Genomic DNA, 213,407 nt, shown 5'->3' on the forward strand with positions numbered 1-213,407 from the left:
GGGCCAAATTAGGTGACTAATCCAGTCATCAATCTTTGCTCTGAATTTAGGGTCTAAATGAGATGGTTAGGGTAAGATGAGTATATAAAAGGAGATAAATAAGGCAGGAAAATGAAGCATGAATGGATGCCTTTCCCACTTCTATGTCTTCCTAATCTTTTCTTATTAGAGCTGATTCAATTGAGGGCATCAATTAAAACCAATATATCAAAATGCACTGAGTTTTTCAGGGAGATTACAACAGAATTCTGTCTTTACTATTTAAAGGGAGTTGGAATGAGAGTTTGATATTTAGAAGTTTGGTAATTGTGAACTTCACTGATTTTTTTTTTTTTAAGATTTTATTTACTTATTTGACACAGAGAGAGAGAGAGAGAGAGAGAGAGAGAGCACAAGCAGGGGGAGGGGCAGGCAGAGGGAGAAGCAGGCTCCACTCTGAGCAAGGATCTCATCAAGATGTGGTTCTTGATCCCAGGACCCTGGGATTCTGAGTTGAGCCAAAGGCAGACGTTAACTGACTGAGCCACCCAGGTGCCCTTTCACTGATTTTTTTTTTTTAAAGAAATAATATTTTCGTGTCTATATATTCTCTGTTACTCTTCCCTTTGAGAAGTGGTTTCATGCCCTTTCTTTGAGCATGTGCTTGACTTTTATCTCATGAATAGAATGTGGTGAAAATGATGGATTCTGACTTCTGAGGGTAGATCATGAAAAGCAGTGAAGTTTCTTCCTCGCTCTCTGGGGGAAGCGGAAAGATCCAGGTGGAGGATCTTAAACAGCCAGTGAGGATCTGAAGCTTGCGAATGGCCAAGTGAGTGAGACATCTTGGAAACAGATCTTTCAGCTTTCCCAAAGCCTCTAGATGAGTGTGGGCCTAGGTGACAACTTCACTCTCTAGCCAAACTACTCCCAAAGTCCTGGACCACAGAAACCATGCGATAATAGATACTTGTTTTAAGTTGCTAAAAATATATATCTTTTTCCTATGGAGTTCTGATACCAATTTTTCATCTGTAACACTTTATTAAAAAATTAGTTCTTAATTTTCAATGTTTAGAAGAACACAAAGGACAATAATAATATCCTAGCTTCAAACAGAAGAACACATTTTTACTTCAACTATAAATTGTAGTCTTTGTCCCATTAAATCCTTAGCATGAATGCCTAAGTAAAATAACTACCTTGAACATTTTTAAAATAATCACTCATTTTTGGGAGTGAGAAAGGAAATAGCTATTAGGAATCAAAAGCTAGCTCCTGAGTGATTTTCTCTGATAAAACAGCTTGTAAATCTTTGGAATGAATGACCAAATTTACAAAATTTTACAGTAAAAGAAAATATGTAACTTCAAGTCACTATTTTTAACTTTTGACCAAAAATTATGAAACTTTGAGAGTGAAGTATCCTGATATTAAGTATCATAAAATAAAATAGTATATAACATAGATTATATAACATATAATAAACATAATCAAATACATGTAACATTCATGATGAGTAATGCATGATAAAATCAATCTAATATTACTTTCTGATATTTTTAGTCATGTAGGGCACATCATTTTTGTCTCCTCCCCAAATAAAAGCTTCATGAGGGAAGGGATTTGTCTGTCAGCAGATTGAAGGGGGGATAACAGATCGAGGGTGTTCAGTAAATATTAAATAATGAATAACATACTCCTATATGATGTTTCCTTCTCTTTGAACACTAAACTTTGCTATGTTTGACTTTCTAGAGTTTAGCCAAAAATCAGAAAAGTTTTGAATTCATGGTTTTATTGCCTTAGGCTGAGAAGGAATTGAAGGTGTCACAGCTCTAAAACTCTGCAGAAAGACCCAAAGTAGAAAGGATCTGTGAGATACTCTCAATTTATCAGTGGTCTTTCTCAGACCTTGTCTTTGAACTGCTTATTTTCCCCACCTCAATACATTAAAAAAAAAAATGTTTTCTTTGGTAGTGCTCATTTCAACTTTGCTAGGGGTCTAATGTCATTAAAATCAACTCTATTTAAAATTCCCAGTGATTACGAAATCTCAGTGTGTTCTGACTGCATTGAAATATTCCCACGGGAGCCACCTGCTTGTTCGTATAGTACACAGCCTCTTCAGATTGACTTCTTTCACTCAGTAATATGACTGGTCTTTGCTTTCACTATTCTGACTAGCTCGTAAAGACATTCCAAGCTATTGCTAGTAGAAGTTTACTAAATGGAGGATGTTTTGTCCTTTATGAAATAAGACCTAAAATAGAACATACCAGCAAATATCATATCCAGAACGAGAATAATTTTTGCTCAGTTCAGCTAGGTTTTAAAATTGTTCCCAAGACCTAAATCTTTCCTATATCCTTCTCTCCATTGTTTTATCTACTCCTTTGTTGCATTTCAGTTGTTTTTGAAAAATATTTTAAGTGAGATTCAAGCTAAAAACACATGATTAAACATTAAACATCCCTTCCTGAATCTCTTAAAATTGGCTTTTTTCTTAGATCAATCGTTAATGTACCTATCTAATTACACTACTCGGAATAATAGGGAGTAGAGAGTAGCATGTTTGCTCTACTGCTTGTTTAGAGTTATCAATTATTCATGTTTCTCTTCCTGTGTCCATCAGATACTGTTGCAGCAAAGGTCTGGCCACTATGCAATCCTCCCCTCCCTGGAGAGTGATTACCATGTACCCTGCAGCCCATTTTGCTTGGGTTATGGCATAGTGTTATCTACGGCAAGGAAGAAGTTCATTCTTTTGTTGTAGGGACTTCATGTGATTGCCAGTCAGTTATGTTAAGATGCACGATGATGTCGTGCAGGGACAATAATTTTATTTTGCAGTGATTATCACAACTGCAGGTACAGAGGTCCTAGGAAGATTTTATATCTTTTTACATGTCATTATAATAGCACACAAGGTTGAAATAATGGCTGAGCACAGAAGCAATTATTCTTGGCGTATCTTATTTAAAAATCAAAAGCAGGACTGGATGCTTACAGCTAAGACAAAATAGAGGCTTAGATCTTTTTTTTCTTGCAATAAGCCAAACCTTTGCAAATATGTATGTTTCCTCATTTTAGCACATTGTTTGAATGCACAGATCTCAAAAACAGCTCAATTTTGAAATATTTTGGGGTATATGTCACATCACTAAATGTTTTTTATGTACCAGTAAGATGTATAAGACTCTTTCAGGTACCATATTTACACAAAGTCATGAAAAATACAGGAAATATTGTCATCATTTAATGTTTATGAAGAATGCATTGTGCTCCTATGAGCAACGGTGTAGCCTGGCCTCTTACATGTTTAGTGACAAATTGGTTGCCACAATAACCACTATTACTAATGTAAACTATTAATTTTGTATTGGTCAGACATTGCTTTGATTGCGTCATGTGGATTTTCTCATTCTATTCTATGACTACAAATAGTGAAGTAGTACAGTTACCCTCATTTTATAGATGCAAACGCTGAGTCACACATGGGTTAAATAATATATTCAGGAAACTCAGAGAGTCATAGCTTAACTGGGATCCAAACACAGTTCTGGGTCTGGAACCCAAACCCTTGGCCATGATGCGTGTTAAACCCTCTCTCAATGACACAATATGCTATTGTATGAAAAAGATACATACTGTCACTGTGTGGCTAAATGTTTTCCTATCTTCACTTCTTGTCTCAATTTTTGCCTTCTGCACAAACTCTGTTGTGGATATCAATGAATTGCATTAGAACTCCATATTCTTTGTCCCCATATTTCTTATCCTGGAAGACTTCCTATGGAGGACATTGAAACTGTCTTTCCATTTAAAGAAAAAAAGCTACTAGTAGCTTCAACTTATTTAGGTCTGTACTGAACTTACTTCCTTAAAGGTTATTCACACAGAAACAAAATACATGCAAACATGACTTCATTTTGTTAATGATTTTTATTTTTACATTCTATTACAATGTGTACATCTCCAGTATAACTACAATATAATTTATGACAAACTCAAACATTCTGAGCATTCACAGATGTAAGAAAATTGTACAGAGTTCTATGTAAACAGCATTATTATATGCATGGCTATTCATTTATTTTTATGAAGCAATTCTTGATTCTTTTCTTCAAGAATATTACATCATAACCACAGATACTTAAAAAACTGTTTAGTCTCTATACATAGGTCCTAAACCCAGGCCAATTACTTGGCCATTCTAATTTAGCTGGCCTTCCTTTCATTACTTCCAGTAACATTTCTCCAAAATTGCTATTTAAAACTGCTTTATTTACATGTGCATTTTATCTTAAATCTTTTTAATAAAGCTATCAAAAATCTATAAAATCATGCTGAACATTTTGGGTTGAGGTTTTCAACAATCAGCATTTAGAAACAGCCCACAAGTCACTTAATGTCTTTTGCAAACTATGTAACAGTCAAAAAAGCAAAATGAGATTCTCCCACTTTTCTCCAAATTGCATGTATGCATTTTTGTGTGTCCAGATCTTTGCTTCCATTTGTGTTTGCTTCCATTTTATTCTAACTTAAAATTTACACTGTAACTGCCATTCTAGATCATTAGGTGAAATGAATCCAAGGATTATATAACTTAAATATTAGCATGACAGTGCCTTCTGGAGCATCTCATTATCTGTACCAAACAGTAACCTACATGAAAAGCAAAGTCTAATTTTACTTCAAGCTTACACAGTACTAAATAAGCTCTCAACTCCATATATTGTTTTTAATTGATTAAAAAGTCACAACTAGACCTTCCTGGGAAAACATATATATACAAAACCTAACTATGTTATATTAAAAAAAAGTATTGTTCAGCATGAAACTGGTTCGGCATGAAATAGGAGAAGAGAGCAAATTTGTAAAATTTTTTTTTGAAATGGTAAGAAGAAACTGTTGAGGAACCAGTTGCCAGTATTTTTTATTTTACATAAAAAGGAGGTAATGTAAAAATGTTACTAGTAAATCACACATAAACCTGTCCATCATACATCTTTTCATAATATATAAATATGCAAAATGCAGTTATATTTATATGGGTTTAAAATAATGAGGATAGACTGAATTTAAATCTAAGGTGATATTAATTTCTTAATTTAATGTATTAAAAATATTACAAAAGTAATATATTTTGAATGGTTCCCTAATTGTCAAAACCTATTTTCAACAGGCTTAGCAGGTATGCAATGCAATGCTCTACATAGCCTAGGAAAACACTGCATGGTATCTTTTTTATTAAATAAAAAAAGAGGCTCAAATAACCTAAGGTGAATAATTGAGTGTAGGTGCAAAGAATCTTTGGCCCTAGATTTAATTTCATATGTATCTTAAGACAAATGTCTAGAAGTGATCATCTCCCTCACAGATGTTGTAAAATGTCACAATTTAAAAACTTTGCAGATACAAAGTTTTGTGGATATGTCTCTGTTTTTGTCTGTTGATCTCATATCTGTGTTTCTTAGTCCATCCCTCTTTCTGCCTGTCATTCTCTACCCATACTCTTCATTTCTGTAGGTATTTTTAAATATCCTTTATTTTTAACTAGCCAGAATAACAAAAACTATGTATTTATTATAGAAATATAATTTATGTTCTTTTTTAATTTAGAAAAGCAAATGAATAATATATATACTTGCTTTGAAAACTCCTACAAAATCTTCTAAATAAAATTACTCTCTACTTATGTAACTCAATTTTTGCCTATGCATAAGTAACTTGATAGAAGAAAGAGCTCATATTCCTGAAATAAACTCATGAAAAAATGCATCATGGCCATTTCTTTTCAAGCCATCATCAACGAGGACTTTTTAAAACTAGATTTGTAATCCTTGGTAGGTGGACAGCCCCTAAAAGAAAATGAGTGTGTGCTTGGTAAACTATCAGCTCAGGGTACCTTATTGATTGATATCAACTATGCCTCAGAGTTTTAGAAATTGAAGGAGAAAGTGACATTGTCTTTATTTTTATAGATGAAAGAGAAAGGTCCAAAGGACTAATAGTGCAATTAGGATAGTACATTAGAGGCAAGAAAGCAGGGTGGCAAGAATCCCGGTTAGATGATCTTTCACTCATACTAAACACGGGTCTCTGTTGAAAGGCTGACATGTATCGCAACTTGAGAGTTTGCCGCACACATCGAGGGTGGCAAGCAGGCGAGGCAGTCCAGGCTTTGCTCAAGCCATTAGCTGCCCAAACATGAACCACAGTATCAAACAGATAGCTGCACGTCAGGAAGCACTTCACTGAAGGAAAATATTAACTTCGCTTTGTGCTAAAGAATGATTAGACAACACTGCCCGAGAAAGCAGAAATTTGTGACCAAACAGATGAAGAGTTGGGTCATTATTGGTGTTTAAGGGGCAGCACAGTAACGTGTTAGACTGTATAAATAAAAGTGAATAAAGCTTTCTTCCATTCCTTCTTTTCTTAAGCAACTTCAGTTTTTTTTCTTCTTTTGAGGAATGTGATATGTACTTAAAATAATTTTTCATGTTGTATGGTTATCGTATGAACTAAGAAATATATTTTAAAAGGCAGGCTATGAAGCACAATACTCTAAAAGGTAAGCTTATCCTGGCTGGTCTATGAGTCAAGGTGAATGAAAAATATTTGTCGAAACGAAGAGCCTACATGTTTTTAATCACATGGCATTGTATAGGCACATAAAAATTGGTTCTGATGCAGTACGGAATAAATGTAAGCACCTCGGAAACAGACAATGACCTCTGTACAAGGAAGAGTCTTGCTCCCTAATAACAGATGTGTTATTTGTTACTAATGGCCATTCCTTCTATCAGGACATTTGATTTGCAAAGCCAAGGTAAAACACTTTTACAGATATCCAAATGACAGATGCGTGTGTGTTTGTATTTGCATGGGAAATAGGAAGGTTTACAATCCTGTGAAGAGATGACAAGGCAGAGGTGAACATTTTCCATATGGTCTTCTGATTTATTAAAAGAAAATAAAATTAAACCAGCTTTGTTTGCTGTAATCGAGAATCCCCGCAGAGGACTCTCACAATTCTTACATAATCATTTACCAGTGCAAATGTAGCCATCTGCTAATCCTGTTCACCTATTTTAGGGAGTCAGAGCTAGTCAACCGCACTGACTCTGAGAATATTTCAATAAAAAGTTTTGGCATAGACTTCCTTAAAAGAGTCTTATTAACACAAATATATCACCTTCAGAGGCTGTAAACAATATATCAAAAACGAAGCTCTACTTTTTGCTTTCCTTGCCGTCTTTCCCTTTGTCTTCCTTTTCTGCTTTGTCCGTTTCATATTTCTCTTTTTCTGGCTTTGTTACACTGTCATATGAAGGTGGAGAGACAGTGGATGGGGTTGCATCTGTTTTTTCTGGACTTGAGTTCTCATTAGTGTTCTCAAACACCATATCTTCTTTACTGGGCAAACCATCATCTCGGTCTCCATCTTTTATGTATATACTTGATATATTTTTGACATTTTGCCGTAAGCGGTAACGTCTGTAAGCACGCTGAATGACAGTAGCAGACACATCCTCTTGTTTTCGTTTTAGTGTAGTTGTTATGGGTTCGTAGGACACTTTAGAAGGATTTGCTGACATGAATCTTTCCTCCATCTGTGAACGTAGAGAGTCCATCTCACCGCTTTCACCCAAAACACGCTTTGTAAAGGCAAATAAAATGTCAAGGCAATGGATCCGGTCCCCACTGACCATGGGCAGGTCCATGGCGATGAGCTGGACTTTGTTTGGTTTGGCTATGAGAAGAGGAGGATCCAAGGCAGCTGCAAAATCGGAGAGCTTGCTATACTCTATAAACTGGGTGGCATCGGGATCAAACTTCTCCCAAACCTCATAGAACATCTCGAAGTCATCCTCACTCAGGGGTTCAGTACTTTCCTCAGTAGCAACACTGAAGTTCTCCAGGATGACCGCAATGTACATGTTCACCACAACCAGAAATGATATGATGATGTAACTCACAAAATAAAATATCCCAACAGATGGGTTCCCGCAGTCTCCTTCAGCTAAACTTCCGGGATGAACTTTCTTTGGATCACAGTCAGGGGGTGCACTGTTGAGAATAGGTGCCAGCAATCCGTCCCAGCCAGCAGAGGTGGTAATTTGGAACAGGCAGATCATGCTGTTGCCAAAGGTCTCAAAGTTGAACATGTCATTGATTCCAGCTTCCTTTTTAACGTAGGCAAAGTTGGACATTCCAAAGATGGCGTAAATGAACATAACCAGGAAGAGCAGGAGGCCGATGTTAAACAAGGCAGGAAGGGACATCATCAGAGCAAAGAGCAGCGTGCGGATCCCCTTGGCCCCTTTGATCAGACGCAAGATTCGACCAATCCTGGCGAGCCGGATCACTCGGAACAGGGTAGGGGACACAAAGTATTTTTCTATGAGCTCAGCCAGAAACATGCCTGGAGAGGAGGGAGGGGATGGTACAGAAAAATCATGACTTTTAAGTAATGTTATCTGCCATCTTCTCTCTCACAATTTTAGGACTATCATTTTATATTGAAAGCAGTTTCATAACAATCAACAGATTGAGCAAACCCAAAGGAAAATGATTGATATTATCACTGTGACATCTTCTCTCCCTTTACTAAGTTTGCGGATATTGTTTTTTTCCCCCCTCCATAATAATTTTGGATTATAGGGGTGATACCTACTCATGCAGAAAATTCAAGCAATACAGTAAAATGCTTAAAGGGAAATCTAAATCACCTGAAATACCATCAATTATAATAACTGTTACTACTTTGTTATCACTTTAGACACTTTTCTGTGCAAGCCCAGGCACACATTGCCCCATGAATGTAATTATGTTACCTGGGCATTTTTTATGATCTATTTGAGTCACTTCTTCATGTCATGGAAACATTTCCAGTCAAATGGCAACGAAGTAATTTTAGTTTCATAATGTTCTGTCCAAATAACCGCATGCTGAAGAATTTTATGTTGTTTTCAATTTTTTTGGCTGAGAAAAGTATTCAGGTAGGTATATTTTTTTCTAGTTACCTAAGCATCATTTGATAATATATTAATAAAAGGTCAGTGTATTCAAAGTTTTCTTATATATCACCAAACCTGTCTCGAGAAAGTCTGTGCAGTTCTTCATAATGACGTATGAAAATGCTCACATGGTTCCACATACTCATCCAGTATTGTGGTTCTTTATAATTTTTACCAGAAAATGTTTATGATGTTTCAAAACATCTCTTTATAAATTTTTTTGTTGGAAAAAAATCCACAATTTTTCTTGCTAATTGGACATTTTGTGTGCTTGTTAGCTATTTTCAACTTTCTCTTTTCGGCCATGTCAAGTCCTTTGCCCATTTTTCTAATGAGAGATTTACTGTTTTCTTACTGATTTCGGAGGACTATTTCTCCGCTGAAAGTGCTTATCCTTTGCTGGTCTTACATGTTACATACAACTTTTCCCTGTGTTTTGTCTTTCAATCTTTTTCCTTGGGGAGAGGTTGTAGTGAGATTTTCCCATAGAATATTTGGATTTTTATATAATCTTGTTATTTCTTTCTTCATAGACTCAAATTTGTGTCATAAATAGGAAAGACTGTCCAGGTCCATTGTCCTAAATCTATTTCATCTTGAATCCTTTTTTTTTTACACTTTAATTTTTGATTCATGTCATCTTCCAGTGAGTAAATTAGTAATTATCTATATAGTGAAGTTAAATTTTGAATTATCTATGTGAATCTACTGAGCTTTTTAAAACACTGTTTTACTTCATCAATGTTACAGTGGTCTAAGTATCCAGCAATATAAGTAACCCCTCATTACTTTTTCTTCCAGATACATTTTAGAATCATTCAGACTTACATTGCCAATATATTATTTCCACCAGTCAAAAAGACTTACTGATATTCTCACTGAGATAACACTGCATCTACAAATTAATTTATTTCAAAAAGGGTCATGATTATCGTGATAGCCTTCTTAACCAAGTATAATAAAAGCCTTTCAATTATTTAAGGCTTCTTTTATGCCTGTTAGCTTTCCTCAAAGAAGTCTTACGCATTTATTCAAGTTGTTGCTGGATATTTTACTTTATTTTTCTTGTAAATGCCAGTGAAATTTTTCTTTAGGTATACTTTCTAAATTTTTTGTGCACATATAAACATTTATGAATATCAATACATGTGGTTTAAAGTTTGTACTTTCTGAATTCTAATTGAATCCATTTTTTTTGGTTGATTCTCTTTCATTTTTAAAGAATGCCATAATATGATCTGAAGATGAAGATCATTTGCTCCATGTACCCCTCTGTTTTCATATCTAATTGCATCAGCCAACACTATTAAAAATAGAGGTCATAGAGGAACACTCCTTTTTTCTTCCCAACTTGATGATTTCCAAATAGTTTCTACTATTTTGCTTATTACTCTGAGATTCCTACCTAAATTTTATTTATTTTTTAAAGATTTTATTTATTTATTTGACAGAGAGGAGGCAGTGAGAATAGGAACACAAGCAGGGGGACTGGGAGAGAGAGAAGCAGGCTTCCTGCCAAGCAGGGAGCCCAATGTGGGGTTCAGTCCCAGGACCCTGGGGTTGTGACCCGAGCCAATGGCAGACGCTAAATGACTGAGTCACCCAGGTACCCTCCTACTTAAATTTTAATTTGTTTTCTGATATCTTAATATTTTATTAATAGTCTTTTTTTCAAAAATTGATTTTGAATGTGTCTTTTAAGTGACATGGTACTCAATATTGAGATATTAGGTTATGCGACCTTTAACCGTTTTGGGTCTGCCTGTTCCATCATCTGTAAGCTGAATTTGTATTAAACACTCTCTACAATCTCTTTCTGTCTAAAATTTGCAATTCTAAAAATAAACGCAACCCTAAAATATTGGGCAAAGCATGTGCAGATATTGAGAAAACAAGAGGACAGAAAAACAGTTATGGTAATGAAAGGTGATTGTAAGATCATGTACTGTGTTTCATGGCCATGACTGGGTTTGGTTGAGAAATGATTCTATTTTATAGACTTGTCAAGTAATGAGGCCATAAGAAATGAAAATGCCATTTCTTGAGATCTTACCTTCATTTTGAATTCAGAAAGAATTTTCACAAAGAGAGATATTCTGGTTATTAGTGATCATTAGTCAAGGGACAGTTCTCATGATGTGCTAAAACTTGAGGTGATTTCAGATTCTCCATTGGTCTTCCTACATTCATATAGGTATTTCTACTACTTACTTATATAGACACAATTTGCTGCTTCTGTGAGGATAATCTTGGAAATCAACTATCAAGGAGTATTACATGCTTCTAACAAACAGAAGAGTTTTGGCTTTGAGACCTGGAGTATGAACACAGTAATCCTGACACAGAGAGGTCTTTGTTTTATTTAGTTTTGTCTTTTAAGGCTCCTTCATTCTTTCATTTTATGTATATGCTCAAAAGTAAATTTATATTCAAGAATTCAGAAGCTTTTCTGAGAAATGTGAAGTTTAGTTTAATTCAAAATGCTCTTACCTACAATGGAGAGAATCACAACCACAAAGTCAAAAATGTTCCATCCTATAGTGAAGTAGTAGTGTCTGAGGGAGATCAGTTTCAGCACACATTCTCCAGTGAAAAGGATAATAAAAACCACATTTATCCAATATAAAACATCAGTCATGTATTCACTTTGTCCCTCTTTTTCTACCATCATGGTCACCATGTTGAGGCAGATAAGAACCATGATGGTGATATCAAAAGCTTGGTTTGTTACTAGGTCAAATATACATCCTTGGAATTTGTTCTGTAAAGAAACAAGAATAATATGTAATGTAGAGTAGGTTTCGCAATGATTATACATTAATCATTATGTTAGTAAAAAGTATTTTAGAAAGGTATGTCTTCAAAAGTTGCATAAATTATACTTGGTCATAGATTCTTGATTTTTAGAAGAAACATTATTAGTGAGTTAAATCTAACTCAAAGCACATGAAAACTTTTTGTTGTTGTTGACTTCTGGTACATATCAGACCCGCCAGATTTCAGTTGGTCGTGTATGCTAGCATTTGCTTTTAAACGCACCCACCCTAGTATATTATACATGAATTGCCACGGTCACAGGTAATTTTTTACTAAGAAAACCTCAACTCCTCCACCTGGAGTTTTCAATAAAATAACAGGTTTCTAAATTTCTACTTTGTCATATTATTTTAGCTAATGTGTTATATGATCTTGCACTATTATGACTGTCATGGTATGAGACTTATAATTTCCTATCTCTTTCATGTACAGAATGCATATTTCCACACATATCCATACTTATAGATCACTCCTCCTTTTAATCTCACTGCTAGTATTATGCTTTCCAGGAAACACAAGCTTTTTCAAAATCCTTTTAACAATTGCATAGGAAAGTTTTAAGATATTTTACCGAATTAAATACCAGGGCTTCAAATCCACACATTATAATTCAGTAGATCTGGATGAGACCCGGCAATGTGTCCATTTAAAAAATGCCAGGTGAGGGGTGCCTGGGTGGCTCAGTTGGTTGAGAAACTGCCTTCGGCTCGGGTCATGATCCTGGAGTCCCAGGATCAAGTCCTGCATCAGGCTCCCAGCTCTGCGGGGAGTCTGCTTCTCCCTCTGACCTTCTCACCTCTCATGCTCTCTCTCACTGTCTCTCTCTCTCAAATAAATGAATAAAATCTTAAAAAAAAAAAAAAGCCAGATGATCCTCATATGGCCAGCTGGGCATTAACTGGCTTAGTCTTCAGCCATGACTCTCTGGTAAGGTATGTCATGTTGAATATAAATTGAAATGCATATAAAGTGTTTAAACATCCCCCTCGTGATGATAGAGGAATACAAACTATCATTTTACTGCCAAGACCCAATATTTCCATCTGAGCCTGTTCTGGTCTTGAACCACACAGTAGGAAAAAAGTTTAGATTCATGATCAGTCCAACTGCTTCTCTTGCTGTTTGTCACAATCAAAAATCTGCAAGTTAGTTTACTGTACTGCTAGGTAGCAATCATTACATCATAAAATCCTCAGTTTAAAAAATTTTTTTAAAAGATTTTATTTATTTATTTGACAGAGAGAGAGAGAGAGATCACAAGTAGGCATAGAGGCAGGCAGAGAGAGAGGGGAAACAGGCTTCCCGCCAAGCAGAGAGCTCAATGCGGGGCTTGATCCCAGGACCCTGAGAACATGACCCAAGCTGAGGGCAGAGGCTTAACCCAGTGAACTACCCACGTGCTCCCAAATCGTCATTTAGATAAATACATTTCAATCAAAAGTAAATTTTATTTGTATCTTTTACAGGCCATTGTACTCATAGTAAGCTGTGTAGCTAATAGAGAAGTAAAACCATATGTAATTACTTTTCATTTTCACAGAAAAATTAAAAATAAGAATAAGATCTATGATAATGTTCAAGATACATATATTTAGTTTTATAAGGACTTTTGTTCAAATATTCACATTCATGTTTAAGAACAAATTATATATTAAAGATGAATTAAAATAATTTGAAAATTTATATGCCAAAGATATATATGTATACATATACAGTTGATCCTTGAACAACACAGGTTTGAACTGCATGGGTCCACTAAAACATGAATTTTTTTTTAGATAAATACAGCATAGTACTAGAAATCTATTTCCTCTTCTTTTTTTTTTTTTTTTAAAGATTTTATTTATTTTATTTGACAGAGATTACAAGTAGGCGGAGAGGCAGGCGGAGAGAGAGGAGGAAGCAGGCTCCCTGCTGAGCAGAGAGCCCGATGTGGGGCTTGATCCCAGGACCCTGGGATCATGACCTGAGCCGAAGGCAGAGGCTTTAACCCACTGAGCCACCCAGGCGCCCCTATTTCCTCTTCTTTATGATTCTCTTAACATTTTCTTTTCTCTAGCTTACCTTATGTAAGAATGTATGTATGTACATACATATGTATATAATATAGCAACTATGTGTTCATCAACTGTTCAGTTTATCAGTAAAATTTCTGGTCAACAGTAGGCTATTAGTAGTTAAGATTTGGGGAAATCAAGAGTTAAGACACAGATTTTCAACTGAGTAGAGGGTTGCTGCCCCTACCCCCTGTGTTATTTAAGGACAGCTCGTTTTGTTTTGTTTTGCTTACCCCTGGCCGAGGTATTGGCTTTTGTGGTTTCTTAGAGCCCAGCTTTTTCATTGCATTATAATATTTCTTCTGTTCTTCTGTCATAAAGATGTCTTGACCTCCAAGGTAAAGAAATAAAAAATAAACCTAGTTAAAACCGTAATCATTATCTAGGTCCTTTCTCAGATCATTAAGATAGGTTAAAAATATGTAGATAGAAATAAAATGCATTTTATTACATGCCACATAGCTATAAATATGTCTTAAATAATTATTTATATATAGGCCTGTGACTCTCCATAAATAATGTAATGTGCATATGTAAGATACATATATTGCCCTATAATAATTATTGCCTCAATTTTCTTTTGGTGAGGTAATCTGAATTATTTTAAACTATATGCTGATATTTCATTTTATCTGTTAATAGTCTCATCAGGCATTTTATTGCTAGATAACTGATATATTAGGAAGGGTTATATGAAATAAGAATACTGAATACCTTTTTGGATGATTTGGCTAACATTTGGGACTCTACTGAATAGTAGGGGCCAAAACAATAGCAAAAGTTGTTTTATATTTATTTGTATTCATTTACAAATGCCACATTCCTTTAGCACAGAAAAAAAATAAAGAGTAGTGCCCTCTTATCCATGGTATCCCTTCCCATGGTTTCTGTTAACCACAGTCAACTGTGGTCTGGAAGCAGGTGACCCTTCTTCCTGCATACCATCAGAAGGTCAATAGTAGCCCAAGCTACATCACAAGGCTGATGGTTTTCACCTCATGTCATCTCACCAGGTAGGCATTTTATCATCTCACATCATCACAGGAAGGGTAGGTTCAGCACAATAAGATATTTTGAGGGAGGCCATATCACATAACTTGTATTATAGTAAATGTTCTATTTTGTTATTAGTTATTTTTGTTAATCTTTGTGCCTAATTTATTTATTTATTTTTAAAAAGATTTTATTTATTTATTTGACAGACAGAGATCTCAAGTAGGCAGAGAGGCAGGTAGTGAGAGGGGGAAGCAAGCTCCGCTGCTGAGCAGAGCCCGATGCGGGGCTCGATCCGATCCCAGGACCCTGGGATCAAGACCCGAGCTGAAGGCAGAGGCTTTTACCCACTGATCCACCCAGGCGCCCCTGACTGTGCCTAATTTATAAATTATACTTTACCACAGGTATGTATGTAGGAGCAGAAACATGTTTGCTTGTTTGTTTGTTTAAGGTTTGGTACTATCTGTGGTTTCAGGCATCCACTGTAGATAAGGGGTGGGGGAGACTATAAGGAAAATGTACTACATATACCTGTGTGTGTGTTTCAAGAAACTGGTTAGTTCATTTTTTTCATTCCAGTAAAGGAATTTCAACATAAACATTATGGGTGTCAACAGTATACACAATAGCATTCTAGGTGTTGAGGAAATTACCAAAGATCTAGGATCCTTGACTGGAAGGATTTCTTAATTAAATAGACAACCCTAAGTTTCAACAGAAAAAATAACTAACATCTAAATGAAGTTTTTTGAGCTTTTCAACACTGTAAGAGTCTAAATCTCACAAAGGATGTGTAGAAACTTTACCTGTTCTTTTAGAGTAAGCAAATTTTCTTAAAATTATCTAATTTTTACATATCCACATATTTTCTACATTGATGTGTAATATCAACTTTTTAGTTAGGGAATAAATTAGTATAATCTATGTAATTAGGAATTTATTTTGGGGAATTCATAGTTCTCAAATCCTTACTTAGCTTGTAGGGTCCTGGAGTTAAAAATGATCTGATTATGGTTTCCCTTTAGTTTTCCTGGATTAGGCAATATTCAGTTTTCTATTATATTGCATTTTTTATAAAAAATTTATAAAATGGTATAAGGTAACCAGACTTCCCTTTCTTTCTTAATGTATTTTAATTTACTTTTATTCTAGTTGATACACAGTCTTTGGTATTTATCTTACATACTGATGCTAAGCGTTAGGGAGAGCCTTCAGGCCAGTGTTAAGAGAGCTACTCATGGGTGAAGGCTGAGTACTGCAGCATGTCAGAACTTACCAGAAGAAGCCAGGAAAACACTGGGAAGAGAACTATGAAATCGAAGTAAAAATCAAAGCAGCAAATTGTAACTTCTCTTAATGATACCCTGGTTGCCAAAATAATAAATGGTGGGATGAAACTAGGAGATTACAAGATGCTCCAAGAGAGAGGCTGTGTTGTTTGGATTAGTTTAAAAGCTAGGTGAAAGATGCTCTATAAATCACGCTGGTCTTTTTCAATATTACACATTACATCAAGGTTATGTTAAGAATTTAGTTCTGGTGTCAGATCATCTTTCTTCAAATCCTGTCTCTGTTGTCCTTGGGCAAGTTTCTTAATGTCTTTGTGGATAGGTCATGTTATCATTACAAGAGTAGCTATATCTTGATGGTTTGTTGGGAGGATCAACTGAGATAATGCATTCAAAACACTCAGCAGAATGCCAGATACACAAGCCCTTAATAACTGTTAGTTGCTGTTACTGCCATTGTTATTAATCTTCTTAACAAGGTTATAGTTACTGAAAGGTGGTGCTTTACTTAGAATTTACCCAAATGCACCCAGGTCTATACTAGGTCTTTGTGTAAATACACTACATACTTATCACATAATTACCCTTTTAGAACTTGAGTCTATTAGTAATTTGTGTTCTAATTTTCTGAACTTATGTTCTCTGATGAATTAATTCTAAATAACATGAACTTATTAAATGAAGACATTACTTGTAAAAGTGATGGTTATTTGGAAAAACTAGTAAAGTGGGGTTGGTTATTAGAAGAGGCATGGGTAGTTGGTAAAGTCATGAGCTGGGACCAAAGTCCCAAAGTTGAAAAGCCTTAAGCGGCAAGAATACACTAGGAAAAGAACATGGGCGTTGAAGCCAAACAGACCTTCGGCTTGTGACCTTCAATGGACCTGTCACGAAATTTTAAACAAGCTACTTATCACTGCTAGACCAGAGTATACACTTTTGCGTAAAGATGCCACTTTTGTAAGCCTGTGATATAGATTAGATGAAATCATATATAATATACAAAGTATCTAGCAGAAAGACCCCTGTGCAGTAGTTTGATTAAGTCTTGGTCCTGTCTCTTAGTAAGGTGGAAAGAAACCAGAAGCCATTCAGAAAAGGTCAGAAAATAAAAGGTATGCTTAAATTGAAAATGAAATACTGGAAGGAAGGTAGGGGATAGTAGTAGTTGTCAGTGCTTCTAAATTAGTAACTTTTGCCTGAGAGTAATGGTAATAGTGTGAACCCACCCTATCTTCCTCCAGTGGCAATTCTTGTTGCAAGAATAATATTTAAAGCAAGGAGATTAAAGCAATTAAAGTTGTGGCTGTACTGTTCATGGTCACATGGTTTTATCTAGATACATGTCTAACTTATCCTATGCAGAGAATACTGAGGCATCATATTTACATGCTTATATATCATATATATACATCTGTAATGACTAAAACTGAAAAAATAATTAAATTGAAAATTAGAGTATCTTTGTAAAATTATTTTCAAGATTAACTATGAATTTTTAAAGATTCTCTTTGAAAGGCATGAATGTATGATAATGTTAGCTAAGTGTAACTCTAAGATATTAAATGTAAGAATAGAAGATAGAATTTTAAAATATCTTTGAAAAAAACCCCTGTATTTGAAAATGTAAGCATAAATAACACTTAGCATTCACTAAATTTTTCTTCCAATTGTGAATATCAATCATGTACAACGGTGATATTTCAGACATTTCACTGCATGTACCTCCATCTTTTCTGAGATGCTAAGTCAATATCTAAAATCACTCTTTGAATTCTACCCCTTATCTTTGAAAGATATCTTTACAGCCACAGTACATCAGTCAACTTTGACAGGAAAACTGAGACTTCTTAGATGCTTTATCTCTTACAAATTACAGACCGTACTGTAGCTTCTACCCCCACAATCTCTTCATTGAATATATGCCATATTCTCCATTGCTGATGACTAATTTGAAGACACAAGTGTGGTTGAGGTAGTGGGTAATGCAGAGTCTAACCTAGTCTTTGGTCTCTCTCCAATTATTCTATACATCATTACTGGATTAATTTTTTCTTTCTATTTACTTTTATTTTTTATAATTTATTTTTTTATTATTATGTTCAATTAGCCAGCATATAGTACATCACTAGTTTTTGATGTAGTGTTAAGTGATTCATTAGTTGCATAAAACACCATTTTTTAAATCATAACCTAGTTTTCAGGGTTCCTGGAAGATAAAACTCCAGTTGGATCTGTGACAAAGCTACTTCCTCGCTGTCAGATGACATGCAAGTAACACAACATCTCTGATCGTTGGGTGGGAGGCCGGAGGGGAGGATACAATGGCTTTTAGATTTGTTGTAAAACCTGACTAGGATTACGTGTGTGGAGTACTTTACACAGAATCAGACGCATCATCAATTCTTAACAAATGCCAATGTCCTGATTATATGTGTTCCCTTACTCAAAATACCTCAATGACACACCAGCTCCTCCTGAAAAAGATTTAATACGGCTTTTTCAGATCTGCTCTCAAGCAAGATCTCATCTTTTTCTACTTCTTTTCTCAAAACGCCATTGTTACTAGAGGGGAGAAGCATGGGGAGACTAGTCAAACAGGGCATGGGGATTCAGGAGGGTACTTGTGATGAGCAGTAGGTGTTGGATAGAAGTGTTGGATCATGCTAATATTACACTGTATTTAACTAATTGGAATTTAAAGAAAAAGTTTTAAAAAACAAACAAACAGAATCTCAAAACTCCACTCAAACTGATGAAGGGCTATTCATCCTGGATTGTCTCTTTTGTCAGCCCTATGCATGTGCTCACACATTCCTCTACCCTTCCTGTGGATTATTCACCCTTCTGCCTCTCAGTTGCTACAGACCTCCTTATTCGTCTTCCAAGGCTTACAATTGTCATATAAGTCATACGACTTCCTATAGCTGTTTTTTCTATTTGTATCTATTTTTTTCCTCTGACCACACACTTATCTATCTTGTTGTCACTGCTTTGTTAACTTCTCTTATTACACTTATCATGATTTCATATCGTAGTATGGGGGCACATAGCATAGTAGAGGACCTAAAAAATATACGCAGAATATGGAATCAACTGCTGACTCCGTCAAAACTATCATTTACTTACTAGATGCATGATCTTCAGTCAATCACTTAACCTCTCTGTGGCTGCCCACACTTAACAAGACAAACTCTATAATAATAATAACACATTTTATGGTGGATGTTTTAGGTTGAATTGTGTTGGATATCAAATTAAATATTTTAAGTCTCAACTGCTGGTACCTCAGAATTACCTTATTTGGAAATACAGTCATTGTAGATGTAATAAAATTAAGGTGAGGTCATACTACAGTAGGGTGGCCCCTTAATCCAATATGACCAGTGTTCTTATAAGAAAAGGAAAGAGACATAGAGAGGGAGCACACCAAGTGACCATGGAGGCAGAGATGAAGACACACCCTGCAAGCCAAGTAACACTAGAGTGACAGGATGCTGCAAGATCCAAGGAAGGATCCTCCCCTAGAGGCTCTGAAGAGAGCATGGCCCTGCCAACACTTTCATTTGGGACTTGTAGCCTCCATAACTGAGAGAGAATAAATTTCTGTTGTTGGAAGCCACCAGTTTGTGGTAGTTGGTTACAGGAGCCTTACAAAATTAATACAGCTGATGTGAAGGGTAATGAAACAGAAATCTCGGGAGAGTATCTCACTTGCAAGACTTAACAAATCCTAATTTCCATTACATGTATCATTTCTTCTGCTGTAATATAAACTCCCTGAGCTCAGGAACCATATCCTGTGTTGTTGTTCATCAAGGGCCAGCCCACTTCATATCCCATGGAACAGTGGCTCAGAGAATGAATGAAATATGTTTTGAATAAATCAATAATTAGTGCACTAATTTTTAATTATTCATTATTAGTCCTTATAGGGAACCCTGAAAAAAAAAACTGAATACTTGTCATATTGCATAAAAACAGTCATAACTTAGGAGATAATTACTTTCTATGCAGATATGAATGAGATTGAACCTATTTGTACTGTATTCTGGCCAATTATTGGAAAATTAAATGAAATTCTAATGAAGCTAATTACTAACAGATATCAAATTAAATTTCATATTATGTTTTTAAGAAAATAATCATTCATATTTTCATTGCATTATAAAAACCTTAAAATACTTATCTTTTTTTTCTGTTGGTTGAAATTATCTATTATGACGCCAATGAATAAGTTCAAAGTGAAGAATGACCCAAAGATGATAAAGATGACAAAATAAATATACATGTAAAGGTTGTATTCATATATGGGCTGCTCGTCTACCTATAAAATTAACAAAAGTTAGCAGTATGTTGACAATAACATTAATCATTTTCTTTTTCATATGGTTTGATGAGTTAATCCAAATAGTTCTATCCTAGGTGAACATAGCTTTTCAGAAGCCATGGCGTTTTAAGGATCAACACGAACTTTCTTAAAAATTTGTTCAACATTAAGTAAATATTTATTACCTGCTTACTATGTACACAAATATAATCTTCAAATGACTACAAAGGGCTTAATCATACATAGTACTTGTTCTCAGATTGGTAAGACAAAGTAACTAAGTGACCTAATGTATGTTTTCTATTTCCAGAAAAAAAGCTATAAAAGAGGTGATAACCATATTTATAGAAACTTTGCTGATTTTTTTTCATTTGATGATAGAAATGTCTTCAACAGATTTAACTTTCTTAGCATGGAGCTCATTTCACATAAACTCATCCACAGCATTTTAAATATAAAAACAATAAAACTGTGAATAAAATTGAATAACATTTGTTATTGAATTTTTATTTTGATAAACATATTTATTGAGGACTATTGGGAATATTGGACATATTCCCAGGCTATATAAGGTCCTCTACTTACATTTTTTTTTTTTTTGGAACCTCAGAGCAATGCCATGAAGTGGACATTGAGTTTTTTTGTTTTTTCAGTCCATAAACAGGCTGAGAGAGGAAAAGCGATTTGTTCAAAGTCAGTTGCAGAGCTTGTACAACACAAGAGCGCCAGATTTTGAGCAAGCTCTGTCACCAAACGCTGCACGCTTAACTGCTAGTCTTTTATTAGGTGCAAGTTCTTCATTTTGTATGTACATACCAAGGGCTCCTTGGAACTACTATTTGAAAATGGCCCAACTAAACTAAGGCACTTTAAAAATGATAAGTTTAGTGTAATATTGACCAATACTTACATTAACATTATCAACAGCTGCATACATAATATCCATCCATCCCTTAAATGTTGCCTATAACAATAAAATCTGAATGTGAGGTTCACACTCTATAATACACATACATGAGTTTAATCCACTTATTGTTACATTTAGTGACACCAGATCACTGGGCTTTTCTATATTTCAAAATATCAATTTAATATAACATGCTCTGTCAAGAACCGAAAGGAAATAGTCCCAAGTCACATTCTATAACTCAGTCCTAGTTAATTATTTCCAGGTTGTTACAATGCCTGCAAAGTTTGCACAGGAATTTTTATTTTTCCAGAGGTAGAGGGGAATCTTATGAACAAGGTAGGAAACATTTTTTTTTCCGTCCATTTCTAAAGGATCCTCTGTGATAGGAGGATGTTATTCTCATTCCCATGTAGTATAAAACTGGCAGTCCAAAAACTATTTATTTTTGGAGGAACATTCATATGGCGCAAATGGTGAGGAGCCACATGACACTGAAACTAATTTATGAATTAATGACTCTCAAGTGCAACAGAATCTTTGCTTCTTAACTCATGTTTTATAGGCACATGTTCTAAAAAAGACCAAGTCTTCCTTTAATGTCCCAAAGTACCTTATCTTTAATTTCTAGGTATAGATTGCTTAAAGAATGACTTCAATCCCTCACCTAGTGTCTACTAAAATATCAAGCATTTGTGACAGGGCTCACTTACAACTTGAAGTAGAGAGAGGTAACCAAGTCCAACATTATCAAAGTTCACCTTCAAGTTCTTCCATCGTACATTTTGACTAACATTCATCAGCGCGTAACAGTCGGAACGATTTTGAACGAGGTTTGTTGGAAAGCGTGACCCATCTGTGGTATTAACACACTGATAGAACTTCCCAGCAAACAAATTTACTCCCATGATGCTAAATATTAGCCAGAATATAAGACACACTAGTAGTACATTCATGATGGAAGGAATTGCACCTATGAGGGCATTCACGACCACCTAGTAGTCAAAAGAAAGAAAAGGATGATTAGGAGGACGAAAGATCTTAAATGATCGACATTAATGAAACACAATGCAGAATTAAAGAAATCAGAAAAGCTACCCATACACGTTTAAGACATCAAATCACCAACCAACATGTATTAATTGAATGTCTATGCTCAATAGTAGGCCAAGCAAGAGAGAATGAGACAGGAGCCCTGTGAACAAGTTTACTAAAATACATGATAAACACACATTGAAACTATAGCCACAACGCAAAACAAAGTAACTAAAATTATACCACAGCTTAAATAAATGAAAAAATAAAAATAACAAACCAAAAACCTGATATATGTAAGGTGAAGTCGTTAATCTGCATACTCTAGGGGGAAAAAAAGAAATTTCTAAGTATGAATGATAACAAATAAAATGTACATTTAAATGTACATTTAAAGGTTCACGGTCCTGGAATTATCAGCATTAAAATTCTCCCATATACAGAAATGATTGGTATATATAGGCTGGAGTTGAAGTTAGGAGTTTTTTTATTATATGAACCCTTTCTATTTAGTTGGTTCTGTTAATTGTGTGATATGTGAATTCAATTAAGACCTTGGGACCTCTGTTTCTTCATCAGCTAAATAAGATCCACCTTTTCAAATTTATTATTCTAAGTCTAAATATCCTTTATATATAAGTCCTTGTCTAAATATAGACAATGCTTGCCTCAGTTAAAATATAAATGAAGTAGTTTATCTTTAATAGTTCCTTTATTTCTGCTTGTTGGCATTTCCATTGTTACTAACAACCAGAGCCTCTTGCTGCTCCACTTCTGCGTGCAGACTATCATAGCATTTATCACTCTCCAGATCTTCCTAATTCCTTCACCTTTCAAAACCTACCTGTTTTTCCATACTTTAGCTCTAGTCTGAATTTAAGTCCAAATGTTTTGAAGTCTAATTTGTTAACTAAGAGCATTGTGTTCCGTCTCTTTTCAAAATGGTAAAACACTGAGCGTCTTTGGATACTTCTGACATTGTCGAGAGCAGGAGTTGGCAAACACTTTCTTAAATATTTTTTAGTCTTGCAGGGTTATATGGTTTTTGTTGCAATTATCCAATTCTTTTCAATTCTTATTTTTTTTTTAAGATTTTATTTGTTTATTTGACAGATAGAGAGAGATCATAGGCAGAGAGAGAGAGAGAGAGGAGGAAGAAGACTCCCCACTAAGCAGAGAGCCCGATGCGGGGCTCGATCCCAGAACCCTGGGATCATGACCTGAGCCGAAGGCAGAGGCTTAACCCACTGAGCCACCCAGGTGCCCCTTCAATTCTTATTCCCCCCACTTTTTTAAAAGATTATTTATTTATCTATTTGTCAGAGAGACAGACAGACAGACAGAACACACAAGCAGGCAGAGTGGCAGGCAGAGGTGGAGAGAGAAGCAGGATCCCTACTGAGGAAGGAGCCCGATGCGGGACTCAATCCCAGGACCCTGGGATTATGACCTGAGCCAAAGGCAGCGGCTCAAACCAACTGAGCCACCCAGCCATCCCTCACTTCTTATTCTTATATAAATTATAAACAAATGGATGTGGCTGAGAAGTAATAAAACTTTGTTTAGAAAACAGACAACAGGCCTGTGGGCTTTAGTTTGTTGACTTCTGGCCTAGAGCAATAGTTATTACCCTGGGGTCTGTGGTCCTGTTGAGGTTCCACGTGAGCATGAAATTATATGAAAAACATTACAAGTCTATTTTTTAATGAAGAGATGATTCATATTTTTATGAGATTCTGATAGCATACACGACACTAAAAGGGTTAGGAAGAACAGGAGTAGAGAATAAAGTTCAAAGTGGCCAACTCTTGTTCAAGCCTGTGCTTTCATCCTACTTCCTACTGCCCTCCCCAATGAGCTTCTCACCTAGGCACACTGATCTTCTAGTCATTGCTCAAATATGCCTTGCACACTCAATCCCATGCTTCTCCCCCCAGGTGGCGTCTCTGCCTGGAATGTCTACACACCTGGGATTTGTTTGGGCCCATTCTTTCAGTCATGGCTCCAACGTCAACTCCTTGTGAGGTCTACCTACACCTCCCCAGGCAGCCATTCCAGCCTCCATGTTTCTGTAGTGCTGCGTGCTTCCTACTTCAGAGCTAATGTCCTAGAATAACTACTGTTCCCCCGTCTGTCTCTCCACGATTTTTGTCCCTATTCCGTGTTGGGTGACTGGGTCTCTTCACCATGGTACTCTTCCTATACCATTATAACTGACACATAGTTGGTGTCTGAAATGTTTGCTGAAAGAATGTGAGCTACGGTGGGTCTCTGAGGGGGATAGGTCCATATTGGTCGGATAAGAAGCCATTTGAGAAAGTCAATACGCTTAAGGGCCTCAAGACTCAAAGGAAACTAACTACAAAATGCCTCAAGTTTTACTTATTCTTCAGAATCATCCTGCAGTGTGAAGGAACATATCTTTTGGCATGCTTAATAAATACTAAAGAGACACAGCGGGTCCTCCAAATACATTAAACCATTTTCCTGCATCCAGGTCAGCTCTATTATAGATCAAGAACAAAGAGCACAGAGGATAAAATAATGGGCTGGCTTAATTGCTGAGGGAAGTAGTTTTGTAGGGGAAAGTATATTCTCATTCATGAAAATGCAGTATACTGATACTGAGTCCAGAAATTGGTCATAAGTTGTAGACAGATTGTAACATTCTACCAGTACTCAAAAAATGAAGTTAATGCCAATGGATTCCAATACCACCTTTCTGCATAATAACATAAATTGTAATTTTTCAATTCTTGTATGACAAAAAGGGTTAATTTATGATTTTTATTTATTTATTTTTTTTTAAAGATTTTATTTATTTATTTGACAGAGAGAGATCACAAGTAGGCAGAGAGGCAGGCAGAGAGAGAGAGAGGAGGAAGCAGGCTCCCTGCTGAGCAGAGAGCCCGATGCGGGACTCGATCCCAGGACCCCGAGATCATGACCTGAGCCGAAGGCAGCGGCTTAACCCACTGAGCCACCCAGGCGCCCCTATGATTTTTATTTTTATTTATTTATTTTTTTGGTATAATCATGATCTCTTGTAGCCGTTGTATACTGGATGCCTTAAACTGTAGACAGTAACAGTTTAGCAGAGATAACACTGAAGATCTGCTAGACTGAAAGATACCCGATAGTTTCAGATTACCTGAGGTTTCAGATTACCAAGCCCCATCCCAGAGTTTATGAGTCAGTGTGTCTGGAGTGAGACCTGGGTATTTGGATTTCTAGTAAGTTCTCAGATGATGCTAATGGGTGGTCTGAGGATGGCACTTAGAGAAGCAGTGAGATACACTAATCTACATGTAAGTTATTCATGGACTACCAGTAAAGAGGAAGTCAGATAAATAAGTAAAAAACAATATAACAAGAATTTTGTGTGTCTGAACTTGGAGGGAGGTTGCCTACTTAAGCCTGATGGTGAAGAGACAAAGCAAATTTAAACTGAGTCTTATTGGCCGAGTAGGTATCTCTCTGCTCTGATGATGGATGAGTCAGGGCTGTGATAGGGCTGGGAGAAGGATTCCCAGCCCGGAGAACAACAGGAACATGAGAAAGCAAGTGTGAAGCTGGTAAAAAGGAAACTCAAGGACAGCAGCAATGAATGAGGATATGGACTAATTAGAGAAAACAAGGTTACTGTCCTCCATGTATTTTATGAAGTTGCTGGTTTAATGCAGCTCTTAAAGCTAAGTTGCTACTAGTCATTATTTGTCTCACCTTGTTTGTCTCTACAAAATGACCTCTTTTCAGGCACCATGCAGCCTAGTACAAATTATGTAAATTCTCCGAGCTTTAGTTTTGTCAAGTGTGATTTTGGGGGTAATTCTACTTTCGGTGAAACATTTATTTTAAGGATGAAATTTAAGGTGGTGGCTGATGCCACTTCACTTTCCTGTTTGTTGTTATGATCCCTACCTATGGTAGCTCTGAAAAAAAATTTTTTTTAAAGATTTTATTTATTTATTTGGCAGAGACAGAGAGTATGAGCAGGGGGAGCAGCAGGCAGAGGAAGAAGCAGACTCCCTGCAAAGCAGGGAGCTCGCTGTGGGGACTCAATCCTAGGACCCTGGGATCATGACTTGAGCCGAAGGCAGTCACTTAACTGACAGAGCCACCCAGGTGCCCTATAAAATATGAGCATTGGATACAGGCAAGTCCTTGTTATCAGAATGAGTGTCCCCTTCACATTCCTAGCACAGAGCAGATTTTCATTTAAAAAAGGATTAGTCACTTATTTGGATTATTGCCTAACAATATTATGTAAAGGAGGCTTTACTGTATTTGACTTACTCTTTGTTAAACTATATGCACTGAATACTATGTATATGCATATGTACACACATACATATATAAGCAGTCCATCTATAGGTAGATATATATACATATAAATATAAACAGTCCATAATTTCTACATACTTATTTTTTTATATTTTATAATCCATTTAGAAAATAAGGATATTAGAAAGTTTAGCATTTTCTTACCCTCATTCCTTCAAATCTAGATAAAGCTCTTAGAGGTCTTAAAGCTCTAAGTGTCCTAAGGGATTTGATGGGGCCAAGGTCTGAGTAGCCAAGAGTGCTTGCAACTAAAGTAACCAAAGAAACCTACAAAAAAAAAAAATCCGTTAATTATTTCAATGTAATAGTAAAGCACAAGGAGGAGAAGTCAATTTCAAAGATCACTAAGAGCAGATCAACAAGAATAATATTTTATATATTGAGCTGTCTAGTCATTGCCTAAAAACAGATAAGATGAATGAATGTTTTTGTAAGGAAATAGCTTTAAAGGAAGGCTAATGAAAATAAAAAGAAATAAAAAGAAATAGTAAGTTATTTCTTATATCTGAATAAAAATCACACAAGCTTTTCACAATTTCTGTCATCAATGATTATGTACTTGCTTATTAATTCTGAACTTATGCTGGATATATTTAATCAGATATGTTCTTCATTTAATTTGAGCAACTTATGTTACCCATATATGCTGTACATTTAATTAGAGAAGCTATAAAAATTTCAATTATAATAAAACCTAGAGCATAACAAAGTGTGTGATTCTGAAGTCATAAGAGTGTGGCTCTGACTCAATCAGATCTAAGTCCTAGTATAAACCTTATTCAAAAGCATTTTGAAGACTCATGATTTTGAGATGGAGCTATTTCCCCACAAGATTGTTCCGCCTTGCAGTTTATCAGAACTGGCAACAAACATTTACCTAGTAATAGTGGGAGAAATCTCAATTGTATTGAAGAGAGCACAAGAGTATGTGATCTCATTGGCTTTACAATCAACTCAGGTATACAGAACTTCATCATGTTAGACCTGCCACAATGACCATAACCAGTACCCAACAGAAATTTGTGTTCTTATAAACTATCATTGAAGAAAGAACATGGACAGAAATAAAATCAATACACATTCTGGTAAGAGAATAACGAGCTCCTCAATGACCTTACATCTTGATCTGTAAACACATTCAGTCTCTGAGTAAGTTCCATTCAAAATATTCATTTGTTTTTACACTGTGTGGCAGGAAGCAATGTCTAAAAACAATGGCCGGTATATAGCTCTTCATTATGAATTAAGTACTGACTGAAAGATTAAAATTTTCCAGGGAGGACTAGGAATACTTGGGAATCTACCACCTTATATTTAACTATCGACAGAGTAGAAAAATTCGTTGCTCACAAGTTCACTGCTCCTGCTATCAGAGACAAGGAAACTGATTATGAATAAGGATGTGTTGAAGTGTTTTGTTCTTTCTCATCCAGTTGCTTCCAAATGTCTTCATATAACATTGTATCTTTTTAAGTCTTTATGCTACATATCCAACAGAACTAATCCTCCCTCATATCATTCTGAAATTCACCCAAGTCATTCAGGTCCATTATTTTCCAGTTAAGTACAATTAAGAAAATATGCTCTTTAATTAGAATAGCAAATATTCCTTTTAATCAGGAAAACAAAAAAAGTTCTGAAATGTCTATTATAATGGGAATAACCCCTACAGAAATGGCAGACCTAATTTCCAAACCACTGTTAGGTGTCACAATATTGAATATAATAGATACATATTATTGAGAAAACTAGAGATTACCCTGTAAATGAGAAGATATATACACATCTATTTATCTATGCATACATATGTACATACACAGTATATGCCAATACTGACAACTAAGGCTCAGGCAAACAAATTTCAGTTCAAGAAGCCTATGGAAATCCAACAAGTCCATCCTGTGAATATCAAATCAGATCAGTGGTTCTGAAACCTCAGTATGCATCAGAATTATCTGGAAGGCATATAACAACAGTGTTCTGAGTCCCAACACCTGAGATTCTAGTTGAGTAGATCTTGGGTAGGTCCTGAGAAATGCATTACTAATAAGTTCCCACCAATTTGTTGGTTCAGGGATCGTACTTTCAGAACAACGCTAGATAACTGGTTCAATTCTTGGGAAATAAAATCTCAGGTCCTCCTCCAAATCTGCATCACTAAATTTGCATCTCTACCAGCAAGAATGTTGTGTCCAGCTTTGCTCTCCATGTTGCATTATAAAAATATTACATATGGAATATATATTATATATAACATATAATATACATTTGTGTTTGCATGTACATTTACTTACTTTTTCTCAAAATATTAAATAACAGTTCGTATTGAAGCTATATATCTGAGTTCTGTATATTCCATACTCTTGAATATTAAGGTTCACCAGGTCAGATTTTCAAATACAAGACAAAATAATTTCTGCTATGAAATGGACTTATCTCTTTCTTAACCTAAAATAAATTCAATTGTATTATAAACTTTACTTTTGCAGACTGAGTGATGAAAATAACTATGTTTGTGATAATATTATTAAAGGTTTTTTAGTATCTTAAATATTTTACACCTTTTAAAAGACCCAATTGTATTAAATGGTTAAGAGAAAAGAAAAGAAATAACCTACATTCCTTCTATCATTTCTTCTTATTTTGGTTAGCCTTTCTTTAAATCTATTGTTACAAAAGCATCTATCTTACCATTTATTTTTCTAGCCAGTAACTAGGTAACATATATATAAAAGTAAATGAAAGAAAAATCAATAATGAATCACTAATATAAGGTCTTAAAAATTACAGATCTCACAGAGAAGGCCTAAGAGAACATAAGAGGTGTAATGTATAGCTATACTTAAAAAAAATTGTTTTTGTACATCACTGATAGAGAAAACAAAAGTGTTATTGCTTGTAATATTTTATATATTGAGCTGTTAAAAAAAAGTTCACTGAGCTTTCTTTTTCTTTTTTCTTTATGGTGTTATATCACCATACAGTACATCATTAGTTTTTGGATAGCAGTTGAGAAATTAAACTTCTGAATAGATATGATGAGTTTTGGTTTAATTTTGTAGTCAGATTTGGCTATTTATAGTCATGCTTACTTGTAATTTTGAATTCTATGAATGATGCCATATTTATCTTTTCTGTAAAGTTTGATGATGCAAACTCTTGGTTAAACAAGAGTTAGAGCACTTGTTAGCACTATAAACATTTGCATGTTGCCCTCTAATAATTCCACATCAGATGGAAGACAAATCTCTAAGAATTGTAATACAATTCCCTAGCCACAAAGACTAGATTTTGTAAAATCTAGAATTAGTAGAAGAAGGGAAAAAATAAATCATCCTAAGAAAAATTAGATGGGGAAGTTGAGGTCATGAATTAATTTAAGATAGCAATTTAAAATAATATAAAATATAATAATATAATTATTATATGTTATATATTATTAAATTATACCATTAAGATATAAAATAAAGTTGAATACACTAAATAAGGATAAACTGAAAAACTGGGTGTTGCACCATTTCTATTTGAAATGCCTTAATCTCACAGTTGTTTTAGGATTTCTTTCTTATTTCAATAAGATTCCTAAAAAAAATTTTGCTCTGTTAAAAATAATACATAAGCTAAAACATTCTTATTTATTTTCCATCACCCAAATATTGAATGGTTCTCTGAATTTGTTACTTGAAATTGCCAATGCCTATTTTTCTGCTTCCCTGCCACTCTAGAAATAAAGGGTAAGTTGGATGTTTCAGGTGGGAACAAGAGTTCCGGCTCATTTTGGTTTTCCCTCTCCTTGTGACAGAGATAAATATTTTGAAATTCCATGCCCCCCCAACCCCTTAAGCCAGAGTTGTTAAGCTTTAGCACAATCATTTTACATAACTCTCAGCTAACATATCAGACAACTTGATATATCCCTTATCCTCTTTTATTTTCTAATTTTTATATTGTAAAAAAAAATCAATGTTTTATCTTTTTAAATTGTGCCTCTGCCCATTTCCAGTCCCACTGTCACCACGTAGTTTTTCACTTTGTTCTTCTTCCCAGTAAAATGATATTCAAATCATATATATATATATACATATATATTCAAATCATATATATACATGTGTATACATATATATGTCTATATGTGTATACATATATACTCATTTTCTCTGGTTGCAGAAAACTTATGCACAAGTAAGTTATAAAGGTTAGAACGGTACAAGAAAGAATCCATATTCACTGCAGAATTTCTCTTTTAATATTCCTTATAGAAATAGTTCTACTGGCTACATTAATATTTCGAAAATACCCATAAAGCTATAGTCTGAAAGTACAAAAAACTAACCAAGATTAAAATATGATAACAAACAACATTAGTGAAGGTTCTCAGAATACTTATTTGTAAGATAAATCCAACCTACATCAACAATTAAGAAATCCAGCCAACACCAGGCATTGGTGAAATACGTTTTATAACCATAAGCTACCCATTTTAGAAGCATTTCCAGAATGAAGACGTAAGTGAATATCTTGTCAGCATACTCCAGGATAATCTTAATGGTCTTTTTCTTTTCAATATATATATCTTCAAAAGCCTGTGAAAATAATATTCAAATTTCAATTCACATCCAACTTAAAGCTTATGATTCATAACAAAAGCAGGAAATAAAATTCTGATGGAGAATTCTATGCTGGAAGATAAATACTATAATGTGCTAGCTGACTTTCTTCTGGTAATCAGCTACTAGGTAACACTTACTTCTGGACTTCTTACTAGTATGTACCACTGGTCACCACAGGTTAAAGGATGCAAAGAATAGAATTATCTATAGTCCTCTAAAAGAACCATGATCTCTGATAATTGCAGTAATTTCTACTTCATCTGTCTCCCATTTATCTCTCTCCAAATTGGAGGAATCCTGATAAGGTAGGACATGATTCCCATCAGCCGGTCACATATACCTTTCTCACCCTGTACTCTCCTTCACACCCACTAGTAGGATTTGGAAACCTCCTTCAGTTCTTATATGCTTCTGCATTCCCAGTGCCTAGAGCTGTGTCAAAAACACAGCAGGAGTAAGGGAGTTTGCTGAATGAATGAGTAGTAAGTCTTGATGCTGAGTACTCTTGATGCCTGGGTACACCTTGTTCTGACTAGTCCCAGGGCTGTAAACAAGACTCAGTCCCGGCTAACTTCCCGGACCACTTCCATGGTTATGAGAGCAAGAGGCAAGGACATCATTATGTGATCTCTATCCAACATGGGGTGTAGGCTTTACTGTTACTCATTTCAGCTACCACTCATTTGTTTGTACACAGTGTGTCCTCTCCTTTTTGAGGATCCAGAAATCAGTGAAAAGATATGGTTGGTTTTGATTTTAGAGCTCAGTTAAGTTATGGGTCTGGCACATAATAGCTTTTGGACATGAAACAACTTTTACACTCTCCACTCAACTTCCTCATTGGCAAAATAAGCAAAATGGTCATTATTTCACATTATTTCACATTGTTTAAAGATTAAGTGAAAAAAACTATACAAAGATCTTGAAACATAATAAATATGTACTAACTTGGTTGTTACCTTTTGTTTGTTTTATAGGCAAGTATTTTAAAAATCTAGCTTAGTTAGCAAACTATGAGTAAAAATAGCCGTTTCTTAAAATACCTTTCCCTTTTCTTCATCATATGATTCATCTGAATTTCAGTTTTCTTTAAAGATTTTATTCATTTATCTATTTGAGAGAAAGAGAGAGCACCAGAGAGCACACAAGTGCCTGAGCAGGGGGAGGACCCGAGCGAGAGGGAGAGAGAGATTCTGAAGCTGACTCCAGGCCAAGTGTGGAGCCCAACATGGGGCTTGAGCTCATGACCCTGATATCATGACCGGAGCCAAAATCAAGAGTCCCACACTGAATCGACTGAGACTCACAGGCCCTCCAGAATTTTAGTTTTGAGAGTGTCTTTTGCCAAAAAAAATGTTATCTTCCTTTTTAGACATTTTGAATAAGGGGTTACCCTGAACTTTTCTTAATTTTTTTTCTCTCCTTTCTAAAAGTCTCAGTGACATGTATGACTCAGCATGGAATAAAGTTCTAGTAGCGATTAGGAATACAAGATAATGTAGACGTTGTTGAGATTCCTACTTGCATTTCACTGTACAAGAGGAGTCCCATTTTCCTTACTCATCTCTGTTTTAGGAGAGGCCATCCCTGCAGTCTGTGAGCATCCTTGCATGTCCTTGTTCAGTACGCCAAGAAGGCAAGGCCCTGACTTGCTCTTTACTCAGGGCTGCTTTGGCAACAGGCAGCTGTGGGGGATGAGACAGTGTGTCTGTCTGGGACAAAAAAGCAAGGCTGCTTACTGCTTTCTTTAAAAGGACAGGGTTTCCTAGGGCACTTGGGTGGCCAACTCTTGATTTTGGCTCAGGTTATGATCTCAGGGTTGAGATGGAGCCCGACATTGGGCTCCAAGCTGGGCGTGGAGCCTGCTTAAGATTACCTCTCTTCCTCCCCGCCCCTCCCTTTCTTAAAAAAAAAAAAAAAAAAGACTCCCTAATTTAGTGCTCTTCAGCTGTGATGCTACTCCATTGTGTGTGTGCCATTAATTTATCCCCATATCAGGCCCCCATGAGACTTGGGGACAAGACGAACCAACACAAACATGTTGAAGTTCATATGGGTTTCAATGTCATGAGTAATAAAATCCTTTGTCTCTGACTTGGAGGTCTCATATACTCTAGTGGCATCCATGAAATAGCAAAAGGTTAACTTCTTATAAAAATCTAACCCCAGGGGCGCCTGGGTGGCTCAGTGGTTTAAGCCTCTGCCTTCAGCTCAGGTCATGATCTCAGGGTCCTGGGATCGAGCCCCATATCAGGCTCTCTGCTCAGCAGGGAGCCTGCTTCCCCCTCTCTCTCTGCCTGCCTCTCTGCCTACTTGTGATCTCTCTCTGTCTATCAAATAAATAAATAAAAATCTTTAAAAAAAAAAAATCCAACCCCAGATCCATCAAGACTATCTGTGAGACAATTTACAAAGTTCTTGAGTACTCCATTTCTAGTATAATGGAATTTCCAGTGGTATCTCTAGCTGAAACTGGGCTTATAATGGTTCATCTCTGTTCATGTCCGCAGCAAAGAAAAATAAGAAAAGGCTCAGGGAGTTTGTAACTCTCCCAGGTCTCTTTCAGCTCTCACAGAAAGTGCATGGTATATGTACAAGAGTGAGAAATGTGTTCCATTGTCACCTAAAATTAGTTTGTTTTGTAAGATGCTTCATAAGCTGGCGCTGCCTATCTTTGTCACAGTACCTGTGGCTACCACTCTCCTCCCCGTAGTTGCTCTTCCTCTAACGTCACTTTCTACAACTTGGAAACTTTTAATTTCCTGAATGCCTATGATGTTTTATGCTTCCTTGTCCCCGTTCACTTGTTCTTCAGCCCACCCCATCTCGCTGGAAAATCCTAGTCATCTTTCTAGATCTTGCAAAACGTCAACACTCTTCTGAAATTCCAAGTGGACGATTGTTCATCTCTTGCTAAAGAGTTTTTATCAAGCATATTCTTCACTTACAAACACATCCCAGCTCTGTAATCACCTGTGTCTTTCTCCCCAGTGGTCTCTGAACTCCTTGAGAAAAGCACCCGGATCTTATCCACCTCTGCATTCAGGGAAGCATGTACTACATGCCTGGCATGTAATAATGCTTACCAAATATTTACTGAACTAAACTAAAATTTTGTCCGAGCCCTAAGCATAGAAATTCATTTTGAGGTAAAATAACTTTCATATTTTTATCCTCCAACTCGTTTATTAAAAATATTGACTCGAGGGATTGTTTTGGGTGTCCTATAACTTACCAGGGCTCCACTGCTGAGCAGGATCATGAGAACAATAAAGCTTTCAAACCAACTGTGTTCAACTATTCTGTAGCACGTTTTCCTGATGTTCCACCAGATTTTTCCTTTCCCTGACTCTATGTCAACTTGGCAGCATGGGAACCTCCGCACACAACCTGACAAGAAAGACAGGCATGTAAAATATTGATATTCAGAATAAATAGAATGCTTATGCAAATCTTTCCCTGTGATGGCCCTCAACTGAATAATTTCTAACACACAGCAGTTTTGAGTAGATTCAACTTGAATAGATTCAACTAAAAATAACTTGTCAGTTATTTCTTTTTTTTTTTTTTTTTTTTTTATTTTTTTTTCCCAATTTATTTATTTTCAGAAAAACAGTATTCATTATTTTTTCACCACACCCAGTGCTCCATGCAAGCCGTGCCCTCTATAATACCCACCACCTGGTACCCCAACCTCCCACCCCCCCGCCACTTCAAACCCCTCAGGTTGTTTTTCACAGTCCATAGTCTCTCATGGTTCATCTCCCCTTCCAATTTACCCAAAAGCACATACCCTCCCCAATGTCCATAACCCTGCCCCCCTTCTCCCAACCCCCCTCCCCCCAGCAACCCACAGTTTGTTTCATGAGATTAAGAGTCACTTATGGTTTGTCTCCCTCCCTATCCCATCTTGTTTCATGGATTCTTCCCCTACCCACTTAAGCCCCCATGTTGCATCACCACTCCCTCATATCAGGGAGATCATATGATAGTTGTCTTTCTCCGCTTGACTTATTTCGCTAAGCATGATACGCTCTAGTTCCATCCATGTTGTCAGTTATTTCTAACTTAAAATGTATTCTGTATTTCCTTGATGTCTCATCATTCTCTTCCTAAGTGTTTAAACTACTTATTTTTTTTTCATTATTGCAGTCCCAATACTGTGCTGTTACATGACGAACAAGGAATGAATGAATATTAAACTAAAATCTGAGGACAAAATGCTTTTCAAGATGTTCTTTGCTGATAAATTAATTTTCCTTGATGTGGAGCTCATCTACAATTTTCAGAAATTTCCACTCTAAGGCTCTTCACAAAGCTTCAGTCCTAGATAATATTAAGAAAATTGGTATAAGTTTCTAAAATTATGTTCAGAAGAAATCGATTTTAATTAGAAGATGCAGGGAAAACTGTTTCAAGTACTTTATGTTAAAAACAACTCTGCTTTTGGAACTCTAGGCGTAGAACACGCTGCTATGATAAGCTGAGGAACATTTTATTTCCAATGTTTTCGGTTTATTCATTCATTTCTCCATTAAACATTTATTGAGTATCTTTTATATACTAGTTGTGTATACGGTTTCCTCTCCTCGGGGGATTTATTTTTGGTTTTGGTTAGGCAGATAGGGATAGAAATAAATGTGGGTAACTGGATAAGCCAACTAAAATCATAAATATAAAGGGGCTATTTTGGTAGCATGGAAAAAGTCTACCTCAGCTGGCTCGTTTGCTGAGGAGAGACGGGAAGAGGCTTTGTGGAAGAGACAGAGCCTGAATTGAGTCAAAGTATTAGCCAAAAAGAGTGTAAGTGGAACTGTAGGCCAAGAAGGAGCAAAATGTATTGTACATAGGAATTATGAGCAGTTCAGAATTGTGATGAAAGCAAAGTGTACACAGTAGACATGGGTGAGAAATGAGGTTAGGGAAATTGGTCAGATTATGTAAAGCATTTTCCCCCACATGAAGGAGTTTGGTCTATATCCTATACACGTTGAGGAGTAAGTGAAAGGTTGTTAGCAGAGAATGATACAAGCAGATACAATGGAGCTGAATGGAGGATAAGTTGGAAGATTTAAAAAAAAAAAAAAAAAAAAAGAATGTGAAGGTATAGGAAGATTCTGAGCCAGACAGCCATTTGTGATTCTGGTCCAATAGTCTTAACAAGAGGGACAGGTCATGGCAACTCTAGTTAGGAACTAGAACAATAATAGATTGAAGACATGTCTAACAGGTAAAATCAGCAGGATTTAGTGACTTGTTGGAGATGTGATATAAGAGAAATGGAGGATCCCAGAACAGCTGGATAAATGTGAAGAATGACATGAATCGGTGCAGGAGCTACTTGGCAGGTAAGGAGTTTGGGATGCTGGTTTCCAAATACAAATATCCTGCAGCTATTTGGAGGTCTGAATCTGATGCTCAGGAGGAAAGACTGGGCTAGAAAATGAGAGTTTTTGAGGTCACACACGCACAAAAAACATATTTTAGGACCAACCAAGAAAAGGCTCATAGACAAGGGCCAAGTCTGGAGCATTCCAAAACAGTAATATTAAGAAACAGAATGCAATGTCATTCTGGAGCCAGCTCATTTATGTTCTTAATAATAACTCGTCATTCAATTGTCAGGCATTTTTGCAACAAACTGCTGCACTTGTTAAATGAACCAATTATCAAAAGTTAAATTATATGAACTTAAAATTACAACTTACTTTTAAAAAGACAATAAATCCTAAAAACATATCCCCTTCCAATCATTTAACTATTATCTATGCTCTTGAGTACATTTCTGTCTTCTATTTGGGTCATGGAAAATATGTCCTACTGTTGGACTATTGGCATCTCTTCCCGACTCCACACTTGAAGAAGTCCTATTAGTAGTCTGAAATAACCCACGGTGAGGATCTTTACACCACAAAAGTCATCAAATGCTATACACCAGGGCTTGCTGATTTTCTAGAATAAACTTAACAAGTAATTCAGGAAATGTTAATAAAATATTAAAATAGTAATTAAGTGTCATATTTGTAGTCATGAAATAGCACAAAAATTGAGGAAATAGTCTTTCATTATTCAAATTCTAGTATCTGAGATTTGCAAACATCATTGATGAATGAGTGAAATTTTGACATATAGTTTCTTTGTCTCACTTTCACCTTACTGATCAACATGAATGAAATTACCAACCAACCTTTAAGTAAAAACTATACTTGTCATCAACTGCAATCACTGATTATCTATAAATGCAAAATTTTGGTAAAATTTAACAAAAGCATTCTGTGAGAATCAATGAGCTGTATGAAATGTGCAGTAAGGAATATTGCCTATATTATTATTGTCAATCACATGCCAGAGATCCTTTATATCAGTAAAATTTATAGTCAACTATAAATGTACATATGCATACTGTCTTTTTTTTGGAGAACCGGTTGTTAAACATCCACCAGTACTCCACCAGGACAGGTGGAATAAGAGAACATTTTGAAGAAAAAAGAGACAGAGTAGAAGTGAGAGAGATGTACAAGGTGCAGTAAATAAAAAGTCAGAGAGTAGAAAGTTTCATAAAGGGCAGATGAATAGAACCACAACCAAGAAAGACCCAGAAACATAATGACTAAAGTTTCAAAAGACAAATTTCAAAAACTAAAGTTGATTTAAAAAAAAATACCACAATTGGCTTGAAGAAGAGGAAGAACTGAAAAAAGAGGAACTATTATTAATTGAGCTATTAAAAATTTTTCTTTCAGAACCCCTGTGTACTGTTCGTGGGGATATAAACTGGTGCAGCCTCTGTAGAAAACAGTATGGAGGTTCCTCAAAAAGTTAAAAATAAATACCATACGATCCAGTAATTCCACTACTGGGTACTTACCCAAAGAAAATGAAAACACTAATTTAAAAAGATACATGCACCCCTATGTCTGTTGCAGCGTTATTTACAATAGCCAAGTCCATTGATAGACAAGTAGGTAAAGATATGGTATATATGTACACCATGGGTTCTTACTCTTCCATAAAAAGGAACGAGATCTTGCCATTTGTGATAATATGGATAGATCTACAGAGTATTCTGCTAAGTGAAATAGAGAAAAACAAATACTATATGATTTTACTTACATGTATAATATAAAAAAAAAACAGATAAGTAAACATATAAAAAGCAGAAAGAGACCCATAAATACAGAGAACAAACTGATGGTGGCCAAGGATGGCAAAGGAGGGAATGGGCAAAACAGGTGAAGGGAAGTGGGAGGTACAGGATTCCACTTATGTCAATGATATTATACATAAGAGCACTGTGGGGTGACAGATGGCAGCTAGACTTGTGGTGAGCATAACATAACATACAGACTAGTTGTATCACTACGTTGTACACCGGAAACATTTTGTGCCAACTACACTTTCCTATAAAAAAAATCACTGGAAAAAAAAGTTTTTCCTTCAAATTAGAGGGAAGATAAAAAGAGGGGGGAGAGCATTTTTTAGACACTTGTTTCAGAGGTTTACAAGACACGCATTTTGAAAAATAATTTCCTGTTTCATAAAACAATATGTTTAATTAAAAAATATTAAGCCTATCAAGTAATAACTTCAGAAAATCAAAAAGTGTATGCCCTGAAACAGAACCAGAATTCTTTTGAACTATACTGTTTAGGCAGTGTTTTATTATGGTTTCTTTCATGATTCCAACATGAATCATGGTTCATTGATCCAGGTAATATGAGGTTCATCTGGCACTTTAATTTCCAGCACTATAGGAATGTAGCAAGCTGTGTTCCCCACCTCACCCCCCTAACCCCACCAAAGTCTCTGGTGTTTTTGCTACTGTGTCTTTTATATATTCCTGTCCTTTCTCTCTGGAAGATTTTAAGCTCCTGAAGACTTAAACTGCATCAGTTATGCCCTTCCTTTCTGTTCACGATACTTACTATAGTCCTTTACATACATAGTTTAATGGGTCATGTATAGTTGATTCAAAAAACATAATCCCCCCCCCCCGAAAGAGTTCTAAAATAATCCAAGTATTAGTAATGATCCAAAAGTTCAGATCTCTGAACTTTCTGCAAATTCGAGAATTTAGAGGAAAGATTGGAAGGCAGCTATGCTCACCACTATACCACCAACGCCAGAGGAAAGATTGAATGGGGGGGAGGGAAACCCAGGGTGCATAAAAAATGTACATTTGCTTTCATTTAACCCACGTTAAATTATAGTTAACATGACTTGAGATCCGAATGAATTTACCTTCAGTGTATTTAAAACAATTAGTTTACATTTCAAATGTATTTAATAAAGTTAGAATATTTTATAAAATGATGTGGGAGAATATAAAAATGTAGAATCAAAAATGGGCTCCCAGCTCATCTTTTCCTGGGTGAAAGAAAACACCAGGAGTAAAATAATTTAAGACGGACTTAGTTTTTTACATTAACTTAATGCTTGAGACTTTAGAATTTATCTCAGTATAAAAACAAATACCTTGCGCAGAACAGAATCTATCTGCCTCAAGTAAAATTACCAGAGGAGAAAGTTTCCCTTTAGAATTTTACTGTCCAAGATTTGTGTCAGTCTTAAAACTGAAGAGAAATATTATTCATAGGATTGAGGTAAGAAAAGGGACCACACATTCTAATTAGAAAAGTAAACTTTTTATTTGAGATGAAACTTTTTATTTGAGATAAATATTGCCCTCAGGATTTATCACACCTCAGAGAGTTTCTCACTCTTATTCTGAGGCAGGCGTGTTCGACTGTCTTTCTGGTTTTTATGCAAAGGCATATCCTAAGAGAGTTCCAACCCAGCTGGTTAGCAATGTTATCACATCTTCTTTTTTAAAGGGACTATTAATTAAATGTAAACATAACAGAGAACCTCTCAAACATTTTAATGGGTCCCCATGGGTAAAGGTGATTTCTTTTGGGTGGTTTCATTAATTTGTTCTCGTGATGCATTTCATAAAGTCTATACTAGGTTTCATCATGTTAAACCAGTGCTCCCCACCCCCACCCAGCAAAAAAACTAACCAACACCAACCTCTTCCAAGACAAACTATGTATTAATAAAAGTATAGTAGCATAATCAACATAATTAATGTAAAAATGATTAGGAAAAATTAGTCTTTATAACTTCTTAAAAATCTCTAAATCCTCTAAAACAAGTGTTTTGTCCACATTTTCTTTAAAAAAAGACAAAAGTAGGCACAAGTTGAGTTGTTGTGTTCTTAAAGTTAGAATCACTTATTAGTACTTTATAGGAAGCTGAATTCAGAGCATTGGGGGGGGAAGTTTAGTTGGAAGTTTAGTTGGTTCTTTCTACCAAATTAACAGAAAATATATTATTTTATGAGAAAGAGGGTTTCCTACTCATACCTTAATCCTGATTTTGTAATTTGCTAACTGTATAATCCAAAAGGAATATAATGTAAAACCAAGCAGAATCAGAGTTCTGTCATGTCAGGTTGCCACGACATGCAGAAGTAAGGCTAGGGAAGGACAGTAGTAGGTCAAGAGACGGACCCTGGCATCTTGAATTATAAAATTAGTGCAACAGAACTAAGGAAAGGCTGGCATAAGAGGGAGGAGAAAAAGATGAAGAGGAATATGATGAAAATTAGTAGTGACAGTTATGAAATTGAAAAGGATTAATGGATGTGAGACAATGAACAATATCATTTTGGTGTTCATCTTCATTGAAAACCCAATCCTCGGATGTAACTCTCATACTTCTTGTGATTTTTCTGCTGTCTTCCAGGTAACAAAAATCTCTGGAGGCCAAACGCTGCTCTAAACTGCCATTGGTTCTAGCTCAGCTCTTGCAGACCTATCACAAACTGGTGAGAGTCATTTCCAATGTAAGTGAATGAGTTCTCAATTTCCCATCCTAACAAGCCCAAGCGTTTTGAAGTCTTTCTGTGGAAGACCTCTCCCAATTTCTTAGGCCCCAAACTTGGAGTCGTCGTTGACTCTTCTTTCCCATTTTCACATTGAACCTGACATCCAAACCATCAGCAAATTCCTTTAGCTCTACCTTCAAAGTATACTCAAAACCTCTTATTTTCATGTGGATTACTGCAGGAACATCCAAGAAGTCCCCCAGCATCTGTCCTTGCTATCCACCCATTTACTCTTAAGATGGCATGTTGAGACTTTTAAATGAGGTCTTTATAATGTCCTTAAAATCTCCTGTGTTCTGGCCTCTACTCCATCTCTCACCTCAACTTCTACCACTCTTGCCATCTCTCAGTCTCTATACTCACCCCTTAACTTTCCTCAAATATCATGCATATCTCCACCTAGGGGTATGTGCCTTCATTACTTTGCCTAAAATACTCTCCCTCCCTACATTTGCAAGGTCCACTTCAATTTTTTTTATAGGTCTTTGATAAATGCTACCTTCTTGGAGAGGCCTTCTTGACCACTCTACTTACCTGATAGGAGCATCCTACCCTTTAACTACTATATTCCCCTTTTCTTTTCACTTCTCCATAGCATGTATCACTTATCTGACCTACTAAATGTTTAAGTATGTATTTGGGCAAGGGACAGTGTTTTATTCATTGTTCTCTCTCTGGTGCTGTAGCCTGGGCTTGAAATACAGAAAGTGTTTAATGATTATTTGCTGATTGGATGAAAGAATGATTAAGTGGATAAAGGGTGAGAGGCTCAGCAAATTGGCTCTACTGTTTGATTTATCAGGGTGAGCCTCTTAGCCCAGCAGGTCCCCTGAGTATAGAGTTTCCAGTGGAGCACAGCTGCTCAAAGTGATAGGACTCACAGATGTGTGTTTCCTCCTAAATGTCTTGTCTTTTTTTCTCCAAATTATGTATTTGTTTATCTAAGTTCTTATTAAGGTAGAACATATATTTAGTATAGTATACTAATTATAAATATATAGATTGATACACTCATCTAATAGGTAGGTCATGATATAACATTTTAAGCACCTGGAAAGCACCTCCATATCCTTTCCCAATCTGTACCCTCTAGAAGTAGCTACTGGCTTCACTTCTGTCTTTGTAGGTTTATTTTGCCCTTTCTTCCTCCACATCCCCTGTTTTACTGAGGTATAACAAGAATTAAAAACTGTAAATATTTTAGGTATACAAATTGATAATTTGATATTATGTATCCATTGTAAAATAATCACCACAATTAAGCTAATTAACATAGCCCATCTTCTCACACAGTTACCAATCTCTTCCCTGTGTGTGTGGTAAGATCATTTGAGATCTACCCTCTTAGAGGATCTCAAGTGTACAGTATAGGATTGTTAAGTATAGCCATATTGGTGTACGCTAGCTCTCCAGAACATATTTGCCTTGTGTAACTGAAACTTTGGCTCAGTAAATTTTCAGCAGTCAAGGCCAAATACATCTGAAAATATGTTTCTATACTATCTCCTATACAGTAGGCTCAATTTAGAAATTATGCATAGCCTCAAAGGAATCACAAAAATATTATCATTAGTGCTTTGTAGGATTAAAATAAACTTTTTATGTAGTTTAAGCTCATAAGATAGCACCTGCAGATTACAATACCTTAGCATTAATTCTTTTTGCAGGAGGTTTAAGTTTTTCTAAAGTCCTTTTCTAATTTGAGGCCATAATCTGCTTGATAAACCCAACTTCTTTCTAGTTATCCTAGAATTTTAAGTTGGAGTCATTCATAAATTGGGTAGAGGACATCTTGGTAGCATCTGCACAAATTTAATGGTGCTAATCAATTTAGTGAGAAATAGGCAACACTTGATGAAATTCTTAAATGCCTTTAATATGAACACTTCTAAAGGAAACTCTGTGTTTTGCTCATGGTATTAATTTCAGCAAACTTTCACAATTTTTTCACAATTTTCACAAAATTTCTATCAATCGGGTCTCATACTTGTTTGTTTCTCACATAAAATGGAATTTAGCTTTGTATCCAAAGAAAATTCATGCGCCCATTGTATGTAGTTTGGAGATGTCTTTATTTGACAGGCATTTGCTTTACCGCATGAGTGCTAGAGGAGGCTGGTTGAGAAAAATTATAGAGGATGAATGCAAGGTAATGATTTCTACAAAAAATACCGATGCTGAGAGTAAGACATAGGAAGTCATTAGCATCAACACTATTCTATCATAGCTTCTCCATAGAATTGTTGACAAAATATTTTTTAAAGTAAAAAAAAAAAAAAAAAAAGGAAAAGAAGAAGAATGTTAAGAACTGCGGTGATTAATTTGTGTTATCTCATTCAGTCTCCTGGATATCCCTATGATTCAGATGCGGTTGTTATACCTGTTTTACAGACCAGGCATCTAAGATATAAGATTTTAAAATGCGCTCAGGGTCTCACAGAGTTAGCAGTAGACCATTTAGAACTCACGTTTATCAGGCTTCAAAACTTGTGGTCTACGTTATCATATTACACTGCAACTCTAGTATAGGTTTGTGTTTTTACTTGAATGATACCATATTCAATTAGAAAATACTGTACACTTCCATAGGTCAAGTTCAAAGTTACTACTTCGACTAAAATCCCTGAAACATTCCAGAAGTAGTAAGTCAGTAAGTCAGGAAGTGAAAAGGAATCAAAGGAGGTACTGTTAGAAAAGAATAGACTGAAGTGCAAAGGCTTTAACATGCTATGTTAAGAACTTGGGGTTTTATCCTATAGACCAATGGTTCCCAGCTTCTAGTGTGCATCAGAATCCCTGGGAAGGTGCTGGCCCTGCCCCAGAGCTTCTGATCACCTTGCAGTTTCTGTAATCAGTGTGGGGCTAGAAAAGAAGAGGTCAGGGCTGACCCCAAGTCTTTAGCTTGAGAGACAGAATAGATCATGATGTTGCTAAATGAGACAAATATCAGAAGAAGCTGTGGATTTTATAGGGGAGAGCTCACTAAAACTTTTTTAAAAAACTTATTATACTTGACATATTTAAAGGCAACCAGTGAAGATGACCAATGGGGAATTATAGGCATATCTGGAATTCAAGTGTGAGGTCAGGGGTAAAGATAATTATTTAAGAGTCAAATAACATAAAAATATATGTCTGAGCTACAGATATTGATAGAAGATAAAACCCCAAATACCAATAAATGGATGGCTAACCAACCTCTTGATTTTTCTCTTACCATCAGTAAAACAGGCCTCTGGCTCATCTGAATTTACAGGTTCAGCCTCCGCTTCTTCTCCTTCTCCTGGCAGAGGGTTATCAACTGTGCTGCACTCAGAGGAACTCGACCGGTTCAATCTCTAAAAAGAAATTCACCACCCCACCAGATAGTTCATTTAGAGGTCATTCAAATCTTATATTCAAGCCATATTTAATAATCAAAGTCATGCAAAGTGTTGTGAAAAAAGATTAACAGTATGATGGCCATAAAAATGTATAAACACATATTGAGGTCAGGTAACCTTACAATACATCTATGCTTGATCTTTCTATCTACACATCCTGTGAAAAATAAATTTTATCATATTTAGTATGCTGACAAGTATTTGGACAGAGTTAGCACAAGGTAATTTTTGTAAACTATAACATTTGCAAAGTATTGGCCATATTTTTATTGTTTTATGTTTAATATAAATTTGTGTACACAAATAATTATTATATTCAGACAACCAAGACCCTAGTAGAAATAACACAAGTGCCAAACTGCCAATGCCTGATAACTGAAAGATCATATCTGACAGTTGGCAGAAAAGCTTGTTGATATTTAAAATTTTTAAAAAAGAAAGAAATTAGAGTAAGGTGAAATCCAAACATATTTTTTCTATTATCTCTTGGATTTAAGAATATGTACCAGGATGATATAGATAGAAGGCTTTTGATCAAGACCAAAGAAAGTCAAATATTATATTGGAATCAGAATGCCAAAGACAATAGTAATTATTTCATCCAACACCACCCATTTTAGTATAAAATTTCAGGATACAGTTGAAAAGATCATAAAGTATTTTCTATACTGCCAAAAAACAGTGGCTACCAAAGTGAGCACCACATGCAAAGTCTGAAACAAATATTCAACGAAATTAAACATGGCAGACTCACACATGACAGAAATGAATTCATTGTTATTATGATCATATAATTGATCATAACACAAGTTTTTCCCACCCAGAAATTTATGATCAAACATGATGTTTACAAACATACACATACACAGAAATTTTTAGAAAAAATACATACAGCAATTGTAGCAAAACTCTGTCAATTTTTCCTAATATTGCTTTATAAGGGGTAGAGCAGGACATCAATGGAAGAGTTCATTTTCATTCTCATTTGCTAAACGACATGTGAATATTGAAACTAGTAGTTATTATAGCACATGCTTCCCTTATTAAGATTACAGCTTTACTATTTTTTTAGAATAGTCCTACAAATACAAGTGTTAAAGGTAGGGAAATACTCGTTTCCATTAAATTGATATCTTAATCTATTAATCTGCATTAATATCATAGGCCTAATCTGAAATTAATTTTTAGAGATTTACTGGGAAGGTTAAAGTATTCATTATGAGTACCACATTCTCGGTGCTATTATTATGAGACATTATTCAATATTAGTAAAGAAGACATCGATACATTATTGTACATAAGGAATGATGTAAGTAAAGTTCTTTATAAAGACAGTAAAGAATTATGAATACTCTAATACTTATAATCTACTGCTATTGGGGCATTACTCCCACCAGTCAAAGAGTTTAATAATAGTATCAGTTATGAACAGTATCATTGTGAAATTTCATTTAAAAAGCAGACATATTGAATGAATTCATCTAAAATGACTTTAAAATAAATAATTAAATTAAATTAAAATTTTTAAAAAAGACTACATCGCTTTAGGTTAAATACTGTAATTTTGACCTTGCAGTACAATAAAACTTTCTTATCTAAAAAAAATGAAAAATAGAAAAATAAAGGAAATAGAAATTAATTATAAGTCTGAATATATCTAAGGTTTTAAAATATACATTACTCCAAGAAACAATGGGGAAATGTATAATTACTAATGCAGCCTACTGTGCCAATTACCACAAAAACTAATTTTGAGTGATATCTAAAAAACTACAATTATTTGATGCCCTCAATTGTTGACTTCTCAGCTGGATGTGGACTATCACCAGGGAATTGAAAGAAAAGGTACTATGATTCCGTGGTGACACTAAGTCCTTCAAATGTGAAAAATGGATTATTGCCCTGGGTTTTGAGGCAGAGAAGTGGGAGAAACAGCTGAGAGAAAGAATGCAAAACACATTCCTGCTAGCAGCCAAAATACTGACAACTAGCAAATAGTTCTCATGGTTTTCTCTAAGGTGGCCACAATTTTTAAATAAAATGATTCTAATCTTCAAAATGCCTACTTGGGCCAAATTAATGAAAACGTCTTCAACCTCATATTTGGTTTTCTCACTGATCATTAACAAAGATATGCCAAGTTAATTTATAAACAAATAAAATTAAGATGATTTTACAATGTGTCTTTTGTCATTCTGAAACCTTTTATTTTCATAGCTTTTATGGCAATTTTTTGTCAATTAAATTCAAAGTTTGGCTCAAATTTTATATCATAAATAACACTTATTCAAGATGATTCCTCATCAGAACAGACATTACTAAAATATTTTATATGAATGATAGTTTGTATCATACACTAAATTGCTATGGCTTTTTAGAAATTCAAGTTTAAAATGTTTTTAGAAATTCCATGTTTTCCTGGGAATGAATGAAGTAGTCAAAAAGTAGCTATTTTTGGACTGCATATATTAAACATTTATGCATTTATGTGTATGCCATAGTGATGTAGACAGTTTAATTCTAATCTTGTCAACCTTTAAATTTAATATTTACTGAAGTGGAAGTTTTTTTTAACAAGGTCCAAAAGGATGCCTTTAAGTAGAAAGGCTAACATCTATAATAAAAACTTTCTCTTAAAGGGTAATGCATTTTATTCTCATAGCAGTTGCTGCTATATTTAACTATTGAATTTTCTTATTTTCTTGTTTAGTACACAGAGAAGATCATGTCAATCCTTAGAATCATTTTACATAATTATATGATTAATTTCATATCTATAAACTCAGTCATTTGTAATTTAGTTTCCTTTCTTATAATTTTGGAAATTGAAGAATTATTATAGTACACTAAAACCAGTAAAATAAATACTTTAGTATAAAAAATTTCCCTTTCAATATTACAAATATGCTATTTTATAATTTTTGCATGGATTTTATTTTCAATAAAAAGTGAAGTGTACCTTTTGTCTCTTACTTTTTTGCATGGCAGCAAAGACAATTTTTTTACCTTTAACAGCCTACATAAACAGGCTATAAACACAATATCATAGATGTAAACTCATTAGCATTAAGAATAGGAATATGCTATACACAGCATTCCTACTTTTTTATTTAATAATGTGGTATTGCCTATAGCTACTATTTAAAATTGCCTTTCTTTGCTTTAGATAAACTATACATACTTGATTAAAAAATTTAAATGTATAAATAATATATGGTAAAAAAAAAAGTCCTTTTTACTCACTCCCTGATTCTATCACCTTGAAGCACCTAGTATATCACACACACATATTTATCTTTGATATTCTTCACTGTGCATCCATAAAACACTGAAGTAGTTTGGAACATTCTAATCTTGCTTATAAACAACAGCTATCTAAGAAGCCCCTTTCAATGACTGAAAATATCAGATTAAGACGGTGGAGCAGTAGGAACTTAATGTTTGCCTTGTCCCTTGAACACAGCTAGATAAGTATCAAATCATTCTGAACACCCAGGAAATTGCTATGAGGACTGAGAGAACAAACTGCACACCTAAGAGGAGACCACAGCGTGGAAGGTGGGAAGTGAAGAGATGTGATTTGGGGAAGAGAAGGATCACAGGTGCTACAGAGGGGAGGAAGTCATGATCACAGAGAGTGGACAGAAAAAAAGAAAGAGGGAGAGAGACAAAGAGAGCAGTGCAAAGGGGATCATACAAGAAAAATGCTTCCCCAAAATCAGTGACTGGGAAAACAAGAAGGCTTGTTTATCGTTAAGTTTTTTTGGCCAGTGGAGCTGAAAAACTAGTTTTAGAAGTCTGCATTGTGGTCATTGTGGAGTCTGGTGGGCACAGCAGTGCTCCTGTGGTGAAGGAGGACAGGAGCCTGGGAGCACAGGGTGTGATGTGAGGATCCCCTGGGATGCACTAGAAGAGACAGTTCCCCTGTTTAGTGTGTATCTGGGAAAGGTGGCATTACCTCTCAGGGGCAAAAAGAGCCGGTGGGTGTCACTGCTCCCATTCCTTAGCATAGGGGTGGAGACACCTGCTGAGGGTAGCTAAACTGGAGGCTGGCTTTTTGCTTTGCTTTACTCTAAACTTCAGCCTCCTGCAACCACCCCTCTGAGAAAAACTGGCACCAGCCTCAGTATGGCAAGACCCTTCTCCAGAGGACCAGTGCAGATCTGTGCAGACCAGTGCAGTTCCCTAAAGTGTGGCGTTTTGAAACTCAGCCAACATAAAACACAGATGCACTGCATTGCTGGGAGGAAAGGCAGCATGGATACAGATAGGGTGAAGCACGGGGAACTGAGGGAAGTCTAGGACACATGAGGGGAGATTGTTCACTCTTCTGTGAGGGCTTCATGGACAGCGGTGGCCATGAACTCCCCTCTGCATGATGAGGGAGAGGGTTGGTACAATTTTTCACCCCTGCCCATCAGCATGCACTGACTTTAGTGAGCATAACAGCACTGACAGTGGAGGTATTTATTACTTACATTTATTTATTCATTACTTACATTTATACTTACATCAACCTCTGCTTCCTTCCATTCTGTAGGTGCTTCTTTACTAGGGTTAAGTGTGTCTGAGAACCAGAGCAGCAGGTCCCTCTTCCAGAAGACCAGCACAAACCCCTGCATGCACCAAGTCTACTGACCATAGAGTGCTGCAAAGCTTTGGCTCTAGTGGAAAGAGGATCTGGCCTCTTCTTTAATCCCCCCACCTTTTTTTTTCTTTTTAAAGATTTTATTTATTAGAGATCACAAGTAGGCCCAGTAGCAGGTGGGGGGTGGGGAGCTGGCTCTCTGCTCAGCAGAGAGCCAGATGTGGGGCTTGATCCCAGGACCTTGAGGTCATGACCTGAGTCAAAGACAGAGGCTTAACCCACTGAGCCACCGGGTGCCCTGGATCTGACCTATTTTAACAAGCAGACCAGAGCACACCAATTTAAAACTCACCACACACTGGAAAGGATCCAAACACTGCCCACTCAAGGCAAGAAGTAACTCTGCAGAAGACTGACCTGAGGCAAAGACAGCCAGAACACAGGAGAGTGCACACAGCATACAACAGAAATACCTTCTAAAGTGCCAGGCCCTGGACAGTATATGATCTCTTTTTCATAAAGCCATTACTCTCAGGAGCAGGACACACTAATACACAGAAGACAGAGACCTAGACAAATGCCAAGATAAAGGAATTCATCCCAAAAGAAAGAAGAAGAAAAGCTCATAGCCAGGGACCTAACCAAAACAGATATAAATAATATGCCTGACACATATTTTAAAACAACAATAATAATGATGCTATCAGAAAAGCATAGAAGACATCAGAGAGTCCCTTAGTGCTGAGATAAAAGACCTAAAAACTAGCCAGGCTGGGGGGAAAAAATGCTACAACTGAGAAGCAAACCAACTGGAAGTAATGAGGACAAGGATGGAAAAACAAGAGGAACAAATAAATGATACAGAAAGTAAAATTACTGAAAGTAATGCAGCTGGAAATAAGAGGAAAAGAGAAATACTGGATTATGAATGTAGACTTACAGAACTCATTGATTCCAGAAAGTATCACATCATAGGAGTCCCAGAAAGAGAAGATGGGGAAAAAGGGAAAAGGTTTATTTGACTAAATTATAGCTGAAAACTCCCCTAATCTGGGGAAGGAAACAGATATCAAATGTGGGAGGCACAAGAATTCCCATCAAAATTAACAAAAACAGGCCAAAACCATGACATATCACAGTAAAATTTACAAAATACAGAGATAAGTAAAAAATTCTAAAAGCAGCAATGGAAATGAAATCCCTAACTTATAAGGGAAGACAAATAAAGTTAGCAGCAGACCTAACCACAGAAACTTGACAGGCCAGCAGAAGTAGCATGAGAGATTCAATGTGCTGAATGGGAAAAATATATAGCCAAGAATACGCTATCCAGCAAGTTATCATTCAGAAGAGAAGCAGAGATAAAAGTTTCACAAACAAACAAAAACTAAAGGAGTTTGTTATCACTAAACCAGCCCTACCAGAAGTATTAAAGGGGACCCTTTGAGTGGGAAAGAAAGACCAAAAGTGACAAAGACTAGAAAGGAACAGAGAAAAATCTCAAGAAACAACAACTTAACAGGTAATACAATGGTACTAAATTCACATATACCTATAATCACTCTGAATGTAAATGGACTAAATGCTTGAATCAAAAGTCATAGGGTATCAGAATGGATTAAAAAAAAAAGGAAAGAAAAGAAAACAAGACCAATCTATATGCTGCCCACAAGAGGCTCATTTTAGACCTAAAGACAGCTGTAGATTGAAAATGAATGGATGGAGAACCATTTATCATGCTAATATATGTCAAAAGAATGCCACATAGCTATACATGTATCAGACAAGCTAGATTTTAAACCAAAGACTGTAACAAGAGATGAAGAAGGGAACTATATCATAATAAAGAGCTCTATCCAATAAGAGGATCTAACAATTATAAATATTTATGCCCCCAACTTGGGAGCACCCAAATAGTTAAAACAAGAACAAACACAAAGAAACTCATTGATAGCAATACAATAATAGTAGGGGACTTTAATACCCTACTCACAGCATTGGACAGATCATCTTAGCAGAAATCAATAAGGCTTTGAATGACATGCTGGACAGGTGAACTTAAGAATATATTCAGAACACTTCATCCTAAAGCAGCAGAATACACATTCTTTTTGAGTGCATATGGAATGTTCTCCAGAAAAGATCATCTACTGGGTCACAAATCAGGTCTCAAGATCATACCATGCATATTTTCAGACCACAATGCTATGAAACTTGAAGTCAACCACAAGAAAAAATTTGGAAAGACCACAAATACATGGAGATTAAAGAACATCCTACTTAAGACTGAATGGGTCAACCAGAAAATTAAAGAAGAAATTTAAAAATATGTGAAAGCAAATGAAAATGACAACATGATGTTCCAAAATCTTTGGGGTGCAACCAAAGCAGTCTTAAGAGGAAAGTATATAGCAATACAGGCCTAATTCGAGAAGGAAGAAGTCTCATATGCACAACATAACCTTACCCTAAAAGAGCAAGAAAAGGAACAGCAAATTAAGCCTAAAGCCAGCAGAAGGGAAATAATAAAGATTAGAGCAGAAATAAATGAAATAGGGCCACCTGGGTGGCTCAGTGGGTTAGGCCTCTGTCTTTGGCTCAGGTCATCGGTTCAGGTCATGATCTCAGGGTCCTGGATCAAGCCCCACAACAGGCTCTCTGCTCAGCAGGAAGACTGCTTCCCCCTTCTCTCTGCCTGCTGCTCTGCCTACTTGTGATCTCTCTCTCTCTATGTCAAGTAAATAAATATAATCTTAAAAAAAAAGAGAGAGAAAGAAATGGAATAGTAACAAACAAACACAAAAAACAGTAGAAGAGATCAATGAAACTAGGAGCTAGTTCTTTGAAAGAATTAATAAAATTGACGAACTCCTAGCCAGACACATCAAAAAAAAGGAGAAAGGACCCAAACAAACAAAATCACAAATGAGAGTGGAGAGATTACAGTCAATCACAGAAATACAATTATAAGAGAATATTATGAAAAACTGTATGTCAACGAATTGGGCAATCTGGAAGAAATGGATGCATTTCTAGAAACATAAACTCTGAAAACTGAAACAGGAAGAAATAGAAAATTTGAACAGTCTGATAACCAGCAAAGAAATGGGATCAATAATCAAAAATCTCCTAACAAAAAAAAAAAAAGTCCAGGGTCAGATGGCTTCCCAGAGGAATCCTACCAAACACGTAAAGAGGAGTTAATACCTATTCTTCTCAAACTATTCCAAAAAGTAGAAATGGAAGGAAGACTTCCAAACACACTCTACGAGCTCAGCATTACTTTGATTCCAAAACCAGACAAGACCCTACTAAAAAGGAGAATTACAGGCCAGTATCCCTCATGAACATGGATGCAAAAATTCTCAACAAGATACTAGCAAATCAAATACAAATTTACATTAAAAGAATCATTCACACAACCAGGTAGGATTTATTCCTGGGCTGCAAGAATGGTTCAATATTTGCAAATCAATCAAAGTGATACACCACATTACTAAAAAAGAGAAGATAAGAACCATATAATATTCTCAATAGAGGTAGAAAAAGCATTTGACAAAGTACAGCATATATTCTTGATAAAAACCCTTAACAGAGTAGGGATAGTGGGAACATACCTTAATATCATAAAGACCATATATGAAAGATCCAAGGTAATATCATCTTCAATGGAGAAAAACCGAGCTATGGTCAAGAAGAAGACAGGGATATCCACTCTCACTATTGTTATTTAACATAGTCCTGGAAGTCTTAGCCCTAGCAATCAGACAACAAAAAGATATAACAGGCATCCAAATTGGCAAGGAAAAGGTCAAACTTTCACTATTCTATGTAGAAAACCCAAAAGATTTTACCAAAAAGTTGCTAGAACTAATATTACAAATTCAGTAAAGTCACAGAATACAAAATCAATGTACAGAAAGCTGTTACTTTTCTCTACACCATTAATGGAGCAGCAAAAAGAGAAATTAAGGAGTCGCTCTCATTTACAACTGCACCAAAACCATTCGATATCTGAGAACAAAACTAACCAAAGAGGTAAAAGTTCTGTACTCTGAAAACTACAGAACACTGATGAAAGAAATTGAAGATGGCACAACCAAATGGAAAACATTCCATGCTCATGAATTGGAAGAACAAATGTTAAAATGTCTACACTAACCTAAGCAATCTACACATTTAATGCAATCCCCATCAAAATACCACCAGCATTTTTCACAGAGCAAACAATCCTAAAATTTGTATGGAACCATAAAAGATCCCCAATACCCACAGAAATCTTGAAAAAGAAACACAAAGCTGGAGGCATCACAATTCCGGACTTCAAGATGTATTACCAAGCCATAGTGATCAAGTGATCAAGTGATCAAGACAGGATGGTACCGGCACAAAAGCAGACACATAGATCAATGGAACAGAAGAGAAATCCTGAAGTGCACCCACAACTATATGGTCAATTAATCTTTGACAAAGCAGGAAATGATATCCAACAGAAAAATTCTCTTCAAATGGTGTTGGAAAAACTAGACAGCTACATGCAGAAAAATAAATTCAAAATGGAAGAAAAACACCTAAATGTGAGACAGGAAACCATCAAATCATTGAGAAGAACATTCTTTGAATTTAGCCATAGCAATTTCTTACTAGACACTTCTCTAGAGACAAAGGAAACAAAAGCAAAAATGAACTATTGGGACTTCATCAAGATAAAAAGCTTCTGGCAACAAAGGAAATAATCAATAAAACTAAAAGGCAACCTATGGAATGGGAAGAGATATTTGCAAATAACATCTGATAAAGGGGTAGTATCCAAAATCTATAATGAACTTATCAAACTTGACACCCCAAAACCAAATAATTCAGTTAATAAATGGGCAGAAGACATGAATAGATGTTTTTCCAAAGAAGGCATTTATATGGCTAACAGACACATGGAAAGAAGCTCAACATCACTCATCGTCAAGACAATACAAATCAAAACTACAATGAGATATCACCTCAACCTGTCAGAATGGTAAAAATTAACAACAGAGAAAACAGCTGATGCTGGCATGCATGTGGTGAAGGGGGAACCCTCTTATTCTGTAGGTGGGAATGCAAACTGGTGCAGCCACCCTGGAAAACAGTATGGAGGTTCCTCAGAAACTTAAAAATCGAGCTACCCTATGGCCCAGATATTGTACTACTAGGTATTTACCCAAAGGGTATAAAAATATTGATTCAAAGGGACCCACACTTTATAGCAGCATTATCAATAATAGCCAAATTGTGCAAAGAGCCCAAATGACTACTGACTGATGAATGGATAAAGAAGGTGTGATATATATAAAATGGAATATTACTCAGCCATAAAAAGAATGAAATCTTGCCATTTGCAATGACATGGTTGGAACTAGTATATTATGCTAAGCAAAATAAGTCAAAGAATGGCAAGTACCATATGATTTCACTCATATGCCAAATTAAAGAAATGAAATAGATGAACATAGCAGTAAATTTAAAAAGAAGAAGAAGAAGAAGAAGAAGGAGAGAGAGGGAGGTAAACCATAATGAGCACTGGCTTTTATATGTAAGTGATGAATCATTAAATTCAACTGCTAAAACTAATATTACACTACATGTTAACTAACTAGAATTTAAATAAGAACGTGTAACATTAAAAGTATGATCAAATTAAACTTTTTAAAAAATTCTTCATGGTTCTTCTTTTGGTTGCCTGGAAGGTGTGTTTTGTACAACAATGACTATGAGTACAGATTGTCAAATATAGGCGTCATATGAGAAACTGTCTTAAGCTGGTAGCTTACAAATTTATTACTGACATATCCCGAAATAGGCATCTACATCATAAGCCTAGTTCATGATAGTATGGATGGTAGTTAATGCTAGTTGGTCATTTCTTATTTCAAGAAGTATGAAGTATACCTGTCTAATAATTTGATAATCTGGCATTTAAAAGCCAAAAATCATCAAGCCTACAGCAGCATTGTGGAAAACACCTTATTCAAAGAGGATGGTTGGTGTTGAAAATATTCCAAAGATGTTATATTTAAAGTATATACTATAATACTGCTTGCTACATACAACAAAACATATTCTTTGAGGAGTAGAGCCTAGAATCATTATTTCACCTGAGCATCAAAATAAAGAAACACAAAAGACAGCAAGAAGTTGGGAGAAGCAAATCAAAGGGAAGGAATGAGCATATACGGACAGAGAAATTACGAGCAACATTACTGGTAAACTAAGCTCTACTGTATGTCAGTAAGCTTAAGAATTTCTTTTATTCATTTCAAATCAATATCACCCATCTTTTATTTTTTACAGTCTAATTTACAATTGATATTCATAAGGAGGGCTCTGAATAATTAAAGGAGTAAAATGGTGAAGTTCAGAATAAAGGATCAAAGGACCTTTAAAGAATTCCACAAAGCGCTACCATGCTTTGTGTAAGAGGCCAATGTTTTCCAACTTACCATACTATTAAGGGATAATTTCAACTTTAAATATTCTTTTCTGATCTGGAACCAAAATACGTTTTCCTCTCCCTTGCAATTGTTAGGGTCTTGTCTGTCTTTTGGAGAAATGTAAATATTATCTTCCTACAGCCTTTTTTTTTTCTTTTTAATTGGAGATTACCTATAGTATTACCATTTGTGTTTTTCATCTTAGGAGTATTGACATTTAGTTCCTTTTACATGATTTAGCATTCTAGGCCCTTGAAGTCCCTCCAATCCTTCTCTGATCTCTGAAATTTTGGTCTCTTTCAAGATTCTTTTTAAATGGTAATGCTACTTAAAAACTACTAAAGATATCCTGGAGAAGTCATTAATATTTTCTTTGCCTTTTCATTTTACTTCCATTTAAATTATGAAAAAACTTCAGCATAATTAACAGTTACAGTAAACTCTTGATTCACATTATAATTATGGGCAACTAAAGCCCAGCACTTTTTCAGAGAAAAGGCAAGAAGAAGAAGTTTCCTTTTCCTAGTGTTCTTTATGACTGCAAGAGAAACAGTGTGGGCTTTTAGAGAACAGGTGCTTGTTCAGCAGGAAAACCACTGAACACTTCCATTGCTGGGTCATTGTGAGATATAGCATTAGATGATGGAGAAATAATGAGGTCAAATCTTCCACCACCATGGAAATTCAAAATAAAGCAAATTATTTCACTGAGAGTTCTCAGTTTTCCCAGGGCGCTTCCTATCCAATAACATGACAACTTATATGCCTAAAAGGTTAAGATCTTGCATATAAAAGCAAACAAACAGATTTTGGCCACATAAGAAGCTTGAACTGGTTACAGATTTTTTCCACCAGATCCTATAGTGTCCTCTTGGACCTCCAAAAGTCAAGTGGCACTCACCAATAAGGCTTTGTTGTGTGCTCAACTGGCAGTATTGAAGGGCTCTGTACACTAACACAGAACCATCTGCAGAAAATAGATATTTAAGTAGCTGAGATACAGTGGGTCAAATCAGAAAGAATATCTTACAGAGGACAATAGAGGAAGGGAGGAAAAACTGAATGGGAAGATATCAGAGAGGGAGACAAACCATAAAGACTCTTGACTCCGGGAAACAAACCAAGGGTTGTGGCTAGGGAGGTGGTTGGCAGGGTGGGGTAACCAGGTGATGGGCATTAAGGAGGGCACGTGATGTGATGAGCACTGGGTGTTATTCCCAACTAATGAATCAATGAACATTATATCAAATGCTAATGATGTAATATATGTTAGCTAATTGAATTCAAATTCAAAAAAAGAGTATCTTAAAAACTTAGAAACAAAGATTTAAACTGTTCTACTGAGGTCCGCTAGAAAATTGCAACAAGTGGGTAAATAAGAATTGGAACAAAGGCAAACAGGACAGGAAAACGTGAGGTGAAAGCATAGACTCTAAGTTGCACGCTCATTCATTAAAAAGAATAACAAACAAAAAATAAACTACTGGTGTATTTATGCTATCCCCTAAAACCACTCCTAATGAGAAAGGGCATGGAAAGACAAATTCCACTGAATGGAACAATTATCAGTTTTTTTTTTTTTAAACACATGGCTTTCTAATATTGAAAATACAATGTAAAATAAAAATTGGCACAGACAAAATGTATCTTTCCTAACCTTTATGTAGGCAGCTTCTGCCAAAGAAAAGTGTTATATTTCAAGTCATTCTTCACAAATGAAATATCCACAGCTTTTTGTTTTCAGGAGAATGACCATTTGTTAACGTACACCTCATATTCTCCAACAGTTTGGTAAAAAAAAAAAAAAATAGATAGTAATCATAATTCAGGAATTAAATACACACACATATTTTTGGAAACTGTTTTCTCAAAAATTGTGCATTTTACTATACATATATACATACTATTGTGTATGTATGCATCTTTATTTAGATTCTAGGGGGAAGAAATTTAATCCATTCTGAAATAAAAAATTTTTTTACAAGAGAATATAGCCTCTGAATCACCACCCATCTGAAATAAAGAAATATGTCTTTTACTTAGGAGCACCTTTAAAATTAACTTCAAGGAAACTAGAACAATATTAGCTTGTTTTTTTAATTGGAAAATGTTCACATTATTATCCCTAAAGTGTACCATTTTCAAGAAAAAGTTTTGCTTTCAATGTTGCACAATGGAAAACAACAATATAGACATCCCAACAATGACAAAAGCAATTCAAAATATGAAATAAAGTATAAGAAAAAGGGGAAGATTCTTATTAACATGGATTTTTTTCCTTACAGGAAGTTATTCATTAGAGTTCATCCATTCTGCAAGCTATACTAAAATTAAGACAAAATGTATCTGAGTGGTGTATTTTCTTTTACACTTGTTAGAAATAGTAGGTATGGCAATCCATATCAATTTGCTTCCAATTTTATTAAAAGTGTTTTATGTCTTATTGAAAGGTTTAGTGTTCACTTCATAATATATTCCATTTATACCTCTTACCTTCTTGATGCTATGCTATATGCCTTCTTATGAGATTTAACCAAAATAAGAAACATTCTCATCAGTGCATAATATTGCTTTTGGAATCAAATTAAGCATTTCAAGCACTTATAACTCGTTCGTTCATAGGCTGAGCCTATAAATTTTAATTGATGCATTTTATATATGGTCAAATAAAATCAAATGTTAGTTACTGAATTGATTAAATAAATAAATTCCTAGTTATCACGGTGTTCAAAATCATTTCAAAACATATTCAAAGTTTAGCCTAGAAACCGGGTACTTTGGCTCTGTGTACTCAGAATCCTGCTTATTTGTATGAGTCTGAATTTCTATAAATACAGATCTAGTATTAGAATGTTCTTTTTATATTCTGAGATTTTATGTTTATGTCTGAAATATTTTCCCACAAAAACGGTTTCTTAACAGTTTTAATTTACTAAATTTAAATGTGACAGTTTATTTCTTCCAACTTTACTGAGATTAATTGACATATAACATTATGTAAATTTAAGGTACACCATGTGATGATTTGATTTGATACATGTATATATTGTGTGTGTATGTATATAAATATATCTACCACAGCCTTCCCACATATAATTAACATTTGTTGTTGTTGTTACGATGAAAACATTAAATTTCTACTCTCATAGCAATAAATCTGACAATTTAATGTGACATACATTAGATTGGTTTAGATTAGGAAAGGCAGTTGCTAGAGGTTTTCAAATTAAATGTTGCTTCAATGGCTTCTGTTACGTGCTGTATCTTACTTTTATAATCCATCCAATAAAAATCTATAGATCATGCATTGAAATCATCTAAGGACATGAGAGATATGTATCAAGGAAATCATCAAGAGGATCACAAAAAATGATGGAATTGCACCTGTGACATGCTATGATGCCAATTCATCTACAGAACAATTGTATATGTTTCTACTTTCTTGCAATGGAGCAGGCAGAAACATTTTGTAGCTGAACAGCATGCATGACACTGAAAAAAATATCATATACGTATGTTTTTTTTTTTTTTTTTTTTAGATAACCTGTATAAAAGTGGTCACATATGTCTCTGTCTGGTTAAAAGCACAGAGCTGCATCCTTGATTGATCCAGTGTGGTTTTACCCCTATGAGAAGTAAGAAGGTTAGGTACCGACGTTTAGAAATGCATAACGATGAAATAGATTAGTCAACTGATTTAAAATGTTTAAAGTAAACATACCTGAAAGTAAAAATGAGTTATATGTTAGAAATACATGCTAGATGCTCAATGCAAAGAAGTATCTTTGAAACACAGTAGTAAGACTGAATATCATTCAACACAGATTTTAAAACCATCAACTCAACAGTTACATATATAATTCTATTATTTAGGGGATGAATTTAGCTACTATAATGTGATAAGGCAATCTTTCGCATTCTGTTTGATCTTTATAACAACCATCTAAAAATAAGTGATTCTCAGTTCTAGAGTTGGTGAGAGTAGGAGTAGGTAGTTTTTAAAAAGCATATTCTAAAATTAGAATTTCATGAATTACTTTTAATTATCACTTTTAATTTTGACATTTAAAATAGCATTGAAGGAAAAATGTTTCCAAATTTATCATAAAAAGAATAAGAAACAATGATTCAAATGTCTGATCAAAATTTCATTGTTTCAGACACATAAAGAAATCCAGTAAAGATGATTCTTCAAATATTTTGAAACCAATCTACAAAAAAGAAATGGTTAAGTAAAATTCTATGGGAGTCTTCTTCTGTTTTGTTTTGTGTTTTTAAGGATCTGCAAAAAAATAGGATCAAATACCAGCTTAATTGTATAATTAATGTATCCTATAACTATAATTATAAAATTGTGTAATTGTAACTAATGCCTAAATCTTGCTAAACCAAATGCAATTCTGGAAGAGATTATTTTATTTTCTTAAATGCAATGATAAGAAGAAATCAAAACTGCTTTCTTGGTGAACATAATAACTGCCTGTTTCAGGGAAAAACTTCATAAAAAAATCTAAAGAGAGACCAAGTAACAACATAATTAAAACCACCACATACTAAAAAGACGTAAAATATTTAACCTTGATGACTACAAATATTTAAATAATTTTTTATTAAATCAGCAAAAGGAGTATATTTCATAACAAGTAAACATGTTTAACTTTCTCCAAAGATAATGGCTTTTAAAATTGAAAAGATTGAATACTGAACAGATGAATGGGTAGATGGACTAATGCATCGGTGAGTCAGGTAAGCAACATGAATGTCTGTTCCTCTGCCTGGGATTCCCTTCTCCATTACATCTACTCAATGAATTGATCACCATCCTTCAGGGTCTGGCTCAAACCCCACCTCCTCTCACAAGCCCTCAGGCTCACAGAGTCTTACTCAATGCATCCTCAATGGGCTGGTTTATTATTTGGTTATGGAACGTGCTTTGTTCTAGTTATTTTATTGAAGTAGACTATAACTTAATAAATCAGTATTAAAGAGAATCAGAAGCCAAATATGAACCAGCATATGCACAATACCACTATACCAGAAATTTTGATCCTTAATTGCAACACTACGGTGCAAAACAGAAAATAATTATATTCCTACTAACATCTTGCCTTTCTATGATATGTAATATGGTGGTTAAAACTTGGGGTTCAAACTTTAAAGAGACCCCCAGAAACATCCATGACTAATCAGCATTATTTCTTAATTTTTCAGTGTTTTAGTTATCTGTAAATATAGATGAATAATATCCATTCTCCTAGTTGTCATAGGAAAGTTATACAATGTAAATGAAAGCGGCAAATAGGTACAATTTTCCCTTGGTGTCTTTGGTGCGTTCTTCTTTTGGGTCCACATCTCAAGTGTCGAGTTGCTCACTTGTCCTCTTACTTTCGTGGTCCTTGTAGTGTAGTGGGTGCTGTGGTGGGCTGCGCCCATTCCCCACTTCAGGCAAGCCTCTCATCCCTCCAGCTACTGAGAGTGTTGGGGGCTGAAGGCTCACAACTGAGTCCCCACATAGGAATTGTCATGCAGAAGAGAGCTGCTTCACCCAACAGTTTCATCTCCTCCCCTGGGAAGGTGGAGAGGGAACCTGCATCTAATGACTCATTGGTGGGAGGGGAAAGGCCTGAATCCTTTGCTTCAATTAGGACTGCTCCATAGTTGGGTCACCTTAGTACCTACTGGAGATGCCCATAGGATCAGCAGAGGCATCAGCTGAAAATACATAACATTTCATTTCTCCCTGTCCCAGTCATCTTGCTTCCCTCATTTCTTACAGGTGGTAGGTGTTGCTCCTGAGAATACTCCCCAGGAAATCTCTTACACACCAATTTCTCTCTCAGAGCTAGTTTTCCACAGAACCTGTCCTCAGGCTGACTCTCTGTATATCCTATAGTTAACATAACTGAACACATAAAATCCCAACCTGTCTACATTTCTGACTTGTCCTCTTTCTTTGGAACCTAAGTTTCCAAATACATACTGTTTGGCATCACTTGGCTATCTGACAAGTAGCTCACAATTAAGATGCTCCCAAATTAAACTCTGAGTATACTCTATCTCTTAAATTTTCTCCTCCTCTTACGTATTTTTTAATAGCATTGATACCCATCCAGTCTTCTAAGATACAACCTAATGTTACGAGTCAATCTGTATCTCCCAAAAGGGCTCTTCACCTCTATCAGAAAGTTCTTTCACCTACTCTGAAGAAAGAATTTATCTTTTAACTATAAAACCTCCTTCAAATGCCATTTCCTCTGTGAAGTATTCCAATTTATTTTTAAGATTAGTTATACTCTCCTCTATCCTGTGTGAATGTTTTGTCCTAAAACCAAACCCTGTTTTAATTCTTTTTTGTATGTTTAATTATAATTTCTGGTTTCTCTATGTGTTTCTCCTCAAAGGCAGGAAACTTGCTTTACTCCTTATCTCTTAAAACCGTGCCAAACACAAAGACCTATAGCCTACCTCTACTGAAGAAATGAATGCATTAATGATGTGTCTTCCTAATGTCTGGCAGGAGTATGGTAACAAAAGAACTTCAGTAAATGTGAGTTCAACACATGAATAGCAATGTTTCACAAAAAATGTTCTCTAATGTATTCCTTTGCAATTTTCCTCCCTATGATCAAAGTTAATGAGGGGTTTATTTGGAATTTGGTTCCTTATGGAACATGAAGTTTTGTATAAATGTGTTTGCAGTGTTTTAAATGACGTTCTCTTGAAGGAGGGTAGTTTGATTACGTAAAATTTGAATATTTCATTGACCTCTTTTTTCTAAGGACCTCAGCTAGTTCCATCACAACTTTGATATAATGTTTTAAAAAAACGAAGAACAATTAGGTAAAGCTAAGTATCTGTCTTTGGCTTGAGGAGGAATGAATGGGGCATCTCTCTAGGAGGAAATGTTTACAAAGAATGTTTCCTCTCTGCTGAGTACACAATATGAGCAAATTCACTTAAGCAGCCTTGATAAGTAAATATATTTGTCAAAAGAGCAGTAAAAAAGTACTTGGGGATTAGATTCACAGTGAAGAAAGGAGCTTCTCTGAAAGCCCTAAGAGTCTGTACTACTTTAAAATCACAAGAGACTGTTTTTGTTTTTAAATATTAGGAGAAATAAATTTGGATTAATGTTTTCCTCTGAAATTTGCATACACTTCCAAAGTCCATTTTACAATTCTATAAGCTGCTTCTTTTTTTTTTTTTCATCTTTAGAGCAGAGAAGGAAGTAGTCTGTAGCAATAGAAAACAAAGAGAATGACTCTAATCTAAGACCTCTCCATTAAAAAAAAATTAGCTATTAATTTATTTGTTTATAATTTTAAGTTTTGACACTTGGCACAATTAAAAAAAAACACTACACTTAAGAATTTAGTTAAGTCATATGCCAATCACATACATTAAATCATTGCAGGTGGGTGAATTTTTTTTTTTCCCTCAACAACTCTTAGTGCCTGGAGCATAGCAAAGCTCAATACATATTTATTGAATGAATGGGTTCATTTCATGCTTCGTTTGAGGCTCATAATCAGGAAGCACTTCACTGCTAATGGCAAAAATCTGTGCAGTGTGCTGCTAATGTTTGCCACATGCTTAGAGGACTGCAGTGCTCCTCAGGAGGAGGCGGACTTTGAGAGGGGCCATTAGTTCAGTGCCTGCATTCTGAGAAATAGGGACAAGTCCTATTTTCATGGGTCCATGGAAGATAACAATATGTCTTTCTCAGTTCTGAGACAAACTCTATCTTAAGAGAAATGCTGATGTTCTATTGCCAATTATTTCCTTAGAACTGTTTATAAGATATTTTACTCAACACTTTATTTAAACTCATCTCTTTGGTTGTCTTCTGGTAAGGTGTTTTATTAAAAAATATTTTTACTTCATTCTGGAGTGCGTATCAGGACAAAGGCACTTGCCAATATGAGATCTGATATTAGAAGATGAAAAAGTCTGTCAAATATAATGGGAAAACAGGACGCTAGGCCATAAAAGAGAAGTTTTTTTGTTTTGTTTTGTTTTGTTTTATGGTGGGGGGGCATCAAAGGTTAAAGGTGTGGTTTCCCTCTGTTCAAAATGCAGATTCAACAGGCAAAAGGGGAAATATCTTCAGTCCCTGAATAAAGGAAATGACATCTCAGAAACCTGGGTCAGAACATGTTAGGGATGAATTTAGGTTCATTTCCCATGAGAACTCAATCCATCACAGTTGCCAATGGGAACACCACTGATAAGGATTCTAAAGTTGCTTCCAGACTTAGGCAGAGAGAGTTCAAAGGCAGCCCAGATCTGGTGTTTGGAACAAGTTTCCCTTGTCTTTTACACACTAAAATTGTGAACCATTGATCTACATCATGCTACTTCTCTTGACTTTAACCGGTAGCAAGTAACTACTTATACTGTATATGTGGTCACTCAATCCCATACCCATAATAACTGTTAATCAGGCACGTGCTTTCCAGAAGACACATATCTAATTATTTGACCATTTAATCATATCTAATCATTTACTCTTTATTATAATTCTCTTTTGCTTATACAGGAATTAAAATACAATATCAGAAAAGAATGTAGATTGCTCAAGACCATAGAGTTAGTAAATACCAAAGCTAGAATTTAAGGCAAATATTCTATTTCCAGAGGCTCCTATTCTTAAACATATCCCAAGGAAGTGCTTAAGATTTAAATAATCCAAATGTATTGAATCAGGCATTACTTTGTATTGGGTAATCAAGATTTGCCCTTTGGGCAAGTTTCTTCAAGAACATGGCAATCACTCTTTCAAAGATACCTTAGGCATGAAAAATTAAAGAAAGTTTGAAAGGAGGGAATAAGTAGTTAAAAAATTTGGGAGCTCAAGTGGGAGCTGAAGATTAGGGGGATAGAGGAGAGAGGTTAGCATGAAGGGTAGTAGAAGCACTCTCGGTAAAGAAAATCTACTTTTTTTTTTTTTTTTTTTTTAGTAGTTCAAATGGAAAAACAAAACCAAAACCAAGTCATAATGAGAAACATTTAAATCTCAAGCAGCTGGAGAAAAGACTTTAACATAGGGTTTCACAGCTGGAGATACTATTACCTCTAAGGTACCCAACGAATTTCCTATAGATCTTAAACTTTTGTTATTTCTCAAGTCCAGAATAGCAAAGTGGGTTTGAATATACTCACACTGTGAGATATGTCATGGAAATTTTTTTATGATGAAGGGCAAACATTCCAAGTCCATGATTTTAAATCCATACTTTTAGGGGATAATGATGATGAGTTCAATAATAAACACAATAGCTAGCATTGTTTTAGGTTTACCAACTCAAATATGGTGCTAAATGACTTAAAGCAATTAGCTTACCTATTCTTTACTACAAGCTATAATGTAGCCCCATGCCCCTGTGTATTATACCACACATTTTTGATATGAAGTAGAAAAAGTATACATTTTTTCTCATGTAGCTATAACTATAAATATAAAAATGACAATCAAGAATATTAGAATATTACTGCCAAATGACCCTTAGATAACACAGTTTAAAGGCACTAAATTCCATGCTTTTTAGGAAGGGTTTTGGGGATGGATGAAAGAGTAACTTTATGGGTGGTTATAGCAACATTATCAACAATAGCCAAATTATGGAAAGAGCCCAAATATGGATGAATGGATAAAAAGGATGTGGTATATATACTGTGCAATATTACTCAGTCATCTAAAGAATGAAATCTTGCCATTTGCAACCACATGGATGGAGCTAGAGTGTATTATGCTAAGTGAAATAAGTCAGTCAATGAAAGATAAATACCACATAATTTCACTCATATGTGAAATTTAAGAAACAAAACAGATGAACAAAGGGAAAGGAGGAAAAAAGAAAGAGAAAGAAGGAAGCAAACCATAAGAGACTTTTAACTATAGAGAACAAAGTAAGGGTTGTTGGAGAAAGGTGGGCAGGGATGGGCTAAATGGATGATGGGGACTAAGGAGGGCACTATCCCATATATGTTAACTAACCACAATGTAAATGAAAACTTGAATTCAAAATCAAAAAAAAATAGTCTATTTCAGTAATGAAACAGCTTATAAACTGAATCACTAATTATAAAAAATCACAGCTGGCCACTATGACATCACAAACCTCCTCTGGAGCTACAAGGTAGGTAAATTTTTCAGAAGCGTGCCTCATTAACCCAATAGGGATGTGTGTTTTATCCATAAAATGGACAAAGACAGGGCAAAGAAGAGAGAAATAGGACTGATCTATGAATCACAAGACTGGGGCTCTTGTCATGGCTTTGCCTTTGAACTAGGTTTATTAACTGTGGATACAGTCACTTCCTCTTATTGAGCTTTTCAGAAAATGAGGTGCTAACTGGGCAGATCTATAAGATTCCCTTCAAAATGTCATAATTAACAGAGCAAGAATAAATCTTTTGTCTGCCACAGAGGACCTCCATTTAAGGTCAGCCACCAGTTTTGTGCAAAGGAAAAATGACCAGGTAAGAAATGATTCTTCCAAATATTAAGATTTAAAGAAGTGCTTGATAAACTCTGTCAGCTAACAACTGTCCTAACACCTGGAACCCCACACTTATTCAGAAAGCCTACCAAGCAATTTAGTTTTTCAGCTGTGATCTTCACAAGCAGAAAAATGAGTAATAGAACTAGTTTCCCTTTCCACATGTGACTGGGCTCAGATCACTTCCTGAAAAGTGATGTGTGAAATCTGATTTTCTACCTTCAAGTTGAAACCAGCAGTACCTCTTCTGTGTAAAGGTTTTAAAAATAAAAAATTAAAAAAATTAAACATGTCATTCCTTACTTTGTCATCTTGGAAAGAATTTCTTTGGCTACTTAGAAATACAGTCTTAATTTATATAATCACATATTCACTCAGTAAGTATTGAGCACTTACTATGCATGCAGCACTGGTCATATGGCTAGGAGGCACACACACATACACACACACAGACACACACACACACACACACACGTATGTATCTTTATTCCAAAATCCGATGGAAATTCATGGAAGGCAGGTGTTAGTATAGGGATAAGCAGATAGGAGGCATGTGATAAATGCCTCTCAAATACTTCTAAATGTGACTGAAAGAAAGGAGTACTACTTTTAAGGGAGATCTTGAAACTTTGAAGAGATAACATAAAAATGCTTTGTCTTAAAGCTCATGGTTATTTTATTCCATATTAATAAGAACACAGTTCAATTAATAAAAACAGTAAAAAAACCATTACTTTGAATATATATACACAACCAGATGTGGAGAAAGAGGATATTAAATTTTTGATAAAAGATTCCTGTTCTCAATGAGTTTAGAGCAACCTGTGATACATACAATAATTTCTCCAAAAAAAGTAATAAAATATAAAGTTAAACAATAAACCCAGGAAATTCAAACTGAGGAAAGCTCCTATCTCTTTGCAGAGGAATTAAGAAGAATGCAATAGCTACCACTTTTGAGCACTCTGAGTAGTGTTCTAAGCTTTTTGCCCATGTTAATTCATGTAATCCTTATTACCCAACCCTGTAATGTAAGGCCTAATAATTTTACACATGAGGAATGTCTTAAAGGATGTATATAGGATTTTGACTGGGGAAGGAAATCCCAAGCAGAGTGATGCACAGTGCGAGTGTTCGTGGTCCAGAAGGAAACCAGGCAAGCACTGGGTGACACAGCTGGTCAGCTGGATGGGGCCATGGTGTGAAGAGTTTATCTACAGTCTGTAATTCTGGAGACTTGGGGGACCAAACATACTTTAAAGGAGTGATGTGATCAGGATTGAACCTGGGTAAAATTAATCCAACTAGTGATCTGGAGTAGATGGAAAATGGAGGCAGAGACACCAGTTGAGACACTATTTGGTATGGTTTAGGCAAGAAGTAGTGAGTGCAAAGGCAAACAAAAGTGATGAGAAGGAGCAGTGGATTCAACAGACAGGAAACTATATGATTTTATAACTGATAACAAAAGGGGATGAGGGAAGGGAAGACTTAAACGTACCTGGTGCTTTCAAATCTAGCTAAATATGATTGCATCAATTATTAAGAACCAGTAAGTAAAACCTCACCAGATGAATCTTCAGCAAGCTGCTGTGTAAACTCACAAACACAAGAAACTACCCAACAGTCTGCAACATTAGAAAGAACTTATCACAGCAAAAATTTAAAATTTCATTTCATTTCACACTAATTAATAATAGGAAACAATGTGTATGAAAAATCTTACCCCTTTGCTGTATTCACTCTCTGAATCACTGCTAAGTTCCTCAGTATTCATATTTTCCAAATCAGATTCCCCCGGTGCAATAGGCACTGTCACAGTCAGGCTGGGATTATGAATAAATGATTGACAATCACTTTCTTCCATCAAATATTTGTCCACGCTGCTTCCAAAACCACTGATCTGGTCTTTTTCTTTGTGGTAATTGTGATCTCTGTTCATTTCAGCAAGTGTGCGGTTAGATATATAGTTTTCCTTCTTACTATTTTGATCTTCTGCTCTTCCTGTGTCTTTGGAAACCTTTGGTTTTTTGGAAAATGCTTTGAGAATAAATTCACGTAAGGTTTGTTTCACATAATTTATTCCCTTTGTAATTCTGGCCACTGCAATCTGGAGGTTGTTTGCATCAGTATCTTCTTCAATTGCTGTAAGATTGTCTGAGCTAAATGAGCTCAATAATAAAGCCAGAAATAGATTGAGGACCTACATCAGGATGCGGATGGGGTATGGAGAAATAGGGAGACAGGAAATAAAAAAGAAAATAAGCACATTTTTCTGAAATACAGGCCAAAATCCAAACCAGTATTAAAGATCCCTGCACTTCTTCACACAGAGAGAACATGTGATAGGGTAGAATAGAGGCCAGACTCCTCTACTGTCTTGTCCATCCGTATCCTGACTCCTGGGAACTCTGGGAAGCAGAGGTCAGCCATACCCAGGAAGGACTTCGCATGAGGATCAAAGAGAATGCTCTCTTCCCATTATCGTTATGTCATTCTTAAGTTCATCTCTGGCCAAATTCCCTTTTATGGGAATAAAAAGCCGACCTAATGTTTACCTGTAATTAATATTTATCACCTATGAAAAAAAGTAGAACAAGAAAATTGTGAGGAGTGTCTGTTGTGCTGAAGTAACCTATGCCAAGCTCTGTGCTTGCTTTTCCCAGAAGAGATAAGTCAGTTTTTTGCAACAAATGGAACATATAATACTCGCAAAGCTCCTGTAATAAAATATTCTGTCCAAGAATTGTGCCAGCTTGCAACTTAATGAGGCTTTTAAAGCATAGAAAGGGACCTGCCCACTGAACCCAATTCAAATGAGATAATGGCATTATGACTGATTGGCTTCATGCCAATCATTTGGCCCTGGAAGAGATAATAAAAGAGCACAGGACAACAAAAATCCTGTTTGTCTACAAAACCATTTCTGTTTTTCCTCCCTGAGGTAGGGGTCCAGGCGGACTCAACATCGTAAAAACAAAACAAAACAAAACAAAAACAAAAACAAAACCTCACAGAGAGTTGAAAGTATTTAAATTTTATTTAAATTACATGTAAATATTATTTTAGATAGGAAACAAAAAGGTAATTGAAATACCCTTTCATGTAGGTCTCTTCGAGGGCAAAACTATCTACCTCATAAAAATAATCAAAATTAGGCCAAACTGAAGAGAAGGGACTCATGCCTGAATTTGGGTCCCACCCAAAACAAATCTGCAGAGATATAAGTAGAAGAACACAGGTTAAAAATGTCTATTTTAATATGTTTAAGAGAAGAGTCTGAGGGGGAGCAAGAAGAAGAAATCACAGAAAACAACTGTGATGAATCCTGAAGGAATTCTGAAAGAGTTTAATTTCATTTTGGTCTTTATGGCCAATGAGAAAATATATTTCATTATGAGATACATGTTTATTTGTGTGTCTGTTTTAATAGGAATATTGATGAGAAGCCAAAGGCTCATTCTATAGCTTTAGTCTCCCTAATTAATGCAAGTGTTAATAGCCTTCCTTTTTTTTTCTTTCCAAATTTGTAATTAACTTTATTTTTTTCCACATTTATTGAGATATAGTTGTTATATAACATTGTGTAAGGTTAAAATGCACAACATGTAGACTTGACATGTTTATACACTGCAAAATGACTACCACCAGAGTGTTAAGGAACACCTCCATCATGTCAAAGAATTATCATTTTTTTGCAGTGAGAATATTTAAGATCTACTCTCTTAGCAACTTTCAAGTATATAATTCAGTATTATTAACTATAATCACCATGCTGTAAATTAGATCCCTAGAACTTATTTACCTTATAGCTGGAATTTTGAACTTTGACCACCATGTCCTATTTCCCCCACCTCCCAGGCCCTAGTAATCACCATTGTAGTGTCTGTTTCTATGAGTTTGGCTTTAATAGGATTTCACACGTTTCAATAATGTGCTCCTATCTGTCATATCTTCATTAAGAATAATAACAACAACTTCCATTCCATCAACAATCATAACAGGACTCTACTATTCTATCAAAACTACTCATATCACAATGAAAATGAAGTCCATTCTATATTACACATCCATTATCAGCTTAAGTATAGAAAGAAATATTAATAAAATGTATATCTGGTTCAATATCATTCTGATTAATGTTCTTTCTTATTGTTTTTAACTAATTTTAACTAATTGGTAGTAAAATTAAGGAATAAGCGAGAAAAAAAGAGAGATCTGCTTAGCACAGAACTCTAATATGCTTAGCATATAACTCTAACATAACTCTAATAAACATAATTTATTGTTTTTCTTTTTAGATTCTAATTCTATATCATTGGTAATTCCTGAACCAAGAGTTTGTTATCTATTTTGTGAATTACACTTCTCTTGTCTTTATCACTAGTAAATAATGAATAAATATGATCATGAGTAGTTATTACCAGTTCCATATGGATTAAACATTCACTGAGATATCCCATCTATTTTTTTTTTAATTTTTATTTATTTGACAGAGGGAGATCATAAGTAGGCAGAGAAGCAGGCAGAGAGAGAGGAGGAAGCAGGCTCCCTGCTGAGCAGAGAGCCCGATGCGGGGCTTGATCCCAAGACCCTGAGATCATGACCTGAGCCGAAGGCAGAGGCTTTAACCCACTGCACCACCCAAGCGCCCCTATCCCATCTATTTTTAACTATAAATTCATATTGCTTTTCAAAGTAAACCATTACTCTCACACCTGTGGTTCATGCTTAAATATTATTTTATATGTTATTCAAAGACCCACTTCAAAATTCTTCTCTGAGTCACTGTTCAGAACTTCTCTCTTTTCTTCCAATGTATCAAGAGCATTTATTTTTCCCTCACTGCTAGCACCTACCACTTCTTTATCTGATAATTTCATGTCAATAGGTTGTAATTACCTTGAAGACAAGGACAAATTCATAGGTATGTATTTTTAATCACCCTGCAATACCCAAATATAGCTCCTTTCACAGTGAAAGTAATAAAAATATTGAATGAATAATTAGAGAGTGCCCAAGGAATCCCCCTCACTTCATCCATGCCTGAGTGAATACTAAAAATTTAAATCAGTTGTGACTAATGGCTTTGGTATGGTAAGTTTTGACATCTTAAATCTTATAAAGGCTACATTTCAATATTTTTATGTCAAAATTTTGTAAGAAGAAGTATACAAACAGATCACACTGTGGAGCTTACGAATACAAATGTTAAATTCAGAAGAAGAACCAGATGGAGCATATGAATTTTATTTCATGTTGGAAGGGATTTATAAGCCTATATAAAACTAGTACATTTATTACTACAACTAGAGGATGATTAGTAATTACAGAATTCTAACTCATGGTGTCTATATGTTGTGCAGTAATGGTCTAGAACTTGGATTGCATAACTTACTCTGTATATGTCTAGTCATTTAATGGCACAAAACAGTACCATTTCATATGTGATTTGATGAATGTAGGTTTCTGTTATAGATTCTGAATTACTTTTGACATGGGGGCTTCAAGGACAAGAAAAAATTAGCAACTTATTTTCAAGCCAGTGGAAAGTCAAAGTATTAACCATATAGTTGTTACTATACCCTACCTCCTGGAATCCCTAATGAGGAGTCTAATGTCAGGTAGCAAACTAAACCAAGTCAACATGGTGGCTTTGAAAACTGAAGCAAGTGAGTCATGGAAGAATGTCGATCCCAGTTTTCTCATTTGTAAGCTTGAAAGTTTTTACCAATGGGCAGGTAAAAGAAGAAACAGAGAAGAAGTATAAGCCAAGCAAGCACAAATGGAGAAGAAGAAGATCATTTGTGAAAGAAAAGCTTTAGAGCAGTGGTGGGCAAATCTTTTTCGGTAAAGGGTGAGATAAAAAATATTTTGGCCTTTCTGGGACATAGAATCTCTGTGCAACTACTCAACTCTGCCATAGCAGAGAAAAACAGACATAGAAAATTATGTAAATGAAGTAGCATGTCCATGTTCTCACAAAGTTTTGCTTACAGAGCCTGAAATTTATATTTCATATAATTTCCATGTGTCATGAAATATTATTTTTCCTTTTGTTTTTTTAACCATTGAAAAACAAAAATAAAAACAAGCATTCCAAGCTTGCAAGGCCATACAAAAACAGGCAGTATGCTAGATTTGACCCATGAGCCATAGTTTCCTGATCCTCGGTATGGTTGCTAGTTTTATTATATATGACTATAGTGCAATGGGACCAGTCCTTTCAGTTGCTTTGTTCCATTATAACTTCATTTTTGTTATTAATTTAATCATATTCTATTTACTAGTATAACTTGATATTCAAATGGACTTTAAGAGACAGGAAAACCACAGATTTAATTCATATGACATCATTATCAAAATGAGAGAATAAAGTAGAAAACTTTCCAATAAAATAAATATTGTGAAGGGGCACCTGAGTGGTTCCATTAATTGTCTGACTCTTGGTTTTTGTTCAGGTCATGGTCTCATGGGTTGTGAGATGGAGCCCTGCATCAGACTCTGTGCTCAGCAGAGTCTGCTTGAAGATTCTCTCCCTCTGCCCTTCCCTCTACACATGCACACTCCCTCTCTCAAATAAATAAATCTTTGAAAAAATAAAATAAAATAGGTAAAATAATATAATCATTGTGAAAGATATAAATAAAGCTTATCTGTCAGGGAAATTGAAATAATACTTTCCCATATTAAAATGACCAATATTCTATTACAATTAATAGTTTTATGTGTAATTAACCCTAAAATTATAAAATAACTGGTCTTATCATCATTTAACAACTTTCTCTGCGGAATTTTATACGTGTGAACCTCTGATTACGTACCACTAGGTTTCCAATGACCATGACCATCATGTACACAATAAGGCACATGGCTTGACCAGCGACCTCCATACAGTCCCACATGGTTTCTATCCACTCTCCACACAGCACGCGGAACACAATCAGGAAGGAGTGGAAGAAGTCATTCATGTGCCAGCGTGGGAGTGTACAGTCTTCATTGATCTTGCAGACACATTCTTTGTAGTTCTTACCAAAGAGCTGCATGCCAACCACGGCAAAAATGAAGACGATGATGGCCAACACCAAGGTGAGGTTACCCAGAGCCCCCACTGAGTTGCCGATGATCTTTATCAGCATATTCAGTGTTGGCCAAGACTTTGCCAGTTTGAAAACTCGAAGCTGAAAGGAAACACAAAGGTTAATGTTAATTATTATGAAAAATGTTCAATATTTCTAATGTTGCGTTTTGTTCCAAATTTTAAATTCTAAATTATCATTATTACCTAGCTAAAATTGATCATTTCTACTTTTTCCCTGTCAGCTATTTTCAATATTCCTCTTATTTTGTTGTACTTGCCACAATATAGTTACCACACATATTTTTGAAGGAAGTTCAGGATTACTATAATGGTTTATGGTTTAAACATTATTTGCTTAGAATTGATAATTTATCCTTAATTCTACTTTCTGGTACTTTAAATTTTTTAAACTTTGAATATATTCTGATAGTTTTATCTACTTTTTCATGCTGACATAGGCTAGAGCCCAATATGTTAAAGAAAGATGCTCTAAGTCTTTACATTTTTATATTTTTTACAGTAGACAACCACCATTTTGGGGACAATAATTTGATCTTTAGTTATCAAACCTACCAAGTAATGAACATTTTATAGGAATTAAAATTCTGTAAACTATAAGCTTCTTATTGTGAAATAAATTATGGCCGACTGACAAAGAAATATTTTCTTTTATCCACTTACATCATACTAGTATATACAACTGAATATGTCTTTGAGACCCTAAAATTAATTCAATTATGACTGACCATTTCTTCAAGATGTTAAGATAAAGCCATGTGATTTTTGAACTCTTTAAGAACTTTTGTGATGGAATGAAATTAACCATACTAGACACTAACCCTTAATCTTGTCTTTTGACTCAAACCTCCAAAAGACTTAAATAGTAACGCAAAGCCTTAGAACCACTCCTTTATATATGGAACATAGTGGGAAGGTTGGTCTATATTTACCAGTCTGAATGATCGCAGAACTGACAGTCCTTCCACATCTGCTAGGAAAAGCTCCACTAAACTTAATGTCACAATAAGGCTGTCAAAAATGTTCCATCCTATTTGGAAATACTCATATGGATCCATGGCAATTAGTTTTAAAACCATTTCAGCTGCAAAGATCCCAGTGAAAACCTAAAGGAGAAATATAATGTTTTTTTCCTGGTATTACTAGATGTATAGAATCAAAATAGTGATGATTATGACTATTTGTTTAGCATCACTGTGCTTCAGGCAATGCACCAGATCCTCTGTATTTATGTTATTATCTCATTTAATCCCATAAACCTGGTGACACTATTTCTATAGCTATAATATAAGCACTACAGGTTTAAAAAGCTCTAACTTATCTGTCCGCCTCTTCATCTTTAGGCAGCATTTTAGAAGAGCATATTAAAATTCCACATAAATAGGGGCACCTGGGTAGCTGAATTTGTTGTGTACAACTCTTGGTTTTGGCTTAGGTGGTCATCTCATGGTTGTGAGATCAAGCTTCAAGTCCAGATCTGTGCTCAGTGTGGAGTCGGCTTGAGATTCTCCTTCTCCCTTTGCCCCTCTCACACATGTTCTCTCTCTCTCTCTCAAATAAATCTTTACAAAACAATGTCACATAAATAGAACCATGACCATTAACACAGTCACTTTTTGCAAAAAAAAAAAAATGTGGGTCAATAAGTTATTCTGGAAGAAAATGAAAAGGAAATATAGATTGATACTGAAATTTTGAGCCAATCTTTTTTCTGGTCTGACTACTCCTAGGGTAATAGAGAATATGTTGACTCACTCTTTAAAGATTCATCAGTAGAAGAGGAGAAAGTATTTAATTGACACGGTGAGAGCTAAAGCAAGACTTCCAAAGCTTTGACACAAAAGTGCATCACAAAACATCATTAATTCATGACATTGTTATTAAAGGACTGACTTAAAAAGACAACAGTGAAGGACTTGTTTATGAATCATTCAGGTTTGATTTGTCTCAGAGAAGCTGACTAAAGAAGGCTCAAAGGGAAATGGTGCAGTCTGTAAGTGCTGAGTCAATTTAAAAATAATGCAGCATCAAGCAGGGAGTACCCACATTTTAGGTTCTGGCAAGAGATAAGAAACATGATAAATTCTTTTGAGCTTCACAGTGATGCAGTCAGCTCAGCAAGAAGGTACTGATATTCATGATCTGTTCTTCCACCGACAATTAGAAACTAGATAGTCCTGTCTTTTTTTTTTTTAATTTTAATTTTTTTAGTAGCATTATAGTATAATATTGCTTTCCATGTCAGTTACATACAACACCAGTGCTCATCACAACAAGTGCCTCTTTAATACCCATCCCCCTTCTAGTCCTGTCTTTTTCAAAGAGAAACAGAAGGGAAGAAGAACACTATCTCAGAGAGCACATGCAGTACATACATCTTAACCGAAAATACGTGGGAGATAAGACTGACTCAGAAACAAACTCTTTGACTTCGAAGATCAATTGTTTTGGGTTTGAGGCAAAACTAAAATTATCTTATACAGACATTCACAAAGATATCCAGAGTTATTCACAATTTATGAAGGGTCAGAAACTAGGACCCTTTGGCCATGAAATAGAACTTCAGCCTGCTTCACACAGATTCTCAGAAACTAACACTTGCCATTTGCCCTAAGGCATTAATTAGGCCAAAATGTGACCAGCACTGCACATTTAAGAGATCACTCTGGCACCCATTTTCCTAATAGGATCCTCTGTTTTCTTGTGACCTATAGATCCCTTCCTGAGTGTCCTTGTGTCTTCTGTGTCCATTCCTCCTGTTTTGGTATCTTGGTGTCCTTATTCTTAAAGGTTTTTTTGTTTTGTTTTGTTTTGTTTTAATTTATTTGACAGATTGAGAGAGAGCACAGGTAGGCATAGTGGCAAGAATAGGGAGAGGAAGTAGCAGGTTCTCCACTGAGCAGGGAGCCTGATGTGGGGCTTGATCCCAGGACCCTGGGATCATGACCTGAGCTGAAGGCAGATGCTTAACCGACTGAGCCACCCAGGCACCCCTTGGTATCCTTATTCTTAAGGATTCTTTCTGCATCTTCTTCAATTTCTTTCTTGAGTGTTCTGTAGTTCCTCAAGTACAGATCCTTTACTTCTTTGTTTAGGTTTATTCCCAGGTATCTTACACTTTTTGGTGCTATAGTAAATGGAATTGATTCTCTGATTGCCCTTTCTGTATTTTCATTATTAGTGTATAAGAAAATAACTGATTTCTGTATATTGATTTTGTATCCTGCCACATTACTGAATTGCTGTATGAGTTCTAGTAGTTTGGGGGTGGAGTCTTTGGGTTTTCCATATAAAGTATCACGTCATCTGTGAAGAGTGAGTGTTTGACTTCTTCTTTGCCAATTTGAATATATTTTATTTCTCTTTCTTGCCTGATTGCTGTTGCTAGGACTTCTAATACTATGTTGAACAAGAGTGGTGAGAGTGGGCATCCTTGTCATGTTCCTGATCTCAAAGGGAAGGCTGTGAGCTTTTTCCCATTGAGGATGATATTCACTGTGGGTTTTTCATAGATAGATTTTATGAAGCTGAGGAATGTTCCTTCTATCCCTATACTTTGAAACATTTCTGCTAAATGATTTAGAGCATGATGATGATAATAATAACAGTAACAATAAGTTTATTAATGACTTATGACATGCCAGACTTATAAGTAGAAAATATTTAATCCTCTCAACAATATGATAAATGAATTGTTAATTTATATTACAAATAATGCATTATTTTTCTTATATCACAAACAAGGTATTATGATTATTTTATACATGAGAAAATTAAAGATTATTGAGATTAACACATTTGCCAAAAGTCATAGAACCGATAAGAGGCAGAATCAGAATTCAAATTCAGGACTTCGGGACTCTAAAGGCCCAGACACTTCATTTGTATGTAAAACAAATCCATAATTTTTCTGAAAATATGTGGAGAATGAACTCATAAGGCAGCGGCCATGTAATTATAAAATGGATAAGAAAGTATCAAATTTGCAAAATGTTGCTTCAAAGAGACAAGCCAGCTGAAAAAAACAAAACAAAACAAAACAACACACTGCCAACTCCCAAGATGGTGGCCCTGTTGGAAATAGTATTATTATAGACCTCTATACTTCTGCAAAGTTATTTTAAAATAGCACCACTAGAAACTTGACTCTGTACAATGATTCATATTGTGAATTCTGGATATGGATAATTATATAGCTACATATCCATCTGACTGAAAAAAAAGAACTGACAATCATGACAACCAAAGAGAAGAACTATGGGTACCTAACATGCACTGAGAAACTCACCAAATTTCCCACAGCAAGTACATTTTTGAATTCTTCAGTCATTGGATGATGTTCCATAGCCATAAACATTGTGTTTAAAACTATGCAAATGGTAATAGCAAGATCTACAAAAGGATCCATTACAATAAAATAGACAAGCTTTTTGAATTTTATCCAATATGGAGAACAATTCCAGATCAAGAATGTGTGTGCAAATCTGTACCACCAGGGTGGACATTTTTGTCTGGACTCTTCAAGTTCTAGGGGAAAAAACAACAAAGAACATGAAGCCAATCATTTATTTATTTTATTCCTAATTACGTACAGTACAAATCAGCAGTATACATGAACACTGAAACAAATTTTCTGTTTAGATTTTGCAAACTTGACAGTACTTCTTCTACATAAGCATGGCATATTACATAAAAATCTTATATCACAATGTTCATTTACTAGAGCAAGCACGAGTTAGGGGGAAGGCAGTGAAATTAATGACTCAAAGCAGATATGGGCAACTCCCAGAGAAACATTCACTTAGCATGTGATGAGAAACAGGAGAACCTATGTTTTTCTTCATGGAGAAATATATATTTTTCACCAATATATATCCTTTCACAGTGAAAGCAATCTCAGAACCAAGAGACTAGAAATAGTTTATGGAGTGACTCATTCAATAGATATGTCATATCATGAGCCCTTTTATCTCTCACCATTAAGTTTAGGAGGTGGGTGGAAGCTTTGTCTGAGATGGTATATATGGTATACCACATATACCATAATGGTATATGTGGGTATGAGCTGGCTACCAATGGATAAGGTGGGACCTGGGGCATATTGCAGGGGAGAGTGGGAGCCAATACCTTTTAGGAGTTGCCACCCTTAACTCTCTTCTCAACGTATCTCAGGGTCTAACCACTATTATTCCCATTATGTTCTCTAAATTGCTTTCTCTAGCACTTTTTCATCATATTCTGAACAGATGTTGCATCACATATTACCATGTTATAATTTTACTTAACATGCTCAGGGGAAGCAATTTATAGACATCTGGAAATATGTATTATTTTTTACATATTAGAGAGAGATAAATTCAGAGAGACTATTTTAAGTTTCTAAGACTATATAGTGAGAACCACCCAGCCTCGGGTTAACCTTGATTTCATTAATTACCATTAATCTATTTATCTTTGAAAGGTCCTATCACCTAATGGTCTCTAATCACAAAACACTTTAGGAATTTTTTTGAGCACATAAAGGTCATTCCATTAGTGTCCATTGGTTATCTTTACTATGGTTTATAACCAATTTTTATTGTTTGAATTCTTCCTAAGAACTTCATACAACTAAGGCTGACCAGGATTTATCTAAATTCTGTTTAAAAATCTGTACAGGTAAGAGGGTATTATTACATACCTTCTACAGTGTTTGTTAATATGCTTACTCTACTCATTGCTCTTTGTCTCAGATTGGGATCATTCAACATATCTTCAGAAAGAATATAAGAGCTGGAACGTCTTTTCTTGTGTATTTGATTGGTTGTACCCTGAAAGAAAAAAGATGATGAATTAAAGTTTTAAGACTAGAACTCTAATAAATTATAAGCATAGAATAAAATCCTGCTTAGGCAGCTGTGGTGATTAAATTAAGGCAGAGACTAGGTTGCTGGGTTGGAATCACAGCTCTACTACTTACTGAACACGTTATCACTAGAGAGTTATTTAACTCCTGCCTCAGTTCCATCACTGGTAAAATGGGGATAATCATACTCCTTGTCTCATATTCTTGCTTTGAGGATTAAAAGAATTAATGCTCAGGAAAATAAAAAATAAAACAGGTCGCTTTTATTGTTACAATCACTTTCATCATCTACCATGTCGGAAGCTTACATGAAAACAGCTAGACTTGTGTTGCAGTGATGTGTGTTCAAGGGGCAGAACCTCGGTATTCTCTGATAAATTTCTGTAATTATTCTTGGCTGAGGTAACAGCATTAATGGCGGTGACGCTAAGGGTTGCCTCATGAATTGCTCTGAGTGTATGATGATAAACGACTCCATTTGAAAAGGACAATGGAGACTGATGGAACTATAGCAAAATGGAGAATGTAAGCTCCACCTAAAAGAGGTGACCACTATTCCACTCAAAAGGATTGTTGGCATGCAGGACTATGAGCTCAGTCTTACCATGTACACTCATTTTTATGTGAAAATGTCTTGTTTTTAAATCTTGGCAACTATTTCAAAGTTAAAACACTACACTGGTTCAGTGTGGGCCAATAATACACATACACAGACACCACTCACACACATATACACACAAACAAGTATACAACTCTGTATGTATCACATACATATCTGCTTAAGTGTGGTCTGTGTGCTCTGTGTGTATGTATAAACATACACACACACCAGCCTACAACCAAATAAATATAGTTCTATGGTTTTAAAGTTGTATAGTTGTTTAGATACAGTTATATATGTGTTATATATGTGTGTGTATCAAAACATGGACACACGGGTATATATTTATAAATATATAAAATATATATATTATATAATATCATATATCATATATTTATATGATATATTATATAATATAAAGATAAATATAATATAATATAAATATAATATAAATGTATATTATATATAATATAATATAATATAAATATATATTTTTATATATTTATAAATATATGCCCATGTGTCTATCTGTATGTATATATGCACAGACATACATGCACACCTATCCGTAGGTGGCTATTAGATCCAATCTCTAATTTACTGACTTTCCAGAAAAGGCAATTTTTCTCCAAGGCAAACAGGAATAACAAATTCTTTTTCATGTTCACATGTGTTAGTTGTCAAGGTCATATTATTTGTCATGCAATTTTTTCATCTAAACTGTACATTTTGCCACACTATTATGTTCATTGCATTTCTGTTGAATCCTAGAGTATCTACTAACTCCTCTAGTTTTATTGTCTGTTTCAGGATTTATGGTAATACTGATTTTTCCCATGGCAAAAGTAAAGTCTTAAATAAAAATATTTTATAAAAAGATATAAAATAATACCCAAATTTGATATAAATTATGTATTTCACAGGGAATATATCATTGAAAAGAAAAACACAGCAAAGATCTGATTCAATAGAAATTTAGCATGCTCACTTGATAACGAAAAATATCTTGGCAGAAAGGTCCAAGCTGTATCATGCAAGCACAGAGGTCACATGTTACCTAAAAGCACATGCATTCATTCTAAGTGAAACGTTTGTGGCCATGACTTTGATGGAACTTTATCCTCACTAAAAATACCATATTGTCGGAAAATATGAATGTATGAATAAGTATCGTGAGTTCAAAGGTTAGGTAGTCAAAACCTCTGCTGATGTTTAGTCATGCAATATAACATGGTGAGTGATCTAAAGAGGTAACCTGGAACTCTAGAAACCGGAAAGAGCTCTTTCAAGTCTAATCGGACTTTTTTTCCTAACCACTCAATTACTCCTAAACTCTTGAAATTGTTGCTTTGGACCAGTTGTTTTGTTTTTGCTATTATGTGTATATGTTTGTATTAATGTATGTAGTTTGTATATTATATTCTTATTTATAGACTTCAGACAAAAGAGGGTTTTTTTTTTTTTAAACGAAAACAGTAATTTTCATTTATGTGTGGGGGAAAAAGCATAACTATTTTAAATTATTTCCAGATTAAGAAGACTACCACACACTAGAGAAAGAGCAAAAGTGGGGTGGGCTAAGAGCACAAGCTGCTCTAGTTCTTCTGGCCTTGGTTTCCCCCTTTGTAAAACAAGGATGATAATATATCACCTTGTAGGACCACTGTAAATACTATATACAGGCTTGCTGTTATTATTACTATTTTTAAAACCCAAGATTCCTTGCACAAGGAATAAACAGTATCTCGAAAAGGACAGCAGGAGGTGGCAATTAATCCAAACTTACAGGAAGGGGACCTATTATCAACTAATGAGATCAGCATTAACCATGCATTTCCTGTGCTGATATATATGTATCTATCTTTTATACATCGCTTTCTAAAGGGATGGCTTATAATAGTCAAATAGAATTTCAACAGATAAATTCCATTTTGTTCAAAAATGGAGTTTTAAATATCTTCGCATTAGACGTCTACAGCATATGGGATGAGGATTACATGAATGAGTTACAAAGGTGGATTTCTACAGTAGAAGTATTGCAAAATGCAGAGCCATTCACAGGACCAGAGAAGGCCCTTCTAGCAGAGACTGACTGATGCAAGAATAAGGGCCGAGCCATGCCTGAGCTATTTAAAACGTCCTTACGCTGTCATCAGAAGTTGCCTTATCTATTATCACCTCTGGCAGAAGCTGTCCATTGGGGAGCATGAGGGCTGAGGGTCCATCCACCAGGGAGACCACACCGTTGCAGTCCACGGCACTGTGCATCTTCCCCTTCACTGGCGGCACTGGGGGGGACCTACTGGCTTGGCTGATGTTGCTGCCGCGCCGCTCCCGAGCTCTGTGGGGCACAAACAGCGAGCCCCGCCTGCTCTCGCTGTCTCCGAAAATGCTATGCTCATCATCGGCAAATTCAGTCTCGGATCCCATATCTTTCCCTCGACCTTTGAAACTGAAAAGGCTTGTTCGGCTGCTGCGTCTTCCAGAAAACAAGGAGCCTCGAATGCTGAGCGGCGACTGCAGAAAAGAGAAAAGGTGAAGTTTATGTGCTGAAGGTCCTAAGAAGAGCTGCCCTCGACACCACTGGGCTCAGTCCTGTACGGGGTTTAAAAGGAATGTATTTAAAAATGAAGGAATTCGCCAGCAAGATAATTTTTTTCCAAATCAGGGATGAAAAGATGGGGTGAATCCATCCTTTCAGGATCAGGTAAATTATTTATTGCCACACAGGTGACTCCTACCCTGGTCTACAGTGACCTCTCCACTGTTTCTATCCCATTGGACTTGCCACGAAGAACATATTACTTATAAAAAGCATTTGGCATTTTTAAAAGATTTTTTTCCTTTATTTGAGAGAACGAGTGAGAGAGAGAGACAGAGAGAGCACAAAAGGAAAGAGGGTCAGAGGAAGAAGCAGACTCCCCGCTGAGCAGGGAGCCCGATGTGAGACTCGTTCGCAGCACCCTGAGATCATGACCTGAGCTGAAGGCAGACGCCCAACTGACTCAGCCACCCAGGCGCCCCAGCATTTGGTATTGATACCTGTTGTTTAGCTTTTCACATGTCAGTCCCTAAGTTCTGTAAGTAATAGAAACTCTCTCGAAGCCAAAGATCAGGCTGTATGCTTCCTTGTTTTCCACTGCTTGCATCTCCACTGTACATACTGGAAACTCAGTCAAGGTATGTTGAGAAAGACTGTTTAGTGTCAGTGAGTTTACAAAGTCATAGAACCCTAGAACTTGAGGGAGAGAGTGCCTGACACCAAAGAGGGAGAACGTTGCATCTGTTTGACTCATGGCCAGGATAAACTGTGTCCATAAACCAAACTGGATCTCTGGAAGTGCCTAATTCAATACACATTAGTGCTTCCTATGTAAACAACAAAGTGGCAGGCACTCTGAAAAACAGAAAGTGAGTATAACAAAGTCTCTGCCTTAAAACTGGCCTGGTTTGCCCTTGTCCTATTTCCTTTTATTGATATCACATGTATTCAAGTTCAGCCTCCCCAGCTAAATTATAAAATCTTTGAAGACAGGGACTTTATCTTTTAGTGTCTAGCTGGCAGCATCTTACACACTTAAGTAGTAGAAATTTTTCAAATGTAGATATCAATGAGGATAGTAATTCTGAGTGGGGCACCAAAGAGCAGACTGGAGAAGTGGAGAGGGCAGAGGCAAATGTGGGGGATGAGTGGCATCTGAGCTAATGAATGAAGAATGAATGCTACTACAGCAGGAGGAAAACAAAGAAGAAAATCAGCCCACTTAGAGAACATCCCATGTGCTAAGTAATAAAGGTACAGGCCATGGAGGTAAGAGTGAACGATCATGGTGGACTGAGGGTACGTGAAGGTTGAGAAAGGGGGGAAATAAGGTGGAAGCCAGTCCACAACATGGAGAAGATGTGGGTCTTGTTCTGTAGAGAGCAGTTATTCAACACAGTTGGGTTTTGGGGGTTTTGTCTTGCTTCTTAAAGTTGAGTCAAGGAACAGCTTTGTTTAAGAAAAATGATTTGGGAAGGTTGTGTGATAGAACACTGGGAAATGTTTAGGAGAATAAAAGAAGCAATTGTTCTTCTTGGAGGTTCATAGGCAGGGAAACCTGAGATATGGAGGTCTCCATGGAGAGAGAGGAAAAAAGGGAAGAGAAGTTTTACATAAGTAGAAATAAAGACTGTGCGACTAGATGTTAGTAGCCGAAGTAGTTGGGGGGGTGGAAGCATCAAGGTGTCTCCAAACTTTTCCAGTATGGGTGACTTCACCACTGTAAGTAGTGGTGGTGAAGAAAAGTAGAGAAACTAATCTAAGATTAGTTTTTAACCAATGAGGTATTATGAAATACAGACTAGATAAAAATGTAAAATATATAGTATAAATAATTTTTTCATTTTCACAACAGTTCTCCTGAATACTGTTTCAAAAATTTGTTTATCAGAGAAGATCATATGACAATGCTGAAACTATAAGGCCCTTCAAAAAGGGTCAGAATTCCATGGAAGACTCTGGACATCTACATTCCTTCCATAAATATCCAATGGTCAATATGTTTTTACCTAAAAACATACCGATGCAATCATTCACTCTCCTTTCCCAAGATCATCCTGTACTTCAAAATAAAACATTTTGCTCTGTAATCCTACCCTTGGCAAGATGCATTTGATAGGTGCAAGTGTACCTGATTAGGGGTAGTCAGTCTCTTTTCATGTGCTCGTCTATGACCTTCAACACCAAGGTGGAAACTTTGTCTCCTGATACTCTCCTCTGATTCCGATTTGGACAACTTCTCATTATCTCCCTTTTCTTCCCCACTGGAAAGCTTCTTTTGATTCCTTTTCTTTCTTCTGTTTCTTCTTTCTTTAGCACTTTTCGAGCTCAGTTTGGATGTTTCTGAGGAACTCTCAGAGAAGCCCATCATTCTGCTTCTCCCAATACTTGTGTACTCAGCTGCTGCAATTGCAATTGCCTGTTGGACCAAGAGGCCACACGTACAGTAAGTCATTTCCAAAGTCTATGGAATGATGTGGCACCTCTCTGCCATGAATGTTATTACACTATGCATATAATCATGTTCCTTGCATAGGAAGTGATGCCATTTTCTTAGCACTATGACCAGATCTCTTACCGAGCATCTATTTATTGCTTCTCTTGCATAGCAATAAAGTCCCATCTTCCTTTGGAATGCGGCTACTACACACTATTGCTATATTTATAGTAAAACAATTTAAAGTATATATGCCCTGAAACAAATAATATATACATTATATGTTAATAAAAGAATTTTAAAAATAAGATAAAATAATATATATGAAGGTTTTACTAGGTAATTTTGGAACATAAAACTCACATAAGCCATACAATAAGAAAATGCGTACATCTTGTTTGGGTAGTTAACTCAGTATTATCAATAGAGTCAGGCACTCAGTTTAATAAAGACTGAATTGTTTGAAAATGAAAATGAATGATTACAAAATTCAAGTCAAGAAAATGAGAGACTTCTAAGGGTTTCCTAGAAAATTCCTGGGATTATCTAGTGTTAACACTTTATTGAAAAGATTAAGTTTTTATTATTAAAACAATCCTTGTAAAAATTTGGATTATAAGGATACTGTGAATAAAAAATAAAAATCACTCATAGTCTTGCATCCTGGAAATGGTGTTAATATTTCTTCTAACCTTTATACATAATATTTAAATTGTATCCTTATTATACTCAAGTTTGTATCCTACTACATAATACATTATTATATTAATACTTTTCACTGTTAACAATATTCTTAAAACACAATTTTAGGGCTGAATAATACTCTGAGACACAAAAATATCATAATTCTATTAACCATTTTTTAATTTTTAAAAATTTAAATGTTTTCTGATTTTTAATATTATCAGATAGTGCACTGAACATCTTTCTGCATTACACATCACTACCTTCCCCCTAATAAGTTAGATACTTTGAAGATATTTAACCAGGTTGAACCATCAAATAAATTTTAAACTCTTGCAGAATATTTAAATTTGTGTTCTTTTAGTATAAACCTTTGCAAACTTTTCCACTGAAGGGTTCCTTCTGGAGACGGGAATGAGGAAGGATCCTCAAGAATTTGTGCCTTAGCCTAAAGTGGCCACAACCATAAGTATAGAGTTCCTTAACATCTCGTGTTTTTTATCTTAAAAGTTCCTGCCACATTAACAAAAATCGATGCACATTTTGGTTTCTACCCCATAGAGTATCTGTTATCATAAACATTTAAATAATTTTCCCTGAACTTTTGTATGCAATTGTTACTCTGGTGAAACACACCGTATCTGTTTTGGGACTTGGCATGATACTATATATACTGAGGCATCGTGGATAACAGGTTTAGGAGAAATGGCCTAGAACATTTTCTGTGCTGGAGTGAGCTGATTAGGGGGAAAGGTACAGTGGGGCACATGCCGATTCTAACTCAATCCAGAATTGGATTGACCACCGCAGAATTTAAGAAGAAAATTCTGTTTATGTTTAAAAATCCAGTGAGGAAATCTCCCTAGGGAAGGCCACAGAGCCTTTGCTATTCCCCTTTGGACTTGGACTTCTAGAAAGAATTTTAAACCAAGTAATAATACCTCAGCTTCTTCTTGCTCTTTTTTAAGACGATCTAACATCTGTTGAAATTCTAACTCCTTTTGCTTCGCTTCTTCTATGTTTGCCTGGTTCTGTTCTTCATAGGCCATGGCAACCACAGCAAGAATCAAGTTTATTAGATAAAAGGAGCCCAGAAAAATCACCACAACAAAGAAGATCATGTAGGTTTTCCCAGCAGCACGCAGCGTCTAGGGAAAAATGGAAATCATTATTTTAGGAATACAAAGGTCTTTGGTAAATTATTTCAACTTGAATGGCATATTAGGCATAGAGGAGGTGGGGTAGTTTGATATAATCTCATGTTATAAAAAATATGGAGGAATAGAATTATATCTCTAAAGAAAACAATCTGTATTAAACTGCACACTTTTTTAGTACAAAGGATGTAGCAACCTATTAAACTTATATTAAAATTAGATATGATTCTTTACTATTTTTAAGACTAATAATCTTAACTTTTTTGTTTATCCACAGTCTGAAAATTACTCAAAAACTAACTGTTCTGCTCATTATCAAATTAGAGGACTAAATGATATCTATGTTCTTTTTTACTGATCAAATTCTATCTCTACTAGGAAATATTAATGACGGTATATTATGTTCACACAAAGTAGACAGCTTTACTGAATGATCTTATCTGCTCATCTACTCTTATATTTATTTTCCATTAACATGTATTAAAAATTTTTGAATGCAGTCTATGGTTAAAAAAATTCAAATGTTATAAAAAGCTGTTACATGAAAAATATCTCCTATCTCTGATGCCTCTTCATTTCCCTTTTCTATCAGTCACTGTTGTTACGCAAGTTTTTAGTAGTGGGGCTGTTAGGTTAATGGGTATATTTATTTTCATTTTCATAGGAACTCCATGTTGCACTCTACAGCAGTTCCCAGCAATGTGTGAGAAAGTCTGCCTCCCCACATCTCAGCCAGACAGCGTTCTCTTTTGATCTCCACCATTCTAAGCGGTAAGAAATTAGAGGTCACTCCAGCTTTAATTGGCCTGTCTTTCATTTTGAGAAAAACTGAGCATCTTTTTATATACTTAAAGTTGTCTGGATTCCTTTTTTCCTCTGAAGTATATTCTTACAGAATTTCTATATTCATTTATAATATTATCAGAAGGGAAGTCAACAAAGAACAGGCCAAAAGAAGAACCTGGCAATTCTGAGAAAAGTGATTCATTTTCATTTATAATAGAGAATAACCATTTTCACCTCCTTCCTCTTGGGACTGGGTTCTAAGAATATGTAAGTGAAAAGATGCAACCCATAGGCCCAAAGGATCACATCCAAGCTGGAGGAGACGGCCACGTGAACTCACAATTACAGGATAAGTGATGGATAAACTGGGGGATATTCAAAGGGCGTGGAGGTCTAGAGGAAGGAGCAATTGAACTGGGACAGGAACATTTATTTATTTATTTATTTATTTATTTATTTATTTGGGGGAACAGGAACATTTAGAGAAGTGAACAGGGTCTTCAATTCTTGTATTGGTTTTTAGGGTTACCATAACAAACTACCACAGACTGGGGGCTGACACAACAGAAATGTTATTTGTTGCAGGCCTAGAGGATGGAGTATCAACTTGTCTGTGGGCTGGATTTCTCCTGAGGCTTCTTTCCTGGGCTGGCAGATGGTTGCCTTCTGAGTCCTGACCCAGTCTTTTTTCTGGGTGTAGGCACATTTCTGGTGTCTGTCAGGTCCTAATCTCCTCTTCTTATAAGGACATATCAGATTGGATTGGGACCCACCCAAATGCCTCATTTCAATTTAGTTATCTCTTCTCCAAAAATAGTCATTCTAAGGCACAAAGAGTTAGGGCTTTATCATATGAATGGGAGGGGATACAATTTAATTCATAATAACTGTACCTGGGAATTAAAAAACTAAAGCATGATGAATCTAGGAGAGCCTGTTCTTTGGGCATCGGAGTAGGCCAGCATGTGCAGAAACCAGCATGGACAGGAGAGCTATAAGAGCCCATGACAGTGCATTTCCTGCTATTTACCTAGGGCTCCAGGGGATGCTATATTCTGAAAGAGGGAAAGGGAACTAGAGATCAAATAAGCCAAGAAAGGATAAGACAATAATTTATGATTTTAAGAATTACCCACTCTAACAGTGCTGGAAGTAAAACACATCTAATTTTAGTGATAAGATAATAGGATTTTGACCTTTCTGATTTGAATAAAACATCTCTCATAAAGTCCAGCAAGGAACATTCACCAGCTTTTTATGCCATTCAAAAATGCAATGAATGTTTCTCTTGTCACTCACCTGTTGGTAAAGGTTTTCCCAGTAATCCTGGGTCATTAGCCGAAACAAGGCCAAGAAGGCCCAACTGAAAGTGTCAAAGCTCGTGTAGCCATAATCAGGGTTTCTGCCAGCTTTCACACACCTGTACCCTTCTGGACACTGGCTACATATGAAAAAGAACATCACAAGTTAGAATGTTTCCAGGATGCAAGTTAAAGAGTACTACAGAACAATTAGATATTCCAGGTTCCTCTTCTAGGGGGACAATACTGAATAACAATTAAGAACACATTATTGGGAAGCAGGAAGAAATGGGTTTGAATCCTCTCCCTACGATTTACTAGTTGGTGACTTCGTCAAATTACTGAGCTTCTCCAAGGCGCAGTTCACTCTTTCTGTAAGAAGACGTAACACCTACCTCAAAAAGTGAAGATTAAAAAGGTGATATATGCACATTACTCAGCCTAGTTCCTTTATATACAAAGCACTTAATAAATGGGATCTGCTATTAGCATCATCATTAAAAACTGGAAACTTCCACCAGATGCCAAATAATAGTTCTTCCACTATAAATATTGATAAATAGGCCTCTACCAAAACTGGGGAACCCAAATTATTCTTGGATTAATTAGAATAAAAATAGCCTAAGTAGAGAAATTGTGTAAGTTCATAAAGATTTGTAGCTTTATGATATTTTTCTAAAATTGGTGGATTTGTACCCACGATGCCATTGAAGAGTGTTCTGAGCTGTGTCTAGGAGAAGCAACCTTATTTGTTTAATGTTCCCTGTATGCACAGAGCCTGGTGAAGAAATATCTGGTCAGAGGGACAGCAAGAACAAAAGCTCTGCCTTCAGAAATGAAGTCGGTGTACAGGGGAAACCGTGAGATGGGTATTTCGCATAGGTAAGAGATTCTTAAAGTATCTTTACCCAAGTCCATGAGTTCCTTTCAGAGTGACTGAAGTGTCACTGCATTCAGTCAACTATGAGTCATTCTTGATTGGAAAAAGGGTAGAATTTGGGAATAGGATGTTGGTTTTGTCACTCTTCTTTCCAGAAAGAAGAAAGACTTGAAACTATCCAGCCAACTTTTGGTGGGGTTTTCCAGAAGTGACTTTTCTACTCTCTTAAGATTTTTATGACTTGTATCTTGTTTCACTTCAAGCACTACCTCCAAGTTTTGGTTTCAGAAGTGTACATTAACCATAAATGTCTTAAAGTATGGGCTCACTGTGGGACAGAATAATGCCACGAAATATATGAAAACAATATAAAATCAAAGGTTCTGATTTTAAAAAATTGATTGGATATGATTTCCCTTTTTGGTAACCTTTTGACTAAAAACAAATATTACTTACCCTGAATCTGTGCTCAAACCACAAAGGAGAGCATCTTTAGATCCCTCCAAGTAATAAAAATATTCTGTTTAGGAAGAAATTCAACAATAGAACATTAGAGAGTGACCCAGAAGATAGGTTAATTAGTAGAGACATGTTCACATACATTCAGGCCCAGTCTCGGGCAATGTGCATTCATTTATTTATTATATTCTCATATATTCTCCCTCAAATACTTATTGATAACCTCTCATGGGCCAGGCAGTGAATATAATAATAAAAGCATAATAAACAAGATCATTAATTTTATGGATCTTTATGTGTAGGTATGGGTGGAAAATGGGGATGGAGGATAAATAAATAAATAAATAAATAAACAAGGTATTTTCAAATAATGATAAATGTCCTAAAGAAAATAAGCCAATGTCATCAGGGAAATACAAATCAAAATCACAATGAGATACACCCTCACCCACCAGAATGGCTAAAATTAACAAGTCAGGAAATGACAGATGCCGGTGAGGATGCAGGGAAAGGGGAACCCTCCTACACTGTTGGTGGGAATGCAAGCTGGTGCAGCCACTCTGGAAAACAGTATGGAGGTTCCTCAAAAAGTTGAAAATAGAGCTACCCTACGACCCAGCAATTGCACTACTGGGTATTTACCCTAAAGATACAAATGTAGTGATCTGAAAGGACATGTATACCCGAATGTTTATAGAAGTTTATAGAAGCAGTGTCCACAATAGCCAAACTATGGAAAGAGCCTAGATGTCCATCAACAGATGAATGGATAAAGAAGATGTGATATATATTTTTTATATATATATATATATATATATATATATAATGGAATACTATGCATTCATCAAAAGAAATGAAATCTTGCCTTTTGCAATGACGTGGATGGAGCTAGAGGGTATTATGCTGAGCAAAATAAGTCATCAGAGAAAGACAATTATCAGATGATCTCCCTGATATGAGGAATTTGAGAGGTAAAGTGGGGGGCTTAGGGGGTAGGGAAGGAAAAAATAAAACAAGAGGGGATCGGGAGGGAGACATACCATAAGAGACTTTTAATCTCACAAAACAAACTGAGGGTTGCTGGGGGGAGAGGGGTAGGGAGAGGGTGTTTGGGTTATGGACACTGGGGAAGGTATATGCTATGGTGAGTGCTATGAAGCATGTAAACCTGACGATTCACAGACCTGTACCTCTGGGGCTAATAATATACCTTATATGTTAATAAAAAATAAAAAGTTTATTTAAAAAAAATACAACATTAGAAAAAAAAAAAAGAAAGAAAAGAAGCCAATGTGATAAAATGTGGCCAGGGAAGGCCTTTGTCCAGATACGACATTTGAAGTAGGGCCTACATGTACAAAGAAGCCAGCCATCCAAAGACCCCGGTGCAGAGATATTTTGGCAGAGTCAAGAGCAGGAGTGAAGGTCCTGAGGCAAAAGTGAAGTTGGTGTAGGAAAGAACCAGCAAGATAGTCAGCCTGGCTACAGTGTAGTGAGTGGAGAGAACTATGTGGCAGGGGTAAGCATGGGTCAGATGATGTAAGCTTTTGTGTTATGGAAGGAAGTTTGGGCTTTAAGTATGGTTACAGTGATAGAAGTGGGAGGTAGAAATGGGAGATAATCACCATTTTTAAATGTCCCACTGGTTGTTTTGTGGACTGTGGACTATAAGAGAGCAAGTATGAAAGCAGGGACATGACTTAAGTGACTACAGTGAGAGGTGACATGACTAAAACTCAGAGAGTAGCTGTGAAGGGGAGGAAGAGGATGCAAACAGTGTAGACAGGACTTCTGCTGGTGTCGGCATGGGGGAGGGAGGACACCAGAATTACAATCACCAAGTAGATAGTTTTCAAAGCCACGGGGCTTGAGGGAACCCAAAGTGAAAGTGTAACTCAGAAAGGGAAGGTGAGAAAAAAGATGGAAGGGAGCCCCCAGTAGATGCCCAAAGTATTCTAGAAGAGGTGGAGACAGCGAGGCAGTATTTTAAGTGGACACACCCTGTCTCCTGAAATTCTCTCCTTCAGTCAGCTGTTAGTATTTACACAGGACTTACGAAGTTCCGAATATTGAGGATATGGCAGTGAACTAAATGCACATTTTCTCATCGTGGTACCCTCTGTGCCCATTTTCAGGCGTAAGGGGTCTCATAATCTCTTCCTCTATATAGTATCAAGGCTTACTCTTAAGACAGGGAGCTGATCCAAACCACACACAGTAAATGTATAAAGAACTGACAAATATCCATGCCTTCTAATAAGGGCCCATCTTCCTATTGGGCTCAAATCAAAGAAATAAAGATAAAATTATTAGAGGCCTTTGGAGTGATAGTGGAAGAAAGACTTTCAAGTCAGATATACACGGATTTGAATGTTGCTTCTACCCCTTTCTGTGCAGGTGAATGATCTTACCACTTTAATGGTTAGCCACTGCAACTGCAAAACGTGCTTCGAGTGCCTGCTTTGTGGAGATGTGGAAGAGCACAAATAGGATATTGCATGTAAAGCAATCCAGTGATCCACACATTCTACACAGCTGCTCAGACAGCAGCGGCTGGCATTATTAAACTATCAAACCATTCCAGGTAAGAGTAACAGACTGATTTTCACCTCATTTTGTCTTACACAGAAGACACAAATCTTAGAAGTCACAAACAAAACAATAAAGCCTCTCTTAGTTTGAGGTGAAAATTTAGGTGAGAATGTTACACGAACAACTTTTTGGAAAAGCTGTGCCTGAGGTAGGGCGGGTATGACGGAATGAGGATGGAGGAGGTTAAGAAGCAATTTTTTGTATATAAGCTTCTGTGATAATTTTCTTGTGGAAGGATTACTTTAGAATTATCCTTTAAAGTACCTCTGGCTCATGGTTACCAACCACTGAAGAGCTGCTTTATAGGGCTCTAGAGCTACCTATGACCCAGCAATCGCACTACTGGGTATTTATCCTAAAGATACAGCTGTAATGATTGAAGGGGCACATGCACCCGAATGTTTATAGCAGCAATGGCCACAATAGCAAAACTATGGAAAGAACCTAGATGTCCATCAAGATAAAGAAGAGGTGGTATATATACACAATGGAATACTATGCAGCCATCAAAAGAAATGAAATCTTGGGGTGCCTGGGTGGCTCAGTGGGTTAAAGCCTCTGCCTTCGGCTCAGGTCATGATCCCAGGGTCCTGGGGTCAAGCCCCGCGTCGGGCTCTCTGCCCAGCAGGGAGTCTGCTTCCCTTCCTCTCTCTCTCTGCCTGCCTCTCTGCCTACTTGTGATCTCTGTCAAATGAATAAATAAAATCTTAAAAAAAAAAAAAAGAAATGAAATCTTGCCATTTGTGATGACGTGGGTGGAACTAGAGGGTATTATACTGAGCAAAATAAGTCAATCAGAGAAACACAATTATCATATGATCTCTCTGATATGAGGAATTTGAGAGGCAGGGTGGGAGGCTGTGGGGGTAGCAAAGGAAGAAATGAAACAAGGTGGGATCGGGAGGGCGACAAACCATAAGAGACTCTCAATATCACAAAACAAACAGGGTTGCTGGGGGGTGGGAGGAGTAGAGATAAGGTGGCTGGGTTATGGACATTGGGGAGGGTATATGTCATGGTGAGAGCTGTGAAATGTGTAAGCCTGATGATTCACAGACCTGTACCCCTGGGGCAAATAATACATTATATGTTAATAAAAAGAAGAAGAAGAAGGAAAGAAAGGGTTCTAGAGCTGCCTGTGCTAGCACATGACAGGGCAAAGAGATTCAAGTCAGTATGAGACCGAAGAAAGGTAAAGCAAGGGCAGTAGCTCACTCTGCTCTTACAGAACACTTTAAAATAATCCCTAAGCAAGCAGACATTAAATTATTAGAATTAGCCTCAGGAGTATTAAGGTTAACATGGAAAGGGAAAACATAAGGCAAAGAGAAATAAAAACTTATGCCCACAGTAAAACTTACTCATGAATGTCCATCATAGGATTATTCACAATATCCCCAAAGTAGAAAGAACTCAGATGTTCATCAATTAATGAATAATCAAAATGTAGTATGTACATACAATGGAAAATTATTTAGCAGTTAAAAAGAAATGAATTACTGCTGCACAGATGAACCTTGAAAACATGCTAAGTGAAAGAAGCCAGACACAAAGACCACATATTGTATGATTTCATGTATAAAAAATGTTCAGAATAGGTAAATTCATAGAGACAGAAAGTAAATTAGTGGTCGTTGGGGGCTGGGGGGTGGAGGGAATGGAGAGCAATTGCCAATGAGTACCGGATTTCTTTAGAGGGAGATGAAATTATTCTAAAATTTGTGATTATTGCATAATGTGACTATATTGTGAATATACTATAAAACATTGAATTGTATACTTTAAAAGGGAGGAATTCATAGTATGTGAATTATGTCAATAAAGCTGTTAAATAGACATAATTCAGTATAATAACAAAGGGTGTATAGTAATAGATAAGCCTCAACCTCACAGTGGAAGACATAAGGGGACAAAAGGAAATAGAAAATTGGAAAATCCATACAACAAAAGTCCGACATTCAATTGAGTGCAGATTCTGAGGAAATTTCTTTTTAATTTCAAGGCCAATGGTACAGAATGGTAAGACCTAATTGGTGACCTAGACATCCTATGAGTAGTTTTATCCAGCCTGGCTCAGAAAGACAGCTTTTTGCAACTATGTGTATGACTTGGGCTTTTGGAGTGAAGGGCTTATTCCTCAACCAGGAGGCAATAATCAGTCAACTCTGAGAACACTAGTGCAGGGGATCAGGTAGAGGCAGAATGCCTGCAAGTTAACACACGGCATTCTGGGGGACTGCATTGTTAGGCGTCCCCACAAGGAAAGCACTGTAGATAAAGACAGGAAAAGCCCCGGGAGTAGTGCAACCAATACTGTGCTTTTTCCAGGAACTTTTCTTCATCAGTGTCAAACACCCAGGAAATAGGAATAAGAGACTATCTTTCTTTATCCCAACAGAACTACACCATATTAAAGTACAATAGCTACTGGAAATTTAGCTACTGACTGTGCACCTGAACCTTTCCTTCACCTGTAGTAGCAAGGAGGGATTTTGATGAGCATCAAAGTAGACAGTGCTCAGCTTTAATGGAAATCTATAAATTGTATGTTTTTGAAACACAAGGTTAGAGAGTGGGCTCATTGATTTGATAATACATTTAAAAAACACCTCCAGGGATGCCTGGGTGGCTCAGTTGGTTAAGCAACTGCCTTCGGCTCAGGTCATGGTCCCAGCGTCCTGGGATCGAGTCCCACATCGGGCTCCTTGCTCCACGGAGAGCCTGCTTCTCCCGCTGACTCTGCCTGCCTCTCTGTCTGCCTGTGCTCACTCTCGCTCTCTCTCTCTCTGACAAATAAATAAATAAAATCTTAAAAAAATAAAAAAAAATAAAAATAAAAAACACCTCGAAAAAAGGCTTTGCTGTGGGTACTAGAAAAGACCTTCAGAACATATTCAGGATTTCTCTGTAGGCAGCCTTTACCATTGTAATTCTTTGATCTCTTCAAGAATCCTAATTCAGTTACTTCACCACTTTCTCATAATCTATCAACCAACTCTTGGGTTCACTTCTTTCCTTGTCTAGTTTAAATCCAATAGACACCCAACCTTAACCCTACATGCAATCAAACTAAAAGAACTGGTAATGACCCTAGTACAAAAAAAAAAAAAAAAAGTTAATTTTAAGTAAGTATTGTAAACTGATTTTTAATTGTAAATGTCAACAATTACCCATAAGATGTATTACTTTTACAGTATGTAAATTAAGGAATAAAATTCTTTGTAAATTGAAAATAAAATTTAAGATTATACTGATATAAATCAGAAACTGGAAAAATAAGTAAAAATAAAATGGAAGTGAGAATATGCTAAATTCCTCATCATCAAACACTGGCATTAAAGAAATTATACATGAAATATTTTACTTGAAAACCTTCAGTTTTCTCATTTTAGGCTTCTATATTTTTTTCTGTTTTCTTTATTTATAGCCTTTTACTATATTAGCTAGGTTTTATTGCTTCTATCTTCCCCAGTGAGTGGGAGAGTACACATTTAGTAAAGTGAGAAAATGATGTATACCCTTCATAATCCAAGGAGAATCCTGACCTTTACTCCTTGATCTTATTCTGCCAAAGACATATCCACTTGGAAGATTTCTTGATGTCCCCACTCCCACTCTGGATCTAAGTATCTATTAAGGTTTATGGATTCATGTGGGCAACAGCACAGAGACACACTGGGTGTTAGAAGGAAAGCACAATCTTGTTTGATCTCACTGTCACCCAAATTCATCAACAGCTCTGCCAAGAGAAACTGCATTAGGGGAGATCTGTTCAGAAAACATGCAGTTTGGGCCTTCTGTAAGATATTCTAAAACACACTTGTGAATTAAGTAGACTTTGAGACTGTGTGTACAGATCAACTCATCTGTTTCCTACATAACTAGGTTTGATGGAATTAAACTTTGATATAATGCCACTGGCTAGATTGAGGGAAGCCCTTAGAAAGAGCTTAGAAACTCATCATTGATTATAGGGATAGTGCTGAGAAAACCATTCTGCTTTATACAAATCTTCAGAAATACTATCAAGCATACATTTTAATATGTGATAATTAATATGATTGTTATAGTAGGATTTATACAACTATATATGTTATAGATATTAAGTATAATGCAAATGTAAAAATATAATTATATTATCCTATAATAAATAAATTAATAAATTTATTTATTAATAATAAATAAGTATGAAATTTACAATAAAACTACAGTATTTAAAACACATAATATGTCTTATGATGAAATGTAATCGTTAATATTAAGTCACAGCCAAATTTATTTCTCTAGAGCAAATTTATTCATTTTTATCTTACAGAAATTGGGAATTATGGAACTATATCATGTGTCTAATACCAGAACTGCTAGAAACCTTAGAACCAGGGAGATTTATGAAAATATAACAGGATCCAAATGCATACAGTGGCAACTTTCTATATATTTGAACAATTTTGAAATAATTAAAAGGAAAGCAACATTTCATGGTTAAAAGCAAACAATCTTATTTCAACCTATTAACAACTTCAGGGACAGTCTTACTTTTATAGTCTTCTTCTTCAAGGGTATCTATGATGCTTTCTAATGTTTCATTATTTTCCAGCGGATCCCTCAGACACTTATGCTTCAGGTTGCCCATGAACAGCTGCAGCCCAATCAGGGCAAACACGCTCAGACAGAACACAGTCAGAATCATGACATCCGAGAGCTTCTTCACCGACTGGATTAGGGCCCCCACGATGGTCTTCAGGCCTGAACACAGGGGCCAAAAAAAAGTGTTCCTAATGAAATAAAGCCTCTGAATGAGAAATAAAAACAAAACACGAGCTTTCCTAAAAATGCATGCATTATATCAAATCGATGACTTTAAATAACCTAGTTTGAAAAAAGCCTACTATCTCAAAAGGGTAGATTTGCTGTTTCATATATATTTTGTTTCTATATATTACAGCAAAGGATAAAAATTGTGAACTATTTCCAAAGAGTAACCAAATTGTCAAAATGAATAATTTGGTTGCTCACACCATATTTGCTTGTAAAAATAATTTTTTAAAGGGCCAATTTGCAAATGCTTGTCAAACAAACCATCTCTCTGGAAAGACATTAAAACAAAGAGGCTGAATTGCAGCGCAGAGTGACAACTAATTTTCAGTTAAGAAACGGTTTGTTGTGGAAAGCTAAAAAAGAGTAAGACATGCAACACCCCCATGCTGATGTATTTTTTTAATCTCTTTTCCTAACTATATGAAAAGCAATAAAAACAAATTGAAATTTTCATTCCCGACTAAACAAAATGGAAAATCATCTGTTACACAGGAGGGAAAATTTCAAGTTGAGATGTGAGCCAAATGGCCATCTTCATCCTCTAAGACCCATGCAGTTGATTAAACTCAAAGGCTGACTTTTAATGATTGTGAAAAACAGAAAAAATCAAATTTAATTAAAATTGCATAAGAGAAAGTCGTTCTTGTCTTTCCTCCAAATGATCAAAGTCAGCCCCGGTGTTTAACCCCACTCTCACCTGGAATGACTGAAATTGTTTTCAGTGCTCGGAGAACTCTGAATGTTCTCAGCGCTGAGACATTGCCCAGGTCCACAAACTCTGTCACATATCTGTAATAGGGAGTTCACACACAACACAGTGACAACACACACACAAACAAACGAAGAACAACTCCCAAATAGTTGGAGTTATGAGTGGCCTAATGCTTCACACCAATCATTCCTTACCTGGAATTACAGAAATAGTTTTCAAAGCTCTCAACACTCTGAAAGTTCGAAGAGCTGAAACATTGCCTAGGTTTACAAATTCTGTTAAATACCTGTAGAATTAAATCAGAGTTATTCAGAATTTAGATCGAGTCTATGATACTTACCTGTGCCTTTACTCAAGGTGTTGCCTATATTTGGAAAATTCTTATTTAAATGGGTAGTTATGCAAGTCTTTTTTTTCCCCATCACAACTAATTTAATTTGATTAGATTTGATTTGACCCCTTTTATGTGAGCAAAATACAAGTATATTAATAAAATGGTTTTCAAACACTTAAATGCCTGAATAAACAATAAAATGCTTCAATTATTAGACCTCAATATTATGGTAATATAGATACTTAATATCCTATAAAAGTCAGCAGCAAACCTTAAAAACCATACATTAATTGAAAGAAGCCAGACACAAAAGTCCACATACTGTATGATTCCATTCATACATGGAAGGTGTAGCCCAAAAACCTTGATGAATGGTTTCCAAGGATTAGGGGGAGAAGGGAACAGAAGTGACTTCTTTTGGGGATAATGGAAATACTCTGGAATTAGAAATTAGTGATGGTTGAACAGCTTTGTGAACATTCTTTTAAAAAAATCCACTGAATTTTGTACTTTTATTAAAAGGGTTAATTTTATGGTATATAAATTATCTCAATTAAAATAATGAGATCCCAGAGAAGAGGCAGCTTTCTTTGACATAATGTTGTCTTATCGGCCAGAGGCAGTTACAGCTGCAGCAGTCACGTGGCCATGAAAGAATCGAGTCTGATGGACAAGGAGGTGGGGGTGGGAGTGAGGGAACGGGAAACTAGAAATCTTAAGACCTTCTGTATTGTCAAAATTCCTCCAATGAACATGCATTACCTTTAAAATTCGAAATGCTAGAGGGAAAAAATACTGTATCTAGGTTTGAGATTTAAAAAAAATACACAAGGGAATATTTCTGGCAAATATATTTGAGAAAAGAACATCACTATGAATTAATTTAATTTATATTTTAATGTAATATTTTTCCCTTAAAAATAAGCTGTGGCTGCGGATGTCATAGACAAGTCATTCACTGATGTTAGAATTAGTATGCAGTGATAGCCCTTATAAAAAGATTTGTTTTTGTATTTTAATGTACTTACTAGCTCTTGAATAGAACAGGTTATAAATAAAGGCCTGAGCTTTTTCTGTGATTCTTACGGTTTTACTAGCTTTTAAGTAAGGCACGGAAAAAGTGTGAACCTTACTTGCACTGCATAGATTATCCATCCAAGTGCTGAGCATATAGATGATCAATCTTAATGATGTCATACATTTTTGAATGGGAAATGCTTTCTCAAAAATTAGTATTTGCCTACCAATGACTAGCTTTCACAGAGTCTCCTTTAAATGCAAACTTTACATGCAGGAGAAGTCAGATTCCAAGGCTTATTCTTACTGGAACACTGTGCTGTCTATGATTCTCATGAGTTTTCCATTTCAAAAAACTAAATGTACTTACGCAAAAACAATGACGACAAAATCGAGCCAGTTCCATGGGTCACGAAGGAAAGTGAATTCTCCGACACAGAAGCCTCTTGCAAGGATTTTGACAAGTGACTCAAAAGTATATATTCCAGTAAAAGTGTACCTAGATACAAGAATCCAATAAGATATTAAATATGAGGGGAATACAGCACCATGTAAATCTTCAGTTTTTCTGCTCAGCCAAAGAAAGGCATCTATTGGCGTGTGGCTATTGGCTTATAGATCCACTCTATAGATTAGAATAAACTATAGATCTACTCTATAGTTTAGAATAAACTACAGGAAAGGTATTTTTCCAGAAAATCTTAAAATGTCCATATTAGAAATTCTTATAGAAAGTAGAGATATTCAAAATGACTAAGAACATAGGTATTAAATCTGCCTGGAAAAGTCCTACATTACTTCTATGAGAAAGGCACTTGTCTAAGAACAAGGCAGGACACCTGATACATTCATTCTTCTAGAAAAGACTGTAACATCTGATTATTCTGTTCTACTGGTAGCAGGTTAATACCACAGAGGAAGAAAAAATAATTGAAAGAAAAGCAACCACAGATAAACACCACAAGTTTTAGAGCTGCAGTAACTTAATGGCAGGAAAGGAAAGGAATAAAATAAAATAAAGACCATATTAAAATGACTTATACCCACTTACTCTACATTCTTGGTCCAATCTGGAGGGTTACTCATGGTCATAAATATGCAGTTCGTCAGAATGGTGCACATGATAAGCATGCTAAATAAGGTAGCTTAGAATCAAGGAATATATTAAAGGAACACAGTAGGAGCTTTGAATACTTGATAATGACACTTGTTAAAATAACTTTTTCATAGAAAATAATTTTTTTGCGATTTTATTTATTTGACAGAGACACAGCAAGAGAGGGAACACAAGCAGAGGGAGTGGGAGAGGGAGAAACAGGTTTTCCGTGGAACAGGGAGCCCAACGTGGGGCTAGATTCCAGAACCCTGAGATCATGACCTGAACTGAAGGCAGACATTTAACAAGTGAGCTACCCAAGTGCCCCTAGAAAATAATTGTATATGAGTTTATAACTTTTTAAAAAATCTCTTTGAACAAGGGAGTAATATATAAAGAAATTTATCCTAAAATGATAAAATTGTTATTCTCCCAATCTTCTCAGACACTTACACCAAACTATAGTGAAATTGGTAAACTAAGACTGGATATTTTCAGGTACAAAAGAACTAAAATCCCTATTTGAATAAATAACAAAAACTACATTTTTTTAAAAGCTTTTGTTTATTTATTTGAGAGGCAGAGAGAGAGAGAGAAAGCAGGGGCAGGGGGAGGGGCAGAGGGAGAAGCAGGCTCCCTGCTGAGCAGAGACACAGATGCGGGGCTGGATCCCAAGACTCCTGTATGTGACCTGAGATGAGGCTGATGCTTAACCGACTGAACCACCCGGCATCCAGAACAAACAACATTTTAAAGAACCCATGCCAGTAATCATTTTAAAAAGGATATGAGTGTACTAAAATCTTAATAGATATTCTTCTTAGAGAACTGAAAGGAGACAGCATGTACAAAGCCGGGGTGGCATTGAAACGAAAGATTGCTTTCCCTTTGTTCAATACTATGAAAGTCTGTGGGAGAAAAAGAAAACGTCATGAAATTGAGAACCCAAAATTTCATTGAAGCACATTTATATCAGCACTTTACCGCATCTGCATGTGGTAGGGTCCTATTAAAGAAACACTGCCACTGGACTCAACCAACGTGATGCCACTGCCATTAATTAGTGCAGCTGTTTAAGTCACCTTGGCCAATGAACTCCATCCATTTCTTCTTAGTAAATAAAGAAGTGAGCATTTGTAAGCACGGATTGCCTAGTGCTCCCCAAATATACTGTCTTCTCTTTTTCATATCCCTTTAACACCCAAAGCAGTAGCAGTAAGTTGTGGCCACTGGAATTAGTCTAGAATACAATTTCCTTCTTTCATTTCACTGCACTGTAAGCAAACTAAATAGAAACTAGCTATCTCTGATATTTGCCACAACAGCTTGAGAATTTTAATACTTGTAAGCTATTATCATGATTAAGAGCAAATGTTCCAAATTATGAGTCCTTTCAAAAACATATTTTCATAAATTCAAGGAATATTAACATTAGAAGAATCCTATTACCCAGTTCAATTTTCCTATTCTAGGTATAATTCCGATAACAGCTAAAATAATAGAGCACAAATTAAATGACTTCCTTGCTCCTACCCACAGTAATTTTTTTCAAGTAATACAAATGAACCAAATATTCTTGAAATGTGTTACTTAACCATGACACAATACATGACATTCTCCATGGCTTTGGTACTCCGTTAAAAATTTAAAAACCCAAGCAAATAAATAGCAACAACAAGAAGATATTAACACAATCTAAGAAATTTGCTGGGGAATCAGGGAGACCAACTTCAAATCTTTGTCTTATTTTTCTATAGTTGGTAGGGAAATGACCTGTGCTATTGAGAAGATGATGACTTGCTCTTTTGCTGTTGTTTAATATGAATTTTATATGTTTATGAATAGGCTTCTGGAAATAAATATTTTTCACCAAATTGGGGACCTAAGTTTGAGTATGTTGCTTTTTAACTGTATGTGGCAGTGTTCCCAAGAAAACAAATCAGAATCTACTATTTTCAGGTGCCCTTTTATAGTCTTGGTCACTTTCACTATACCAGTTATGACTAAACACAATTTAACATAAAGTTCACTTTTACAATTATAATCAGTTTTATTATTTTTTTAAATTTCACTTAAAAATTTATTTTATTTTATTTATTTGAAGGAAAGAATGTATGTGAGAGAGAGAGAGAGAGAGCACAAGCAGGGGGAGCTGCAGAGGGGGAAAGAAAGTGGGGGATTCCACACAGGGCTCCATGTAGGGCTTGATCCCAAGCCCCTAAAATCATGACCTGGGCCAAAGTCAGATGCTTAACCAACTGAGCCACCGAGGCACCCCTTAAGATTAGTTATAAAATTAATATCTAGTCTTAGAAACCACTGTTTTCTTTAATTGATACATTGTCCTTTTAAAAAAACTCACTCATCCATTATATTCTGCAATTGTGTTGTGAAGAACTAGGGCTCATGAGGTGATAAAATGCATCTGAACATAAATGAGGCATGGGTTTTGCATTCAGGAAATTTCCTAGAAAGGTGATACATACACAATAACTCGAATATGAAGCAAGATGTGACAAGTATAATGCAGAGAAATACAAATGGAAAAGGGTGACGGTATAGAGGAGACAGGGTCACACTTGTGTCAGAATCATTAGAGAGACTTCCTGAACCAGAAATCAGCTGAGCGAATGTGAAAATCACAGCATCACTGCCTAGACTTGGCCAGACACAGTTACCTTGCATTTGAAATTTTTACAAAGGAGAATTCATCTGTTATTTTTAATTTTAAATTCCCAATGTTTATTTAAATCAAAAACTTCTCTAAGACTCTCTGGGTTTACACACACCCAAGAGTTAATTAAAGGAAGGAAAAGTAAGTAAGCCTAATGAAGTTTGAGAGGTCAATCTAAGTCCCTTTAGTAAATTCTAAAATCCTCCTATAAAATACATAGATATCAAAGTCTGAATAAATTCTTTTAATTTTGTTCATCTATTTAAGAATTTGTTGAACATAAAATTAGAAAATTGTGGTGCCTAAAGAGCATATGCTTTGGTTTGGACAGACGTGATTCCAAATATCAGAACCACCAATTAGCAGCCTGAGAGCCAGCACTTAGTGCCTGGAAAGCCTCTAAGTTTCTGGCACATTGTAACTTCTTAGTCAATGTTGGGAGCAACTGCTGAAATTACAGGAAACATATAAAGCACAAAAGATATGAAGATAACAAGACATTGTACCTGTCTTCTTCATACCCATAGCAGAGGGTACTGATAACTTATTCTTTCATTTATTTATTTATTTATTTATTTATTTATTTATTTATTTTTATTTCATTTCAGTGTAACTTATTCTTTCTTAAAGACACAAACTCACCATAAAAGCACTGCATAACATTATTACATTATTTGAAAGGAACTGGGGACACAGTGAAGAGTTGGGAGTCCGATCCTAAATGTTATCTGTTAAATTAGTCTGTCACATAGCTAACATTACTCCATTAGTTAATAAGTCTGTAATCTTCCATTCAAATGCAAACATTTTCTCCTTCCCTCCCAAGTCACTTAAAGCCAGTATAACTGTACATCTCTACTCCTTGGTTAACCCGGAAAGACTCCTTTCCTCCTTTAGGGGTGGCTGGTTAAAGAACACCCAGAGCCCCTTTGGAAATAGGAAATGTAGTAGGTGTCCGTGCTGAGCCAGGAATTTTTGACGATGAAGCAATAAGTAAAATGAGGAAGTACTTTTTATTTTCCTTGTCTCATTATTTACTCATCATTATTTCATTCGTTTTTGTAAAGTTGTTAGCACAGTGGTCACTATACGGCAGAAACTAAATTATGCTAAGAGATGTTGCCCAACAGAATATCCCAGTAGAGGAACCAACTTGAATTTTTAAAAATCTACAAATTCTAGGGTATAACATTCTGCACATTTATTAATTTCCCCAAGCCCTCTCTCATCTAAAAATTGGGTAGGAGTTCCCTTCTCATATTATGATAAATAGGTGTGCTAACTTATACAAAAAGTCCAGTGCCGGACGCAGAGATCCTCAATACATATTAGCATTCTTCTTGCCATGTCACAATACTGATTAATCAATCAGTGCTATGTACTATCTCAAGGCCTTCACAGGTATTCTACTTTTTGTTGTGTTGCCAGCCTGTTGAGATGCTGGTTTTAACGTGAAGCAAAATATCAGGTATTGCTATTCAGAGCAATGACCACTGAGGCAGACGTGTTTCGACTGTCAAAATATACCTTCATCATATTTTGTATTTCTCAAGATATTTACAATCTGATTTGCTAGATGTCTTATCAAGAAATAGTCCTTTTAATAATATTTTAAACAAATAAAATATGATTTGATTAAAATATGATTTGATAAAAATATGATCTATTTTTATTTCATTATTTTATTTATATTATTTATTATTATTTTTCAAATATTTTATTTATTTATTTGAGAGACAGAGAGAGAGAGAGAGAGGGAGAGAGGGCATGAATGGGGAGGAAGAGCAGAGGGAGAGGGAGAAACAGACCCCTTGCTGAGCTGGGAGCTGGATCCAGGGCTTGATCCCAGGACCTTGAGATCAAGACCTGAGCCAAAAGCAGATGCTTAACCGAATGAGCCACCCAAGTGGCCCAGAATATGTTCTTAAATGGACATTATTCTGCCTTTCTTGAACTTTCTAAGTCTCTAGGCACTATATTAGCAAAGCAATGCTGGAGAAAGTTATGGAACTGCTGATCTAATCCTTTACAGGCTCCTCTTAGTCAACTTCGACTTCAATCCAGCTATGTCTGCTACCATGTCAGAAATGCTGTACTTCTCATTTTCCCAAGAGAATAAACGTTCCAGGAGTTGTTTTCAACTTTCTCCCATTTCCTTAATGTAATAAACACCTTTCCAGCTCTGCTACTCTGAACATTTGCCTTCCAGAGGACAACATCCACTCCTTTGCCATGGAAAATATTGACGCCAGCTAACATGGATTTCCTGATGCTCCTGCCTTTACTTCATTACTGCATTACTTCAACCTCTCAGGACTCTTAAAATCCAATCTCTGTTTGCCCCTCAAGCCTCTCCACTTTTCTAATGCAAATATGAACGGATAGGTAGCTTGTATCTTATCTGTTAACACCTACAACCAGCTACATTATTCCAACCCTCTGCATTTTTCTTTGGAAAATAATTTTACTTTCTTCTTCTTCTTCTTCTTCTTTTTTTTTTAATTAAGACATAATGTATTATTAGCCCCAGGGGTATAGGTCTGCGAATCACCAGGTTTACACACTTCACAGCGCTCACTATAGCACATACCCTCCCCAATGTCTATGACCCAGCCACCCTCTCCCTACCCCCACCCCCCAGAATTTTTCTTTACTTTCAAGGGGTTATTTATACCCTATGTTAAAAGGTTTTCACTTTATTTGGTGTCTCAAGTGACCATCTTTCTGGTGGAAAAAATTTCAAAATTTTCAGCATGAATGTACTACTACCGACTTCCTTTTTTATTTGCTCTCCACCACCATCTTGCTTTATTTCCATCCCCAACACAAACTGCTTGCAAGAAGTTACCTGTTCCTTCTCTTTGTTCCTTCCAATAGCCCCTCTTTATTCTCACCTTCCTGAATAATTTTATGAGATACTCCCTCCCCTTCTGTTTTGAACAATGGAAAATCTTCTGATTTATGTCCTACCTCTCTGACCATCTCAAACTTCTCTTTTCAATACCCTAAATGAAGCAGACATCTAAACCCCACTACTAGCTGAATGGTCTTTTATATTCCTATGGATTCAGCTGTCACCTGCATGCAAACACATTCTGGACAGATACCAGGTCTTCCTTTTCTAATTGACAGTAATTTCGCTCCTGCAGGTATATATCTATGTCATGTCCCCAAAAGAGAGAACATTATATTGAATATTCTAAAGATTAAGAATATCAAAATAATATGTCGATGACAGAACCAGTTTTGATGAAAAACTAAAAGTACATGTTCTGAATATTCTACATATGCATTTAACTGAACATTTTTGCCATGATGTGGTTTTTCACTAACTTCCACTTAATCTCAATTTAAGATATCTCTCTGAGCAGAAGCAGCAGAGCAGGCACTACTGCAGGCAAAATACACTCACTTTTTTGTCTGCATAGTAGGGGTCCAGGTCCTCCAGGGGCTCTGACACCATGCCTGGGGGGATGTCTCCGTAGATGAAGGGCAGCTGTTTGCCCGCTTCCAAGTCACTGCTTGGCCTCGGGCCTTCTTCCTCATCATCCTTCTTTTCTTCTTTGGGTTCCTTTGTTTTTCCTTCAGCAATACGTTGTTCAATGAGGGCAAGGGACTGTTTTGTAAAGTAGACAAAACTCTGAGGTCCTGGGGGAGGCAACGTTGCCATCTTTTCATCCTGTATATTTTATTTCCCCGTCAGCTCCTTACATAAGAGGCCTAAGCAAGAAAATAAAAGAAAGAAAGAAGAAAGAAAGAAAGAAAGTGTTAAATGTTTGCCAGCCAGAAATGGCACATTAAAAATAATAATAAACAGATTTTGGGGTGCCTGGGTGGTTCAGTCAGTAAAGCATGGGACTCTTGATTTCAGCTCAGGTCATGATCTCAGGGTCACGAGATGCACTTGCCTCTGGCTCCTTGGTCAGCAGGAGAGTCTATTTGAGATTCTTCCTCTCCTCCACTCTTTTCCCTCTCCGCCCCCACCCCCCACATCAGTCCTGTGGTCCTGTGCATGGTGCTCTCTCTCTCAAATAAATAAATAAATAAATCTTAAACCATACTTTTCATTTCAACTATAAGAAGTAATGTGTTTACAAAATTATTACGCTGAATTAGCATTTATTAACTACTACACATAAGATTTATTTCCCACACTCTCTACCATCTTTATTTAAAAATCTGAACTTAACACTTCCCAGCTTCTAAAGTGAAAACTTAATGAAAAAAAAAATTGATTCCTTTTACTTTTCATCAGCATTTGCTTTTAGTGCAATTCAATGAACCTTTCTCATTTAAAATTCTTTGTGACACTGCTTCTGATAGTTCCACTCTCCAGGTTCTGTTGCCTCTCTGATCACCTAATCCTCTTCTGTCTTAATCTCAAAACTTGCTCACAAACCACTGCTTCTCCTTCTTGGGGAAACTCATTTCTGTGAAATGAGGTGATGGAAAGATTGGTTTATTCTATTTTTGCATATTTACATTTTCTTACAATTACATATCCCTTTAGAAATCAGAAAAAATATATTCTCATTTTGAGTTTAAAACAATTTGACAAAATATTTAGGAAGAACAAAGAAAAGAAATTTGGAACATATATGTGATAGACTCAATTTTAAAATTAAAAAAAAATCAATAAGATATGCCTTCAAACTATGACTTCCCTAAATAACTTCTATGTGTATCCAAAACCTATAGGGAAAAAAAATACAAAGTAAAAAAGTCAAGTTCCACATGTTATTATTTTGGAATGTTGTAAATAAAAATGCATAAAAATAATAGTTCTCATTTTAAAAATGAACTCAATTTCAAGGAGTCGAGTCAGGGCAACTTCATAACTTCTGCATTAAAAAATAAAAATGAGTCTTTTTTTTTTTCTTTTGGCTCAGAGTCAGGACACAGCAACATCTAATACGTCAACCCACTGTGAATGGCTTGAAAAGCTGTATAGTAAGTAATATCACCAAACACAGCAGGAGAGTGAACTAAGAGAAGCCATGGTCTGCTCTTTTATTTTCCAATGCTGAACATGAAAATTAAGCAAATCACAGTAGTGACAACACAGATTACATAGATTCAGAAAAAGAGTAGTGACAACACAGATTACATAGATTCAGAAAAAGTTTTCCAAAATGGAAAACTATCCGTTTCCATATCACACAAAATAAACTTCAATTACATCTAGAACAAAGGGGATGCCTTTTACCCTTAGTTATTCGGCCACGGTATAAGAACATTTCTTACCACAAATCTATGTATTCTAAAAAGAACTCTTGGCCTTCTAGAAACTACCACCTCCACTTGAGAAATAAGGCAGTGAGTGCAGTTTCCCCCTGGGTTTAGGACACTGCTCAACACTTCTGGAAACCATACAGGGGAGCAGAAGATGACTTCCCTCAAAGATTTTCAGTATACACACACATGGTCTTCTGGAGAAAAGATGGCAGAAGAAATGGTGTTTTGTACACCCTATATTTCCACTGGAGGTGTCAACTCTTTCAGGAATTATATGACAAATTCGGGTAAGCAGATGTCATGAACTCTGATGTCCAACCCCCAATTCCACTATCTCTATATCCCCTTTTCCTTCTTGTTTTCCCCTCACTCTCTATTCATGCACACCCTCAACACCCACATTCTGATTCACTGAAGTATATACAGACAGCAGGCCTGGTGGGTGATTCGTGTCACTGGTACTATGATAGGGAGGTACTTCCCAGGTTAGGCTAAAGTGAAGGAAGACACTAAGCATCTGCTCACAATCCCGGTCTTGGAAAGTAAGCCAAAGAGACTCAGATCAGATTCCATCATTATCCTTTAGGTTGGAGGGTATAGGGGAAGTCATTCCCTCCTATCTGGATGATGGGAATAAATAATGTGCACAAACTTTTCGAGAAAAATTCTACAATATCTACCAAAACCCTTAAGTATGTTAATTCATTTTTAATGCCAAATAACCTCCCTTCTAGGATTTATCCAAAAGCAATAATCTCAGATGTCTTCAAACATTTATGAAAGTATTCACTGCAATGTTTTCATAATATTGAAAAACTATAATTTAACCTAAAAGCCTAATCGGGTTTCATTAAATAAAGAATGAACATATAATGAAAAACTGAGTGGCATTTAAAGAATGCTTTTAAAGACTATGTAATGAATTATAAAAACCTTATAATGGATATCTAATGTGTGTGTCACACACATTCCTGTATATTCATCTCAATTTGTTAAATGTACAGAAAATCCTAAATTAAATGTATAGTATCTTTAATGAAGGTTATTCACAGCTGAGGGATCAGGGGTTATTTTTATTACTTTCTTTTTACTTTTCTTTATTTTTCAAATTTTTATAATGAAGATGTCATGCACTTTTGTCCAAAAAAGTACCTTGAAAAGTGCATTTAAGTTTATTTGACTTGAATCTAATAAATGTAATAAAATCAATCGATATTTATTCTTTTATGTTTAATTTAAAATTTTGAAAAATATTGTCATATTTCCACTTATTAATATTACTATGAGGGGTACCTGGGTGGCTCAGTGGGTTAAAGCCTCTGCCTTCAGCTCAGGTCATGATCCCAGGGTCCTGAAATCGAGCCTCGCATCAGGCTCTCTACTCAGCGGGAAGCCTGCTCCCACCTCTCTCTCTGCCTACTTGTAATCTCTGTCTGTCAAATAAATAAATAAAATCTTAAAAAAAAAAAAAATTCTTATAAATAAATAAATAAATAATATTACTACGACTGCACTTTCTTTTGAGTATTGCACATAAAGATATTTTAGTGTTCTCATGACTATTTTGCCCAGCTACCATTAACCTCAATATTAGATGATACTGACACAACTACTGAAAACAAAAAGTGAAGGCAATATCCTTGTATCTAGGATTTCTCACAGTTAAAATAGATATAAAGATATTTATTATGAATTCCCTTCTTATCTGTTCTCCATGCATGCATGCATGCATGCATGCACTATTTACCTATCTACCTATCATCTATTTTTCCTCATACATTCTTCCAGTCAAGACACTTTGAACTTCTAATTTATGACTTCTAATTGTCTTATCCCATGTGTTTATCATCCCCTGGTTCCCAAATTCCCACTGCAATGAAAATAATGATGGATAGTAAAGTTTCACAATGTCACTGAAAACCAGAGAAGACACTAAAGAGTTTTCATAAACCTGAGCAAGAAAGAGCAGATAGGATTTGCCTAGAAAAGAGATTAGCAGGTGCCACAGCCTACACGCTCATCTGAGAAAGTTAGAACATAGGAAAAAATAATCCTGTCCAGCAGAGAAGTAAGCGAGTTGGCCCATTGATGAAGATCAGAAAACAAATTGACTAAGGATTATCTACCCAACAATGTTGCAGGTCACATTTCCACACTTCCTCCCCTATATCCAAGTGCAAAGTAGTGGGATTTATCCCCAGGCTAAACCAAAACATTAACCTCTGAATTAATGGACCTAAGACCCCTAGGGTGTTTATTTCCCTTTTTTCTAGAAGCAGGGAAGATCAAGGGAAAGGCCTTTTTTCTTTTTTTTTAATATACTACCTTTTTCTCAGGTGTTTTTGATTTTTTTTTTCTATTTCCATTTTAATCACACTAGTTTTTCACTGACTAATTCCTCAAATTATTTTGGAAAGTTAAGTGGGTATAAATTATAAAGCAGCCTATCAAAACCTGCTATCTGTGAATGCTGGCCCATGCGATATGAAATAATATGCCACCAAGGAGTTCTGTGGCTAAATTTCAAAAATACTAGAGTAGAAAACAAACTTAGACAAAATTCTCTGCCACTAGACTACTAGAGACTATACATTTAAGAGTCTGACAGAGTTGATATATGGCAGACCCTGAATCCGAGAGATCACAGAACTCATGCTGTTGTTGTTTTATTCTGACAAAGTTAGAAATGATAAATTATGAAATTATTTCAAACACACAGAAAAGTATAGAAAATAATAGATTTAACAAACTTTCTCAGTTTCCCGTATTTGCTTTGGATCTTTAACTTTTTGTTTTTTGAGGAAATAAAAATATTCAGTTACAGTTGAAGCCCCCATCACCATCTCAGGTCAATTATCTCACTTCCTCACTCATTTCCTAAGGATAACCTCAAACTGGTACAGAATCCTTTGTATTTCACATGTTAATTTCTCCTCCATTCTTCAGAAGACGGTTTGGAAACACTGTTTAAATGACAAAATGGAACAACTGTTTGATGCTAAAATGGTAACACTGAATCTATTTAATTTTACTAATTACCCTTAGACCAGTGGTTTTGCTAGATTCTCTTACTAATCCTGGTATTTTGGTAGATTATTTAGGATTTTCTTTCCAATTTTAATACTAAAATTATATAATTTCGCTTATATGTGTGTATTTATGTATGCATGTGCTGCCGAAGCAAGCACATTATTTAGGATTTTCTATGATGGTGGTCTTGCCTTGCATTTTCCTTACCCATATCCTAAAAAACACAACCAGACACATACACATCACCCACACACAAAAACTTGCAGGCATTCCTCTCTGGGGAGGATTTGTTTGGGAACCAGACATACATACAGGCAGATGCAACCCTAAACAACAGCAACATAGTCTTTAATTCATAAATATTGATAGATAATTAAAGATGAATTAGTAATCAAGGACTACCAAACATAAAACTGAAGGACTGAGATGACCAGACCAAACTACTAACTCTAGAAGAAAGAAAAGATTTAGCAAACATAGGGGAATATTAGAAGTTAAGGGTGCCTGGGTGGCTCAGTGGGTTAAATTAGCCTCTGCCTTCAGCTCAGGTCATGATCTCAGGGTCCTGGGATAGATAGAGCCCCGCATCGGGCTCTCTGCGCAGCGGGAAGCCTGCTCTTCTTCCTCTCCCTCTGGCAGCCTCTCTGCCTACTTGTGATCTCTGTCTGTCAAATAAATAAAAATCTTAAAATAAAAAAGTTAAAATTAGTATTCTCAGAGAAATTTGAGAAGATAATCTCTTACTGAAAAGAATAGGCTATCAAAAGGACAATAAAATAAAAAATAAAAATTCTTGGTAATCGCGGGCATCAAAATAAAAATTTCAATAGAATATTAGTTGAAATGAAGCAGAAGTCAGAATTTTAGTTACCTTTCAAAAAAAGTACTTTACTACAAGTGAGAATTCTCAGGTGTGTGAGAATTGGTATGTGTGACGGTCACACAAATCTATGTAAATGAAAAAAATTCATAGCATTCTGTACTTTAGATTTGTGCCGATACAGTAGAGCAAAAGAACAAAGAAAAACTCAAAACAAAATTCAGGAGATGTGGAATACTTTAGGGCATCCCAGCATCAGTCTCAAAAAAGAGGGCAAGAAATGAAAGAGAGAAAATAATACAAAAAAGTAATATAAGAAACTTAATCGACAGTCATCAGGCTGGAAAGTATGAAAGAGGTTCAATTAAAAAGATGATTCTAGTGAAAATTTAGAACTCCAATAATAGAGATAAGGTTTTGAAAAAATCTATATATTAGACCCATGATCTATGTAATAGAGTAAACTGGAGACAATTGGAAATGTTTTTTGTTAATATTTCTCTTTCAAAGGTCTAATGTATCACACTGCAAACTCCCATAGGGTAAGAAATGTCTTCTACTTTCTCTCTTAGATGAATGTGGAACTTTTTTTTTAGGCGCCTCCAATGGCTGGCTTGCTGAATGTGCAATTGCCTATAATATTAAATATCACTGACTCTGACACCAATTCTTCCACAATTAGGTTTAGAAATTGGCATTACATCATACTAATATCAAGAACCCATAGCATGGAATTAACAAGTATTATTCCCTACTATTTTCTTAAAGACTATATTTTAAACGCTTATGTTAGGTAATAGTGAGAAGGCAGCTAAGTGTCACTTGTCACTATTGCTGCAAAAATGCATATGTCAAAATATAGGTATATTCCATGATGTTTCTCAACTACAGTGTATAAAAGAATCATCCATGTAACTATAAATAAATAAATAAATAAATAAATAATACAGCTGCCAGGGCTTACCCAAGTAATGCTGAAACAAACTTTTAGGGGGAGGGCCTAAGCCTGTCTACTTTTAAAAAGCATAAATTATTGATGTGAACCTCCTTTTAAGAACCATTTTAAAGCAACAAATGCACTCAAGTAAAAACATCTGATGAACACATACAACTTAATGACCAGGTTTTATTACTTAATAAGAGAAAACTAAAGGTGTACCAAACTTTTTCAATTTTGTTTTATTTTCTTCAAAATAAAATAAATACTCTTCAGTAGGAATGTGAAATATCAAAGTTTAAAATCTCCTTTTAAAACTGAAAGGATAAACATAAATTCCACCCAAGAAAAGCACAACACACACATACATGTATGTGTGTGTGTGTATATATATATTATGTTGCGTATACATATGTATATATATATATGCACACATACACTGTAATATTACTCAGCCATCAAAAAGAATAAAATCTTGCCATTTGTAAGGATGACGTGGGCAGAGCTAGAGGGTATCATGTTAAGCAAAATAAGTTAGTCAGAGAAAGACAAATACCATACGATTTCACTCATATGCGGAATTTAAGAAACAACGCAGATGAACGTAGGGAAAGGGAAGGAAAAATAATCTAAGATAAAAACAGAGAGGGAAGCAAACCATAAGAGACTCAACTACAGAAAACTGAGGGTTGCTGGAGGGGAGGCGGGTGAGGTGATGGAGTAACTGGGTGATGGGCATTACGGTGGGCATGTGATGTAATAAGCACTGGGTGTTATATAAGACTGAGGAATCACTAAATTCTGCCCCTGAAAACAATAGTACACGATATGTTAACTAAGTTGAATTTAAATAATTTTTTTTTTTTAAAGAAAAGCACCACGTATTTTGAACTCTGAATCTGTTATACTCAGTTAAAGAAAGAAAAGTTGAAATGAAAGACACAGGGAAGAATGAGAAATGACATTGAACAACGGAAGGAAGATGATAAACCAAATAAGGAAAAAGAGAGCTTAATAGGAAAGAAAAGGGTGTGAGATTAACAAAAATATCCTTGATCCCTTAAAATCCAAGACAATGAAAAAGTAAATTCTTCAACATGTTAATTTTTACCTAACAAATCTGTCAAATTTCTCAGATTTACTCAAAATTCTCAACATTTTAAATCTCTCTCATGTTGTTCACATTACTTCGACCCTGTTAGGCCTGGAAACCCCATTTTTGTATCCTTTATTCTCTCCACTTTCATTTGAGGCATGTAGTGCTCCTTGTTTCAATGCCCCCTGTACTCACTCATCCTTCCAACTGGCCAGCTCTTATGTGACCTCAGATAATCTGCAAACAATTAGCAAGGAGAAGGAGGACATCTTCCTGCTATAAAATCACCAGTAGCTACATTTAGTTTTTCAAGTATTTATTTTAAAAAGCCAATCTTCCATGGTGACTATAGTCAATAATACTGTATGAAATATTTGAAAGTTGCTAAGAGAATAAATTTTCAAAGTCCTCATCAGAAGAAAAAAATGAAGAAAATTTGTAACTCTGTATGATGTCAGATGGTAACTACTTATTGTAGTGATCATTGTAACAATAAATACCAATTCATTATGTTATATACCTGGAAGTTACATAATATTATATGCCAAATATACTTCAATTTTGGAAGGGAATAAATGACAACACTGCAAAAAAAAAAAGATAAAGATATTAAAAGAAACATGTTTATTTTATTCATTTAAGAACTAAAGGTATGTATTACTTTATGAATACTACTTAGGAGTGTATACATTTTAAAAAATGAGTTTTTAGTTTAGTTTCTGCAAGACATTGGAAATATGGCTCAATTTCCAAAATGTAAAATAGATAAAATCCTTTAAATAGTTAACATATACCATGAAGTACACTAGTAGTCAATACAGAAAAATCCAAACTGGTTCTAGTAGCTCACAGATAAGTAATCATCTTAACCTTGAACATCACAATCCCTGTTCTACCTTTTATAGCTATTGACTAGTTTTTGACTATTTTGACTAGTATTTGACTATTGACTACCTTTTATGGCTATTTTCCTAGTTTGTAAAAAGTGTTAATAATCACTGCCTCAGGGCGCCTGGGTGGCTCAGTGGGTTAAGCCTCTGCCTTTGGCTCAGGTCATGATCTCAGGATCTTGGGATGGAGCCCTGCTCAGTCTCTCTGCTCAGCGGGGAGCCTGCTTCCCCCCCTCTCTCTAGCTGCCTCTCTGCCTACTTGTGATCCCTCTCTCTGTCAAATAAATAAATAAAATCTTTTTAAAAAAAAAATAATCACTGCCTCAAAGAATAGTTAGTACTGGGATGGTTAAGTACTGTGTAAAGTACTTAGTAGAGAGTTTTCCACATTTCATGAAAAAAAATGGTGCTGTTAGTAGTATTAACTTGTTTCATTTGAATTCCTTACTTTGGACAATTTTTTTCATGCATCTGCAATTAAGATATATTAATTCATTAATCTTGAGGATACTTCAATTTATAGGAATTACTAGCCTTCTAAACATGAAACATATTCCACACATAGGTATAACAGAAGCAAAGTTTTGGTTTAGGGTAGTGATTCAAGTGCAAGTTCTGGAGTTAGAAAGCCTAGAGTTTGAATCCTTGGGTTTGCCATTAACTAGACATGTATGTGATCTTGGCTATCCAAGTTATATATCCACTCTAAGTCTAAAATCATTGAAACATTTATAATAGAAGTAGTTACTTTGTAAAACATAATGTTAGACACTGCAAGTAGCCCTAGAATAAATATTGATTGCTCAAAGGTTTAGATTGCTGCTGAGTTTCCTTTATTAATGAAACTCCCATTAATTTGTCTTTGTTGCCTTGAACTAAAGAAAACTTGGAAAACATATTTTTTAATTAGACAAAGTTATGTGTCTCAAGAGATATATCAGTAAGATTTTTTTTCTTTCTTTCTTTTTTTAAAATTGAATTGGTATTTCTGAACAAGCTCAGAAAGAAATGACTTCTGCCACTTGGTTCACCATCTGAGAAACATTAAATATCATTAACGGATTCTGTGAACAGAATACAAGAATGATCCCTTCCTTCAAGCAAGAAATATCACAGGTAGTCTCTCTAGAGTTTTAGGGATTCTGGGTGTCTCCTATGATTCAGAATAGATTATTATTCTGTCTTCTTGGAGTCAAATATCAGGAGCAGCCTCCAGGAAGCAGCTCTGAGGGATTCCTTTAGTCCTCATTGTCCTATGAAGCCTTTCATGTAGGGATAACCCCTGAGAGTGAGACCGGGGTGGGTTCCCCTACATACTTGGAAATTAAATTGGAAATCTCCCAGAAATCACCTAGTGAACTCCAAAACCAATTCTTCCCTAAAGAACTGAAAGGAGAAAATGTAGGCTGTGCACATTAACTTGTGCTGGCAAAGGTCCCAGTGGCCTCTATTACCTTCTTGGCCCCATGGCACTTACCTAATACTGGAACAGTAAATTGCAGTTCCCGATTGATTTATTAATGTCAGAGTGTCAACTCTATTGTGGTTCAGATAGAATATGTGTATATTATGTCCATATAATTTTGTAATAGGAATTATGCTTTGGTAATGATTATTATTAGCATGCTTTGTCTTAATATGAATTCTACATTTAAAGAATGGAATTAATTATTCTCTTAAAAATATTTCCCATAGGGGCACCTGGGTGGCTTAATTAGTTAAGCATCTGTCTTCAGCTCAGGTCATGATCTTGGCAGGCAGTCGGCTTCTCCTTCTCTCTCTGCCCCTCTCCTGACTCATGCTTCCTCTCTCTCTCTCTCAAATAAATAACTAGAAATCTTAAAAATAATAAAATAAATAAAAATATTTTCCAGAAAATTCTTTTAGCAGTGTTTTATTTGATAACTTTCAACATTTTTATAGAAAGCAAATAATATTTGAATGTCTTCTTTAACTGTGACTAGAAGGATTAAGAGGATATTTCCATATGTCAAGGAGAATAGTCACACATTCATGACTCTATAATCATCTCTGACTCTGTTTTATATTCTGTCACTGAATCTCTTACCTATAGATAACTTAAATTCTATGTATATAAAATTAAAATTGGTCCAAAAAACCACTTTGAAGATCTTCCAAAATCTGAATCAAATTAGGTCAGATCTAAATTATTTAAGGCAGTGGACCAACGTAAAAATAAGTAAAGTAGAATATATGTTGACTGTTGTCAAATGAAAAACTGCTTTGAAAATATCACTTCTGTGGGAACTGATAATGATATTTTCCCATAGGTAAAATATTGGCTGGAGTACCATTAATTTTTAAAGTATTGTCAAGGCACCATAGAATCTATACATGAGTATTTTCAAAAGCACTGTAAAATGAATCATAGCTAATATCAGTAGTGATAACTCATGTTGATAATACGTTCCCTTTTTTAAAAAGCTCTTATTTATTTACTGAGAGAGAGAGAGAGAGAGGGGACTGTGCAGGTGTGTGTGTGTATGCACCTGTGCATGCAAGGGAAAGGGAGGAGGGGGAGGGGCTGAGGGACAGTGAGAAAAAAATTCTGAATCAGGCTCTGGGCTGAGTGTGGAGCCCGACCTGGGGCTTGATCTCATGACCTGAGCTGAAATCAAGAGTGGGATGCTTAATCGTCTAAGCCACCCAGGTTCTCTTGATATCATGAGAACAGTACTTTTTCTATATAGTCTTTCCCCCTCAAACTCATAGTTTTGATCTAATAATGAAAAAAATCAGAAAAATCCCAATTCGGGATCATTCTATAAAATACCTTGACCAATGTTCCTTCAAATTGTCAAGGTCATCAAAAACAAGGGAGGTCTGAGAAACTACCCCAGCCTAATGATGACTAAGGAGAGAGTGATCTTTAAATGTAATGTGCTATCTTGGATGTAACACCTTGGAGGAGAAAAAGAAAGTAGGGGGAAAATTGAAGAAATCTGAATCAAGAAAGGACATTAGTTAACAATAATGTATCATGATGGTTTCATTACTTGTGACAAATGTACCATACATACTAATGTAAAGTGTTGATAACAGGGGAAGTGGGGAGGGACTCCATGAGAGCTTTCTATACTGCCTTGCACCATTTTTCCATAAATCTACTTTAAGATAAAGAGCGTACATAAAAAAAGAAATTATAGACCTAGAATTACACTAATATTAGGTAATGTTAACAGTGTTCCAGCAAATTTGAATTGATTAAATAAATATATTGCCATTATCTATAATGTACCTAAGTGATAACAGCCTAATTAAAATGGGTTATAATTAATATATATAAATAATATTTTATATCATATCAAATAACATCACTGATCGATAAGAGATCCATTAGAAATGCTAATCAACTTTTTAAAGTTATTATGCTTGGGAGGATAATTTTCTATAAATGTACTCTCTTGGGTAAAAAATGAGCTTACAACCTATAAACATGGAAATAGACTGGAGTCACTATGTCTGAGTCCTAATTATACTTGAGAGTCATTATGACCAAGTAGGCCAAAAAATAGATCTGCAAGGGGCTCTGTGTGCATTCCCTTTTAGAAAAATGGTAACTTAACTTACTTGATAGTGTTAAGCACACTATTTTTTAAGTTGTTAAATTAAGACTTCATCATATATTGATTTCAACGATTCTGTTAAGATACAAAAGGCTCTCTTTTGATTTCTGTGTTACCTTAGGAACTGTGGGGTAACAGTGAGATGAAAGAAATCCATTTGACTCAGAAATTCTCCTTTTACTGATATGTGAACACTTGATAATATGACCCAAACAAAGCAAGAGACACCTCCACGCTGGCTGTCAGGGGTACATGTATCCATTTCTTATAACAACAAAGGCCTCTTTGGCTACCATGGTGGTTTAAAAACTCCTTCTATTTGTTCAGTGACATTCCCTTCACACTGTTCCCATTCTGAAAATCTAAAATCCCATGATGAAAAAGAAAGACATCATCAGGAAAGATGGAAGAGGCCATGTTTACTTCCAGTATAAACTGTTACACTCAATGCTCTCTTCTAGGAGAACTGAAAAACTTCCAGATGAGTCTTCCCAGCCTCAGTGCAGGAAAGGAATATCAAGATCGAACAAATCCTCTATGTCAACAACAAGGAAGAGAACGCTGACACATCTGAAGACAACCAGAAGTGCACTTGAGTCATCCAGTGTCTCTGCTATTTACAGAAGAAAATGAACTCTGCTAGAAGACTAAATCTGAAGCATATAGGGAAAAGATAATAATTAAGCCAGGTTTGAGTCCACTCCTATCTGCTCCCTGAATTGTAATTTTGAAAAAAGAAATTTCTCAATAGTTTTTCATTATACTGATATTTGAATACTCGACAGCATCACTGGAGGAAAGCAGAGACAGATAACCCTTGGCTGTAAGGAATACAGTTGACAGTTTGGTTCTATCCTTGGCAGGATGACCCTAGCATTTCTGTTGCAAACCAAGATTTTTTTTTTCAAGAATAAATGCTACATTACATCACACACCAAGGCAACAGGCATAAACTGGGACTGTTCTAGGCAAGCCTAGATATACACTCATCTTATTTTGAGAGGTCCTAGGAGAACCTACCAGATAGGACCCTAAGACCCTGGCTTTGCTTTGTAATACTTCTTTTTATGGGAACATAGATAACTAATTGTCTTGATCATTATTCTTTACCAAGGTATGCCACAGTAACTGTCTGCTTTTCTGAAAGCCAGATTTTATAGTTCACAGAAGTACTAAAATAAACATAAGCAGAACTTAAAACTTAAATTCTTAGGATTGGGGCACCTGGGTGGTGCAGTCGGTTAAGCGTCTGACTCTTGATTTCAGCTCAGGTCATGATCTCAGGGTCCTGGGATCCAGCCCCATGGTGGGCTCTGCACTCAGTGGACAGTTTGCTGGAGATTCCCTCTCCCTCTCCCTTTGCCCCCCACCATGTGCACACGTGTACGCTCTTTCTCTCTCTCTCTCAGATAAATAAATAAATCTTGAAAAAAAATCTTAGGGTTTAGTCATAGTGACATCACTACTGTTTGGAAATCCTGTGCCTTGATTAAATGACATCCTGGTGAGCTGCAGAGCCTGGGACCTCAAATAACTGAAGATTCCTAACTTCAGGCTGAAGGCTGGAAGCACCACGAGTCATATCCAAATACTGTTTGGCATTGCATTTAATCCGCAATAAAAGAGCTGTGAAACTCTTTGACTGATTTTTTTAATCTGCTGTGTCGAAATTTGTCTTACTTTGGTCAAAATGAATACACAATTTTCTAGCTGCGATTTTGGCAAACCCTCCAACACTTCGTGAATATCAGTTTACCATTAGAGAAAACTGTATAAACTTTTCAAATTGCTGACTATTCTAACGTTTTACCTTACCCTTTGCCCAGTCTAGGTGCAGTAAGACCAATGATTATAATCCATTATTCTCAGGGATTTAAGTGATGGCTATTTTAGTTACTCTGTTACCTGAAATTTAAAAATGAACCAAAATTTTTACATTTAAGTAGGCAGTAAGAAGACTTGAATTAAGATAGACTTGAATTAAATTATGAATTAATTCTTAATTCATAATTAAGAATTATGAATCTCCACACAATCCTTTATTTCCTCAATACAAATCTCCATTTTCTTTTAACTTCATAGAGTTTCTTATATAGAGAGTTTATATAATACTTCTTTATAGACTTTCTTCAATGTCATCAGAAATAAACAGGAAAACATAATACAACCCTATCAATGAAGTGCCTATCTTCACGATGGATGTATTTTGTCCATTTCACTAGAAAGCTAGTTTGATCCAGGGTAACTCTCCCCAAGCCCCCAGATCCTGCTAATCCATAGCTCTTCCTCATAGAATTTAAGGAGCTTTCCTTGACAAGGTGGGCCGGGTGCATTTATTTGTATCACCATAAAATTACGGCCCATAAATAGATAGCTTTACTTAACTATTAGAATTAGATGTTTCTGGGAACTTCTAAAATTATAAGATCCTAGAGAAAGAGTGTCCTTCGCTTGTAATTGTGCTTGGAAAAAAAATTGTGCCACTTGATTTTTATGAATGATAATATATTATCATGATAAATATTACATACATTATTCTGATTATATTCTGACAATTTAGAATACTAAAGGGAGTAAAAGCGCTCTTCTAGAGTGAGGGAATTCTATGCTTTCCTCCCAGTGCTGCTCACATGGTTTGTTAAGTTTGGAGTATTCAATGGATTATATGTTTAGGATACATGTATTTTTATGTAAGTACTGCACTTCATGAAAAGTTTAAAAAGATGAATGTGAAATTTAAAAAATTTTGCAGAAAAGGCAAACTGAGAGAATTCATCATTGTGCTAAATATATAATAAAGAAACTTTTTAGGCAGAAGGAAAAGATCTTAAGAGCAGAAGGGAAGCACAGAAAAAAATGAACATCAGAATGGGTGTGTCTGTGTATATAAAAAGTTTACTTGACAAAAGAGAACAAGGACTAGTTGAAGCATTAATGATATCTTATGGATTTTAAGACTATATAGAATAAAATGCATAAATGAATTCCAGCTTGCATGTTTTCTTAAATACATCAGTTTGTATACAAAAGCAAGAGATTTCCTTTAATTTTATTTGATTTTCAATTGTCTCAGTCTATCACATTGAGTGGTTTTATTAAGAAGTAATTGTTCTCAGATTTTTTTTAAGCATAGGTGGAATTTTTATCTGTATGCAGAAAATACTATCCATGAAGACCCTTAGAGTATACTGTTGTGAAATACTACTTTTTTTCAAAGTAGTCTTAGTTTGAAAGATCCTTCACTAACTGAAAATTAGGGAATACATTTTAAATGACCAGCCATCAGTTGAATCATTTGTAATATTATTATCTGTATTAAATTCATTTTTAAATGCCATCATAATAACTGCTAACAGAATTAATGGAATATGCTTGGAAACTTTTCTTTATTAAGCTACAAAAGACTAAAGCAAGAAGACCTAAATATTGTCACTTTCTAATTGTTCTGATTCCTAAATCAAAATGAAGATAGTCCTAATTTTAAGATCATCACTCAGTAGTATGTACAAATAACGATTGCTACATGTGTGAAATCATGTGATGCTAACATTCCTTTAATATGTTCATTCCACTTTATTAACTCTTCAAAAGATATTTTAAAAATGATTACTAAGTGCCAGACACAATAGCAGGTGCTGGGGACACAAACTATGCAGTCTTTGTTCTTGTCCTCTGGGACCCCTAGTCCATTGGGAAATATGGGCAAGTAAACAATTGCAATCCACCATCATACAAAAGTAATGAGAATATACAGGAAAGGCACCAGACTTGGGCTTCGGGAGGAAGACTTAGGTCAGAGAGGAAAGATGAGTAGAAGTCAGCTGGTCTGTACTATAACTCACATCATTGATAAATTCTCTCCCTTGATGCTCTTCATTCACAAGATTATTTAGTAAGTGCTTGCTGTGGTCCAGAAGCTGTCTTTGTCATTTTCTAGGTTCACCCCCACCTTCTTGTCTCCACTGCTCTCAGCTTTTCTAAACAATAAAAAATTATCTTTGACATTGTACTTCCATGGAATTTAAAATGTATAACTTCATAAACTTTTTAGACTCTATCCTACATTTACCTAAACTAGTCTAATCTAAAAGTTAAAAAGTTTGCAAAAGCTTGTAAAAAGTAAATCATGATTTAGCTACATTGTAGATAAAATCAACCAAATTTCCTGCTGTGAAACTCTAGATTTTTCCAAACCTCAGGTTTGGAGTTAAATTCCCCAGATCATAGCCAATTATCATCATTGGCCATAAAAGTCCTATCTCTATCATTATTTTCTCCTTTATCTGCCCCATATCCCATTCCCTGCCACTCTAGCCTCTTTCCATTCTCATCCTTAGGCAACCATTCTAACATGTTTACTGTGTCTCTTTGTATTATGTTTTCTTAAAAACTAATATTAATCTGGATACTGTATCTTAAATTTACATAAATTTCATGTTGTATGACTCATTTCGTTCGTTTATTTTTTTATGACTAAGCACTATGGTTTTAAAGATCCATCCAGTCTACTATAAATAATTCAAGTTTGTATTTCTAACTAGTGAGTAACGTTTCAATGTATATTATCAGACATGTTATTTATTTGCTCTTAGAACACCTGGGTGCTATACACAAAGATAAACTCGAAATGGATTAAAGACCTCAATGTGAGGCAGGAATCTATCAAAAGCCTAAAGGAGAACATAGGCAGTAACCTCTTCGACATCGGCCACAGCAACTTCTTTCAAGATATTTCTCCAAAGGCAAAGGAAACAAAAGCATAAATGAACTTTTGGGACTTCATCAAGATCAAAAGCTTCTGCACAGCAAAGGAAACAGTCAACAAAACAAAGAGGCAACCCACGGAATGGGAGAAGATATTCGCAAGTGACACTATAGACAAAAGGCTGATATCCAAGATCTATAAAGCACTCCTCAAACTCAACACACACAAAACAGATAATCATGTCAAAAAATGGGCAGAAGACATGAAAGACACTTCTCCAAAGAAGACATACAAATGACTGACAGACACATGAAAAAATGTTCATCATCATTAGCCATCAGGGAGATTCAAATCAAAACCACATTGAGATACCACCTTACACCAGTCAGAATGGCCAAAATCAACAAGATAGTAAACAACAAGTATTGGAGAGGATGTGGAGAAAGGGGAACCCTCTTATGCTGTTGGTTGGAATGCAAGTTAGTGCAGTCACTTTGGAAAACAGCGTAGAGATTCTTAAGAAATTAAAAATAGAGCTTCCGTATAACTCTGCAGTTGCACTACTGGGTATTTACCCCAAAGATACAGATGAAGTGAAAAGAAGGGCCATCTGTACCCCAATGTTCATAGCAGCAATGGACACAGTGGCCAAACTGTGGAAAGAACCAAGATGCCCTTCAACAGATCTCTGTCTGTCAAATAAATAAATAAAAATCTTAAAAAAAAAAAAAAAAGAAGAAGAAGAAGATATGGTCCATATATACAATGAAGTATTATGCCTCTATCAGAAAGGATGAATATCATTTTTATATCAACATGGATGGGGCTGGAGGAGATTATGCTGAGTGAAATAAGTCAAGCAGAGAAAGTCAATTATCATATGACTTCACTTACTTGTGGAGCATAAGGAATAACATGGAGGACATTGGGAGATGGAGTGGAGACGCGAGTTGGGGGAAATCGGAGGAGGAGACGAACCATGAGAGACTGTGGACTCTGAGAAACAAACTGACGGTTTTGGAGGGGAGGATGATGCGGGTTGGGTGAGCCTGGTGGTGGGTATTAAGGAGAGCATGTATTGCATGGAGCACTGGGTGTGGAGCAGAAACAATGAATCTTGGAACACTGAAAAGAAATAAAATAAAATAAAACGGGGGAAAAAAAAAAAAGGAACACGTGGGTGCTATCTAGGCTCCTTACCCCTCCTGCAACCCAGAGACAGATCCAGGTTTTATGGGCCTGCAGCTTACACCATTTTTTACCAGGGGAGATTGAGAATAAAATGCATATTACAAACAAAAATTAGGTACAAAAATGAATATTAAAAGCGAGTTTAGAAATTAAATGGATTTCCATTTTTAAAAAAACTAACCAATATCAAAAACACCACAAGTTCCAAAATTTAATTAACTCCCCAGCACACTTAATCCTGTTTCTCCATTTATGGCTTCATTCTCTCTGATCATCTCTTCACAGGGCAGTGGTTTTGTAATAGAGGCATAGAGGCAATCTTATCTTTCCTTTAGCAAAACTAGTTGAAATACAGGCATGTGTGTGTGTTTATTTCTGATAGTTGAGCAAATTTCTTTGAGCTCTACAACTCATTATTGGTAATAGCATATAAATTTTTAAAATTACTGTCACATTTGGTAAAGCCTCCTGTTAAGTTCCTTTCATAGATGAGCCGTAAGGTAACAAAGCATTTCAAAAGTCCCTGCTCAGTGGATAATCTTAAATACTCTGACTTGACAATACTTCAACCACTGTTATCAATGTCCTCTAAATAGCAATGCATGATGAGTTTTATGTTATCTCACACATTGGGTATTTCATGGCAAATGAGCATAAAATTTAATCTTTTTTTTCCTCAACATATCTATATGTTTTACTCTTCTTTCACTGAATTACAAAATAATCCAAGAATCTACTTAATAATTCTATAAGAAATACCCCTCTTCCTCTTAGTGAAGAACACTGTTTCTCACTTTTGCTTCTGATATAACAAAATATTTTGTTACTTTCATTACTCAATGTTAATATAATTTGTTGATTTCCTTGCTTCTTATAATTTTTTATATTCCACTAATCTCGTATCTGAATTTTCTCTCAGTATTTTAATACAAAAAGCTAAAGATGACAACGAATGTGCTTTTGATATATGAAGCATGCATAAATATTTTATATGTTCAGTAATTTGCAATTTTAAGCTTAAAATACTCATACACTTTCCAAATTGTAGTTAAACTGTCATTTTTGAGCTTTCTGATATTCAGGGTTAGAGTCTTGACCTCATTTATATTTGGTTTTTCTCAACAAAATCTTAAAGGTATATTTTATAATTTCATTATACCTAATATGTGTAGCTTGGAAAGCTTTATAATAGGCAGAATACATAGAAAATTCCAAGTTTGGCATTTGTGTTTAAAATATGCCATCTACAAAATGCAACAAGAAAAAAAAATGCAACTGTTGAAGAATACAAAGTAATCCAAGTTTCCAATACTGGGAAGACAGTTTTTCTTCTCCAGCAAGACTAAAGGAAGACCTGTACATGGCACCTGTTCTATGTACTTAGTGTTTTTCTAAGACTGTGCCTAGTAAATGTACACCAAAGTGTCTGCAAACCACATAATTGCGTCCCATTGAGACCCCATTAATACTACCTCCAACTAACTCCACTTTGCTACAAACCAGATATGCCCATGGCTACTCTAACACTACTTGATAAGAGGGAAATCGTGGTAATAGTTAAGGTACCTTACTTTTGTAAATCTTACCAAAATAGATAACCACATGAATATATTGCTAAGTCTCCTCCTTCCTCAGTAAACTCACTTGTCACCAGCACAAAACAACACTATCATGAGCAACTTTGTATGTGTCCCTTTATGGAGCTGTGTGAGAATTACTGGGAAATTGTTACCTGGGAGATATCTGCTGGATCCTGGGGTACATATATATTTAAATGAACCAAGCAGTGCCATGTTCTTCTCCAGGTGAGTCTACTTTTCTACTTTCCCACCAGAGTACTAAAGGTTCTGTACCTTTACATCCTCACAAATACCTGGCATTATTCACTTGTACATATGTAATATTGTCTTCCCAAGGAGGATTTGTCTCAAAAATTTTCCAACTTTTACCAGACTAAGATGTGAAAAACCACCTACTTTTATTGAGTTAGCATTGCTCTGGTCTACCATGATGTTGAACACTCTTTGTATGCCTATTCACTCTCTGAGTTTCTTCTCATGTAAATTCTTTGTTCTTAATCCTTTTTCCAATTTTTCTGTTGTGATTTTCATCCTTTATTGATTGATTAGTAGTGTTCCTTGGGTATATTAGATTTTAATATCTCAGTTTCAGAATTTCAAATACCTTCTATTCTGTCATTAACTTCTCAGTAGTATCTTTTCTTTATTGAACAGGTATCTTTAATTTGCCTTATTGTAATGCTCTGAAAGTATTGCTTAATGTAGCCTTCTTCACCTCTCCTCCCACAAAATATTTCTTAGTACATGTTGAGACAGGTCCTACTCAAGGTCAACTTGCCTATAAAGGATCATTCATTCTTCCATTTTATCTATTTCTACAAAAAGCAAACTGAAACTTATAGAATAATTTATGAAGGATTTATGTATTTATAAAATTGTCTTTCCATCCAAAAGTACAGAATGACTCTCTAATGGGGTAGACACATTAATTCCTATTATTAGATAGATCTTATTAATTCCTAGATACATTAATCTATATACTTTATAGCTTTATGTTGCTATTATAAATGATGCCCTATTTTTAAAAATATATACATTTTAGTTGATAATTGTTATTGATGTGACTTTGTATCTGGCAATCTTCCAATTTTCCTGTCAATTTTATTTTCTGAATAGATGATCATAGCTTCTAGAAATAAAAGAAATGATCTTTTATTGAAAAAAATTTTTTTCCTTTCTTTTTCTTTTCTTGGAGCACCAGTAAAGAGTATGAGTAACTGCTTTGTGTCAGATACTGGGTAAGATCTGGGAATTCAATAACAAAAAATACAAAATGATAGGTCCTCAATTTTAACTGCTTCTTTGTAATATAATCTCCTTTTTAGTGCATTGCCTTTTGCATTCATCTTATATCCTCATAATAAACTATTGTACCATTAACTCATGGAATTAGAGAATAGGTATAGTTTGGGTCTAAATACTTGGGAACTCTGTAAACTATAGAATGACAACTTCACAAGTTAGAAAAGCAGCACAAATTAACCATTACCTAGGTGGAGAGGGGCTATTCACTATCACTAGATGGCACATTCAAATATACGATGACACTATCTGAAAATTATACTACTTGAAGTAAAAATGCTTTCTTTTGCTTCAAGCATCTACAGTATATCGATTCTAAACATTCCAAAATTCAATATCTAATAGTATAAACATGACCAATATTAATTTGTTTCATTTTTTAACTCAAAACAAATCATAGATGTATGTACACGTATGTGTATATGTACATATGACTACACACACACACACACACACACACACACACATTTTTCCTATCCAACATTCAATATTCCTTCTTATCTGGGATGAATGAAGATTTTGCACAGTGAGCTGTGATGGGACTGAAGCCCTGTCTCTAACTATGGAAATCTAAGGGGAACTATCTTTCCTTTCCATTTCCACTAGTGGGATAAGGCCACATTTCCCAAGTGGATCCAGACAGATTCACTGGCCCTTTACTTTGACCCTGGAATGTGTGAAGCCAAAATGAAAGAAGGGCTGGTTGGAATTCCTTTGAGCTGGAGCCACTGTATAGCTATGGTAGAATTTAGTTGTGGCGGAATGGTCTAGCAGTCCTTTCTACATGAATCTGCCAAACAATGTCCAGTCCTCCGTTTGGTCTGCTCATTTTCCCATTTGGCTCACCCAGCTTCTCAAAGTCTTCCGATAACTCTGAAGACTCTGTACCTTCCAATAAATATCTGTTTGGCATGAGACAGCCAATATTTGTTCTTCTCACTTTCAGCCATTATTATTGTTTAATATGGGGAAATTACTTTTGACTCACTGTGTAGAAACTAGGTTATGACAAAAACAAGATAATTTTAGACAGGGCAGTTTTGCTAAGTGATTAAAGTATTCCTTCTGAATTATCTGAATTATCTGAAAAAATAATTATATGAGCTCAGAAGTAGCAATCGGAAGGAAAAACAATGTAGTCTATAAATGTAGAACCCATTTCTTATGTCTGCTTAGTTTACAAAAGATATGATTATTTTGCTTATAGTCACTATTTAAAGTGTTTCTACAAAATCAGTAATCCAAAACTTCTATTATTCAATCTTTTACACTCACTTTAAATATACTGCTCTTTTATCTCTTCCACTATTATTCTCAGCATTTGAAAATGGAATCATGGACGTGTAGATGCAACAAACTCAAGAACATTCTCTCACCTGACAGGACCACAATTCTTCAATGAGCAGTACAAGGGTTGTCAACTGGCTAGAATAAAACAAAAAATTCTGATATTTTAAAATCTTCAAAATCAGGGGCACCTGGGTGGCTCAGTGGGTTAAGCCTCTGCCTTCAGCTCAGGTCATGATCTCAGAGTCCTGGGATCGAGCCCCACATCGGGCTCTCCACTCAGCAGGGAGCCTGCTTCCCCCTCTCTCTCTGACTGCTTCTCTGCCTACTTGTGATCTCTCTCTCTGTCAAATAAATAAATAAAATCTAAAAAAAAAAAAATCTTGGGACGCCTGTGTGGCGCAGTTGGTTGGACGACTGCCTCCGGCTCAGGGCGTGATCCTGGAGTCCCGGGATCGAGTCCCACATCAGGCTCCCAGCTCCACGGGGAGTCTGCTTCGCTCTCTGACCTTCTCCTCGCTCATTCTCTCTCTCACTGTCTCTCTCTCAAATAAATAAAATAAAATCTAAAAAAAAAAAAAAATCTACTGCTGTAGATTTAAAAAAAAAATCTTTAAAATCAAATTTTCTTTTAAGTTACATTTTTAATTCATTTCATTAAAAATATTTGTAGTTTCTCACCCTTCGGAAAGTTGGGGACATACAGGAATTTTATTATGAGAAAGAGAAATGCCAATAATAATATAATTAAAATAATAACCGTAAGAATGCTATATTATTTGATCTTATCCTAACTGCAGGTTCCCAAAAGGGCAATTCTTCCCTACCTCTCTTCCCTCAGGCTGACTTCCTAGACTTGGCAAATAAAAGCAAAAATCACAACATTCAGTTAATTTAAGTTATCTTTAGTTGCCTGTGTACACTTTGTGATAAATAAAAAATATGTATCTAATGTACTTATTCCAAAAATGTATACATTGTTTATCTGAAATAAGTTATTAGTATATAAGTTGTATACATCTTTTCTGAATATTTCCTTAATGATTTGGCTTTCATGAACAGCCCCTTGTTTTGTAGAATTTGCTTATAAAATTTCTTGCAATTAAAGTTTATGTTTTATTGACCTTGTAACATATCTTCCATAGTAAACACATCAACTTACTTCATTCTTTGAACATACATTAATGAGAAAAAATTTCAATATTAGCTTTATGAGCTGGGATACTGAACAGATATTTACACAAAGTCAACAACTCAAAGACGTGAGTTTTTTGAAGCACATAAGTTCTATCTTTCATGACATAACTTGCTTTTGTATTCTTGAGGATCGAGTTGTATCTCTCAGACTGAGACTTTTTAAAATGTTGTTCACTGACAGAACATTGCTATAAACTTTTATTCTCTTCTTGACTACACATGATGATTCTACTTACTCCCATTCTGTAAGATTATTTAGCAACATCCATATACAAGAATCAAAGTCTTCAAGGGATGAAATCCATTTCAAAATATAGTCGTGACAATTGCCATTAAATTATTCTCATCAAGGGCACATACCTCAATATTATCAAAGCCATCTATGAAACACACCGCAAATATCATTCTCAATGTAGAAAAACTGAAAGCTTTTCCTCTGAGGTCCGGAACACGACAGGGATGTCCATTATCACCACTGCTATTCAACATAGTACTAGAAGTCCTAGCCTCAGCAATCAGACAACAAAAGGATATTAGAGGCATCCAAATAGGCAAAGAAGTCAAACTATCACTCTGCATATGATATGATACTATATGTGGAAAACCCAAAAGACTCCACTCCAAAACTGCTAGAAATTGTACAGGAATTCAGTAAAGTGTCAGGATATAAAATCAATGCACAGAAATCAGTTGCATTTCTCTACACCAACAACAAGACAGAAGAAAGAGAAATTAAGGAGTCAATCCCATTTACAATTGCACCCAAAACCCTAAGATACCTAGGAATATACCTAACCAAAGAGGCACAGAATCTATACTCAGAAAACTATAAAGTACTCATGAAAGAAACTGAGGAAGACACAAAGAAATGGAAAAATGTTCCATGCTCCTGGATTGGAAGAACAAATATTGTGAAAATGTCAATGCTACCTAAAGCAATCTACACATTTAATGCAATTCGTATCAAAATACCATCCATCTTTTTCAAAGAAATAATCCTAAAATTTAAATGGAACCAGAAAAGACCTTGAATAGCCAAAGGGATATTGAAAAAGAAAGCCAAAGTTGGTGGCATCACAATTCCAGACTTTAAGCTCTATTACAAAGCTGTCATCATCAAAACAGCATGGTACTGGCACAAAAACAGACACATAGATCAATGGAATAGAATAGAGAGCCCAGAAATAGACCCTCAACTCTATGGTCAACTAGTCTTTGACAGAGCAGGAAAGAATGTCCAACGGAGAAAAGCCTCTTCAACAAATGGTGTTGGGAAAATTGGACAGCCACATACAGAAAAATGAAATTGGACCATTTCCTTACACCACACAAGAGAATAGACTCAAAATGGATGAAGAACCTCAATGTGAGAAAGGAATCCATCAAAATCCTTGAGGAGAACACAGGCAGCAACCTCTTCGACCTCAGCCAGAGCAACTTCTTCCTAGGAACATCGCCAAAGGCAAGGGAAGCAAGGGCAAAAATGAACTATTGGGATTTCATCAAGATCAAAAGTTTTTGCACAGCAAAGGAAACAGTTAACAAAACCAAAAGACAACTGACAGAATGGGAGAAGACACTTGCAAACGACATATCAGATAAAGGACTAGTGTCCAAAATCTATAAAGAACTTAGCAAACTCAACACCCAAAGAACAAATAATCCAATCAAGAAATGGGCACAAGACATGAACAGACATTTCTGCAAAGAAGACATCCAGATGGCCAACAGACACACGAAAGAATGCTCCACGTTACTCGGCATCAGGGAAATACAAATCAAAACCACAATGAGATGACACCTCACACCAGTCAGAATGGCTAAAATCAACAAGTCAGGAAATGACAGATGATGGCAAGGATGCGGAGAAACGGGAACCCTCCTACACTGTTGGTGGGAATGCAAGCAGGTGCAACCACTCTGGAAAACAGCATGGAGGTTCCTCAAAATGTCGAAAATAGAACTACCCTATGACCCAGCAATTGCACTACTGGGAATTTACCCTAAAGATAGAAACGTAGTGATCCAAAGGGGCACGTGCACCCGAATGTTTACAGCAACAATGTCCACAATAGCCAAACTATGGAAAGAACCTAGATGTCCATCAACAGATGAATGGATAAAGAAGGTGTGGTATATATACACAATGGAATACTATGCAGCCATCAGAAGAAATGAAATCTTGCCATTTGCGATGACATGGATGGAACTAGAGGGTATCATGCTTAGCAAAATAAGCCAATCGGAGAAAGACAACTATCATAGGATCTCCCTGATATGAGGAAGTGGAGGTGCAACATGGGGGGTTAAGGGGGTAGGAGAAGAATAAATGAAACAAGATGAGATTGGGAGGGAGACAAACCATAAGTGACTCTTAATCTCACAGAACAAACTGAGGGCTGCTGTGGGGGGGGTTGTGAGAGGGGGATGGAGTTATGGACATTGGGGAGGTATGTGCTATGGTGAGTGCTGTGAAGTATGTAAACCTGGCAATTCACAGACCTGTACCCCTGGGGATAAAAATACATAATGTGTTTATTAAAATAAATAAATAAAATTTTTTAAAAAGATCTAAAACATTAAAAAAATTATTCTCATCAAGATGGATTTTTTCCCCCTACTTATTCCTTGGTAGTATTATCGCTTTTAAAAACAGCCTTGGCATTTAAGAGATAACATTTTCACTAATTTAATCTTACAAGTTCTTTAAAGCAAAAGAATACTCAATAAATTCTCTTCCTAAAAGCTATATAATCCTATTACTAAAGAGATAATGAAAACTATGAATAAGAAATACATAGGCTCCATTCAATGGGTTTTTTAAAATATTTTATTTATTTATTTGAGAGGGAAAGAGTGAGAGGGAGAGCACGAGAAGGGAGAAGGTCAGAGGGAGAAGCACACTCCCTATGGAGCTGGGAGCCTGACATGGGACTCAATCCCAGGACTCCAGGATCATGACCTGAGCCAAAGGCAGTTGCTCAACCAACTGAGCCACCCAGGCACCCCATTCAATGGATTTTTTAAAAAATTATTTATTTGATAGAAAGAGAGAGAGAGAGAGAGAGAGAGAGAGGAAGCACAAGCAGGGTGGGGAGGAGCAGAGGGAGATGCAGATTACTTCGTGAGCAGGGAGCCAGGTGCAGGCCTTGATCCCAGAATTCCGGGATCATGACCTGATTGAAAGGTAGACACCTAACCAACTGAGCCACCCAGGGGTTGGCTTTCCTAGGTAGCCCCTCATCACTCTTTACAATCATTCCACTATCATTGGCTTTTTGTTCCAAGTTTTGGTACTCATATCAGAGTACTCTCTGTAAAGAATATCTGAACTGAGCTGTAGACCTGGTACATTGACACTAATTCATTTGAGAAATATTGTCTTTTATAAGGAAAATTTTTTAAGGAAATTTTATTATTTTATAAGGAAAAATGGCTTTGAAAAGGTAAAGTGGAGAGAAAAGGGATTGGAAAAGAAAGTAGATGCAATGACTAGGAATTGATTAAAGCAGGAAGATGAACAAATCTCTATTTTCTTAAACTCACCTTTCCCACAGTGCAGAGGGTGGATTTACAGCAGAGAAATTAGCTAGCTCTTGAATGAAACTGATATGACTGGGGGTATGGCATACTGTAGGATAGAGGTATGGTCATATTTGAGAGATCACGGAAAGAAAGAATTGACAGTTGATTGTAAGACTCCAGGAGAAATGAGAAGCAAGGCTTACTTTCAACTATCTGAATGGATCAAGGAAATGCTCCCATAATTCCATATGGCAGAAAAATGATGAGGATGAGGCTTGAACAAGGAAGAAAAAAGATGGGTAATTACTTAGTTGTGCTGTTCTAGAATTCAATACATGAGCCTAGCTTGGAAATAGTAAGTTTGGAATTGCCAGAATATAAAGAACTATGTGACATCGACCAGGAGGATTCCTACTCTCCAAAGGTTAATAGTCTTAAGAGAAAGACTTATATACAAATAACCATAATATAAGGCATAATATAATTACTTAAATAGAAGTATTTGAAATGTATTTTGGGAACACAAGGAAATAGAAGAAAGATTAAACTAGTAAAATAATAAAGACAAGTCAGAATTCTACAGAAGAATATGGCTGAATGCAGATTTTTAAAGGTTAGACTGTACAAGCCAGGTACCTTCTTTTTAACCCTACCTCCAACACTTAGAGGCTACGTTTCTTTGGTCAACTTACTTAAGTGGGCATCTCAGTTTACTCATCTGTAAGATGAGTATGAAAAGGATGTTGGACAATTAAATGAGTTAATGAATATGGACTTTTTTACAACCATACCTGAAACAGTAAGATCACAGTAAATGCTTATGATTACTGTTGTTATTGTCATTATTAACCAGGCAGAGGGAACAAAATGAACCAAAGCATCAATGCATGCACCAGAACACAAAGAGCAAGTTAAAGCAATGATGGGAGGCCTATAGAGTACTTAGTAGTACTCTACCAAGGTATGAACGGGCACTTGCTAGCAGAGCAGTAGTGATGGGCATTCCCTTCTATGGGAGACTTTTCGGCTGTTTTCACAGTAATCAATATAGCACTACCCATCCATACAAGCACTAGGAGCTGAGGTTCATCGTGAACAATGTGGGAGTTACACCACTTAAAGGCTGCATGTTTCACCAATTAGTTGTAACAATTCTGCTTGCAAGGGGCATGCCCACTCATGAAGGGCGGCCCAAGGTCAAACAATCTCATCAGACATTTAGAATTCTACCTGCTCAAATGGACTTTACCAATCAGGGATCATTTTTCAACTTTTGTTCAATTTTCCTTATAGTTAACTGATACTAGAATATACTATTACAGACTGCCTAATGTACACACATACAACAGCACTATACTTAACAGCACTTGCCTCCTCCTCTCTAGGCAACTTTCATTTATTTTTTAAACCTTTATTTTGAACAAGTGATTCATAATGCTCCTGTGAACCATTAGCCCTTTTTCATTTCCCTATTTCACATCTCAGAACACTGTATCTACTTCTCCCACCTACAGCCAAAGTGTTTACTTCAGAATCCGTTCTTTTCAGTGGAAGCACTCATCGCACTTTGAATTTTTGCTTCATGTCTATCTTCTTGGCCATGTGTTCAAGTCTGTATGGGCGATAACCAAGTTTATTTTGTCTCCAGTATGTAGCATAGTGCCTGGAACATAAATCTTGATATACATTAATACTATTAAACAAATGAAATAGAATGGTAACATTCTATAGTACTATGTGTATGTTATTCTAGATACATTCTATAGTACTATGTGTATGTTATTCCAGATACATCAAGTGTTACATGGGTTTCCGTGAGCCAGTTGTGGAAATACTACATATTCCCTCCAGGAAAATGTATTCTGAATTCCTATGAAAGCCTTATAAATGAACACCTTATAAGTAAACTTCTACAATGCAACCCAATAGTATATTTCTGACAAGACTTTTCCTTCCTATGAATAAAGCTTTAAATAGAAAAAGTATCCCTCTGTAAACTTTTTTATTTGATCTGATTAACAGATTTTTAAAAATATTAATATTCTAATGTTCTTCTTAATCTTAAAAAATCAAACTGAAATATACAGCATCACTTAGTTAATAAAGACCGTCAGAATCTACCGGAAAAAGTACTGTTATAAACCTTAAAAATACCCATATTTATGTCCTGGCTCTTACTTTGGTCACCCATGAGACCAAAGCAGATCACCCAGCTTATCCTAGTACCAGTTACCTTACTTGGAAAGTGTGAAAGTTAAATGATGATCTTTAATTTCTCCTCTGGTCAAAAAAGTATATTTAAATGGCTATGACTTCTCTGAATTTGAGATACTCAAGAATTTGCTCAGCACATTTTGAATAAAAAACATAGTGTGAACAGATGATTATTTATTGAATCCTTCAGTAATATTTGATAATGAGACTGCCTTTTGAAACAATAAAAAATTAAAAAAAAAACTAAACTTAGTCCATTTTGTGGAGGAAAAGAGGAAATATGTGTGTTCTAATATTCATTCTTTCCCTCCTCTGAGAATTCTGAGTAATCTTCCCAGTGGAAAAATTCCATTACCCAGTTATCTTAACATGTAGGGATGAGAAGTGTTGTATGATGCTTCCTCGAAGATGCCTGAAAAAAGAGAATTTGAGTCTTTTCTCCTCTCTGTTGCCTTGGATTTGAATATTGGCACTCCAACACTCAATTATTGTGGACTGCAACATGACCAGACTGGAAGTCAGGAGAAACAGAACAGAAAGATAGAAGGATCTGGGTACTCATTGACTTTATACACTACCAGTTCTGGAAGTCTACCTTGGGTTTCTGTTAAGTGAAAGGATAAAACTTGGGAGTTTAAGTTACTGTGTTCAGTTCTCTAATATTAGCAGCTACATCTAATTCCAAATACAACTAAAACAACATTCAATAGCTACCAAATTAAGTGATACTAATTTGATTTATATTCAATTAAACTGATTAACTCAGAATATATAGTTATACTTAGTAACATCACATACAGCAGTGAACATATTTTATATGCTTCTGTTCTTTTACATATATCAAACTTTATGTAATTTTTCACAATTATTCTTAACTTTAAAAAATTGTCTTGATCAGTGCTTAATTCATTACCACACAGTTTGGTTCTCTCAAAAAGTGCAGATTTGATGAATTTCAGAGGGCTAGAAAAACAATTCCATAACTGTACAACTTTAACATCCTAATTAATATGATTTTTCCAAAGAGAAATATAAAGCACAGAGCAACTGGGTGTTCAGGACCCAAATAAAGATGAAATATTTTAATAAGACTCCAATTACAGTGTATAAAGACCTTGGTCCAAATGATCTGTATATAAATGACTATGCAGTAATTCTTCCTAATTGACATTTTCCAAGACCAAAAGTACTAAAATCTATTTGATAGCCTAGAAATAAAAAGAAAACTTGAATACTTTAAGACTACATTAATTACTATCCACTGGAGCTCAACAATTATTAATCATCTTGATTTAATATGCAAATCTCAGATGGCAATTTTCAGACTTATCCTTCTGAAAGAACAGGGCCAGCAAAGCCAACATTAAAATTTAACCATCAATCAACTTTAGGATGCAGCAAATTTTTAAAAATGCACCTGACTCTAATAGGGCAAAATAATATTTAGTTCCTTAAACATATTTCTACTTTTCCATGAAAAACCCTTCTTCATATATATTCTATATCATATATATCCTGTCTTGTGTTGGCTTTATTTGGGGGTTTACTGTTTTGGGGCATGACATTTTTAAGGTTGAGACAATAAAAATTCCGTACTGGGGACAGATGATACTTGTTAAGTTTTCATCTGTAAACCACTCCTTATGAACAAAGTGCAATGCTGGTTAAAATTCTATAGAAGTTCTTTTCACAATTTTTGACCAAGTTCCACAGTGTAAACTATATTTTACTTAAATCTGAGACAAAGTTTCACAAAAAAATATTTATTCTTACTACAAGTAATACTCATGTTCTCTTTTCTAGTCTACCACCATTAATGTGGGTGCATTAAATCTGCAGGCTACAATTCACTAAAATCCCATTTAAAAATACTACTCTAGGGGTGCCTGGGTAGCTCAGTGGGTTAAGCTGCTGCCTTCGGCTCAGGTCATGATCTCAGGATCCTGAGATCGAGTCCCACATTGAGCAGAGAGCCTGCTTCCCTCTCTCTCTGCCTGCCTCTCTGCCTACTTGTGACCTCTCTCTGTCAAATAAATAAAATCTTAAAAAAAAAAAAAAAGGAATTTGTTAATAAATAAATAAATAAACTACTCTAGAGTGACCAGAGTTTAGAGATAATCTAAATCAGCCTTCTCAATTTGAAAGTAAGGAAATTGAAGCATCATCTAGAGGTTACTTTGTTCAAGATGACAGAGCTGTGTATGGCAAAGCCAGGCCTAGGACTGAGGTCTGTTTATCCCCAGTCTGTGGAGTATCTGTGTGTTAAAAGTTCAAAAGCAAGACTATATGGCTTACAATATATACCAGTTGAAGAGGTCCTGGCAAAATCACTGAAGTTTTTTTAATTTTATTTATTTTTTTATTTGGGAGGGCACAATTTAAGTTTTTATTTTAATTCTGGCTGTGAACAGACAGGGTATATTAGTTTCAGATATATAACACAGTGATTCAACAATTCCTGAAGTATTTAATTGATGATTCACTCGGCTTTTTTCAGCAGGCTTGAGTTTAGAAATTCAATCAGTAAGAAGTTTATTTAGTAAACTGCCCTTGTAATTAAATAACACAATCCCCAGAAACTTCATTGAAGAATGCCTACCCATCAGTAACACCTGGAAGCCACATTTTTGTCGGTTTATTTATGTCACATTTCTGACATGCTTCTCTTTGAAAATCAAATTTAAAATGACAAGCACATTGCTCTTAACTTCCTTAAAGGCATGAACAAGTAATTGCTAACTCTCTGATATTGAATGTATCACAGAAAAGGCTCATTTTGTAGGTAGTAATCTTCTATTGATAGCAACGTAAGTTGAGAATTTCTGAATTTATAGTTTAGAGCTTATGGTAACTAAAATTAAAAATGCAAAAACAGGTGAGGAGAAGGGGACATTAAAGAAGTGCTGTGAAGGAAATGTATTTTATAGAATTTTGTTGATATATAACAAACCTATAAGTCCTTGCATTTTCATAGGTCCCTGTCCCTAAATGTAAGGAATTTATAAAGGTGGAGGAGAAGCTTCTTAAATATATTACTATTTATCCCTACAAGTCTCCATATTTAAATAAAAAAGAAATACATTAATATCAACAAAACTGAGTCTTTTGCATCTAAGTGTCTGCTCAATATATGTTTATTAATTGCAAACTCACCATTGCAAAGAAAAAATAATTATAAAAACCACCTTAAAAATCAGCTTTTTATTTAATAACTTTTATATTATAAAATGGTAACAAATAAAATAAATGAGAACTTAGTTCTCTGTATATTTTTACAATATTTCTTTTTGAAAATAGTCTACTGTCTAGAAGGGCAACATATTGTAATTTTAAAAAATCTGCTCTGTTGTTACAAAAGCATGTTGGTTTTACCATTGCTCTGTGAAAAGCAACTAATTTATCCTCTCAGATACCTTGGTACTACATATTTCATTTCACTGGTGAGGACCTTAGCTGGTTAATCTATTGGAAAGAGGGCATGAGATAAAGGATATCAAGAAACTGGTTAGTTTTATTCCAGTGCATCACAGCTAAGAAGAGAGAAAAAGGAAGGCAGGAGGGAAGGAAAGAGGAAAGAATGGGACAAAGAGAAAGAAAGAGAGAAAGAAAAGAAAGGAGAGAGAGAGGAAGGAAGGGAGGGAGGGGAGGAGAAAGGAAGGGAGGGAAAGGAAAGGAAAGGAGAGGAGAGGAAAGGAAAGGAAAAGAAAAGAAGGGGGAAAGGAAGAAAGGAAATAAGGAAGGAAGGGAGGGAGGGAAGCAAAGAAAGGGAGAGAGGGAAGGAAGGAAGGAAGGAGAGGGAAGAAAGGGAGGGAGGGAAGGAAAAAGGGAAGAAGGAGGAAAAGAAGGAAGGAAAGGGAAGAAAAGGAAAGAGGGAAGGAAGGAAGGAAGGAAGGGCAAGGAAAGGGAGGAAGTGAGGAAAGGGAGGAAGGGAAGGAAGAAAGGAAGGAAGGAAGGAAGGTGAGAAAGGAAAAGAAAACAATGGGATAATCTGTCTCCTTAATGAAAATGAGTGAAAACAAAACCCCCAAATAATACAAACTTGGAAGAATATAACTTTAGAAATTTTACAATTTATATTGTAATTTTACTGCATTTGACAAGGGGTTTCTTCCAAGCTATGCAATTGTCACATTGATACAGATCATTTAAAAGCAAACGACATGTGCATTTTCACCAAACACTGTTTCTACATCAACTCTACTACTACCTCTACCTCAGTTTTACTTTCTCTCAGTTCTTCTGACTCTTGGTTCTCTAATTTATATTTTATCAGGTTTCTAATGCTTTAGATTCAGGCCTCTAATCACATCATGAAGTTTATTTCTTGATGCACCAATGTATGCCAAGAATGAAGGATCGTGTACTTCCTCTATATTTTATTCTTATATCTGTAATTCTTTATATCTTTCACAGATAATAATATGCCAACAATTTTCTAAAAATATCTTTCTTCCCCAGAGAAGTTTTGGGGAATTTTCTTAATTGATAGTACCTTTTTGGTAAAAACAAAACAAAACAAAACAAAACCCTGAAAATATATTTCACTTTCATGATTAACAGACATATGTATATAAAGATATGTTTAATTACAATGGTTTTTAAATTTTCACAGCCCTTTCACATATAGCAAAGCTCTGATACATAAAATGCATATATTCTGTTTCTTTTTCTTTTTTTTTAATATAAATGGTTACTTCAAGGTTTATAGAATTTAGTATTTGCCAAGTCATGTTTAAGGAAATATTGGAACTATGACCAGAAGTCAAGTTTTGAGCTTTGATTTCAGTGCCTTCCACCACTTCATACTACTTCAGATGGGCCATTTTGATAGTAGGATGACAAATCAGCAACAATAAGCCCAATATTTATCCTTAAAATTTAAAAAAAAAAAAAAAAAAAAAAAGAAGGGGGAAGCACCAGGCTAGCTAATATGCCGAAACACATACATGAATCTCTTTATTTAAAAACTGTCATGGGGCAGCTGGGTGGCTCAGTGGGTTAAAGCCTCTACCTTTGGCTCAGGTCATGGTCCCAGGGTCCTGGAATTGAGCCCCGCATCAGGTTCTCTGCTCAGCAGGGAGCCTGCCTAGCCCCCTACAACCCGCCCTGCCTGCCTCTCTGCCTACTTATGATCTCTGTCAAATAAATAAACAAAATCTTTAAAAATAAATAAATAAAATAAAAACCATCATAAAGAGACACTGACAGGAGTTCATGGGAATGAACTAGGTCTATCTGTGAATAAATTCTTAGTTCACAGTTGCTGTGGGAAAAATGAAGGATCCATTACAAAGTCTGAAAGGTTTCCTATAATTAGTAGCTATTACATTACTTTTGTTTATGACATAATACAGAGGGAAGGAAAAATGGGAGAGGAATTGCTGGTTCATTTCTTCATTATTTTCCTAATTGCTTTTTTTTACTAACAGCTTACGTTTCAAGGAAGCCAAGCTATAATCATTTCATCAATAACATTAACCTGTCATTTCATTCAGGAAACATGAGGCAAGTTTTAGTCTTAACTTTAAGAATGCTAGGAGATCCTCATCTCTCTTATATTGTCTTGTAAGCATGCTTACAGAACAGTGGTCAATACAGAGGAAATGTTTCAGACTTATGTCTGTGTGTGTGGCATAAATATCTACCAAAGGAATAATTAGTTGGGTAATGACTATATATACTTTCTAAAAATCTTTCATGGAGCGCCTGGGTGGCTCAGTGGTTTAAGCCGCTGTCTTTGGCTCAGGTCATGATCTCAGGGTCCTGGGATCGAGCCCCACATTGGGCTCTCTGCTCAGCAGGGAGCCTGCTTACCCCTTTCTCTCTGTCTGACTCTCTGCCTGCTTGTGATCTCTCTGTGAAATAAATAAATAAAACCTTAAAAAAATAAATAAATAAAAATAAAAAATAAAAATCTTTCATGAAGATACTATTTTTGACATTTGAGAAATTACAATGTCTTTTAAATAGAAAAAAGAAAAGCAAATAAACATACATAAACTCATACATGTAGAATAGATATTACCTTAAGATAATATAGAATTATTGGATTATTTCAAGTTTGTGCAGGAAACACAAGTGATTTCGATTGTGTGAATAGATTGGCAGAACCAATCTATTCAATAAATACCATATAGAGGGACGCCTGGGTGGCTCAGTTGGTTGGACGACTGCCTTCGGCTCAGGGCGTGATCCTGGAGTCCCGGGATCGAGTCCCGCATCAGGCTCCCAGCTCCATGGGGAGTCTGCTTCGCTCTCTGACCTTCTCCTCGCTCGTGCTCTCTCTCACTGTCTCTCTCTCTCAAATAAATAAATAAAATATTTAAAAAAAAAAAACAAAAAAAACAAATACCATATAGAGATGTTTATATTGTGTCACTTTCTGATATAGTAAGTCAATAATGACCCCTACAACATATCAACAGTCAATTCCTGTAGTCTTCTTGCCTTTCCTTAAGACAATGACGTTTATAGGATAATGTTTTCAATATAAGAGAATGTCCCAGACTCATTTCTACTAGCAAAATAATACTAATAACCACCACCACAATAATAATAAATTGAGCACCTTCCAATCCATGAATTTATACTATTACTAAATTTTAAAGAATCTACATGTCAACAGTAGAACATCATATACATTTATATATATATATAAATTTAAAATTTAAACACATTGATTAAAACAAAACAAAACACTCTTCCAGCATCCTTCTTACACGTACATATTCCCCCTGGAGACCACAGATTATGCCTTTACATGTCCAAATCCCAACCTATCTGACAGGTTCAGCTTAGTTCTCACATCCACCACCCAGACTTCCCCAGAGTACTCTGACAAAGCGTCCTCATCTATTCCTACCTTCATATTACAAAAACACATTTTTCACATAGCATACATCTGGTTTTAAAACTAGCATTCTTTCAATATCAAAATTAACTGTAACATCTTCTGTTCAACATCCTTCTAGATGTTATAAAATTAACTGTATAGTTTAGTGCAGGTGAAAGTTCTTAGTCGAATGAAATAATTATAAGACTGATTTCCTTTTGGTGGTGAAAAAGAAAGCATTCAAAATTTTTGTCATAGTCTCGTTCATTTTATAGGAGAAAAATCACATATTTGGGATAACCCACTTAGAATTCTAACTGATGTTTTATTTTGAAAAGAAAAAAAGAAGACTTTACATATGTAAAACCTAAGCTTTTACAAAATATTATATATGCCAACAATTATTTAGAGAACTGGGAATGTTGGTCTTTCAAAAACAGAGTCTCAATTGAAGCAAAATACTTGCCAAATACCTTTGCTGGGAAAGAAAAATAAATAAATAAAATCTTGCTTTTATTTTTTTTCCTAGAATTATTCTATACATTTCAAAATCAGGCAAGAGGGAGCCTTTGGTTTGAAGAATACAGCATAGTATTAGGAACCATGAGTCAGACAAGCCCAGGTTGAAATTCCAGCTCTAACATAGTCCAGTTGTATGCAATAGACAAATGCCTTTACATTTCTTTTTTTATTATTATTTTTATTACAATATAATGTACTATTAGCCCCAGGGGTACAGGTCTGTGAATCATCAGGCTTACACATTTCACAGCACTCAACATAGCACATACCCTCCCCAATGTCCATAACCCAGTCACCCTCTCCCTACTCCTCCACCCCCCAGCAACCTGCCTTTACATTTCTAAGCCTCAAATTTCGTATCTAAGAAGTGGAGATGGCAAAAGAGTCTATCCTCATGTTACTGTGTGCATTACAATAGATAATACTTATAACACCATCCACTTTAAATAAATACTTCATAACATAAAGTGCTGAGGGGGTGCTGAACACAAGAAGCACTCAATAAATACGAAATCTCAAAATGCTAAGGGTCAACTCTGTTTCTATGAGAGAACAGGCTAGGGTCACAGGGGATTGTCTGAGCATAGGTCTCTCCATGGAGAAATACTAAGCATTCCTAAAAGAATTTAATTCATTGTGTCAGCTTCAGTAGCATCATATTCCAATCAAGCAAACTAAACTGGCCTGGATAGCTGCTTAATTGAAAAATTATTAACCACATTACATCACTTAGCATAAACGAAGTATCACTAAAACCTTATTTTGATATATTTTTAACTTCATAAAGCTTTTTAGTATCTACTATTTCATTTGAACCTGACAACATTTCACTGCTGAAAAAGATACCATTAACCATCACCTAGGAGTTAACATAAATGTGAAACACGAGAAACCACAAAGTAAAGCCTTTCAGTGAGAAGGCACCTTATGAAACTAAGGATTTGTAATTTTTAACATTAGCTTTGAAAAGGGTCTTACTAGTCAACCTTCAGGAGGATCGTTCAACCTTGCAAGAATACTGCAAGGTTGCAGTATTCTTAAGAGAATAAGAGAATCTCCTAATCTCACAAAACATAAGAGACTCTCCTAATCTCACAAAACAAACTGAGGGTTGTGGGGCCAGGCCGGTGGGTAGGAGAGGGTAGTTGGGTTATGGACATTGGGGAAGGTATGTGCTAATTTGAGTGCTGTAAATTCTGTAAGCCTGATGATTCACAGACCTGTATCCCTGGGGCTAATAATACATTATATGTTAATTTAAAAAAATTAAAAATTAAAAAAAAAATACTGGTCTTGGCCAACAGAAACTAGAGAGTAAATTTTAAGAAGATGTATCTGAGCTGTATAAACCATCATCATACTAGCAATTTACCACTAAGTGTTAGGTCTTCTGCAAAAGATAAAACACAATTTTCTGTTGCTATGATTTTTTTTTTCTCCACTGCACATAACATCTGATTTATTTCAACATTCCTTTCAGTGATCCCTTTCATGTGTGTTTTATCAAAAGCCACCTAAAATTCTTTGTGCAGACAGGAAAAAAAAAAATAAGCTAACAAACCCAGAGATGGAAATTTCCATCACTGATGTCATAGATGTGACTTTAGATGAGAAAATCCAAAATATGTGGGAGGAGAAGGTCACTAAACATAAAATTCTCTGCCTCTGATGTGAAACAGGAGTGCAAATCAGAAAGCAGTTGAGTCATGTCCTTTGTTATCTTGGCAAGCAGCTTTTTCTCGAGGCACCAAAGGGAGCTTTGACCATGTTTCCGACCTCATAAAACTGATAAATTAGATCTGGGCTGGTTGTATGGCAAATACACCCCCAGTTATTCCAGGAGTTAAAATATCACAGCTGTCATGGAAAACGGGAACCCAGTGGCCTAAATAGGGCCTTTGCTGTCATCTGTATGGGGGAATATCAAGCAAATCGCTGCATTATGATACATATCTTGATTTAATGGTACCCAATGTTCTTTCATAGAATTTCTATTTTTAGGCCATTCTTTAGGACGTTTTGTGACAAAACTGGTACTGACTTGTGGTGTGCATGGACTAGAAAATTAGCCAGTGATAGGGAAGCTCACAGAAAGCTGTAGAGGCCATCAGGAAGGAACAGAATTTCTGAGAGTATGTAGAGTTGTGCTATAGAAGAAAATGAATATATCTATATCTATATAAAAGAGAGGGAGGGAGAGAGCAGTTACTCTGTCTTCAGTGTTGTGTTAGAAATGTAATCTCTTCAGCAACACTGAGAATGTTTTTAAACTCTTTTCGATTCATAGTAGATTTCAGTCGATACTACTAGAAAGGGACAGAAACAGGCTTTAAATTCAGTTCTGCCAGGGGCACCTGGGTGGCTCAGTGGGTTAAGCCTCTGCCTTTGGCTAGTGGTGATCTCAGGGTCCTGGGATTGAGCCCCACATCAAGCTCTCTGCTCAGTGGGGAGCCTGCTTCCCCCACCCCTCTGCCTTCCTCTCTGCCTACTTGTGATCTCTGACTGTCAAATAAATAAATAAAATCTTAAACAATATATAAAAAATAAAAATAATTAAATTCAGTTCTGCCTCTGTTGAATGTGTTCACCAGGTCGAGATCAGTATGCTCTTGACAAAAGTGTGGAAAAAATAGGGAAAGGGAGGATTACTGACTGACAAAGATGTAAGTTACAACTAAACATAATAGAAATAGGTATTTCAGATCCAGAAGAGGAATTTTTTAAAAAGGTTTCTGTTGCAGATGAAGGTATTTGTCGCTTTCCTTCTTTCTGATCTCCCCGAGTTCTACGTTGCCATGATATCCTTGGTTGTGTAGTTCCCAACTATCATCACCTCCCAAAATAAAACTACAGGGCCTCACCTCTCTCCTTCTATTTTCACCACAAAAGGGCATCTTTTTACAATAGAAGTTATAAGCTACTAGGGGGTAGGAAAAAAAAAAAAAAGACTGCTTAAACATAGGCATTGTAAATGACACTCTGCTATACTTTCACTGAGAAGGAACTAGACCTAGCATTCTCCCTGAATCTCGGGAATATTCTGCACTTAAAATGAACACAATGGAACATGCAATAAAGTTCTATGCCATTAGATCTGTGAACTGGGATTTACAGGCTGCAGAGCTCTTGTCCTCCGCCTTGAAACCACTAAGATGGAAGAGAATTCGGTCCTGAAATATGAATAAGGAGGGCCTCATCCTTCTGCTCCTCTGATCCTCTTGCTTAACCTTTGCTGCTGTGGGAGGTAATTTGTCTCGCTACTTGTAAACAAACAAGAAAAGATGGTTCAGTGATGCCCTGACACTTGCCCCCCTCTTTGCTGCCTTAGTCAATTTCTCACAAAGGCTTGGACAGGAGATATAAAAATGGAAGAGATCATCATGAAAATCTTCTCATGATTAGCTCCAACCTTAATTCCAAACTTAATTCCAAACCATGAACCTTTTGCCATGAAGCTTTTCTCTTTTTTTCACCTCCAAATGACTCTATCATGACTTGGCATTTCTCAAAGATCATTCCAGTTTTGCCTCGGGAAAACTGAACACACCTTTCATTCATTTCAAAAAAGTAAGAGAAATTACTAAGATTCTTAATTTTTTTTTAAAACAATTCAATATGATATAACAGAAAACATATCAGGCATTTTAATGTATACAATGCTTGGGCTATGTCTACGACACAGAGACAGGCCTCTAGGGGCATTTCTCCTAATGAATGAGAGGTGCTCTGCCCAATTGTTTGTGAAAAGATAGGGTTCACCTGCTACCTTGACAACAAAACCAGCACATTAGTGACCTGAGGGACTTCAGAAATACCTGCTATTGTTTGACACCAAAAGGAACTGGAAACTTACTAAACATAGAGCAGGTGCACAGAAACCTATCATTGTTCTCTCTCTACAGCAGGGGTTCAGGTGGGAATCGAGTTTATTGTAAAGGGTAGATAATATATAAAAGTACATAATAAAGTACATGACTTCTAATAGTAGGTGGAAAAGCCAGGAGAGGAAAGACTCAGAAAGATCACAAAAACGTAGAAAAACAGACATCTGTATGATAGTTCTGAGATACTCGTTCAGATCATTTAAGCCTTAGGCTGGACAGAACTCAGTTTGCTTCAAAAGCTGGCTAATTCAAATAAAAATAGAATGAGGAACTGCGACCAGGACTGAGTCACCCATGTATCTGCCACATTTCCCACGTGAATTTGATGATACCTGACTGGCCTGCTTTTTAAAATGTTTTTATGTACGATGGTGACCCTGATTTAATAAGAATGGCATTTAAAGAACACAAGAAGTATCAGAACTATGAATTTGTCTGAAATCTTTAGGCATTGTGTTGCCACTCTCTCTCTTTCCATCTCCCTCCCCCCCCGCCCCTCCCCCTTCCTTCTCTTCTCCAGGATCTACTATTTTTAGAGTATTCTTCTGTTTCCACTTATACTTATAACTCCAGAATCAAAACGTAAAATATTTTCATCAAGTCAAATAACTAAGAATACAGAGGAAAATAATTTCACAACATTGTCCATTGTCCAACATCATGAATCATTGCTCTTAGAAAGCCTTTCACACTCAGGGGACTTTTTTTTTAGGCAAGCAGTCACCCTGGGAGATTAGTGTTCCTAGTGGGTGGTGTACCTCATGTACCAGTCGTGTTTTTTTTTCCCGGCTTCGTAAAGTGCTATTTAAGTGGACCCCCGAATGAGGTGAGAAGACTTCCGCTCAATGCTATTTAGAATGCCTCTCAACTAAATGTTTCCTAATTAACTAATTAATGCTCAAAACACACCTGCAGTACTGTTAGTACTATTCCATCAATTCTTTCCAAATTATAAACACATTAAGCCTTTATGTGGAGTAATCAATAAATGACAACACTGAAAACAAATGCAGGAATCCGTGTCTAAAGTACCTGGAAATGACCAGTTGTAGACTGTCCTCCCCTAACCCCATTCTTCATATGCCTATGAAATTCATGCCCCAGAATTTAAGCGGTCTAGTGCATTCTGATCTTAGCTTTAATAATGGGGCCATAAGGAGACAGAAAAGGATAAACTTTTAAGAAAAACATAGGATAGGTGTACCAGATAAAATTCATGGCACCCAGCTGAATTTGAATTTCAGATTAACCCAGGACCTATAAAAAGAAACTGGCAACTTTTCTGGAGCACGTTCCAGAAGGATAGAGCCTTTTTCCTACCAGATGGTGGGGGACTCAAATGAGATGCACGCTGAGGGACAACAAGGGAGAGATACTCCCCATTTCACAGCTGAAAGCCTGCAACTCTCAGACAGGATCCCAGGCAGCAATCAAATCATGAGCCAGCAGAAACAAGCTGACATACCACATCTGTACGTGTGCAATTGTTTGTTGGTTATTATATAGATGGTTTTCTACAAACTAAGAATGAAAAGGCCTTACATTGTACAGATATTTTTTTTAAAAACCTATTTTTCAGCCATGACATTCAAGTTCAGCACACATATCTAACTTTTCTTTATTTTTTTTTAAGATTTTATTTATTTATTTGACAGAGAGAAATCACAAGTAGGCAGAGAGGCAGGCAGAGAGAGAGAGAGGGAAGCAGGCTCCCCGCTGAGCAGAGAGCCCAATGCAGGACTTGATCCCAGGACCCTGAGATCATGACCTGAGCCGAAGGCAGCGGCTTAACCCACTGAGCCACCCAGGCGCCCATAACTTTTCATATACTCTTATTTTACCCTGCTCATTTAAATGATACTACTAATCAGTAGTGAGGGCTAGAAATGACTACATTTACTACCTGGGGACCCAGAACAGTCTTAACGTCTAATTAACAAGTCTAAAGTTTTCAACAAGTTCTAAATCATCCCTAACTCATTCACTTTTACATCCCACAGCTTTTCTCTTTCTTTCTTTCTCTCTTATCCGCATTATCACAAGAGTTTCCTAATTTTTAGGTTTACAGTTTCTTTTCCTCCTATCTGTAGGCTACATATTCATCAGAGTGGCAAACAGAACCTGATCACACCACTTCTCTAAGTCGTCAATGACTCTCCCAGGGCTTAGGAGATTAGCCCACAAGTCTTTCCTAAAGGGTTCCAGCCTCCTTCCCGGCAATTCACCCCCACCCACCTATCCAAGACTCTGGCTTCTTCAAGAGCCTAAGGACCACTTCCCTAAGTCTGCAAAGCAGCTACTCTCATCAAGATTTGACGTCTTTTTCATCTTTCTACTCTCAATATTTAGCCTAATGGGGCACATAGTAGGTAGTCAATAAACATTGATTCATGGCTATACACTCTTTTCTGTCCCTTCCTTTACAAAAAAGGGAACAGAAAACGTGAGGAAAGGCTCAAAACCGAATAGAAAAAAAAAGTCACAAAGTTATCTAATGTGTTTTCCACTTCCCTTTTGCATTTATTACTTTCTCTGCAATTAATTGTATTTATTTCAATTTCTATATTGAACCAGATGTACTTACTGACTGAGCATTTTCTCCTCATCTTATAATTTAGGAATATTAAACATTCTCAGTGGCCAGAGGAAATTAAAATACTGTCAAATCTGCAAATTAGAATATCTCCACTACATTTTAAATTAGGGCACAGCTTTACCAAACACTCTAAGTAGATATTGGCAGTAATGTTCTGTAGGCACCAAGGGAAACTATATCTATAAAAATTTTCAAATTAACATGCTAGGTCTGCTATATTTTCAGTTGAAAGCCTTTCTACTCTTGGTTCATAGACTTGACTCTTAACTTGAGGCGCTGTAGCTAAACCATCTCTAGGCACCAAAAACATTTATAGAATGAGTAGTTTTGATTAGGACATCTCTGTAAAATTCCTTTCAGTATGAAAATTGTATTCCATTTTTCCTTCACGTGTAATTTATAGGTAATTTGAGTATGTTACATAATCACAGAGATTACCAAACAGACTAGTAAGGATGCCCCTTAGGCACTCCATATTCATTCTTCTCTGGCCTTTGACTGTGACACCTCCCTTTATGTGTAACAGCCCCACCACTTGGTCTCATGAAATCAGACATCTCTATGCATATGCCTCAGCAGCAGAAAACCCAATAAAATTAGAGCTGTCTGCCTTCATCTCTATTGACTTTGAAGGTTTAGAAACTTCAGAAAAGAGGGAGAAATTTTGATTTGGGTAGTAGGAATTAGCATGGATAGAAGTGTGCTCAGGAATTCACTAATGAAAATATTTAAATGACAATTATTTTTGATTACTTCTTTAACTGTGCTTCCTATTATCTTGGACACATCAAATTAATCTCTCAGGGACTCAGTGTAAAATAAGGAGGTAGAACACGATTTTTGAAGACTCCTTCAATCTAGTCATCTAGGACGCCATGATTCTAAACACATTCTCTGTCAGTCATTTTGAGATTGCTTGCTGAGGGTCACCAAGGAAAAAGTGAAGGGTTATTCATAGCTTAAAAAGAACAATATGAATGCATGCATTACCCCCAGTGGGTTTGTAGCAAGTATATTAAAACATGAGGGGCACTACATTATTAATCAAAAACAGTTATAACAAAACATGAGAAACCGGAATTTCTAGAACTTTAAATATAATCAAGGTTAATGCTATTCAATGTGACATTTCTTTATGACTAAATTGTCTTTAAACATTATTTTAACAAAAAAAAAAGAAATCTTAAGGCTAAGAGAAATTTTCATTAACACACACACACACAAATATACTTTTTCTAATTACATATTTCAGACATATATATTTAAGTGAAAAACACAACCTGGGAACACAGAATGTTTAAAAAATAACCTAAAACATAAAGAACAGTAATATAAAACAAAAACAGTATGGAGGGATGAGCAAGTCAGAAATATTTCCTTTGTAATGTGTTAGCAACCACACAAGTACTTCATGGTTTCCAGAAGATCATGAACTGCATAAATCTTGTCATGAAAAAATGTCTTCCTGCGACTGAACTGAGGGATTTAGAGATAATACATGTCAAAGGTAAAGATGTGTTCCTTTTTCAAGCAAGGAGATGGGTCACATGATGCTGTTCTATTGCAATATCTTCATGGCTCCCTAGCCAAAAGACTGATGTATATTTAATCACTTTATCTAATGGATGTGATTTCTCAAGTCACAGTTACCCATTAGGAAAGCTCTTGCTCTGGTTCAGCTCAGCAATCTGATTACATTTCCTGACTTTGTGGTTTCAGAGAGGCAGAGGTAGTGGAGAATTCCCTGGCTGACCCATCTGTCTTTGCTATGGACAAATGAATACAACATGATCGTCCAAGTCATTAGGGTTGGGGGTTGGGTAGAATATGTAGATTCACAGCGTCCAAACCTTTTGAGCCAGGTGCCCATATGGTTAGCTTTAATCAAAAAGAACAGACCTAGGATTTTTTTTTTTTTTTAAATGCCTTATCCTTCTTGATTGAAATGGGAACAAATCCCATTTGAGAGTTTTAAATTACTATGAAACACACCATCAATGTATCTGATGCCATCTAAGAGTATGTTTTATGCAAAAGAACCAGTAACACTTGAGAAGCCTTTTTAAAAAATTTCAGTAGAGTATGATATGGTGTTTTGTTTTGTTTTTTTGTTTTACTGTTTTAAGACACCGTAAAACAAATCTGAGGGCTAAGCAATGTTAGAAATACTCCTTTCCACTGTCCACCTTCTTCAGGCTATTCTCAAGGAACTCATACAATGTAATAAGCACTGAGTATTATAAGCAAATGATGAATCACTAAATTCTAACCCTGAAACTAACAATACAGTATATGTTAACTAAAACAAAGAATTTTAAAAAAAGAGAGAGAAAGTAATGTTGAAGCTATACTTGGCTTGGGTAAAAAAATAAAACGTACATAAGAAGGAAAAAAAATGCTAACTCAGAAGACTGGTAAGTTTTTCTATCATAATTTAATGGAGTATCATTTTTACACAGCCCTACTTAAGATAGCTTAAAAGAAAATGTAAAACAGATAAATCCATACCAATTTAATGATGTACTTTTAAAGACTGCTCTACTCAACAAATATTTACATGGTTGGTAAATGCATTATTTTATCGAGACAAGAAATAGAGCATATAAAATATGATCTAAACCAGAAGTAAAGTTCAAAAAGTGAAATACCACAGCAAATTAATGATAGTGATAAATTAAAAACATGAACCTAACTTTAAGAGCAGAGTACAGCACAACTAAAACTAAGAAACCAAATAATTGCATTAGCAAGGGCCTTATTTCCCATCGTGAAATATAGGAGTATTTAGGAAAGCAATCTTCAATGATAAAATATTAACCATTAACTAAAATACACATATCATGTTTATTTTTAAATCACCTTCATTAGAATTTTAACAAATTCTTTAAAAATACTGATTTGAATTTGTTAAGTTTTCACCTTGGCTGTAACACCATGAAGTATTCTCCAAATCCTGACCAAGGTACCATTGCTCTACAATTGTAAGGAGCTATTGAGACTTTCATGTTAATTGAAAAACGGGAAGAAATTCCAAGCAGAACCCATTTTAGGAAATCCCCGTGTTCCACCTGAAAGGATTCTCTAGGGTTCCGTGCTGCTGCATTCTGTTGCCCCCATCAGTTGGAAACTGGGTGTCATTTCTGTGCCACATTAGGAGTTTTCTTTTTTAAAGATTTTTTTTTTTTTTTTTTTTTTTTTTGGACAGAGAGCGAGAGATCACAAGTAGGCAGAGAGGCAGGCGTGGGTTGGGAGGGATGGGGGGAAAGCAGGCTCCCTGCTGAGCAGAGAGGCTGATGCGGGGCTCAATCCCAGGACCCTGAGACCATGACCTGAGCCGAAGGCAGAGGCTTAACCCACTAAGTCATCCAGGCACCCCAGGAGTTTTCATTTTAGGAGCATTAGGAGTTGTTAGAACAACTAATTGTTTCCCTATACCAAGATTTAAAACTTTTAAGGACCTATCTTCCCATTTTATCTGTTTTTCTTACTGAAGCTCCACAAGATTTCTTTGGAGGGGGGGGATCCCCAGCTATGCTGTAGAAACTGCTTAAAAACACTTGGTTGGGTAGTATTGAGGAAGTTTGGTTCAATTAGAGAATGTTCATTCAGTGCATGGGAGATTCTGTTTTTACAATGGGAAATTTGATGATTTTCCTCTGTTTAAAAAAAAAAAAAAAATCCTCTAGCTCTCCACTGCCTACAGGATAACCTGCCCTGTGTGTGGTCTGGCTCAGAAAGCTTTTCCTAACCTGGAGCTGACAGCCTCTTTGCTTTCACTCTTTACTGTCTACATTCCAGCTACATCACTCTCATTTCATCTCCCCAAAGGGCAGCCAGATTATTTTATGATCCCTTCTCATGATGTTCCCTCTCTCCAGTTTCAACTATCCCGATCACCTGATTACTTCTCTTTGAATATTCAGTTCTACATCTCTTCTCTGAAGACATTTGACTTCATCTCCTCTCCCTCCATCAAATATAAATTAGCTCTTCCTCAGCTTCTCCTCTCATCCTGCCTCTTTTGGGAGCAACTGCCCCAGAAAGCAAAGGTCTTGTCTTGTCTTGTCTGTCTGTCTTTCTTTCTTTCTTTCTTTCCTTCCTTCCTTCCTTCCTTCTTTCTCTTTCTTCCTTCCTTCCTTCCTTCCTTTTTATCATAGCTGCAGTAATGCTTCATTTCTTTCATTAGTCTCCATGCCTGTCTTCTTCAACTAGACTCTAACCTCCCTAGATAGGAAACTTATCCTAAGCATCTTTTAATTATATTTATTTTTTACAGTGTTTATGAATCTTTATGAGGACTTTATTTTATTTTTAAATTCTAGTTAGTTAACATATAGTGTAATTTTAGTTTCAGAAGTAGAATTACACAGAACACCCAGTATTCAACACAATAAGAAGCCTCCTTTATCCCCATCAACCATCTACCCATCCCCCACCAACCTCCCTCCATCACCCCTAGTCTGTTCTCTATCATCAAGAGTCTTTTAGGGTTTGTTTCCCTCTTTTTTCCCCCACCATATATTCATCTGTTTTGTTTCTTAAATTACACATAAGAATGAAACCATGTGGCATTTTCTTTCTTTGACATATTTCCCTTAGCATAATACACTTAATATACTCTAGCTCCCTTCACATCCTTGCAAATGGTTAAGATTTTCATTGCTTTTGATGACTGAGTAATATTCTACCATAGCTTCTTTATCCATTCATCAGTTCATGGACATTTCACCTCTTTCTATAGTTTGGCTATTGTTGAGAATGCTGCTATAAACATCGGAGTGCATGCGCCCCTTTGAATCAGTATTTTTGTATCCTTTGGGTATATTACCTAGTAGAGCAATTGCTGGATCATAGGGTAGACCTATTTGTAACTTTTTGAGGAACCTCCATATGGTTTTCTAGAGTGACTGCACCAGTTTGTACTTAGGCATCTTTTATTACTAATATGTATCATGCTTGATATTTAGACATCATAGAAACTTGTTAAATGCTTGATGAATGACAACTTCTCTTAACCCAAATTCTCAAAGAAATGTAAACATCTTGTCTTTAAGTTAACACAAGATGTGTAAGCAAACTTCAATTATTACTCAACTAAATTACTTAATATTTTTTAATATTTGAAAGCATCTTCAAATACTTAAAATAACTGATAATTATCATCAACTTTATATCAGAAACATTCTTTAAAAATTCATGGCATCTCAATTTTTCTTCTTCTCATTTGAAAAATTAAAACATATCAGAAACAAAAGAATTCCTAACCTTATGTGTAGCTTAACATGTGTAAGAAATACACAAGTTTTGCAATAGTAGTCTGTTCCTCATCTTAATGACACTAACATAAAAACTACTGACTATGTCTTTGGGTTTAATCAAAGGAGCATTCTTTCAACCATCAACAGCAAAGTTAAAAGTTCGATCAGATGGATGAGAAGGGAGATCAATATGGTGGACACGCCTCATTAAACTTTAAAATTCTGTAATTTTGAAGTACACTAGTCTTAGCAAAAGTTAAAAAGCCATTAGAAGTGTTTTTCCATTTTCACCAGAGCTTAAGCCTCCCAAAACTGCAAATACTTTATTTGAAGTGTATGTTTGATTAGGGACAAATCACCAAACATCTGGATCTCTAACAAAGTAATAACTTAATTGTTTCAGAAATTCAGGCAGATATAATAGTAGATTGTTGGTTAATTCTTTTTTTTAAAAGATTTTATTCGTTTATTTGTCAGAGAGAGAGAGAGCACAAGCAGGGGGAGTGGCAAAGGGAAAGGGAGAAGGGGGCTTCCCACTGAGCAAGGAGCACAACGTAGGACGCCATCCCAGGATCCTGGGATCATGTCTGAGTGGAAGGCAGATGTTTAACTGACTGAGCCATCCAGACGCCCATTGTTGATTTGTTCTAACTTAAATTTTGCCATTAAATAATGTAGTTTATTTAAAATTTGTAGGTCAAGTTATATAGAAAAGATTTTATTACCATTAGCTCCAAGACATAATCCTCTCCAGAAATTTGTGCCTATAATTAATTTGGGGTAAATATAAATATAAATATAAATAGAGCACATTTTCATTGTCAGAAAATACTGAAAAACATAGACACTAAAATAAAATTAACCTGTTCGGAGAAAGTTACTCCTGTTATTTTGAGGTATTTGTCTTTTTATGTACATACATTTGGCCAAAATGCTTTCCAGAAATGCTATAAAAATCTATGTTCTCTCTAGCAATATTTAGGCACATTTTTTCCATACCTAAACAATATTAAGTATAGCATTTTAAAAATGCTTCCCAATTTGATAGAGAAAATATATTTTTTTAAATGTACATTCCATGGAACATTTCTGTTTCTCCTTTGATAAATCTGTCTATTTTCTTGGTCCTTTTTCTACTGGTGTATCCATTATTTTCTTCTTTTGATAAGGGGTCTCTATGCTAAGAATATTGATCCCTTTTCACAAAAGTCTCTATTTTTTGCCAGTTTGTCATTTTCAAATTTTTGTCTGGTAAACCTGGTTTTTAAAAATAAATAAAAATACACAATTACTACTTAAAAGAACTATACAGTTACTTCATAATTGAAATAGTCTCCCTTTTGTACATCTATATTTTTTCATAGTGTAAAAGCAGAGTTATTATTTTCAAGATCTATTTCTGGGAAGCAATAAAGACTACGAATAAGAATTGTCACATAATCCCTGGAGTCTTATCTGAGGCTGAGAGAGGTTACTAGTTTTACCTCAAATGGAACCATCTAAACCTTTCCTCTTCTCTTTTCTCCGTATTTGAGCAACACACCTCCTCATATCTTCTGTACTCTATTTTCTGAATTTGTGATTTTGAATAGCAAAATGTCTTTAATTCATACGACACTGAAGAAGGCGAATAATAATATTATATATTTTTATTACTCATTATAGTTTGCAAAACACTTTTACATACATCATTTGTTAATTCAAATTCACTCCAGACATATTCTTGAGGACTTATCATTTGATTACAATCCTAAGCTTCAGAGCAGAAGTACCTCCAAGAACAGAACACCTTTAAGTTGAATAGTTGGGCCAAAATGGTCGGTTTATGACTCTCATTTTTTCCCTAAATAGCATTCTTATATTTATTGTTGAAGAATAAATATAGACATGAAACTCAGAAATATGTATAAAGAAAAGTAATTCTCCCTCTCTCTCTTGTTTCCCAGCTACCTAGATCCCTACCCTGGGGGGAACTGCTGTACCATTCCCTTGTGTATACATCTATGTGTTTTTATAAACACATAGACACCTATTAATTTTTCTTTCCACATAAATAATACACAGTACACACATTGCTTTACATTTTGCATTTATCACTTAAAAATATAACCTGGAAATATTTCTGTACTAGTATGTATAGACCCACCCCCTCCTTTTACCACAGTTTCATAAATTCCTATTTGCATAGATATGCCAAAATTATTTAGCCATTCTTCCTTGCAGAACATTTAGGTTGTGTCCCAAAGCCACAATGATTATCTTCTCATACATAGCCTCCCAATATGAAATTATATTTGTGAGATGAATACCTGTTGGTAAAATCTCTGGGTCATAACTGTATCTGCATTTTTAATTTGGAGAAGATCATATTGCCAAGTTAATTTTCATAGAGGTTCTATCAATTTATGCTCCCCATAAACAATATGTCAGGGATTATCTGCACATACCCTCAACACGGTGTTTTATAAAAAAATTTTTCACCTTTGTTATTTTAAGAAGTGGGAAATGATAACTTCCTATTGTTTCAGTTCGCATTTTTTCTTATGAGGAAAGTTGGGGATCTTTGTCTATCCTTAAAATGTGCTTCTGTGAACTCTCTGTACATAGCCTTCATCCATTTTTATAATGGGCTATTATTCTGTTCTTATTAACTGAGGAACTCTGAATGTAATAATAAAATAAGCTCTCCTCTCTAGTATAAGACGCAAATATTTTTATCACTTTGTTGCTTTTTATTTTTTTAGTTTATGGTAGATTTCACCCTTTAAAGCATTTACTATTTTATTAAAGAGAATTCAACAATGCTTTCTCTAAGTGACTATTGTTTATACATTACCTTAAGAAAAAAATTTCTACTTTAAGATTTTGAAAAAAATTCTACATGTTTTCTTCTAATTTTTTAAGAAGATTTTATTTATTTCTTTTAGAGAGGGAAAGCAAGGGGAGGGACAGAAGGAGACTGAGAGAATCTCAAAGAGACTCCCCGCTGAGCATGGAGCCTGATGCAGGGCTTGATCTCATGACCTTGAGATCATGACCTGAGCAGAAATCCAGAGTCTGACACTAAACTAACTAAGCCACCTAGGTGCCCCATCTACATGTTTTCTTCAGGTAAGGCTTCTTTTTCTTTGTGATTTATATTTTATATTTTAAATATTTGATTCATCTAATAGGTATCTTGGGTTAAGCTATGAAGTAATCATCTGAATTTATCTTTATCTCAACCAGGCAGGTACATGGGACTCCTTAGGATAGTCTAGCTGAAGCTGACATTATAGCAGACCAAAACTGCATGAACAAGGCCAGCCAGAACCATGTGATGCACAGAGGGGATATCCCAGACAGGTTCTAACAAAAGGGTTATCCACAGAACAATGAACATCCAGTTGCCCTAATGATACTCATTAACTAACAGTTCCTCCCACTTATTTGGATGCCATTTATAATTCTCATATGAAATTATGTCTATTTTTGGATATTACAGTTTCTATATATTTTATCAATATCACAGCATTTTAATTATTCTAGTTTTATAAGATATTTTAATATTTAGTGCAGTTAACCTTATCAGGAATTGCTCTTTCTTGTGTATATTGTCCTAGATAACTAGACTTGTGTTATCTAATTTCAGAAATCCTACTTTTATTTTCATCAGGATGCAGTAGTTTTTAAGTTACCTTAAAAAGACTGCCATCTTTCTATGCTGTAACTCCTTTTCTTAATACCTTCTCTTTAGATCATAAATACAAAGTATACCAACATAATAAGAAAAAATGGGCTGAGCTGGCTACTCACTTTAGAGCCTCAAATGTTAAGTACATCATCTCTAAATTAAATACAATAATTAATGAAGTAACCAATCATTTAATTCCTGACTGCTGAATGCTTATCATTGCATTCTTCATGTTTAGCACCATGGTAATCATATTAATAAATTCTTTAAATAACTATTACTTCTTAGAGATGAATAATTTAGGGGATGACAATGACTTGTCTAATCACCTCAAAAAAGTAGTTCAATATTCCATGTCCTAAAATCACTCAGAGTTTTTCTGAAATTTTATAGTGTTTTAAAAATTGATATGATAAAAAAAAACAACAACTTAAGGTGTGTAGGTGATTTTATAGTATGGGTTGCAGATGTATATTTAGGGATTTATTTCAAGACTCTTAGATGAAGAAATTTTTTTTTTTGAAAAGATTTTATTTATTTATTTGACAGAGAGAGATCACAAGTAGGCAGAGAGGCAGGCAGAGAGAGAGAGGAGGAAGCAGGCTCCCCGCTGAGCAGAGAGCCCGATGCGGGACTCGATCCCAGGACTCTGAGACCATGACCTGAGCCGAAGGCAGTGGCTTAATCCACTGAGCCACCCAGGCGCCCCATAGATGAAGAAAATTATTAAAACACTGTGATCTGGGTCTTTCACAACACATTATAATGATTATGTATATTATACCTTAAGACAGAACTCATCCCTATTTGTAGGTTTACAAAATATAGTTTTCCTCAGGTTTATAAGAAATTAATGTTTATAACTCAAGGAGTGTATTACTGTGGGGGAAATGATGTTTATTGTCAATGATTGCTGGCATCTCTGAAATTGTTAACAGCAAAATTCATGTTGTTCCATCTACACATGATGTATGAAGAAAGAAAGGAAAATGTTTCTTAACCCATATTAAATCTTCTCTATTATTCAGAATTAACCATTTCCTGAGAGCCCAGATCATCGTTGACTTATCCTCTGAGGTCACTAAAATATGGCTGCAGAAGAGGTTGTAGAAGAAAGTGTTTACAAAGTGTTACATAGAGAGTGCATTTCCACTCCTTGATTTTGCATGGATCCACCTCACCCAAAACATCAACATGGTTTAGGAGAAAGGGCATAACAGCTTTGGTGCCAAGCAGATGTAGGTTTGAATCCCATAATCATAACACCCAAGGAGCTCTGTGACATTATGCAAATTCTTCATAAATGAAGCAGAGAAAATATCCAACTTATAAGAGTATTTGGAAGAACAGACACAGTTTCTATAGCTACCGCAGTGCCTAGGCTAAATAAATATTACCAATATTATCATCTCTCCCCATATATACCATAATTTTTTAAATGATAAGCCATGAATTAGTAGATAAAAGTAAAACCTCATTAAAATCTTAAGGGGTGAATATTTGCTGCTTATGTTGTATTTCATTTTCCTAACCTGTTTGTAGCTTTAATCTAAAATCTAGATCTGCAGTAAAATAAGAAGACAGCATAATAGAGTTGTTAATTTTGTGGCTGCATAGTGAGAGAACCCTCAAATCTCACCTCTTTTACTTACTTAACTTGTGTCTGTAGGTAAGTTAATTAACCTTTGTAATAAATCTTGGTATCCGCATCATAAATTAACAGGGCTGCATATGATTATCCTATAAGGATATCCCTATCCTATAGGAAAAAATAAGACACTGAATTTTAATCATTACGCACATTTCCTGGTAAACGGTGTGTAATATATTCTAACCATTATTACTAGTGATTTTTATCAACTTTCTTACAAATTGATTTTGCTTATCTAAATGTTCTTAAGAATGGAGAACAAAGGGGCACCTGGGTGGCTCAGTGGGTTAAAGCCTCTGCCTTTCACTCAGGTCATGATGCCAGGGTCCTGGGATCAAGTCCCATGTCGGGCTCTCTGCTCAGCGGGGAGCCTGTTTTCTCCTCTTTCTCTGCCTGCCTCTCTGCTACTTGTGATCTCTGTCTGTCAAATAAATAAATAAAATCTTTTTTTAAAAATGGAGAACAAATTTGGTGGCTTCATAATAGATAAAGTTTCGTATTACATATACAGGACCTTTTCTTCTTAAAGATGTTTATTTGAACTGCAGATATTTTAAACAAAAGAAAACCATGATTACTGCAAAACCAGAGCTACACTGCTTTCTACCAACAGATGGCACTATGTATCACACCCAGCCATTTAGCTGCTACCAACGTAAGGCTCCTAAGTCCAAGCCGTGCAAGCAGAATGTGTGTATTGTACTTAAATGGTGATGAAATTATTAAATCCATCAGACTTGTTAAATGCAAACACACTGGGAGTGTGTGATATCTGAAACAAAAGTAGAAATAATAAAATAGTTGAAAGTGTAAGAAAATAAGGAATATGGCAAATTCATAAAAGATTAATCACCTGACAGTAAAAATGATTCTTTAGGTATGAACTGCATCATGTGATGGTTAAAAGTGATGAGCCCAGGTCATATCCAGCAAGATACAAAGAAACATTATTTTAAGAAAAAAAAAAGAAAAGGGGCGTCTGGGTGGCTCAGTGGGTTAAAGCCTCTGCCTCCGGCTCAGGTCCTGATCCCAGGGTCCTGGGATCAAGCCCCGAAACAGGCTCTCTGCTCAGCAGGGCCCCTGCTTCCTCCTCTCTCTCTGCCTGCCTTTCTGTCTACTTGTGATCTCTGTCTGTCAAATAAATAAATAAAACTTTTTAAAAAAGATAAAGAAAAAGAAAAAAAACCCATTCTAGCATGGGTCAGAGGATTTCCTTCATCAGAAACTTAATTGACAAAGCAAGAGAAAGCTAGGTATACATATATGCTTAAAACCCAAGCATAGTGACAGCTGTTGATGAAATATTCCTGGCAGCCCAGGAATGCTTCAACAGCGAAAGGCCCTTTAATTCAGTATCAGAAAAAGTGAATTAAGTTGTATGCATGCCAAGGGATTCTCTGGAATATCTGTGGGCATCATCAAGAAAAGCTGTCATCTACTTATAAGGTGTTTGGTGGAGACATTCCTTTCGAGTATATATCAGCAGGGAGAAGGAGGTACTATGGGATAAGTAACATAAATTCACAAACAAGTCTTTTGCAAACGAAAATGTTCACCAACAGAGGAGCTTCCGTGTTTCATACTTCTCTACTCCCTCTTGAAATCAGAGGCTGAGATTATGGTGAAGCATTCGGTAGCCGTTAACTTAATCTTGGAATATGATGAAATACATGTAATAATGTTCAAAATGTGTTCTCTTTTGAGGTTGTTGTTATTGTTTGAAAGACAGAAGATGAGGGCATGGCTATTTTTTTAATGGGGTTAATTAAATGTATGATAGCATTTCTTGCTTTTCACCATTTTGAGACATGATTTTCAGAATTCTGTAATAGATACAAATAGAAGAGTGGATCAAATTCCAGATTAGACAGCAGCCACAGAGTGACAAGTAAATTGGAAGAAAATAATTCCTATCCTTCCTCAAATTTATATTCCAATACATATGTGACCAGAAGACTTGGATTCTGAGATGAGTATTAAGGTAAAAAGAGTCTAAAACAATTCAAAGGCAAAGGTACTTAATTTTTATTTATAGGCTTTCCTCCTTTTATTATTCTAATTAGTGCACTGAACTGTATATAAACAAAAAGATGTTCATATATCATATTTTCATGAAATGTAAACCATACTTCAGTGACCTTGAGTTGCCATAAATAGTCACCATTTTTCATTTGTTGGTAGCTACCCAAGGGGAAAAGTTTGTGCCTATGGGATTTAACCTCCACAAGGACTATCAAATGGAACAAAAAATATTTGTGGTTCAAACTAACCTTCAAACTTCAGTTCTCAGTAGCAAACTCTCCAAAAACACTTCAAGCAAAGTTGATTGAAAAATTAGTATCTTCGTAAGAATTAAGGAATAGAGGACAGATTTTTAAACTTGTTTTATTTAAACAAATCTAAAAAGTCATTTTTTCCTTAATGTCATTGATTTACTAAATACTTAAGAAAAAAGACAGTCTTTCTTTTTCATTCATTTGCCCATTTGTTTACTCACTCAAGTATTATGTAGTACTCTGTGTAAAACGTTGTGCTAGGGCTGGAGAAGATTTAACCATAGCAAAACAGAATTCTTGCTCTACTTAATCAAACCATCTAATACTGAGAATTGTAATATAAACAGTCCTTGAATTTATTAACTAGTTAGCAAGAATCAAAATTCCTAGACTATACAGGAAGGGACCAAACCCAAATAGTTTTCAGTACTAGGACTGGTCAAAAGAATAAATAAACCCAGTCGGCAGGAGAATATGGTATTCTTTCTATATCAGGAATCTCCCTAAGTTGCTAGCGTATTCTTCCAATAATTCAAGGACTTTAATCCTAGCATAAAAGATTTAAAAAAATGAAATGAGGAGGCTATTGAAAAGTAAGGTAAATATTCACAGTAAGGAATATTTAGCTTACTCTGAGTAAGTAAGGAATGCGTAAGGAATATTTGAGCTAAAAAAAAAAACCAGACCTCTAGGAGCGGTGCCTGGGTGGCACAGTGGGTTAAGCCTCCAACTTTTGGTTTCAGCTCAGGTCATGACCTAGGTCTTGATCTCAGGGTTATGAGATGGAGCCCCATGTGGGCTCCATGCTCAGTACACAGTCTGGTTGGGACTGTCTCTACCCTTCCCCTCTGTGTGCATGCACCCTCGAGTGAGTACTCTCTCTGTCTCTAAGATAAATAAGTAAATCTTAAAAAGAAAAGAAAAGAAAAAAAAATCTCCGCAAAAGAAAGGTGAAGGGAAGTTGGAGACTCTTAGGCTCTATAATGTCTATGGGAATTGGGGGGAAAAAATGGATCCAATGGATCACAGTCCTAAATGTATTAGCTAAATCTATAAAACTAAAGAAAGTAAAGAGACAATCTTTAAAACATTGGATTTGGCAATGTTTTCTTGGATATGGCACCAAAAGTACAAGTAACAAAAGAACAAAAACAGATACACTGGATGTCATCAAAATTGAAAACTGGTGTGTCAAAGGAAACTGTCAGAGAGTGAAAAGGCAATGCAGAGAATGGATAAAATATTTGCAAATCATATATCTGAAAAGAAATTAATATCCACAATATATAAAGGATTCCCAAAACTTAACAACAAAACAAATAACTGTTAAAAAATGGGCAAAGATCTTCAACAGACATTTCTTCAAGGAAGACGTTCAAGTGGACAATATGCACAATGAAAAGATGCTCAACTTCACTAATCATTACAGAAAAGTAAATTAAAACCACAATGAGATACCATTTGACACCCAGGAGGACTGTCACTATTTAAAAAAAGAAAAAAATAAATGTTAGCGAGAGTGTGGAGAAATTGAAACCCTTATCCATTGCTGGTGGGAATGTAAAATAGTGCAGCTGATGTGGAAAATGGCATGGCAGTTCTACAAAAAATTAAAACTAATGATCATATGATCCAGCAATTCCCTTGTGGGTATATTATATTCCCACGAAATTTAAAGCAGGGATGCAATCAGATATTTGTCTACCAACGTTCACAACGATATCGTTATTCATAATAACCAACGTATAAAAGCATCTCAAATGTCCATCCACTGACGAATGAATGAACAAAATGCGATCTATACATACAATGAAATACCAGGCAGCCTTCCAAAAAAGTAAGGAAATTCTGACATAGGATACAACATCTATGAACCTTAAAATTATTATGCTTGATGAAATAAGCCAGACATAAAAGAACCATTATTACATGATTCCACTTACACAAGGTACCTAGAATAATCAAATTCATGGGTAAAGAGAGTAGAATGGTGATTACCAGGGACAGGGGTAGGGGGAGCAAGGTAACGTGTTATAGTTTATTGGGTACAGAGTTTCAGTGTGGAACAATGAAAAAGTTCTGGAGATGGACGGTGGTGATGGTTGAAAAACAATGTGGATGTACTTAATGCCCCTGAATTACACACTTAGTAACGGTTAAAGGGGCAAATTTTATGTTATAAATACTGTACCACAATTTCTTTTATTTCACAAGAATTTGCTGAAAACTGTAAGGAAGAGAGAGTCAGAAGAATACCAAAGTCATAGCAGTTAGCAGGGGGTCAAGCTTGACAGGATGTAAGTGTGCTTCCCTCGTATTTATTTTGCTAGGCAATACTCCTTTCTATCTATGCAGTAAGAACTATTTCATAAGAAATTGTACAGCAGATACAAAAAAAATCAAAATATGTAAAATATTACTATATTCTCACCATGTTTTAGTTTCCTGAATTTAAACATTTAAAGATACTCGCATTTGTAACCTCTGTCATGTTAGCTCTTTTGTCCTCAAATGGTAATCAGGGCTTCTAAGACTCTAATTTATTGCAGATGGGAAGAGACTATAAGACATTTACATATAAATCACAAAGAAATGGCAAGAAGATTAATTTTATATGGAAATTAGGAGTTTCCAGAATATTTGTTTGCATTGTGTGGTACCTAAATTCAGAACAGGATTACCCCCCCCCCCCAAAAAAAAAAAAAAAAAGGCACAATTCACCTCCTCCAAAGTTTGTCCCATGCTGGTCACTGAAGCATTTGCTCATTATACAGACCTCTAGGCAGATTACACAATCTTTCCCAAATTAAGAAAAGTCCCACACCTTCTACTACTTTCTACCTCGCTCTCCATATTTCAGCCACACTGACTTCCTTGCTTTTCCATAAACACATCAAATATGCCTTCAGGCTGCTGCAACTGCCACTCCTTGTGCCTGGCATAATTTTCCTGTTGCTGCCCCAGCTCCCTCATTTCCCTCCCTCCTTCAGATCTCTGCTCAAGTATCACCTCCGAAAGGTTTTTCTAACCACCTTTATTAAATAATGCCTCCTTCCCTCAATTCTCTCTGTCCTGCAGTATGTTTCTCCATAGCGTACAGAGTAGGTTCTATTTATTTACTCACTATCTGTCTCAAACTAGCATGAAACTCCATGTTCTGTTCCCCATTACACCCTGCGGCAGTGCCTGGGTAGCTACTCCATAAATACCTGCTAAAGGATGCATGGCTGTTCAACTGCGGAAACGTAAATGCTGAGAACAGTGACGCTGAGTTTGAAGAGCCGACCTGGAGCCACTCAGCCTCCCTTTACTGCTACCCTTGGGATCTCTGCCAGCCTCTTCCTCCCCACAAACCTCAATGGCACTGATACCAGTTTGGATGCCAACTCCTGACCTACACATTTTGGAGGCCAACCAGATAGAGCTTAATGATTGATCACCAGTTCCAGACAAATCAGTTGGAAATTTTAGTTTCAACTTTTTTTTTTTCCTTTTACTATTGGACTGCAGCAAATCCTCCAAACTCTCATTTTTAGAAGAGGATCAGGGTGTCAGTCTTTGTAGGACATCAAATTGAGTACATGTTAAAACATTTTGGCTCTTTCATGCAAAGAAAGCTAAATACTGTCATCTAGAAATGATGCATCCAAACTGTGCCAAAAAAAATAAGCAGGAGTGCTATTACTGAGTAAGAAATAAGAAGTATGACTCTTTCATCAGGACCTAGTAATCATAAAAATCTAGGTCTGAGAAGTCTAAATTACAAACTCACCTTATCTCTCCCACATACTTAGAAAGTAAGTTTCAGTGAAAAAGAGCGATTTGTAATGAGTTAAACATATATTTGCATAATAAATATGATTCATTTCATCAGCAAATCTGTATCGAGAATGACTGCATATGAGGCACCATGCAAGGATGCCAATATGAACAAGATATGGTCTCTAACACTTCAAACTTTAACAGTGTAGTGGACAAGCTGCCGACCAACAACCATTAGAACTCAAATATATCATAGAACTCAAGGTTTCAATTGTCATGGTTATACACCTCACTCAAAGTACAGTATCTAAGTAGACACTAAATATTTAAAGAAGATCATTTGCATTAGAAAATTACATATAATGCAAAATAAATTAATTTTCCAAATGTGTTTTAAAACCCTTAAGAGTAAACACCTTGAATCATTAATGTTAAACACTTTAATCGACAAATCATTGTCTCTGTGACAATAAGTACTATGATTTAAATTACATCTGAGTATATCAATTTAGGGTAATAAAAATATTTGTATTCCTCTAATTAAAAATGTCTGTATTCTCAATTTCTAGGACATAAGAACTTTAGATGAACACTATCTTCTTCTTTCCTAACCCTGCATAAAGTCACTTTGCTTTCTCTACTTGTCATCCACTAACACCCAGGGTCTCAGACATGGCTTCAGTCTCTCTTTCTTCATTTCATCAGTCATGAGGCTGAATGAACTTTGCCTAGACATTTCACACTCCTATCCCTTTTAAAGGCACTAGTCCTTTTCTTTCAAACTCTTGTCTATGTTAGAAAAGTTCCTTTGATTTCCTCAAAATAAAACAAGCAAAACATTCTAATCATGGCCAAGTCAGAGCAACACAATAAGATCCCTAGACCAGGAAAGCCAAGTCACTCAACCTTTAAAATGACCTGAAAAATACTTTAAATGTTTTGGTACATTTCATGATATCATAATGTTTTCAAACTTCCATTTAAATCTCAAGTCTGGTTTAACACAAATACACTACCCAAGAATCAATATTCAAGATGAACATTTAAACAATCTTCAGTCTGTCTTATTCCCTAGTGTTGTAATTACATAGTTTGCTTTCATTGCAAATGGAGATTATTTCAGCTCCTTTGCGGATTGAAAAGACTTCAATCCTTGGTAATATAAGTACTAGGTATACTGGGGTGGGATATAGGATAAACACAATTTTGTTGCCTCTAAAAAGAGTGTGCATGTTCCTTGGGTCAGTGATCACTCAAGTCTTTGAGAAGGTTAACTAACTTCTGAGTCTTAGTGTTTTCAACTCCAAAATGTGGTTGTAAAGATTTAAAAGAAGTATTTGAAGATCCCTTAATGAACTACCTGGAAAAAATGAAAGCTCTGTATTTGAGGCTGTTAAATTAATGTTATTACTAGTAATCTTAACAATATGTGAATGGTGCTGCTACCCATATTTTTCTTTATGACAGTGTACCTGTTCATATATTCATTTTCTGTCTTCATAATGTTGCCACGACCCACCTCTTGCAATGCATAGTCTACTGGCTTTGTAACTAAGGAAGAACTGTGGATTGCTAAAGAAAACAATAAATAAAACCAACCCAATTATTACCCTTGGTCTGAGGATTTCCTTTACAAGATTCTGGTTTTTGTTAATGATCACCAATGAAATAAAGTAAGTGGCCATATTGGTAAGTATTTCCTTCAGGCTCAAACATCTTATTTGTTGATTTAAAAATTCAGAGTTAGGGACGCCTGGGTGGCTCAGTTGGTTATGCAGCTGCCTTGGGCTCAGGTCATGATCCCAGCGTCCTGGGATCGAGTCCCACATTGGGCTCCTTGCTCGGCAGGGAGCCTGCTTCTCCCTCTGCCTCTGCCTGCCATTCTGTCTGCCTGTGCTCGCTCTCTCCCTCTCTCTCTGATAAATAAATAAAATCTAAAAAAAAAAAAAAAAAAAAAATCAGAGTTATACTCCCGATGATTAAAGTACTAGAGTAAGTTTGATTTCACACATAAGTGAGAAACTGCATGATATGCTCCTTAAAAAAATTCCTATCAAAGTAGATAATTTTAAGATGCATCATTAGGATATCCGGCAGGTCACCTCCACTGAACTGCTCTCTACTAATGAAAAATTCTGATGGATCAGGTTTAAAAACAAAAATAAAACATAACTGGATAGTTAACAAATTATTGAGTTAGACACCTCTTTCATGTTTTTCTACTTATAAGTTTTTAGATACTTCAAACAAACTATTTGTAATAGCTTATTACTGACAACTTTACCAACAGAGATTTCAAAATGGAATGATCCTATTAGAGATATAACTAGAACTGTCTTTAAAAATAGGATTAAAAATAAATGTAACAAAAGTGCACTTTAAATGCTATACCATTTGTATTCAAAACAATACATTTGATTATAAGATACTGTTACCAAATATGTACCACATTGATACATCTCCTTATCATATGTGAGACATTGAAATGGCTTTTTTGTATAGAAACCCAATTTGTATGGAACCCCTTAGAAGCAGTCACTTCCAATCCTACAAATAATGAAGTTGCATTTGAGAAAAAGTATTTGGCTAAGACCACATATAGAGGAAGACAAGTATCTAGAAAAACACATTTTAACTACACTAACAGGAATACAAATTTATTCTTCTATATTTTTAACCCTTTATAAAAACATTTTATAAATATTCTAAAATATAGTAAGGGGACGATATGGATTTTTAAGGATGTCTTGCATAACAATCCTACAAACATTCATTCCCGAAAGTCTATCGGATGATCTCATGAGGTTGTAAGAACCTTGTTCCCACTTGACCCTTGAGGACTATTTCTCTTCTCTCTACATGAATTACCATGAGCCGAGTTTGTCCCAGATAACAAGAATATATGTTATGTTAAGGGGAAAAAAAAACATTGTTTAAACTTTGTTGTATTTTATTCCATGAAAGGATCATCTATAAAGATTAGTCCCATGATAACCATCTACATGGAATACTAATTTTATATCATTATCCAGAGAAAGCAAAGGCAGGCATAATTTACCAATAAAATACTCCATGTATCTTATGCAAAATATACATATAGTTAATAAGCTACCCTTACCCTAAGCCCTGAATGGCCACTTGTCCATTGGACTCAACAGAATAATCATTTAGTGGAGTTAAATCAATAAATAAGAGGATATTTCTATATCATATAACATTTTTCTCATTTTCCCCCGTTTTATTTTTCTGTATGGATTTTAATATCTCTCATTTACCTCTTTTTTGAATTTCTAATTATAGGCTCTCAGAAAGATGAAAATAATTACTTAGATTCTAAGATACACAGTTTATGAGCAACTAGTAGAGTTGACAGATATTACATCTAGTAAAATCACCCCTATTTTTAAAAAATAATCAGATGACACAGGATGTCTAGTTTGGCATGTAACACACAAAAATTTCATTAACATTTTCTACAGAAATGTTTTGTGATTATTTTTTAATGCATCTGTCTAATCCTATTATCCTTCTTTAGGAGCTCTAAGATTTTCCAATTATTTGTGTTAATGGTTTGACCAAAGAGTGGAGCAAAATTTGTATTACTCGCATATATATCAAATGTTCAGAAGGTGATATGTAGAGAAAAGAAAAAGGGATAGAAAAAGAGCATACACTGCAGAGCAGAGATGGTAGGTTAATGACATTGTTAATGTACTTCCTCCCTCTAAATTTCAAAGTGAACAATCGGGTGCAATTAGTTTTATTGTGTTTTGATAAATGATTCAGAAAGCTTTGTAACAGGGGTATAGCTCAGTGGTAGAGCATTTGACTGCAGAAAGCTTTGTAAAAAATCCAAGGAGACATTTTAAAGAAATTTATAATCAGTAATAGCAGTCTCTCAAACACTTGACACAACAAAAGGAAATCATAAAATGAATAGCAAGAAATTAAAATTAAAGAAATTGTATATTTTAATAATAATATATGGCATTTTTGGCTCCCTGTTATATCACTTTAAAAATCCAAAGGTAACCCATTTCCTGTATAAAAGAAGCAATAACAGTATGTTTTCCCAATAACAGTTGTTATTCTAACGACAAAAGAAGAAAGAACTGTCCCTGGTGTGGCTAAAAAGATACCAAATAATTCAACTGTATATATAATGTCAACTCAAATTTGTCTGTGGTAGATTATTGGCAATGTTCAAGGCATTCCCACCTCTTGTCCCTCTTTATCGTGGTCTGGCATTTTTCCTCACTACCCAGAAGAGTTTTGTTCCTCCAAAGTTTATTCTACCTTTGGCTGCCAAGAGCTGATGGCTTTCCCTGTTGCCTAAAGCCATTTCCTTCCAGCTGTTCATAGGGGGCGGGGAAGAGCCAGTTAAACCTTCAATGAAGAAACTTTGTTTTGCAGGATGGCAAGATACCAAAACTGTTCTCTCACATTCTACAAAAGTAGTCTACCCACATTCTGTGAGTGCTCTTCCATAAATCCTCAAATGAAAATTACTTTCATACAATCTTGTAATATCCATTTTACTATGACATTGCCATCTCAAGTGGTATTCTAGCTTACATAGTTCTGAAGAAGAAAGCTATAATACCTCTATGTAAGAATAATTAGCTAATTTGTGACATATAAAACAGGGGGCATCTTCAGTTAGTACACAAGGGCAGTCCCACTCATAACCACAACGTGCCACCATAGTAGCAAATTTAACAAAATCCCTGGTGACAAGCCATGAACTAGTTTAGTCCTTCCAGAAGAAATAATGATTACAAATTCTTAACAAGAAAAAAAGCTGGTCACTTGCTAGATAAAAAATATCAAAGTTCTTTGCCTAACTGAAAGCTAGATTTTCAACCACATGTTAATACCAAACATGTTTAGTATCTTTAAATACAGACTCAAAAAAAAAAATGGGTGGACTTATTGCCATATGAAGTATGTATACTTGTATAAATTCTAGTATAAATTGATACTATCACTAAGCAGCATGAATTTTGAAGCCTCCTTTCCTTCACACCCTACAATACTAATAGATCTTCATGGATTAGCCCACAGTCTCTCTCTGAACCTTCCCGAGTGGACACTTTGGATTTGTGAGATAATTTGCCCCTTGAACCTGGCGTAAACACCAACTTGGATCATGCTGGCACTGGATCTATGGCCTCAGCCTCATTTGAACATACTTCCAATGACTGAGCTCATTCAAGTATCCATATTTATTACAAAACAATATTTTAAACTTAGTGATTACTGAAAGACCCTCAAAACTCATTAAACCTAATAAGAATTAAACCTAATAAGGTCATCATTGCATGTTAGAAGTCACTCATACAAAAGCCATTGTTCGCCTATACACTCTAACTTTCCTTCTAAATATATTTTAATCCAGTTGTGGTTACTGCTTTCCTAAGAATATGCTATAATCTACTTACCTTTGAACACATTATTGCCTACACTGCTGAAAGATGGGGATACATCCCAGGATATTTTACTTCCTCAAAATCACAGTACAGAGTTGTAAATGTACCAGATGCTCAACAAATAAAAAAGAAATTGAATCATAAAATGCAGAAATTGAACAACAGAAAAAAAAAAATAAAAGAGGTTTTCCTTGAAAAAAAAATGCAGAAATTGACTGGGTTGATGTGCTTTATGGTGAAAGAAGTCATATCTTTGTACTTTATTATTTACATAAGTCGTTAGGAAACCCCTCCCTCCACTACTTCATGCCAGGGTCTGTTCTGAGCACTGGGCCAACAATAAAGACTTGGTCTCTGTTCCTTTAGAGCTTTCATTATTCAAATACAAAAAATATCTGCATGCTATAATACGCATCAGGAAACAAACAAGTACCAAGAAGGAGACTAACAGGTGACAACCTACTTTTGACAGGTGATCAAGAATGATCACCTGAGGAAGAGACTTTTGAGCTGAGATGTAAAGTTTGAGAAGGAGCTAGCCATTCAAAGAGTGGAAGGAACTGTCCACACACTGGGACACTGGGACAGCATTAAAAGGGCCTTAGGGGGTGAAATTATACCAGTGTTACAGGTACTAAAAGACCAGTGTGACTGGAGCCTATAAATGACAGGGATGGATTCAGTGGGGTTATAAAGAAGGGCCAGATCAAAGAGAGCTGTATCCTAACAGAAGGAATTTGTTGTTGATTGATTTCTATGTTTCTGCATTTATTCCTTTTTTTTTCTATGCAGTTAGCTAATGAATGCTTTTAAGGAGAGTCATGATGGTATTGTTGTGTATGGAAAGTGAATCATGGGGGAGGAAACTATGGAAGTAGAGAGACTAACAGGAAGCCCATAGCAGAAATCCAGGTAAATTATGATGGTGGTTTGAACTAATTTACTGGCATAGTAGACACAGAGAACAAGGCAAAGAGATATATCTAAGAAGTATAAATGGATAGAGATATATTTGGAAGAGAAAACTGATAGATCTAAATCTGGATCAGCTATGGATGAAATGCTGTCTTGAGGAAGAGAGAGAGCAGTAACATTTGGATGGTAAAGCCATTTATTCAGATGTTAAAGACTGGAGGGAAAGATCTAAGACAGTTTTAGAGAAAATAATAATGATACCATCATGATATTTAGAATGATTCATTTACATTAAAAAACTTTAAGCTCCTCAGCAAGGTCATGCCTTAGATTAGCAAAATACCAAATAAATCCTTCCAGCATATCACATTCTTTCATGATTCTACTAGGAATAGAAATTAGATAAATGTTAATTTCTACCATTAATGTAAAATGCAGTGTCTATTTTTTTTTTTTTCTTGCCACAAAGAAAGTGGTTTGGTCATACTCAACACAGTGAATAAGACCTCGCTGGTCCCACCCCTGAATTTCTTACTTTTTCTTACTTTTTCTTTGCTCACCTCAGCAACAGGTAGCAAAAACACAGAAGCACTACCACTGGATGGTTCCCATGATTATTTCCTGGCCCTAGGCGACACAATGAGGCATACGGATGCTCTTGGCCAAGAGCCAGACCTGACTCATCTTTCTTCTGTAGACTCATCAAGGTACCCAGTTAGCCCTGCCTTAAACCATAGGAATCATGGCGTACTGTATACTGAACCTCTGTAAAAATACATCATGTCCCATGATTGAACAATGGTTCACTTCCAAAAGGGAACCTCCAATAGACAGGTAATTAAACAAAATGCAAAAACTTCTCTTAAGCAAAACTATTACCAGTTGACTAAATCAAAGGCACACTCTCCATTATACCAAATGTCATATTTTGTCTAGTATTCTGTGAACAAGCTATTCTAACAATCATGATAACTTCATACATGAAAATCAGGTAAGATTAGTTTTGAATAATCAATAAAAATTTTTAAATCCTATTTACCACAGCTTCTAAGAAAGTGACTTCTATTTTAATTATTTTTAAAAATGGAAAAAGAATTTGACGACTTTTCCCCAAAAATGGACTATTTAACCATTGCATTGGTTTGCAGATTATATATAGTTAGGTTTTATTGTGTTAAAGCAAAAATCATGAAAATGTATTTTATATTGTCAAAAGAAAGAAAAACAATATCTTCCTCCTGGCCACTGGGAAGGAGAAAGAAAATAGAAGAGAGCAATAATTGTATTTCTGAAAAGAAAAGAACCTCCCAAAATTGACACACAGAAACTGAAAATCCACCATTCTTCGAAAAGCCTGTTGATTTGATCTTTATCTTTGATCTTTGTCTTATTGAAATTATTAAAGTTAGCTTTTTAGTCCCCCCACCAAGCTTCTCAGATAAAAAAAAAATTGTCCTTAGCTTCAGAGGAAATAAACATTTCTAGAAAAGCTGCAGCTATAATTTGAGAAGAAACATTAAAATAACGAGTAAAATGTTTGTTACAATCACAAAAGTTGGCATTAAAGTTTTTTAGTTTGGTAATCTTGTTTTGATCTTTTGTCTTTACTACAAGTAACGAAAATAGCGATTTTTTTGCCCCGAAAGTAAATGACAGTTTTGTTGAGACCGATAAAAAGCTAAAATGACGCTAAATCTTTTCTGAATTTCGCTATAAAATGCTTATTCGTTTCGGGGGAAACAACAACAACAACAACAAACAAAACTGTGTTGAGAAATGGGGCTGAGCCCTCTCGTCAATTACTGGTGTTTGTGAGCCGGGAAGGGGCTCGCGCTGCTTGGCTGTCCCTCCAGGTAGGATCCGCTGTGCGGGTTCTGCAGGCTCACCTTTACAGATGGGAAATACAACACAGGCTTTTTTTTCTCGCAGAGAATACGACCTGCCCCTGGAACTGAAAGGCATCCAACAATCTTGCTAGCCTAGACAGAAAGAAAGAACGCACGCAAACCATCAAGTGTAACTGCCTCTTCTCTCCACATTTTCGGGACCTGATAGCAAACGCGCACAGAATTCGCAAAGGACCGGCCTTGCACTGCATAAACAGGTGCCTTTCCAGCCCCCTTTCTGCAATGGCTTGGACCGCTCCTTCCGCTTCTCTCCTCTCTACTCTGCAGGTGGCATCACTCCGAGTGGCCAAAACCGGGAGACTGGAAAATGGATACAGGTGGGTGTGGCTGCTGAGGCGAGCCCGGGCGAGAGTCGGAGGGCTTCCCGGTCCGCCGCACTAGGGGAGCCACGGAAAGGGCACTTACTTGCAACCTTGCCCGCCGGGGATGCCCATCCAGCCCACCCGCACGACCTGGCCTGCGAGGCCGGCGCGGGCTTCAGGAACGCTTCCCCGCTCCCGGTCTCTCCCCGCGGCGTTCTCTCTGCGGCTCCTTCTCCCTCTCTCTTTGAGCTCCTGTTGCTCCGCGGCGCCTGCCACCAGCGGCCGCGGGCACCCAGGCTAGCCCTGCTCCAGCCGGGGAGAGGGTGGGATTCGAAACCAGACACCCGCGGCCGGAGTACGGGCGACTGCCAGCGCCGACACTGAGCCCCTCCTTCCGGGGCGCGCCCAGACCAGCGGCAGCCCCGCCCCCAGCCCCGGGGCACCCGCGCAGCCGAGTCCCCCGCCGCTCCTCCCTCCCCGCCCTTTCCCCAGCCAGCGCCTCCCGCTGCTCGCGGCGGGCGGGACCCTCTGGGAGCGCCCCGGCGGCCAGGCTGCGGCTTCTCAGCTGTGCGCTGGGAGATGGCAGGGGAGGGGTTCGCGACCTCCCACCCACCGCTACCCCATCGGGTGGGGCGCGCGGTGTGTGGGGGGTGGGGGTGGGGAGTGTGTCGGTCCAACAGCCCCAAGAGCCCTTCCCTTACCTCACCCAGCTCCCGTCACCCCTTCCTCCTTTCCTGCTCAGCGCAATCCGCTAACGTTTCCGAGAAGTCCCTGAGTGTGGTTTGGGGGGAAGCCGGAGGAGAACTCCAGGCCGAGGAGGTGAGGACCAATGGCAAAGGCCTGACCAGTGTCTCCTGTGCCCCGGGCTTCGAGGGCTCAGGACCGGGAATCGGTTCCTTCTCAGAGGCTTTGCCCATGGAGACTGGAGAGCGGCCGCGCAAGACCTGTCTCTAGGCTGCGATTTTTCTTTTCTCTTTTTGCAACAGATCGATCGAGTTGCGGAATCTTCTAGGGCGAAAACAAAGCCTTTCCTTTCGAAGGTGGAGTGAGGAGTCAGAGGTTGTTGCGGTGGAGAGGGAGACGTGGGGTAGAGGTCCAGACCTGGACCCGCTTATCTGGATACATCATCAGGCATACAGGTTCCGAGTTTAGAGCTGGGTAGGAACGACTGTGAAAATGAATTTTTTTTTTTAATATTTTTATTTATTTGACAGAGAGAGACACAGCGGGAGAGGGAACACAGGCAGGAGGAGTAGGAGAGGGAGAAGCAAGCTTCGCACTGAGCAAGGAGCCCGATGTGGGGCTCGATCCCAGAATCATCGGGTCATGACCTGAGCCACCCAGGCCCCCCGAAAATGAATCTTTGTAAAAATTTTTGTGTGGGTTGTGTGTGTATGTATGTGTGTGTGGGTTGTGTGTGTTTTCTATAGCAGCCTGCTGGAAGGAAAAGTAATGGAAACAGGATTGAATTATTTTTCCCAAAGAGAAACAGGAAATTTCCACGAGAAATAAAAATAAAAGGGTTATGTTGGGGTAGGGCGGATTTCTGGATTCAGGCCTTAAAAGAGGGCAAATCACATTGTATAGTGTACGGTATAGTATAAACATATGGTGGTGGGCATTTGCATCTATAGTTTATTTGCTGCCACACCTTCTACTGTGGAAATGATACTCAGTGGTAAATACACAGGATTTTTTAAGTCCAAGGATTTACCTATCCCCAATGCTCAACTGAGTTTCTGAGGTTTGCCCTGGGGCGTTTACCTTACATTTACACAGGGAGATTTCTCTTTCACAGGCTCTCCACTCAAGGGTGAACTTGGTCTCTTGGAGATAATTCTCAGTGCCGCATCACAGCCAAATCATCTTCTCTTCCTTGATTGGTTGCAGACTTAGGAAGAAGAGCTAAACTGTACTAGGAGTGACGGCTTTTTTTTTTTTTTTTAAATTAGACCTAATCAATGCTGCTTTCTTCTTCTTTTTTCTTTTATTTTTTGGCCATATTCAAGTCCCTTCTCAACTAAATTGTATGATGCATAATCACAGAGAAGTAAAATGAGTTCAATCAACCCTCTGTCTTAAAGCTCTCTGACTTCTGATCTGGTATCTATCAGGGACTAATCCATATGATGTTCAAAATAATTCAAAATCATAGTATTTCAAGTCATGTCATTTTTTTTCCTTAAGAGGATAAATTAGAACACACTTTAGCTGAGTGAGACAACTGAAAAAATGATTAATGCCTCCAAAATGATGAAGTTTATTAACTTAACTAACGGATTTGATCAACAAATTCCAAAATACTCAAAAGCTTTAGAGAAGCAAATCAAGAACAAACCAAAGTCAATATTATAAAATATAGTGAGTCTATTGGGTTTGTTATTCCTAGAGAGGTTGCAAAATGAAGATAAAAATAAATGTAAGATGAATTGATAAATAATGGTACCTTATGGAGAGAATTACTATAAAAAGTTAGAGTCACCTTCAGTCATTGTCATATAGCATTATCTAGAAGACATCACTTGGGATAGTGATAAAATATTGGACTGGGTGATCCACTGGCTTAATGAATTGTAGCAGTTTTTAGTAGTGAACAAGAAAGTACTTTGCATCAGTGTGGTAGGAAAGAGATTTGGTGTCCTTCTCCCTCTGCCACTAAGAAAATAATGAATACTATACACCATGTTTTGTCAATGAGTATATATACGGTTGATCTTTGACCAACATAGGCTTGAACTGCATATGTGTACTTATGTGCAATTTTTTTCAATGTATGTGTGTTGGAAAATACTTTTGAGATTTGCAACAATTTGAAAAAACTCCCAGATGAGCCACATAGCCTAAAAATATTGAATGTTAATATTTGCAATGCTGTATTATGACTATAACAGCAATACTATATGTCAGAAAAATTTTATAATGATTCATTCATTAGCAGATAGACTAGACTACCATGAAGCTATCACACTGCTGCTGCTTTGTTATCAACGTGTGAATCCTTATACCTATAAATAAAAGTGAATTTCTTTTTCACATTATCTTTTCTGTTTTCGATATCCAGTGTTAGCAATACAGATTCTACTGTAAGAGTTCAGTCACAAGTACATATTACACTCGATATACTTACATTCTTGTTACGGGTCATCCAAAACAAAACTTCCTCATTCTGTCTGAAGGATCCCTGGAGGGATTTGCCTATGAGCTCACTGGCAAAGCATGGTGTATATTATTCATTATCTTCCCAAGTCTTTTTTACCTTTCAACCATTTATCCCATATCTATTTTATGTATCATTTTAATCTCCCAAACACTTTGTAATCTGTTGCTTTTAGTCTATGTTGTTTGTATTTTTATTGCCTTTTTTGGCAGCTCTGAGATTTTTGTCTCTGTTTAAACCCACGAAAGAACTATCTGGAACTCTCATAAAGTATTACACTAAACATATCTGAGAGTTCATCAAACATTAAGTGATGGTGTCACCTGTGTTGTTGAGAAGGTTAAAGGGGAGGCCTGAATTATGGGAGACAGAAAAGATACCGTTTGAACCAGCCAACCACCGGTAAATTCCTAAGGCTATTCACAAATGATGTTCTATAATTTGGGCACAAAAAAGCATAATGTGTTGAAATTAACCAATAGTATCTTCCAAAACCAGGACAAGAATAAATATTTATTTTACTTCGTGATACCATGGAAATCTTGGCCAGATACCCTTCTATCTTGGTCATAATTGTCTCTCCAATTGTTAAAACTTCTATAAAATTTCTGGAGAAGAAAGAAATGGACAGTAATATGAAGACAGTAAATTAACCAGCACAGTACCAGAAGAGTTTGTTTTTTTCCTCATTAAATAGGATTATAATTCTATATTTATCTTCTAGTATCTGCTACTTGGAAATATTCTAACTTGGGTAAAAACAATTATGCTGTTGTGAAAATGAAAGAATAAAGCTGCACTTTTTTTGTGTATACATAGCTAAAAAGGAGGGTTCAAAAGTCAGGTTTCAAAGTAGGATTAAAAAGAAAGAACTACAATTAAAACAGTGGAATCTACACAAGGAAGATTATCAGTCATAGGTTGGAATAATAAAAAGATGGACAAAACAATAGCCAAACTATGGAAAGAGCCCAGGTGTCCATCAACAGATGAATGGATAAAGAAGATGTGGTGTATATATACAATGGGATACTATGCAGCCATCAAAAAACACAGAATCTTCCATTTGCAATGACATGGATGGAACTAGAGGGTATTATGCTAGGTGAAATAAGTCAGAGAAAGATAATTATCATATGATCTCTCGGATATGAGGAATTTGACAGGCAGGATGGGGGTGGGGGGAAGGGAAGGGAGAGTGAAACAAGATGGGACTGGGGAGGGAAACAAACCATAAGAGACTCTTAATCTCAGGAAACAAACTGAGGGTTGCAGGAGGGCTGTGCACAGGAGGGATAGGGTGGTAGGTGATGGACATTGAGGAGGGTATTGCTATGGTGAGTGCTGTGAACTGTGAACTGTGTAAGACTGACGATTCACAGACCTGTACTCCTGAAACAAATAATACAATAATACATTATATGTTAATAAATTAAAAAAAGGAAGATGGACAAATTATGCAGAATGAAACAACGAAAGAAAAATGGTTTCCTAAATGTTTCAGCATTAGAGTATTTGCTCTTCTAAATTGAGATGGTATGAGTTTTTGTGCCAGTAAAATCATGTGAAGGAAAATAAACGTGTTTTTTCTTGCACGTAGTAGATGCTCTATAATATACTGATGGGTCAGTTATTCATGAAGATTTCCCACTAAGTCAAACAGTCCACTAAAGTCCTTTACCAGAACAGTGTTTTTGCTGATCAGATGCTTTCTATAGAATGCCTTTTCATCAAAACTGCTATTCTCAAAGTTCTGTTCTTGCAGAAGCCTTGAACTAAACTAGGTTACCCAATATATGAAACATTTGTGTGTAGACACTGAGCAGCATGATACGGGAGATTGATCATTGAGAGAATGGACAGAAACAAGGTGAGTCCTGTGATGGTCCCAATTTACCTGAAATTAGTTTCCGGACTGCAACACAAGAAAGGGGAAATACAAAAAGAGCCCTATAATCCCCCTGAATTGAGAAGATGAAAACTAGAGTTTGAGAGGCTGAAGCAATTAGAATTTGTAGCACAGAGGACCATAGAGAAGAATTCTACGCAGAGATCCGCAGAGGAGTGCCCTGAAGTTTTTGGTGGATACTGACATGCGGTGGTGTGAGAACCAAGGCCCGGGAATAGAACTAATACCCGAGGCCAGGGAAAGAACTAATGGAAAATTCTAGGTCACAGAATCCCTAGACCTCACACAGGCTAGAAATAATTTGTGTTTCCCCAGCCAAGGTGGAAAAACCTCATCACAGATGAGCTATCGTAGAGTTCTTAGAAGGGCATGGTCTTAGTAATGGGGCTGTATTTGTTTTAGATTAAAGTTGTTTTGGATTTAAAGCAGACTTAAAAGGACCCAACTGATTCCAACTTGCTTGAATTCTAGCCAGGATAAAGTCCATCACTTTCTAAAGGACTTAATGATGTAAAATTAACACTGCTGGTATCCAATTTAAAAACTTAACAGGCATGCAAAGAATAGTCAGCAGAAAACTCAGTCAACAGGAACAGATCCAGAAATGGCAAAGATGAGAGAATTAACAGTTGAGGACGTTAGGTTCCATATTATAAGTGTGCTCTGTATGCTCAAGATCATAGAGAAAAATCTGAACATTATGAGGACAGAAATAGAAGACATAAAAACAACAGAATGGAACTTCTACATATGAGAAATATGGTATCAGAAATGAAAATTCACTGTATATAAATGCAGTTCTCAGAAGAACAAAGAATACATGTGTATATGCAAAATAGAAAAAAAGTCTAAAATCACAGACTTCATGTGCAACCTTTTTTGACAGATTGACTACTCTCATTCCAGACTTTAATTTGCCTATATAAATAAATATGTCATTATTATCTGAAACAGTAAAATATTAAGGCAATAATTGCCTTGCAGTTATAATAATTCATAGGGAACTGTGATCATCTTTAGCTTTGGATAAGCATTTTAATGCATTTTCCTAATATATTACATTTATTAAGTTCACCCTCAAGAATCAGAAATTTTCAGGGCACCTGAGTGCCTGAGGGTTGGGCTTCTGCCTTCAGCTCAGGTCATGGTCTCAGGTCATGGTCTCAGGGTCCTGGGATTGAGCCCCACATTGGGCTCTTTGCTTGGCAGGGAGCCTGCTTCCTTCTCTCTGCCTGCCTCTCTGCCTACTTATGATTTCTCTCTCTGTCAAATGAATAAATCTTAAAAAAAAAAGAATCAGAAATTTTCTTCCATTAAAGTTATATGAAACAGATTCTGAAAGTAGTTCCAAGAGAGAAATTAAAAATATTTCACCAGGGATGCCTGAGTGGCTCAGTGGGTTAAGTCCTTGCCTTCAGCCCAGGTCGTGATCTCAGATTCCTGGGATGGAGCCCCACATCAGGCTCTCTGCTCAGCAGGGAGCCTGCTTCCTCCTCTCTCTCTGCCTGCCTCTCTGCCTGCTTGTGATCTCTCTCTCTGTCAAATAAATAAATAAAATCTTTAAAAAAATATATTTTACCAATAGTGCTAGTGAAATCAAGACATAACTTCCCAAGCTGCTATTTTAAATGGGATAACAGCTATTTAAATGTATTGATTTCACTATATTTACTGAATTGAAACTTCCATTATGTGACATGAAATGTAGTTTGGAAATATAGGCATCCTTTTTGTTGTTATTTTGACTGCTGTCAAAAGTAGAATGTTGACTAATTTGACTGTATAGTTTAGGTTGTGGTAATAACTGAGTTTTGTCAGTAGTAGATGTTAAAGAAAAGATGGGGATGGAACATTTGAGAAAGAAGAAACTGTCCAAAACAAACAAACAAACAAAAGACAACATCTAAAATAGAGTCACCTGTGCTAAGTCCCAGGTCAGCAAACCAAGACTTAATACCTAACTTAATTGCAGTTTCAACCTTTCCCAGAAATATAATCTTAAACTAGTTGATCTGGAATTTCCTGGTCTGCACTAGTGAGTAATCCATCCGATAGACCCAAAGAAATATGAAATCTCTTTCTTTGTCCTGCCCCCTTCAGCCTATAGAGGTCTCCCATTTTGTTTAGCTCCTTTCTGTTTGCTAGATGGGATGCTGTATGATTCATGAATTGTTGGGGAAGGCCAATTTGATCTTTAAATGTACTCGGTTGAATTTGGTTTTGTTTTAACAAAACAATGGAATAAATATCCTCAGTCTGGGGATTAAAAGTTTAGAGAGCTAAAAGAGTGGGAAGACTTGGGGAGGTCTACAAGATTTCAGTGTTCAAGGGGTCTGGCCTGTATTTGTAAGGCCTTATTTGCCACTTATAGTTAAGGTTTATCACTGAAATCCCAGATTTTCAAATGATCTGATTACCACTATTGTGGGGGCTTTTTGACATTTAATTTTTTTTTTAACCTTGTGTTTTTGGCACTTCAATAAAGACTTTTTGTAGCTTTGAGGGAAGACACCTCCATTCACCAAAAATTAAAAAAAAAAAAAGAAATCAGGTTTCTTAGAATTTATTTTAGAGTGATGAATAAGGTATGATAAATTATAAATTTGAGGTCTTTTGTAGCAACATCTAAATATGTTAACTATTCCAAGAAAATATTGGTGTTCTTAGAAACATTATTTGAACTGTAGTAAAGACAGGTTGAGTGGTAAATGAGATGTATCTTTTTAAACGGTCAGTGTATTTTTACAAAATTTCAGAAAAATAGTTTTAACTCTTGAAATTATTTTGGTCCTTGCCAGTGAAATTAATGATAACACTTACTGAAGTTTTAATATGTGCCAGAGATTATTTTTTAAAACCTTGTGTGTTTAACCCAAATAATCCATACAACAATATTTTGAGGTAGGTGTTATTACCATCCCCTTTTTTGCAGGTGAAAAAACTAACATGTGAGAGATTAAACAACTTGCCTAAGGCCACAGAGCTAATATGTGGCAGATCTAAGGTGTCAGCCTAAGTTACCAGGCTCTGGAGCCCATCTGCTTAAGCAATGAGCTATATTACCTCCGTAGCAAGTGGCTAGTCTATGTCTCTCAACATACACATTTGGAAAATACTGGCCGGGCTACATTACAATTATGAATTAAAAATTGAATTTGGTAAATGTAGATGAACAATATAAACATAAGGTAAGTAGGGGCTCCTGGGTGGCTCAGTGGGTTAAGCCTCTGCCTTCAGCTCAAGTCACGATCTTAGGGTCCTGGGATCAAGCCCCGCATCAGGTTGTCTGCTCAGCGGGGAGCCTGCTTCCCCCACCCCCACGCCCACCCCGCCTGCCTCTCTGCCCACTTGTGATCTCTGTCTGTCAAATAAAAACATAAGGTAAATAAACCTCTCAGTAGTTCATTTATTTGCAATTAAACCTGTTGACTGAAAGCAAGCATGTAGAGAAGTTAAACTTCTTCATAGTATAGTAGAAAGAGGATAGAAGCCATTTCCTAATTTTACCAATTGCTACTGTGTCTTTCCATGGGCATGTCTCCTAATCTCTGTGTGTTTTAGTTTTCTCCTGCACAAATGAGAAAGTTTGTACTAAATAACTTTTTTTTTTATTTTATTTTTTTATTTTTTTAAATTTTTTTTTTAAAGATTTTTTTATTTTATTTATTTGAGAGAGAGAGACAGTGAGAGAGAGAATGAGCGAGGAGAAGGTCAGAGAGCGAAGCAGACTCCCCATGGAGCTGGGAGCCTGATGTGGGACTCGATCCCGGGACTCCAGGATCACGCCCTGAGCCGGAGGCAGTCGTCCAACCAACTGCGCCACCCAGGCGTCCCTGTACTAAATAACTTTTAATGTCCTTTCTTCTCTAGCCTTTTAGATTTCTTTTGTATGAGTATGTGTAAAATTGAAAATTCTTTTGCTGAAACATATAACCTCCAGAAAAAAATATATGAGCAACATATATTCATGTTTTTTTTATGACTCCCACTTCTGGAAGGTGTTGCCAAAATAGCTAATTAATGTATTTTGATACAAATTAAGAGAAGAAATAAAATGAGATTTAATTGAATAGGAGCCATAGGTTCAAATATGAAGTTATCTTTATAGTACTGGATTACGACTTTCCTTCAGAGGTACCCTGCACACTGCATACAGTGAATATTAATTTGCATACATAAAGTTCAAAATTGCTTCCTCCTCGCACATTCATTTTTGATAAATGCTACATCTACTGCCACCTGGTGTTCATAATGTCAAATATTTTTGAAAGTCATCTGAAAACACATTATTTTTTCTTTCTTTTTCCTTTTCTTTCTTTATTTATTTATCTCTTTCTCTTTCTCCCTCCATCTCTCCTTCCTTCCTTCCTTCCTTCCTTCCTTCCTTCTTTTTAGATTTACAACAAGATGGAGAGGGAAATACAGATTTCTCATATATTGTCAGCCCCCACACATGTATAACCTCCCCCATTATCTGGTGATAATTTCACCAGAAATGGTATCTTTTTTTTTTTTTTTTTTAAACCCAAGAGTGAACCTACATTGTTACATTACTATCACCAGAAATCCATAGTTTACCTTAGAGTTCACTTTTGGTGTTGTACATTCTATGAGTCTGGACAAATGTATAAAAGGTATGTCTACTATTATCTATTTGGCTTCACCGATACCACACTATCTTTGATTATAGCTCTACAGTAAATTTTGGAGTCAGGTAATGTCAGTCCTCCAACTTTGTTCTCCTTCAGTATTGTGTTGGATAGGGTGCCTGGGTGACTCAGTTCGTTCAGCCACTGCCTTCATCTCAGGCCATGATCCCAGAGTCCAGGGATTGAGTCCCGCATAGGACTCCCAGCTCTACGGGGAGTCTGCTTCTCCCTCTGACCTTCTCCCCTCTCATGATCTCTCTCTTTCTCTCTCAAATAAATAAATTTTTAAAAATCTTTTGAAAAAAAATATTGTGTTGGATACTCTGGGCCTTTGGCCTTTCCACATAAACTTTAGAATCAGTTTGTAAATATCCATAGAATAATTAGATACAATTTTGACGGATTGCAATGAATCTATGGATCAATTTGGAAAGAACTGACATTTTGAAAACCTTGAGCCTTCCTATCCATGAACAGAGTGTCTCTCTCCATTGATTTAGTTCTTTGATTTTTTTCATCCGTTTTGTGTGATTTTTATTCATCTGTTCATGTGTTTTATGAGTTTTCCTCATATGGATCTTGTTATAATTTTCTTTACATGAGAAGCAAAAGAAAAAGTATGTATTGCTGATGTTCAGTTTTAGGACCTATCTCTAGATGACCAGAAGGGAACCACTTCTGAGTATTTGTAAGAGTGATATGCAAAGAAGTAATTTCAGATAGTAAATATGACAGGTTTAATTTAGGTTTATTTCCTTTTTTTGAGATACATATTTTTTAATGCTGAGATATATATTTAATAGTTCGCAATTATTTTATGCAAACTTCTCTTTCTCGACTTGTGATTTTGTCACAAATATTCACTTAACTTATTTTTAAGGGGACTACATCTGATACAGAAAAGCCTTCCTCAAATATATAGCCTTGTATTACAGTCTCTTGATTAACAACAAAGCAAAACAAAAAGCTCTTAGAAATATATAAAAATTTGAAACAAAAGAGAGACAGTATAAATAGGTATAGAAGTTAGGATATTTAAATATTTTGAAAATTTAAATGTAATTAACATTTTATAATGCGTAATTTATTTTTAGTAAATCTCAAATAAAATTTTTTAAATTTGTGAACAAGATATTTTTACCTCTTATAATAAAATTGGTTGGAGGAAATTCAAGATATAGTAGTTAGAGGTAACAGGTAGAATCACTGGCTAGACAGGAAATCAAGGGGAGAAAAAGGGAAATGGTTATAGAATAAAAGCACTGTTTAAATGGCATTGAGTGAAGAAGGTAGGTGATCGAATCCATGAGGCACACGTGTTCTTTAGAAGAGATATACATATAGCTCTTCAGGAAGGCCCTTTAATTCCAGGGCCTTGTTTGTCTTCTAAGGCCTGAACTCATCTTAAAAGTAGATTACTCCTAAGTGTGGCAAGGCATTAAATAATCCCTAATAGAGTTCTAAACAGATATCAAACTTGAACATTGCCCCTAATTTCTCCTCTCGATTTTCCTACTTTTGTTGGTCTACACTCTTGAAGGAGAAAAAAAACAAAATAATAATGGCAAGAAAAGGAGAAGTGGGGAGGCATCCGATGATGATAAGCTTTATCCTTTACAATGAAATGCAAAAACATTAACACTGAGGAGCACCTGGGTGGCTAGTTGTTTAAGCATCTGACTCTGGCTCAGGTCATGATCTCAGGTTCTGGTATCAAGCCCGTGGGTTGAGCCCTGCATCAAGTCCTATGTTGGGTCTTGCTCCGTGGGAACTCTGTTTCTCCCTCTCCCTATGCCCCTGCTCCTGTTTGTACTTTCTCTCCCTCTCTCTCACTGTCTTTCTCTCAAATAAACAAAAAAAAATTTAAAACAAAATAAAAGACATTAATAGCCAAAATATTATTTCATAACTTTGTATCTTTGCTTTGGGGTTGGCTTTGAATGGCTTTTGTCCACAAATGAGCAAAGAAATCCTAGTAAATGTTGACCAAGGAAAAGGTCAATGGCAAATGCTAGAGATTTGGTGGTCTCTAGAAAAGTAGACACTTTCTATTTTATCTAAGCAAAGGAGAAAGGAAAGAAGAATAGAGCAAATGTTCTCCTTTTTTAACTGAGATTTCTTTCCTTCTTTTTTTTTCTTTCCTTCCTTCCTTTATTTCTTCCTTCCCTCTTTCTTATTTCTTCCTTACTTATCTCTTTCTTGGAGGCGGGGGGGGGGACTTACACCAAAGTCTCTCAAAGTTATTTCTTTCCATCACTATTCCCACTATCTGAGCTTGAATGGCATGAACTTTTTATCTGAGTTATAGAAACAGTCACCATACCTGCTCTGTCACCCTTCAGCATTACCAACTTGAATCAATTCTCCATGCTCCCTTTTCAGATGATGGTCAAAGGCCCAGGTGTATGCATTGTTATTTCTAGCAGCAAGGCTCTGCTCTCTGCTCTTGTGCCTTCCTTCAGTGGAGCTTTCTGCCCCAACACCTGTGCTTACCCCACTTCTATCATCCTGCAGATCTCAGATATCACATTCACTAAACCCTGATTGATGAACAAGTATGGGTTAAATTCTACTTCTCCATGCTTCCATTATCTCCTGAACTTCTCCTTCTCAAATCATTTACCACAGTTTATGCTAATTTTTTGTGTGGGTGTCAGCCAAAGTGGCTCCCCAAAAAGTGATGCTTGAGCTGGATCTAGGCTGTTGTTTATGACTTAGGTGGGTGGGGTTGGATGGAGGAAGAACACATTCCAGGCAGAGGAAATCTCATGTGCAAAGATAGAAGCCTTTGCACACTGCAGGTAACTTCAGTTTCTGTATAGATGAAGTTCATGTCTTGAATACACTCTGCTACATTATCTGGCATTAATCTGGTGGAACAGATTATGAATAGAATAGAATAATTACATTATTCTAAATGTGTTGAAAATATGAATTATCACCATCATATTTTATTTTGGGACACATGATTCTTTTTTAAAAATATGTATTTCTTCAACAACACTGGGAAGGATGATTTGAAAAATAATGAAGGGGAGAAAAAATAAACACATAAACTAATGAAGTAAAAATGGAACGGTGTGATCAGAATTGAGAGTTTTATTTGGTTTTAAGTAGATTTGGGAGGAAGTATTTATTGGATTCAAGTAGGAGAGTAGATGGAAGTATTTAGGATAAATCAAAAGGTTTTGATATGGATGACGATGATCTTATTAACAATGTTATCCCTCAAAAAATAATATTGTAAGAAAAATAGATATAATGATTTACGATGATGAGTAAAGTTGTTTATATATTGAGTTTGAGATCCTGTGACACATCCAAGTTGAAGTGTTTACGAAGAGAGTTTGATGTGAAGACATCAACATTGTGTTGTCATTAAAAAATTCCAAATAGATATTTAAAACCCATATTTTATATATATACATATATATATTTAAAGATTGTTATTTATTTATTTGACAGACAGAGATCACAAGTAGGCAGAGAGAGAGAGGGAGGGGAGGAAGCAGGCTCCCTGCTAAGCAGAGAGCCCAATGTGAGGCTCAATCCCAGGACCCTGGGATCATGATCAGAGCTGGAAGGCAGAGGCTTTAACCCACTGAGCCACCCAGGCACCCTCAAAACCCATATTATATATTTTTAAATTATATTTTAACACTGAAGGAATACACACGACATAAATCTAAGAATAACATAGTACCTTTAACAGGAAAAAAAAAACCCTGTATCAAGCTTTACACCTATATATACAGCTAATTTTATATATATTGCTAATTTTCTAAATTAGAAAGTTACAACTTAATATTATTGCCAATTGCATTGCATGTAATTATTTTCTTGACTTCCGCTTGTCATTTTAGGGATCCATATTTGGTAGCACAAGAGAGAAGAGAACAAAGATTTTGGGGTCTCACAGTAACTTCCAGCAGACAGTGTGGTGTGTTACCCATCCTCTTTCAAGAACAATGAATTCATTCCGTAAGTCAGAGGGAGTTTTCTCTGATTCCTCTATCTCAGAAGAAAGTCTGTATTGCATAAGAGTATGGAGAAAATTGCAGTCAATTGCTCTATATTATACTGTTCTGGGGAAACCACAGGAATCTGAAGCAATATTTCTGACTTGGCCTTGGAAGCTGAAGAAAAAAAAGGTTAGAGGGGGGCGTCTGGATGGCTCAGTGGGCTAAAGCCTCTGCCTTTGGATCGGGTCATGATTCCAGGGTTCTGGGATCGAGCCCCACATTGGCTCTCTGCTTACCGGGAGCCTGCTTCCTCCTTTCTCTCTCTGCCTGCTTCTTTGCCTACTTGTGATCTCTGTCTGTCAAATTACTAAATAAAATCTTTAAAAAAGAGAAGAGGTTACAGGTCTGGAAATGAATGGCTAATTGTTAGAGCTGTGAGGGCTATGGAGACTGTAGAGCCCTCCGAACCAGGGAGATGGCTGCCTGCGTAGAAGCTGTCGGCCGGGTGCACTGAGCACGGACAGGGGAAATCGCAAGTTTAGAACAGGTGAAAACTCCTCATGGACTTGTAACAACCATGGCCAGTACTGACAGCCTCTTGTCTGGAGATAGACTCTGCAGTAGGATAAAAACACAGAGTTCACCCCAAATCAAATGATGCACAAAAGATCTGGACTTAATAAGTACAGATAGCTTGAACGCCAGATGCTTGTCAGGGAATTTATTGCATTCTTTGCTTCAATACCATTGTTGAAAGAAAGCAGATATTGTCTGAAGATTCAACCATGTGGATATATTTCTGATTATGGACACCCCCCAAAAAATATATATCAGAGCCACGCCATCTACCAATTGATGCAAATTGTTTTCCTGACCTCTTAGGCCATTAACCTGCATTAAGGGATATTATCATAAGCATCAGCCTCATGGGACCTGAAGGAAGAGGATGGCGACAGAAGGCTGAAATGATGGCCACTGGCTAATTGTAGCTTTTAATGATCAGCCCTACAGGTTTTTGGAAGTCTTCCATATTATACATATTTGGAAAATGATCTGTATCTCCAGGCTGGGTTGGCAAGGAGATTGTTGTTCCCATGAATTAAAAACACAATGACTGCATTTTGACTGATTTATTTCCTTTAACATTCTTCTAACAATCAGTTTGCTTTCTATCATTTTCCCGAGCGATTTAACTTTGTGGTATCACTAGTACTGAGCTGTAGGATAATGCAATCTTGTTTCTTTCCTACATTTAAGTTCAAAATTCCTTTATATAAACAAAGCTAAACAAATATGTTTGTGTCAATATTAAGAAACATCTTTCCCATATGTTTGTGTCAGAATTAAAGAACATCTTTCCCTTTTTAAAAAGAAGATGGGGGGCACCTGGGTGGCTCAGTGGGTTAAAGCCTCTGCCTTCGTCTCAGGTCATGATCCCAGGGTCCTGGGATCGAGTCCCACGTCGGGCTCACTGTTCAGTGGCGAGCCTGCTTCCTCCCTCTCACTCTGCCTGCCTCTCTGCCTACTTGTGATCTCTGTCAAATAAATAAATAAAAAAATATTTAAAAAAAAAAAAAAAGAAGAAGATGGAATAACCCTATAAAAGTATGACGCTTATGTGGTGTCTAAAAGCCTGGGCTTTTAAGCCCAGTGAAGCTTGTTAACGTGTTGAACATTCTAGATTCTAGTTCTCTCAACTTGAGAGCAGTCACACTGCCTTATAGGAGTCTGTGAGATTATGTAAGACCATATCTGTAAAAATACCTTAACACTGGGTTTGACCCAAAGAATGTATGGTAAGCTCAATGATAAATACACGAATAGAGTGATAGGTAGCAAAGGTTTTTGAGTGTTCATGACATACCAGGCATGGGCACACAATCACATTAAATTTTCATTACAACCAGGTTAGGCATATATACTACTCCAAATGAACAGGTAAGGATACTGGAGCTTTTCTTAATAAATAACTTTATATACAAATAATAAATAATGCTATGCTATCCCTTCTGAGTGGAAACACAAATCAACAACTGAAGAAAGGGGGAAGAGAAGGAGAGAGGAAACAAAAGAGGGGGAAAGACAGAGAAAGACAGGGACAGACAGAGGGAAGAGTAGTTTCCTTCAGATTGTTAGAACAAGAAATACTTCTTTTCATTTCAGGGGTCTTTGAACATATAGTTTTCTCTGATTATTAGGCCATCCCCATTCTCTGTCAAACTCTTTTCATCAGTTGTATTTCAGTCTGAAGCCAATCTCCAACTCCCAAGACTGGGTCACATTCTCCCCACCTTATGCTTTGAACTTTCCTTTCATCATGCTTGACACAATTATAGTTGTCTAATTATTTTTCATTCTAGGCTGGTAAAGGAAAGTTCCATGTAAAATGGAACATATCTACTTTGTTTATTACTATGTCTTCATGCTAAAGGATGCCTGATCAAGAGAAATGGCTCAGTTACTGAATGAATGAATGGAGGAAGAAGAAGGAGGAGGAGGAGGAAGAAGAAGGAGGAGGAGAAGCAGTAGGAGGAGGAGGAGGAGAAGAAGACGACGAGGGAGAAGAAGAAGGAGAAGGAGAAGACAAGTGAGTGTTGGGGCAAATGGTGGCGATATATTTCACCAAACAGCATGTGCACATATGGAAGTGAGAAATACAATAGGACATTAAGAAATAAAATCTGTTGGATGACTTTTATATGTGAGGCAGGGAGTGAATGAAAATGAAATTGAAGAGATAAGCAAAAATAAATCTAAGCAAAGCAGCTTAGACTTGATTCTGTCAGTGATTGGGTAATTAGTTAGCTGTCAATTTACAAACACTTTGATTCATGAACTTCTTTCTGTCCAGGGTGATAAAACAAATCACAGTTTAGGGGCATGTGAGTGGCTCATTCAGTTAAGCATCTGATTCTTTTTTTTTGTTTTTTTTTTGTTTTTTTTTGTTTTTTTTTTTTTGTTTTTTTGCAAGAGTGAACCATATTTTAATTTATTGGCATTGTCAATCTAGAACAAGACAAGGATTTTTTTTCCATGCAGGGAGATCGTTTTCAGTCTGTCATAACATGGACCCACGCATCTTCACCCTGGAAAATGTAGCATTTCAAGCTTTACCCAGGGTAGATTACTCTTTTTTCAGTTTCACAATTTTTACGGTGCTGCCAGAAGTCTTCTCAGCATTTGCTTTGAACTTGGCCTTCAGTGCGTCTCTCACTGCTTTTGCACAGATCTGGGAGTACCGGATGTAGCTGAGTCCAGCCTGTCGCCAGTAGGCCACCATGATGTCGTGAGGGTGGGCGCGTGGGGTCGAATCACGAGGACGCCTCAATGTAAGCATCTGATTCTTGATTTCAGCTCAGGATGTGATCTTGGGGTCCTGAGATCAAGCCCCAAGTCAGGCTCCATGCTCAATGTGGGTCTGCTTGAGATTCTCTCTTCCTAACTCTCTGCCCCTCCCCCCTCTTTGTCTCTCAAATAAATACATACATACATACCTCCATAAAATCTTTAAAAAAAGAATTCACAGGCTAAATCAAAGAAGCACAGGGGAACCTATGACATGGATATTTGCCTACTTACATTTATTCCTGTTTTCTTTATATCTTTCCTTCCCTTATTTTCTTTTAGCTTCATTTCCTCCTTTTCTTATTTTCAAAACCAAACTGTAGCTTATTCCCTTAAATGATGTGGCCCTTGCCTGTCTCCTCCCCTTCATCTTGTGTACTCTCCCATTCACTCACCATATTCAAGCTCATGAGTCTCTTTCAGACCAGAATCCACTAAATCTGTTCTGAGCTATGTTCTTTTCCAGGGCTGCCATAGCAAAGTACAGCAAACTGGCCACCTTACAACAACAGAAATGTATTCTCTCACAATTCGGAAGGCCAGAAGCCTAAAATCAAGGTACCGAGCAGAGTTGCTTCATCTGAAGTCTCTTGAGGGTGATGTTGCTCCATGTCATTCTCTTGGCTTCTGGTGGTTGCTGAGAACCGCTGGTGTTCCTTGGCCTCTAAATGTGTCTCCACGTCTGTCTTCATGTGACATTCTTGCTGTGTATGTGTCTGTGTCTCTGTGTGGTGTTCAAATTTCTTTCTTCTTATAAAAGCACCTCCTCTTATAAGCCATTTATAATCCATCATGTCCTCAACTTGGTTGTATCTACAAAGACCCCATTTCTAATAAAACCCTATTTGACATTCACAGTAACCGGGATTGAACATATCTTTTTTGCAGGGAACACTCTAGCCCACAACACCAGCCTAGAGTCTTCCTTAGTCCTTCAGATCCTAGCATGGCTGTCTCCTGGTACTCCCTCAAGTGCCAACCCAAATGTGACCTTCCCAAGTCAAAAGTGATTCCACACACTTCATGCCTCACGTCTTCAATTTCTCTGTCAGTGTCGATTATACCATCCAGCCTGATTTTCTTCATGCAGTTTTCACTATCTGAAAGTATCCTGTACAAATACATATTTTTTGTCTATGTCTTTCCATAGAAAGTAATCTCTGCAAAGAGCAGGGACCCCATCTCTCTTGATTACTATAATAGTCCTGGCATCTAGAAAAGTGTCTGGAATAGAGTAAGCTCTCAAAATCTTGCTTAATGAAACTTACTCTATACTCTGTCGGTTATTAATGGCCATCATAACAATGCATAACACACAGTCAAAATGCTTATTGGCATACAAAAATCAGTATTCATTGCCACAGTCAGGAGTTTACTGGGGGTTGGATAGGTGGCTCTGGTTTCTGAATTATTTACGTGTCTGCTTGCTCACATGTCTGGAAGTTGGCTGAAAGTTACTAATCTAGACTGATGTAGACTGGCCTCAGCTGGAGCACTTGGGAAAGCTCAGTTCTAAGGGACAGATCTGTCATCATCCAGCACCTAACTATCTAGACATATTTTCACAAAGAAGACGGCAAGTGAAAACACGCAAATCTCCTGCAGCTTAGGCTCAGACCTAGTATAGAGAACATTTGCCACATTCTAATTGTCAAAGTAAGTCACATGGCCAAATTATCAGATCCAAGGATGAAGAAAGGAACTTATCTCACTCTATAGTGAGATAAACTATAATTTCACAAAGCAAAGGGCATTGATAGAGGGAAGAGCAAAGAATTGGGGCCATAAATACAATCTACCACAAGAGTACTTTCGAATGTCATCTTCACTTCATTCTAGAACAAGATGGGATACAAATAAGTGTCTATACAAATAGACTTTCTGTTTCTGTTTTAAAAAAACAAATAGATTGACACTTCCCATATGTCAGAAGTACTAAAGTATAATAGAGTCTGATTACATATACTTGATTCTTATCTCTACCATATACTATCCTAAGTCATCTATAAAATGGGGACAATGACAATACCCATCCAATGGATTTTTTTGTAAGGAGGTAATACAAATAAAATACTAAAGAGAATGCTTGGCTTATAGTAAGCATTCAGTAAATACTAACCACTATTATTAGCTGTACATCACCACTGAGGGCAGGAGTAGAATACATAAAGTGACTTTTACGAAGGCTTCATTACTTTCAGGACTAAAGTGTTCAGTATGGATTTGTTTAAAACACTTTTTTCTTAAAATCTGCATTTAACTAATTTTGTTTATAAAAGGTTCCCCCAAGAATTCGTTGCCACTGGCATATCTATAATTTATACTATAGACTATACAAAAGAGAGCCATAATCAGAATTAAGAGGAAAACTAATGGGGCATCTGATTGGCACAGTCAGTTAAGCTGCTGACTTTTTGTTTCAGCTCAGGCCGTGATCTCAGGGTTGTGAGACTGAAAACAGGGTAGGGCTCCACGATCAGCACAGTCTCTGCTTGAAATTCTCTCCCTCTCTCCTTGCCCCTCCTGCTTGTGCTCTCTCTCTCTGAAATAAATAAATATTTGTTTTTAAAAAGAGTAAGACCAGTATTGCTCTAATAAGGTGAGGTAGCCTATGATTTAATAAAATTATATCTAAATTATTAATCTATAATAATCCTCAGATTTACACTATTTCATGAAATCACTAATTCTACTAGAGTCCAACTTGAGACCCATTTTGTAATTCAAAAGCATAAGTTCAAAGGCACTCCTTCATTTGGATATATTTGATGGCTCGGCCAAAGAATATTGACTACTTCTGAAGAGAATGAGTTCCTGAAATTACAATGTAAGTCTGTGGGATGTATGAGAAGTCACTAGTCAGAACATTGTATTCCTATACCTTGGCTGAAGTTGCTCTTTTCCATTATCGGATTGTGTTACGTATATAAGTAGAAGGAAGGAAGGAGGGAGGGAGAAATGGGGAGAGCAGGAGGAACTGAGAGAAGCTAAAAGGAAAGAAGGAAAGAAGAAGGAAAAAGGAAAGAAGACAGTAGGGAAGGAAGGAGGAAAAGAAAAAAGGAGGGAAGGAAGAAAGGAAGACTGGAAGGGAGGAAATTTCTATTTTTTATATCTGGAAATGTAATAATCCCGTTTATTTATTTATTGTTTATTATTCATAATTATCTTTGCTATGTTTGGATAATTCCTCTTCCATGTGAATTTCAGGATCCTTAAGCTTGTGTGTTGCAGGGCGCCTGGGTGGCTCAGTGGGTTAAGCCGCTGCCTTCGGCTCAGGTCATGATCTCAGGGTCCTGGGATCGAGTCCCGCATTAGGCTCTCTGCTCAGCAGGGAGCCTGCTTCCCTCTCTCTCTCTCTCTGCCTGCCTCTCTGTCTACTTGTGATCTCTGTCTGTCAAATAAACAGATAAAATCTTTAAAAAAAAAAAAAAAGCTTGTGTGTTGCAACAATAGCAATAATATTAAAAAGAACATTGTTTGGAATTAATTTCAGAATTTAAATCTTTTTGATTTTGAGGCTTTTCATCAGCACACCTATCCATTCATTCTTTTTTAAATTAATTAATTAATTAATTAATTACTTTAAATTCTCATTGTGCTTTTCTTGAATTTAATTTTTTTCAGTGTTCCAAGATTCATTGTTTATGCACCACACCCAGTGTTCCAGGCAACATGTCCTTTTAAAATTTTTATTTATTTTTTAAAGATTTTTAATTTATTTATTTGACAGAGAGAGATACAGTGACAGAGGGAACACAAGCAGGGGGTGTAGGAGAGCAAGGCTTTTCGCTGAGCAAGGAGCTGGATGTAGGGCTTGATCTCAGGATCCTGCGATCATGACCTGAGCCAAAGGCAGTCACTTAACGAGCTGAACCACCCAGGTGCTCCAGTTTCCCTGATTATTAACATATTAGTTTAATATGGTATATTTGTTACAATTAAAATGAACTAATATTAATAGATAAATATTAACTAAATCCATAGTTTATTCAGATTTCCTTAATTTTTACCTAATGTTCTGTTTCTGTTCCAAAATCCCATATAGGGTAGCACACATTTCCTTGTCTTGTTTCCTTAGGCTCCTCTTGACTATGACAATTTTTCAGGATTTCCTTGTTTTGAATGACCTTGAACATTTTAGAGTACTAATCAGAGATTCTGCAGTATGCTACTCTTTTGGAATTTGTCTGATCTCTTCCCCATGATTAGAATGTGGTTATAGAATTTTTGGAGGAAAATCACAGAGATGAAGTATCTTTTTGTCACATCATATCAGGGCTATATACTATCAGCGTGATTAATGACTGTTGACCTTGACTATCATCTGACCGAGGTAGTGCTTGTCATACTCTCCACTGCAAAGTCATCCTTTCTACCCCTTCCCATACTGTATGGAAAACTATTCTAACAGGTGTATCTATTTTATTTACTGTGATTACTTTTGTATTTGAATTTATTCCTGGCATATTTTTTTCCTTGTGTATTTTACTCTTGACTTTCTTCTTTTTATTCTCTTCTTGTCTCCTATATTGATATCTTTTGTTTCCTTTAATTTCTTATGATAGTTATTCTTTTTTTTTTTTTAAGATTTTATTTATTTATTTGAGAGAGAGACGGTGAGAGAAAACATGAGAAGCGAGAAGGTCAAAGGGAGAAGCAGACTTCCTGTGGAGCTGGGAGCCCAATGCGGCACTCGATCCCGGGAGTCCGGGACCGTGACCTGAGCTAAAGACAGTTGCTTAACCAACTGAGCCACTGAGGTGCCCTATGATAGTTACTCTTAAATGTTGATAGCATTTTCTTATCCATGCATACATTTTCCTAAGAAAATATTTTATTCATTATCTCTAACTTCTTGCCAGAAAAATAGGCTACCTGGAAATTACCATAATTAATGCCTTAAAGTCTCTTTTTCCAGATTTTTCTTTGCATACACGCAGGTCTATATATTTTAGCATAACAAATTACACATTTTTTAAATCAAACTTATTGATATATAGTTTATATCCAATTCTCTATCTTATATGTACCATTCAATGAGTTTTGCCAAGTGTGTAGTTAGTTGTGTGACCACAACTGCAAGATACTGAACTGAATATTTCCATCACCCAAAAGCTTGTCTTTGGTCCCTTCACCCCAGACTCAGGCCCAGGCAACCACTGATGTGCTTTCTATTACTGTAGTTTTTGCCTTTTCTAGAATTTGTTTTAAATGGAATCATAGAATATGTAATACTTTATATCTTCTTTTTTTCATTTAGCACAATCCTTTTGAGATTCATTTACAATGTGGTTATCAGTAGTTCATTTCTCTTTTTTTTCTGAATAACATTACCAGGGTGGATATATCACAGTTTATCCATTCACCAATCAATTTACATTTACATTTTTCTAGTTTGAGATTATTATGAAGATATCTGCTCTGAACACCCAATAAAGATTTTATATGGACATTTGTATTCATTTCTCTTTGATACATACCCAGGAGTGGTTTTTCTGGGTAATAAATCTATCTGTGCTTTAAGAAGGAGTCTTTAAGAAGTCCCAAAGTGCTTGCATCATTTTGCATTCTCACCTGTAATATAAGACAGAGCAACAGCACCTGCCATTGTCATTTTAAAATTTTATCCATTCTAGTGGGTACACACTGGTGCCTCATTGGGGTTTTTATTTGCATTTTCCTATGCCTAACTATGTTGGGCTTATTTGTTACTTGTATCTTCTATGTATCACTTACCTCTTCCTCTTGTGAAGATGTATATCCACGTTTTTTTGCCATCTTTAATCCAGTTGTTCATTTTCTTCATATTGCTATGTAAGAGTTCTTTATACATTATGAATAAAATTTCCTTGTCAGGTGTATGTATTAGAATATTTTTCCCAGACTATAATGGACTTATATTTTCTTTACAGTGTTTTCAATGAGCAAATGGTTTTAAATTTTATGCAGCCCTCATAATAAACATTTTTTTCTGTAATAGTCTTGTATTTTTACACTTGTTTAAGAAATCTTTCATTTACCGAATATTAGAATGGTTATATCATAATTTTTCCTGTAGAATTTTAACAGTTTTAGCCCTTCTGTCTAGAACTAATGTTATTTCAAGGTAATTTTTGTTTAAATGGTAGGAAGGATAGCCAATAATTAATTAATTGATCTTTATTTGAATGTGCTATCCTATTGCTCTAGTACAGTTGTTGAAAACATTTTCTCTCTCCATTTTGTTACCCTGGTAACTTTGTTGAAAATCATTCATTGGTTAGTTGTAGATTAATTTCTAGGCTTTATGCTGTTCCAAAGATATGTGTATACTATTCTTACCTTAATACTATAGTATCTTGATATAGTAGTTTTTCAAATCAGGTGTTGTAGCTCATCAAATTTTGTATTCTTTTTCAAAGTTCTTTTGCTTTTTCTATGATCTTTGCATTTCCAAATAAATTTGATAATTGACCTGATGATTTTTACTGTGATGTTGATTGAGATTGTGTTGACTCTACAGATTGAGGAAAAATTGACATCTTAACAATATTAAATTTTCCAATGCATTAACAGATTATTTTTTCCATTCTCAGTAATGTTTTACAATATTCAGAGTACAGATTTTGCTCATAGTTTGTTAAATTTATTCTTAAGTACTTTATATTTTTATAATCTTATATATAGTATTAGTTATTGATATTTAACATCAATATCTCAGTAATTAATTTATATTATAAACATTCTTTAATTTTGTTTAATGACTTTTTATCTTTCTAAAGTCTGACTAGTAGTTTTTACAATTTTTATTTTTAAAAGTCTGTGGTATTTTCTATGTACACAGTGTTTTTGTCTGTAAATAAAGATAAGTTTACCTCATCTTTCCCTTTTGATTTCTTCTTTAACCTATAGGTTATTTAGGTATGACTTTCAATTTTTTAAAAAACTTAGAGGATTTTCCATATACCTTTCATTTATTGACTTTCAAGTTTAATATTGCTCGGGTCAGAGAACATAATTTTATAACTTCAGTCCTTTCAAATTTGTTGAGATGTGTTTTATGTCTCTTCTTATTGTGTCTGAGCCCATAATTCATTTGTACTTAAAAAGAATGTGTATTGTGCTATTGTTGGCAGAGTTCTAAAATGTCAATAAAGTGGGGTGCCTGGGTGGCTCAGTGGTTAAAGCCTTTGCCTTCGGCTCAGGTCATGATCTCAGGTTCCTAGGATCGAGCCCCAAGTTGGGCTCTCTGCTCAGCAGGGAGCTTGCTTCCCTTCCTCTCTCTCTGCCTGCCTCTCTGCCTACTTGTGATCTCGGTCTGTCAAATAAACAAATACAACCTTAAAAAAAATATATATATATATCAATAAAGTCAGATTGGTTGTTCACACCTTCTACATGATTTCTGATTCTCTCTACTTGTTCTATCAATTGCTGAAAGAAAAGAGTAAGAATCTGAGTATACTTGTGGATTGCTTATTTTTCCTTTTGGTTTCATTACTTTTGTTTTACATATTTTGAAATTCTGCTATTCTATGCATACACATTTAGGATTGATACTTCTTTTTGACAATTTGACTTATTACTAGGAAACATACAACTTTATCTCTGATAACATCTCTCTTAAACTTATTTTTTATTTTAATACAGGCAATCCAATGTTCTTTGGGTCAGGGTTGGTTTGGTATATTTTATCTCATCTTTGTCTTTGATCAATTTGTGTCTTCCCATTTAAAGATTTGGTATTTTTCTTCTTTTTTTTCATTTAAATTTTTTTTAGTGTTCCAAGATTCATTGCTTATCCACCACATCCAGTGCCCCATTTAATAAACCCTATTTGACATCTTTGTCATTTAATTAGGGTATTGAGACTATTTATAATTTACATAATTACTGATACAGTTGAACTGAAATTTATCATCTTGCTATCTTACTATTTGTTTTCTATTTGTCTTATCTGTTCTTTTTTTGTTTTTTTAAGTTTTCTTCCTCTTTAAATATTATTTTTCTACTTTTTTAAAGATTTATATATTTATTTTAGAGCAAGAGAGTGTGCGAGTGGCGGGGGCAGTGAGCAGAGAGGGAGGGAAACAGACTCCCTGCTGAGCATGGACCTTGAGACACAGGCTGTTGAGACACAGGCTGGATCACAGGACCCCCAAGACCATGACCTGAGCTGAAACCAAGAATCAGATGTTCAACTGACTGAGCCACCCAGGCGCCCCTATTTTACAACTTTTTAAGATGCCATTATCTCCCCTATATTAGCTTATTAGCCTTCTCTTTGTGAGATATATATATATATGTATATATATATATACACACACACACACATATACACACACAGATATGAGAATATATATACATATATACATATATAATATGCATTTGTGTGTTTATATTTGTGTGAGAGATATATAAATATTTTTAACTGCAATATAGTTAAATACAATATTATATTAATTCCAGGTGTATCATGTAGTGATTCAACATTAATATCCATTACAAAATGCTCACCATGATAAATGTGGTTACCCTCTGTCACCATACAGAATTACTACAATATTGTTAACTAATTCCCTATTCTACACTTTACATACATGTGACTTAATTTATTTTATAACTAGAAGTTTGTATCACTTGATCCCCGTCACCTATTTTGCTCATCTATCCATCCCTCTCCCTTCTGGCTACCACCAGTTTGTTCTCTGTATTTAGGAGTCTCTTTTCGTTTTGTTTTGCTTTGTTTGTTTGCTTTGTTTTTTTTAGCTTCAACATATAAGTGAAATCATATGTTATTTGTCTCTGTCTGTTTATTTTACTCAGCATAATACCCCTTAGGTCTACCCATTGTTTATGACCAAGTAATATTCCACTGTATATCTTGTTGGTGGGAATGTAAATTAGTGCTGCCATGTTGGAAAACAGTATGGAGGTTCCTCAAATAATTAAAAATACAACTACCCTATGGTCCAGGAATTGTACTTCATAGTATTTTCCTGAAGAAAACAAATAGATTATGGGGCACCTGGGTGCTCAGTGGGTTATAGCTTCTGCTTTCGGCTCAGGTCATGCTCCCAGAGTCCTGGGATCGAGCCCTGCATGGGGCTCTCTGCTCAGTGGGGAGCTGGCTTCCTCCTCTCTCTCTGCCTGCCTCTCTGCCTGCTTGTGATCTGTCAAATAAATAAATAAAAATCTTTTAAAAAATAAATAAATAAAACAAATAGATGAACAAAAAACGAATTTGAAAAGATACTTGCATCCTTATATTTACTGCATTATTTACAATAGCCAAAACATAGAGGCAACCTATGTGTCCATTGATAAATGTTTTATATTTTTAATGGTTATTCTATAATTTAGAATGTGTTTCTTTAACTTACCAGTCTAACATCAAATACTACACCACTTCACAAGCACTGCTCAGAACTTTATTTCATATACTTCCATTTATTCAATCTTTCCCTTTATGTTTTAGTCTTATGAATTTTTCATATGATATATAAATGAATTAAAAACAATATACATTGCTATTATCTTTGTGTTATATAGTCAGTTTTTAAAAAGATATTTAAATGAGAAAATAGGTATTTTATATTTATCCACGTTTACGATCTCTAGTGTTCTTTATTCCATGGTTTAAATCCACATTTCAATTTGATGTCATTTACCTTTTACTCAAAGAACTTCCTTTGACATTTCTTTTTTCTTATTAAAAGATTTTATTTATTAATTTGACAGAGAGAGAGAGATCACAAGTAGGCAAAGAGGCAGGCAGAGAAAGAGGGGGAAGCAGTGTCCCTGCCGAGCAGAGAGCCTGATATGGGGCTCAATTCCACGACCCTGAGATCACGACCCTGAGATCATGACCTGAGCCGAAGGCAGAGGCTTTACCCACTAAGCCTCCCAGGCGCCCCTGACCGTTCTTATATATTGTAGTACTACTGTGATACATTTTCTTCTTTTTTTGCTTTTTTTTTTTTTAAGATTTTATTTATTCATTTGACAGATAGATCACAAGGAGGCAGAGAGGCAGGCAGGAAGAGAGAGGAGGAAGCAGGCTCCCCACTGAGCAGAGAGCCCGATGTGGGGCTGAATCCCAGGACGCTGGGATCATGAACATATTCAAGTTCACAGATCTGTTATGTGGTTTTGTTTTGTTTTAATTTTTTTTAAGATATTATTTATTTGACAGAGAGATCACAAGTAGTCAGAGAGACAGGCAGAGAGAGAGAGAGGGAGAAGCAGGCTCCCCACTGAGCAGAGAGCCCGATGTGGGGCTCAATCCCAGGACCCTGAGATCATGACCTGGGCCGAAGGCAGAGGCTTAACCCATTGAGCCACCCAGGCACCCCTGCAGTTTCTAATCTGCAGTTAAACTCATCCAGTTTTTCTGCAGTTTCTAATCTGCAGTTAAACTCATCCAGTTTTTCTTCATTTCCGATGATTTTATTTTAATCTCTAGCATTTGGCCTCCATTTGAATTCCTTTTGTATTTTCAATTTTTTTCTTTATTAACTCATGTGTTCTTTTACATTTTCGCCCACAGTTATACTATTTAGAACAACTATTTAATATTATAATCTTCTTATTTGATAATTTATATAATAAATGAGTCTGTTTCTTATTTCTGCATAAGAGTCAAATTTTTCTGCTTCTTTCCTTGTCTGACAGTTTTGATTAGATGCTGAAAATTGTGAATTTTACATTAGCGAGTGCAGCATCTTATTCTATTCCTTAAAATAAGGCACACGTCCAAATTACTTTCAAACTAGCTTAGGAATTTGAGGCTTGGTATTGAATTGTATTTAAATCAGGCCTGAAGCAGGCTTTAATAGAGGGAGGGATCCTGGAGCTTAGTTGTCTCAGGACCCCTTCTGTCAGATTTCATCCTGCGCTGCCTATTGCTTGCTGTCTAAAAATATTTCTTTCACACATTTTGTCAAGTTTTCTTGTGGTTTACAGTGAGATGACAATTCCCACAGCAGTTAATCTTTCATAAATGGAAGCATAAGATCCTGACTTTAAATAACCTTAAGTAAATCCCTCTTCCCCAGTGTTAGCTCCTCACTCTAATAACAGCATGAAATGTGATATTTTTTCTCTTCCACATTAACATATTTAATTTTCACGCATTAAACCAACAAAGATAAGCAGGAATAATTAAGATAGGGAGAACATAGCCATAAAAGAGGAATAATGTAAATAAAGCTTCCTATAGACGATCAGCATAGAATCTCCAGAGGACCTAAATAAATGACTCTGCTTTATAATCTCAGAAAGAAGTTACTCAGATCTAGTTAATATTTTAAAGGATTTATGGCTAACATCATAGCCAGTGAGCTAAAACGATTTAAAATGAAACAAGTCAGACAAAAATCGTTACAATGCTGTCTTACAAACATAAATGATTATGATCATAATAATTCATCATCCAGTTAGGAGTGTGTACCACATTTCAATCTTCTTGTTAAAGAAGAGTTGTGTAAGTCAAGAGGCTTATATCTGTCATATATAACTTGGCTGTGGGGACCATCTACCGCTCCCCGCCCATAACAGCAGCAATGAACTTCAGCCTATTGTGTTGATAGTTCTGGTGGAGGAAACTATCAGTTTTCTCCAAACTAACAGTTTGGAGGATAGCCCCCCAAACTGCTATCCTGTAGGTTTAACACCTAGTCGGTGATTGGGAGTGGGAAAAGGCCACCATTTTTTTTTTTCATCTAAAATAACTAAAAGGTGACATGATCATATTGGAGATTAATGGTGGCTGTTCCAGGAAGGTGCTTGGAGCCTGCAGACATTTCTTGTTGCTGGTGGTAAGAAAATGGAGAGTGGATTCATACTTTATAAGCTGTTCCTTTGGTAGCACATCAACACTTGACACTGCCTCACAAGCACTTAACCTAATTATAGGCGGCCTCCTGGTAAGCTGATTTTGCCTCTTACCTACTCTGCAGTGGAAGAATGGCCTGGATTTTCATATTTGTGGCTTTAAAATATTTTATATTTCTCTTTAGCATTATGATTCTGGTTATTGTTGCAATTTACGTGGGTTTTCAGTAGAAAATAAATGCAAGCCAATGCAAGCTAATGCACATGCAATCGATGCCTTGCAAAGCTTTTAATCAGTTTCTTCCTGTACAGATCAATTGCTACTGAAGGTATCCAATTACTTTCCTCAGAGTGTGTTTGGGCATAGCATTAAGTGAAGACATCTTGATACAGTCACCTGTTTATAACTGCGCATTATTCATGAGACATTTCCTGTGGGTCTCAAATGCTGTAGCAGCAGAGATCCCCAGCAAACCATGGCTGGTTTGGCTTGGGTTATGCTGCAGTAGAGAATCTTGGTGTCCAATGGAAGAATGCAGTGTCTTCTGCAAAAAGCAATGTGAGGACATAGCAATATATTTAATAATTTAAGGTCCAGGAGAAAAGCAGACATTTAGAGATAACTCTTAGTAACTTTCTGTGCTATGAAAGAAAATAAATCAACACGTCTACTTCATCAAACTGGTTATACTGTTGCCAAGACTTGCTTGACCTAAATGCACCCAGACTTCACCTTGATCTAAAGAAGTTTCAGTTGGTTGAGAGACAGATACTTTCCTTCACCAGAACTAATAAGCATGATTGATGGAGCAATTAAACAGAAATATGTATTTAGCAAGCAAAGATAGCTCTTTCACAAGCTGAAAAAGCATGACATACCATCATCAAAAAGGTGCTCCTACCTCACCATGCACTATTTTATGAATTTATAATAATTTTCTTCCAATTCAGTTGTTTAAGATTTGGGAGAAATCTGTACTGAGCAAAAGTGAAAGTCAATGCAGAGTTGGAAACTACTACCCATAAGAGCCATACAGCTAACAGAGTCGATTATAATGGGATCTTGTGTTAGATGGCTCCTCTCTTGACAGCACCGCTGTCTAACAATTTTTCTAGGCCTAAATGCAAGAGAATCTGATCTTGCTATAATGACATGGATTTTTTTTTTTTTTTTTTTTTTTAAAGATTTGGACCTTTGCCTAGAAATGTAAGGAAGAAGCTTGGAACATCACTTCAGTGTGATGCACAGGTTCTTTTTTGTTTGTTTGTTTTTTAGTTAAAGGAAACAAAATGTGATCTAATTGCTACTATTTTATGATTATCTGAACCAGGCACTTCTATCTTGTTGTTTATCATTCATTGATTATTGGCCTTACTTGTTTCGTTACTGTTGACCCATCTCTTCACCCAGGTTCCAGTTGGTGGAAAGAAATATAAAAGAAGAGAATTCAGTTATGTTGTCAGCCTTCCCTGGAAAAAGAGGTTGTAAAATGTAGTATTTATTCTAGAAGGCTGTGCTTAGCTAATAATTAAGAATGCTATTACCATAGAAGAAGGGGAGAATAAATTTGGAGGGACTAATAGTCATTTTTTACATACTTAGAGTCCTCTTAACAGTGACTTAAACCTTTATCTCGTCTAATGCTTATACGTAGAATAAATTTATTGAACAATTTTCATTGCCATGCCTTGAGCTGTCTGCAGTTCGGGGAGGTCACTATCTCTGTTTCTGCTGGATAGACTGGAAGCTTTGAGAACAGTAAGACTCAGTATCCTTGGTGATGGATTTCCAAGTGCTCAGGCTAGGTTGTGGCAGCAAAAAGTTGATTTTCTAGGCAGGGGATTCAAACAATTGAGACTTGAAGCAAGAAAGGAAGAACTGGGCTGAAACTAGTGAAAGTGTTGTTTGTTTATATCATGGGCAGACTATTAGTGTGTGGTCAAAGGCTAGGCCAAGTCCCATGATCACATCACATTAGCATCTGTTGTACCTTTACCTACTAATAATTTGGGTTGTAGCATATACTACTTTTGTTTTATGCCCTTTTTTCATGGTCTGTTGGGCTAGATTATAATTTTTAGAGGCCAGAGAGCCTGTATTTTATTTTGTTTTTGTATTTAAGCACAAAACCTTGTAACTTGGCTTTTGGCAACAGATAAGACAGGTTATGGTATTGTTACGGAACACAGACTGGATCCTAGCCCAAAAAAAAAAAAAAAAAAACCCAAAAACCCAAAAACCAAGCAGCACTTGTAGGCCTTGGAGGATCGGAGATTTATTTCATGCTAGCAGGCCCAGAAGAGAGTAATCTCTCAAGGTCTGAGACCCGAACACAAAGGTGCTATTTTATACATTTTTACTTCCATACCTGTGCCACTCTTGTGGCTGTGGCCGGTAGGGCTAGGGAAAAGCCTGGAATGGCCCTGGGGCAGGGACTGGGATTCCCCTGCTGGATTGGTCAGCCACCTCAGAACACAGATTTTCCTTATCAGTGTAAGAATTTAACACAAAAAGATCTTGTATATTTTAAGATATTTGATATAATTCAAATTTTTTTACCCTGTATTTTACCCTTTTCCTGAAACTAATAAAAAACTATATTAATTATACTTGAACATAAACAAATAATGATAAAACACAAGTATTGTAGCATGTAATAACATTTCTTTCGTTCGTTCGTTCTTCTTTTTCTTTCTTTCTCCCTTCCTCCCTCCCTCTCTCCCTTCTCACTCACTTTCTCTCTTTTCTCTTTTTGCTTTGGCTTATCGAAGAGAAATGAGATGCAAACTTTCTCTGGCCGAAATTATTATAGGAGATAGGATTTGAGTTCTTTTAAAGTCTCAAAAACCACAAAAGGCCAAAGTTTAGTTGGTATATGGATCAAGGATAAGCTCTTATTACGGAAGAAAGTCATAGTACAAGGAAATAATTTGTGGAGAGTTCAGCAAATGGGCTTATAAAAGGTGTGGGTAATGTGTAAGGAGAAATCAAGAAATTCTGCTTCTAGGCGTGAAGGGGATGGGGCAGGCAGCATAGTTACCAGAAATCTCTAAAGAATAGATATTAACTGTAAGAAAGTCACAGAAGGTATGGTCACAGGCAAAGAACAGAAATGAAACACAGTAATCGAGGAAGGAGAAAGCACTTTTTTTCTGGTGCTTTTTTTTTTTTTTTTTTCCTGGTGCTTTTTATTGGCGAAACACAACCAGAAATCAGTGTCCTCAACACTGGAGATACAGTGCAGTGAAAGGCATCTTGCATCCCAACATCCAACAGCAGAAGTCCACCCCACCTTGATCTAAAAATAGAAGGTAGTCTCAGGTAGGCCTATTCCTCCCCTGAAGCAGATGTTGTAAGTGAGTCTCTAAGAGCAGAGCAAAGAGAAGAAAGGAGAGTGGTTTTGGTGGAGCATAGGGTAGATATCCAGGACAGCTGATACATCAATTTTTTAAAATATTTTTTAATTTATTTGAGTGGGAGAGGTGCGGGGGCAGGGGAGAGAATCTTAGGCAGGTTCCACACCTAGTGTGAGCTCCATCTCATGAACCTAAGGTCATGACCTGAGCAGAAATGAGGAGTCAGATGCTTAACGGACTGAGCCACCCAGACACCTCGGAGGAGCACATTTTGAGAACCACTGTTCTATGTTAGGATTTATCCATGCAAAAAAAATTGATCATAAGTTTTGATGGCTTAATTAAATTTTTATTACCAATATTCTTTGTGTTAAATAGTAATGCTTGTTAATAATGATAATTCTAAGCACCTCGATAAGTGGCAATATAATTTCACACTACTTCAAATATTTAGTATCTAGTACTAATTTCATAGTATTTTAGTCATTTTTAGTATTTACACTAATAGTATATTTACATAATTGTCCAATTAAAGTGATGTCTCATTTATGTGATATTGGAAAATGAAATATTCTACATTAACTTACTTTTCCTTTAACAGTTTCAACCGACCTTTAAAAAATATATTATGAGACTTTGGGTTGAGATGAGATATCATAAACCATATTTTCTCTGCTCTTTTCTGCTAAAAACAACCAGGAATGGCACAAAACACAAACAAAAAGGACCCTAAAGGTGGTAAAAGGAAAGCAAGCTGGCTCGAACACACACACAACTGGAGATACAGTGCAGTGAAAGGCATCTTGCATCCCAAAATCCAACAGCAGAAGTCCACCCACCCTTGATCTAAAAATAGAAGGTAGTCTCAGGTAGGCCTATTCTTCCCCTGAAGCTTGAGAGAGTCTCTCCGGCAACATTAGATAAGCCTGTACTACTGACAAGAATTTCTTGAGGACCCTACGAAAAAGACGGTGACTGAGGAAGAACTTTCTTTTTCTGCTGGGCCTGAGATGCTCTTTTTCTGGTGGAGCAAGTGGATGGAACTGGCAAAGAGAGACCAAGCTGCAGCACATGGCCTAATCCAGAAAGGCTTTTTGATCCAGAAAGTCTCTCTCTGATCCAGAGATTTGCCCAAGCCTCTCCTTTCTTGTCCAAAGACACTGTGATGGATGTGTAGACCCAGCAAGGTGGATGTAGCCACAAGCAGCCTGCTTCAGGGATCTTCTTTTTCTCATGAGCTGTAAATAGGAGGATCCACCTCTTTCCCCTACCACCACCGAGAAAAACCAGGTTGCCTGACCTGTGGAAATTTCCTCCAGTCTCTTAGGCAGCACCAACAGAAACCAGTGGGAGTCCAAGCCACACCAGATAAACCAAGAAGATCAGAAGATCACATCTTTGTGATCACATCTTTGTAATCAAAAGATCACAAAGCTTCTGAAAAATTAAGCCACCAGGGAATCACAGCTCACAAAAATGAATTAAGTCCTTGGAGTTAAACCTAAATAGTGTGACTACCTGCTAAATGAAAGACTTAAATAGGATCTAGTATTTCCCACCATAGTAGACAAATTCCCTGAGTATGATGAAAAAAATATATATATCATTCAACATACTAACAACTAAGAAAATCTCACCTTGAAGGAAAAAAGACAATTAGCTGACACAATACTGAGGTGAATCAGATGTCAAACTTATCTGAAAAATACTTAAAGGTATCCATTTTAACAATGCTTCAACAATCAATTATAAAGTCTCCTGAAACAAAAACCAGAAAATCTCTAAAGAAAAAACCAAATGGGCTACGGAATTGGAAAATACAAAAACAGAAATAAAAAACTGAATAGACGGCTCAATAGAATAGAATGAAGATGACAGTAGAAAACCAGTGAACTTGAGTATAGAACAATAGAATTCATCCAATCTGAACAACAGAGAAGGAAAAAAAAACAATTGGGAAAACAATGAACAGAGCCTCCGGGACCTACGAGACAATAACAGAAGAGTCATCATTTATGTCAACACAATCCCAGAAGAAAAGTAGAAAAGAGGGGGGCTGAAAAGTTGTTTGAAGATGTATTGGCTGAAAATGTCCTAAATTTGGTAAAAGACACAAACCTGTAATTCCAAGAAGCTGAGTAAATACTGAGCAGGATAAACACAAAGAAGTCCATGCCAAAGATACACCACAGTTAAAATTTTTGAAAAATAAACACAAAAAAATTCTTGAAAACAACTAGAGGGAAATGAGTATTACCCGCAAGGAAATACCAATTCAAATGATAATGGATCTCAAATCTGAAGTCATAGAAACCAGAAGAAAGTGGTACGATATTTTTCAAGTGCTGAAGTAAAAGAACTGTCAGTTACAAATTCTGTATTCTGTGAATCCTTACTTGAGGAATGAAAGAAATAAAAATATGTTCAGAAAAAAAAAGAGCTAAAAGAATTTATTACTAGCACACATATTCTTTTTTAAAATTTAGTAGTTACATTTTATTTAACCCAATGTATCAAAAATGTTATTATTTCAACACGTAAGTATAAAAATATTAAAGAAAAATAGAATATCTTCTTAAAGATTGGCTAAACAGAATTCTTCAAACAGAAAGGAACTGATAAAAGAAAGTATTGGAGCATCAGGAAGGACGAAGGAATAACGCAAAGAGCAGAAATATGGGTGTGTTTGAAGAACCATTCACTTCCTCGTGAGTTTTAAAACCATATTTGATGATTGGAACAAAAATTATATCACCACAGGTACCTAGGTGGCTCAGTCAGTTAAGCATTTGATTCTTGATTTCAGCTCAGATTGTGATCTAAGTGTCATGAAATCAAGCCCTGTGACAGGCTCCATGCTCAGCATGGAGTCTGCTTGAAATTCTCTCCCTCTCTCTCTGCCTGTGCCCCCAACTCATGCACGTACTCTCTCTCTCTCTCTCTCTAAATAAATCTTTTAAAAAAAAGTATAGCATCATCTGATTCCCATGACAGTGGTTCTTAAAAATGAGGAAGACCAAAAAATATAAATAATGCGGTTTCCACACTTCACTCAAAGTGGTAAAATGTTGACGCTAGTGAATGGTATAATTCATATATAGATAGAGATTAGTGATACTCAGAATGACTATCAAAGATACACAAGAGATACATTTAAAAGCACTATACATAAATCTAGATGGAATCCTAAAGCATGCTCCAGTTTGGTGCAGGAAGGCCAGAAAAGAGAAACAGAGAAATCAGAAATAGAGAGATGAGACCGGAAGAAACAAATAGAAAACAAATAATAAATAGAAACCTTAAGAGCTAACATATTAATAATTATCTTGAATGTAAATGGTCAAAATACATCAATAAAAGTGGATTAAAAAGTGTGACCCAGCTATATACTACCTACAAGAAACTTGCTTCAAATCCAATGACATCTATCTGTTAAAAGTAAAAGGATGAAAAAAAAGAAGACTGCCCTCACCAATGTGGGCAAGCATCATCCAACTCATTGGGAGCTTGAATGGAACCAAAAGATGGAGAAAGGGTAAGTTCTCTTTCTTTGTCCTTGAGCTAGGACATTCATCTTCTCTTGCACTGGACATTGGAGTTCCTTTTTCCTGGGTCTTAAGATTACTTCCAAGTCTTACACCAGTGCCTCTCCCCACATTCTTTGGCCTCCATCTTGTAAGAGATACACCATGACTCCCCTTGTTCTCAGGCCTTAGGATCTGGATTGAATTATACCACTGACTTTCCTGATTCTCCAGCTTGCACACGGTATATCGTCGCATACCTCAGCCTCTGTAATCCTGGGAAACATTTCCTGTAATAGTAAATTTCCTCTTATAAATCGATACAGGTATCCCTTGCTTTTCTAAAGTTTGAGTTGCACCAGTTTGCTTTTACAAAAGACCTACATGAGTATCTGTTCTTGCTAACCAAAAGAAATCCAAAGAGGATTTTCACTTTTATGAAAAGAAGAAAGGAAATAAAAAATGAAAGGAAAAGTGAAAATGGTGTTTGTTTTGCCATAAGCTGTCATCCAGGCAGCAAGTGTGGCTGCACCAAGCTCCTTCTCTAGAGCCATATTCAGCACCTCAACATCAAACTTCCATACCTTTGAATTGTATTTGTGAGCATCCACACTTTGTTTGAAATATCTTGTGTATCCGTTAGATACACAAAGATCTAAAAAAGCTCAAAGGTTATTTTTTGGGCTTTGGAATGATAGAGTTTTGGGGTTTTTTTTCCATATAAATTAGTGGTAATTACTTCTTCACTTTACGTCATTTCAGTTTATAAAAGATTTATAGGAACACTCTACTTTTGGATAGTGGGGCAAACATGGGTGTTCTATTAGTTTTGCTTCTCTGTAAAACCCTCACTACTACCTTTTTAAGGATAAAGTTGACCTTATTTATCCCTAAACTGTTGTGTCTAATCCCTAGGTGTTCAGTAGAATCTCACGAAAACAAAAATGGGAAGGAGAAAAGAATGGGAAGAATGATGATGAGATTTTACATGACTGGGAACTCTGAATTTATGCATCATTTTAAGAAGTTACTCTCATGTGATGTAGTGTAACTGTCCCTCAGAACAATGTATTACTTAAAATATAACCCACGGGAAATTTTACTAGTTACCAAGCACGTTTAGATATAGCCTCAAGAAAAACACATACTGGCAACAGGTCTCTGGGGGAGAGGACGATATACGGCCTTGAAGCAGAGCAGCTGGGGAAGCCCAGCTAGCTCAGGGCAGAATGCCGCCTGCTTCAGTTTTCTGTTATCCTCCCCCACGCACCCTCCCAGCCCCCCCGCCAAGAGCACCTGTGGCTAATTAGATAAGTCCTCTGAATGTGCTTATGTGCCTGCTCGACTATAAACTTTATACTGCTTGACCAGACGTATTTTGCCCTCCTTCTTTGGCTCTTTTGTTGATTACTGTCTATATCTAACAAAAGCAGGACTGAGGAGTTGTTCGGGGGCAACAGTATTTTCTACTGTTGCCCCCGACTCCCTTTCTCTTGCAGCCGACTTGTTTGTGCCTCATTCTTCTCCCGTGCACCGTCAGGAAGCAGCAATGTAGATTTAGAATCCAGGACTAGGGGTGTTGTACCATCAGGATGGTTCATAAACTAGCTGGAATTGAGAGAAAATACTTTGAGCTCATATGTGCTTTTGAAGTCAATGAAGATAAGAGATTCACTTACAGATAAGGAGAGGAGTTAAGTGTCTGACCCTGACAGTGTTAGGTTTTCTAACATAAAGGATGAAAGTCCCCCGGAGAGTGAAGACTCATTCACGAACTGGTGCTCTTCATTAACTGTTAGAATTAGAATGTGGACCTAGAATCACTGCAAAGAACAGTTAAGGGAAATTAACCAAAGGACTGGGAAGGGATCAGGGTTCTCAAAGTATTCTGCTCTAATTTTCCATCCAATCTCTGGGGTAGATGTTTTATCCCATCTTTAATTCTTCTTTTTCTTTATAGTCTAGCCTGAAGAACCAAAAGCTCGGAACCAAAAGCTCAGGAGTTCATCTCTGTATGAACTCCTTTTCTTAAAAATGTCTCTGTTGACTATGGTTACCTTCTTCTCTAATTGATAAAATCTTTCTTTATCTTCCAGGGCCCACTTTACTAACTTCACCTATAATTTTCAATGTAGAACCCATCTTCTTTCCTGAATACATGCTGCAGTTTACACCAATATTTACAAATTACCAGGTATTATTATTAGCTGTTTTCTCTCAGTAGTCAGCAAGTTCTCTAGTCTCAACTGTATGTATGTATGTTTTATGTATGTAAGTATGAATGAGTATGTATACCAGTTCTGGGTTTACATCAGTATCTAGCATATAATACCTATTGAATGAAAAACTTCTATTGTTTTATTCCTTGTGTCTTTCTTTTTTCCAAGGGTTGGCTCTACTTTTAAAATTCCCTCCACCAAAAGAGAGATTGAGAAAGAGAGAGGGGAAAGGTGAGAGAGAGAGAGAGAGAACTTATCTCTCTTCAACAACTTATTTCATCTTAAACTTTTTCTGCCTTTAACTAGGTCACTTATTCCTAGACAGTATTGTACATAGGAGTCAAATATTAAGGCTCTGAAATTAGACCTGGTTTGAGGTTCTGGTCTCATTGCTTACAAGTTCTGTGCCATATAGAAGCTCTTATAACCATTCTAAGTCTATTTTGCTCAGCTATAAAATGAAAATTATCATTTCTTCATGAGTTGTGAATGCCGCGTTCAGGCATGATAAATGCTTGGAGCAAGGAGGGGCATAATAGTCTGCTCAATAAATGGTAGCTATTTTCAATATCTTTAAAAACCATTTCAAAGTATATTCATTATATTTATTAA

At 36.0% G+C, this 213,407-nt stretch overlaps 2 protein-coding genes and 2 long non-coding RNA genes across 6 annotated transcripts; 2 read left to right on the top strand and 2 right to left on the bottom strand.

Annotated features, from left to right (window-relative positions):
• Positions 1 to 3,961: 3,961 nt before the first annotated feature.
• Positions 3,962 to 175,154, bottom strand: SCN9A (sodium voltage-gated channel alpha subunit 9). The gene is made up of 27 exons (XM_044242258.1): positions 174,963 to 175,154; positions 106,669 to 106,976; positions 101,372 to 101,490; positions 100,538 to 100,627; positions 99,857 to 99,985; positions 98,330 to 98,421; positions 97,142 to 97,351; positions 90,011 to 90,074; positions 88,673 to 88,814; positions 86,372 to 86,578; positions 84,441 to 84,728; positions 81,913 to 82,284; positions 79,002 to 79,131; positions 77,610 to 77,848; positions 74,254 to 74,427; positions 73,047 to 73,403; positions 67,949 to 68,425; positions 44,500 to 44,620; positions 34,629 to 34,783; positions 31,193 to 31,366; positions 26,928 to 27,050; positions 22,118 to 22,399; positions 21,408 to 21,461; positions 20,357 to 20,494; positions 14,116 to 14,220; positions 11,499 to 11,769; positions 3,962 to 8,413 (listed from the first exon to the last, which is right to left on the bottom strand). The coding sequence occupies exons 2-27, from the start codon at positions 106,924 to 106,926 to the stop codon at positions 7,221 to 7,223; spliced, it is 5,964 nt and encodes a 1,987-aa protein (XP_044098193.1). The 5' UTR covers positions 106,927 to 106,976; positions 174,963 to 175,154; the 3' UTR covers positions 3,962 to 7,220.
• On the top strand, positions 8,286 to 84,682 carry LOC122902556. Of its 2 annotated transcripts, XR_006383821.1 has the most exons (4): positions 8,286 to 8,367; positions 41,141 to 41,240; positions 62,122 to 62,267; positions 84,626 to 84,682. It is a non-coding gene; the product is annotated as an uncharacterized LOC122902556 (long non-coding RNA). The 2 variants fall into 2 exon arrangements; XR_006383822.1 differs by lacking the exon at positions 62,122 to 62,267 and having other exon boundaries at positions 84,626 to 84,680.
• LOC122902555 lies at positions 84,681 to 120,117 on the top strand. 2 transcript variants are annotated; one of them, XR_006383819.1, is made up of 6 exons: positions 84,681 to 84,755; positions 87,252 to 87,358; positions 89,450 to 89,556; positions 92,411 to 92,597; positions 116,262 to 116,380; positions 119,313 to 120,117. It is a non-coding gene; the product is annotated as an uncharacterized LOC122902555 (long non-coding RNA). The 2 variants fall into 2 exon arrangements; XR_006383820.1 differs by having other exon boundaries at positions 116,267 to 116,380.
• A 16,355-nt stretch (positions 175,155 to 191,509) lies between the features above and the next one.
• LOC122901826 (ATP synthase subunit epsilon, mitochondrial-like) lies at positions 191,510 to 191,858 on the bottom strand. Its single transcript, XM_044240926.1, has one exon. It carries the CDS (start codon positions 191,814 to 191,816, stop codon positions 191,661 to 191,663), a length of 156 nt encoding a protein of 51 aa, XP_044096861.1. The 5' UTR covers positions 191,817 to 191,858; the 3' UTR covers positions 191,510 to 191,660.
• Positions 191,859 to 213,407: the final 21,549 nt, after the last annotated feature.

Source organism: Neovison vison, chromosome 3 (genome assembly GCF_020171115.1).
Source record: "Neovison vison isolate M4711 chromosome 3, ASM_NN_V1, whole genome shotgun sequence".
NCBI lineage: Eukaryota > Metazoa > Chordata > Mammalia > Carnivora > Mustelidae > Neogale > Neogale vison.

Coding starts and splice junctions, on each gene's coding strand:
- SCN9A (XM_044242258.1), bottom strand. CDS start 106,926: ATGGCAACGTTGCCTCCCCCAGGACCTCAGAGTTTTGTCTACTTTACA. Junction 21,462..22,117: donor ACCTCTCTCTACTTCAAGTT/GTAAGTGAGCCC, acceptor TTATTGTTATAG/GCAACATTTAAGGGATGGAT. Junction 20,495..21,407: donor CAGCTGTTGATAATGTTAAT/GTAAGTATTGGT, acceptor TTAATTTTATAG/GTAGACGAGCAGCCCATATA.
- LOC122901826 (XM_044240926.1), bottom strand. CDS start 191,816: ATGGTGGCCTACTGGCGACAGGCTGGACTCAGCTACATCCGGTACTCC.